This window comes from Glandiceps talaboti, chromosome 2, assembly GCF_964340395.1.
Source record: "Glandiceps talaboti chromosome 2, keGlaTala1.1, whole genome shotgun sequence".
Taxonomy (NCBI): Eukaryota; Metazoa; Hemichordata; class Enteropneusta; family Spengelidae; genus Glandiceps; species Glandiceps talaboti.
The window spans coordinates 27,774,738-28,012,291 of NC_135550.1; the positions used below are offsets into that span (position 1 = coordinate 27,774,738).

The 237,554-nt window shown below is 35.0% G+C and overlaps 14 protein-coding genes across 15 annotated transcripts; 5 read left to right on the forward strand and 9 right to left on the reverse strand.

Annotated features, from left to right (window-relative positions):
- The first annotated feature begins 14,592 nt into the window (after positions 1–14,592).
- Positions 14,593–19,831, forward strand: LOC144446238 (uncharacterized). Its single transcript, XM_078135993.1, has 3 exons — positions 14,593–18,328; positions 18,951–18,974; positions 19,521–19,831. The coding sequence occupies exons 1-3, from the start codon at positions 14,593–14,595 to the stop codon at positions 19,829–19,831; spliced, it is 4,071 nt and encodes a 1,356-aa protein (XP_077992119.1).
- A 6,171-nt stretch (positions 19,832–26,002) lies between these two features.
- Positions 26,003–55,106, reverse strand: LOC144453406 (serine/threonine-protein phosphatase 2A 56 kDa regulatory subunit gamma isoform-like). Of its 2 annotated transcripts, XM_078144693.1 has the most exons (18): positions 55,027–55,106; positions 54,727–54,789; positions 53,704–53,866; positions 45,826–46,025; positions 40,719–40,829; positions 38,893–38,985; positions 38,117–38,247; positions 37,126–37,185; positions 35,251–35,359; positions 34,639–34,692; positions 33,939–33,989; positions 33,473–33,592; positions 33,072–33,199; positions 32,476–32,577; positions 31,399–31,471; positions 30,659–30,778; positions 29,301–29,391; positions 28,328–28,445 (listed from the first exon to the last, which is right to left on the reverse strand). In XM_078144693.1, the coding sequence occupies exons 1-17, from the start codon at positions 55,051–55,053 to the stop codon at positions 29,347–29,349; spliced, it is 1,650 nt and encodes a 549-aa protein (XP_078000819.1). In that variant the 5' UTR covers positions 55,054–55,106; the 3' UTR covers positions 28,328–28,445; positions 29,301–29,346. The 2 variants fall into 2 exon arrangements, with proteins under 2 accessions (XP_078000818.1, XP_078000819.1); XM_078144692.1 differs by lacking the exon at positions 29,301–29,391 and having other exon boundaries at positions 26,003–28,445.
- A 3,231-nt stretch (positions 55,107–58,337) lies between these two features.
- Positions 58,338–85,756, reverse strand: LOC144453638 (atlastin-2-like). Its single transcript, XM_078144966.1, has 12 exons — positions 85,629–85,756; positions 78,051–78,271; positions 72,175–72,315; positions 71,554–71,658; positions 70,974–71,081; positions 70,754–70,846; positions 68,577–68,715; positions 68,199–68,326; positions 67,798–67,854; positions 67,053–67,124; positions 65,113–65,544; positions 58,338–62,743 (listed from the first exon to the last, which is right to left on the reverse strand). The coding sequence occupies exons 2-12, from the start codon at positions 78,264–78,266 to the stop codon at positions 62,660–62,662; spliced, it is 1,575 nt and encodes a 524-aa protein (XP_078001092.1). The 5' UTR covers positions 78,267–78,271; positions 85,629–85,756; the 3' UTR covers positions 58,338–62,659.
- Positions 85,757–92,786: 7,030 nt separating this feature from the next.
- Positions 92,787–123,935, reverse strand: LOC144446249 (uncharacterized). The gene is made up of 15 exons (XM_078136005.1): positions 123,908–123,935; positions 122,718–123,845; positions 103,138–103,408; positions 100,818–101,369; positions 98,392–100,046; positions 98,210–98,255; positions 97,662–97,711; positions 97,081–97,167; positions 96,540–96,643; positions 96,115–96,190; positions 95,580–95,668; positions 95,146–95,298; positions 94,252–94,440; positions 93,493–93,788; positions 92,787–92,992 (listed from the first exon to the last, which is right to left on the reverse strand). Exons 1-15 carry the CDS (start codon positions 123,933–123,935, stop codon positions 92,860–92,862), a joined length of 4,857 nt encoding a protein of 1,618 aa, XP_077992131.1. The 3' UTR covers positions 92,787–92,859.
- A 4,849-nt stretch (positions 123,936–128,784) lies between these two features.
- On the forward strand, positions 128,785–137,029 carry LOC144453630 (uncharacterized). The gene is made up of 7 exons (XM_078144956.1): positions 128,785–128,897; positions 130,660–130,975; positions 132,308–132,384; positions 133,149–133,246; positions 133,737–133,846; positions 135,620–135,959; positions 136,486–137,029. The coding sequence occupies exons 1-7, from the start codon at positions 128,863–128,865 to the stop codon at positions 136,662–136,664; spliced, it is 1,155 nt and encodes a 384-aa protein (XP_078001082.1). The 5' UTR covers positions 128,785–128,862; the 3' UTR covers positions 136,665–137,029.
- Positions 137,030–138,224: 1,195 nt separating this feature from the next.
- Positions 138,225–147,963, reverse strand: LOC144448178 (dynein axonemal light chain 1-like). The gene is made up of 8 exons (XM_078138336.1): positions 147,828–147,963; positions 147,680–147,724; positions 144,434–144,543; positions 142,918–142,973; positions 142,018–142,073; positions 141,103–141,192; positions 140,052–140,229; positions 138,225–139,823 (listed from the first exon to the last, which is right to left on the reverse strand). Exons 1-8 carry the CDS (start codon positions 147,831–147,833, stop codon positions 139,789–139,791), a joined length of 576 nt encoding a protein of 191 aa, XP_077994462.1. The 5' UTR covers positions 147,834–147,963; the 3' UTR covers positions 138,225–139,788.
- Positions 147,964–148,112: 149 nt separating this feature from the next.
- LOC144449661 (small ribosomal subunit protein uS10m-like) lies at positions 148,113–152,293 on the forward strand. Its single transcript, XM_078140238.1, has 8 exons — positions 148,113–148,216; positions 148,704–148,756; positions 149,072–149,103; positions 149,548–149,612; positions 150,194–150,333; positions 150,740–150,848; positions 151,663–151,752; positions 152,145–152,293. The coding sequence occupies exons 1-8, from the start codon at positions 148,160–148,162 to the stop codon at positions 152,208–152,210; spliced, it is 612 nt and encodes a 203-aa protein (XP_077996364.1). The 5' UTR covers positions 148,113–148,159; the 3' UTR covers positions 152,211–152,293.
- A 1,756-nt stretch (positions 152,294–154,049) lies between these two features.
- LOC144451659 (dynein axonemal light chain 1-like) lies at positions 154,050–157,925 on the reverse strand. The gene is made up of 6 exons (XM_078142555.1): positions 157,816–157,925; positions 157,215–157,270; positions 156,281–156,336; positions 154,664–154,753; positions 154,337–154,514; positions 154,050–154,111 (listed from the first exon to the last, which is right to left on the reverse strand). The coding sequence occupies exons 1-6, from the start codon at positions 157,872–157,874 to the stop codon at positions 154,077–154,079; spliced, it is 474 nt and encodes a 157-aa protein (XP_077998681.1). The 5' UTR covers positions 157,875–157,925; the 3' UTR covers positions 154,050–154,076.
- A 5,168-nt stretch (positions 157,926–163,093) lies between these two features.
- LOC144446259 (protein unc-79 homolog) lies at positions 163,094–190,964 on the reverse strand. The gene is made up of 42 exons (XM_078136015.1): positions 190,926–190,964; positions 189,840–189,960; positions 189,388–189,554; positions 188,554–188,724; positions 187,731–187,820; positions 187,050–187,105; positions 186,454–186,577; positions 185,902–185,966; positions 185,432–185,520; positions 185,035–185,104; positions 184,537–184,751; positions 183,721–184,010; positions 182,643–182,784; positions 181,798–181,885; positions 181,450–181,662; positions 180,864–181,097; positions 179,663–180,334; positions 178,769–178,917; positions 178,180–178,337; positions 177,658–177,839; positions 177,172–177,373; positions 176,740–176,961; positions 176,105–176,310; positions 175,815–175,874; positions 175,327–175,452; positions 174,589–174,771; positions 173,956–174,124; positions 172,363–173,428; positions 171,834–171,974; positions 171,352–171,390; positions 170,859–170,974; positions 170,426–170,511; positions 169,826–169,993; positions 169,320–169,499; positions 168,597–168,785; positions 168,202–168,291; positions 167,658–167,833; positions 166,784–167,033; positions 166,481–166,621; positions 164,525–164,602; positions 164,134–164,178; positions 163,094–163,517 (listed from the first exon to the last, which is right to left on the reverse strand). The coding sequence occupies exons 1-42, from the start codon at positions 190,945–190,947 to the stop codon at positions 163,335–163,337; spliced, it is 7,434 nt and encodes a 2,477-aa protein (XP_077992141.1). The 5' UTR covers positions 190,948–190,964; the 3' UTR covers positions 163,094–163,334.
- A 4,627-nt stretch (positions 190,965–195,591) lies between these two features.
- Positions 195,592–210,073, forward strand: LOC144446270 (tRNA (32-2'-O)-methyltransferase regulator THADA-like). The gene is made up of 28 exons (XM_078136024.1): positions 195,592–195,663; positions 196,027–196,096; positions 196,373–196,569; positions 196,918–197,082; positions 197,487–197,711; positions 197,810–197,965; positions 198,488–198,574; positions 198,987–199,116; positions 199,642–199,790; positions 200,018–200,286; positions 200,629–200,747; positions 200,975–201,183; positions 201,597–201,706; positions 201,942–202,074; positions 202,242–202,361; positions 202,624–202,746; positions 203,109–203,200; positions 203,659–203,748; positions 204,164–204,277; positions 204,658–204,829; positions 205,279–205,394; positions 205,824–206,265; positions 206,654–206,784; positions 207,562–207,634; positions 208,058–208,217; positions 208,460–208,567; positions 208,769–208,923; positions 209,624–210,073. Exons 1-28 carry the CDS (start codon positions 195,592–195,594, stop codon positions 210,071–210,073), a joined length of 4,437 nt encoding a protein of 1,478 aa, XP_077992150.1.
- Positions 210,074–211,955: 1,882 nt separating this feature from the next.
- LOC144446281 (uncharacterized) lies at positions 211,956–214,421 on the reverse strand. Its single transcript, XM_078136034.1, has 4 exons — positions 214,406–214,421; positions 213,399–213,617; positions 212,850–212,896; positions 211,956–212,090 (listed from the first exon to the last, which is right to left on the reverse strand). Exons 1-4 carry the CDS (start codon positions 214,419–214,421, stop codon positions 211,956–211,958), a joined length of 417 nt encoding a protein of 138 aa, XP_077992160.1.
- Positions 214,422–214,471: 50 nt separating this feature from the next.
- On the forward strand, positions 214,472–216,756 carry LOC144453600 (COA8 family protein Y39B6A.34, mitochondrial-like). The gene is made up of 3 exons (XM_078144923.1): positions 214,472–214,656; positions 215,084–215,296; positions 216,061–216,756. Exons 1-3 carry the CDS (start codon positions 214,579–214,581, stop codon positions 216,292–216,294), a joined length of 525 nt encoding a protein of 174 aa, XP_078001049.1. The 5' UTR covers positions 214,472–214,578; the 3' UTR covers positions 216,295–216,756.
- Positions 216,757–218,691: 1,935 nt separating this feature from the next.
- Positions 218,692–225,286, reverse strand: LOC144446293 (cryptochrome DASH-like). The gene is made up of 12 exons (XM_078136044.1): positions 225,224–225,286; positions 224,089–224,261; positions 223,205–223,304; positions 222,783–222,901; positions 222,045–222,193; positions 221,354–221,442; positions 221,005–221,078; positions 220,683–220,772; positions 219,913–219,992; positions 219,450–219,667; positions 219,074–219,193; positions 218,692–218,850 (listed from the first exon to the last, which is right to left on the reverse strand). The coding sequence occupies exons 1-12, from the start codon at positions 225,284–225,286 to the stop codon at positions 218,692–218,694; spliced, it is 1,434 nt and encodes a 477-aa protein (XP_077992170.1).
- Positions 225,287–229,625: 4,339 nt separating this feature from the next.
- LOC144446304 (cryptochrome DASH-like) lies at positions 229,626–235,185 on the reverse strand. The gene is made up of 13 exons (XM_078136055.1): positions 235,120–235,185; positions 234,218–234,390; positions 233,903–234,002; positions 233,368–233,483; positions 232,671–232,819; positions 232,283–232,371; positions 232,053–232,126; positions 231,644–231,733; positions 231,186–231,265; positions 230,707–230,924; positions 230,344–230,463; positions 229,958–230,131; positions 229,626–229,721 (listed from the first exon to the last, which is right to left on the reverse strand). The coding sequence occupies exons 1-13, from the start codon at positions 235,183–235,185 to the stop codon at positions 229,626–229,628; spliced, it is 1,545 nt and encodes a 514-aa protein (XP_077992181.1).
- Positions 235,186–237,554: the final 2,369 nt, after the last annotated feature.

Genomic DNA, 237,554 nt, shown 5'->3' on the forward strand with positions numbered 1-237,554 from the left:
AGGTAGACTCACCAAATCTTGTCCTTCACGTAAGCATGCTACACGCTCTGGTTAGACATCTGACGAGCCTCGAACATTTGAACCTTTGCAACAACCGACTTGATGAACGTGTAGAGAATGATGAAAGAAGCTTCCTGCACACTATAGTCAATCTATCCAAGCTGATTTACCTGAATGTTGAGGGCAATTGCATCAAGGCTCTGCCAGAAGCATTTGCCAGGCTTTCAAGACTCGAAACATGTATACTTAGTAACAATGCAATATCGAAGTTACCAAGGACATCTGTCAAGGGACTTGTAAAGGTACGCCGTTTTCATGCTGATGGAAACAACATAGACGACATTGCAGCAATGCCATTCGAGAATACGGAACTTGCCACCCTTTCAATGATAGGGAATAATATACATCACCTTCCAAAAGAGGTTGCCCAGCCGTATCTGGGATCATTATGCCTTGACAACAATCGACTAACTGATCTCAACCATGTAGATTTTGGTCGAATGAAATCATTAAAGACCCTTTCCTTGCAAGATAACGAAATTAAAGAATTTCCACCCACCCTACATCTTGCATACAATCTCGAAATGCTTAATCTTGCTGGAAATAAAATAACACAATTTCCTGAGAATTTTGAAGCTAAAATGCTCAAAAAGTTAAACATGTCCAGAAATAACATACAGAAGTTTCCACGACATTTGTTACACTTTGAAGATGTTGACCTGTCAGGAAATTGCATCACAGACGATGATCTCAGCGAATGCAATGGTAGTGAAACTGCTGCACTCAAGAGGATCAGTCTGATGGACAATGAGGTTGAGCATATCCCGGCTGTAATATTGAATTATCCCCAGCTCGAAGAATTACATGTCGGAGGTAACTTCATTCGGAACATACCAAAGGAACTACAAAATCTGACAAATTTGCAGTTACTGGGTGTTCAAAACAACGAGTTGGTCGTTCTACCTTCACATGTATTCCAACACCCTAGCCTGCAAGAAATTTCGGCCAAGGGAAACAGAATCCACACAATTGCCCTCGATAACGAAAGTCCAGATCACGGACGAACACTACAAAAACTAGATGTCAGTGAGAATAGACTACGACATTTACCAAGAGAATTAGAAAACGTCAGAGGTTTAAAAGAGATTAATGTATCACACAATCAACTCTACTTTCGTCCAACAGTACTCGAAAACCTCACAAACAACCATGGAACAACCCTCTCTGTCGATGGCAATTTGTTCAGAGACGTTACTCAATCAGGTGGAGTAAATATTCCCGGAAAAACATTTCGGAGGGGAAAGATGTTTCTGATCGGTGCACATGGTGCTGGTAAGGCTACGCTTATGCAGAAACTCTTAGAAACCAGTAAGTGGCCAGCAGATACCATTTATGAAGACAACTCAGTAAACGTCAGTGATAATGCTGCAAATGCAGGTGATGATTATGAAGAGGATTCTGAAGAGGAAGTGGATCTTCATGAACAACTCTACGAAAGAGACATGTCAGTAATGAAAACCAAAGAGAGGAAAGGGAAGTCTCCCAAGATAACCAATGAAGAAGTAGCTTTTATGGACCGTGTCATATGGCTAATAGATGACAAGACTGATATTGAAATCACATACTGTGGAGGAAAAGGAAACGTGGATGAAATTTGTCCATTTTTCTTTACCGAAAAATCTCTCTATGTCATCACGTTCAACCTTGGGCAGTATACATCATCTGACAAGGAAGACCAACAATTCAAACAAAGTATCGGGGATTGGATCAAAATGATTTTAACTTCTATTGGTGGTGAAATATTACTAGTGCTTGTAGGAACACATTGCGAGAAACTGACACAAGATGTACTCGAAGAGTCTTGCCGAAATATCAGAAGAAAAGTTGAGAAATTATTGGGTGACTACAACAGACAGCAATCGAAGATCCTATTGGTATCATCGTCTCCACTGGATGTAATAACCATTGGGAAAAGTCAATATACAAAACAAATACATGCACTGAAGGAGAGATTATACAGTATCATCAAAGATGGAAAAAATCGCCTACTTCCAGCAGATGATAGTTCTCTTTTTAAAAGAGACTTTGCATCTGTGAGTATGAAGCTGCTGAAAGTTGAGAAGGTGTTATTGGAAATGCGAGACGATGATGATCCTGTGAAGAGAGTTGCTCTGACCCTGGCTCAATTTGGAGACATTTTATTGAAAGTGGGTCTCAACAAAGAAGATACAGGAGATATCATTGCCTACTTGAAGCACATTGGGGTTCTTCAACAGTATGTCAGAATACCCGATCTAAATTCTTACATCTTCCATAACCTTGAATTTCTCAGAGATATACTTCAAGCAATGTTTGAGAAAGACCAACAAAGTATCCTCGATGTTAAGACTTTTCCTCCAGGTTATCGAAGTGTACGTGTTCCTATTATAAAGGAAGCTTTCAATAACAAAGCAATTCTATCTGAGGATGTGATCAGAGAATGTGTATTGGGCCATTTAGAACTTAAGTACGATGTGATATCACTAGTACTGGATATGCTAATTCATTTTCATATCTGCTATGAAGTGCCACCAAAAGGAAACGAAGCAGCTTTCCTTCATTCCGAAAACGACCAAACAGAAGGACCACCGAGAATAATCCGCTTTCCAGGGTACCTCAAGAAACAAATGTATATACCTTGGAACTTCATACCAGTGTTTGAGACAAGAGTAGATTTCCCATGGTACTGTCCTCCAATGCTAAAGACAATGTTTGTGTGCATGGTCCACAACAATGTAAAGGAAGAATGGGTCGATGGGTTTCATGGTATATTCGGTGGTAGAGTTTCAGTTGTAATCATAGAATATGAAGGTCCTCCCAAACATTTGATGATCAGGACACAACTGAATCCGCAAAGGAATTTGGAACATTCCTACAAAGTCCTAAATGAAGAAGTTATTGAAAGGCTACAAGAACTAATCTTCCGATCGTGGCCACATTTGACACATTCTATGCATATGAAAGTCGTCTGTCCAGGTAACGTCGGATGTAGGCATCCTAGGAGCCCAATTCATCATCATTGGAAACCATACCCTAAAGATGAGGCAGGAGTTCAACAGATACTGGATGAGTGTGTACACAGGGGAGAAGGTAGGATGAAAAACAGATCATGACATACTACATATAGTTCAAGTATGAGTTTGTACCTTCCACCCATTGTCGAATACAAATCCCATATAAGGTTTTGTATGATATAAGATCATCAACTATTTACTTGTCAATGTCTCGTTCTTTCCTTCCTTCCTTCATAACAAGTCAAACTATTGAATTAACGTAAATTGCAAATCAAATGAAAATTAAAGATTTGTACCTATTGGGATGCTCAAGTGAACACGCTAGAGTTTCACCTTTGTGCCAAGTTTGAATGAAATATATTATTACATATTATAATATGAGACACGTGGCTTTACACAAGCGCAAGGATGAGTGGAACCAAATGTAATAGCATGCATATCCGCATATCATATATTTTTTCCTTAAAAAGTTCATATAATTTTAACCAGTAGTTTACATGTCTGTAAAGATACAATTAGGAGATCATTGAGGAAACAGCTATTGCCAATTTTCTCTCTCAAGTTGTACTCTGGAACGAGGGTAATAATAGTTCATTGTCATTAGATAGTTAGAAAGCTAGACAATACATACACACTCACTTAAGACAATAATTTTCATTCTGCTATGCCAATTAATTTTTACATAATTATTATTTTACAGGTGTTGTGCCTGACCACATTATTGCACGTAAGTTATCATCATTATAAAGGCCACAAGTGGCTATAATCTTGATATATACAACCAAGTTCAAAGTTGTATAAAGTCTAATCTTGAGTCTATACTCGTAAGATCATCAATAACCTCTTCTACAGTAAGTGGCAACATTTATGTCACTGTGATCCGGAGGCGGAACGTACGAATGATCCAGTAATTAGTACATTTTGTTTTACCTCTCTTCATCTTCCCTCCTCCTGATTTGTTTAAATCGCCCATTATTACTTATGCGAAGCACATTTCATTGTACCTTCAGGAAGAATGACTGTACTCCCCTCCCCAAACTATAGATAAGGACATTCCCTAAGTATAGAAATACAATACAGTCTCTTATACCAAACACATTTCATTCATATTTCAGGACAGGAAAAAAAACTGCGTACCTCCCCAGCCATAGAAAAGAGTACTCCTTAGATAATCTTTAGAGTCCCTAGGCTATAGAAATACGATACTAACTCTAATACCGAAGTTAATGGTTTCATCCATATGTCCAGGAAGAAAAACTGCACCCCTCCAACTATAATGAATATGAACACCCCTACATATAAATCCGTTTCATTCGTACTTTTAGGGAGAATGGTTTGCGCTGCAACTGACGTCATCCATGCAAAGTTGAATCCTAAACAATGGAAGCAGTTGCAACAACACCTTGGTATTCCGGACGAAAAAGTTAAGGATCTTGCCAAAATGAAAATAAGTTCTTACAATAAATTGGGATTGTTTTTAGAGATGTGGAGAGAACGTATCCAGACGCCTGGAATTGTTGCAACTCAAGTCAATAACCTAATAAGCGCTCTCAAAGTTATCGGGGAGACGAGTTTGGCCAACGAAATAGCTGAACTTGACTTTGGTGAATTCACAGAATAAACATTGGTCACAGGCAGTTCCTTGTCGCATATTAAAGATGCATTCGTCTGAACTGTGTGGAGTATACGTAGACGAGCAAAGCACTAATCAAACTACACTACATCTCAGACCACTATAAATAACTGTTCCTACAGTGGTGTGAGACTACATGCACTACTGATTAAAAGTTTCAAGCAAATAAGGCATGCAAATGACATTCAACATCGGTTTAATGATGACTACGATGACGATGAATTCAAATTCAATCCTAGCACAGTGACATGATATGGATATATGGCGCTGTGAATAACTGTAATCACAATATGTTAATGACACAACTTTGATACATTTCAAAGAATCTCATACCGTGTACATGGTACAAAACATTGTTTATCCGTTTCCACACTGGTATAATACGACGTCTGTCACGATATATCTAGAAACGTGAATATAGTCCTACAGTGTGATGATTTTACATGAATAAAACATATGATGTGACACAGAAAGTTTCTGAGCGTTCAATCTTGGGAAGGGAAATTGTTTCATGTACTTTGACATAAAGGCCTCATCATCGTAAACCACCCTCGAACAATGTGCTCTGGGTTGCAAAAATGAAAGCTCAAAGATAACTTACGTACCCCCCCCCACCCCACATCCATTTTCCGATCCGATATATCGGTAACCATAGAAACAATACATGTAGTATGTTATCCCTCAGTCTGAGGGTTGGTTAATGAATATCTGAGCCAGACGGATACAACCACACTTGAAAAATAACCCACGTATCTAGAGGATGGACTCATGTAAAATTTATAAAATACAATCTCTACTCGTGTCATTGTTTTGACCTTAATTTGGATGTAAGATACTAGTCAGACAGGCAGGTGGAAAATAAGTTATTTCTAGTTTTGATTTTTGAAAATATAATAATGAATGAATGAATGAATGAATGAATGAATGAATGAATGAATGAATGAATGAATGAATGAATGAATGAGTGGGTGGGTGGGTGAGTGAGTGTGTGAGTGAGTGAGTGAGTGAGTGAGTGAGTGAGTGAGTGAATCAATGAAAGCAATGAATGAATGAATGAATGAATGAATGAATGAATGAATGAATGAATGAATGAATGAATGAATGAATGAATGAATGAATGAATGAAAGCAATGAATGAACGACTCAACCAACGAACGAATGCATGACTGAATGGGCGGTAGGTTTATAAGATCATCGTAGTCACATTTCAAGTCGCAAGGAATGGAAGGAGATTACAAAGTTAGAAATTGTGTCTAAACATTAAAATGCTTGAAGCCCGGACACAAAAGCCTGCAGTATTGATTTCAGTTAAAGGTACTTTGTCATTGGACCATGGAGAAATGGACTACATAACCGGTTTACAAATTGGTGTTATCGAGCAGTCGAGTTTTAAAATACATATTGTTAATTAGTACAACGTTATCGGTTGATTTTTGACACATTATCTGTTGGTCATACATCGTCGGATGATTAATATATTATATCATGTGTAGAACGGCATATACCATGGAGACTAGCATCGCTCTAGTTATTTGCTCCTGTCCTGAATTGAATGTTTTCGTTCGCATTTCTTATCTTCAAAACAATCCTTTATTAATATGTTCACAAACCTCAATTTCGGTACATCGCCATGATTTTCCTCAATACCGGCCTTACCTGTATTACAAAAAATACACCCCCATTTGTGCCCATATTTTCGTTATTTCTATACCCTATGTATCTGTCCATGGCTAATGGGCCAGGAGGCTTGGTGGAAAACGTTTGGATTTTTTCTATCTGCCTAGCAACAACAACAACAAAGGCACGAGTCAGACAGTTAGAAATAAATCACTTTGCTGCAATGTTAAAGAGGTCAAGAGGTTATTGTCCTCACCAGGTCACCATAGATCAATAGACAGACAAAGCATACAGACATTGGGACACGAGCAAAGTTCTGAACAACTTATCAGTGTTGTTACTATTAGGCAACTACCCATTCTCAACTGTGATTGCATTGAATATATATGATGAGTAAGTGGGACAAAGGATATGTTATAATACTATATATCCACTGTCTTCAAATTGTGAAGATAAACATTGCTTGAAATCTATTTGGCACATTGTACCACAGATAAGTATGTGTTAGTTATCTGTGATTGTACATAGTTTAAATGCGATTAAAGATACTCCCCACCTCCACCCCAGTCCGTAAAGCCATGAATTGGACGGACATTTTAATACCAGCTAAATGAGGTACAATGTATGACAGACTGGATATCGTTTACTCACTGTAACAAAGGAGTGTGTTTAATTTGTAGAACAGCGTAGATAGGCACCCTTGCCAAACTTTATCATTTCCGTCACACAGTCTGTCAACAGGTTGCGGATTTTAAATGCTTGACCACAACCATCTTTGCTAGAGAATTTACAACATGACAGAAAATCAAATCCATCCCGTGCCGGAGCGCACTGGTATAAGGGTTTCAGGGAGAATGGGCTATGGTACGTACAGTATGAAGGGGAATGTATGGCTTCCGGAGAATCGACTTACACGCAATGTTCTTGGAAAGCTGTTTTGTTTAGATCCCAAAACAATATTTTTAAAGTCTGCAACAGACAATGGGTTAGTTGGACCGGAAAGTGGAGGCAGATTTCCGATTGATAAACTGGACCCCTCGATAGAATGGCAAGTTGAAGGAGAACCATCGAGAGAGGTAGGAAGGTAGCTCAACTAAATGACACAATGAAGAGAGGGAGAGGGGATGTTATATTGCCATGACAGACAGTGCAACAGCAGGGCCACAGACAGAAATATGAAATATATAAGTGAATGCAGTGAAACATATTACTTTTTTGCTAATGCACTTATTTTATAGATTTATTTGTTGTCGAATAAACAAATTTGATTGAATGTTGTGAAATATCCTTGCCATTCTCTATGGAAATCTGCTTGTGAGTATGTGTTTTTTTGTTTGTTGTTGTTGTTGTTGTTGTTGTTGTTGTAGGTGGTGGTGGTGGTGGTGGTGGTGGTGGTGGTGGGTGGGTGTGTATGTGTGTGTGTGTGTGTGTGTGTGTGTGTGTGTGTGTGTGTGTGTGTGTGTGGAACGAAATTTTCTCCCACACAATACTGTAAGATGTACAGTAAAAAATCTCTACAGGATTTTCATTCCCATCCAAAACTCGTCATTTTTTACATTGATCAGCACTTCATATATCTTATGTAATCGATATGGGAGATCAAAGTTCTTCCAAGATAACAGTGGAAACTTTTCCTTGTGACGATATGATTAAGCCAATTATATTTTTAATACCGTATACATCATCCATAAAACATTATATGATATGTATATTTTCTTTCTCAACAGTATGGATCATTTAATGCATACACCAGTGTAAAAACAGCTGCTATTGGTATTTTGGATTTCAGCCTGTTTGTGACACACATTGGAATGCTGATAACTTTGACTATATATTGTTATCCTGCCGTAAGTGATGGACTAAGAGAGTTCACCATTGCTGCAGTGAGTATCTGCCTTGCATTGGAACTATTTACTGCAGTTCTACTTTATTTGATCGGAATTGTCGATATTGACCATGGAGATGGCCAAGAAACTTTGGTGGCAATGTTCACATGTTGTAATCGTGATCTATACAAACAGACTCTCAGGCATTGGAATAATTCCGTAACCTTTTCCGTGTGTTTGTTGATGGCCTCTACTCTAGTGACTACTGTTTCCTATGTGGTTGTTTTGGTCCAACAATCAGCTGAGGCCGACGATGACTTATGCGACATTTAGCGACTGCGGGATCGACGATTCTGGGGAATTGATTGAAAACTGTTCGTGTATCACGTAACCAGTTAATTACCTCCCTCGCCGATCGTTTTCGGCCATTATAGCTTAGGAAATACTGGTGAAATTAAACAATATTACTTTAAAAAAACAACTGTATGTTGACTCACTCACTTTTCAAAGTTAAAATATTCCAGGACAACTCCAAGTATTTTATTTGTACTTTTGAGCCGTTGAACCCCGTTTAATACCGAGACATAGTCCTATTTCAGTGCTTTGCATTGTCAGTGGAGAATAAAGTAAATTCTTCAAGAGTTTCTCTCTGTGTATGTGAGTCAAGGACTCAAACTAGTCATGTGCTTTGATTAAACGATAACGGAATGACAGGTTTCCATAGTCTAATATCTACATTTATGAGCCTGTATTTAGGGAATGTTCAGTAATTACGGGGCGGGGAACAAAGGGGGGGGGGGGTCACATTTTACAAATTGGTTGTTGCATGTATTGGGTATAGGAATTAAAGGAGCGTCACATTTCACGTTGACTCATTGTGTTATCTAAGTTTGCATTAGTTTTATGATTTTGGCATCTCACCACAACCACCCTCCTTGTAATTACTGAATGCTCCATAACGTGGATAGTATCACATATTAGTATGAGACAAAGTTATTTTTATCATACAGAATGCATGTAATGATATTTGCAGTAGTAAGAGCAATAGAGATGATTGGGTGTCTCGTTCCATATGATGTAATTTTTGAGTTGATAACTATTATATTATAAATCCATTTGGCTTGGCAATCTTTTTAGATGCAAGTCACAATAATAAATAAAACTACTAATATTTTGTGTGCTTCATATTATTTCCTCGCATCTTATTCATATTACAATAATGTGCTTACGTCATCCACTATTAGATGAATTGCACTTCATTTCATAAAGAGGCGTCGTTACATATCTAGCAATCACAAAGGGGGTGAAAATAGTTGATAGATCGTCAAAGTATTTAGCTTTTGGACATTGGAACGTTCTGATCACCCGTCATCGCATCGTTGCTAACATTACAGTGAATAACTATGTATAATGATTAAGGAAACAGTTGAATAATTGGCTTTCGGCAGACATTAATTGATGTTTAACCAGACCCTTTGCAAGACTAACGTCGTCTGTTTGATTTGTCTCTGGGCTACCTTGATCACGCCACCCTCACTTTAAACCTACTATTTACCTGACATGGCTGTGGTAATATTGCAACTGAAACATCGAGTACTATTCATTTGTACCTTCTACAGAAGTAGTACCTACTATGACTAGATCATTGGTTGTTACAAGAATTAAGGTTAGTCTTCTCTACGTCGATAGTTAGCCATTTCGCCGAATTGTCCACTTGGGATAGATAAAGTTAATGAGTTGACTTGAATTCAATGTCTGTGTGTGGTACCTGGTCCGTATGATTGACCCATGAGCAATTCGTATCATACTATTATTGCCAACAACAAAATCGTCAACACGTCCAGTACTTTATAGATAATGCTAGAATATTTTAGACATCTAATTTACTCGTCCACGCCTGGTGCTTTAAATATCATGGTTTACCTGCCAATAGTTCCATTAACCCAATATATTTCGTGTATTCTACCCACAATTCACCTCAAAATTTTTTCTTTAGAGATCTTTAAAAGTCATGTAAATGTGTCACCAAAGGCGATCGTACGAAGATACACGTCTAAAATATCCAATGTATGCTTTGTAGATAAGTATACTGGGCTGTAGAAATAACAATATCACCGCATGTTGCCTTTCTGTGTACAAAACGTTCATAAACACTATGAATCGAAACGTCAAAACTATCTCCACAATTCACAAGGAAATCATAATTATTTTCCATCGCGAATTATTAGATGAATACTTCCTCAAGACGAAGAAGTGTTCATGTTGTAACCATGGAAATTACAATATGCGTGACATATACTTTGGTATTAAAGTTATGTACTAAATCATGTGGACAGCTGCCAGTGCATAGGTCAGATGTGTCAGCATAATGTAAGACAAAGGCTTCACAAGTAAACATTTGTATATCGATTGAGCAATGCATTTGTTGCAAATTACTTTTACATTTTAACTAAGAACTTCAAGGAATACGTGGTTTAATGGGGAAACCATAACCATGTACATATTTGGTTAAGAGACTGCATAAAATAGAAATTAGATTGATTGGAACATTGACATCTAGAATAATTGTTGATATAGAATATTTAGAACAGAATAATAGATTTGTGAATGTCATCATTTCTCAGTCTGGCCTTTAGAAATGATCTAATACAAAGAATTCAAGCTGAATACGTATAAATATACGAAGATACTAGTATTATAAATTTGCATTTTCTCTCATATGAAAGTCAAAATAGCCGAATCAAAATAGCCGAATCGTGAAACTTTTCATGTTGGCAACTTCATCCAAAATGTTACTTTAATCAGTACAGTGTAATTACAGTATTGTGCGTTACTCATCAACAGGGTTGTCTATTTTACCTTCCTGGCAGTGACCACACTCTAGAAGTGTCCTCCGACTGCAGGCTGGTTTGATTTCATGTTTTACAATTTTGAATATCAGCAAGGTCAAGTGTGAACATGGGGTGTTAAAGACGGTTAACAATAAGATAGGAAATGTCGTATCAAATTTAAAAAAAAAACATTAGTACCAAAATATATACCATGACTATGGTGCAAATAACAACCAAGGCTAAATCTGGTAAAGCAAACGTCCGAATAAGTTCATGATAGAGTTACTTTAATCAGTGGTTGCTCTGGTTACAGTATCATCAAATAAACTTGCCCATTCCCCAAATTGGACGACCCAGATAATACTGCTGTATTTATATAAAGTAATGAGTTCTTATCATTTAGATTATGTGCAAATAAAATAATTTAGATTATAAACAAAAACGTACAATTTGTTGTTTGGTTGTTATAGCCTTCCTATTTGAGTGTTGTGTGTGACTCCGACGTTAACGCTGTTGACACACCTGTAGATCGGCTATCGGCTAAAGGTGATGATATATTGCTGTACTTATCAAGATTTATCTTACCTATATTGTAGACTCAAACATTTTGGAGAGCATCCCTTTGACACGTACCTGTCCTCTAGTTTATGAGTAACGGATTAACAGGTAATGAAGAGAGCATTCTAATATCTATCAACTAATTGGTATTACGTGTGGTTTGACGTTAGTTTAAAAAAACGAAATAGATTTTAGGGATTGAAAAAGCTGATAAAAATACAAACTATTTCAAAAGTCTAGGAAAAGTTCATTGGGCGATTTCATCTTCCAGGATACTTATAGCACCAGTCAATACTTACATCACAAAAATTTAATCACATATACCTTAGCTTTGTTTGAAGAAAGATGTACCCTCGATATCTTTCCGACTCTTGCCTTTTCAAAATCTACAGTCGAGGTCGACTCGAGGACTACACACAATTTCCTAAAAAGAAAACAAAACTATGCGATACATATTTCACGACTACAGACTGGACATGGTGACTAAAATACATTGATTTGTTTCTTTCGGTTGACACGTAACTGTAAGCAACGATACAAGTTGACCTAAAGTTATCATCACTTGGTCACGGTATAGACGCCGTTTTATAACCATAAACGATGTTGATTAGAATATGCTTAAATGTCGTCCTACTAGAGGAACTGGTGTTAAAAGAAAGCACAGTCTTTTCATCATACATATGATATATATCTTCCGACATTGGCTGCTCTGTGGGAGACCTTTATGTCAGCAATTGATACATATAAATAGAAAAGGAAGAGTTGGGTGTTAAAAGTTCACCAGGAATCTGGTTAATGTTATTTGTTGCCATGGGGTTGTCTAACACAACAGCCAAACAACCTAAAGTAAGTTGTATTTCCAGTCGAACAGAGTGACATGGGCTGATAATAGGTTCAAAGCCCTTGAGTGCAGTAGAAATTGATAGAGTAACATCACACGTAGGTTTATTCAGCAATACCAGGAAACACAACACTATGGAAACAACAGACACACGCGACACGAATGATGTCGTTGCAATAGTCAATACCAGCATCGTTGTTGCCAGGAAAACGCCATCATAAGTACCACAAGCATCATCATCATCATCACCACCGGCACCACCACCACCACCACCAACACCGACACCAACACCACTACCACCAATATCATCACTATCGCCACTATTACCACCAGAATTACTACTTATACCACTAAAATATCATCATCATCATCATCATCATCATCATAACCACCACCACCACCACCACCACCACCACCATCATCATCATCATCATCATCATCATCATCATCATCGTCATTCATCATCACTCATAAATTGTTCGTGATGCATCAAAATATGGATTGTTTCCATACTTTACAGACTGTAATAGATGCAATCGTTAATATTGGGTGATGCCAAGTATGAAGTCGTTATGATTAATGTTTAATTTCCAAAGATTACATTTTGCAATTTTTCAGAGTTGGAATAAAACCTGGCAAACTTGCGCAATGCATTGCAATATATCTATCTTGACTAGACACCGACACCTTAGATAACCTTATGAACTGTAACACACACTCATACACATGTGTAACGTAATAATATCGCCGAAATGACCAAACACAGTGTCGAGTTACTCTTTGGTCAGTCATTCTACACTTTGTTAATTTTCCCAGCTGATAATGGTCGAATATCATGAACACGTTCAAATCGATGCATTATGGGCTTAGTCTCATTACTCTAGCTGAGTGGTGGGTTATCTACACAGCAAACCACCACCACTTCCTCCACTGCACCTCCAATACTGCGTTAACATTACACACTCACCACCACCATCACCTTCACTGTACTTCCCCATTGCATTACCACTAACACAGTCATCATCACCACTACGTCATCGACATCATTACAACCATTTCACCAACATCTCAACCATTATATCATGATTTTACCTCCTCCTCACATTAATTTTGGTGAACTCAATCACCAATTAAAAAAACAAAAAACTCATTCACCAATTGAAATAGTGCTGTATGATGATTGCTAGCTTATAATTGTCCAAACTTTCACGCTGAAACATATACATGTAGCTTTTTAATATGTAAGCGATTTAAGACTGGGATCAGAATTTAAGGCAGGAGGGCTGGGAAGAATTGTTTTGGTCAAATTTTTTTCGCAGCCCCCCCCCCCCCCCTTCGCGCTCTCAAAAAAATGAAACCAATAATTTTCGTAGCCCCCCCCCCCCTCTCGGCAAAACATATTTTTATGTGTTATTATACAGTAACACCCCCCCCCCCCACACACACACACACACACACACTTCAGAGGTGGAAATCAACTTCAGCATCCATACATAACAATGAGAGATTTCTTTACAAATATACACGGGCTTTGTGAAAAAGGTGTCACATTGAGCTGTATCCTATACCTGTCTACAATACTCCAATTTTACTCAAGTTAATACATTATTATGCAACTGTATGGCTATATTACCTACACGTTAAGTTATATTTTGGCAGAAACATACTTTCGCTTGGCTATTAACTGCCCCATAATTAAATGTACGGTAGGTAAATGAAGTGTCCAATTTTGCAAAGTACAAGGTAAACGACTGATCCTGAGGTTTGAATGTTCAAGAAAGTCTCCACAGAGAGTGAGGGGGACAGAGAGAGAGAGACAGAGAGAGACAGACAGACAGACAGACAGACAGACAGAAAGACAGAGGAAGGCATACACAAATACATTAGCATGGCTGTCACCAACTCATTAATGAATCTAGGTTTTATAAAGTATTGCGGCGATGCTGCGAGAATTATTTTTAAATTTACTCTGTAAATGACCGCTCCTGAGGTTTAATTTGATTCAAATCATGAGCAAAATATTTCGCCCGCCCCCCTTTCAGACCATCAGAATTTTCGCAGCCCCCTTTGAACCCTAAATTTGTTCATGCCCCCCCCCCCCATTTCTCCCGAGGACCCCTGCCGTAAATTCTGACCCTAGCCTAATAAGTAAATTTCTGGGTTTTTTCTTAGGAACCTTTCTTCATATAAACTAACATGGTCGGTTTAGAATTGTAAATGCAGTACACAGAATATGGGATTCGGAGCTTCTAAATACACTACTGAAACTACTGAAATCGTCGGACCAGAGCCAGTATATTCAGCAAAACATGGAGGGCTAACAGCATTTCCTGATGAACTCATCGATGAATCTCGGACAGACATCAAAACTGTAAACCTATCCAGCAATTTGATTCAAGAAATAAGCGATGAAATTGTTGAACTTACTGGCTTGAGACATGTAGATCTTAGCAACAATCAGCTAAGGTGGATTTCGTACGAATTCTTTGAGTTACCATACCTCTCTCATGTCAATCTGTCGGCCAATAATTTGGACAGACTCGATGGAATCGGAACAGCTAGAAAGCTGCAATATCTGAATATTAGTCAGAACCGATTTTCCATTCTCTCTGGAGAGTTATTTAAAGTTGTTCGCCTTTTGCATTTGCTGGTGGCTGACAACAACCTTTCTCAATTTCCTGTTGAGATTCGTAGACTACAGCAACTACGAAGTCTTGACTGGAGTCGTAATGGTGTCGTGTCCATCAACGAGGGAGTATTTGCAACAATGCCAAGAACTCTAAAGGTGTTAAAACTTGGTACAGTAGACCTTGAAATGTGTGTGCTCAATCTGAGTGTTGTACAAAAGATTGGCACACGAATGAAGTTTCTTGAAGAGCTAGATTTCAGCAACAATCATATGGACAAAGACGTAGTAGAAGGTGGACAGGGTGCCTTGCATACAATTGCCCTTATGACACGTCTCAAATACCTAAATGCGGAAAACAATGATATCAAAACTGTTCCTGACACCTTTGGAAACCTAGTACAACTTAGAGTATGCATCCTTAACAATAATACCATAACAAGTCTACCAGTAGCATCTTTCAAAAACCTCACAAGAATGAAGCGTTTTGAAATCGACAACAATGCTGTTGATGGTGTTGAAGCGATTCCTTTCAGGAAAACAGAAATGCGTAGTCTTTCGGCAAAAAACAATAGCATAAGCTATCTTCCGGGACAAGTAGCTCAACCACACTTGGAATCTTTAAATCTCGAAAATAATGAACTGAAAGTCATCGACCATGTTGACTTCAAGCGAATGTCAAAGTTAAAGACTTTGTCCCTTAAGGATAACCACATTGAGAAACTTCCAGATAGTCTATGCCATGCTAAGAACCTGGAACATCTTGACTTAGAAGGAAACAAGATAGCACATATTCCCGAAGACCTAAACCTGAAAAAGCTTGGAAGACTCAACTTGTCAAACAACAACTTGGAAAGCCTTCCCGTACAGATCCAACGCTTCAATAGATTGGTGGATGTTGATTTGTCCGGGAATAAAATCACTGATACGGACCTTCAAGATATCTCTGGTGATGAAAATGAAGCAATGCATCTAAAAAGGATAAGCCTAAAGGACAATGAGGTTGAATCCGTTCCAGAAATGTGTTTCAACAGTATTCATCTTGAAGAATTGGATATTGGTGGCAACAATGTGAAGGAGATACCTGAACAAATACAAACGCTGAAGAAATTACAGTCTCTGAAAATAGAAAACAACGATATCATAATAGTACCTGCACATGTCTTTAAGCATCCAAGTCTTCAAGAGCTTGCTGCCAAGGGGAACCGAATTCATACGATTTCCATGGATACTAAAAGTCAAGAACAAAGTACTTCACTGCAAACACTGGATGTCAGTGACAACCGCTTACGGTCTGTCCCAAAGGCAATGGAAAGTCTACAAAGCTTGAAGAAGGTCGACGTTTCAGACAACCAACTATACTTCCTTCCTTCTGTGCTTGTAAACCTTGAAGACACATCCGGAGCCGAAGTGTCTGTTAGTGGTAACTTGTTACGAGATGTTCCAAAGTCTGACGATGCAAAGACCTTGAAGGAAATGGTTAGAGAGATACAGAACAAACCTGAAGCACCTGAGCTCTCTAAGATTAGAAGGGGAAAGATATTCTTCATAGGCAAACAGGGTGCTGGTAAGGCTACATTGATGAGGAATCTCCTTGCTCTCAGTGACAGACCACCTGGAGAGTTCAAACATGGAGAATCTGACTTGACTGTAGAGGCCAATACCACAGATGATACAAATAAAGGCGAAGAAAATTCCCAACATTTCCAAGAGGGAAATGAAGTCTCTGAACATCAAGTGACAGAAGATTGTCAAGATGTACACATTATTAAGAAGAAAGTCCTAGATAAGCTAGCATTTATGGATCGTGTCATTTGGCCAATTGAAGATGATATTGATATTGAACTTACATATTGCAGTGGAAGTGGCAACGTGAACTTGGTGTATCCACTCTTTTACACGGAGAATTCGTTATACGTCCTTACAGTGAATCTGCTTCAGTACAAACCATCATCAGATGACAGCTTCCACCAATGCATAGGATTGTGGATCAAGGATATCCTGGCTTCTATCGGTGGTGAAGTTTTGGTGGTCATAATTGGAACCCACACAGACAGACTAACTAAAGTTAAGTTGGAAGAAGCTTCTGGTAGCATCAGAATTAAAGTGGAGAAATTGCTCAGCGAGTATCAACGACGACAATCTAAGGCATTGCTGATATCGTCTTCTCCGAAAGATATAATTACAATCGGGAAGAACATAGATGACAACCAAATGTACGCGTGTAGAGATAAACTTTGTGAAATTGTGAGCAATACACAGAATCGTCTGCTTCCCGGTGTTGATAGCTCTCTGTATAGAAATGGTGTTGCACCTTCAGTATTTAAACTTCTACAAGTTGAAAAACTATTGGTGGAAATGAGGGATGATGATGATCCAATTAAGAGAGTTGCTCTTACCCTGTCTCAATTCGGAGAAGTTCTAGAGAAAGTCGGTCTCAAGACAGAAGACACAGGAGATATTATTGCCTACCTGAAGCGCATCGGCGTACTTCAGCAATATGTCAAAATATCCAGTCTAAAAGGTTATATCTTTCATAACCTCGACTTTCTCAGAGATGTACTTCAAGCGATTTTTGAGAAATCTCAGGACAGTTTCCTTGACGTGAAGAGCTTTCCACCAGGTTACCGAAGTGTACGTTTTTCAGTGGTGAAGGAAGCCTTCGACAACAAGGCAGTTCTATCAGATGACGTCATCAGAGAATGTGTGCTGGGTCATTTGGACTTGGATGACGATGTAATATCATTGGTGTTCGACATGCTAATTGGATTCAATATCTGCTATGAAGTACCAGCTGAAGCTAACAAAGATGCCTTCCTTCATTCTGAAGGTGATGGTGATGGAATCCTGCCCAGAATACTTCGATTTCCGGCATACTTGAAAAAAGCCATCAATAACCCGTGGAACTTCAAACCAGTTTTGGAAACCCTCATAGAATTTCCATGGTATTACCCATCGAGACTTAAAAGCGTCCTGGTCTGCAACATACACAAAAACGTAAGGGAAGAGGGCATGGACAGTGCACATGTTGTATTTCAAGGGGTCGGTACAATGATAATACAGCAGAAAGGACCCCCCAAGACACTGATGTTAAGAACAGTTATGGTCAATGATCCAGAACACACATTCAGTGTCTTGAATGGTAACCTCATGGACAGTTTGCGAGAAGGTATTAAAAATACATGGTCCTCCCTGACGTATTCCATTCACATGAGAGTGATATGCCCAGCTGGTGTCGGATGTAAACATCCATACAGTGCAGTACACCATTCCTGGAAATCATACCCCAAGGATGAATCAGAAGTCTCACAGATTATGAATGAATGTAAATATAGGAAAGAAGGTAAGCAACCAATTCTGCTATGGGCATTTTGAAAAGTGACAGAATCAATTGAAAAGAAGAATCCAATTTTCTCTAAACTGTCAAATTTTACAAAATGTTACCAGCACATTGTAGTTTGTTACAACACACCTTTATGTATCACTGCGGTGGGCTTGTATTTTGTCATCACACAGAACTGATGACTATTTAAACTGAAACCATTTTTGACATGGCTAACTGGTAAATTTCCAGGTAAAGGCCGCCTACGCAGTGATATCAAGTGTATGAACATTGTATCGATATTGTCTCATAAGTTTACACGACATTGCCCTGTACTAGTACGACTAACGATACAGTTTATAATCAGAACAACCAAACAATTGCACCTAGTTTCATAAGGTGATCCTGGTGAGTGGTCAGATTCTTTATGTAAACATCTAGTTCATGTATTAACAATATTACAACTTCGAGAAAATACCTATCAAGTACAAAATGTCGAAGTTGTAAACTACAGCTGTATAGACTGTTGAACAAAGTGGTGTCGTTGTTAACTTTGATCTTTTTTTACAGTTACCATTTGTATTTCATTACATACTAAATAAGTATCTTTAATATTAATAAGTTGTCAAACTCATCTCCACAGGTGTACCGGATCATGCTGTCGCCCGTAAGTATGATCACATGTAATTTACACTAACGGGACCCAAAATAATATTTCTAAAGTTAAGAGCCACAAAACACTACTTTACTTGACAAAAGCACGTGCAGTGGTATATGTATTTGGCTGGGAAAATAAGGTGTTTTTCCCTGATACATGTCTGTTTGTAAGTCCGTTGTTTGGTAGGTAGGTAGGTAGGTAGGTAGGTAGGTAGGCATGTAGGTAGATCTAGGTGCACGTAGGCAGGTAGGCAGGCAGGCAGTGAGTGAGTGAGTGAGTGAGTGAGTGAGTGAGTAGTAGAGAGTTTGAATTTAGGTAGCACAACAGTACTTTTTTAAAAAGATATAAGCTATTTGATATTTGGATCTAGACTTTGATGCAGCTGAGTAACGTATTCACCGAGACTCTTACTTCACACGCTAAAATCGTTAATGGTATAAAACTATAGATGTAACAATTTCCATTGTGGAAAAGATGACAGAAATGGGCAACTTTGTACTTTGTCAATGTTAGTCCATTTGGGGGGTATCTCATGGGATCTCTTGTTCCTCACAGAAAGAATGGTGTCAACAGCCACAGATATTATCAGTACCAAACTGGACCCACAAAAGTGGAAGGACCTGGCACCACATCTTGGTATTCCAGAAGAGAAAGTCAAGATAATTGAAAAACAAAGAGACATTGATATGAGGGAAAAACTAAAGCTGCTGTTGGGGAAATGGAAAGAACGAATCCAAACACCCGCCATTGTCAAACCACAGGCAGAGAAGCTGACCACGGCCCTTAAAGTCATTGGAGAGCGAGACTTAGCAACAGAAATATCTGACCTTGATCTTGACAATTTGGAGATGGCAATGCAAGAATGATCGAACGACACAAAATGGCAGTTTGCATACATACATACATACATACATACATACATACATACATACATACATACATACATACATACATACATACGTACGTACATACGTACGTACGTACGTACATACATACATACATACATACATACATACATACATACATACATATACTAGTATGGCAGACAGACAGACAGACAGACAGACAAAGACATATATATATATATATATATATATATATATATATATATATATATATATATATATATATATATATATATATATTATCATCCAAGTACTAGTTACGGCATTTCTATATATATCATTTTACGAGTGACTATGAACTTTTGCTAAACATTTCGTATCACTGAATCCCATTATCAAAACCATGGGGGGGGGGGGGTACTCCAATAGAAAGGTATACGGGTATGTGCTGCCAAAATGGATAACTTTTCCACAGCTAAACATGGGTCGACTTTTCGTTGGAAAATCTAGAATCAAAGAGTACCACCTCCCCCCCCCCCAGAGGAGTGAATCAAAACCTGTGAGCATGACTAATTTCCATATATCATGTGGAAGTTGACAAATCGTGTAATCTGAAGAGAAAGTATTGAATACTAACACTATATCCCATAACTTCCGATATACAGCCTGTCTATGTCGCTGGATCTGTGACTATACACTATCATTCGTTTTTTACTAAAACTGCTTACAATACTATTAAATACAATAATTTATAAGAGACATAATTCGCCAGTTTTTCCTGTTTTATGGATGCAACGGAAGCATTTGATAGGATGAATCACTGGACCATGTTTAGAAAACTGGTCAATAGAAAAATTCCTTCATTCATAGTTAGAATATTGCCATTTTGGCATCGTAGTCGCTGGGCTTCAGTGGAATCGACCCCTTTAGTGTTATTAATAGGGTTCGTCAATTTGCTGTATATGTGGATGGAGTTAGTAAAAAGCTCCAGTCAGCAGGAGTAAGGTGTCACGTGACTGGCAAAATTGCCAACCACCTGTTTTATGCGGATGACCTAATACTGATTTATCCTTCAGTCAAATCTTGTTTAAGATTTGTGAACAGCATGACATTCTTTTCCACACTATAGAAACTGAATGTATGCTTGTTTATTTTGGAAACAGGTTCGGATCCCTATTATGTTTATTGTACGGGAAGCAATTGAAGTTTTGTAACCTCTAAAAAGTACCCCGGGTATATTATGTCTTCCACTGGGGATGACGAAGTTTATATGCGGAGGGAGCTTAAGTCTTTTTATGCTAGGGCAAATGTTATTTGTTCGTAAATTTAGTCATTGCTCCGAGGAGGTGAAATGCACACGTTTTAGAAGTTGTTTTTTTAATACAAAGTGTATTGTTTAAATGTTCGGTGTAACTACAGTACTAGGAATACAGTGCGGTTAATCTTTGTCCTAAGAGTTGCAGTCAGCATTAGTAATATCTGTGTAACCAGAAGTGCTTTGAATTTTACATCATTCGCGCCACCGAAAGCTGTTGTATACATTTACAACAGACGTATTCTAGAGAGTAACAATACTTTAATTCGAATCTGCATTGACTCGGACGCATACATTTTTTGGCCATTATAGTAGGAATGGCATGTACAGTACAAGGTAATTGCTTGTTTAATATTATTCTGTCCTTCTTTTTTGTGTATTTGTATGATTTTATATTTTTATGGGACATCTTGCTGGCCTGAAATAAAGACATAATATTTTTAAAAAGATCAATTTTGGTATGACACGCTGGTGTACTAGCAGTCCATGCTCGAAAAGCCGGGCTTAGGGGAGTCTTCAGTAATTACAGGGGTGGGGGAAATCAGGTCGGGGCCTATGTGTAAAATGTGACACCCCCCTCTGATTCCGTCTTGCTAAAAATTACCCTTCCTCAATTTTCTTTCTCTAAAACATGACCTCCCCCTGTTAAAAAGCCCATTAAAATAGTGAGAAAAAACATGAGTTAAAAATGCTATTGGAAATGGAAAAGGATAGGCTGTCCAGAATCATCGGTAAGGACTTAATCCCATCGCCGCTACCATGATGACAGTTTCTAAAGGTATTGGCTATTTCTCACTACTTCCACCACGTGATGTGTGTGTGTGTGTGTGTATGTGTGTGCGTGTGTCTCTCTGCCTGTCTGTCTGTCTGTCAGTGTGTGTGTCTGTTTCTGTCTGTGTACGCATGTCATATGCACACTGTATACACAGCTACATACAAAGCTACGTATACATACACACACATACATGCATACATACATACATACACACACATACATACATACATACATACATACATACATACATACATACATACATACATACATACATACATATAATTGTGTCCGTCAGCCAAACTACAAAAGTCCATTCTATTTTTGCACTTCATGGTACATGTAAATGATTGTGACATCATAGACATTGGCGACAGGAACAATCTTGGGGGCGCGTGTCGTTGTAACAACACAAAACAAAAGGTTACCAACACTGTACATTTACTTTCTCAACTTCCACACGATAAGGGTCTGCTCTGATTGCTGCGAGTTCTACAGTATCCACTGTATTTGTTTGTGTCACTTAATTGATCAATCATTCAATATACCATGGCAGATCTAATGGAAAATAGTTCACAGTTGCAGTTGCCGACAGCTCTAGAGACAAAAGGTCGCAATATTTCTGGAAGAATGGGCTATGGGGAGTACAGAATGAGTGGCAAAATATGGTTGTCAGAGAATCGACTTACTCGCAATGTTCTTGGACGAATATTTTGCTTGGATCCAAAGACCATCTTGTTGAAGTCAGAGATTGACAATAAGTTAGTGGGGCCAACAGAGGGAGGAAAATTTTCCTTGGATAGACTGGACCCTACCATTGTGTGGAACGTAGAAGGAGAACCAGCTAGAAAGGTGGGTGTGTTGAAATGTATTTTCACTCTAATACCAGAAGGTTTGCTGCTAAATTATCCAGTTCATGGTTGCGTATTCTTTTGTGGTCAGGTGTTTAAGAATAACTGTCGTACTTTTGTTTTCTATTCTTGTATTGTTGAAACTTTGAACACAGCTTACACAATCAGTCAGAGATTTTCTAGGAGACGTATAGTCCATATCTATTGCTTGACAACGGTCTACGTTTCGTATTTTACAAACTTTAACAGTATTAAAAGCTTAAACATACATATTATGTATAGACAAAGACAGTAATTAAAAGCTGTAACGTAAGTCACAAATTTTCGAATTTGTTGGGCAATGGATCGCAGACTTGGTAACCGAAAAGCGATGATACGATGATAGACAACCAATTATAATCCATACAGAAACTTCCATGTAAAGTTACCTTCCAAGCATTTGGGAATCAAATTGTCGTCTTGTACATGATACGTTTATTATGATGCTTGATATCAAAACATTTAAACTATATCGAACAACGCCTGAAAAATCAGCTGTACAAACAGTGACGGTGTAAAGGAAACATCTACGTGATAATATCAGTGGCTTGAATATCATGGCACTTGTTTATATGAATCAATCGCGATTTATTTACATTTTAACTTTCTTTGAACATGAAACATGTATAACGCAATGCACATTATCGTGTCAACGTGTAAGTAAGGCCAATAGTGCCATAACGCTGTAGTCTCTGTTTTATCATTTATACCAAGTTCACACATGTCAAAGTATATACATGTACATAGACGCATACTGTTTTTAATTTGCAACCAAATGACATGGTCAAATTTAGAAGGTTGGGTTATATGAATTCTGACATAAGTCAGAATCCCTCAATTCTCAGGGTAAACTGGCGGACAGGTGGTTCTGTAATAAAATTGAAACTAAAGTTTTCTTTTCTGTTTTTATTTCTCAACAGTATGGTTCATTTAATGGATTTGCCACTATAAAGACAGTAGGAATGGGGATATTGGATTTTAGTTTATTCGTGACTCATGTCGGTATGTTAGTTACTCTTCAAGCCGTTGGGTTGGCTTCATCAATTACAACGAGTTTAGAAGTATTGACCACATTAGCCGTATCCATCTGCATCGTTCTAGAAATAGTCATTGCAGTTTTCATTTATCTGGTCGCGATAGTTGACCTGGACGAAAAAGATGGACAAGAAACTCCAATAAAAATGTGTACTTGCTGTGGTGTTGATGTGTGCAAACGATCTCTGAGGAGTTGGAACAATATTATTACCCTCGTGGTTATGGTTTTAGCTGGTCTGTCGCTTATATCAATCACACTTTACATAATTATTTCGATTCTGTCGCAGTCATGAAACGGCACTGGAGACTAAAAGTATTTCCACAGGGAGCCCGGGAACCGCTTACGTACAAACAAAAATACACGCACAAAATGTGTACGAGTAATGACCATTGCACCCACTACATGATCAGTATACCACAACACACATGGCTCGATACTTTCATGAAACGTCACTGGAGACTAAAAGTATTTCCACAGGGAGCCCAAGAACCGTTTACGTACAAACAAAAATACACACATGAACAAACAAACAAACAACATGTGTACGAGTAATGAAAATAGTACAAACATATGAATAATTAGTTATAGCTTCCAATACATGTATCAACGGATTTGTATACTAAACTAGGTTTCTATACTAGACACATCCACTGGCAAATGAATTGCACTACCTGCCATCTATAATACCGCCACCTAGAGGTCAGCTGTACCTATGGAATTTGCCATTCTGTCAAGAATCATCATCATCCAGGACAGATTGGAAGCTCGATGCTATGTTTACGAAGTTGAACAGCCTGTGTAAGATAACCTTTGTCATTCAACTCATTTTCGAACTTCTTCATGGTGTTTGTTTCAAGACACATTTCCATAAATTGGACGGAACAAAACCTCATAAAAAAACAATGTCTTCAAAATGTCTAATACATTACCTTGCTTCATATCATGGTCAAAGGGATTCATAAGAGGAGAAAAATACTGTAGATAATGGGGTGGGGGTGGAGGTGGGGTGAACACCCTTTCCGTGGCAACCAAGATAAGTCTTCATTGAATACATATCCCAAACTTTACATGAAAGTAATTCAGGCATATTTGATCTTAAAGACTCTTGTACTTGACACCTACACTAACCTTCTGTGTAACAGCTACTGGACAGTTCTGTAACAGAACTGCTTGATTTTGGCTTAGTTTTAAACCCAGTATTGTGATCATTGAAAATACAAGAAAAAGAATATGGCACTCGGTTTTTCATGTAAACAACATGTATTACACATATTACAGTAACAATTATGAGGTACAAATTTAACATTTGAACAGTGATCATGGTATTAGGTCTGGGAAAATTTACATATGATTTTTGGTAGACACTTGATTTTAGTGTATGTATTAGAGGTTCACAGCTAAAGTATGGTATTTATGACACCATAGCTACTTTCTTTCAAATAGATTACCAATAGGTGAGTAAACGGTGTGTATATACTCACTATGGCATGTCTCTTTTTATGTATGGTTTCAATGAAATTGGCTTGTGTGTGTGTGACTGGTAGACACTAACATAAAGCCATGACAAGTTTGATGAAACCAATGTCTATAGCCAGCTACCAATAGTGTCTGCTGTCACCATAACAAACCAATAATAGTCAAAAGATGGCGAGATAATATGGATACCGCAGCATGGACAAGTATCATAGCAAGTAGACAAAGTTGGACAATACTTCAGGACCCTTAACTTGAATTGCTTGATTGACGGTAGGAAGCAGTGACAGCACATATGAATCATAAATCATAGATGCTGGAGTCTCTTCTCTCTTCAATGTCCATGAATAAACCAAGCAGCACATTATATACTAGTGACATGACATTGTGAATCATAAACCAAGCAGCACATTATATACTAGTGACATGACATTATGAATCATAAACCAAGCAGCACATTATATACTAGTGACAGGACATTATGAATCATAAACCAAGCAGCACATTATATACTAGTGACATGACATTATGAATCATAAACCAAGCAGCACATTATATACTAGTGACAGGACATTATGAATCATAAACCAAGCAGCACATTATATACTAGTGACCGGACATTATGAATCATAAACCAAGCAGCACATTATATACTAGTGACAGGACATTATGAATCATAAACCAAGCAGCACATTATACGCTACAAAATACCACAATGGGCACAAGAGGCCAACAGTTTATTATCAATAATAATAATAATGTACACAAGGGAAATTTTAGTCTCTTTTTTCTACTTCTGAATACAATTGAAACTCAGCCAACTGGTTGTTGTTTTTCCTATGTAGTACTTCTCTTATATATTACATGACAATGGAAAAAGCAATTGTAATACATACAAGTCTTGGGGTAAATTTCATAGGCAATATTACAATAATAATTACAGGATTATCAAGAAGACTGCCACAGCTATAACTTGACATTTGACCTTCAAATTTGGAATCATTTCACATTATTGTTCTAATCTATCAAATTAAAAGACCTTTTTTAAACAAAACAAAAAACTACTTTGGTGGTCAAACATTGCATATTACTTGTGGTCTGCTGCATTGTAAGTAGAATTAACTAGTAGTTCTCTACCTTAGCTTAATTCACAACTGGAGACAAAGACTTGGTATTACAAATTACAAGGTCTTTCAATTCAACACTGATTTCTTTGAATCCAGTACACAACAATACAAAATCACAGCCAGTGGACTTTGTGCCTATGTTATTGTTAATATTAACATTTCTTCAAATGAAAAAAAGCAAAGGTAAAAAAAAACTGAACAAAATATTCACTGGATAATCACATTGAAGGAGTATCTACACCATTGCTATATACTAATGATATTTTTGGTTTGTACACTACTAAAACATAAAATTCGGACATTTTACATACTCCCCCTGACTTTAAAAGACAAAAGTGACAATATACTAGGGGATCATCCTACAATCTTTACCTGAACAAGCTCTTCTAAGTCTCTCATATTTGGCATTGTCCATACTTAATCACATACTTCACATTATAAACAAAGGAGCTTGCATACATAATGAGGAGGCCCACATACATAATGAGGCTCACATACAAAATAATGGGTTCATGTATGTGGTTGTGAGGCATTGCTACAGAGTGTCACTAAGGGATGAAGCAAATACTACCTCCACAAAACACAGTATACACATGGACAAAATGTGTCCTATATGCATGCTTTGGCAAACTGAACTACAGGTAGGCTTCTGTCAAAATTAAACTGTCAAGAGAGAGAAGATTAAAGAGTACACGATCCTAAAAAAAGAAAAAGTACTAAATCAATATTAATCATAATTATCATAACTACACACAACAGTATTTCGTGTAGTTTTTCTACTGTTGTACATTTTCATTTCAGTTATACATATTTTATGTAAGAAATCAACAAGACTTAAGGTTGCAAGTGACATCGACAAAATTCACTAGGAGTTCTTATTGCACAATTACTTACGACATTTTTGCAGGATGCATTATGGCTGTACAAAAACTTGCAACAAATTTCAAAATGATTGGACTCCGTCTCAGATTAAAACTGGCAATAACAAAAAGCATTGATATTACTGTATGCTGTTACTATTCTTTACATACAGCATATAGACATGCTAAAATAGTGAGCCTTCGTACTCCGGTCTCTGATATCAATGTTACTTTGACCTGGTAAATATTTTGGTCAAAGCACACAGCTGCTTTCAAATTCAAAGCACCACAGATTAATGTAGTTATGTAGTATAATATGACTCTTACATTGGCTGATATGCATATTACGGATATCAAATAGAAAGGATAATGTATTGTATTGTTTTGTTATGCTGTGGGTACTGGTTGCGAACCATTTCCCGCACTACAAAAGTGAATAACTATCACCTAGGATTCATTACTACATATCGTTTCAACTGTGTAACAGTCTTATCAATCAAACACCAATAATAGGACAGTCACTGCAGACAATTCTGGTTACAGTGATTAAAAAGTCTACACAAGTTTGTATATGCCATGGAGACATGTACAGACAACAGATAATCTATTGAACTACACTTTTACAAATATTTAAGTCCCTATGAAGTACTGACTGATTACAGTAGTTCTAGTACACGCAACCTACATACATCTACATCCCAGACTCTCTAAGTCCTCTCCTTAGTAAATATCACAAACAGGGTAAACTTAAACAGTAAAGCTATAAAGATCTGCAACTAAATAATATTAGTATAGCTACATGACAGTTAGATTGGCCTGTCCATTGGTCCAAAATTAAGTACATACTTTTGGAAGATGTTTTTTTTTTTTTTTTTGGGGGGGGGGGGGGTGTGTTGGATGGGGGAGGGTTGCCATCACTAAGTGTTACCCTGTAGGAGCCATCGTTCAATGATTGGGTAAATAGGGTGGACAGTTTAAGACATGTATGTTTGACCATCTATGGTCATCCTGATCCGGATCATCTTCAACTGGTCTCAGGAGATGTTGTGAGATAGTCCTCTGAACGTTTGTGATCAGACAACGCCCGTGCTGTGTATGCATCATGAGGGAGCTCTGATTTCCGTCTGAGAAGTGGCTTGTTTTCAGGCCTTGGTTTATGAACCTACAAGAGTTCAAAGTTCAAGTCTAAGTTGTGTATCTGTCAAGTAGAAGTACATGCAACCAGAATGCCATAGATTTAACATTGTTGCATCAAATTATATTATCACTGGTGATTGTCAATATCAATATTCTTTAGACTAAAAACATCACACTACTTACTCTTATCAATGTCACCTGGACGACAAAAACAACTCTCAGTCAACTCATTTGTCGTTCAAAATTTAAAACTTTGCTCATTAGATTTGTCAAACAGTAGAACACTCAAATCACACAATGTTATTTACACACACATTATTATCTCAGTACAAGCTAGAACTGTGCATCACTCTCAATACTCTTTTACAAAACCGTGAAGATAAGATTAGAGAAAAACCCTGCAAGGAAAACTCAATCTATGTAGTGTTATTTCGAAAAATACAAAATAAAAAAAGAAGGCTCGCTGCCTTAAAATGTGATAGCAAAAGAGTTATGCGTTTCTTCAAGTATAAATATGCCATGCAGAAAATACAAAAGAAAACACAAAAGTACAAAAATATTGGCATCAAGATGTAAGAGATGGGAGAAAAGTTATAAGAATTCTTTGCGCAAGTAAACCCAACCTAGCTTTTTACAAGGTGTTGTAGTAAAATAATATTATTGCTAAAGATAGTAACATCAGAATGATGTTGTAGAGAACTACACTAAGTTTGGCTATAATATGAGTTTGAAAAAAACCAAGCATGCCTGGATTTAGAGTTAAAAAATTGTGCCTGGCAACAGGGGTATGGCAAAATGTGCTTCATGCTGTATGGCCCACAAATGCCAAAAGAATTCATACATGCACTGCATGTCCAGGTAATTGATGGTGAGCTCACACCTTGAGAACACAAACAGCTAGAACCTTTCCTCCCCACATTCTCTAATTAGAGTGTTCTCCCAGATGTCTTATAGTGTAGTGGGTCAGTGCCCTAGAAAACATTTAGAAGAAGACAAAGGCAACATTAGCATGTCATGACAACAAAGTCTACCCATGGAGTGCTGCATCAGGTAGTCTACCATTGGACTGAGTCAAATTCTTGTATCTACGTCACTACTCAAGTCACTACTTCTGTTGTTTTTATGCCGTTCAATATCTCCATTTTTGTAAGAGCGGTGGTCATAAAACACAAAAATACTTTAGCTTTAAAGCCAGGACTAACTAAACAATGACGCCATCATCTACAAGTAATTTCTAATTGCAAGCATTGAAGCCAGCATTTACTACATTAGGATTAAAATAAAGCGAATTAAAAGACAGTCACTTCACACCCAAAATGAAGCAGTTGTGTAAGCCATCTGAATTTTGGAACGTATCTACCGTAAAGATATTTTAAGGATCAGATATTTCAGTCAGATTCCTCTGAAGGTTATTTAGTTAAGAATATTAAATGATAATATCCTGGCAATAATTTTGCATATCCTTTGTTATACTGTAAACGAGCAACTGGAAACTACAAACACATCTGAGATGAACTTTTTCCCCTAATCTAAATATATCATCATTCATTGATTCAATGCTTGGAACAAAGGGTATCAGGATATTAAAAAAGACTCTACCAAAGTTTTTAAGTTCTAACTTGTGACATTTAATATTACTAATTAACTGTACAGGGTTTTGTTGGTAAAACTTATAAAATTTGTAATGTCAGACACTTGCTTTCTCAACTATCTATAAGATCAAGAAATCATGGCCAAAAAACACCAGGACTGGACATCTTACCAGTAGATAAGAAACCTGCCTACATTTACTGTAATGTGTCACTCAAAAATCTTCAATAAGCATCTTTTAACACTGCAAGATTTTAAGTTTCTTAAAATTGCATATCATTTATTGAAGTTCTGTTGTTTACACAACCCTTTTTCTTTTCTCAAGGTTGGGACAGAGGAAATTGAAAGAAATTTTCAAAATTACTTAGTTGCTGAAAAATTTGGGTCAAGATTTCAAACTGATGTGGGCATGACAGTGACCACGGCTGTCAAATTCGAAATTGACCTTGTACATGACTCCCTGTTCATTCCCAGCCAAAATTTGCACACAAATAAAATTCAGTACACATATATCACATGCTAAGAAAATGAAGAGACAGCAGGGATAGAGAGAGGAACAGAATACTAGCATATAGCTGATACATCATAACAGGTAACACTAACAGTGACAAGATTATTTGACTTTGATGAATACTGCCCTCTACCTACCGTTTTGACTTCCTTTATTTCCTGATCAAGGTCCATTGAATCAATTACCTGCTGGTCGTCTGGATCATTCCCAGTTAGATCCATGGCATCCACAGACATGGTTTTGGCTATCCTATCATACTGAAAATACACATCATGGAGAGAACAACTGAAAGTTTTAGAATGTAGTAAATTCCATGAAAAAGGTTTTAAACTCCAAATCAAGAGACATTCTGGGCATGTGAGGCATATATTTGGAAAGGAAAACAAACTTATTCCAAGTTATAATAAAACGTGTTTGAATCCAATTTTTGATGATGACCCAAGTGTTAACTACATGGGAAAACCCCCAATTATTTTTCTTGTCTCTGTAGTAAGGAGCAAGAACTCATCAACAGCTTTGGTACACACTCATTACCGGGTACAAGGATTTAATAAGGCTTATTGATTGACACAATATACTTTTCCAAGAACAGCAGCTCTTCATTTTTAGCCAAGCTAAATTATTTTAGGGCCAATTTTATTTTTCAATCAATATCCATTTTTTGATATACTACACCTTGCCTTATATATAATAGAGTTAGTGACTCACTCTGTGAAAACTCAAACACTATCATATATATTTTGTTGGGAATGGTGAAACATGGAATTAACACTGTCTTTCGTGATTGCTTATTTCAAATGCAAATGTCACATATATGCATTGAGCTATTTCTACTTTGCTATTTGTAAATGACACAACAACATACATTTCAACTTACCATTCTATTTGATTTGGCTAAATCACTGACTTTATTCCATGCTACTTCTCTGTCTTTTAACATCGCTTTCTCTCTGTACGAGTAAGATCAACACAGAGACAAACACACCATGAAAAAAAACACTGTCTACATTCTTGTTTTCCAACAGGATTCTAACTGAGGGAGTGGGTTTCATTTCCACAATATGTAAGTATTACAAATTGACTAGCCTGTATCTCACTCAGCACACACTTTTCACACCTAACAGACAACACCCACCCCTACCCACTTCCACTAATAGACTATCAACACCAAGCAAAGCATTGAAACTACCAGTAGACCATGCATACTTGCATCTTACTGTAACATACCCCACTTTTTTTATTAGCTGACATCATACTAACCAAGATAAACTCATCCATCTCAAATACAGCAGGTTATATAGTACAACATGACATGTATTATAAGAAATCACATGCGCCAGGTAAATACAGATAGAAATATACAATTCTCGCTATCTGCAATACAATTCTATGCATCGCTAAGGAGTCAAATGGAACGCAGTCTCGCGACCGCGCTTGCATTTGTCGACACCTACATTTCTGGTCACCTATGTCAATACACGTGAATGTTTCTTCCAAACAGTTTAATTTGTAACAAATAAGATAAATGCACGTTTTAAGCTCATATAATTATGGAGGTGGGAAATTTAAATATGTACAGTATCTTTCCAGAACAAAATTACAAGAGATGTCTACAACTGAAAATGGGAAAGAAACATTCCTGTGTATTAGCATAGCTGACCGGAAGTGTAGTTGTCGTTATTAGAACGCGTTGTCGCGCGACTTCGTTCCATTTGACTCCACAGTGATGTGTAGAATTGTATTGCAGGTAGCGAGAATTGAAAAGTCATTATCTAGACAGGTTTTCTAGAAGAGTGTGTACTTATCCCTAACACCATAACTCAATGCATAGGTGAAAGTGAATTTCATACTAGTCAAAATATTCTTTCTGTGAGCACTTTGACTGAATAAGCACACACCAACCCTCCCCAACATATCGTTCCAACCAACACACAATGCTAGACACATTTCTTACTTTTGACGCTCCTGTTTATACTGTTGAGTGCATTCATCAAAAAGTTTCTGATTCATTTCCATGAACAGTTTCAAAGCATTGTAAATCAGTCCATGGATTGTTCTACAGAAACAAAATAGAGACAAAACAAAATAAACAAAAAAGTACCAACAATATCATTCTCTATTTGAAAATAAATTACTATTGTATGAGTGTACGGCTGATAACATATCCATCAACTATATTACTTTCAATATCGATATTCAAGTATTTATGGCTTAGTTTTCTCTTGTTTTAATACAAGTATTCTGATTTCTAAATGCAGTGGTAGAGGACACACACCTCTACATTCTGATCACTACAACACACCTATCTAAAACTGATGAAGAGCTGATAACACGCTATCAAATTATGAAAATACTTCCTCCTGACAAGTTTTGAAATATGAGGTGTGAGAAGCAGAACTGTTTGTGGAATTTCACATTTCTGACATCACAGTCACTGTTACTTGTAAATATTCATGTTTTATCAAAAACACACCCACAAAGAATGATTTGTTTACAGTTTAGGATGTTTCTTTTGTGACGTCAATAAAAAGCTGTAGCACATTGACTTACTTGTTCCAATGAGCTTTGGAATTCTTGTAAAGAGCAGGAAACATAACGGGCAGTATAACCTGTGCATTATCATTAATTAAACTCATTATGTATTCATTGTTCCAATAATACAACGCTCTCTCTGCAACCTGCAAGAAAACGAAACAATATTCATAAGAAAACATAATTGTATAACATCTCTGCTGCTTGTTATTATGTTCACTGAGACATTCAGTAAATAACATCTACAAACCCCTCTGTTTTTTCCCTCTTTTGAGTATAACAGTAATTATATATTGACTTTTACATATACTGGCTGCATATCAAACTTTTAGCTTTCACTTTACACCCCCCCCCCCCCCCCCCCCCCCCAATTCAAAATTACTCTGGACTCCGTTAAAATGGGTTGAGGCAGACCTTACCTGAAAATGTGGACTTGAAACACATCGTGCTAACTGTTTGAACAATGATTCTTGAACTTTGACAAACTCTGAAGGCTCTATCACATCAAGAATTTCTTCAAGTTCATTTAAAAACATCACCTGAAAATAGACAGCACACAATATCAAGAATGGTGATTATTTTTAGTCTCAAAGACATGATTAGCTATGGTATAGTGTAGAAATCACGAGGCAACTGTAGTGATACTGAGTAATTGCTGGATTCAATCAACATTAGCTGGCTTTGTTAAAATCAACATTTGAATGTCAGTGTATGTACTCTAACAATAACACCTATATAATAAAAAAATCAACACTGAGGTGTGGCTTTAGTGAGGTGAATTCTATCATGTCTTCGGTTATCTACTGACTATCAACATCCATGGTTAGTCATTGTATCACTTCATATGCTATGTAGGTAACTAATTTGAACATACAGTCCACTTACCTCCTTTGGACTATGTGTCTTTGGCCAAAATTTCAATAAACCCATTATAACCTGCCATAAAATACAAAAAAACCATCAAGATTTGCAATACATACTAAATACATAGATAAATCACATTTCCATTCTCATGATTTATAGGTGTTTGATGACAATACAAGTTGAGTTGAAATGCATGTCATATCCAGATACTTAGCTTTAAAAGTCATATGGCCAAAGTATAAGGCAATCATCATTTATTTACTGTCAACTTAATATGGAATATCACAGTATGCTATTGTTGCGCAAATATCACATATTACAATCAGCTTAACTGCAAATTGCTTAATAAAACGTGACTAAATACATTGTGAAATTGAAAACCCAAATTTATTTATGTACATGCACAATAGCCATACAGTATAGATGAACACAGATTGCACCTCACAATCTCGACATAATGGTTTCTCATACAGTAGACAAATCTGTTATCCAATGGTTTTCTTGTACTAATGGGAAACACTCTACTGATAAGCACACCTACATTATTCAGAAGAATTGATTATGTCATTGCTAAGAGTTACTTGCTATTACTGTGTCTACTACAAACCCCCATGATAATAATATCCCATTACTTTACCTACTACACACCCCCTCCCCTCCATAACACTAGAGTCAATCCAGTTCATCATCACATTAACAAACAGTCCATGTTATATCTTACCTTTTCTGTAAGACTAGGATCTTTCTCTAAAAACTGCACAACACAATATGCCAACTGAAAGTGGAAGAATCCAGAGAAATACATAATACTATCTTGGAAGGAATTTGTCATTTATACATAACTTATTGAAAATAAACTATTCCACACATCTAGTAGAAAGTATTTTTTGGAGTCTTATATATATAACATATGCCAGTTATCGTAATTGTTGAAATTCAATAGCAGAAAGAACCACTTGACTTTTTGCCATATTTAATCTACACTGGAATCATACAATGCCATTAGATACAGACAGATTCTATCCCTGATAAAAAAAGCTTTTCTGAACCCTTTTCATCGACTTCTATAAAAGTAACTGATCACGTAAATGCATCAAGAAGTAACTGATCACCTAACGGCTGGGAGAAGATGTCATGGGAAAATAGTGTTGTGTAACATCAAATTCACTCAGAGATACAGAACATGTGAAATCTTACAACAATTCTACTTATTTCAATGTATGAAGAGAAATCTTTTCTGGAATTGGAATTATATACAAAGGTGATCAAAAGAGATCTGATTCATTTGAATATTGCTGAATTTTCATCATAAATTTTATGAAACACTTCTCACCTGTGGATGATACACACTGAGTGACTTCACCTTGTGGAGAGGTAATAACACTTTCAATAAAAATACTTTGTGTTCATCTTTCAATGGTAATGCAAAGCCATTAATTATACTGTAAAAAACACAACACAAAACAAGACAAAATTATTCCCCCAAGTATCACTATCAAAGCATTGAGTATGGTCTCCTATCATATTTTGACTCTAACCCTTTCCCACACAATAATCTATTACACATAATTTTAGGGGAAAAATGTTTAGAATGGATCTGATGCACTATTAGGCTGGTTTTTTTATAGCATCATAAACTGTGGGGGATAAATGAAACTAATAATATGCTGTGATATATTACAATTGGTTCACGGTATAGAGAGAGAGAGAGAGAGCTGAAAACATAAATTAGCAATAATCATATGATGTAATAATTCATAACTATAATAATATTAATGTGACAGTGATAGGGTAATTATTCAAAATAAAGTAACACTAATGTACAATTTAGTATTTTTTTAATGAATATGAAGACACAAGAATGACACAAATAGCATCAATTTTGCAATGCAGGCATGTCTATGACTGCTAGAGATCAAAATGTATATATCAGGAGAAACACTACATTTTAAATTCATTTCTAAAACATGCAGTATAAATTTTCATATGAAGTATCTATATTTCAAGCAACAGAAATAACACATTCCATTCTCCAATGAAGTGATTTAGCAAATAAAAAATATATAATTTGAAAAGCTATAAATTTGTGTTCTAGTGCAATTTTCATGTAGTGTGATTATTTAGCATTCATATTGAGACTCAATATAGATCGGCTTGTCTTTTCCAAGACACTTCATCATTCCACGTAATAGTAATAATAGCTAAAAATCTAATCAAATGTTACACTAAATTAAGCCATATACAATTTTATATCATATTCATAAGCTATTGAGACAGAGTGTCACAATTCACCATTACGTATCTACAGAGTTAAAAAGGTGTCATCATTAGTAATTCACCACCCAAAACCTATCAACACCTCCAGAAATGTCAGAATGACATCATTAGTAATGCTGTAAATATTGACACTTTCACATATCAAGAACGTACACACGTTATTATTATGATTGACACCCCGTACATTATGATCATATTGTAGATGGTACAACAATTTGATAATTTTTGATAATGGCAAAACAAATGTTGTTTTGCTACACAGGTTTAGTCAGGCCCCCTAGAATGACATCACACAAACATAGATGGCTAGAGATGCTAAGAAAGAAGACGTCATTCAACAATGACTCAGGTTCTTATATTGAGTCATCATACTTGCTGGTAGACATAGTCAGAAAATTCCAGAAGATGATAAAAATTCTTGCTTATATGTGATGTGGCTGTGTCTTCCTCTTATGTAAATATTTTCAATTGTTCTCCAGAGATTGTTGTTTGTTGTACAAAAAGTAAAATAACACTGGCCTCGTAGTTAAATTTGTGTTCATACATCAAGAAAATACATACTTATATTTATTCTTAACAAGCATGAAATACATTTGATTTGATTAAGGAACATCACCCCCACACCCCACCCCACCCCCCACCCCCCACCCACCCCATTATGGAAAGAGTGAAATTTCATCTAGTCAACCATTCATAGTAGCATAGGAATATCTACATCAGAACATACAAAGCAGAAAGTAGTCTTAAGATTTGCGTTAATATGTCACTTTTAATAGTTGTTCTAATAAATACTGTTGATTGCCTGTCCATGGCTTCTAGTCAGGTTGGCTAGACAGAATAACATCAATATAATAGATCTCAGGTGAGTTCAAGTCATCAACAGTCTTGATGTTACGTTATTTTCTATATGGTATAAATATAAATCACATACCTTCCCAAAATTTCTAGTAATTCTGCAACACCATTATGATGCTCCGTTTCAAAGATGAACCTTTGAGGAACAGAACACGGAATATGATCCAGTTAGACCATGACAAGATGTAACATGGAATATGATCCAGTTAGACCATGACAAGATATACCATGGAATATGATCCAGTTAGACCATGACAAGATATAACATGGAATATGATCCAGTTAGACCATGACAAGATATAACATGGAATATGATCCAGTTAGACCATGACAAGATATAACATGGAATATGATCCAGTTAGACCATGACAAGATATAACATGGAATATGATCCAGTTAGACCATGACAAGATATAACATGGAATATGATCCAGTTAGACCATGACAAGATATAACATGGAATATGATCCAGTTAGACCATGACAAAATATAACACAAAGTAAAAATACATCATGACACTCAGAAAACATGGATTCAGAGACTAGCATTTATACAAACATACTGAAGATAGCTGAAAGTGTTGACTGACACATGATAATATCATATTAATGTCACCACCCCCTCAAAATTCTAGCTACAAAGATTCACACGTATCAAGTTTCACACTATACCAGTGTCAAAAGAAAAGGGTAATTTAAAATTCTTCTGTGACAACTAATACAGAAAGTCATACCCATGCACACTATCAGTAATAAAAAAAGAGAAATTTGTTTACACAAGCTTTATGTACATATATATAAACTTAAAATTTAGATTTTTTAATAATGAGAACTCACAAACCCTATCTATATTTAATAATCCAGTGTACCATGAAAGCACTGACAGTAAAACACACATACAATATACATGACTCAGGGTGAACATATTCTTAATTACTTGTTTAGATTAATCAACTAGGGAAACTGTTCCCATCTGTAAGTCTCACTTGTATGATTAGGAACACTGATAGTATTTCATCACAAAACACACCCATCTCCATATAGGAGCTTGAAATATAAATAACATACCTGTAAAATATATTGTTGATGTGTTTCCTAATATAGGCCCTGAGTCCAAGAAACTTTCCATAAATTCTATGAAGTATTGTTTTAAGAAAGTCCCTTTCCCTTGGGTCTTCACTGTCAAAAAGATCCAACAACTGAAAGACGATTAAAAAACAAATTATGAAAACATGCACTTACAGTACAAGGGCCATACATGTGTTTTTTCAAAGGTTTTCATTTCAATACCAGATTTCTATAAGGTTATTAAGTGTATGATCACTGAGTGAAATGTAGGCTGAAATGTATGCAATAGAAAAATTCACCATCAATAGCAGAACAGAACATAACACAACTGAATACCTAAAAATGACAAATAGGTTCTATTTTTATCAAATCTCCAAAGGATAGTTATAAGCTATCCTGGAGATCTTTGTCTGATGTCACCTAATTCAACAAAACATAATTCACCCAACAAGTCTCCAAAGCAATATCCTCCTTTCTCCCTGGAATAAAATCAAATTGCATTATATGACTCAAGACCCCATGGAAAGGGAATCATTTCCGGCTCCAGAAACCCTTGTAGCAATGGCAGTGATCCAATTATTCAGTTACCATCATTTAGTCTCAATATCTGGATCAAAACACCCTTATTTATTACCCCCCCCCCCCCACATGCATAACTGACCAAGTATTTCATTTTGACTTCTTTATCTTTGATATTAATGATGCACACAGTAAACACCTGCAACAATGCAGTATCTAACTTAAAGAGGTATAAATATCATTTATTCTTTACTTACTTGTAAAACAAACTTTTGATCAATGTGTTTTTTAGCTGTATTTGGTTGGAAATCAGGTGACTCAAGGAACCTTAAAAAGAATTCATACACCAACTGAAACAAAAAAAAGAGAAATACACAATGAGCTTGTTGGAAAGGAAGTAGAGTTCTGTCAGTTTTGGGGGTACTACCTGATACATGTATGTGTGTTATATTGTTATTTCACTTCATACAAATGTTCATGGCAACAACTGGTAATCAAAGGTATATTCAGTTTTTAGTTCTCTTTCTCACAAATGTGTGTACAAAGGTAAGGTTTTGTTGATTCTGATAAATATCAAATGTCATCATCATGAACTAATGGGATACCATAAGATTAATATTATTTATATGGTATTCTTATTGTTATCTTGTATGTTAGTTATTCTGTTATCTAGTATGTTATTCTGTTATCTTGTACGATATTCTGCTATCTAGTATGTTATTGTTATCTTGTATGTTATTGTTATCTTGTATGTTATTGTTATATTGTATGTTATTGTTATCTTGTATGTTATTCTGTTATCTAGTATGTTATTGTTATCTTGTATGTTATTGTTATCTTGTATGTTATTCTGTTATCTAGTATGTTATTGTTATATTGTATGTTATTGTTATCTTGTATGTTATTGTTATCTTGTATGTTATTGTTATCTTGTATGTTATTCTGTTATCTAGTATGTTATTGTTATATTGTATGTTATTGTTATCTTGTATGTTATTGTTATATTGTATGTTATTGTTATCTTGTATGTTATTCTGTTATCTAGTATGTTATTGTTATCTTGTATGTTATTGTTATCTTGTATGTTATTCTGTTATCTAGTATGTTATTGTTATATTGTATGTTATTGTTATCTTGTATGTTATTGTTATCTTGTATGTTATTGTTATCTTGTATGTTATTCTGTTATCTAGTATGTTATTGTTATCTTGTATGTTATTGTTATCTTGTATGTTATTGTTATCTTGTATGTTATTGTTATCTTGTATGTTATTCTGTTATCTAGTATGTTATTGTTATATTGTATGTTATTGTTATCTTGTATGTTATTCTGTTATCTTGTATGTTATTCTGTTATCTTGTATGTTATTCCACGTACACAACCTGGGTGATTCCTTATTTTGAAAAGCTTACTTTGCAACTTGCAATAATGTTGTGTTCGGTTAACAGTGAATACAGCACAAATATGAACTGAGAAGATCCAAATATAATGACATCTTTCACATTGCTATTCAAAAATTCAATTTACGTTGCATAGCACCCTTCCCTATTCACCTCCTCGAGGTAAATGTTTGTGATAAAAACAGACCATTACAACACAAGCTGACAACTTATTATGACTAGTGCAACAAATGTAACAATGAGTTCATTCATTCGTTCAATCATAAATCTCACTTTTATACTTTTATACACAATTTGATCACATCAGTTATTCTATCTACCAGTATACTGCTTCATAATATATATTTTAGGGTTAAACTCTGAACTACTATCTAGGTCATTTCACCTGCCAAGGTTATTATATAAGTAAAACTGTTCAATCACATGCCAATGTAAGTGCATGAAACAGCCAAAGTATTCAGCCTGACTAGAGAAAACTATGGCAGTCACAGTGTCAGGAATAACTTTGCACAACAGAGATAATGATGTACTGTTATGTTGATAACTTTTCTAAGAAACCACACTACTCACAGGGAGACCTTGTTATATATGATTCTATCCCTTGATAATATCTACTATTCATACCCATCAGTTTAAAGTTAACTTACAACACATGTCAAGGTAAATATCAATAACATTGTACCTGTAGGTGTGGCCATGCTGCTTCAAGGGTGGGTTCATCCTCTTCTGGATCAAACTCAGCGCCATTAGGATTTGATGATGGCGGTAGCGTTCGAAACATGTTAATAGAAAACTGAAAAACACAAAACAAATAAAATAAACTAATTAGATAATTAGAACTCTGTGATATTGTAGGATGATGAATCTATAGAAGTCCATCACAGTTCACAAGAGTTTTGTCTTACTGGGAAAGTTTACATGGCATTTTTTTTATTTCTTAAGATGTACACCACAGCAGTTCAGGTACATGTATGAAGTATATACTACATGTAGTCCACATCTCAGTAAATACCAACTACCAGTACCTACCCATCATATTTACTCATCTTATTAAAATACATCTTTATTGAAAATGCAAGTTTATAAAACTAGTGTTACCATTACATTTCTACTGCCAATAATTTGATGACTTAGGCTTCCAGCAAACCCAATCACCAATCCTTTCCTACATCATATATTGACTTACATTCACAGTTTCATTATAATAGTTATAACAACTAATAAACTTGTTTCACTTCTGCCATCAATAAATGAACAAATAACATACCATAGTCCCTGTTTATATATAATTATAAACTAATAATATAAAAGTTCATATTTTTATTTTGATTGTCTAACAATTGCCATCTTTAGAACCAAACCAACCTAGCCCAAATCACTGGTATTCTATGTGTATACAAACGTACATGTAGATGACCCTCTAATCAGTTTCTACTCAGTGTGATAAATGTACATCACCGTTCCATGTACAGGGACCTTTCATTCAATACCTTATTCCTTGTGATAGTTGTAGATCATTTCACCATTACCAAACAGCAAATGTATTCAAATACTATAAAATATGGTTTACTTTTAGATATTGATTATTGTACCATATCTAACAATATGTACTTTATTAATCCACATCAATTTTTGGAAGTCATATGGTACAAGTATGATTCCCACTGTATAGTACCTTGTGTTAGGGACTTTAAGGTACATGTACAAATGTAAGTAAGCGTTGGAGAAAAAACGGCGAACCAGGGGAAACCTGCATTGTTTGGTAGGGTCAAAATGAACAACACTCTTCATAATACAGAGACAAAACCCAACCTGCGCTGCATGGGTTCAAACATATAACTGTGATGGTACGCAGCAAATAAGCTAAACCATTCAACCACTGATAAATGAACATCTCTGGCTACTTGTATAATAGTATCACAGAGGATACAACAATCATTACTGTAATACCAATGGATTATATTTCTTATCTCTATAAATATACATTTACTTCCCTACAGATATGTTGACATGTACGAAGTACATGAACTGTAGAGATGGCTTATTAATATATACGTATACCATTATATACAAGTAAACTCCATCCCACTCCCCCTCAATTCAAATACAGCCTAATGATAAATATATGCATGGTCTTATCCTACCACAAGGACTTCATAAAAAAGATTGGAGAACTAGTAAATAACAGGATTATGGAGTTCTGATTATATAACTGAAATATCTCACCATTCTTTAAAATTTCCAACTTTTACAGACAACATGGACAGCATGAATTCAGATATTCTATGTGTATTTTCAAACAAAGCTTATACATATACTAAATACACGACGTGGTATATTTTTTTTACTATAAATAATTCTGATTTCTTTCAATAAAAGGTGATATTTTTCATTGGGATTCTGACATGCAACTATAATGGGATTCAACGTTTCTGAATTAATTGACATAAATGTGTTTGTGCAAAATTCAATTTGTTTTCACGCTATCTGTTGATCTCACTGCATTTATACATCAGCCAGGCAGTGCCCCTCAGCAGCATATCAATTTATTCTGGGTTTCAGAAAATCCAAGTTTGTACACAGACATGAGTATACAGACACAGTACAGATGTAATGCCATGATTACATAAGGACTAACTACATTGTGTATGGCAGATAATTTTAATTCCTCGTCAGCCCTGTGTGAGACAATTCCTGTGTGGAGTCATGATGGTCGAACAGTTAGAGTGACTGGCTTTGAATCTGTAGGTTGCAGGTTGGTTTCTGCATGACTAAAATCCTTCTGACAAGATTTATAGGACAATAGTGCCTCAGTGAACCCAGGTATACAGGGTCTTAGTAGGACAGAAGTTGCTATCTACATTATTTACACTTACAGACACTGTAAATGGTTTTATGTTCTCCATCAAGTTTGAGGAAATTATATAAGGCTGTTGTGTTGATATTGGTCTGTGCCAGGGGGTAATAAGTGTACACAGTTTATTAATCATGACCTGAATACATGTATTGTGGAAGGGGCTTTAGAAGTCTAATATTATTACAAGTCTAATTAGTTTTCCACTACAAGTTATATGTGTTGATGGAGAGCAATCCTAACATAATCAACTAAGAATGGTGCAAGCATGAACTGGAATACCATGAAAACTTTAACTACTTTCACACGATGACTGTTAAAATGTCAATGCTAACAAATATCATAACATTTATAAATGCTGGCCAACAGAATTATTGGCATTACAGCTTTATTACATATCTGTTAACAATTCCTAAACCTAATCTGTATTACAGCAATTACTTCTTTTAGCAGTTGCTATGGTCACTATCTCTCATTTTTTTACCAACCCATAGATACTACTGATTTCCTGGTTGCTATGGTCACTGTTTCATTTCTTAGTCAATCCTTAGCCATATAGTACAGTGATTTTCTGGTTGTTTGGTCAATGGCTCATTTCTTAGCCAATCCCTAGCCAGATACTGATCTCCTGGTTGTCAGGTCATTGCTTTGTTTCTTAGCCAATGCCTAGCCATATACCTCCTGGTTGCTATGGTCACTGTTTCATTTCTTAGCCAATCCCTAGCCAGATACTAATCTCCTGGTTGTTAGGTCATTATTTCATTTCTTAGCAAATCTCTAGCCATACACACTGATTTCCTTTCTTCAATGCATGTATCAACAGAGTACTGAGAATATACCATAACCACAACTCTGACTAAATATCAGTTTGGACCTAAATTGTATATTACAGCTTAGATCATACATTTTTACCTTACACAATATTTTCAATCTTGGCACACCAGGTAACTTCCCTATCAAATATCACAGCAAACGGCCTTGCTGCTTTTGACTTTATCACATGATGTAACAGTGACAGATTGACACCCCCCACCACCAATTTGTTTAGTACTCCTGAATCTGAAATGTACTAATGAAGGGTTCTTTATGAAAACCTTGTAAATGAGTTTTCACTACTATGATGCATTAGGTTACATTTATATTATATATATAGCCTGGAATGAAAACTAGCCTCTGGGCACTGGTCTTTTCCAACAGCTGTAGGAAATGATTGGACCTAAAAGGGACCATAGAATCTAGGGTACTGTTTGGTCAAAACATTTCATTTGCAATGATGTCCTCTGATTGAAGTCTTTTTTAGATTAATCCTGATTAGTTCTAACACTGAAATTCCATCATTTATATGACAACCATTTTTCTATTAAAATGTAACACCTGATAACATTTTCTGATGAGTACTTCAAGCACAATATAATTTATGATAATTGTGCTACAAATATAGTGAACACACTAAAGGTAAATTGCAAAAGTCACAAAACCCATTGTATGCAGACAGCACATATGACCATTTTGCAACACAGCTGCTCTGCATATTGATACATACTAAAAAGTGAGTTCTATCAATCATAGATGGGCCTCTCTTTGAAGACTACTTTCAAGTGTTCATGACATTAATTGACTTACTATTTTCTAGACAAACTGACTTTACCAGATAGTTTACATGTTAAGTAGACTGCAGGGAACACTGACATCAAGGGTCAAGGCACACCTGGTCAGTAAACTAACGTTTGCCATACATCCAGACGATTGTACATTTGTATCGGCTTGGAAGGCAATGTATTCAATTTTTCACCACACTCCCCCTCCCCACAAAGTCACTTTGGAAGGAACATATGGCACAATCGTTTGCAGAATTCATCAACCTTAACAACATAAAAAGATAATGTCTACATCTATATTGAAGTGAAAAGGTGAAGTGTATGTCTAAATTGCATTTTATCAATTTCATTTTATCAATTTCATGACGCCACCTGATCTAAATATCTATGAAAGTGGAAAATATTGAAAATATATAAATTTTTCATAAAATATGATACATGTTGAACGAACCAGCCTACCAGTTTGTCATTGAATATTTGTATGTGCATACCAGTCATACACGAACATTTTTCTAAAATTTTCATAAGATTCCCGTCCATGTAATGACAGTTTTCTATATATAGAAGTATCTGGTTGAACGTAATTATGTAACCATGACAACAGAAATGTCAACCTGCTTTGAAAGGGTTCCATAACCATAGAAACTCCCAAGATAAGATCAGTGTAGGTAATATGTACTGTATGGACTCTGTTCCCCTCCTGGGCTTTTGAAAAAACAGTTGACACAGGCATTGCACTTTTACTTTTACTCTGTTTGTGTTTGAATTTATACAAATAAATGTTTGAGTATCAAAATGTGTATACATTAGTGTGTTCTTCACCGATCATGCATTTTTTATGATATGAAAAGCAAATTAGACCTTGCAGTGATTATGTTATCCTGAACACTTAACAAAACAAGATATTTACAAATATTATGACGAAGACTTGATGTGTATTGAGCTAGACATTCTAAACACGCTTCACATATTACTGTGATTTAGTAATCACAGTAAACTAGACATGCATGATGAATCGGCATTAGGTTTTCATAGATCATTCACATTTCTATTCAGTTTGCATTTAACATTAACCTCCTGGTATTCAAAACTTTCCTGTCACAGAGTTAATTATTATTAGATTGTTTCCGTAATTCTCACATATTCTGTCACCCCTGAGTATTGGAAAGATATTTTCTTACACAACTGAAAGCAGCATATGGGGTGTTATAGACAAGAATGGTACTGAAGGCTTGTACTCAACCATTACAGAATATAGTAATATGTGAAGAGAAATGACCCAGTATGTTCAATCTACTTAGCTATTTCATTTCATAGTATCTTGGGTTCATACTCACCATACTGACAGCTTCTGGATAGATTGCGTCTGTAACAACGCCTCTTTGGTGTGTAATGTATTCCACCATCTCGGTGAGTGCTGCCCGCTTCACTTCTTTCCACTTCAGATCGCTCAACGGATCCGAAATAAAATCAAATAGAACACCACATTGCCTCAACTTCTGAACAAACAGTTCCTCCCTTTCAGCAGGAGTTGCATCTAAATAGGAGCAATTGATAAAACACAGGTAATGCTATGAGTTTACAGTACTAAGATTAACTCATTGATACTCACTGGGGATATTGCACATTAAATGCTGTCGAATCATACTGAAAGCAAAATCTCATAGGCCTCCTTTATTGACATGTACTTTTCATTGACACCTTGAATACCGTACATGTTGCATTGCCATCAGAAAACTATTACAGTAAATAGCTAAGGGTTATCTTGGAATGCAAGCATTACTTGGAACAACATTCTTAACCTAAGTTTACTGCAAATGGCTAGCACACAAGATGGTACCAGTAAGTGTTATAAACTGCACACAACTTGGCAAAATTATGTATTCATAATTTGTGTTCTAAATGACTTCAGAGCCAAGGTGAAGTTCAGAACTCCTTGTTCAATTGGTAATTTGTACCTCCGTGTAGGATTCACGACAAACTACGGACACAATGCCACAGACCATTTTCTTTTTTTTCAACATTACATAACTTCCAGTTTACTTACTGTATGGTATGATGTTGAAAGGTTGGTAAGGCCTTTACAAAGGTATACGTAAGTGACTTACAAAGGTAGGTAAGAGACTTACACTAAGGTAGATAAGGGTTGGTGTTGATTAAATGAGTCCAACAAAACAAACCTGCATGCATACATACCTACCTATGGTTATGCCAATACATTGACTATGACTAACAATTTGACGATTGGAATGTGACAGCACAGAACTACAAAGGAAACTATGTCAAATATTATAATACTGAATTCTATATTTTATTATGCAACTATACACTACGCAGTACACTTGTGTTTGTCACCATACGCTGTACAACTACATGTAATTGTTATCATTATATTAGCCATTGTTATGTAACCAACGGTGATGCACACAGCTTTATATTTCAAGCTCTTTCATATGAATTCACCCTTCCCAATAATACCCACATAACATACACATAGATTACCACAGTGTTGGACACAGTTGCCTGTTTAAGAATTCCCATGAGATCATTTAGTACACGAGGTATTGTTTAATTGAAAGTTAACAAATAATGACAGTTCAAACTACCTTTAAATTGGTGATTGAAAGTACATGTACTGTATGTACATTATGACAAACAAACTAAACAACCCTCCTGGGTTTGTCTGACAACTTTAGTGTATGGTTGATAGAAACCAAGGCCACAGACTCTCAGAGAAATATCCTAGCTCAGCCGTGTCTTTGACATTGTATTTATTCTGTTAGGACTTCTTCTTGTAAAGCTATTTTAAGATGTGTCTACACAGGAACAAAAGATTAATCCTGGCATACTGCCAAACATACATAAGTCCATTGATAACACAAAGTTATCCTGTAGGGTCCATGGTTCCCCTTGATACCTATTACCATACTGGTGCATGGCAGACATTTCTCAGATCAACATATGAAATTAATCAAGAAAATACAAACAGTTTACCATATACTTATTATATTTGGATGACACTGCTGTACTAATTAAGGTTAACCATGGGTTAACCAATCTCCAGTGTCTCCTTAGTAATCATATTTAATAAACTTATTACTGCAGTTTATTTGCATTTGGCCAGCAGTTGCTTACACATGTAGAAATCCATTCACACCCTTTCCTTTCCACTAACACAGAAAGTCACAACATTCATTAAACAAATCCAACTGTCTGTCATTCGCTATCTTCAACAGCACTGTTGTTAAGCTGTTAACCCACATGCTATTCTTAATGATTTGACAAAGGATGGGAAGAAGGATAAATTTATCTCAATCTAATTCTCCCTATTCTTTCTTCTCAGTTTAAAGGGTTCTGAAATTTTAGGATTGAATTGACAATTATTGTACAAAACACTTGATACTTGAGGGAAAATGAGTCAAAATTTGCCAAGTAGTTCTTTAATGGATACAAATGGATAAATTTGAAAAGATCTTCACCACAGACTCAGTTTAATGAGAAGGCAATGTAACGATAAGGAGTAATGGCATTAACATTTTCTTTCTACACAGAACACACAAATCTCAAACCCTACCCGGCTATTAATCATACCTGCCAAATGTGATTGATAGCATTTCTACACTGACTCTGAAAGCAAAAATTTGCCAGAGAAGTGAAAGCTGTATGACTTTGCTGTTAAACAGACAAAATTGCTTGGGCCATAAAATGAACCAGTTTATTGATAGTGTTCCCCAGTGTCATACTAACCTTAAGGCAAATACCAAATTATATTGTTATTACCCTATAATCATGATTCATATTGTTCTCAATATACAGTGAATACAAGTGCCACACACACCTAGACACTCCACACACCATGGATCATCAGGAAGTCGCTAAAATTGGCAATGAAAATATCAGAGTTTGACATTTTTTCAGGGAAGATGTTTGGTTGGTGCCTCTAACACCATGAAAACACTTCAAAATCTTCAAGAAATACTTGTGATTGTTATGCTGAACATGTTTTTATTGCATACTACTATACAATGTCAACATGTCATGAATACAGTATCACTGAGGAACACATCAAACTACTTGCGCTATGTTAAAGGAAACCATTTTCTCACCGTCCAGTATGCTGTCAGTTCATTGACTGAGTCCACTAATGGCAAAGACAGTCTGAAGACACAACTTCAGTTCTTTAATTAACACAATCTAATTCATTTTTCTCTATTGATTGATCTTTTCAGTCAAGAGGTAAATCTTTTACGTAACACAATAAATTATCGATGCAAAGTTCATTGTGCCATATACAACAATACAGTTGAAAAATCCATACCTAGAAACCACTGTAGAAATAATCTGTAGTAGTTTCAATCCTTGGAATTCTACTTGCGCTAAACTAGAGACACTGCAAATTGACAATTGTTACATAAATGTATACTAGTAATGTTGGTATGAAACCCTTGTCTCACTGGATCGAAGACAAGAACTGATGGGGATAAATTCAATGACTAGAACTGCCTTGCCAAGCCTGAATTGTGACTACAGTCTGGCATGACTTCACAATTGTTAAATTGTTATAATAATAGTTGTGAAACGATTCATTTGTGTGAAATGTTAAAGGTTACCAACAACAGCAGTGCAGATGTCATGTCAGACACTGTCTACCTACAGTGATAACTCCTCCATTCAACTTTAATGAGAAAAGCTGGCTAAATTTAACATCAAATACTGTAGGCAGTTATTAATTCCTCATTACCATACAGTATATGCATGAACTGCAGTGTAAAAACAGGACACCATATTTATACATATATTATTACATATATATTTATATATCTATGTGTATTATTGTACAGTGTAAAATAGCTGTCAGACCTGTCACAAACAATAACATAACAAGGTCATTCATACTGGTGTTTATGCAAGTTACCAGTAACTGTTGTAATTCAGTGAGCTCTTTAACTGCTGTTCTCCTGGGACAACAACCCAAGGAGGTCATGACGGAAATTTACAGAACACGACCACACTCAAACCAACCAATTCTTGAGTAGTTTTTACTGCTAGTTTAATTAACATTGCTGAAAATTTTTCGTAGTAGGGAATGAGGTTTGGCCATTTCCTTTCTGTGTCATTAATAGAGTAGAGAACCTGCAGTTCTCTCAGTGTGGATGGATAGCAGGAAAGTCTACAGTGTGATACAAGCTCCATATCGAGTACTACAGCTGCAAGAGGCATATCTACAAAAGGTCATGTGAATGCCACTTATGTGAAAATAATGCATTTCAATCCAATTCCCTCCCTTGCTAAGTATTTGACGAGTTAAAATCCAATATCAGATTGTATGACGTTATTGGTGGTAGCCAGGTTACACTGTCATCCATGTCTCGATGTCAACCAAAGTGAAGTAGGAATCTTGTGTGATACACACACAGGCATTAACATTATCATCTACAAGTAATTTCCTCACAGACCAGTCCACACAAATTAGTCTACACAGCAAGTTTTTGAACTTCACCATATCAAGACTACATCAGCCTTCAGCATTAACAGTAGAAGCAGTAAAGCATTCTCCCAAACCAGAGCTATTATTTCTTCCGCTACACTTTAAAATAAAAGTAGGGACCGGCTCGTTAAGAACGGTACCGTAAAACGGTCGTGGTTTGCGATGATGCAGTAAAGGGAAATCAAGTTAATTTTGCCTTGGTTTCTGCTCACATATTTCTAATAATGAAACACTCTACGAACACTCATTGAAAACAAGTATTGCACATTTTCTTCCATTTCAACAATGTTTATGTAATAAAGAATTCCTGTCTTTTTCCTTTCCTCTACTAAACTGGTGTCAAAGGTCACGGCAAAGAATCAATGATTTGCAATAGACTGTTTCAATATTAAAAGGTATAATTATAGAATGAATGCATTCTCGCAAGCCAGAGCATATTTTTCCGCTACTCTGGCTTAATTCATACAGAAATCTCATATTTAGGATATGGGTATTGACTGACTATTCATGAGTAATGACATCATGGCAATCAAACCAATCAACGACCTTTTCATGTAAGGTGATATAAATTTCAAAACGGTAGACCTAATAGCAGAAATATGCTGATTGACAATCTAACTGCATATTCTCGATAAATTGCAGCTATAAATGACTTTGACACATCTCAATGCCATTGTGAGTACAAATAATTGTCAGCTTAGTGCTGAAATTATATTATGACTTGTGTTTGGGGCCTGAAGACAACTAGCAACTCCGACCTCAGATGAGTGCAGTGGGCAGAGGCTGTGAGTAGCACTCTACCGTATACCTCCAGATACATTGTATCATGAGCATGCTGGTGTTCAATCCTCAGAAAGACAACATTGCTTGCTTAATAGTAGTTAATTCGACCATCGCCTCTTGACGGTGGTGCATCTTAGACGGTGCCATAAATGACGCTATGGTTTACAACGATGGTATGAATGAAGCACTCACTGTTCCAAGCAGACAATCCAACTCTATCAACCAGATATCTTGTTATTCATGACACAAAGTTACATCACTGACAATATTACACTAAATTTTACAAATGCACATTTTGTAGTACATTAACCAATAGGAACACATTTTTTTAGGTCAAAAAATAGCACTTACACCCATATTCATGTAAATGAATAGAACACTTACAAAAAAGCTGTCACTGACTTTTGTGGGCAAAAATCAACACATCCGACTGTCACTGCTTCAAGTGTCAATAAATGTTGGAGCCCTTCATAGCAATGCAAAATTCTGAGTTACTTGGCAAACAGTACAGTAAGATCACAGCCACAAGGCTAGAATCTAACTGACCTATGATAACTTTCAAGTTTGATGTCACAGCAGTTTAATATTTGCATGAAATAGTTTTGTGACATACCTGCACTAATATAGAATCTAAAATAGTGATGATAATTGGGTCCTCAGTTTGCCTGACTTTTTAATTATGGAGTACCTTGATAGCTAAGTATTTTTAGATCAGACTTTGTTTATTTTTGGCACATATAACAATATGGTAATTAATCATTGACAACGGCTTTTAAAAGATGCCTTCTTATTTCTTTGGGAGAGCTGAGCATATTTTAGTTCTGTGCCAGTGACTGTAACCCTTACCAACTGACAGAGTAAGACTACGTTCAAAGTAATATGATACAGTATCATACGAGATGGGGATTTTCAATTACCACATAACCTCCTCAGTCCTGTAAGTCAGACACACATATGATTTTACTCTTTAATATATGCATCTTATCATTTTGGCGAGTCAGAGACAAACAGATGATGAAAATTGACTACTTTGATTGACATGAAGAAGTGATGTTGTCTATCTCCAACACCATGACATCATGACATATTTTCTTTGTTCTATTGTAAAACAACAACCAAGTGTTGCCTCCTTGAATGATAATATAATATACACTTTCAATGTGTATATGTGTGGTCAGGTGTTAATTGACAGGTACAACCATCTCATGATGATCACTTGATTTCAATGCTACCACACAGTATAGCAGACTACTTATGTTACTAATGGTTAGGGTGACTGACTTACAATATGTTACCATGTAGACAATGTGAAATAAAGCAACTGATGTAGTCTCAGCTGATAACATTTCATATTTGTTAAGTTTGTCCATCTTTAACAGGCACCAAAAATTATTTTATTACCAGTATTTCAAAAAACTATACACAGTATGCAAAGATTGTTTTCTATGCCATACACTTAGAAAAGTACAAACACAGGCTTACACTACAATAACTACATGTTGTGTGCCATGTTTGGACTTGGAGATCAGAGGTCATTGTCGGTTATTTCAACTGAACAAAGATATGTGATTAAACAATAATTGTAAGTCACATTCCCCTTTTGTTGTGGACAGACAGATACTTTGGATTAGACACTGACTGAGTTGGCAAGTTAGTGTATTGTGGGGATGACAAGTTCGTAAATCATTACATGAAGAATTCTGTATTGTGAAGAACTTCTATCAAGAAAGAAAACAAATTTAATCTGAAAAGGACTTTAACCTTTGACCTCAGTAAAATGATGTTATTGACAGGCTATAATATTTTTCATATCTGCCATGAAACAAAAACTTTATCAATGTAAAGTACAATCAAAAGATAGAGCATGTTCAAAAAAAGTGTTAATGCTTTCTGTAAATTAATTTGATATGATGCGTACCATCATAATGTTATTGTAAATCCATATGTGATATAATTATTCTATTGTATTAGTATTCCTATAGGGTCAATAACCTAAGAATCACAGGAAATCACAATTAAACTTTTACACACCAACACATATACTTATTTGTAACAGCTAAGGATTTGTGGTGACCTCAAATGCCAAGATTTCATCTCAAACACCTTCTAACAGATTATACTACGGGAACCAATAGAATTGTCTGCCTTTATAAGTTACAATCAATAAACTATATATGTCTACACTACAGCATACTTAGACAAACTCACAGACCAACGACTCAGTGATGAAATTAATCATTGGGGGAAAAAGTTATCGGAAAACTGAAATGCTCTCCTTTAATTAGAAATTGGGTAACAAGGCATGTTGGTTACACCATGGTTTATTGTTATCTATCTGGTCTACTTCATTCTTCAATCTCAACATGTAAATGTTCTGTTACACAAACAACAATATTTATCACATTTAATCTCTGTTGATACGCAACCATTTTTTTGGGACTGTTGCTATCAAACACAATATATGATGGTACTTTCACAACCCTGGGTGATCATGTAAGTTTGGTATTGATTTGCAAAGGCACATGAGATAAAAGTATATGTGTCTGTATATGTATATGTATGTCATGTTGCCAATATGTACATATACATGAATGATTGTACATAAAGTGTGATCCCAATACAACTGTGACCTGAGAATTGTCATATAAATTGGAATGTAACTCAATCACTTTTCAGAGTGCATTGATTTATCAAATATGAAATGTTTGTAAATTGCACGGTTGTTAGGAAGCTTTCTAATTTCACACAAGGTATTTTATACAACTGACTCAGTCTTCTTCTTCCACTGACATGTTCCATTCAGTTATTGGATCTTTCATTGACACTCCTATTAACCCTATCCGGTACTAATCACCCAAAAATCAGTAATAGAAATGGCCCTTACCATGTTCAACACTGTTACACAGTACATTGTATACAACTAAGGTAAAAATTATCAACTCACCCTTTAAAAGAGGTAATTTTTGAAGTTCTCTGTTTTTACTAATGTTGAATCTTGATGAATTCTGCCTCCTTTCCTTTTTGATTAGTGGCTGTTGTTGGCCTGGATACTTGATTTTGGTTAACTGTGTTGGCGGAGGTGTATTTCCAACATGTTTTCGACCACCCTGTAGATACCAGTAGAAACATCCATGAATAAGAAATCGTCTTACAAATACACACATTCCCACATATTAAACTCAAATGTGACTACTCAAGTATACATCCAACAAACACATCACAGAGACACTGTTGACAGAAAACCTAAGTTACATACAATATGTAAATTTGTCTTGTGCTGCCAAGCTACCATACCATTTCACAGCTCAGGTGTGAACTTTTAACTTGGTTGGTAAACTTATCTCGGCCGGCATTCCTTCAAAATAGTTGCACCATCATTTCAGAATTACTTAGCGGAAGTGGGTCAGTAATTCGAGTTCAGTCCAAAAATAATGGTGGCAGCCATGTTTATTGTTGATACCTACTCTAGTACTCACCCACTCGAAGAATAAACTTAGTAAGCAAGTCAGCATATCTTAATTTAGTATCGTTTAACATAACTTTGATAACACGAAAACTACGACAGCTGTCCTGATCTTGTTCGTCCATCATTGCTATGAACGATGTATACGAGATGACGGACCACAATGTGCATAAATCAAGATAGAAGAGGCCGAAACTGTCCAGTTAACAACTGACACTTACGAAGGGAGTCACCATTATAATCACTCCAGAATTCAGAGGGTGAAAATCACAAATCGACAACATAAATGCATCAATATACTATTCTGAATATATAGCCTCTAACGGAAAGGGTCAGGGGCCAACAGAAAACGGACCAGACTTTCTCCAAGGGGTTCTCGATTGGCTTCAGATCGGAGTTTACTAACTGTTACACTTATTAGTTGAGTATGAATTGATCCGCCATTACAAACCGGTTAGATACACACACGAGACAGGAAAATATTGAAACAAACTATTGTCCTACCTCGTCATTGGTCTCCGAAGCGTCCTTGTTCGTTTTTCCCCCGCCAGTAGATTTTACCGGCGCCTGTACAAGAAGAGAGATCGTATAATAAGAGAAACGTCAGGCGAATGTGATCGTATTCATGGGGTGAACTATGGTATACTACAGTGGAGCATGACTGCAAACGCTACACACACCGACGACAAATGCCTCCTTATAAAGACATCGAGCCCGCAAACATAGATCAATCACATTCAAAGAAATGTTAAAATAACATAGATCGACAAAAAAATCCCAAACTGACGATCTGACACTATTTACCTTATCTTTCTTGGTTTTGTTGGGCATATTTCACGACCTTTCCTGGTGTCGTTTTCGTTTCCTACCCCTGTAATGTGACACTAGGCCAACGATATGGAGTGCGGTGATTGGCTTTTATAGATCACGTGATTGATGGCGCAAGTGAAGCGCCCGCACAATTTGATTCGAGTTTATTTATCATGCTATATTATAAATTCAACACTGAATCAAACAGTGTTTGTGAGGATTTAAACATTCAGAGAGTAACATCAAACCCCAAAAAGCATGTTGCAGAAAGACCAGCAGTAGTTAGTTGCATTAGTGAAGAGATAAGTGTTTACATTTAATGAAATCTTAGCAAATTTGGAGAGTTTTTTTTTTATCAAATGGATAGCTTTCAAATAACAATATTTTGTATGTTTGTGTTTGTTTATAGTTGAGATATTAAATAAAGTCTTGGGAGGCTTTGAACACTTACTTTTTTCGTAAAATAAAACCAAAGTATTTCCAAGAATATTTTCTTTTCTTACATCTATAAATTGCAATGTGTGCACATGGAAAGTGTGGATGGACAAGTGGAATGGTGAACTTTAGTGCTTTGATAACATTAGTTTTGTTACATGTACATCAATGATAAGAATGTTAATTTGTTGCCTATTTGATGGCTAGTGTATTTGATATTCTTTTTATTGAAACTAGTCCTTATAATACCATTCCTACATTTAAAGTGTTGATGTTTTGATAGCTAGTATGAAAGTCATTTTTTTCCTGATAACATTCTTCAACTGCCACAGTGGGAAACCAAGCTTTCAGGTAATTAAGACAGGTGCAAATTAAAACTATTGTAGCAACATGTTGATATGTGATATTAATAACGAAGAGCTGTAAGGGGCATAATCTCTGCAAGCAGAGCTAGTAGTGCAGAAGTAAATAGAAACAAATTTACTGTGTGGTAAGGGGAAAAGTGGATTCATAGACACTGGATACTAGGTGATTGGAGAAGACTGAGACAGTGTATACAGAAACAGGTCTTGAGAGAGTGACAGAAAGAGACTTGGAGAGGCGGAGGTCAAAAGGAAGAATGTCCCGTGGCTGATGTGGGAGAAATAAGATCTCTTGCCAAAGATCTCTGTAGGAACACAAAGAACATGATAATCAGAGGAAGAGCAGAGTTGTCTTTATGACGTATATTGATGACGGTCAGAGGTATTGTTGTCCAGAACCCACAACTGAATTGAAGCGGTTAGATGAAACTTTGTAATGAATACGAGAACTATATAATGAAGTTTTTGCAAGAGAGGTTGGACATGGTATGTCATACTTATATGAAGCTATATCAGAATGATTGTGAATAGGGTAGAATTCTGATGACTTCCATGATCTTGCAGTGTACATTTTGGGGACTTTTATGGTTTACACTACCTCCATTACAGGGTGATTATATCCACACAATCAAGACATTGTGATCTTGTCACCTACTTGTGTAATCTACCACAAGCTATAATGATAGTTTTTAGTTTGTGCCTGTCTGAGTTTGCTGAAAGTAATTCAGTTTCCATAGTAGTGTATACAATTAACTAATTAAAACAATAACAATCAATTTCCTACCTTGAAAGGAAAATTGTATGGACAACCAAATATCTAAAGTTAATTTTGTTTTATACTTTTATGACAGCATATAAAATTCACTTCACATGAAACCAACAAGATGTACACATTTGCTTGTTTAAACTTGTATATAGCAAATCAGTGTCTTATATATTACTTGGCAAGCTGTAGTATTGCAATCATACTTTCTATGCTAATGCATTATTGAAATGAACAAGGAAAATCCATGAATGTAAACTATGAAGATGATAGGTCAGGTAGGAGTAAATTATTAACGCTTACAAAATCACACTGCAATACTTTCATACACTTCTTTGTGGCAATGTTTATTTCACTTTTGCCAGAGTGGACATGTCTATGGTTGAAGTGTAGCAGTCATCATCTGATTAACACAGACACACAGACAGACACAGAGACACAGACACACAGAGACACACACACACACACACACACACGCCTTTCGGTCCCATGCAATGAAAACCAAGCCAATAACTTGGGACGCTAATACAAAACTGTATTAAGTTTACATGATCTACAAAAGACCCCCCCCCCTAATGGACTCTGGCATCATGCAAGGAAGCTAATGGGCAAGGGCTTCCATAGTATTGATTTGTGACATGAGAAATATAAATTTCCTGAGTCGTGACAAGAGTGTTGAGGAAGGGATTTTTCGTCCTTGGATTTCAACTCCTACAATGAGCAGCTCGACCTGTTTACAAGTAACAATCCTTTGGTTGTCAGAGTAACTAGTAAAGTCTCAAAAATAATGTGATGTACTCCCAATTATATTTCAAAAGATTACAATATAGACTATAAACATGAAATTATTATCGATGAATTTAGATCAATTTTTTGTGTCTTGCATTTGGAAGCAACAAGTCGTGAGCAATTTCCTACCAAATTATTTGGTAATTTCTCTTTCCTACTTGTTTTGCATTCCCTGAATTTTATTTTGCACTAGAATATTTTCTTCTATATGAAGTGGTTATAAAAAAATAATGAAATAATTAAGGGCATGTCTGACAGTAAACCAATGTTTTAATTACTTCAGGCTTTTGTTTTGACTTCTTAGAAGACACTCACATCCATCCATCTTGCACTGTGGTAAAAAAGGCCATCATGGAATAATCAATTTGAAATATAACTTGCATGTCAATTAATTTGTGCTTGAATGTTGCTGTGGAGATGAAGACCTACTGCTTTCTACTTCTGAAGCAATTTGTCAAACAAGCAGTAGATAAATAAGTCATGAGTAGATGAAAGGGCCTTTAGGTGTGCAGTGGACAACAGTTCGAACAGGTACATCCGAATATTAGATTGGTGGACACACACAAAATGTACTTTGGGGCATCACTTTCATATGCAATCACCATCAATACAGAACTTGGCACACACCATTCCTGAAAGTGTCACGGAGACAAAATAGAAAGGCCAGTGCAAACTCCTCATCAATCAAACAGTGGTTTTTGTTAACAGGAACTGTTATATCACCAGTGTAACAAGATGGTTGAGGAAGTTTTAGCATTCACTATTACTGAAGTTTTTAATTTGAGTAGGGATCATTGCAAGTACAAATCAAAATTCAATATTTCAAAATTCAATATTATAACAACACACATTCACCACCGCCTTCCAACTTCTCAAATGGCGAGTACAACCATACCGCCAACACAGAAAAATACTAGAAATGACGCACAGCTTTCAATGTTTCAATTTAATATTCCCAACTCCAATATCATACAATTTATAGCATGCATGAAATTTGAACAGAACAGACCAATATGAACTGAATACAGGCTTGACAATTAAATGACAGCATCATACATAATAACCTGAGAGAAGGCATGCATGGATGAAATGAAAGATACCATATAAATTAATACTGCAAATGCTGAAATTGAAGCAGATGGGGGTAACTGACCTAGACTCACTACTACATGTAACATGGATGAGGAGATTGTATTATCATGTAAGTAACAATTCAATACACCACAAAATCTTTCTGCTATACCAATTAAAATTCCCCAAACATTTCAACCACCATATGTTATAGTGTTGGAACAAAATAGAAATGAACGTTTTCAAATAATTCAATTTCTGTGGTCGTACAGAGTATAATCCAAGTGTCTGTACTTTCTTTCTATATATATAATAAATGGATAGGCAACAAATTCACCAGCTAAGCCATGCCATGTGTAACTGACAATAAACTCCAAACATGACAGAAAACAAAACTTTTAAGTTTGTATCACCTAGATTTGATTTAAATAATTCATAAATATGGCTGTGCCAAAAAAATTTACCTCTGCCAAACAAATAAAATGTAATTCAATTATTCAAAAATATTATAATTCTTGTGACCCTTTATAGTGTTAGGTCACATGTCAATTAACATGAAGTGACCTCGCCAATGTGAGGTTACAGGTTAAAGGTCAAACACAATACAAGAAGATAACAAGTATTTTGGTCAAAGCACAGAATAGCTGACATGTTTACAATCAGAAACACTAATCTTTCTTTTCCTAATTTTTTTTACAAAAGACATATGTTTTTTGTGTATTTTGTTGTTTTTTACATTGACTGTCACTTTAATAAAATTGTGAAAATCCTAAAAGTATTGAAAACTTTATACAATGCATTAATATCAATATAAATACATCTACCATTGTCATCACTATCCATGACGACTGATATCTCACAAATCACATCATATTTAAATAACCCCTCACTGTCAATTATACTTCATTACTGTCAAACATACTTGGGCAATGTCATAGAAACACAACAATAGGACGACAGTAAACAGAACCATGCCGAATATGAGTTCACTTTTACGTACAAATATGCCTTTAAATGGCAGGGTTTTAGTTTTAAAAAGTGACATGATAACAAGGAGTACATCAAATGAATTTACAGCCAGTTCATAGAAGATGCATAGTTGAAGCTTAGCACACCAAGATAATCCTGAATTAGTATTTAGCATGTTGAAAATATGACGCTAGGAAAACTACAAGTTATATAGTATTTGTACACTGCCAAAGAACTGTTATTTACATTGTTAGTAAGGAACAAGCCACAAATTCAACAACTTCCCATCACATATATTTTCAGTTGTAGTACAATTTATTCATTGTTCTTCTAATATTATTATTATTATTATTTGACAAGAATCTGTAAACATCATACTGGTGATGTTTTATCAATGAATTTATACACCTTGTTCCGCTTATGGAATTATTTCTACAAATGAAATCAATCAAGATGATTTATATTGATAATGAAAGTGCAATCGAAATTCAGTACATATTGAACATTTAGGAATAGAGTGCAAAATGTTCAATGACCTCTGACCTTAGTTTACTACAAGGTCATTCAGAGACATTATTTTATTTTTAGAACAAAACGATGACAAATTTTGGATATGTAGAGATACGCTTTTGAAAGGGTGTTATGTGAACAGAATAGACTAGTTCAAGTCAAAGTTCTAACAGACATATAAAAGTGATTGAACACAAACTGATGTGACATAATGATTTCTATGCTTGGTTATGTTACAAAATACATGGTAATTTGGGCAAAATCAGAGACCCTCCACCCAAGGTAGGTGGAGAGTCTATGGCAAATGGACGTCTTTATGGCATGTACTCATTTTGCCATACATGAGCTTATGTTTAGTATATGGCATTCCCATCTATGTTTATACTGTACCCTCTACACTCACAAGCCTCTTTTCTTAACTTCACCTAGTCAGCACCGATACTTTGTATATTTATTGTATAAAAATCAGACTTTACTTGGTTCTGTGTGGTACACAATGGTATAGGTATGTATGACTAAAGATTCCTCCTGTAACTTATATCTGAACTGTAACTGTTTCCCAGCAAAAAACTGGGATTTATTATACTATCATATAAAGAAGTAAATGCCCTGTGGTTTCTGGCTGCATTTTACCCAGCATAGCATGAACTACAATGCAATGCCAGTAATCTGTAATGTCCAATGTGATGTAATATAGTCGGCAGTTATAGCAAGATCTGATGCAAACAGACTTGTCTAATTATCAAATCAGTGAGAATGAATAGATACATTTCTTTTTGGTAACTAAAAACCATCTAGTCCTCTTGTTGATGTACATTAAAAAAACTCCAAATTGTTGTATTCAAAAAGACAATGCAGATTTATCTGGCCAGTACATCAGCTGTCCTACATACATCTGATAAGTTATTACGTAGTTGCTCTAATTGATAATTAAATTGCAGGTAAATGGTTTGGCATTGAAGGGTACGACACAAGTAAAACCATGTGAGAGTATTTTCTCTGCTCAAATACACAATATATAATTAATCAGATGCATGAAAAAATGTACAGACCAGTTAGACTTACAAGTATAAGGATTAAAGTGAAAAGAATAATTTAATTGACAAAATAAGACAAATTGACCCTATTATGTGTTTCATTATCTCTTCCCTTATTCTAAGCATTGACTTTCAAAATGTTACAAAACTATCTATAGTATTGAAATGGCATATTGTTACCTTGTAGCTTCTGTTGTTGTTGTTTTTGTTTGTCTATACCTACTTCCCTGCATTTGTGTTTGTTCATGTATTATGAACAGTGCAAGCAATGTTGAACTGACACGCTTGGTCACATCAATTTTGATATTATTTCTATTTATTTCAGAATAACTGTATGTGCTTTCCACCATGTTTCTCCTATGTCATATAAAATGTGATACTTTTTATCTGCTCTATCTTCCCTAAGTCAAGCAGACCCTTTGTTGACAAAAATGAACCTGGGCTGAAACCGAGAGGACTTCTTCTTTTGAAACTTGTCTTCATGGTGTCTACAAATACTAAGTACATTTTGTTTACTTACAAACAAACTATGAAGACAAGAATTGTTTTTTCTGCTTTTGTCTTGTGTCTTTCTAAAATAATGCACAGAAAATATATTTGGATATTTGACTGGATGACCTTGACTTTTAATATGGGATAACTTTGACTTAGGCACTATTGGAAAAAAGTACTAAACAAGTGCTTGCAAACATTAGGTCTGAAACTACTAACAAATGGGCTTGTCTTTTCATATAAATATTCAGCAAAATATTGACAAGTTGTCAATGTAGCTGGTATCACATGTAAATCAATCCACAGTTTCATATTTTGATATGGAACATGAGGAAAGCGTTAAAGCCAAGCTGGGTTAAGGTTTCACCTCTTTCCATTCTATATTCTATTTTTGTGTGTCCAAATGCATAAAAGTTTCCGATCTTTTATTTTTAATTTTTTTTTGAAAAACAGTTTGTAAATTAAAAAAGAAATTGATTCTAAACTATGTGCACACTATTTATATATTGCTGAAATACTGAAATGTTTTAACACTGAGGTAAATGACTACATGCATGGCAAGTTGGTGAGCTATGTCAAACATCCGACTTGTGTGCTCCATCATATTAAGCATTTCACAAAAAAAGTAGGGAGAAATATTAGTCTTATGTAAGTGCTTACTGGCAGCTTAGGTGTAGGATAGATTTAGGAAACAATAATTGAACTGCACTTTATACAAAGTGACAAAAATGGCAGGCACCAAATAATACTTTTCTTTCTAATAAAGCTATGTAAGTGTGTATACCAAAAAGAGGAAAAACGGATCCATCGTTATTTCCATCAAAAGTGCACAAACTAACAGCTGATTAATCTGTACACTTGGAGTTTAGGAAGTTTATAGAATGGACAGAAATCAAATGTTCCATCCAGTCTGTAGAAATGTCTATATTCTTAAAGATTCACAGAATACGAAAAGAAAGTTTTGGGCAGCTTGCAAATATTCTGCTCTGTTTAATACCCTCATGAAAATATTATCAGCATTTCCAATGGAGTGGATGCCATTAGTTTTTTTGGCAAGTGAATTTATTTATGGACAGACTTCAAACCAAGATTACGCATATTTTAGTAGCATTTCTTCCGTTCATTCCAGATTAACTTCCATCATTATCATCCAGGTTGTCATCATTGGTATGGTACCAGTCTTTATTTGGGTCTTAAGTTCATTTCTGTTTCTTCTCCAGACTTCTCTTCAAGGCTTGCTTGGAACTCTGATAAACCAGGCGTTCAACAATGTTCTTCAAAAACTAGACACAAGTAAAAGCAGATGGAAAACGTTACTACAATAATTTAGACAAAACTAACACGTGTCTTTTTAACTAATTTTACAGAACAATGTCTTTATACTACAAAATGATGCCGCTCTGAAAATGTACAAATCACGGACTGTGAAAATAAGATATACTAAAACACATTAGAAACATCAATGTACAGTAAACATGAACTCCTCGTTTTGCAAGCAAAACACTTCTGAAATATGTGATTAGGTGATTCACCTTGAAGAAGTCATAAACATTGGATAAATATAGTGTTACATGAAAATGGAACGTTAAGATCTCCCCTAATGTACACATCAAATGCTGCATAACATGAAAGTTTGGAATGATACATAGTTTCAACTCTATTCACTGCAGCAGTGCTGTTTATACAGTTCACTTCTCCAGTATGAATATTGACTGGCCTATTCTACATCTCTCAAATCTCCCATCCTCATACCTATTGAACTTCATGCTGCCTAGGGCTTAATATCTCAAGCAAAGCTGTACTCCCTGTCTTACATACTGAACTTCAGGTAGGCTAGAGTTCAATCTCTCAAAAAATCACTGATCTATCATACTTATTCAACTTCAAATAAGCTAAAGGTTCAATGTATCAATCAAATGTCTGATTTTCAAATACACTGAATTTCAAGCAGGCTAGGAGATCAACATCTCAAATAAATATCTGGTCCCCATACCCATGGAACATCAAGCAAGCTGGGGGTCTCAAATAAATATCTGGTCCCCATACCCATGGAACATCAAGCAAGCTGGGAGTCAATATCTCATATTAATCTTTGATTGTCAAACACATTGAGTGGGCTAGGGAGCCAACATCTCAAGCTATTCTTTGATTTTCAAACACATTGAACTTCAAGCAGGCTAGGGAGTCAAATCTCAAACAAATTTCTATTGGCAATTCAATAAAGTTTTATTTAAGAGCATATTAACCCAAGTGGCCAAAGCCAATCTCCCCTAAGTCCCTGTGAATTAAATAGTATAAAGACAGGAGATAAAAAATACAAAATTTTACAGTGTGAGGACATGCAATAAACAGCAGCAGTGAGAAAGTATTTGTCTGAGAAAGAAGACTGCAAATGTCTACCTCTCAGTTAGTATCAATATGTCATGTAAATAAAGGTAAGTATTCCAAACATTTGAACCAGGAAATATAAAACATTGCTTAAGAAATCCAATTCTTGGTTGAGGAACTAATACTATTAACAAGTCATCGTTTTTTTTTCAACATCCTCATATCCAGGGAACTTCAAGTAAGCTAGGGGGGTCAACACCTCAAACAAATCTCACATCCTCATACACATGGAACTTCAATTAAGCTAGGGGGTCTAAACCTCAAACAAATTTTCTATCCTCATACCCATGGAACTTCAATTAGGCTAGGGGTCACAACCTCTAACAAACTGCCTATCTTCATACCCATTCAACTTTAATTAGGCTAGGGGTCACAAACTTCAAACAAATCTCGTATTCTCAAGCAGTGTCTTTGCTATAAGGGTAAGTAGCTAAAATTTACCTAAATTCCCAAGTCAGGATTCCTGAAAAAATTTATGCTACATTGTACAGGTAACTATGTGAACTATGCCAGATATCCCCCTTTCTCCTACAGACTACAGTGGTTAATTCTCAACCTTGGTAACAACACTGCCCATATCTGTTGGGGGGGGGGGGGGGGGGGGGGGTTTCAACCTGTCAAGAAAATCTGCCATCTTTACACACATTGAACTTTAAGCAGGCTAGGGGGTCAACATATTGAACAAATCTCTGATCCTTCTACCCATGGAGCTTTAAAGCAAGCCACAATACCCAGTACCTTCTATCAATGTCAGCAGATGCATGAGTGAATATTCAAATTAAATTGCCCACTGAATGGTCCATAGGTTACATGGTGTCATTGTACAGTGAAAAGGTTATTATATACACGTAGTGACATTTTCACTGCTTTGAGAGAGAGACCTCAAACTGTGTATTGCCAAAGGCCTTATTCAGATGTGTACAATGCAAGGTAAATAATTTTTGTCAGTTCTGTTCACAGCAAGGTTTGCTGACATGGAAAAACTTAGTGAAGCTATGCAATCAAGACACTACCTTTAATTCTGTACTTTGATCAAACAAACTTACTATGTACAAATTTATGTTGCTGACTGGTGAAGTTTGCAGGTTGAAACATTTGAGATAAATCGAACTATAAACTAAACCCTGAAGTTCTACAAGCATGAATGGCAAAGTAACTGGTTCTATGTGATTAAGAAAAAGCAATACAAACAATATCTGGTATTTCTGCATGATGTTAACAAAATTTCATAAAGTATGCATAAGATGATTTCATCCAAACTTACCGAATTCCAGATGATATCTGCCATCATATCGATATACGTTCCAACTTCTCTGTATAGGCCACTGTAACGGATATATGCCCATGTGAATAGCGCTAGGAGGGATAATCCCAAGATTAGGTTGGCAAGGTTTGCTAATGAATACAAACCAATGATGCCAAAGAAACCTGACATAAAATACATAATAATCCCAACTGAGAAGAGAGTGGCTGGAGTACGGGCAGCATTAAAGATATTTTTACTATCGTTGTTTCGACAGTAGTTCTCATACAGTTCTTCTATTTGTTCTTCTAATTTGTGCAAATACTGGGAGCTGAATTCTTCACCACCCATTTTCTTGGTGCTGGTAAACAATGTCAGGGCTTGTTCTCTACATCGTTCATGGGCTGCATCCATGTCATTGGGGTTGAGGTAAGGTTTGTCGCCTCCACATATCTGCAAGATACAATGTATAGCCATTACTGTACATCAACCCTAAATGTATGTACCACACTGCCTCTTGGCAAGTTGCCTCCTGATAAGTCATAATCTTTGCAAAGCATGGCTAAAACTGTGGCTCCTAGATTATTCTATTGGCCTTCTCTCTTTTTTTTTCAACTTCAAGCTGTTGCCATGACAAAAATGTTGTTACTTGTCATTTGTTTATCAGTTTCGATACAAAAGGAAAGTTTTACATCTTTATATATTGACTTGTCTTGAGTGATGTGACAGAGAGTCTCTCTAGAGAACCTTTAGGTAACAATTTGTTGATGTTGTGAGGGTTTACTCTATACATTATAGTCACACATATATACCTCCATTTATTTTTTGATATGTTCTGTGAAAAAACCTGGTCATATTTCATGGCTTTTTGGAGGCCATACCAAAGTAAAACAAGAGTTTTACAGGTAAGTTCTTGCCTAAAATAGCACCAGTTTGGAGGTCATATCAAAGTAAAATAGTTTTACTGGTAAGTTCTTGATGACAAGTTTAGAACACCAATTTGGAGGCCTTACAGTGTAGAGCACCAGTTTGGAGAAGCCATACCAAAATAAAATATAGTTTCAACAGTATGTTCTTGCCTTAAAGAATATACATCACCAGTTTGAATTTCTGATATCACCAAAAGTGACATGTGTGTACAGGATCAATCATACATCACTAAAACTGACCTCCACCATAAACAAAGTTCTGGGCAATGATGATTGTAAAATGAAGGATCAAAGTCCTATGACATTGAACTATTGAAATGCATGAAAAAAGAAACCAACAAATAATATATAGTTTTTTTCAAAATAATATTAATACTGGATTGAATTCAGGACAATAGATTGGTTCCATTCATATTAATTGTCAAAATAGTTGCAATGATTCAGTTATTTCCCCAAGAGCAAAACGATTTGGTTAAATCAAAATAAGGAAACAAAAAATTTACATCATAACAGAAATTTTTGTTTTTAAATCTGAAAACTTTCAATAGCTAATTGAAAATGTTCAAATATCGTACCATATGAATTTTATACCCTGAGCCTCTGTGGTACATTAACTGGTAATTCATTGCAGGCATAGAAGTCTGTCTGTCTCTCTATTGAACACATGATTGAGTATGTTGTGACTTCAGTTTATAACTGTGTCTATTGATACAAACAATAACACAAGGAGGGAGGAAGTGAACAAACACCTCACTGACCACAATGACCTCTAGAATAAATCTCACTTTGGTCAAGGTCATTGACATGTCTTGCCACCCTTCAGGTAAACATGGCCTCAATTCTGTTTTCCATTTCAAATTCAACCCTGATGACAACTGACCTTCTCAATTTAGTGTCCACACACTATGTCCAATTGCTTTCATTTCTTTCTGAGGGAAGGAACATTTCAAAACACACACATATATAGAAAGTCAATAACTTTTCATTGCACCAATCAAACTGTTTGAATACTATTATGTTTTAAGAGCTAACCTGTTCCATTTCTTTGTTATAGCTGTCTTTTCCATTTGCCACTGCAGCCAGATTATTTGCTTCTGCGGTAGCCTAGTAAAATGAAAACGGTTCAATCAGTGTAAATAAAAAACACTCACACTACTCATTAACATGAATAATGCTCAATGGAGTTATGGCGCCCCCTCCTTGTTTACGAGACCTCTTTAATTGTGAGGTGAAACTTTTTCTTTGTGTGGTGAAACTCTTTTCCCAAAAAATATTTACTCAAACTCCCTGAAGACTTCTTAAAAGTACAGAATAATTAATTTCTAGTTAAAATTCTGGTTTGTATGTTTATCACATTAAAATATGCCAACAGTGTTTGAAAGAGCAACTATTAATTTTGATTGTATAGAATAAGTAGGATATAAGCTGTGCATTATGTTTTCTTAGCTTGTATTTGTGGCATGGTAACATATCAAAACAACTTACATTGCCATTAAAAATATGAAGCAGCGCCCTCTATACATATAACAAAATATCACTTTGTTTTTTGCAATATTTGCTGATATGTGTCCTTTGGAACACAACTGAATACTTGGCTCTCAAGGAATTTTAAGCAATAATTGAAATCAAAAGAGTAAAGCTTGTTAAATATATTCTTTTTCTTGCTGTAAAAAACATTCAAAGCACTTCTTTTCAGGATTTTAACAATTCCTTTCTCCAAGTATATTACAAGTATTTATATTTGTTACATCTAGTACGACTATCATTTTCAACACACCTGTAACATGGACTTGGGTTCTGGTAACTCATCTCCCTGATATATATTAATGTATGCCTGAAATGAAACAACCCTAGGTGAGTTACTTGCACTTTTAGTTTTCTTAAATACTTCTGAAAACCAAATACATGAAATAACATGATGTACACCTTTTTTCTTCACATAATAACATAATACTGGTGTACAAATATTAATATTGGAATCAATTGAGAATTGAAAACAATTGCTATTTCAAGTGAATAAAGCAAGGGAAGAAGTGATATTACTTTTCCATTCTGAGATCTTGGACTCTTGGAATAGGATGTGAAGAACTTCACCTTGTCAAATGTCTATGATTTATCATTACTTAAGAGTCAATTGATTACAAGTTTATAGTGTGCAAATCATCAAAATCGCCTTACCTTAAAGTATTCTACAAGAGCTCTGGCAGTGACCTTGGTTCCATTAATTTCTTTTGCGATAAGTTTGTCTGGTGACAATAAACTAGGCACTAATGACTTGAGTTGTTTTTTGAAATCATCGTCAATATCTGCAAGGAAAATGAAGTGATAAAGTATAATGTGAAAGGAAACAGACTGATTTGGCTAGACAGTAATCAAACCATAACATTCACACACTCAACTGGAAACATTGCTTCAATCGATGTCGCTATTGCTTTTATTTTGATAGAGTTACTTAAAGAGTAAAGTCCTCACTTTGTGTTTCATTTTGTACAAAACAGACATGAGAAGGTCACAAAGTCAATACAATGTTTGGTAACATCTTGAGTGCATTTTTACCTGACAAGCGACCATCAAATTGTGGATTGGTGGCAACTTTTAGTCCCGGATGGGGTAGTAGGAAACAACTGATGTTCTGGAAGCAGGACCGGATATGTTTGCGTACTTGTTGTAATTCTTCATGCTGCTTGTCTGAAAGCTAAAAGATCAGAAATAAATCAATGACCAGTTTCAGTACCTGAATGTGCCATGTTCTCTTTTATTTGTTTGGTTTGATTTATTGTTATAGCTTTTCCATTACAATAGGACAAATCTGTCTTTGATACTGTGAGACAATACAAGATATTTTATTGCACCCAACAGGAATGACCTCAGCTTTGTCACGTTTTTGTCAAAGTTTATGATTCATTGTACACATTATTACTATTGCGTGTCTATACCTTGTTTATTCAAACACATCTAAAATCTAAGTATATCTCTCTTTGTCAATAATTTATAGCATTTAACACACCTACACCTTGACAGGTTGTAAACATGTCAGTAGTACAAAGACAGGAAATACCCAACACGGTAGGTAGAGTGAGTAGAAGTCACTGCTTTAAATAACAAATGTGAAAGGACATCTGTCCTTGAATTACTGCTAGACAACCACTTAAACAATGGTACACAGGAAAGATAACACAATGTCATCGAAACTTCAACTTTTGCAACTCTGTGATAAGGACATGAATTCAAGCATGCCTTTAACAATAGGGAGAAAATCTGGATACATGTTGCAATACACTGGTCCTGTTTAGAAACCTTGACCAAGAACCTAGATCATTACACTCTGACTGCACTCACTTCACATTTTCATGGCTCCTCAATATCAAACACTTGTCAACAAGGGAATTATTTGCAAATATTGTACAGAATAATTTACCATGACATTTCTTTTTGTTGATCGAATTCAAACTGGTAAAAAGAGTAACCTATTTTTTATCCAAGGAGTTGAGCAAGTTACATAAATTGTCCTGTTTTAGGTCAGTGCCACAGGTAGTACTTATATGGTGCTATGATCACAACAATTACTGTGGAAGACATGTAACATGTATTATCATTTTATCATTACAACACTATCATTATATCATGTACTATCATTTTATGTCTACATCTATGTATGTACTTTACATGGTTTTTAACATTAGCCATATTTTCACAGACGTGGTACCAAAATAAAACTTTTTCCAGGTAAGTGTTACATGTAATGAGATTGGCAATGTCTTAATTAAGTATCCCATGAACTGATACTGCTGCTGTTACATGAATATATAGATGACACACCCTCAAATGAAATACTCAGAATAAATTAGTAGGAATAGTAACACACCTACTTCCTTTCCTATGTTGTGATTTGTCAATACATGGTCACATGATATGTAGAATTTTTACACTGTTAAACGCAAATTGGCATAATCACAAAAACTGACGACTGATGATGTCTTGTGTGCATGCATACATGTTTCACAACAGGTGAAAATGGTGTCACCTTGTGCTGATGAAGTAGACGCTAGCCAGAAAGTTCACAGCTTTTACAATTTTCTGAAGACAAACTTTGCCAACCTTGTGTCAGAAAGGATTTGGACAATGAACAAAGTTGGTAATTATTACATGTAAAGGAGTAAACTTTGGCAGATTCCTGTGTTGTTTTTTGAACTACCTTTACTGTTGTCATATGGAAAGGGAACCCTACTATGTAGTACATGTACCATATACTTTTTAGGCACAACACGGTAAATGATGTGGTGTGTTACAAAACACATGTTGACTGACTGTGCTCATGCAACATCATACCTCAGTTTCCCTTGGGCCTGTGGGTCACCCCAACAGACTGTTTCCCTTGTGTTGGATTGACCCACAGTCCCTGGAGGAAACAGGCGTATGATGTTGCCCTCACAATCAGTCAACATGTGTAGTGTTCCATTGGCAAGTACATCACTCTGTGCTCTTACTTAAAACAAACATATGAATATAACTGAAGATGTGATATTTGATATCAATCTGTCAAACAGCTGTAAGTTTTCATCAAATTACTACACAATAATTACTATTAAAATATCTTTTCAATCAAATAAATACTACACAACATTCCCTTCAAAGAACACATTGTCTATTTGCAGTTCTGGAACTCAATCTGATACAGCACTACATTCATAAAAGTGTACCCTCGCTGCCTTGCATAAATATTTCTTGCTTACCTTAAGTCTTTTATCTAATGTGGCATTTCCTCCCTCAAAGCCATAAGCAGCTTCATAAGGAAAACTCCAGTCACGGACCAAAAATACAAGTGACTAAAATGGAAAACAAGGAAAGGGTTAAGAATAAAATCTGGCAATTTTTCATGTATAACTCTATTATGGTTACCTAGTTTGCCACTGGGGGCGCTGTTTATTTAACAACACCAATATAATGTCTCACCTGGAATGGCTTGGCAGAACTGTTTTCAAGTGCAAGTCTACCATACTCTGTAAACAGCTGCAAATGTTGTAAATCATCTTCCTGTATGTTTTGGCTTAGGTTATATACCTGCAGATGTAAAAATATGAATTAGATCAACTGCTTTGGATCAATGTGACATAATTATTGAGCAAACAGTTACTATGCAGACAGAGAGAACACATCATCTGTCTGTCTAATATGATATGCTACAAAGATTGTGTACATCAAAGACATCACTTATCTCAAACACATTTCAATACCTGATTTATCCCCAAAACCTGTCTGTCCATCTTAATTAATAAATCCACATTACTCTAGCTTTGTTTTTTATCAAATGAAAGCTAATTATCAGAAGCTCAATAACACGCCAATTCCTTTCTATCTTTTATCACATTTTAAAAATATAATTGTCAAATTTTATTTCATTGGATTTTTCTTCTGATATCTCAAGAAACATGCATCAACATGAATAGCTACAAGTGATCAGATAACTTCAGAAAACAGTATAGGGGTTATGATAGGATTGAATTTCTCTAAATCAACATTTGTTTTAACTTACTTGGACTGAACTGAGCATGGTACTGAGTGCAAAAACAGTGGCACAATCTTTGACTGTTGACTGGCTGTCAAAAGCACCCTGAGTGTCCATCAAAATGACTGCCACCTGAAATCAACAATCAATTGATGTGTGAAATTACCAGTCATGTCTACTGCATCATATGCACAAGACAGCCATGAAAATGTCATCCACTTTGTGAAAATCAACATTATAATCCGAATACACAATATAGTAACCAGTATTTGAGAGAGGTGCGGTTTGTTCACTTCAATCTTACTATTAAAGCTACATAGAATGTATATATATTTAAGTTAATAAAATGCAATCTATGGACAGGAATTTAAAATTATTGCAAGTTTCCTTTTTGTTGAAGATGATTTGTTTTCTACCTGTGAGGGCAATGACATTGGTGGCAGAACCAGACCTTTTGTATTCATGTTCCTAGAGATCCTGGTATTACACCAACTAAGTCTAACTCTACATGACAGCTATATGACACGTTTGCATAAATTCTCTTTATTTTTGTGTTACGAAGTACACTAAAGTCTATTTCATCCCATTCCCAAGGGATTCCAACATAGATTGGTTATTATCAAAAATACTGATACAACATATGATTACCTCTTCACCATCTGGACCTCGACAGAGGAATGGTTCACTCCATATAAGTATACCTGTTGTGTCTCTCTCTGAACCACCACGCCATGGAAACCCTGTCAATGACTGGTCTTCTGCTCCAATCCATTCGTGACTGTTTTGACCCTGTTGATGGACACATACAATTAAGTTAAAAATCACAAATGAACAAGTTTGATTTTAGATGTATGCTCACAACATGATATGATGTGAAAACTTGCCTACCATATATGTATAAATAGTCTCTAGTTCAAATTATTGAGTATGTGAACATCTCTGGTATATTTATGATCAAGCTTATGCAATACCTTTCCCATTGCATTGATGGTAATTGTAACAGAAGTATTCCTACCAAATTTTGGAAATTTTAGCCGAAGATCAAATGTGTGAGGAGTGCTTTATTTTATGACATTACCAAATAAAAAAAAAGTTCCTTGATCAAAATCAAGTCCACACAAAATCTCTTTCTATACCCACATAGTGGAATATAAACAAGTCTTTGTAGAATTTGAGACACAAATACCTCAAAGTGTCTGTGAAATGCAGAAAATGGTTTGATTTTGATAATTGACCCTGAAGGACAAACTTAAGGTCAAAGGTCAATGTCTTAAAAGAACACTTACACCTGATAATATGGGGGCAGACATTTCAATGGAATCTCTATGTATTACAGTTTTTCAGTTATGCAATAAATATTAATTTTAACTACAGATAGGGCGTATTATGGACACACACATGCATGGACACATACATTCATAGATGTACAGACACAGGGACATGCATGGAAGCGGCAATTGGAAACTCAAAAGAATTTGGAATTTAAGTGTTATACATAAAATGACTAAAAGCGCTGCATCAGCTGTTTTTCAAAACTAAGCCTGACAAAGGTCATTTACATTGATGTGATAATCTCATTGAACTGTAATCTGAAATCAATAAGGAGTACAACTTCTGGACCCTGTTACTATAGAAACCATCTTAACTATGGATGCTGATGGGTCATGAGGTCAAACACATACTTGTTGAGGAGTGACCTTTCTACAAAACACGCCATACAGCTGAAATCACTTGAATAGTGATACATTTTGTAATATATATTTTTTTCACAGTGATACATTTTGTGGTGGATATTTTCATAGTGATACATTTTGTAATACATTTATTTTTCATCCTTGCATCATTTGCCTCTAAACAATGAAAAATTATAAAAGCTATGGTGAGCAAATACACAGCTCATAAACTATAATTGGCAGCAAATGTAATAAGACACATGATAATTTCAACATTACCCATCATATATCATGATACACACCATAATACATCTATTCTCATTAACACATACAGTAGGCTAGACTGCATAGGGCGTGGAAAGCAACAGCTGCCTGGATTCCACCTATTACCTGGTCAATTTTTCATCAGAGAGAGAAACGGCTGTTGTCATTGTAAATATACCCTGGATTTTTTTATGGAAATCCATCTAGATTTGATTCAAACAAATAACAAAGCAACACATTTTCATATGTTGATTTTATAAGGGTTCACTTGCGTTCATGACAGCTTGAATTTTTTATTCCTTATATGTCTGTGATGACATAATAAAATCAATATCAGTAAAAAGGAACCATTAGTCTGATATTACATCGGAAACATGATACTTTTATTCCACTCCAAATCAGGTCATATTGTTCAAGCAGGAAACAAGGAACGTTTTATTTCAGTATCATTTTCATATCCCTCTATGCTATATCCATACTGTCAGGTATAATCACAGTAATGGATTCATGGATTCTCCTTTAGGATATAAATTAACAACAATATATTGTATAATATTACATAGGTTGTCAATACTATACCCTATAGTCACTCAGTTACCCTGATTGTTCAAGCTGTACAATAGTAAGTGCATGATGATCTCCCTTCATTAATTATATTTCATCACAGCAGACAGCATATGTCAGTATGTTCTACATATGCGTATGATTTACTGGGTGTAATATGACTTGTATGTTTTATCAAGACACAGCCATTTTATTCTACAGTGACAAGTCTCTAATAAGTGTTTGCTCTTTTTTCCACTGAAATCTATCAAATTTGTCTACAGACTTGTAAGTCCATCAAGGTATCAGTCACTTCCTTGTCTGACACACAGCAAAGTTAATCGGTAATACTGTTAAAAATGAGTGAAAGTTCTTAGGTGAAAGTGATTCATCAAGTCTTCAGTCACTAATCTATGTTAACACTAAATCTAGATCAACATAGCTAGCTAGAAGTCACACACTGTCTTACTATCCAATTTCTAATTAATAAAGTAATAATAATACTACACAATTTGACATGATACATTACCTCATCTTCATTATCTTATTTCATCCTAAATTTAATATCAAATTAATCTTCATATATGACAATAGATTCAAACCAATCAAATTACAGAAGTCAGTCAGCTAAGATGATTACTTTACACAGACAGACACATTTTAATATTTGTACATTTTAATCCCCATTTGTTACACATATAATTTCCCCTGACATCAAGAGTCAGCCTCTGCAGCATAGTAATCCTACAACTGTGTCATCTTGTTTTCAAGTGTTACTCAACAAGGACATGTCAGAAGTAACTATCTACATCATTTTATCACTACGTCTACGTAAAGTGACTCCAAAACACTGACATGATGATAGGCATTGAAATAGCACTCGTTAATAGGTATTGTGGAAAACAGAAAGATTGATGGTGACAGATTGTGTAATGGCTGGCCTCCAGTCATATGTTACATAAACTATAATTCATGATCCAACAACAACTCTAAAACTTGTAATGGTTCTACCAACACAAACAGACATTCTTCACAGCAAAGGAATGAAATGTCATCCGTATTGTTAGTGTTACCAGTACTCCTAATACAGACAGACATTCATGGTTATTATTTTTACCCTCACAACTAAATAAATAAATAAATAAATAGGTAATATATATAATTTAAAATCATCAGCTACAAATAATGCCAGTGGGAACATTATCAACCAAAACTGTAACCATAGCTCCTCAATTCTCCTCTGTGAATTGATAAGATAGAAGCTATCATAAGATTTGGGGAGCATACTCATTGCAAACAAGTAAATTAGCTGGTATATACTACCATGATAAAACCTCTGTGATGACAAAACAATTACACTTTGGTTTGATTAGATAACGGCTGGGACACACATATATAACCTGTATGTAACACCTCTACTGTGTGTGAAATGTCAACCATACATCACACCACACCTCACAATTGTTTTACTTTAGGTGCCAGCAATCATTATACCTCTCAAAATATGTTACTATAAATAAAACTATTAGCAAGCTTCAAGGAAGTCTGCTGGTTTATATCACCACAGAGCAATTTTGGATTTCAATTTTGATAGATTTCAGTTTTGATTTGAATACATGGTCAGGCTTTGATTTATTTATTTCATGACAAGATGTAATTCCAAAAAGTTATTCATGAATATAAGTAAACAATACATGATTGGAAGTATGTGATATTTTTTTTACCAGGCTAATGTAAGATGTAATGTCTTTATAATGGGAATAATTTTATAATCATGTCATTAAATATTAATACTTACTCCCAAAAGATTATGAGAAACTAAAAGTGTTCAAAATCTTTGGAGTAAATTATCAAAAACTATACATGAATGAAATTAACAGAACATTGATAAAATGAAATGTAGATTACAAGAATACAATAAACCATGGTTTTGTAACACTGATGGCAAAGCCCACTATTATTAGCACCATCATTATTAAAGGCAATCACTTCATTTGATTTCATTTCACTTCAAACAAACAATCATTTAATATTACCTATAATACAGTCACTCTACAGACCCCGATACTATTGGTACCACCATTACCAAAAGCAATGAATTAAATTTAAACAAAATACATTATTTACCATCACCTAAAACAGACAGTTATTAAAACAAACTCAAATCCCAGCAATCTTCATTGATGTTTACCTTTGCCATGGACAATACATCACATCTATATATCCTAAATTGACAATTTTAACTGAGTATTGGAATGAAAATTACATTCTTCTTACTTTTACATTACTGAGTCAAGTTTAAAGTTGCAGGAATCTTGATATCAAATTCTTGGGCTGGTATCATGCTATATATAGACAGAGTCATGTTATTTATGAGGTACATGGCTATAAAATTCACCTACTCAGTATTTTGTGTTACACTGTTACAGGTCAAACAACAACAAGCATATTCAAACAGAATTCATCCATCCATGCACACTATAACTTTCCCCAACATTTTATCTTGTTATTTCCATGTATTTATTAGGAACACTGGTGTTATTGTATTCACTGTCAATTCAAAACTCTGCAGCACAATGCCATGAGTAAGAAGTAGGTCATTAGTATCACATGATGTCCACAATGGTGTCAACCACCCCCCCCCCACCCCCCCACCCCCACCCCAATTGTTAACCTTATTGGAACACCAAGACTGTTCCTATGTCCACAATTGTGCTGATATAACATAGCAACACATGAAACTATAAGTTATATTGGAACTATGTTGTTAGTATACACACTGAATGTGTACTGTTTGCCACTTACATTGTATGTGTTCAACAGTTTGTTTTTTATTATTTAGTTTTGTCATCTTAACAGTCTCCTTATTCTTAAGAACTTGTTGACAATTCTCCTAGATTGTTATTGTGGTGAAAGACATACATACATATCTGCATATATTTAGAGTAACAGTGGTAATTTTAGTATTCACAAGACTGGTTTGTTTCCCAGAAGGGTAGGACTTAGAATTGAGGTCAAATCTTATATAAGCATTATATTTCATACTGTCTAACACACTTGCTCAGTTGCTATTAACAAATACTTTCAAATCCTCTCATATATATTGCAAATAGCAGCATGAGGCTGAAACTTAATATGTCACATAGTGAATGAGTAGTTAACAAATTACAGTATTGAATGTACATACTACTCATCCTTCCTTGTATTGTAAAACAATTCATATCTCTATTACTCTCTATACTCTAGTATCTATAGTAAATAGAAACTCATAATTCATACAGCTTTGAAGGATTCATTTTGTATACCTGATAGTACAATCCTGACTGTACACATGTAACATTGACAAGCAATAATTGCATTCAGTCTCTGTGGGCTCTTATAAGTAAAAATTTTAAATTATCAAGCATATAAAATAACAACGATAAATATAGTTTTCCAGATGGCTGTCACAAAAAAAACTAGTATACAATTACCTTGGTAGCAATTTCAAGAAAATTACATGATACAACACAAGATTAATGAGTTACATGCTTTTTCTGTATGAGTATCTATCTTTATTTGTTTTGAAAATGAATCTATTTCCAGTAAAGTACACTGTACATTAATTTCAAAAATCATCACTTCAGCCACACTAAGTACTTTATATGTTACTAGGTTGTCTCTTCCTATTCTGTCTACAACAGGGTATGACATGTACATATCATTTACTATCCATATTTTAAAATGGATATCCATATAGATTTATATTAAGTATCATTTAGTACTGTGTATATTTGATGTACCAGTATTTTTTTCAATGTTTCTCAATGCCGTTAACATAATTCAATAACCCTGCAAATAGTACCATCAAAAGCAATACTTAGGACAGTTCAGTACCTGTTTTTATCTATTTCAAACTGCACTACAGTAACAAGTTATAATGTATATTCCTCTATATAATGATAACTTATAAAATCCTTCAACTCAATAATCATAGGACAGTACATACAACAGTTCAAATTCAGTGCCATGTTTAGCATACTAAAACTTAAAAGTATAACTTACCCCACCATGAAGATACCTGAGAAAGAAGTCCAACAAGAAAGATTTTCCTTTTCTGAATGCCCCAGCAACTGATACAACTATCACTCTCTTGTCTCTTATGTTATCTCGTAAGAGAATCTTCTCCAGGGCTTCTTCGTCAAGCTCAAATGTGTGTTCATCAGCATTTGATATAACTATTGGTACAGCACTACCTGCTATGGTTCTTTTTTCACTCATTGTGCCTATAGCAAATAGAAAAAAAGTGGGGTTTTATTATTTGTGATAAGTTTCTGACTATGTGTTGATTTGTTTTTAGAGCTCAGCTGAGAAAAAATATCTGTTGATTTACATTATAAGACATTCTGGTTATACAGAACAGCCAATCTCAGTTCAACCTCAGGAACTTCTAAATCCTACCTAGGCTGGAAGAGCAATGAGGTTTGTAATATGTACATATTGGATGCTTTTACTGTCCTATCTGTTACACAGAAGCATGCTTCAACATGTAGGACTTATCCACCACAGTTTCAGAATCGTGGCAACTATATTGGGAAGATTTCTAGACACTTTTCAAGGGGATTTACACTGACACTAGACCATTGTTACTCCACCAGACATTGGAATCTGTCCAGAAGATCATCACATTTATGATACAAAGAGGATCGATAAACATGCTGAAATTTTCTTATCAAATATAAACACAATGGTTTGCCTGTGCTGTGCTGGTTATATCAATTTTTTCTTACACTTTGTACGAGCTTGCTTAACAAAGTCCTTTGCCAAATGCTACACTAGCAAAGGACACTATCACAGCAAGATAGCCATGTCTCTGACTCTGTGCTAGATTAATATTGACACTCCCACATACTACAGAATACATTGCAATTTTATTCATAATTCACATTTCATTATTCATACAATTCTTCTGCGTTTTTCAATAACTGAAACAGTGTGAGAAAAAAGACAATAGTTGCATAAAGCAAACATCAATTGTGGTATATGCCATTAAATGTAAAGCAAAGAATTATATAACGCACAACTCATTACAGATTGTTATATATCCACCATTTAGCTGACTAGGCCTGGAAAGTAGCTAGTTTATCTAATCTTAAAATGCCTCATTCTACCATTTACTTAATTTTATGAGCTAGAATGGTGTACATGAGCCTCATTTACTTGAACAAGAGTAATTCTACATAGTTACAAGAGTAGGTTGAATATGTGAAGAGAGTTCCTCTTGTAACATATGGTATGCTGTCATTTCAGGTTATTACCATCCAACCTTTTCAATGACATACTGTTATTAGTGTTAATGGGTTGACTGGTGGTAATATAACATCATGATTCTCTTATCTGTCTAAATGGTATAAATTCGTGTCAACACTGGTAACTTGTACCAACACTCACATACTAGATCAAAGTCTGAATATACATTGTCATACAATCAGTGACACTTGCATGATATCTATCAATGCCACTATTATGTCTTCACCAGTCCAGTCAGATAGTTAGCCTGCAGTCAGCACAGTAGGGAGTCATACAAAGCAAACAAAGATAAGCAGTCGTTTGGTTTTGAATGCCTCATTTGCATACAAGTCAGTGTTTTTTTCAAACTCTAATAACATTTCACGGTGAATTTACAGAAACGTAATTTTTTCACGAGATTGTCAAGGACATTCAGAGGGTTCCATTGATGTATTTTTTGTGTGATATTACTATAAAGTAACTGGGTTCTTGTCGATTCAAAAAATCCTGTATGGTTACACCACCATGATCTCCAAACAATGTATTACTTTTTAGTGTTTTCATGTACTCCACTCTTTCAAACTACCCATATAGTTAGAGGAACACTTCAACTACATTACCTATGAATGTCAATCCATTTAAGTTTGCGTGAGGGCCAAGTCCAACCTTTTTAGGTAGCAGTGCAGAGAGGTCACACTGTATCAATGAGTTTTCAGTGGTGGTGGGTGTTACGTAACAGCCACATTGGGGTCATCTCTGGTCATTTACTAAGGATTCTATTCTACTGCACACTTTTTCTTACTGATACTACATCTACAGTCAATATCATTTGTCCATGGTCGAGTTGTAGTTTCCCTTTTTTATATTATACAATTTCAACAGTTTTATCAACAATCTGTATAGGAATCAGGAGGGGTAAATGAGAAACTCACACTTAGTCAGTGTTGTGCATGTTTTTCTTCAATCCTTTACACAGTAATATATCATGGGACAAATGTTTGCGCATACTTCCACTTCACATAGTATAGCTGTATTTTGTTCTGTTTGACATAATATTTAACTTAAAAGGGGACTACTAAAGTGACCATAATAGGTGAGAATGGGGTTTGTAACAAGGATTTTGAAAGTATCAAAAAGTGTGTAATGGTACAATGATTAATAGTTGTTTCTCCATCTTTTAATTTCATGTCATTTATTGAGTTACAATCTTGAACTTGGTATGTTTTTACACGTTATTTTGACTTTTTCCAAACATTTCATTCCAAGCTGAGCTAAAGTAAAAAGACATGCAACTCCAAAGCAGAATGCATACACAAGTATATCACATAAGGAAATACACATGTTTTACTTATAAACACTTGTTTATTTTTTAAATATATATTTTTAAAATCAATATTTACATATTATATAATCTCTAACTGCTCTTCATCACTATCTATGTTCATTTCTTCCAACACATTCTCTGGCCAATCCAATGAGAATGGGGTTTGTAACAAGGATTTTGAAAGTATCAAAATCTGAGAAAATGTCTGACTGAGTATATATTTCCTTGTGGCCAATCTTGAAAACTTTAATAATCTTACGATTTGCTTTACCCATCTTCGTGATTGGTACAATAGTACCATTGAAATAGAAAAACTTGCCATGTTTCACTATAAAAAAAAACATAAACATATTACAAGTTACACACAAGGTTGAAATTTTGTTTTGAGAAATAATACAATTAAACTGCAACCACTTGTAATTGTATCAGAACAATGGCAAATAGCAAACCCATATTAATAATCATATAACTTCTACCTTCTTTAATGCATTTTTTGTTGTTTGTAATGTTAAACTTTGTATGGTTTTGTTTTATTTGGATTTTGTTATGTATGTGATCGAGTGTATCACCCCAAAAAAGTTTTAAAATAAATGAAATAATCACAATTAAATAATAATATATAATAATGATGATGATAATAGACCTCAGCATTTCAGTCATTAATACACAATACAATAGCTCCCTTATTCTAATATACACAAGTACATTTAAACCCACTTTCACTTGAATTTTTCACTTACACTTACGTATAATCGCAACCTATAAAGTATTAGTTAGGTTTACATGTACAGCCTGGAATGTCAAAGTTACACGACATGAACAGCAACTGTTGGATATCCAATGTACATGCTTCTCTTTTTCTAAAACAAAACTACAATAGTTACAAATGTCCTAATACGAACAGCAAGAAAGAAATGTTTGAACATTGACCACTGCATTGAGTTTTCAAATAATTATGTACATTGGAGCTAATACATCCTTGGTACAACGTAACACTGGATTTTACCGTGTGCTTTCGAGTCATGCCAGGCTTTGAAAACCAGAACATCATTCGTTTCGTACTGATACAAAAATTCCACACCGATCACAGTTATTGTTACTCCACTTATAAATGCAATCTCACTTTTACCCGTCACTTACCAGTTTCACGGGAAGAGCTGTGTAATCTTCGGCTGACCCGTCCGTCTGCCTTTCAAGATCGCTCGGACTGACTGGTTCCCGCAATAATAACGCATGGCCATGACAACCTCGTTCATGTAGTATTTTAAATAAAGCTTATAATTACAACCGTAACGCATTTGATTACACAAATATATATTAAGTAGACTATTTTTGTAAAAGTGTTCATCAAAGAGTATTTCTTTGGTACGATTTCTTTCACTAACCCTTTAACCTCGACAACAGATATAAACTTGTAATTTCCACAGTTGGAACGAGTCAGCGTATGACGTCATAAAATAACAAGGTTGACCTAGTTAACGCGTCCGCTTCTTGTGCTAGGCTTGTGACGGAGGGTCGATTTCGCCGTCGATTTTCTCCGTTGTTTCGAGCCCCCACTACAGGAGACTTTACAGTTCTGTTTTTGAAGACATGTAAAAATGGAATTTGAACTTTTTTATCGTATTTTTGTGCGTGAACCATAGGTCCTTCATCCGAACTCGTGATAGCAGAATCACATTTTCTAAAGACTGTTACGGTAAAACTTCGTAAAAAATTCGACACATGAAGACGGTACTATTGTAAATATATTGTGAAAGTTTCGAGCTGGTATCTCTCTTAGAAATATCGAAAATGCTCTTTTGAAATCTTTGAGTTTAGCGTGAGTGAGCGTTCACTGTGGCGGTTAATTTCAAATTAATTCGTTTGATCTTGCCGGCCATTTCCGCAGGCTAGCGATCCGACTGAGTCTGTGTACTGGTATAATGGCTGTCTTTTTGAGTTGTTTGCATACTGATAATGGCTCACTGTACTGTACACTTTCACTCTACATGCTATGGAGTGCAATACTGCATGCTATACATGCTATGTTTTAGACATGACTCCCACTGAAAACTGTATATCATTGTAATACTCAATTTATTAGTTGTGGAATATTTCAAATGTGATAGAGACAAACGTGTAGTCTGGTGGCATCATAGTGTAAATCCCCATGAAACGATGGATCATTGGGTCAAAAGTATCACAATTACATTTTCTGTGAGATGCAAAGATATGTCAATAAATTTACCAGGAATGTGGATTTATGGCTTTAGTATGATCATCATACTTCAAATACCATATGAAGTCATGTCACATTTTTTTATTTCATTCTAGTGGAGACAGAGTAATACAGTACAATGACAATGACAGGCAATGGCACTATATAACAAGGAAATCAATTGTGTGAACATAATCCATAAGTTGTAACTCAATTCACTAGAAGTGCTATATCATAATTGTTTGTAAACACATTATCATTGCATACTAAGAGTCTCAGGCTGCTCAAATTTCAATGTAATCTGTCCAGGTTCACACTTGATACACATTACTACAAACTGTTCATGACCTGGTCAATCACCTGAACTAATACTTACATGTAATAGCCAAGTGAACTGTTTTGGTGTAACCTGGTTACTGTAGTCTCTTCAGTTACACCAAGACAAGACACTGAGCAACTGAAAACTAAACGCATCACCACCAAAGCCTCTACACTATGTGAAGGATTCCATAAAACAACCACGGCCCAAACAAATACCCTATTACCAGTAAATATTGCAATTACATTTAAACATATCCATCAGAATATTCTGATGAGCCAATTTATTTACACAGTTGCCAAACTACAACTTAGAAACAACTCATTCATGCTGGCAGGCAAATAAGTCTGGTGGTAACAAACATACTAATATGCATTGGTATTTGTATACAGATTGGTAGGCAACATTTATATGGTGTTGTCACCAAATACAATGAATGAATTGGATATTCAGAGATGCAATGCGTATACCAGTATATTACAAATGTTTGTTTAATTAAACAGTTTATAAATATGGTGTGCACTGTTGAGACTTCAAAGCTCTTCTGTAACCTACATTATAGTATTAAGCCTAGCTTTATGACATATTCTACATTAAATTATTCCTACAAACCTTTGGTTTCTAGACAGGCTATATAATTATTTACACCCTAAAAATAATGGTTCATGTATTAGGCTGTATTGGACTTACATGACTTTACTTCCTTATTTCTTTATCTATCTATCTTACTTGTTAGTGATATTGATCATTCTAAATAATTACTGACTTATTGCCAATATCAGGATTCCAATACTATTGTACATAAGGGTTTCTTTTTTAATGGCATGCTTGTACTATGCAGACTTCACACACTTTGACTAAAACAAATGCATTTTTTGCTGTACACTTATGTCTGGTATTCCAGTATACTTACTAGCCTGTCTACTGGCTGAAATTGTGACTCCTACATTTGCTTAACAATTTCAATATTTGATAGTGAACTAGTGTAGTGGAGTCACAGATTCTGCCAGTGGCCCAGCAATATGTTTACATGTACACTGTAATCTACACTGAGAGAAATGAACTGATCAAAACAGAAGCACATACATTTTTTGCAAAACTAACTATGTGTGTGAAACCCATAGAAATAATATTTAGCTGGCAGTTTGACACTGCATAGTGAGATTCACCATAGATGTATTGTATGTTAACAAGACTTTACTTCACAATCCTTCTGTCACAGATATATTTGGCTCAAAGACCTTGCCTCTGCAAACCATGTAAGTGTGGACTTTGATCACCAGAAATGACACATATCCTTATTTGCTGTCTCTAGTGAAACCTTGGTAATGACACTGATACACAAATATGGATAAAACTATGATAGTTTAGGTGCTAAAGTGTATCCTTTAGATTGACCAACAACAAAAGACTAAGGACGCACCATTTTCAAACAGTTTTAAAGTTTAAAATTGATAAATGTCTTTAAAACAATGTTGGCAAGTGCATTAACAGCAGAAATGAATTGGTATCAATATTCTTTAAGACGAAAAAATTGTGGCTGATCTCGTTCTATGTTAAAATCTAAACTTAGTTTTTTTTAAAACTACATTCATATCTGTTGTATACCCGGGGATAAATAATATGGTACATGTACCCATGTTTACAAAACAGCTGGTATTCTGTTCATATTTGATGTCAACGTTTTCAGTCAATATACAATATTTAAAGATAAGCTTGTGGATTACATTTATTTATGTATGAACTTTTGGCAATATTTCCTTTACTTGCCATTTTTGCTCAAATTTCTACTGTTATTTTGAAACCAAGAATTTTAAAACTTGAAAGGTGGGTGTGCAGTTGAGTCTTCACAAGTGTTGTCAACTAAAGTGGCTCACGTCGTTTGTTTGTGATTCATTGTTTTCAAACCTGACAATGTGACACAAGACAAGTAGCTGCTACTCCTTCAAATCCACATATCAATCTAATGATACACTTCATATAAATTATAAAACACTTCGCTTTACTATTCCGTTTGTCTTTGAATTTAGTCGAGAAACTTACGCAACAGGAGGTAGTGTTTAAACGGTTGATAATAGGGTGCAAAGGTTTGTTAACAGTTTGAGATGAAGTGAGTGACTGACAGGTAGACAAAACATAACTGTTTACCGTTCGATTACTATCGAGGGCCGACTGACAATAATATCGGCACGGAACATTACAACTTACAAGCAGCTGTGGTATTCCACCCTGCCACGTGGAATATGTAAACCATTTACACAACCTACATATCTAAGACAAAGACATTTCTATGTAGGATACCTTTTCATAGGCAAGAGTTTCATTCATTTATCAATACAAATACACGCAATAACATTCTGAACACCTGAGTTTGAACATGACAGGCGGCGACGGTCTACTTGACCGGCCAGGGAAACTCCTCCGCTACAATTTTACATCACTTAGGATTTCTCTCGAGAAATCCATCGAAACTCTTCCAAATTATTCTCTGTTCAAGTACGCTTAAAACCTTACCTTTTCTGCTTTGTGATACCTATTGTAATTGACAGCTTTGATGACAAGCAAGTCACAAATGTTAGCGGGATATTTCTTCATTCGACTACGACGTTGTCCGCCATATTGCTTTGAATTGTATCACGTGACGTCAGTTGTGACCTTTGACAATCGAATCGTTTCTACTGTTTTGGCATATATGATGATGACTCGTTTAGTGCAGTGACTCATGTGACTCGTCATAACCTTGAGGAAATATGACGTAGCCGAGTTATGATCTAAAACACAGGACGAGCGATCAATGAAACTTCTCATACGGTGCAGTGTAGGACTGTACTGTTTTACATACTAAATTCTTTGTCATTTCATTGATATAATAACAGTTTTTGTTTTATTTGTAAAATAAAACGACTCATATAATGGGCCTATAAACTGTTTTTTTTTTTGTAAATTAAGTATAATATTATACATATTCATATTATATATATATAGTTGTGAGCTAATATTCTATACTCAAGGTGATGGTATTGTTTTATTATTCGTAAATACCTAATAATGCCAGTTTGCATTATGACCATCCTTGGAATTAGCTCACAAGTGATTGTGCCTCTATCATAATAACGTAACTCATTCTCGCCGGGCGTGAATAGACCCAATATCTTTGTATTTATAGTGTCAATTTTCTTACTATAAACTTATTTACAGAGAAAGAGTACATTGAATCACAACCTCTAGACATGAGTGACTGGCTGTGTTGGGGTGGAACTAGGTGGAACATTCGAACAGCATCGATCGCGCATCTGGCTAGCCAGATCGACGTCCGATATATTTCGAGGGGGCGCACTTTCGTCTACTTAGATGTCTATCAGTCACACGAGTATCTGGTATCATACATGTATTAAAAAGAAAGGACTCGTTCTCATTACACGGGAATTGTCAATTTTACTACGCTGCCAATAAAAGGAACACAAAACAATACATAAAAAAATAAAAAAATAAAAAAATAAATGAATGACAAATGAACAAGCAAACGAACGAACGACAAGTATAGGGACAAATAAAATAATGAAATAAACCAGCAAATAAACAGATACTCGTTTGGGTATACTAGATATGTTTTTTGTACCCATCACTATAAAAAAACACAGTGATGGGTACAAAAAACGTATCTAGGTATACCCCCACGAGTATCTGTTTATTTGCTGGTTTATTTCATTATTTTATTTGTCCCTATAAGCTTACTTGTCGTTCGTTCGTTTGCTTGTTCATTTGTCATTTATTTGATAGATTATTTATTTGTTTGTTTTGTTTTGTTTTGTTTGTCACACGGTTCCTGGGTGAAAATCGGAACACGGTCGTCAGGAACTAGATAGACTAAGTTAAAATGCAAAAGGTATTGTTTCATAGACCCTACACACGTGTAGGGTTGTGCATTGTAAATCCAAATATGTCTTCTTCTTTTTAAAAAAATGTAATCATGGAAGTATCTACTTCATGATGATGCAATATATGTGCCACTCATCGGGTACGTAGACAGGCTAGTGTTGGCAACCCGATATTCAAGTAAATGTAACACGTGCCTACAAGAAATGAAAACATGGATTATATAGACGAATCTAGCCAATATCATAATTCATGGCAATGCATGGGTGGTAGGATAGGATAAATGCGCGTTTTTAGGACTGCGATACTCAGCTATAGTTTATTTGGCATGTGTGTAGCCTACGCTTATGCAGACAAAGATTATACCCCGACTTTTAAAGGCGTACTCGCTCAACTAGACCATATTCAAGAAATAGTTTGTTAGATAATAATAATAATAATAATAATAATAATACTTTTTTTTTGTATTTAATAACGGTTTTAAGGGTCTTACTACAAAGATGCAATTCTTTTCATGGGTGAAATTTGTTTACAAAATTCGGAAACTTTTCGTAAGTTATCAATTTCAAAAACTCTCCATTTCTTAAAGGCATATTTGCTGCAACGGGCCACCATTTTTGGTATGTTCTGTCATTAAAAAATACGTTAAAACTACACTGCAAATGGTCCAATCACTCTAATTAGAAGATTTACCTGTCTACTAGTCGTCAATGTTACTTCAAAGTGACATACGAGAGCTGTAAAATATTTGGCCGACTGGCTTCATTTTCAAACCGCCCTAGTATATGCATTCAATTTACTTTTTTTAACCGTAATATGAAACTCTACACTCTGAATAGTTTGCAAGTATGTTTTTTATGTCATTAAATCCGGTTTTTGTTTTCTAAACTTTGAAATATAAAAATAACGCTTAGCAACAAGAATTACAAAATTCAATAATAATGACAATAGCTCATCACCCAGGATCATTTGTCTTGCATTTGGAATATTAAGAAGCTAAGTCCTGCTTTCGTTCCCATAACACATAATATCCATCCCAAAACTCTGTAACAAATTCACAATCATAAAATAAATTAAATAAAGTGTCTTCCTTTTTGTCACATAAGGTACATTTCTCAGATTCAACACTAGGTGGACTGATTTTTGATACTGTTACATTAGCAGGTAATGTTGTGCAGTATTTTAAGTTGAAAAGCCCTCAACGTATTGTCAATAGATAATAGGTATTATTACTTCTCAATGGCACGACATGCGAGGTGTATTGAATCACATGGCAAGCTTATAGATCAACGTGTTTCTGTGGCTGTACACATACAGCTGTTATGAATTTATGAATTTATATATAACGGTATGGACCATAAAATCAGTGCCTCCATGCAAAAGAAAAGAAATAAGTGATATGAACAACATAGACATAACGTTGTATCACATATCAACACTGATATAAACATTATATATTAACGGCATGTACACAACATACTATATTGATCAAATGTCAACATCAACTTTAAGTGGACACCTCAAAGAAAATCCGAGATCTTGGATAAAATCGCAGACGGGACATACGTTATACAGCTCTGGAAATACACATTCTGAGAACTCTGACAGATCCGTCTCCTTCCAGAGATGTGTTGGGGTTGGAACTAGGACGTATAAACCAGTCCGCTATCTGAGAGAGTGACTATAATGAACGCCTGTTATTACTTCTTTTTCAGGGACAGTTTTACTACTAACATAAACGTCGCCCCGCGACAACTTTCGAAACAAAGTTTTGAAATTGGTCGCAGAGGGCGCACTTGCTATAACCCTCTCGCGGAATTTTTATGGGGGGGGGGGGGGTTGTACAATACACTAGTATATTCATATATACCCCACTACTATATGTGAATAGGGTAATCATGAAAGGCATCAAAGAGTAGCAATCTTAAGCAAGTACACAATGAATTTAGTGTATCACCTTTCTCCTTTAATATAAATTACAGGAACATATTGCATATTGACATCAAGACAACATATAGAGCACCACAGTAAATATCATTGTTAAACTCGCTAAACATACAATGCAGTGATGCCATATATATATATATATATATATCATCTGTTTCAGGTAATATGGAAAGTCAAGGCATACCAACTGAACATCTTCAACCCACAAATTCTGCAAAAGCAATAACAACTGTACACAGCAAAACTTAGCTTACCCATGGAAAATTGAATTTTATTTTCAATTCATTAACAATTTTCATTACATATTAGACAAATGATCTATAAAAATCACTGTACAAACATGTGTACTTCACTACATGATTGGCTGGGCCAACTAAAATAGGAAACCTCTCATGGTAAACGTTCCAACCCACTCAAAATATTTGAATATTACTTTACAATAGACTACGTCAGTACATTCCAAACTAATATTAAAAGACTTCATCTGACAATAGCGTACATGATTTGTACAAAAGTTAAAAAAGGAAAAATATTGTCAAGATATTATTCTCGCCAAATTTTGCTAACTTTGTTCATGATACATGTATTTCTTTATACGAAGGGGTTTCCATGTAACCATGTCTGCTGGTAAGACATCAATTGTGCTATCTCTCTCTCTTTCTCATATATACCAGTATGTGCATGCTTCAATGGTGAGCTAAATCGCATTTCAATGGTGAGCTAAATCGCTTTTCACTAGAGAATTTAAAATTTACTAACCATACTGATCACAAATATAAACAACTAAACATCATAGGTTTGTTTTTAACTGCATGTATGTGTATGTGTGTGCGTGTATGCATGTCATGCATGCATGTATCTATGTATGTACGTACATAGACATATGTATATATATGTGTGTGTATGCATGTTTGGGGGGGGGGGGTTATCATGAAGCTACAGAGTTGCCATGTGTTGAATCATCAATGGATTCTGTTTCCTGATTGCCTATTCACAGAAGTTTATAAACAAACATTTGTGGGATACTAACATTGCAAGTTTCCACTGAAATACTCAATGGAAACTGAACTACAAAAAAAATGGAAACACTGTTTGACTTTGCTCTCATTGGTACAAAGTGTTCTTGGAAATACTTGAATGTCCTGTTTGAGAGTTGATGTGCGTAGTTTAGACCGTCAATTCAACAAACAAGTATGATCATTGAATGAGCAGGAATGTTTCTTGTGTGAAAACAACTTAAAGAATGTTCTCTGATATACGGTAACCTACTAACAGAATGTTTTTCCCACAAATATTTGTTCCTTTAAATTTCAATTGCACATCTACAGCAAAGCAAGAAACTGGAGTCAGTGACACACTGTAATTCATGATATACTATAAAAAACAAGAAATGAACTATTTCATTTCTTACAAACTATACAACAGCAGAAATACAGACTCATTTTTATAAACTATGTGAAGCTAGAAATGCAGTCTTTCCTCTTGCAAACTCTATACAACCTGAAATGCACTGTAACTATGAGAATAAACTTTAAAGGAAGCATATCTGTGGTATAAGCCTAGATTCGTTGATAGTTTGAATGCTGTAATAATAATATAAAACCCTGAAGTTTTGACAATTTAAAATGAGTAGTTACATGTGGTACATTTCCATCTGAGACAACAACTGCTGCAGTTACTCGTATTGTTCTCAGAATCCAAAGTCTTTTTTTGCACTTCACAGCACTATTTCAGAATACACTGATATTGCACCTTCTAGCCAAGCAACAAACTTCCTTTCATGTCCTGAGGCAAATGACGACCTGAATATTCCTACCTATATACCCACATCAATGCATGACATTCCTATCCAGTACACATTTTACATGTAATATTACCACACTGACATCAACCCAAATCATGGCTATGTATAACATAACACCCAGGATTAGTAACCTTCATTTAATATTTTGAATACCAAGACTTGTCTCATATTGTCCTATGATTGAGTGTTGTCAGAAAAAGACATTGCAAGTGACTCAGAAACATTTTATTCAGTTCCATCTTCCATGCCTCATCCATGAATATGTGTCCATGTACTAACATACAGTAGCTTAGAACCACACCTTTGGGATGAGTTTCACAACTTGTACAAGTATCAAAGTGGAATTCATCTCACAGGTTAGATACTAGGCCATACATATACAGAAGTCGTTGCACTTTGCTTCATAAACTTTCAAACTCATCAATGATATCATGTTTTGACAGTAATTGTCCCAGAATGTACTTGTAAATCTATACCAGCAACAAGTATGGTACATCATCTATACAATTAGTATTACCTAAAAATAAGTACATAACTAAAATGCTGTTACATTTGTAAATGTGATGTGACAAGCATTGAAAACGCTAACACAAATGTAAACTATAGAGGAGAGAAAACAGTGATAGGTGCTAACTTTATGAATACATAATATATTCCTGGGAGTTTTTGAAGGACAGACCTAAATAGTATAAGGTAAATTGAATCTTCATCCATGCAACATAACTGCCATAGTGCAAACTGACTCTGTCAGTTCAGCTGCATGTTCTTCAACTTATTTTGGTACAGTACAATGTGTTCACTAAATGTTGCATTTGTTGTTTATTAAACACTGATAATATACAACTATCTACCCTTTTGACAGGTAAACTACAGAATGAAGATAAAGGAGGATCAATAAATACAAAGCAATGAAATATTCATATGTTGAAATAAATCTACAATTACAGTTAATGGCCATAAAAACAAGCACACTACAACTTATATATTTAAAATTAAAATAAAACATTCCTGAATGTCTGACTCAGAGATATTTAATACCAATACAAAGTCTACCTATGTGGAGTGGGTTACAATATATTTGACTCACTAACTATCATGGACAGAAAAATTATCTGGAAAAAAAGAACTATTATTGGCCATTCACCAAGTGTTTTGATTCATAGCACTGATATAATTGGTCGGATCACACTTTTATGCAAATTATACGGCCCATTTTTCTGTAGCCGATACACAATTGTGGAATTGAATTCAGATACTCTAACACTTAGGGCTATACTTAACATTGTCTTTTAATCTGCAAAGCACCATTTAAAATATTAAATATCATTTTCACTTGTCAGCTTTAAAAAAAGACAATATCAGGGAAATAATTTGCTGAATATTAGATTGAAAGCCCCAATGACCACTGAGCATACCAAATGTCAGCATTGAAGTAAAATGGCTTACAATATTGAGTTTTAAGAATCACATTACAGTCATTCAACCAAATTGGAAATATACAAAATGTCAAGAAATTATTTTTTTCTAGAAAAAATTTCAAAATGACTCAAAAAGACAATATTTTGTTTATATACAATAGCTACACAAGGTAAATAATTACATGAAAAAAAAGGCTAGGCAGGCAATAATTGCTCTGGCTCTACAGCCAGAAAACTCAATAAAAGTGCATTACTGTACAAAACACAAAATCCACTCTGTGGTATGCAAAGTACTACAATTACTACCCTTTTCAACTATTAGCTCTTTTTTTAGTAAGACAAAAAAATGAAAAACAACAAAAACTTGACTGAAACATCAAGCAGCTCATTAAAATCGACATATGTACAATACCCATCTAATAATACATTGTAAAACATCTAGAGGTTGACATAATATAAAAAGAGGTCCATTATAACCCAGGTCATTCCCCTTTCACAAAATAACAGTCTTTGTTTTTATCATACAGACAAGTATCAAAACTCCAAAAAGGCAAGATTCACAGATACTGAATGTTGCAATTATAAAAGCAAATTCAGACTTTTGTGAAAGTACCTTAAAGGTGCCAGTTAAAAGTACTGCAGAAAGACACAGTATCAATTACACTTGTTATAAACAATTCCAATAGTCTTTTCACTTCTATCAGTTAGCATCTCTGTATGGATTGGATGCTACCACATTGATGGTGGTGGTTGGTTTTGTCTTTCCACCTTTATCGTCTATTTTTCTGTGGCTCTTCATGTGAGCACTACGGCTTTTCACTTTGTAAAACACTCTGTAAGGAATAATTACAATAATAATAAGTATATACTTTAAAGACTTCATATAAATGTTTGCTATCACTTGCAAGTAAAACAGTGGATTGACCGTACAAATGTACACATATGTATCAAAGCTAGGGGGTTCAGGTGGGGTTAGGGTTACGGTTAGACTCCCTAGCACAGCCTGATTTGCATTGTCTGCAATGAGTGGATACTGACCTACATGTATCCCTGTAATTGTACAATTGTAATTACTACTTAACTTTAAGTAATGGTTGTTGTGCACCATTCCATTTTGTGTTGAATTTCTAAATAATCAATGCTCAATACATGTAAGCATAGTGGTCAAATATATTAATGAATAAACTATTTGGCAGTTTTAACAGACTTTGAATCACTACAATTTGACAATACTAACATTCATGATACAAATATCTAGCATGACCATTAGCCATAGCAACCTGAGTATATATCAATGTCTTTGTAAAAGTTGCTATTTCTCTATTGTACTTACTTTCCACATATCCTACATGGGAATTCCTCTCCTGTAATGGGTTGTGGTTGTCTTACTTTTGGCTGTGGTGGTGGCTGCTGGGGTGGTGGCGGAGGCGGTGGTGGTGGTGGTGGTGGTGGAGTCGCCCTGTATTCCATCATACTGTCATCATCTGAACTTGAATCAGAGGAGTCCCTTACCAGGGCTGTAGGTCTTCCATGATTCACTGTAGTAGTATTTGTAGCTGGGAATGGTTTAGTGAAACCGCCCCCATGTACTCTAATATGACCATTTAAAGCCTGTCTTGAAGCAAATTTCTGTGGCATATGTGTGAGGGGAAAAAAAACAATGTTAGAAATGGTACAGAAGTTGTTTTATGTTTAGTGACACATAATAAAAAGATATAGTCAATGCACTAATGGCTTTATCTGATGTAAAAGTTGTTATTTTGTAGATGGTAAATTTAATTGTCTTCAAGATGCACAGGCATTGGAATGTCAACAGACATTGTGCAAGGGATTACACTTACAATAAGTATTCAAATATGCAGATATAGTTAACAAATATGCAAAATTTCCATAAGAAATATACAACACAAGTTAGCGTGGGTTTTCAACCGTTAAGTTGGATTAAAATACCAGCAAAATAATACACACACAAATCTACTGGTAGTTTCATCAAATATTGACACCTTTATTTATGGATGGATGAATTCTGATTTTGCTGAGCTTACAACAGTAGAGGATCTCAACAAACAGAGAGGTTTATATGCATACTTACAGCAGTACAATGTGGGAAATCACAAAGAAAAGAAGCAGTGGGGTGACTTGTAGTTGTATGGCTGACAGGTACTGAATACTGATCTTGTGATGATGTGCTTGATGTTACATGTGTTGCTGATCTTCTGTTTGGACCATTTGTGTTATGTAAATCAGTGTTTGTTTCTGACTCTGAATCTGTGGCATCATCCTGCAAGGAAAACAGGTAATATTTCAACATGGATAATTTATTGGTGCAATTTGAGGTACTGATATTATTGCTATGTAGATGTGCACAAGTCCAAAACAATTCACAAAACAGAGTTAACATTTAATAATCACAAGTTTCTTTCTTTACTTGTTTCAAAGACACTTTTTACAATATCTCTAGCTTTCCCTTCCTATCCATCTACAAACTAGTTCAGGAAGCATATTTTGTATCATAGATCAAAAACTCCATACATATCAGTGAAAGCTTGCTTAGTTGTGAAGCTAGTCAAAGATTAAAGCCATTTTTGTACTGAATTACTAATGATTGTATTTATTCACAGAAAGAGATTGGTGCACCAAACTAAACATAGAGCAGTATTTTTGTACAGTTTCAAACCTAGGTAAGAAGATAGTGAAATATGTTACAATTTACATTATTTTACTATACATGTATAAATGAAAGGCTACCCTGGCAATAAGCCAAAGTACGCAACAGACAGGTGTTACCTTACTAATGAAAATACACAACAGTATTGGATCATTCATGAAAACACAGTGAAAGGGAGAAATTTTAAAAGAAATTACCTTGCTGCATAAAATAGGATTTTTGGTTTTGGAATACATTCTTGAGTACAATAGTAATTTATCATACAATTGTATATGGGTTGACTCTATTAAAACATTGGGGATCACCAACTTGACTTACTTCATACATCTCCATCTCCTGTGTTTTGCTGATTCTAGTTTTGACATGATAGAATTTGTCATCAAATTTCATATCACCATACGCTGTTCTGGGGAAAAGTTTCTTCCACTTGTAATAATACTCTATACACTGCTGTACAGTTTTGGTGCTTACCTGCAGAGACACAAATGTTTGAAGACATGTGAATATAGTAGTTTTTAATAATGACACTGAACACTGTAGTCATGGCAAAAATTGACATTAATATCTAACAATGAAGACTTCAGGAACAAGTACAATATCAAAATCTCTTCTTTCTTTACAACCTGGGTAGACTTGTAATTTTTTTCTTGTATCAGGTAATAACTCCTGGCTGAGTTTAAAACATGAAATGTTCAAAGATAAGATTGATTGTGTAGGGATAATGAGGTACATGTATACATAGATCTACTTACAACTTTCTGAATAAGATGGAAATCCTTTCCATTCTTGATGTAGGCACGTTTGAAGGCTATCCTCTCCTTCTTGTTCCATAAAGTTGACCCTACACATAAAACAAATTTGTACAATATTGGGTTAACAGACAACAAGCCAGCATGACAAATCCACGTTTTATTACCATATATATTGGCTACAGTACAGATGATAGTCAAATTGTTTGCTGTATAACTACACGCTGTAATCCATATTTTGATATTTACATAGTATTCTATGTTGTCATCCATTGCAGTTCTTCCTGGAACATTGCCACTAGAGGGCTTAGAACCTGGTAGCATTGCCAGCACTTGTCACTAAGGAACCCGGAAGGGAGAACCTATTGCATGGTGGCTGTTTTGATACAATTACATAGTGAAATTGCATTATGAAATCCCTCTATTAGACCCATTGATACTGAAAATGGTTTTATTTCTTACTTAGAGTTGGTCATTCACGTTTGCAATATTTGGTTTATATTATGAAATAGTTCACAAAGCAGTGATGTCTACTTACATGTATAGTGGTAATCTCTCATTGGATCATTCTCCAATAATGTCGGGTTCTTGTTTATTACCATATTTAATGCCAACTGTAACAACAACAAAAATATGATGTTTGTGAATAGTGGTCTAAAGCTTTGAAACAGAGCACGTACCATCTCTTCTGTTTGAAAAAGATCACACAGTAATAGTAATACTGGTCTAAAATCTATGATACATGTGACCAAGTGTACTCTTTTTGAACAAAGGTACCTAGCAAGTAGATGGTACTATAAATGTTCTTTAGCCTGTATTGTAAACTATAAGTTCAACAAGTAGGAAGGTTTTGATAGATATGAAATTAACAAGGCTAATTGCTACTTTGATGAAAAGGTTTTCAAATTTCTTATTATCTTTACATTATAAATGTTCATCATTACTTGTAGTACGAGTGCTTACCATTATATCTCCCTTAGCCCTCTGGAGGCAATGTACAGCATACTCTGAATTTGATGCACCTCCTGGTATAGCAGCAGAACAGGCAAAGTCCAGAAAACTTTCAACTGTGACAGAAAACAAAATAAATCAAAACAGTCACTACAAGGAACAGTTAACCACTTTTTATTTTATCAATTTTTTATATTATTCCTTCTTTGTCCATCACTAAAATTAGCAGTCTTTCCCTTTCCACTGATTTTTGTGCTAAAACTGCAATAATTCCATGGTTAACATTCTCCTACAAAAGGTACTTCACATTACATTCTTGATATTTCTTGCAGTTTCCATTCATTTACTATTTACATAATTTCCTCTTTGTATTAATGGAGAACACATAAACATACAACATATGAACTTAACACTTCTCCTGCATGTTAATACCGGTAGTCATTGTTCATTTGAAATCAAATATGCCTATTTTTCACTTGATTGGTATATTCCAATTTGTATATAGCCTGAGCTAAAAAATCAGTAAATACTTAAATAGATACTTAGAACTTACTTTCATCATCATCATACAATGACTGTGTGTCTGGATGCCACACCAGTACTTCTCTAACTCTGTCACGTGATAATTCATCTCTGTTTGCTGTAACAGGCAAATGATGGGTGAACAATCATGAGAAGGCCACACAGTATAGTACATGTAATGGTAGACAACACAACACAACATGACAACATCTAAGTTTGAACAATTACAAATACTTAAATTGTGATGGTGTTGGTACACAGTCTCTGATATGTAGAACATTTTGCTGAAAGCTAACACATTACATGTATCTGTATACAAAGCAATTGTAAGTACAAGCTAAAATATTGTAAAGGAAGCGTGTACGTACACACACACACACACACACACACACACACACACACACACACCTTTTCATCAACTTTAAAGTTGAATCTACACACTATCACTGGAAACTTCTGTAACAACATCAGCTCAGTTTAGTTATCACAATGCAAGAAAGTTCACCCTACTATCAAAGCTTCTCGTAGATCATTACATATAATGTGTTCTTTAGATTCCAACTATGTCAAACTGTGCATTACAATCAGAATAAACAGGAAAAGTATACTTACTGCGTATTGTTGGTATGTGTGCTTGATATTCCTCACCAACATTGATTTTCCTGCAAACAATGTACAAGTATTTTACACAAATGTCATTTCACTTCTTCAATTCCATCACCAATCCTACCTATGCATAGTTAGCTTCCTTCCTTACATTTCAACTAGTTTTAAGATTTCATGTCCTCAACTTAAGCACCCAGACTGAAAGACTTGTCAATGTCTGTATTCCTGTAACCACTCACTAAATTGTGATCAATAAAAAAGTTGTTTCAAGAGTGCACACAATGATGAATCTACTTGAACACCATCTTCAAACAGAAGCCATACTTTGTACGTTATATAAACAGCACCTATAGAGTACAAAGGCTATAATTGCAGGAAGGATGGTCACCTAAAATGAATAAATGATGAATTTGTAACTCTTCTATGATACAAAGAGACTACACTTCTGTATTGAAGTTCTATTGCGAAAAAAGAAATAAGCTCACATATATGATGGACAAAGTTATATTATGCATCAACATTTTCATGAAAAGAATTGAGTAAGTGTTACTTACGGTTCAACATACAGGACCTCAGGTACCTCCTCTCCACCAATAGAACCTATAAAATATTACCATGTACAGTTTTTCAATATCTTCAGGAACATTACCAAAATTACTTTATAAAGTAAGTATTCATCACATTGTCAGAAAGGTCAGTTGGAAAAAAAATTGAAAGTTTTGAAAATTCAACTTACTTTGTCTATGTAACTGGAGCATACTTGGCGTCTTTGGAGTCAGGGGAGGGATCATGGCAGATCTTGGAGTTGGCAGATTCCCTGAATTTGCACTGGTCAGGTTGAAATACAGACCAGAACCAGTACGGATTGGACTCAACATTGGTGGTGGTGTGTATGGTGGTGGAGTCATTCTCTTCCCAAAATCCCGTGGTGATCTCATCTGACTCTGGTAGATTTGAGGACTACCAGCCATGCCTGTATGCACATATGATGGTATTATGATAGGGTCTGGCCGATGGCGTTTCTTTGTAGGACTTGCTGGCAATCTTGAAGGGTTTCGAAACACATCACTCCCAGTTTTTTCTTTGGTTGATAAATTGGTTTTACTGGAATTGTTATTTTGTCCATTCTTTTTTTCAGTATTATCAAAGTCTTTTTCTATTTCTTGCCTTAAATTTGTGTCTTTTAAAGTTTCACTAAACAACATATCTTTTGATGGATAAGTGCTGGGATTCATGTCCTTGGTTGCTTCAGGTCCATCAACCATTTTGGATAACCTTGGGGGTTCACTGCTTGGTGAAACAGTGATCTTTGGAGGCAAGAATGGATTGTTGTTGTTATTGTTATTTGGAATGTTATCCAAGAGTACATGTGGTTGTTCTGTTTTGATCTTTCCAGGTGGTCTTGTGATATCTTGTTTGATAAACCTTCGAATAGCATCTGATGTTGTAGGGCGAATTGGCATGTTGCCACTACTTGCGAATTGTACATTTTGTGGGACTGGTAAATTGTATGGAAATGAACTTGGTGGAACAAAGTGATGTCCAATGTCTGTTGACAGAAACTGATTTTCTTGAAATCGAGGCAACTGTGCTTGTTGTAGTTTTTGCCTTTGTTTATCTGCTTCTAATTGTCTTTGTTGTTCTAATTGATTTTGTTGCTGTTGCTGTTGCCGTTGTTGCTGCTCTAACTGTTGTTTATATTGTGTTTGAATCGCATGTTGACGTTGTTGTTCAAGTTCTAGCTGCTGCTGCTGCTGACGCTGTTGTTCAGCTTCAAGTTGTTGCTGTTGCCGCTGCTGTTCTAACTGTTGTAACTGTTTCTGCTGTTCTATCTGCTGAAGTTGTTGCCTTTGTTGTTCAAGTTGCTGTTGCTGTTGCTGACGTTTATATTCTTCAAAATGCTGCCTTTGTTGTTCTTGTTGTTGTTGTTGTTGTCGTTGTTGTAATTGTTGATGGTGACGTTGCTGCTGCTGCTGCTGTTGTTGTTGCTGTTGATGATGCAGCTGCTGTTGATGTCTTTGGAGATCAAAGTGTTGTTGCTGCTGCTGTTGTTCTTGTTCCTGTTGCAACTGTTGTTGTTGTCTTTCAATTTCTTCCTCTTCATATTCTTCCTTGATGTCTAGTGATGTTTGTTGCTGCTGCTTGTTGAGATGTTGTTCCTGTAATTCAGGTTGATGTTGGATACGTGATAGCTGGGGAGGCTCTTGTAAGTCTTTATTATGTTGTTGGTGCTGCTGTACAGTTCGGATATGTTCCTGATCTTTGCCACTCCGTAACTCTGGTGGTTTATTCCGTTCATAGCCCCCATGTAATCGCATGTGCCCATTAAGGGCAGGTATGCTTTTAAATGTTTTCTTACACACAGAACATTCTGCAACCTTTTCTTCATCACTGTTCAGTAAACAAACAAAGCAAACAAATGTCAAACAAAAATCATGTATACAGACATTCAAAAGGATTTTTTAAACTTTTGGTTGAAAATGAAACAATCTGTACTGATGATAATGAGATGTACAAACAGAATAAGGGAGTTAGACTTGTACTATATTGCACCATATTCTTATTTATACAAAGGTGGCAGTATATACATCATGTTCATCACAATGGGGCAATCTTTCTACAGACAGAAATACTAGACTATGGGAGTGAAATTCACATGTTGACATGACCCCCGCACCCCCATACTGCAGCAATAAGGTTTCAAATCTGCTTCATTACATATTAATTATATCAACAGTATTAATTTAAGAAAAATTCAAAATCTATATTCAGTTTTATTCTCAATGAAATTGTCATTTTCATTTGTTTTTTCAATTCTGTGAATGTAGAACTGTTAACACCAGTTTTCTAATGATAATATTAAATAAAATGCAAATTAGTTCAAGTATTTTCTTTCTACAGCTATAGGCAAAATAAATACTAGACATTAGAACTTACAAAAATTTGAGTATGGTATAAATTTTCTTGTTAGTTACTTTCAAATGCTACTTTGAAACTGATATCATCTAAATGTTTGATGAACAACATGTCTAGACAGATTTACATCACTATGGCTCTACTATCCAAAGTCACCACATTAGTGAACAGAAGAAAACATATGTGAAGAACGCTGTCAAATTGAATAAGTTCACTTCAAATCTAGATAGACTACCATCATCCTACCACGATACAGGAGATGGTGATCTCCACAACTGGTCATCAGCTGAACTTGCATCAGGAGGAGTAAGAGCATACCTATGAGGTATATTGAATCTTGACACCATTCCTTGTGTCGCCATACCAGGTCCATGATAGACAGGCACTGGGAACAGACCTGGGTTTTTTCCACCCATTCCTATACTGTGTTCCTGGTCATCACTTCTGTTACTTCCTTGGCTGTCTTGATCAAATGTCATGTACGCATCTTGTTCATCAGTTCTTTTATCAACTGGTGTCTGTCCAGTTGCAGCCATTGCAAAATAATGCAGTGCTGCACTGCTTGATGCAGAGTCTTCCATTTTGTTTGGCTGCTCATTAGCATAACTGTGATTAACATTTGTGAATTCACTGTTCGTTGCAGTCTGACTGTTTCTGACAGGTGTGACCATTGCATTTCCAGCATGTTGTGATTCCATGTGGCGACGCAACGATCTCGCATCACAGTAGCTTTTCTCACATGACTGGACTGGACAAGCATACGGTTTCTGAGTACGATGGGTTAACATATGACCAGATCTGTGAAACAACAACAAAGGTAGTTAGCATCAAACTCAATGTTGTTCATTCTATGTGCTCAGACAATTACATATGCATGGTACAAAATGTACTCAACCGTATGGTCTCTCTGCAAAATGTCATTTAAGACCCAATTTTCATACCATGGTTCAGAACACTAAAAAGACACTTTCCAAAACATCAACATTTCAACCAATCACCATAGCACTTTATGAGTTTATGTCTATCTGGTGACTAAACAGTAGATACTTTTTTCTCCCAATTTGTGAACCAACAATCTGATATCATCTTGTACAAAACTCCATCTATACATTCTCAGCATCACACTCTCTCACAATCCAATCAAGATTTGGCATTTAAGTCTTTAGGTAAGATATCACGTTCTTTTGACCAATGCTACAGACCATATTGTTTTGAAGAATTTTTCGTCACAAAAATTTATATCATACAAATAAAAGGACAACTGATTAATACTAATAGTCTATGATTCAATGTCAATTTGAAATGTTGAAATGCTCGTTTTAAAAATTTTTGAGGATTTGATAAACAATTATTTTGCTAGTTTTGCATATGAATCCTTGCATCAACTTCATTTGCATCACTTTAGATATCTGTATGTCACATGTCAAGGGTCTAAAATAATAATACATTTGTCACATATTTTTCACCAATTCTGACACATTTTACCCAAAATTCATAAGCCTGATCTGATTATCATTTGCATATGAATTACCCTATCCAATTGATTTGTATAGAAAAAAACTTTACATTCCTAAACATGTCATCTGAATCTTTATTCACCCAATATTGAAAATTTCTGAAGGGTGAGACGTCAGAAAATAGTCACACATTAACTAGCCTAGTCAAGCCATCAGAATGTACAATATTAATGTATTGTGACTGCTACAAGGTCTTGTTGGAATAAACAACCAACATGGAAAACAACAACAAAAAGAACAAAACAAAACAAAAAAACAAGACTTTATGTTATAATCAATATGTGAAAGTAGACAACTTTACAAAATGAAATACTGATCAAGAATCAAATACTGTATCATGAAATTTTTCCTGACTTGGGTGCCATTAATTTTGTTGGGAATATTATTCCATAGAGGTACCTACATGTCAAAAATCAAAGTCCTTGTCTATTTCTTTCCATGATTCACATAAAACCACACACCAGCACAGATAAACTTCATTTCCACACCTGTTTATCTGTACAGCTGTATGTACAAGTAGGCTGATTGCATCATTTCAGACACGCTTGTATAATTTTTGACACAGATATCCTCACCAATTGCATTAACAACACTACACTGTACATAGTGCAGTGAGTTAATCACCACTTCAAGGCTAGTTTTATGTTAATTTGATATTTAGAAACAAAATGGTGACCTACTATGTTAGTCCCGACATACTAAAGGCAATTATTACATGTATGGAATACTGCAATAGGTATTTCTAATGACTTCAATCATACAGGTAAAGCAAACCAATAACACTGCTTGTCCTTCTTTTTATGACAATTCTACGCATCAAACAATATAAGAAATAGTTTTCCCTTATTCAATCAAACGCCTACACCAAAATAAAAATTTTTAGACTGATAAATCAGAATCAGTACTGATCACAGTCAAGTCATGATTCTGCTCTGATATAGTTTTTGTACCTTTATGATCTATAAATGATCAATAATACAGTATTCATGGCTTACATTTACAGCAAACTCTTGTGTATTTAAATAACGTCACAAAATCTGACTACTTACAAGTGGTCCTGTCTTTTGAACCCTTTACCACACAGTTGGCAGACATGTTTCCTTTCATCACTGTGAATCAATTTATGCTTTGCTAGTGCACTTGAACTACTGAAGACCTTAGCACACTCTGGACATGCCAGTGATCTTGGCCCACTCTGTCCACTTCTTGGTCTTCCTTTCTTTGGTTTGGGTCTAGCTTCTCCAGTGTTGCCACTGTCAACTTTCTCTCCTGGTGTGGGTGTTACTGATGTTCTTGATACTGTTGACACATGTGCACCACCTACAAGTCAAAACATCATACTTATAAAGATCAAATATGCAAAAGATTTCTCAACTCTGGCTTCTATATAAATTCACTGATTAAGAATTTTGACCATTATTTATAGGTATCACGAAAACAATTGTAAACATGTGATTCCTTTAATTACTGTATTGAACAAGTATTGGCAATAGTGATAAGAACATTGAAAGGGTATACCACAAAAAAATTGACATTGATTTTCATGTCTTGAACCAGATAAATCTACTTACAGACAAGAAGAAATTTGATATTTTAGCGGTTCATTTATTGCACTATTCAGGAAAATAGGTCACATATTTTATGTGGTAATGCAAACCCTATACAATATAGAAGCTTGTAAAAATATTACACATTAAGTCTTTAACTTCCATAAGATTATCAGGTATGTAAATATATGTATATGTTAACAGAATGTCCATGACATTTATGGTAATTTATGAATAATACTACGTCTATTCTATTTTATTATAATTCCTAAATTTTTCAAGCATTAATAAACTTTATCCAAGGACCAGTTAACAATACCAGCAGGGCCACTGACACAAAAAACTTCTTTTCCCCTACATGTTGGAGTAGCCACATTTTCAATTCTCGAAATACAGGTACAGTGTCAGCACCATAATAATATTGAGGTCAGAGTATACACATGGATTTCACCAAATTTCATGATCATAACTCATACATGCACTGCCCTGTGTACATACATTTCTCACAATTATCAATATCATCTCATTGTACATACAACATTTGAATAGTATAGGAATTCCTCAATAATGCAAGTCTTTATGCCTACACAAGTGTGTTGAAGTTCCTAGCTTTACAGGCACAACAATACGTTACTTGTCTGACATTCTGACCTCTTGTGATGGGTCATGAGATACAAATCAACAACTCTTTTTTTAGGACGACAGACCTGGAAAGTCCCAAACTACTCGCTTACCACAAAACTGCTATGAGGAACTGAAAAGTAAAACTGAAATATGATACGAATAATTTCTGAGTACAATCACTTTTCTGTAACAGGTATAACCATTTCTTGAGGTACATGTACAGTATGTCATCTGTTTAGATTGGGATCAAATTTCTAGCCTGAAATCCACAATATCAGTCCACAATATCAGTTAGGTTATCAATCCATTGCTTACACCAAAGGTGATGACGGGAACCCATGATGTCCGGAAAAAGAAGACATTTCTACAGTGAATCAATTGTTGGTATGAAATCCAAGACAATATATAATTACAATACAATTGTATGGACATAACACATTATAGTCTCTATTTGCATGACAGAGAGGATGACCTTGCTGTATTCAAACAAATTCCAACAGGTTGTCCCTTTGTAATCAGATCATCCCTTGAGGCTGTCGCAATTAGTTGACAGGCTGAAAAAATATGGGTACTGTTTGCTTTAAAACACGTAGCGCACAAAAAACTATCACACAGCACTTAATCTCACAGTTTCAACACACTCAAGGAAGTTCTGTAAAAATTGACAATACATACATGGATATACATGACGTACTACTGCATTTTGGTAATGCTCGTTGATCATGGCATAGTCCTATAAGGTGTCCTCAGGATCTGTCTTGACAACCACTTCAAGTAACACACATAAAGTAGCTAAACAGTGTACTCGTGTCCCTTTTAGACTTCACACATGATTTGATAAACACCTGTGACTCGGTTTAGACCACGGTATGCAGGTAAGTCTGACTGAAAGTCCAGTGTACAAAGTTTACACACTGGATTACTTCCTGGGTCATGAGTTGAAGGTCATTAAAAGGCCATGAGTTTCGTAACAGGGTGTAAAAAGTAGGGAGTCTAGGGACATAACAATACAACCTATCAATCACGTTCCCGCCACACTCTATTTATAGCATATGACGCCACTTGTATATTAATTTGAATATCTAATCATTCTGTATACATGCGATACATATAAACCCAAAGGCAAATAAAATGATACTTTCTCACTGAAAAGTTCTTTTCAAATAAGACAAACAGCCTTGTATTTTAATCCATCAAGCATATGATATTTAATGTGTACTGTTGTAATCACATGTCAATATCAATTTCCAAACATCAGCACTATAAAATAGACCAGACACAACCTCATTGCATGACCTGTCCAACTTATCCTTGCAAGGCTCTAAGCTGTAAATACACTCCATCAACCCATTTACACATGAATGAAACCTCACAAACATTAACAAAACCCTTATCTTGTTTTAATAAATCAGATGGTGCCAAGGCACATTTTATCTGAAACTAGGTTAGGTGCTCTAAGTGATGCAAACAGCCACACTGCCACCATGGATGGCATGCCATGTTACAGTTTTTTAGTACCTTACCGTGCTTGCATTGAAGTAGTCACTTGTTTTATCACCGACACGCCATGTTTGATCATTTGCATTTGACATTTGGAAGTAAAGATTGTTTTCTAATTACTGTAACTAATTTGAAGAGCATTTTTTCAGTATTGAAGACTGAATTGCATGTATACAACTATTACTTCAGATTAGTAAGGAAATTTTACAAATGTCTTTTCATCTGTCAAATACGAGGATTTAAACCATAAAACACATTAACAATGTGATTTATTGTTGGACCCTTTAGATCGTTTTCTCTTTGAACAAAACTGAACAGGCAACATTACCATACTAGTATGTGTTCTTCTTAAATTTTACAAATTGTGCTGGAAATTGGCACCACTCAACTCCCTATTTTTCTTTTCACATTCAAACACTTTCTACATACAACTTACAAGTGCACACCATCTGTACACTCTTTCCTCATTCATTCACAATTTCAACTAGTATCAATCACTGAAAATTTCTCTCATTTTATGAATATGTATATGTGCTGTTGTTTATTAGTCTACACCAATTGAAAATAAACAAAGCCAGGTTAGGTTACTGTGGGTAGAAGAAGCTCATGCTATCTACACATGTGAATAGCTGTTAGTCTGTGACTGCATATTTTGATATTTATTTAATTTAAGGCAATGGCACTGCTAATTCAACTGGTAATAGGTATACAGAAACACCTCGGTGTCAGTGGTTCTCTACTACATAATTCCCTAGTAACTTATTCTCAGCAATCTTGAAATCTTCTTTACCTGAAAAACCTCACTTTAAATGTACACTAGGGGAACTGGGGTTCAATTATTAATATACAGTGTATACTAATTGCAGTGTTTTCCAAGAAAACGTGATACACATCAACATGTTCAATTCTCATAATAGGAATTGATGACCTGAAAACTTAAACATGTTATTTGAGGCAAACAGCACATAACTTCATAAGAATGTCACGGTTAACATTACAGACATTCAGATTTCTTGATGGTTTGAGAACAGTAGCAAATGTGACTATACAAATATACATACATGATAATATTTGTCACTATAAGGCAATCAAGAAGTTCAACACTACAGTAGTACTTACTGTTCATGTTATGCAAACAATACTTAAAGCAGTAAACCTGTAGTAGAAGATCAATACATCTATCAACATATCTACTGCTACACACACATGAATGAACTGTGAGTTTGTTAACTTGCCAAACACTACATTTCCTGTCATACTATGCAAACAAAATATCTCCAAGAAAGCAGTACATCTGTGGCAGAATGTGTTACAAAATACAGTACAAACACAAATCAGCTAGAACTTGTTTACTTTGTATAACACTGTGACTCTCATCTATACAAACTAAATTTTGGGGAATAAAGATTTTATTTGAATAATTGACATCTATCCATGAAAACTGTTCCTTGCTCATCGAACAAACATATGTTGATTAGTGTCATCACTCTGTAGTTGGATTGTCTACTTTCATATCAAATCCTAAATTCTGACATATATTGAACAAGAACAAATAAATTGACAGTGACAACAACTACTCCTTACTGTGTATTAGCAGAGAAACATCAATTAACTAATGAATTATTATCACAGTGAGTACTCAATGGAGTAGGCATAGTACTGACAAAGTTGGGTTGATTTGCAACAGTTTTAATTATATTATGATTGAAAGTAGAGATGTTCAACTTTCCTCTTGTAAAGAAATGGACATGTCAGCCTTTGTTGGGTTACTACTGCTTAATATATTTCTATTCTAAAAAATATGAAATGTGACAGCCATCATGTCAAATTAATTACATATACCTCTCTTGGTGTAAGTTGTGAAATTGACAGTACTTGAGTTACAGCTTCAAAGGATTCTCACTAACAATTGACTAGAACAAGGTCAATATGCTGGCAACAAGTCCGAAGATAAGTTTTACTCAGATTGGTGTAAGAACTGATTGTAGTGTCATAACATTCTTCTATGATTTGATTGCTAGCCGTTACAGACTAGTCTATGACAGTGAATTCGTTGTCTTTATTTATGCAGTCAGCCATTTCATGCCGAATCATAAGACACAATGTTTTATGAGAGCTCTGTGACACTTGAGACCTATTTTCAGAATGAATCATTTATTCTGGTAGATATCATTAGCACTATATATGTAATTTCAGTGATTGACTGCAGTGCAGTGCATTTTTAGAAGAAACTAGTTAAAGTACGGTTCATAGTGAAAACATATATGTATAGTAAATACTGTATGCCAGACAATGGCAGCTTGCAACGTACAAGTTGTGGCTCCTGAGACCTACAAATAAAACACTGCTTTGATTTTCAACAGTAGGGTGAAGGTCAAGGGTAGTATCCTATTTTAAAAAGTGAATACGACACTGGACAACCAGGCTGTAATAAGTGGCTTAATGAATTTTGCAATCAAGTCAAAAATAGATACTTCCACTTCATTGAGAAAGACTAACCATGAAAACACGGGTACAGACATTTCTGCAGATGTCCAACATATTATGGCTACCATTTTACTGCATATATGCAAGGCTTGCCATTCAGCATTATATACCAGTATGTTTAAGATATATAAAGGAAGTGACATACATATGGTATTGAGGTTACATGTATCTGAATATCACCTCTATGAACAGTATAATTGAAAATGACTGCTGGAGCTATGCAGTGAATGGTTGGTTTTACATGAATGAGGAAATAGGCACTCTCATAACTGGATGGAGTAAGAGGTAATGAACAGATGATGGTTGGGTAGGATTGATTGATTGATGGGTGGGTGGGTGGTAGGGATGGGAGATGATGGATGCATGGATGGATGAAAGATGGGTGGGGGTGATTGATGGGTGGGTGTGGTTCATGGATTGATTGATTGATGGGTGGATTGATGAGTATCTGATGAGTGATAGGTATGGATGATAGATGGATGGATGGATCATAGGGATGAATTATGGATGGACGAGAATGAATGATTGATGGGTACGGATGACTGATGGATGGATAGATGGATGGATGGATGGTCCAGTAGGAGGAAATGGATGGATGGATGGATGGATGGATGGATGGAAGGATGGGGATAAGGATGGATGGATGGGTGGATGATGGATGTATAATGGATTATGCATCAGTATGGGAAGTGGAGGAATAAATGCACAGCCTTGGTAAATGGATAGATCATGCCTTGGTGAGGAATGACGACTCCTTTTTCATGGAAACTGATCAATATGTAATCACACTGTAATGCACTGTTTACTGGAATATTTGTTGTACCTTCAAACCCTAAACCATCATTTCAATATAATATTGACATCAGTAAATTGAACAGGGAGTAAATATTTAATAACTAACAAAACTCAAATACCCAAACCCTAATGTATGTCTCTTTCCATGCTGATTTGATGTGTGCCACTGAAATACATTTGTATGTACCTTTAGGGGTGCCCAGACGTCAGGACAGTGAAAAGGCAGGGAAAAATCTACATGCTCAATATGCATAATTAAGAAAAAAGATATTCAATATTTGAAGTCAGTATATCCTAGCATATATATATATTTCGCTTTGTAATTAAGTATTGATAGAATCAGTGTAATAGTTATGTTGTATCAATGTCCATGTATCTTGTGACTGCAACACTGATGACACTCCAATAGCCAACAAGAAAAAATTAAGGAACTCTGACACTAGAACAGCCAACATGGTCATGGAACTTCAATGCTGTTAACACTAGCACAACTTGCAAGACAAGTCAATGAACAGCAATTCTACCAGCCAGTGAGCAGCAATTCTAGATCAGTCAATACGACAGAGTCAATCAACAGCAATTCTAGATCAGTCAATATGACAGTCAATCAACAGCAATTCTAGAATAACCAATATGACAAAGTCAATGAACAGAAATTCTAGAACAGCCTGGAAGACAGTCAAGGAACTGCAACACTGGCACAGCCAGCATGACAAAATCAATGAACTGCAACACTGGAACAGTCACCAAGACAAAGGAAGGTCAAGGAAATGCAAAGAATAGCTCACTTTGATTTTAAACTGCTGACTTTAATTGCCTAACTGCAGTATATCTACAATAAACTACAGATATCAGTCTTGTTATAGATGGCATTACATGCATTTGCTGGCAGTTTACACCTTCCTTATCTTTTTAACAGTCCCAAAATGCACCACTCCATGTACGTGATCAGTCCGACTTCCATAACTAATTTCAAGGTTAAACTCCCTTTCCACTTGTTCAATTTTACTGTCGGTCTTTTATGGGATGTACTGTTATGCATTCTAATTCCTTCAGTGTAATTATTAAATATGTCATTTCAAACTGCTAATAAATCCAACTTGACAATATCCTCCCAATATACATACCAACTTACACACCAGTCTTTATATCACTTATCATAACCAAAGTAACATACACATCATCATCTCCTATGCAAGACACATACATCTGGGAATATAGCTAATTCATTGCAATGTTGGTGTGGTCTCTATATATGCATTCATTTCATTTGTTATCATAATGTCATTTTTATCCTACTTCTCTCCTGTAGAGTGGATATGTGATGACAAATGACACCACAATAAAACTGAATGCCTCCCGTAAGGGCAAACCCTGTAGATTTTTCCTCAAACACACATTGCTGGAATGCATTCTTATTAAGATATAGCCTAATTACCGAAAATAATTAATTATGCACATTAATCATTAAAAATAAATACTATACCAACAGACTTTACAGGATATGTGTGCTTTGTTATGGTTGATGTATGTGTGAAATTATATTGAATTTGAAAATTGCATTCTTAATATATAGCCTAATTACCAAAATCCATTAATTATTCAAATTACTCATTGAAACTAAATACTGTACCAACAGATTTTATAGGACATGCGTGCTTACTATGGTTGATGTATGTAACAAATTTTGTGGAATTTGAAATACATTTGTATGTAATCTTTAGTTATAGCTTAATTACTGAAAATCATTAATTATGCAAATTTCTCATTAAAACTATAAGCTACATCAACAAGCACTATAACACATATGCACTTCATTATGTTTAATGTATACACCAAATTTTATATATATAAACTGAATTTGAAGTATGCATTCTTAAGATAGCCTAATTACCAAAATAATTTATTATGCAAATTGATCATTAAAACTAAAAACTATACCAACATGCTTTAAAGGATATGTGTGCTTTGTCATGTTTGATGTATGTGCCAAATTGTATGGAATTTGCAGCTTGCATTCTTAAGATATAGCCTAATTACCAAAGCTCATAATTATACAAATTATTCATTAAAACTATAAGCTACATCAACAAGCTTTACTGCAGATATGTGATATGTTATGTTTTATGTATATACCAAATTACATTGAATTTGAAGTTTGCATTCTTAAGATTTAGCCTAATTACTAAAAACAATTAATTATAGAAATGACTAGTTAATCTTCTTTGGATGTTTACCAAAATCTGATCAGTTCTTGTGCTTAGCATATGGATGATGTGTAGCAAGTTTCATTAGAATCGGTGCTGCAGTTTATTTTAGATATTGTGTCCACAGACACAGACACAGACACAGAGACAGACAGACAGAGACAGACAGACAGACAAAATCATAACATAACACTCCCTTACGGCAGGTAAAAATGAAACTATTTCTACATATATTAGAATTACATCAAATCAAATCATAAAATCTGTTTCATTTTGAAAGTATATTCATTAGAAGCAGACACATGACCTAAATATCATCATGATCATTATCTTATCAGTTAAAAGCATTGACAGGCGATAAATTGTGTCTGAATATATATAACATACACAAAATATCGATAGCTTTTAGATCAATATTAAAAGTAATGATATATCAAGGCTTTATGGAATCAAACGACATTGATCAGATTGAGGATGAATTCAAAATACCCATGTAATTTTGGAATGTCTAGAATATTGAGGACGTGACATAGATGGTACTGTAAACCTGACATTGCCACTTTTTGGATGCCAATTTGCCTTTTGTTATTCAAAAAGGGGTTTTAAAGTGCTGATCCAATGTTTTCAACTCTTTTGATGACTTTCAATTACAGATTTTCTCAGCAGGCATATGGCATGCAGCTTGCAATTGTGATTTTTTTTCCTGGAATGAGTGGATCATTAAGTAAATTGTCGATGACAGAAGTACATGGTATATCACTGTCAGCTAACTGTACTTTATGTACATGTTGCTAACTCCGTGTGAGGTGATCTAGGAATGACAACTGTAGTGCATAACTGACTATCAACCACATTACATACTCAACTCCAGCTGTACAGGATACATTCTTTACCTATTGTTCATGGCTGAAAGCTGACATAAACAAGTAATGTGCTTTTTGGTGTTGTGACAGGATAACCATCTATTGATTTGATGACATTTCCATGAAATGTCTACTTGTTATTAATATTTGGTTTGCCTACAGGGTTGAAAAAAAACCATATATTCTATCATACTAAATAATTCAATATATCACACTCAATTGTAATGGCTTGCCTTGTAACTTAAATGTTAATAACCTTGCAATAGTACTATTGCCTTTTATACCACACTTTTTACACAAAATTCTACTGTACATTTCATCTACATTGGCAAGTGGTATGAAAGTATATCATTCACTGTGGGTGGGGTGGGGGGGGGGGGCATAGTGGCATTCATTCTGATCATATTCATGCTTGTTTTCATCAACTAGTACAAAGCCTATGACTGAACACTGCTACATGTATGCTACACTGCTATGCTGTATTTATCTAACCAAGATGGGATGCAATATCTGACTATAAATAATACAGCCACTAAGACTAGAAACCACACTGTCTACATGATTATGCTAATGAATGTGATAACGTATAGGTCAAAGAGGGAAGTCTGGTGTAAACATATGACATTGTATACTTCTATCACTACTTCCAGTTACAGTGTACTAAATTGACTTTAATGTGTATTCCAAACTGGTCTGCGATATTAATTTACATCAACTACCCATGGAGTAACACTGGGACACTCACCTTCATGCAAGACCACAGGGATGCTACAGATTTGCTTCATCCTTTCCTATGATGACTCAGTACAAGAACTATGACACTTCTACACACACACACACACACTATAATAATCTCTGTAGAACAACTACTTTAACTCTTCCTTCATCATAGTTTACCTGACCAACAAGGAATACCTACATGTACTATTTTAATATTCTCTGTAACACTCGTTAATGAATATCTTCAATGATCATGGGTCTTTGTTCATTTGTATTTCTGAGACAGCTATTCCCATAAGAATTACTTGGCATGATTTCCCAAAATAGTTTCAATATAGTCAGTTGACCATTTCTTCAACACAATCATTTGAATGTTAGAAATGTATGTACTGTCAATCAACCAATGCTATGTACCAGAATAATTATCATACTTTTATTTTCAATACAAAGAGTCTTGAGTCAGGTCATTGCTATCTTTCACATGTGGCTGTATTTCATAAATGTATATTTTAGTACCTTGATTTCTATCTAAGTGATGAAGGTAATATTTGGTGGCCTTTTTGAAAAGGTGAGCCTCATAAGGTGTCCTCAGAAGGCCCATTCAGTATGCTAAAGTAACAAAGTCATGCTCTGATAAAATGTTGTCCTTAAGCGACACACAGGAATAATTACTTCAATTTCAAAAATACACAAGTTGAACATGTGCAGAAAGCTTGTAAGTTTAAATATGCCAAGTTATACTGTGCAAATTTGGTGAAAATAAAATGGCACCAATGCCACTGTGGCACAACTGCTTGTTCTGAATTAATCAATCTCATGCTAATATTATCAGTAAATATAACACAATTCGATGCCAAGATTGTCAATATATGTTGCATATTGATTTGCTCAAGTCTATTGGCTTTTTAAATTCTCTACTGAATGTAATTTTATCTTAACACAAGTGTGTTCTTTTATAGGAAATAAAAACCTGAATGAGTGATTGTGACAAAAACAGTGGGGTAAACAAGTGTAAATAAGTTTCATAGCAGTGCATTAGAAATAAGGTATCACCATCTAGAGATGCATTAATGAGTTGAAACTAGAGTTGAAACTTTTAATTTTTTGTACTTTTCGGAGAGCAAACTTGCCATTCTTATGTTAGCAAAGGCCTGACAAATCAAAATCGACAATCAAAGAAGTAAGATTTAACAGATATTGTGTTACTTTCAGGACAAACTTCAATTTCATCATAGGGAACTCCTATATAGAACAATGCAAGTTCCTGCACCAGCAGGTGAACAATGCAGGAAATGGATATGGAATGTTATATTAAAACACATGTTGGCTGCTTTTACTCAAGCAACATCGTACGTCCTATTTTCCATCAGGCCTGTGGATCACTTCAATACAGTTGTGGTGACCCACAGTCCCTCAAGGAATTAGAACATGATGTTGCTCTTGTGACCAGTCAACATACATATACAATTTCTCATAGATTTGGGGATATAGTAATGATTTTGAATGTTTATGTTCTGGGACCATTCCCCTTGCAGGTATTGAAGACAAAAGACAAATTTTGGCTATTTGACATTGAAATGTTGGCCAAGGTCAGAGCCTCATTTGAAGGCTTATCATTCATAATGTGTGGTAGGCAATTGAATTGTGTCTGTACATATAAAACTCAAGCAGATATGAACCAAAATGTGCAGCTTCTCACAAATATGGCTGCAATTTGGCCATAAAAGTCAAGGTCAAGTAATGAAGCGATGTGCATATATATGTCACCATTGTGCCAAGTTTGGTTGGAATACACTGATGTTCTATGCATGTCTGAGTAATGAGAATGGACGGACAGACAGACATGGATGGCCAGATAGACACATCTAAATGTAATAGCCCTCCAAGCATTGCCTGTTGATAGCTAAAAGAACATTTTGTTGTTCTAATTAATTGTGTATTTTTCTCAAGAAATCAATACTTGATGAGGGTCTTGGAAGAAACCTGCATGCATAGGAACATCCCGAGTCATCCACAGATTTCACTATAGTCTTGTGCTTTTCTCATATGATACATACTTGTAATCATTTGATCTGAGCAATGCCCAATAGATTCAATACGAAAGGTCAACATGCTATGACAATCAGACCAACAATGTTTGAGTTTGAATTGTTCATATACACAATTGTACACAAGGCAATCTTACATATATTCACAAACTCACACTAACCAAACCCACAGAGGACATGGTAGGCACAACACATGTAGACAGTCTGAACTACTAGTATTTACTGCAGTTTTACATTGTTGTATTTTCCAACACAATTGATTACTTTCGACCATTACGCTGTGATAAACCTTAGTAAGTATGATATGCCTGTATTTTTGGATGAGGGCGCTGTACAAACTTGGCAGGTTGTTTATTTACCAACTTGGTTATTTGGTGGCATAAATTTGATGTTTGTTGATGTACACACCCACTAATAATATCAATAATAATACAATTTGTCTGTCTTCTGGAAAACTCCAGGCATTAACAATTATTATCCCTGGCATGGATATATAGCAGCAAACCACCCTTCAAACTTCCTCAACACCCTGAAGGGATACAATCCACTGCAGCCTCTGGAAGTGCATAGGATTAAAGAATTCACATTGAAACCTCTATCCTACCAGGTCCCCAATTATACAGCTGGGGTGGTTGGGGCATAACCATGGTTCAAATCTTGCAGAGAGACTTTCGCCATTCAGAATCAAACAGCAGCTACAAGTCTTTACCTGCAACATGCAGATTCCAAGCTGGCCATTTTAACCATTTGACCATTATGACTTCACTATTCCCAATCTGGAAACATATATTGTGAAAAGGAGTGAAGTGGTCCCTTCCCTGGAATACTTTGCTCTTTATTTATCTAACTGTACTTTGAATTTCTGTAGTCTTTATTTTGTTTACATACTGTTCACAATTTCATTTGTTATCTTTTTTCCTTTTCGGGTGCTACTATGCAAGGCCATACATAAGTGTACATAATTTATACTGTGCTTCCAATGTGTTTATTCAAGAAATACACTCTTTGTGTTGAAAAAAGTTTGCAATGTTTAACTTCCAAAACTTGAATCTTGTTCACTGAACACAAATAAACAGTAAAGGGTTCCATTTTCAAACAGGACACATTCATCAATTTTGAATGAAGTTGATTAGCATTAGAACTGCCAAAGCTCACTGTGTTGAGGGCCCACTTTGCATTAGGATCAAAATATAGGTGTGTAAATATGTTTGGCAGAGCTATAGAAAAAGTAGGTCCAGAACAAAAGAATGAGTACATGTAATCCATATTAAGATAACACTAATGTGATGTCATGGGATTGAAACATAGGTTATGTTAAGTCCATTAGTACATTCTGGTAAATTAATGATGGTAATCATGGTATCCACATGTAAGTGATATACCGACAATATGTTCAATGAAAAAGGTGTGAATTCTTTTGTTTACACACAACAAGAAATGCAGCAAAGACAAACAAGCCAGACTGGTGATAGCAGACTGTATTTGGCACAAGGCTTTTAAAAAAAATAGCACCAATGGCACTGGAGCACTTTGCTGAGTTTGAGCAAGAATTTATTAGAAATTATAAGGGTTTATTGATGGTACATCATTCAGTCTTGGCAAGTCAATTCATACTCATCACTGTTATCTTTCAATAAGATACTGTTGCTTGGCTGTCACTATGGGAGTGTCCATGACTGTTATGTGCATTTGTGTTATTTTCAATTGTTATCTTAGCAAAAGGCACTGATACATTGCTGTTGCTATAGATGTGGTCATGGATACTAGGAATAAACATATTTATTTTTGGAATCATTATTCACTTACCTACCTAGCCTAGAGACTAGGCTATCTGATTCAACATACTGGCTTGAAAGTAGAGAATAACATTTTCAAGCCAGATAGCCAAGTCTCTGGGCTATAACCTATCTATCCTTCCTGTTATTTTTGCAACATCCGCTACCATGTGGCTATTACATGGGCATGGTCACCTTGCTGGGCTAGTTGCTTAGTTATAATAATAATCTTTGTCCAAATAAATTTGGCAATTTGTTGAATGGTAGCCACAAGAGCAGCACCCTAGTGTTGAAGTTGCTTTGTGTCTGCTTTTGAATGACTAATTTTACAACAATCTCTGTTAGTATCTTTGCAATATACATCATTTCACTGTTGCTATGGGTAGGGTCTTAGTTTCAAGGCATAAAGTACATCCATTTTCCAATAACTTTAGACCCTAAAGTAACATCCACACCAACTTTCACAGCAATCAGCTTGGCAGTTTTTTTTACTTAGGTTGCTCACACACACACACACACACACACACACACACACACACACACACACACACACACACACACACACACACACACACACACACACACACACACACACACACACACACACATACACATAGACAGACAGACAGACACACACACACACCTCAAGACCTATTGCACTACTAGTCTCAGTTCAGTTGTGCTAAAAAGCATTGTAAGATATAAAATTAGTCACGTAATTATAAACAATTTTGTTACCATTGAAAACTTACAAGACCTTCAGAACAAGGTTGATATAAAATGAACTGCTGAGATACATCATTTTATACAGCTAAATAAACTTTATTTATAATTAATTTAAAAGGGCTTAATTTTAAAGTTTTAGCTTATTTCCTTTCATAATTAAATCTTATTCTACAATAATTTTTTTAGTTTATTTTTTAAACAAGCAGTTTCTAGAATTGTATTCCATCGACAATGGCATATGATTCTATTTATTTCTCTTACTCATCACAAAGTTGTTTGAATCACATTCATGATCTTTAACCTCCAAAACAGCTTGAAAAATTCTTATGTCAACTCAGCAACATTACAGTTGTACTTGACATTTGTTCACTTTGTTATATGTCCAGCTGGCAGGTCAGTGCTAAATATGATACAGTACTTGTTATGATGTAGGAAAGAAGGAGGATGAAATTACTTGTTGTGGGTGATGCCACGGGGCAACCACAAGTACATGTACTGTAGTTTGGGCATTTTCAGCTGACAAAAAATGATTTTACATTTATAACTATGTTTATGACTATGTAATTTGTTTTGTTGATCTACGAGTGTCCTTACATAAATGTATTACAATATTGCCTATGTGGAGTAAAATGGACTGCAGGAGAATACTGGATAATGAATGCATTTGGTATCTAAATTTGTACAATTTTGCACAAAATTATATGGGATGATGAAAATGAAGCAATAAATATATTTTTTAAAACTATAATTGCTAGTTAAGAAATGTCAAAAGAACTATGTTGTGCCCCAGTCAATTCAATTAATTGGGGACCTGGTAGGATACAGGTTGCAATGTGAAAGCTTTACTCCTAGGCTGAAGAAGTACAAAGGGATGTTGTGCTGTTATAGGTCCATGTCGGGGGTACTGACTATAAAGCAATTCAAATACAATGTGGAAAGGTACTGTATAAAGACTGACATTATTAAAATCAAGCAGTATACACAACAAGGGAAAAACACACATGGCTGGTGATTGAACATGTTATTCCAAATAATAATTACTTGATGCTGTGAGGAGAGCAGGTCTTGTGACAGTACAAGAATTCCATGTGCCTTTGTTAATACTCCTCCTGATCTACATGTATGTATGTTATTCTAGACTCTCTTACAGCCCTCGGAGCTTCGCTTTACTAAAATTAAAGCTAAACGAATTATTTTGTATGTACCGATGCCAGCTTATTAACCGTACTCGAATATCCTTGTACTGTGCGCCCTCATCGACCATGATAGAGATAGCCATTCGTTGACGTGTGACTGTGACGCTCCGTGTTATCGCGAAGCCCCGAGATACAGAGCGTCGCAGTCACACATCAATGAACAGATATCTCTATGTGGGCGATGAGGGCGCACAGTACAAGGTTGTTCGAGTACGATGGAGTACGTTATGTAGATGGTATCGGTACATACAAAATAATACATTTAGCGTCGATTTTAGCAAAGTGAAGCTCCGAGGACTGTGAGAGAGTCTAATGTTATTCATGCCATTGTGTATACTTCCAGGTTTCTGTTATAGCTAAGATATCTATAAATATACTAAATATGTATGTAACCCTTGACTTGGATTGTGATGTCATCATTTCTTATGTGGTGAGGTCAAATGTATTCCTAGCTAATCTTGTTTCATTGACATGTAGATTATCATTCGCCACCATTCTGAACTCTGTCCTCAGCAGGATTGTTGGAATAAAATTCAAATATGGGAACCAGCAACCACAGTGATCTAGTGTTAATTAATATGATCACCAACATGTGTTCTGATTGTGAAGATGATTTGAGGGAAGTATAGAATTTTTAGGACAATATACAATTACCCCAAATAATTCAACCCAACTCTGGTGACAAGGTGATGAGGTATGAATGACAGGAAAATGACACTGACAACTACACTAATTGCAACAACAAAGAATGGTCATGGGGCATAACAAAATCAGTGATTATGAATTATTGAAATAAATAAATAAACAAATAGAAATAAATCTATCTACATGGTAAGTCTACTGACATTACAGTGTTTTTATTGCCAGACCCTCTTCAGGTAAAGTTCTTGTAAAAGATAATGGCTGTGGCAGGATTAGGGTCACAAAGGAAATAGTAACCATGACTAATCATTACACAGAACAGAATCGCCAGCCACAATCTCAATGACTGAATGTCTAATAAATACAGACTAGCAGTAACAGTTTCATGTATTTGGATTCAAAATATAGTGAGATAAGCAACTAATATAAGCAAATAACATTTTAATTTTTACAAATTAATATGCTAATTTGCATACTGATAGATGTTGAAACTCTTCATTGTGTTACCTTTGAAGTTTCATATACCACATGTCCTAATCAGTTCCCATAGAAACAAAATCATATCAAAATTATGATACTGATTCTTCAGCTATTCTTGTGAATATTAATTAAAGGGATTCTTGTTTACCAATACGAAGTGAAAGAAAGGGTTAATGATATGGTCTAGATATTCATGAGTGACTTTGTAAGAATCCACCAATATAGAGCACTACATGTATGTGAGGTTAAGCACATCACTAAGTTATAGCCAGTGGTTGTTAAATATAGATGATGCTTTCAGGACTAGCTTGATGTCACCAGGATTGAATTATGAATTTTGATGGTATAATCATTTTGGAATTGAAATCTTTAACCCTACTTATTCAGATATTTATCAGTTGTTGTTTTTTTATCTTAAATATATTAATCTTTCGACATTGCTCCTAATAAATGTACAATGCTTCCCAACTACATGTACATGCACTTGTTGATGCAGACACTGGAAATAGATATCCTTCAGCCAGCATCTTAAATGAGCAATTTCAAGCATAGGTTGGAGTGAGGGTTTGAAGTTTTTTCTACCAAGTTTCAATTAGGTTGTTGTATGCCTGCTTTCTTTGCTTCCAAATGTCACGAGTGTTCAACACACAAAATAAACTTTTGGTGTTAATACCACACATGCATTGTGAAAACTCTAATACACACATCAAATGACCCCTGTATGGCTACCTCAACTTGTCAAAAATGAGCCTGTCTGTAATCATCATGATTAGTTTATTATTTCATTCCTTGGCTAATGAGCACTTGCAAGCTATGGCACTCCTTCCCTTGAATTGTACATAGTTGTTGGATGAATGCACATCTCTTTAATTGAACAAAAGTATTAGATGAAAGCACTCCCTCCCCTCTCTTAATTGAATATAATTAAGTTATAATTGAAGAAATACAACGGATTTCATGCTGTTAATAATAGTTTTATACTTCTCAGTTCTATTCTCTAATTGGTGCACTGTGCTCTCCCTAGCCAAACCTGTTGGTTCAAAAATAAATGTGACAGAAGTGTTGACTTTTATAATATTATGCATACATTGTGTACATCTGACATCAGACATAGTCCAATGAAACAGACAGCTTGTGCCAGGAAACCAGTTATTAATTTCGTCACACTAACACATGCTAAAAATGGACATCACCTCTAACCTCTATTTGAATTTGTTATACTTCTTATGAACCTTCCCTTTTTCATGCCATATGGTTTTATATTACATGGCTCATCACTTTTCTGTGCTTACCATTGCAGATATACCAATCAATACCTTTGCCATTACAAGAAGTAATTATACCAATCAAATTTTTTCTCTTCAATCTTACTATCCACCTTGATTTCATATTTATTTTTTTTTCAAAACCAAGATATTTATTCATATAATATTCCACTGTATATCCCTTAATTTGTTTCAATTAAAATAGAATGGTAGTTTCCTGTCCCATTCTATATCTGGCGATTATTGAGTAAATGCAAGTATCAATCAATCTGACTATTATTACAATCTACAATCATTGATCTACAGGTGTATGTTCCATATAGAAGTGTTCTTGTGTTACCAACTCAGATTCTCTCTGTACTGAATGGAATTGTGTTAATACAAATTCTACCATACGACATCCAGCACGCTGAGATACAGAGTACTAGAAATCTCACATGTTGCAATACTGTATTGATTACAATGCAGGTAGCTAAACTAGACGACTACATTTAGTGATCAATGAGGCAAACAGTAAAACAAATTTATGTAATATTATGTTACTTACTGGCTCATTAACAAAGAAGTGGAAAATTAAGCTTAGAATTCATGTAAATCAATAGCATTATTATGTTGCTGTGTAATCATCAAAGATCCACCCACAAGTGTATAATTCATTCAATAAGAAGGCACATAACTGTATGTGGATGGTGTCATCATATCATCATTCATTACTTAGCAGCTACTGTATATGCAGATCATGAACTTTATATTATGGGATTCCAAAGAAACTCAACTACAAGGTGCTACATTCCTAGTAGTCAAAAACTTAACAGAAACCTTTGCATTGGTTGTGATTTACAGTAGTGGCTAATCTGTCATACTGTCTATTTCAGTTGACAATTACTCCCTATCAATCTGTTGAAAACATCATAGTAATGCCACTTGTATTTCTGAGCATATAAAACTTGATGCAGTACAAACACACACAATTTGGATATGGTTTTTTTTTTCAAAACAATTTGTGGGCAAATATTGCACTACGAAGTTGAAGAGTGGAAGTACTAGTATAAGTATAACATTTAAGTTGTCACTTTCCAAAGAGTAATATGAATAAGGGTCTAGCCACACCATAATAAACGGGTACACTAATTACAACCCATAACAGACAAGCATTCACAAGCGGAACTTGTTACAAACATGGAAATTAAATAAATTAATTGGATTAATAACACTTGTTTGAACTACATATACTTGTATTACATTGCCTGGTTTGATTACAACAGTTTTATTGCCTCTTTACATAATAGTTCACATTCACAAAGAATTTCAATTTCCCCTGACATTTCATGTAAAGTAAAGATGCCATAAAACTGTCCATATCAAAGTGTGCCAAGTGTCAGTAATCCAATTCAGTTGTTTACTTTCCCTGTTTGTAACAAGTTTCACTTGTAAATGCTTGTTGCTGATTGCATCTTATCAAAAAACAAAACAAAACAAAACAGGTGGGTATGAACCCAATCAAAGGAGCATCCTCTTGCCTAGAAGTGTTGTGTTAATTCAAGTAGTCATACATCATACATTGAAATTGTAAAATTGAGAGAGATTAGGAAATTAAATTGTTGCAATAACTCTTTGACACTACTACACGGATTGAATACTACACAGTTCATTCTGCCATATGGTCACATTAGAAAAGTTGACTTTTGATGAATAACATTTTCTAAGCATATGTCAATATGGGGAAAATCTGGTATAGAAACTTTAGATCTTACCTGAATTTGGATCATTATCTGTTGCACCGCTGACTACACTGCTGCTGCTACCACTCAATGAGGTCGTCATGGAAGCAAAATTTGCAGTTGTGTCAGCTTCAGTACTAAATGTTTGGGGAGACAATGGCAGTGTTTGTGATTCTGAAATGTAGTTTGTATCATCTACATTGGCTTCTCCTTCCGCAAACAGATCAAATGGTTCATTGTTAACACTGGCAGGATTTGAATCCAATGTGCTTGGATTATCACCTAGTCGCATGGCCCCTGCTGTTCCAACTCCAATACCACTATTGAGCAATGTATCTTCCAAACCCAATGATGTAGTGGGTGTATTGTCACCCATCAGTCCTGAATCTGGCAGAAGATGGTCATCATTGTAGTTGAGAGCACTCAACATTTGATCAGCTGCTGGTCGATATGAACGAAGCTGCTGGCTTGACAGCGGAGGGGTGTTACTGTATGACAGGGATGCAGGACTTTCTTGACTTTGCTCAGAATAACTAACTGGTATTACAGAAAGTGGTGACATGGCTTTGTCTGACTGCAAACTATTGCCAATGCCATCAGATAGTGATGTTGGAATGCGTGAAGTTTTGTCACTGTCTCCTCGATCTATGAGACCTGTTGAAAGATTGTCCTTGGAGAAATGACTTTCCAAGTCCTTAGCCTGAGCATCACCACCCACTAAATAATGACTCTTCATGGAATGTTGACTAGCATTTATAGTGGAAAGAAGCTGTGGCAAGGCATCCAGAGTGTCAATTCCAGTTGCTGTAAATCTTTCCATTCTTTTTCCTTGATCTATCTTTGCAATAGCTACTTGTTGCACATTTGGACTTTCACCATAAGAGGTAGTGTTTGGATAGCTTGGAGGCAGTCGATCAGTTGTAAAACGAGGAAGGTTGGTATGCTGCACACTGGTAGCTGGATTATGACTCAAGTCCTGTCCAACATTCAGAAAATCTCTTATAGGAGCTACTCTGGATGCAAGTTGAGTTTGAGGTGGGAAACGAAAGCGATCAAATTGGAAATGAGTAAATGATTGCTGAGAGTAGGACTGGCCAAACTGATGTGGTGGTGGTGTTTGCTGCTGCTGCTGTGAAACACCAAGCTGGCCTACACTTTCAACTGGAGAAGTAGCAACACCTGGCACTGTGGTACTTGCAATATGTAACTGTCCAACACCAGACCCTTTAGGGGACTGCCTTGCATTAACATTACCTGCCCTAACACTTTCAAAGTTTGGACTGCTTTCACTACTGCTACTCATAGTACCTACAATAACTGCTACACAGAGCTACAATGTTGAAATGCTGTATGACCTTGGTACACTTCCACCTGGTTGGTCAGTGACAGTGTTAGTCCTGTCACTGGTCAGTACATTTTGAAGGAATGTTTATGGAAATCTGAAAGACATAAACCATGATCAAAATAACCATATGTAATATGCTCCCTTGAATTTTGAAGCATGCCAATTGAATGTGTTATATTTAACGATATTACCCTTTCAGCAGGAAGTGACGCTAAATTAAAGCCACCAACGCGCTTGGAGTTGCCGACAACGTAGCTTTTACTACAAGTCATTGGAAATGTGTCCACCGCTAAAACTCTGAATTATCTCTTTCGAGAGACACTTTCTCTTTCCTGTGGTCGGTGACCTTCCCGGTCTTTGATCTTGTTCGACATGCTAATTTGGGAAACACTTGTATCACCGACATAGTGTAATATTTTAAATGTTATGATACCGAAGCTAAGCGATCGCGTTGAAAACAGATCGACAGTAAAACCATAGCAAACACAAATCTACAAAGCTCGGGCTGTTCATCGAGGTTGAAGGCTGATGAACGGTTTGAATTGAATTCAAAGTTCACACTCTTGTAGAAATGCCAACACTGTTTTTGCGTTGAAATTGCCGAACGACACCTTCGATCATAAAAACAAGACACTTTGAGAGGTCGACATCAGTGAGGTCCATACACTGATAAAGGGAACGGACGTACACTGTAGTGTAGTACATTACATACAGTACGCACACGGTACATACTGACCCTGCAAGCTGATTTCATCGCAAACAACTGGTGATCAAATGCACTCGTTATACTGGACGACATCGCCTAAAATACAGATCTGCATCGTGTCTGATAAATGAAGATTCGTGATGTCTTACCTGCAAGGATGCAACTCATGTGTTTTGGAAGCCCTGCGAGATTGAAAAATGCCCCTTCTGCAATTTATATATCCAATTCTGGTTGTGTACGACATGGCTGCAAAGGCGGTGATTAATCACTGCTGAAATTGAATTGTCCTCCGCCTAAAAACATAGACCCTTTATTAAGCAAAATATCACACTTCAAAATGAATAATGTTTTAAATCAAATGACTTTAAAGTGTGTAATTAATAAATTTATATCTCCTCAAAGTAAATGCTTACAGAAATTAAAATAACAATTTTAACCGGAACTGAAAGTAGTTCACATGATACTAACTACGCCACATCCGCGCATCAGCCAACACAGGCTGTTTTTCGTGACGTCATAGACCAGGCGACTTCTTTCAGCTTCATCGACTACTAGGCCTAGGCCTGCTAGGCCAGGTACCTCCAACAACTTCTAGCCATCCTATAACTTGTAAGCAGCACCACGGTACGCGTCTACAAGTTACGTTGTCAGCAATGTAAAACATTTTCAAAACGTCGAACAACTTCCATGTACAAGTGCCTGGTTTGCTTTATAGCCATGTACTAGTATCATGTAACCGGTACATTTGCAATACATGAATATGCCTAGCTTCCTTCACACCATCCTCAAGACAAAGGTTACCACTGTCTCCATGATAGCACATTCATGTATTTGTCTTTCCCCCTTTGTTGACGTTGTTTCAGTTATCATTTGTTTAAATCTCAGACCACTAAAATAATTCGTTAGTAGTCTGAGATTTAAATACAGCAGTCATTGACAAAAATACCCTTGCTCACGAGGTAAATTTTAGCCACTGTAATAATTCTTTGTGCGATAAATAAGCTTATTCTGTCGCGCGTTTATTCCAAATTGAACATGTTTAAGTCTTCGGCCTAATAGTTTGAATCTATAACTATAGGTCCCAACGTTTTGAAATAAAGTTTGAATAAACTTGTCGACGAAGAAAACGAGCTCGGAATTTCAGATATGAAAGCTGAGTATAGGCCAATATCGTTTACTTTTGATGGTTTTTTTTTCAGCATTTCTTATTACTTCATCGCCATGATCTTACGATGAAGTATAGAATCCAGGTTGATTTTATACTCGAACGCACAAGGAACACATTCATCACGAACATCAGCTAATTCACCAAATTTCGTTTCCTAATAATTAAACATCTTCAATATCGTAGTATACTTGTAATGAGTATTTAGTTTCTCGGGTTTTATGTGTTTATAAAACTCCAGGATAAAACCGATTACTGTCTGTAAACGTTACTTATTGTTATTTTCACAATATTATCATTTTTATGAGTTTACATCATGTGAAACTCACGTTTTGTCGTTTATGTTGCTATGACGACGTTCCGGTTACCCCTTGTCGACGCGTCATTCATAAAGTGAGAGCCCACGTGTCTTAGAATTCATCCTTCGAAGGCGTTGGCCCTGCTGGAGGCATGACATACTACAAACGTTCGATCTTGTGGAACAATCTCAAAAGAGAAACAGGCTAATAACAAACTTCAGAACACGACTCGATAAAATGTAATTACTGTTTTGGCCATTCATCTTATTTTCACCTGCATTACATTTACGAAATATTAATATGTACTCTAGAAATATATGAGCTTTTTATTCGTATCGTATCTGAAACTAACGCGGAACATTTTATGTATTACTATTTAAAAAAATGACAAGGGCGAATTTATGTAACCTTACTCCCCCCCCCATCATATTTTTATGAACAAGAAAACAAAATAAGACGATATTTAGAAGTTAAACTAACACACTTCCAAAAGAAGAAAAGAAAACATGCAGAAATCTTATCTTAATCATTGACATGAATAAATCGCAACTTTGTTCAAACACATTTGTGTAATAGAGCACCTCCCCTCCCCCACCAAAAGTCAAGTATATGTTGATCTATTAATAACGCAAATGTGTACTTCAATTGTCGTATGCTATTGTACACGTTACATATATTGACGATTATAACAAAGAAAGAACCCATTTACTAATGAATACACACCAAATGAAGTATTACAACGGACCTTTTCAACAATAATAAACAAAAGCCACAATTAGTAATACTTTGCTATTTCATTTATTGTCCAAGAAATAGATTTTAAAGTCGAATCAGACAAGGCTAAACGAAGCACCCCTTGCCTTGAAGACAATGTAGTAAGCTTTATTGTAATATATATGGTATAATCACAAACATTCGGTTACAATGACCCACATTGTTATGTTATGGCCACAGCTTCAAAAAGTAACCATTGCAACAAATCTTTCGTTTTGAAGACATGTAACTAAGTAACATTTCTTAATACCATTCCTTCAATCTGTGTGTACCTTCGCGATAGCATACATCATAGTAAATTATATGTTTCAATACCTGCAAAATTTAAACGCCGGAAGTGTGATATTTTGATGTACTGTACTTTTAAGTTGCTTAGTAACGTTGATCCTGCAGCTAGCTTTAATACCAGGGTACACATTTTCTCCCCACTCAACGTTTGATAAATGTTTGTCATTATTAAGTCACAATTAAAAATTCAAAAGAATTATTTTGGTGACATTGAAGGTGACATCTTAAAACAATATAATTGGGTCGACACCAATATTAAGTTTTATAGCGATGAACTTTGTTTTCCTTAGTGAACAATTGATCATACTTTGATATCAGTGCTTTCAATGTTGATATGTATTTGTGATAATTCACAGAATTCCATGGACTTTAATGACATTTTCGAATTACATACATACAATCATTCAATACCTTAATCTACAATCCCAAAAGTTACCTTTATACACTATTTGCATCATTTCAGTGAATATCCAACTTATGGAATAATCAGACTCATAAGATATTTACAACGTAGCTATCTACAAAATCTAGGGAAGTCTCTTGTAGTTCGAGGACAACGTTCAAGTTGGGAATATTGTGGTGGTCGAGATATGTTATGGCGTTATAAAGACTATATATATGAACGAACCTAATCCAAGAATCAAGATCTACTTAAATTTGTCTAACATGTAACAAAGTGCATGTATCCAACCAAACTTCTTGGTTTATGTAACTTTTAATTTTAATCCATAATTTGCATGACTATTAAGGTTAATATTTCTAGGCAATTTCTTAAAGAACACATGTTTCAAATCTTATGCATACCTTTATGATAACAAAACAAAATCCCACAATGTTTCTTGGTGATTTTATAAATGATTAACTTGCATAATTAATTAATTAATTAATTAATCAATTAATTCGGTAGGTCTTAGTGATGCAGTAAAGTTTTAATGAGTCATTTGCATCATTTATAAGAAAGTCTACCAATTAAAGGATTTGGGAATTATATAATTTTGCTTTCTGATAAAGCACGTTGGAATGGAACTAAGCTTTGAACTATTCTTTTATAGGTGAATGTTCTCTGTCCCTGACATGGGACATCAGTTTACATCTGGTATTAATTTGTCAGTGAGTCACCCAGAAAAAAACCCAATGCTCTGAAGTAGAATCCTCCTCAAAAAATTACACCCCTATTCATTATTTATATTCTTCTCAAATGTTATAATTTCTGTAAAATAAGAACATTTGAGAAGAATACACATGTAATGTATTATGTTATTTACATGTAGGCCTACAGCTGACATCAATTTCTATGGTTAAGTTCAAGTGTGGAAATATCACTTCCAGGGTTCAAGCATGCAAGTATAAAATATAACCCACTTCCATATGGTTCAAGCTATTGTGTTTCAAGCATATGGCCAGAGCCCTGTACATGTGTGTATGCATATACATTGTACTATAATACGTATGTTTATGTTCCGCATAATTTGCATACCAAATCGTCACAGTCAGTCAGCATCCTTCATTCCAGATCCCATCAATCCCATTCAAGATGGCTGCTATGTAAATGCTCACATCGAGATTGCTGTAATAGAGAATAGAACCTAACCTATGTGATCATGAATGCCGCGAGTCAAGTAGTTCACATGCATTCGTAAGTCCCCGTTTCTCACTGATCTTAGTTTTCATTGCGTATTGGAGTTAGAAAACGTTAAAAGCTCATTACTCGTAAGCATATGTTACACATTTCAACTTTATGCATAGCGTGTTTTCGGTCAAACGATTTTACGTTTCCATAAATCTATACGTAAACGTATAAATTTAACCGAGCTGACACACTTGAACAGACGTCTTCAACGATTCTAACTTCACCAATTGCGGACTATCTTGCTATCAATGCATGCTATTCTTTCGGTTATTATCGAGGTTGTGTTCCCTGAATTTGAAAATCATGGTATCGCCTTGAACAAAGCATCATAAAAGTACAGCGCTTGGATGGTCGGTTGTTGAGGCTGTGTTCCCTGAATTTGAAAATCATGGTATCGCCTTGAACAAAGCGTCATAAAAGTACAGCGCTTGGATGGTCGTTTTTTCCATTGGTGGAGCGTCCATAGTTTTTCCGAGGTTGTTGCCTGCCTGCCCCATACATGTACGTCATGTCCAAGTCGTATATGTACTATACACGAATATTGAGAAAATAACGAACGTGACGTTAATTGCTTCAATTACGTGGGTATAGGTATCCTTCAGTAATTAGAACGGGGAGGGTGGTGAATTTTATATATTTATTTATTTTTCTTGATTATTTATAACCCATCCATCAGGCCTTGTCCAATAACAGGAGCCTGAGAAGGAAGGTTCAGTGTTAGTGCAAGAGGGTAAAGTATTACCATAGACAATAGACCCAACATTACATGGGGGGGGGGGGGGGGGGGGAGTGTAACTTTTTACAACTCAGTCCTTGGGGGAGGGTCGTATTTTATAAAAATGGAAATTAGGGAAAGTCACCTTTTGCTTTGACTCATTTTTTATCTAACTTTTCATTATTTTGTGATTTTGGCATGATCCAACCCTGTATCGACTGTTAAAAGGTGAGAGGAGAGGAGCGGGTCTTACAGAGGTAAAGGGAAAACAGCATGGCAAGATATTGGGGATATGTGGTGGAGTGGAGATGTTGACTTCAGTCACATAAGATTGGCCGGTTGACGTCCCCGACTCGGGTTGTTGAAAGCAACCAATTCTGCATCTCCACTGTGCTACACTAATAATGCCCATTTTCATAAATGCAGAGAGGGGATATCTCTAGACATTTAGCTCTAGTTTTGGCTTGGTTTTGGTCCAAAAATCAACAGTTTTTAGATGGTAATGAACAAAAACTTACAGAGCTCCGTAATCAGGCTGTTACTCATTCAAGGCGCCCTCTACCCTAGTGGTCACATAAGATTGTGAAGATAATATCATTTTTTTAAGATTGAAAGATGGCAATTGTGTACAAAGCTTGCACCAAGCCAGGTCTTTTTTATTCATCATTACTATATTGTATTCCACACACTTTTAGTCCTTTCCATTTCAGCACAACTGAAGTTAGATTCAATAGTGCTATGCATGTGGTAGATGGTGTGTGTGTGTGTGTGTGTGTGTGTATGTGTGTGTGTGTGTGCGTGTGTGTGTGTGTGTGTATGTGTGTGTGTGTGTGTGTGTGTGTGTAAATGAATTTATTATAGGTAAAAGAAATGCTTTGCAAATTTCAGTTATACTTTATTGGGAGTATGCTTGGAGTATCAAGTTTGGAAATTGTTCAAAGCAAAGGAACAGCATGGTTGTCGATTCCAATATAGTCAGTTATACTGCAACACCGCTTGCATTTAAAAAAATACATTTGAAAAATTTAATATTTTACTTGAATATCTTTTTAGATCTGATAGTAGTGGTAATTCATTCGGAACTGTGGAAAAGCTGGTTGACATCTTGCATTCCTACATGAAGGAAAATGAAAAATTAAAAAGTGAACTAGAGCAAGTGAAACTTCATGTTAGCAGTCAGATTGAACAAGGGGAACAGGAGAGACGTCAAAGAGTTCAACAGTTATTACATGAGAATGGTTCACTGAAGGCATATGTCAAACAGTTAGAAATACAGATAGCAGATGCAAAACAATGCAACATTGAAAAAAGTAGTGATGACTTTGAGCAAGGAAGGAAGAGGAAACGAAAGGGCAATCTCTGTGTACAGGTGATGTTTTCATAATTTTTCATAGCGTTCATTCATACTGCTTTCAATATGTATTATTACCAACTATTTGTACCTTATTTTAGTTGTTAGTATCAACAGAAAGATGGTCTCAGTCAGTGATTTGTCAGTACCTCTAACTGTCATGGCTATGCAGTTAGTAAAGTAGCTAAACTTGTTTCAAGATGATTAAATCATTTGTTGAAATTTGTTAAACCAGTCTGTATTCAACCAAAAACATTGTTTCCCTGCACTGGAATCATGTCTTGTAGTAGTTTAAACTCAGAGTATAAATAATGTCCCTTTACTACTAATAGTAGTGTTTTTCAACTGAATGACTCAGCCTTTTTCAGTGATATGGTATACAATTCAATGATGTAGATTTGTTAGTATGATAAATAACTATGCCTCAGACAAAATAATGGAGGCTTACCCAAAAGTGTCCTATTATTTTCAGTAAATGGCCTCAGACTTGACTTATAACAGAAGTTATACTTTGAAGTAGATGAGTTTTTAGGTTTTTAGGAGTCAACCTAAGTTGTTATCTACACTCCTGTTACATAACCTCTTAGTCTTACCCATTATCATGTTAATTACAAAATTCAGTATAGAAATCCCATCCCGCATCTTGGCCAAATAACTTGATATTTCCCCAAAAGTTCAGTGTGAAATGCATTAACCTGGCAAAGACTTGTAATGTAACAAAGTAACTTACATAACAGTCCCAATGCGAACAGTATTTCTGTTTTTACCCACCCATAGCTCTGTTACTAACCCTGGTGCACATTCTATATGGAAACCTGCTTTCTGCACAAGTCACTTAATAGTGAAGTGGTTGTAGAGCACACCTTTGGATAGATAGGTACAGAACTAGATGTACTGTGTTCAAGACCTGCCAAGGCATGGGCGATTTGTTACGCACACTTTACAGAATGACAAGTGCAGAGGCATGATGTAACACAGTGTTGGCAGGGCAGTACAAGTTGTTTGCATTGTAACAATTGACAAGATGGGGACAGTGCTATGGAAATGATTAACAAGCTGAGGACAGTTTCATTCATGGATTAATGATCTGAAGACACTTTCTTTGTGTAAAGTGTCCCGTTAACTGAAAAAGTGTCTGCTAAATGAAATTGAGAGCACAGTTGAAACAATGGGGAGGAGTCAGAGAGGAGTATTACATAAAATAACAGTTTAAGAAGATTCAGTCAAAATATTCTAGGTAAATTATTTACACTCTGAATTCAGAACTGCTATCAGTTTCTATTCACAAAGTGACTTTGATGGAGGTCTTTTTTCATAGATATTTGTCAAATTGTTTACTTCTCATTACAGGCTGCCGTTCGCACTGCATATGCTAGTCTGAGAGAAACCCCCAGTTTCACTGGCTTTGTCTTTACAGCTGGAGCTGGGTAAGGAAAAATTGATATTAATGGTATATTGTATATATTGCAAAGATAACAGCAGGCATGGTTAGTGAAGTGTATAGATATTGACACAAATATGCGTACCATTGGCATTAGCATTGCAACAGTAAAATAATGGTATATAGTGTAAAGATAATTGATGGGTAGAAGTGAATAATATCAGAAATATATATAGCAACTAAAACCACAACCATAGCAACAGCAATAGTGATGGTGTACATTGCAAAGACAATAGCAGGAATGCATAGGAAAGTGAATGGCCATGACTGTTCTTAGCAACAAAAACCATCCCCACGGCAATATTACCACTTTTCAGGTATCTTTTGCTAAGATAACAAGTGAGATCAAGAGCTAGTCAAGTGAATGAGCAAAAATAAACAAAAATCTGTATAGCAACAAGCAAGCAACAGTATCTTTTCCAAAGTTAAGCATTAAATGTGCGATGTAGCACTTGTGAACGTTTGTTCAGGGAAGGGGGGCTTTGTCCTAAACAAACGATGTTCGCTAATTGAGTTTGTGCGACTTAGTGCGATTGTCTCATATGCTTAATGGTGTTAAGTTCTGTTTTTGTTTGTTTTTTGTTTGTTTTTAGAAATGTACATTCTCCAGTATAATATAAACCTGAGGATTTCTGTCTTCATCATGTTATACTGTTAAAATATCTTGTTATTCTTAGTAATCTCTATATTTAGCTTTTTCCATGTGAAACTTTTCACCTGCTATTATGCCATTTCAATTTGATTACCTAGGATGAAGGGCATTACCAATCGACAGGCCTGTGCAGCTGTGGTCAATAAAGTTTTACTGGATAACCAGAAACTAAACTGGGATAGTGCAGAAGTTGAAGGTAGTGCAGTCCTAGAGATAATAACACCCAGCAATGTGTTTAACACATATAAAATGAAATGTAATGTCAGTCATACATACAGTGACCATTTCCCAAATACATGGTAACCTGTATGGCTCTAATACTTTATTCATCCGATATTATTAAGTAATAAAAAGTATCATTTATCTGTGAATAAGATCATTGAGGAATCATTGTTTTTAAAGTTATTCAATGAAGGTTAATATTATGATATTATTCAAGTTATGAATAACTTTCATTTGAAAATACATTCAGAAAAAGAAGACTCACTTAAATAATTTTGTAGGGGAATAAAGAGAGAATTCAAGAGTTAGCAAAATTTTGAGAAAGTTGTATCAATACACCTGTGGAATTTGATATTCATTAGTTATGATTAATAGAAATACAATATTGAAAAATGGTGTTACAGGAGTCAAAAGTTCAACATTTGTCATTATTATATATGTGTATGGTTTGTTTTATTTTCTAGCTGCATGCCAAACCTACTGGAGAACGCAACGGGATGCATATTCAAGACACATTAAGGGAACTCACGAAAAGCACAATAGGAGTATTTCAAGGCGAGAACGTATGAGAAGGGTAAGACCATCTAATACTAGATGATAAAATGATCTAGGCTATATGCCACTGTCAATAGTGAATGGGAAAATTAGATGTAAAAACCTGATATGGTCATGGTGTGAGTGCACAAAAATGTGAAAATACAAATGTATGTAAAAAATGTATATATACAAGTATACACTTCTGATCTTTACTACAACAATATAGTCACAATCTGCCGACAGGCGTTTGCATTACACTACCTTTCGCAAATTCATACTGTTTTCTCTCGCATAACATTCCCCTTTGTGAAAGATTGTATAACACTTTGCACTATTGCATAGCTGTTGTGCTACTTGCTAAGGTGACACTAATCTATGGAAGAGAACAACCCAAGTGTACCCTTGGATGTGAGGACACCATACTTTATGTAGTGTCATACCCCAAACTGTAATGTATTGTGTAAAGGGCAAGTATTTTAGTAGACTCTGCAGTGGAAATTTTAAACTGTACTGTCTACTAACCACCCTAATTTTCCAGCATTTCAACCTATAAATGTAACCTAAATCATTTTATGGAGTTTTTACAGGAGTAAGAATTTCACCAAGGTTTATCATATTATTAGAAAACACCTGCGGAGGTTACACTTTTTGGCATGACATGGGTTGGGTATTTATCAGATGAGTGCTTGGTTTAACAACAATACAAATCGCTTGATGCTATGCAATATCATTATAGCATGGCAGCCAGTTATGTGGCTCAACAAAAATGACACATTTTATTGTCTGGCGCAACAGATATCTTTATGAAATTGCTGCATCCTTATCACCTGGTATGGCAAAATTTGAAGTACAATTGTTACATTTCAATCCATTGACTCTCCTGAACAAAAAGCGTATGTTGTTACAATGTGTTTGATTTGGCTATAATCTGCTAAGAAGCTCACCAAAGAAAGAAATGAAAACGTAACAATGTTGATAAGATATTTGTAATGGCAGGTGATGAAAAGGAACAATGGTGTTAGTAAGATTTTTTTTTGAGCAAGACAATATTTTGCATGTCAACTGGTTCTGTTATATCTAATAAAAAACATTGTGTAGTTCCGGTTACACTCAATTTTGAATAGGTGGGGTAGGTAGATTTTTATTTTATTTTAGTACATTTTTTTTCATGTGTGAGTGTCTAGTTCAGGTTTTCCATTGTTATTGTCTTCTAAATGGTGTCTGTGTTGTTTACTTCATCCTGTCAGATGTAAAGCCATTACAGATTGGAAGAACAGTTTTAAAGTGTCTTTTAAGTTGTTGGTGGTTTCCACATCCACTATACATTTTTTACGATTTTATTATTTTTTTCTCAAATATGTAAAAAAAAGTTAAGGGTCAGCAGTGAAAAGCTAGGTGGGGGTGGGTAACCAGAACCAAACAATTATTTTTTTTAGGCCTTACCTTCCCTTTGCACCTTGTTCCTCTCATGCAAGGCTGATGTTGTAGTGGTGCATCCTCAAATATTTAGATGTTTCGAAGTGTTGCACTGGCAACCGATATGTTTTTTGATTATTTGAGAGGGGTGCATTCTAATAGATATTCTTTTATCCATTAAATTTATTTATTTATTCAAGGATGTACCACTACAACACCAGCCGCATGTGGTTCCTCTTAACTACATTATTCTACCCACATCTGCAGCCCAGGCTTTATCATTTTGGTTCAGAGCACTAGTCTCCTGGCAGGTATGACATTTTGATATCAACACTGTTAATACATACTGATTTGTCATCATTTATAACTCCACAATTAAAATTGTCAATTTCAGAAAATGAATTGGCGGAAGAAAGCCCTTCAGTATGTACAATGGAGTGTCGCCACTAAAGACAAAATGAGATCTGTCTTGAACTTTGAGTATACATCTTCAGATGAAGATGAAATTCACAATATACACAAGAAAGAGAAAAATGCACCCAAGAGGATACGTCGCTTGCTGTGGGAGAGTGATGAGTTGAGAGAATATAAGTCTGAACTTGACAGAACCATGAGTGAAAAATTCTTAAAACATCGTATCACAAGATGTAAGGTGAAGAGACCACCAACATGTGTGTCCGCAAGAAATCCACCAGATGATGCACCCATCTGGACCGTCAATAGAAGCTTCACAGGTGAGCTCAAGTGTTGTATGATTTGAGATGATATTGGAACACAATCATCAGGTTAGTGATTGTGTTCATAGTCTGTACTGTGTCAAGATGCACAACGTATTTCTTTGTCACACATTGTCACCATACAGAAGGGATCATATACACACTTATCATGGATTGTCATCTCCTTTCACTGTAGTTGTATCACTGTATGTGTGAAAACAATTTGCTATGTTCATGTCAGTTGTTTTTCCTAGTTTGAAGAAACAAATTACAACTACTCTTAGCTATGCATGATCACTACATTTCTATGAATGATTTCATCATGAAGTTTGTTGATCAAATACAAGAATGTTTCATGTCCTACCAGTAATAATGAAAACCACTTCAGTTTCATGTCAAAATTGTATCAAACCAGTCAACAGATTTAAGATTCTCCCATCCTGGTCTCTGGCAACTATAGAAAGTGACACCAGTCTCTTAACCCTCTTGTGGGATGTTCTCATATAACATGCAGTTTTCTTAAATCTCACCTTATTAATTTCAGCAGGAAATGGAAGTATGGAAAAGAGCAGCACCCCTGGGGACTGCAATCATGCTGAATTTGGAAATGAAATTGCTGTGCTGGAAACAGTCACCATGCCTGATTGCAAGGCAAGCATCAGTCACAACATGTTAAATCACCACACTGCAACACTCCAACACAATATGAAATGTGAAGATTAACAGCAGCTTATAACACAGTGGGTTTAGAAACCAGCAGAACAGTGTTCTGAAGTTGACACAGGGAAGGGGACCAACATAGTAGTGTTCTACAATGAACTTGGAAACTAGGATAAGAGTGTTCTGAAGTGGGCTTTGAGACCAACATAACACACTAAGTTGGCTTATATGGTACAGTGTTATACAGTGAATTTGAAACTAGCATAACACAGTGTCCTGAAGTTGGCATATAGGGACCAACATAACAGTATTGTACAGTGAACTTAGAGACTATACCTACCATTTTCAACTGGCACCTTCCATAGGACAATAAAGATTCATAAACATAACTTCATTGATGTCTTTGAATTTTCAAATTCAGGATTGTATCTTTCACATTTAAAAAAAAAACTTTTAATGGGCAAGAATTAAAATTGACCAGTAATATTTGCATTTCCATTAGTTAACATGTTATTGTGTAAGAATTTTATTCAATAAATTTTGTTGAACATTTCTATCATAACAGCTCGCTCTCTCTCCCTCCCTCCCTCTCTCTCTCTCTCTCTCTCTCTCTCTCTCTCTCTCTCTCTCTCTCTCTCTCTCTCTCTCTCTCTCTCTCTCTCTCTCTCTCCCTCCCTCCCTCCCTCCCTCTCCCTCTCTCTCTCTCTCTCTCTCTCTCTCTCCCCCCCCCCCGTCATAGGGATCGCCCGGCGTCTGTCTGTCTGTCTGTGTGTGTGTGTGTAAACAACTTAAAAGTCAAAAACTGCAGAACCCATTGCCATGATATTTAGTGGGTCCATTACCTTGGGTGTCTAGTTGCGAAATAGTTCAAATCAAAATGATCGCTTCACAGGTGTGTGATTTGGGTCAAAAAATGTAATTTTTGGTCAGAAAACTTTTAATAGACAACCCGGTAACAGAAGGATATCTGGTAAAACTTGCATAAATTTCAATACTTTGTACCCTAAATTTGGTGGGAACCCCAATAAAAGAAGGAAATCTGGTAAAACTTGCACAGAGTTTGGTGCCTGCCATACAGCAAGATTTTGGTTTGGAACCAGTGTAACAGAGGAGGAAAATCTTATAAAACTTGCATAGATTTCAATATCTTGTAGCATAATTTGGTGGATAACCACAGGGTAAAGGACCAATGATCAATTTTGTACTCGCGATTTTCCGGATTTCTAATATTATTTTCTATAATATAATTTGGGTGGGTAACCCTGACAATAGAGGAAGAACATCTTGTAATGCTTTCATAGATTTCAATATCTTGTAGCATAATTTTGGTGGGTAACCCTGACAACAGGAGGAAAATCTTGTAATACTTGCATGATAGATTTCAATATCTTGTAGCATAATTTTGGTGGGTAACCCAGGTAACAGAGGAAGGAAATCTTGTAGCATAATTTTGGTGAAGCACCCCACTACAATACATGGGGCTGAGGAATGCTGGTAGATATTACCTACAGTTAATGTGTACTTACCACCCTTAATGAAAACACTAATTGACTATCAGTTCTTCAAACATTATCACTCCAATAAATACCAGATTTTCTGTTGTGGATAAGTATCAAAGCACTGTTTTATTTTCTGAAAATTATACAAGATTCAATCTGTATAATTCTAGAACAGTATTTACATAACTGATATTTGTAACACAAAGAATAATGAAAATAAATTATGAAATAACACTTAGTACATGTGTATGATGAATGAAGCCTTCTGTTCATAACAGGCCTACGCTCCATAACTACAATCGTACAATACAACTCTTCATAGAAGACAGAGCACCCCCCCCCCCACCCCTTTCTAGTTTACTTACATGTCATATGCAAGGAATTAACTGAAGATCCAAAGTCAATGTCTTAATAAAAAGCTCACATCTAGTTATGTAGGGGTAGACATTCAAATGAAGTCTATGTAATTTAGTTTTGAGTTGTGCAATAAATATTTATTTTTAGCAACAAAATGACCACCATTCAGTAAAAATTGACATGAGTTCAAAGAATAACAATTGATCAAGTATTTCCCTGCCTGTATTATTTGTGAACATGATTTAAAAGAAATTGCACACAAATGAACACCACTGATTGCATGTGACATGCAAGAAATTAATGGATTTTGACCCAGAAGGTCAAGGTATCATAAGATAGCTTGTATCTGATAATATAGGGGTAGACACTTGAATGAAGTCCCTGTGTATTATAGTTTTTAAGTTGTATTAGAAATTATTGATTGAGAAATCCAAATATGGCCTCCGTTTGGTCAAATTTACATATTTTTGCAAAACAAAGTGACGTGTATATGTACCACATGATATGTTACCTATGTGTATGGTATGAGTGAAACTACATGTTACATGTCTGAGAAATGATGTTTCATGGACACACGGATGGATGGACGGAACCCATTGCAGTAGCCTCCACCTTTGGGGAGGGATAAAAGTACTGATAGTATAAAGTGTAATTTTCAATGAAGTACTTTGAAGTAAAAATGAATTACATTAAGTTCATATTCGATAATTTTTTCAACATTTGTCAATATATATCTATATACAATTCATGGAAAAAATGCACAAAATATTGGGATATGAAAATAAGCTGTCATTAACCTAAACCGCCTTAAACTGTTATATCTCAAATCCAGGAGTAAGTAACAAATATTAGTTAAGAGCCCGATTGATATAAAATCTGCATAGCTACGAACATAGAAGTCCTGATTTTCCTAGAGTCCATTGTGTATTCAACATGGTGGCAAGTTTGAGTGATACTCGCCAAGGTAAGAATTAGTCAATTTCTGCTTCCAAAAATCTAAAATACATTATTCATAAGAATCATATAGCGAGAAGTCCGGAAAGAATGAGGTGACGGACAACATTGAAAATTTCATTGATCACTTGTACCGTTTGTGAGAGGAGTAAGCCGAAACCTTTTTCTACAGTGGGGATGTCCTGTTCTAAGCGCACAAATGACCGACCTTGTCGTTCACACACACACACACACGCACACACGCTCACACACACACACAGACATTTTACCATGCCATTAGCACTACTGAACCTCACTTCAGTTTTGCTAAAAACTGCAATTACTTATTACAACTGAACAGGTTATTTATGTTCCAGGTATCATTGTCTTCTCTAAATTTAGTCCTCATCTTCTGCATGCACAACTGGAACACCTGCAGACAAACACAACAACAACGTTACCAATACCTAGTGTACAAAACAGCACTTTTAAAAGTGTCCAAGCAATAAATAGACTTCTGTATGGAATACTTGGTTAGAGAAAAAGTGATGTATTTGGATTCACATTAAGATGACAAGGATGAATATGAGATGGATAGAATCATTAGCTGTGACTTGAATTACAACCCAAAGGAAACTGCAATAAATAATTGTATGCTTACCATCTAGTTTTTTGAGCTTTGGCAGTCCTCTTGTGACTTTCTCTGTCCAGTCGCCTTCTAATGAGTGCTTTTCTTCGAGAGGATTTCCAACAAATACAAGCTCTTCCAATAATGGTACGTCACTCAATTTGTTAAATTCACCCCAGTCTTTAACTTGGTTGTTAGACATATACAGAACCTAGGAGGGATTATGAAATCACAAAGTTACATGTAAAGTATTTATGTGCTTCCAAACTGGCCATGGGTCTACTTGCTGGATCTGTCATTCCACTACACTCCTTCATTATCACTATATGGACAAGTTTTCGTAGAAGACAGACCCCCCCCCCCCCTCCATCAAATACTTTACTTAGATGTGACTGCACAAATGGAGACATGATTTAAAAGATATAAATACTACAAAGTGTCTGATAATGCAGGAAACTGCTGAATTTCGATAATTGAACCTGAAGATCAAAGTCAAGGCGAGAGCTAAGGTCAATGTCCAAAAGAAAGTTTAACCTTGCAATATGAGGGTAGACATTGAATGTAGTCTTTATGTATTAACGTTTTTGAGTTATGCGGTAAATCATGATTGTTCAATACCAATATGGTTTCCATTGACTTGAGTAAAAAGTGATATGAGCACCAACAATAATGCATGTGTATGTTTATCTGGTTCTGCATTTAATACCCATAGACATGATCTAAAAGACATTAGTCACACGTAATTGCTACAAAGTGTCTGTAATATGTAAAGGTCTGAAAAGACAGCTTGCATCTGATACTATAGGGTAGACGCTTGAATCGAGTCTTATGTATTACAGTTTTTGCTTTTTATTTACAAATATGACAGTCATGCTGTCAAATTTGCATATATTGAAAAACAATTGACATGCATATGTCCCATATGATATGTCATCTTTGTGCCAAGTTTGAAAGAAATCAGTTATTGCATATCTGAGAAAGGACGTATTACGGACGCACGAACAGACACACACACGGATGGATTATAATAGTCTCTCCTCCCCCGCCCACACCAGGGCGACTAACAAAACAATATGCAACATACCTTCAGTTTTTTGAGGACTTGAATACCCTTCAATTTCTCAACAGAGTTATATGATATCCAGAGTTGTTGGAGGGAATCAGCTACTGCCTCCTGTAGGTGACAAGAGATGACGTAAATGCGACACAACCATTATTAAATAAAATTTTAAAAATAGCACCAATGGCACTGTAGCACAACAAACTGTATACCTCATGTGTTACTTTTTTAAAGAGCAAATGAGAACTGAATGGTCTCAACTCAACAGTATCTTCATTGCTGGGTCAGTCATATCAATTTATTTGAAAGTTTATTCACTTGCCATGTTGTTATTTTTGCAATATACATCACCATTTCACTGTTGCTATGGGCATGGTCTTGTTGCTAGGCATACGTGCATTCACTTTTTGGATGTTTATATATATATAAACATCACGAGGGGGTAATGAACGGGTGCTATAGCCCGAATATAGGCGGGGCTATATGTGTTTTATAATATACCTCATGCTGTGAACTCGCGGTGGCAGACGACATCGTCAGAAGCTGCCATTTTGACCTGCTGTGAACGCGCGGTGAAAAGAAAGAGAAAGGAGATCATCAGAGTGTCTGATGATCGCAATATGCGTGAAACTCCGAGTTACACCCAAGAAAGAGTTCCAGTACTACCAAAACTATATATATATATATATATATATATATATATATATATATATATATATATATATATATATATATATATATATAGTTAATAAGAATTACACATACAAGAAATGAAACTGAATATGATTAAATGAATTGAAACAGTACCGATAATGTAACAATTATTTCAACATTAGAACACCTGTTAAATAAAGAACAGAAAAGCATCTAATAATCCAAATCTCTGAACTGAAATGCATACTTTGACAAACAGTAATCAAATTTATAAATTCAACTTACCAATCCATTCAAACTTTTGATATAATTTCTACCCAGTGACAAAATCTTCAAGTTTTCTTTTAAAGAAAAGGGAAAGATTTAAGATTTTAATATCTGTATCACAAAGATAGAGACAAGATAAATATTGATAAAATTGCTGAAAGCTTCATTAGCAACAACTGGAGTGATTTTTGTCAGATATAGTGATTTATTTGTAATATTGTACACCCTGAACAGTATTGAATTACCTGTGGGTTAAACATGTCTTGGGAAATACACACATGAGGTGCAATACATCCCACCAAGTTGACTTTGAGTTTGCACCCTAAAATCAGCTTAAACATTTCAACATGATACTGTACTACTTAATGCAAGCAACCTCTAATTAACACATACAATGTCAAATTATTGGTATTGTAATTTTTAACAATTTTCAGTGAATGTACATTGGTGACTATCCGACTGAAAAAAATAATACTCCAGTTGAGAATTATGAACCCAAACTATACAGTGATAAACATACTTTATAAAATGTCACTAAAATTTTACTTTTGGAAATATTTTAAAACTGGACTGTCAAGTCTCTCCTTCACCACATTGTACATAAGTACCAAGTAACAGATACTATCATAGATTAGATTGCCTGATTTCATACAAGTCAAGGAATTATTGAGGATAGCGCTTTTGATCACCGAGCATTTTAGCAATCTGCTTTGTGTCTCCCCCCCCCCATTCTGCCATTTACAAACAGACACACATACACACACTTTGCTTTCCATGTAGCACATCTAATCCTATATTCATATTTCAGCAATACTCACACTCATACCTTGACATCTCTACAGAATTAATTCACCTTCATTCTATTTTGCTAAAAAAAAATAATTTAAAAACTGATATTGAAGTACTCTATATACTTACTGAGGCCATTAAGATTTGCAATCTTTTCAATGCAATTTGTGGATAATGCTAAATGTCTGGAAACAAGCAGTAAGAAGGAAAAGGTTAATAGTATAAGCATTTTTACTTGTGTAATTGAGACAACTGGTGACTTACACTAATTCACTTCACAAGGGAACTGCAATCAGTCTGACACGGGTCATAAAACTGATATTAAAGCTGTTTATGTTCAAATTGGACTTGTGATACTCCTCTTAGACCCAATGGGAAGATAAATGCTGAGAATTGCTCAATGGGGACCAATGTCAACCCAATGCATTCAGTGTTTCACACAAGTTTATTGTCAATTCTATTCCAAGTGTGCAGTCTGAACTTCCTAATGAAATGATAATTATGTAAGAGCATATATTATGACACCCCATGACTGTGAGTGCAAGTGTGATTTTACAAATTTGTACTCTGGTATTTGCACGAGAGCTTGCTTGTAGTGTACTCTGAGGCCATACTTTCAAGAGTATATAGCGAGTAAAAATGCCGCAGAAAAAACCTCAAATACAAGTAAAAATCTTACTGTGTGATCATGTGCTTTCATGGCCTAAGAACGAGTGCATACACATTTGCATATAATTTCCATATGTTTGCAATAATGTTTTCAGTATAGGGCTGCAGTGCCAATACCAGTACTAGTATGCATGCACAGTGATCATGTGCAAGTAATCGCTGGTACTTGTAATAATTGTATTTGTTTATATACTTTATCTAATTATCACAAACATTTATTTTGCTGATAAAGGTAGGATAAAAGTTTGAAAGCTTGTGGTATAAAACTCAAATAATGCATACAATGCCCGGGGGTTCTCGGGTGGGTAATGGGTATGTATGTATGGTGGTGGACAAAAATTACAACCACAAACTCTACAAAAATTCGAAAAGTAGGGATCAAAAGTCTACATTTTAGCCAGAAACGGGTCAAAAGTCTACATTTTGAATGACTGGTCATGAGTTTTGAACACTTTTGATACACTTTCACATGACGTGCATGCTTCAGTCACCGCTAGTTCATTTGCTGCCCGTGGGCTGGGAGGAGGGGCACCTACTTCCGACAAAGATGACTGAAAATAACCCGTGGAAACAACCTTGTTCAAAATATGGGGTCAAAAGTCATATGTGCATTCAAAGAGGTAGGTCAAACCTCTACATAATGCTTTAAAAATCAAGACTCAAAAGTCTATATGAGTCAAAAAGGGGGGCAAAAACCATGGTACATACTTATATACTTTCTATGGGAGTACCCCCCCCCACCCCCACCCCCCCCACCCGATACAATGATGAGTTTATGCATTCATTCATTTCAAGCTGCTTGAGTCCTTAAACCTAAACAATCTGAGAGATATATATCTTAGAATGACTGTGATAATGTAGCTATAATGTACCTTAAATAGTCACATATGAGAGAATATTTGCCAACTTGCCAAAAATATTCATCTATACCATGGTCTAAGACACGTCCTAGTAAAACTACTGTGTATGTACTTACTCGCACATTGTAAGTGTAGACAAAGAGGCATCCATCTTCTCTATGGGAGGTGATTGCATGTACAGCTTCACTTCCAAGGCTTCACTGGCCTTTTGGCCTTTCTTCTCCTCCTAGATGGACAAGTCATTCAAAACAAGCATTCAATCAAAGATGTAGCATAGACACAACTTGTGTGTTTTATGGCAAAGTCATTGTGTAAATTTGAATGGTGTCTCTAGATACAAAACGTCATAATTTATTGACCAATTTGCTATTTGACATTGAATATGGAGAAGAAAGGCAAAGGCCAAGGTATAGAAAGCTGACCTTTTGGGCATAGACATTTAAGTGGAGTTGTTGTGTATTCAACTTCTTGAGTGGATGTAGTAAGAAAACTTTTGGTCATTTCACCTTGAAAATGTGTGTCAAGGTCAATGGTCATGGTCTCATTAGAAAGCTCATCATTGATAATGTGAAGGTAGATACTTGAATGGTGTCCATATGTATCAAAGTTTTAGAGATAAGTGGCAAAATGTGTTATTATGGATCACAAATATGGCCACCATTTTGCTATACAGGTCAAGGTCACAAAATTAATTGACTTGTATGTATGCCTCACATAGTCAAGAAGACTTTCAGGTCAAAGGTCACGGTCTTAAAAAGAAAGCTCATATTTGACAATATGGGTGTAGGCACTTGAATGGAGTCACTACGTATCATAGTACATACAAAGTTATGGTCCATATTGTGAAATTTAACAACAAAAATATGGTCACCATTCAGCCATATTTGATTTGGTCACAATTCAAAGTGACGTGCATATGTCTCCCATAGCATGATACCTTTGTGCCTTTGGTTGAAATCAGTTGGTGCATGCCCAGAGGTATATGGGTGAACGCACATGCAACAAATATGGCCACCATTCAACCATATTTGAGTTTGTCTCAAAAGAAAATGACATACATATGTCTCACATAGTATGTTATGTTTGTGCCAAGTTTGGTTGAAATCATTCTATGCATGCCAGAGATATGAGGGTTCATACACGCACGGATCCACGCACAGAACCTGATGTAATATCCCCCTCCAGGCAGTGGAAAGTCATTGTATTCAGGATAGATACAATAATATTTGTACATTCCATTGATTTGTAGGAATGTTACTTTTGCAATACAAGAATTGCATTCATGTCTTATAAAAATGTGAAAATCATCAAAGAGATGGAGTATTTATCTTTAGAAGTAATTATATCGATTGTTACATACCAAGACCAAACTTGTAAAACTAGTCTATACTAATGTTGAAAGGAAAAACCCTGTGTTACAGTCAATTATCATGTTAGACATTTCAGTTTCACTTCGATTATATATCACAATTTCAACCATTTATTTTTGAACAAATAAATTTAGCTTGATAAAAAATACTCCATCTATCGATCTATCACATTATGATATGACGGGTGCATTTATGAACTTACACAGGAGTAAACAAAACTTTTGCAAAAGGCAATCTATGTTTGTTTACTCTTTTTTGCTCTTTAAAAAATATCTTTTCCCTACAAGGTCATAACCTTTGACCCTTCCTCGTCCCACACACCATTGAAAGGCAAACTGCCAATGAAGGATTTATGTGATTTGCCGAATGCTTGTTCGTACCCATTCGGAATACTTCGAATCTGATGATAAACATGTGAAGCTATCATCATATTCACATTGAGCGTAGAGGTCAACTTTTGAAAGTGAAGATGAATATGAATATGATGGTAGCTTCACACTCATATTGAAAGGAGGAGTGTAAAGTTGGCGTCAGATTCAGATTCAGATTCAGATAACGTCATATTCAGCGTCATATTGAGCGCCAGATAGCCTCAGATCCGAAGACACCCGACAGACTCAATCAAACCTGAAATAATACTGTTGAGACTACAGGGAAAGATTCCTCTTCATAACTTTTGATGGAATTCGGAATGTCTCTGCTTGCACAATTTTTAATGGGGAAAAATACGTGAAATAAGAGTTGAAATACTTGCAACTGAGACATTGATAGCCCCAAGTTCAGCCACTGTATGTTCGTTGGTTGATACATTTTACCAATAATGTACATGGCGTCAGTAAAGGTGTCAGTAAAAGTTGTTGTTATTTTTAAAAATTTAAATTTTAAAATTTTAAAATTCCTCCTTCCATCTAAAGGTTGTGAAGTGGAATCTTTCCCTGTAGTCTCAACAGTATTATTTCAGGTTTGATTGAGTCCGTCGGGTGTCTTCGGATCTGACGCTCAATATGACGCTCAATATGACGCTACCTGAATCTGAATATGAATCTGACACCAACTTTACACTCGTATTGAAAGGAGATGTGTCTTTTACCATATGCCATGGTGAACAGGACAAGGAAGGGTCAAAAGTTATGGGCATAGTAGAACTAACTCATAAATAATTAATAAGGTAGCCAGCTAGTACAGTAAAGATCAGAGAACTATAGTTGTCTGAGAGTGGTGGTTCATTAAAACCAGCAAAAGAACAAGATTTTCGAACATCATTTATTACATGGCACCTTGTAGGGAAAAGATATTTTTTAAAGAGCAAAAACAATAAACAAAGAACTCATTTTTGTAAGGAAAGAACGTAAACAATGAACAAAAACAACAATTTGTAAACAAATGTGGCCAATTTCAGAAAAATGACAGAACACAAAACAGCAAAAAACAGAAAAATCCCTCAAAATTACAACAAATATTACAATCATTGCAGCTACTTTTTACCTAGTTCTTGTCTGATTTCTCCCGATCACAAATTAAGCTACCGCCGTTTGTTGCAAGACTTGTAATCATTTATCTAACTCGGTATCACAGGAAATAAACACTCTTATAATTACAAACATATTTATCAAGTGTTATAATCTTTAATGCATAGCAACAATCAACATTCTGAAATGTGTACATGGTCGAAATATGGAAAATAGACAAGGCTTATGAAGAACACTTTTGATCTTCAACACTGATGTTCACAGCTGCGTAAATCGATATCATTCAGTAAAGTAGTCTATGTTTTGGTTTGCAACAATGTTACCAATCGATACCGGTGACCTAAGCATTGACCCCTTGGCCTTATGTATATATTAGTGTACACAGTGGGAGGGCGCGGCGCGACATGCTACTGAACAAAACCCTAGCAATTTCCTCCGTATATTTCTATGAGTAGTGTTAGTGATCGTGAAGTTCACACATGACAAATATTGTTTACAAAATAGCATAAAATTTGTTACTTACGAATTTCGCGAGCGCTTCCTTAATAGTTGTCGCTTTCGGTTGGTTCTGGAATGAAGACATGAGAGTACATTAATTAATAAAATATTCGTTCAAAAGCCAAAAAAGCAGTGCAAAGAATCTATCAACATCATTTTGATATAACACTCACCATCATCTTGACAGTGCACGATGTTACTAATATACTATGTAGTTCGGAACGACGTACCCATGGAGATCACAAAGGCCTGTGGGTAATCAGTCATTGATCAAAAAGACGATTCTATCCTTTGACATGTTTGCTTATCGGCTATTTTTGTGATTATAGAATAAAGCCATGAATGAGATTTTCAAAATACAGATCTAATGTAATTGCATAAAATAATACGAAAACAATCATCATGTCAAAGGTCAAAAGGAATAGGTCAAATATTCTTTTTCGAAAGAAAGAGGGCGATCTTCCAGTTACTTCCAGAACGTGACCTTACCACTTGCCGACGAAAGATGACAATTTTTCGGTTTTCTGGCCAATGTCTGTGGAATTTTTGTAGACACTTACAGGTAATGTATGATTTAGAGCATGGAAATAATCACACTTCAACAAAGTCCACCTAAATACTGTATGATCTGGAATATTTACAATTACATCGTTCATTATTCTATCCGTACCACGTACAGTACTCCTACTCGTAGTAGTCCTGCTTGCATACGGAGGAATTCGGGACTCGATTCTGACAATTGCAGAGTCAAGTCAGTAATACAGACTCGTGCAGCGTCATGTAAGCAGGACTATAGTCCTGCTTGCAGACGGAGCGGAGTAAGTCGGGACTCGATTGTGATATTGTCCCTCTCTTCTCCGACATAGTCAGTATCGCGTCCCTGTGATCTGTACACATCAATCAATTGACATTGCATCATGTATCGTACCGTCTCCTCCAAGATCTATTATCGCACACATGATCGTACAGTCACATGTTCAGCAATCAATGGATAATACAATTGTATTTGTCAGTACTGATCACAGAATATTTTTTTTGTAATATTATAGGGGCAAGTTTTAAGTGGAAGACAACTTCACAGCCAGATACATACACCATGGAGGTATGAGTGTATCCAATTCCCAGATTCCAGGATCCAATATTCCTTCCAAATGTCTGAGAGTTTTGCTACGTGTACGATACAGAAATATGAATTCAATTTTAGTGTTTCTTATATATTGGTGTATGTAGATCTTCGATGTGTGTCCCAGCTCAGATAAAAGTAAACTCAGTTTTAGTCCAAATTTATTTTAGTAATATTGAATAAATTCTCTAGTTTAGCTTGTAATGAGAATATTAGAAAGAATACTACAAACTTTTAAAGTGCAGTTGATGTAGCTATTTTCTGTACTGACATTTTCATTTTATTCTTACATAGCCTTCAAACTATTGGAAGAATATGTAATCCAAGTAAGTATATTCAATTTAACTTTTCACAATTACAGTTTCACATATTTAAAAAGAAATTGTTGTCCTGTATTTTATTTTTAGTTAGGGCTGGCGTGATATTAAATGTCAAACTGGATTGTATTTCAATTTTCTAGTACCCAGTCATTGCCCTGCATTCAAACATATATGGCAACTATTAAAATGATGGATTACCAGAAAAATAATGTTGTGTGTACAGAGTATTACTCAACATTTTGGCTGATACTGTCTTCAAACATTTTGAATTAACGTAATGTTTTATTGTTTAGAAATTTATGGAAACAAATTGTCAAATTGAGATGTTTTGAAATTGAAGATCTTGAGTTCAAATTATGAGTATCGCATTAATAAGTTATCATCTAAAAATGCCTTAATATCCGCTTATCTTTCCATGATGGTGATATTGATGTATTTTATGACTTACAGTGTTAATGAAGGTCTCCAGCACTGTCAAGGTCTACCATTACAGTAATTCTAGTAGCTTTATACAAGTAAGTAAAGATGTACTTCTCTCTATATAAATGTGCTCCGTTAGCCCAGTATTCTTTTGAATATCTTTTTACAAATTTAAAACATTTCAATGCCATTTTTTAAACACTGTAATGACTTTTTCCCCACACATTACTTTCAAGAAATGAAGTGTTTACATAGAGTGACTCACTAACTAATTCCATCAACACATCCATGTAATAGGCATTAAGTTTTACCGTTTCTACCACTGTCACAGATATCCTGATAACAGTGTTTTGATGTGTATGTTCTCTATTTCTACCACTGTCACAGACATCCTGATAACAGTGTTTTGATGTGTATGCTCACTGGTGTTACCACTGTCACAGACATCCTGATAACAGTGTTTTGATGTGTATGCTCACTGGTGTTACCACTGTCACAGACATCCTGATAACAGTGTTTTGATGTGTATGCTCACTGGTGTTACCACTGTCACAGACATCCTGATAACAGTGTTTTGATGTGTATGCTCACAGGTGTTACCATTGTCACAGGCATCCTGATAAAGCGTAATGATGTGTATGTTTACTTGTGTTACATTTTAACATTGCTCTTACAGATTGATGAAACTGATGAACCAGACACACTGTACAAGAAGATTGTCTTAAAGTTGAAAGGTCATGATACTGGTGTACTTGAGAGTTACCAGCAATTTGTTACCATGGCAGCAGCAGAACTAGACATCACAGTGGCAAATGTGTAAGTGAAAATATTCCAATCCCACTTTTTTAAAATTCCTCGTCATGATAGTTAACAGAACTGCCATGGTTTTACCCATCATTTTACCCAATTTCATCACACAACTCCAATCAAATTGTAATTATCAGTGTAGATGTGGAATCATATGTGTATACCTTACAGTGGATAACGGGACATCCTTTTTCTTGCAAAATAATTGGACACAGTGAGTACTTACATTTTTTGGTCAATTGTCATTCATGAAAAAGAGTACTGTTTAAAGTTGATATTGTAGTGAAATTGATTCATAATGGATAAGTTTTTTGTGATCGCATGTACATTTCTTTTACATTGCCATTAAAGTAACTTGACTGAAGTCAGAAGTTTGTGTATGCTAACATTGTACATGGTAACACCTTCCTTTCAGGCAAGATTTACCAAAGCACTTCAACAGATTCACACTGTTGAAATCAAGACATATTTACAAGAAACATAGAGTCCAGTATGAAATCAGAACGCACTTCAAAGAGATAGAGGTAAGATAATAGGTTCCAAGTGGGTTATTTCTTGTAGTGAACTTTCAAATGAAAATTTGAAAGTTGGGTGTAGGTCATTTATATTTTTTATCAAGATCTCGAGTTCAAGCTCAGTCCCTTCAAATAGCATGAAAATATCATCTCTGAAGTGGACCCAGAAGAAACAGTCTTCATGGAAGACATGTCCCTTCAAATACATTACTTCTATGTGACTGAATGGAGACATGATTTAAGAATGATTTAAGTAAAATTGGTGGCAACAAATAAATACTACAAAGTGTCATAATGCAGGAAATTGCTGAATTTCAGAACCTGAACATCCAGGTCAAGGTCAAGGGTCAATGTCTCAAAAGGAAGTTAAAGTTTATTGTTTGAATTTTCTTAATAAAACATGTCTTGTGGAGCTCTCTACCCTCCCCTATACCTAGTCACATCATTCAGTTCATTGTCCGAGTATTCTGGCTCAAACATATAACCCTCCAGTCCAAGGTCAGCACATGCTATTACAGTGGATGTGTCTCACTAGAATATTCAGGATAACATGACAGTATGAGAGTACGAGAGTACTGAGAGTACTGAAAGTGAACACTGGTGGGCGCTGTCCTCTAGGGCAAAATGGTGATATACATGGTGTAACATTGGAAGCTAAAACTCGGTTTTGAGGTAAATCGATGATAATTTAGTTTTAAAATGGTATAAATCGTTTGTCATACACTTCTTTCATAAATAGAACCACAATGTAATTTGATAGGACCTTTACTTTAATGGTTTTATTTCAACTATCATGATACAACGAAGTGTTGTTTGTTTTCAGTTGAAACACCTGACAGGCAGCACAGCAGATACGTACCTAGAATATATTGAAAGAAATATACCTGAAGGAATAGCTATGCAAGTTCAAAAGGTATTTATGATTCAATAAGGTTTTTAATATAAACTCCTTCTTTGATAAATTCTAAACTTGAAAACTTTGAACAAGTCACTCATTCATTGCAAACACCAATGATATCCTTCTGTGTAACAGTAAACCTACTTGTATATAACCAGTATTGTGTTGTGCCGTGTTGACAACTTTTATGGATCGGTGTTACATCACTCGTTTACATGTACATGTATAATCTATTCACTGCCAATAGCTTGTTTTGAAATGAGCTGATTGGGATTTCTTTTCACATTGCATGTCTAACATTTCACACTTTTATAAGGAAAATGTTCAGTAATTACAGAGGCATTCTTTTATGAACTATCAAAGTTTTTGTGGGAACTTTATGTGGATTATATTATGTTTTCTTTCAGTTCAAAGTTGAACAACTGCCATCACATATAAAGCCACCATCACCCTCAGATGAGGAAAAGGAATGAAATTTGTTGTTGTTATTTTTTTTAACTTCTTGGAAAGTGGTGTGTACTTTGTGAGTAAAATATAGAAATAAACATTTTTTATATCAGACCAATCATGTTGTCATCAAAAGAACCACAGCCATGAATGTAAATGGTAGTGTTGCTTACTGTCCTGTTTTACAGTTGTTACACTATTTAACTTAATTTTGTCAGTAATGGACATCTATACTCATAAAAAGTGACAAAGACCTTTATCACCACTACATACTATTTTTGTTGTAATGGGAATCACAAAACGTAACTGACACATTGTCACAATGAAAGTGTAACAAATGCATAGTAAATGTTGAAATGGCATCTATAAGGTATATCGCAGAAGTACTTTCAATTGTATCTAAGATTTCTCTATAAGTAAATATTTGAAATATCATATTAAAAAAACAACTAACAACTTGCTTGTGATAGATTTTTACAGAAGTTCAGCATGTAAATTATTTTATGGAAATCATAAATTCTAGCAAACACATTAATGTTGCAAACAGATATATAACATTCACTCCAGGAAGCAGATTTGGTTATGACATATACCTTGCTGACTTTATTAGACTGGTACTTGACATCCTGACACTGGGCAGAGATGATCATCACAATTTGCCTAACTAGACTATGAGCATAGCTATTGCTGGCCTAAACAGACTCTACTAATATCACAATTTGCCACATTAAACTGTAGAGTTGACTCCAAACTAGGCCTATCTAGACTATAGATCAGAGTAGCCATATCACATGTCTAACTAGACTGTGAATTGACATCACATGCCTAACTAGACTGTGTAGAATTGATATCACATGCCTAACTAGACTGTGTAAAGTTGATATCCATGCCTAAATAGACTGTGTAGAATTGATATCACATGCCTAACTAGACTGTGTAGAGTTGACGTCGCATGCCTAACTAGCTAGCCAACTGTTTATTTTCTGAAGACAAACTTGCCACCCTTGTGTCAGAAAGGATATGGAATGAACAAAGTTAAGTTGGTAATTATTAAACTTTTGCCGATTCCTGTGTTGTTTTTTGAACTACTTTTACTGTTGCAAAATGGTAACACTACAGTTAAGTTTATACATACATGCAACATATACATTTTAGGCACAGTATACAATTCAGTAAATGATTTTGTGTTACAAAACAAATGTTGACTGATCATACTCATGCAACATCATATGTCAGTGTCCCTCTGGACACTCGGTCATCCCAACACCGACTTTTCCTTGGGCTTCGCCCTCGGGAGATATTACCTACACCTACTTACTACTGACTGACTATCTACAGTTCTTACCACCCTTAATGAAAACACTGACTGCCTATCAGTTCCTCAAAGATAACCAATCCAATAAATACCAGATTTTCTGTTGTGGATAAATATCAAAGCACTTTTATTTTCTGAAAATTATGAAGATTCAGTCTGTACAAGTGTAGAACAATATTTGCATTAGACTGATATTTGTAACAAAGAATAATGAAAATAAATAATGAAATAACATTTACTACATGCAGCTGATGAACGATGAACTACAAAAGTAAAATACTGACTATAAGTTTAATTGTCAATGGGGTACGTTAAGTAAAAATGAATTACATTAAATCCATATTTGATAATTTTGTCAACATTTATCAATATAAATCTATATACAACTCATTGAAAATATGCACAAAATAGAGGGATATGATATTAAGCAGTCATTACACTTTATATTTCAAATCTCTACTTTGTACGAAAGTAGATATTCAAATTCAATGTTGACATGTGAACAACATAACACTGCAATTACTTATTACAACTGAACAGGTTATTTATGTTCCAGGTATCATTGTCTTCTCTAAATTTAGTCATCATCTTCTGCACGCACAACTGGAACACCTGCAGACAAACACAACAATGTTACAATACATAGTGTACAAAACAGCACTTTTAAAAGTGTCCAAGCAATAAATAGACTTCTGTATGGAATACTTGGTTAGAGAAAAAGTGATGTATTTGGATTCACATTAAGATGACAAGGATGAATATGAGATGGATAGAATCATTAGCTGTGACTCGTAATTACAACCCAAAGGAAACTGCAATAAATGATTGTGTGCTTACCATCTAGTTTTTTTAGCTTTGGCAGTAACTTTGTGACTCTGTCTGTCCAGTCTCCTTCTGTTGAGTGCTTTTCTTCGAGAGGATTTCCAACAAATAGAAGATCTTCCAAACTTGGAAGGTCACTCAATTTGTTAAATTCACCCCAGTCTTTAACTTGGTTGTTAGACATATACAGAACCTAGGAGGGATTATGAAATCACAAAGTTACAAATAAAGTATTTATGTGCTTCCAAACTTCCAAATACAAGGCATGCAATCGGTCTGGTGGTTTTTGACTTTAAGTCATTTACATACACACACCCACACACAAAATAATATGCAACATACCTTCATTTTTTTGAGTACTTGAATACCCTTCAATTTCTCAATAGAGTTATATGATATCCAGAGTTCTTCGAGGGTATCAGCCACTGCTTCCTGTTAACAGCATTATGAAAGAACTTATTATGAATGGAGATGATATAAATGCTACACAACCATTATTAATTTTGAAAAAAAATCAATATTATCATATGTATTATGAAAAGCCAACTCTTAAAGTTAAACACATGAGTGGTATTTAAAGGGCACCTGGATTAGTTCTGGGAAATTCAAACTACTGGAGCTCTGCAACCATAGGGTCTCATTTTCACCCCTTTTTTCTTTCCCAATGGTCTAAATGTCTAGTTATTAAACTTGACACTAACTGTATATGAATACCGTAGGGTTGCAACCTGATAAAAATTTCTGGCGTAAATAGAGCTGTTTGTTTTGTAAAGCAAGAAAATGATCAAAACGGGAGCTAAATCACATTCAAAAACTGTTGGTTCATTCAAGTATCAGAAATGTTTGTTACTTAGTATGATACCAATCCAGTAGTGTGGGTTCTCATCTCTTCCCCATGACTCCTATCACTATCATTCAGGTATCATAACTGTTTCAGTTAATTTTATATGGGTAGGATTAGTAATGTGATACTAATCCAGTAGTGTGGGAATTTACATATTGTTCTCACCTCTTCCCACAGTCTCTTACTACTCCACCCAATATAAACACTGCAGAACAATGTGATGCCACACATCATCAGGTGGGGCTTTAAAGGGGAACGCCACTCCAGGAAATAGACATTTTCATAAAATATGGGTTCTGGAGAGTCATTTCATGATTTTACATCACCTACAATTACTTGCAATTTTAGAGAAATTTCAAGTTGATCTTGTGCAATTACAGGGTATCTTTGCTATGGGCTATTGCATCATGGCAGTCAGCAGAAGTAATGTATTCAATGGTGGAACACTAAATATTCATGAGTACAAATATGCAAGATACTTCAGTGTAAAACAGCTGTCATGAATATTCTGTGTTCAACCATTTAATACATTATTTCTGTGGCTTCTTTTTCAGCTTTCAAGTTTTTAAAAGTATATGTGATGTATGTATATGGAGAAGCCAAGTGGACAATTGAGAACAAACTACATTTTACATCAATGTACAAAGATTAATGTTTGTCAGAAAAAATAACTCATTCACCAGCAAGGTTTTGATTTTATCAGTATAAATGTGTATTCGTTTTGAAGATGACCCTAAGTCAATTTGAAAGAGTTGTTGGTCTTACTTCTGCTTCATCATAAAGTCCACAAATAGATTAAATATATCACCCACATATTTTAAATCAAAATTATAAAATTCCTCATAGTTCTACAACCTAATTTAGGTATTCATTGATAATTCCTTTGTGTCAGTTTCTTCATCATTTAAAGAAATAAGAATTACACATACAAGAAATGAAACTGAATACATGTATGATTAAATAAATTGACAAACAGCACTGGTAATGTAACAATTATTTCAACATTAGAACTCCTTATTTCTGTCAAAGAACAGAAAAGTAATTTTTTAATCCAAATCTCGTAACTGAAATGCATACTTTGACAAATAGTAATCAAATTTATAAATTCAACTTACCAATCCATTCAAACTTTTGATATAATTTCTACCCAATGACAAAATCTTCAAGTGTTCTTTTAAAGAAAAGGGAAAGATTTAGGATTATAATATATGTATCACAAAGATAGAGACAAGATAAATATTGATACAATTGCTGAAAGCTTCATTAGCAACAACTGGAGTGATTTTTGTCAGATATAGTGATTTATTTGTAATATTGTACATCCTGAACAGTATTGAATCACTTGTGGGTAAACATATTTTTGTACATGTACACATATGGTACAATAAATCCCTCCAAGTTGATTTTTGAGTTTGTACTCTAAATTCAGTGCCTTACAATGTAAAGGCGTTCATAATTTCAACCTGGTACTGTACTACTTATGGATATAATCAACCTCTATATGAGTCTAATGTCCACTTATTGGTAGTTAATTTTAACAATTTTCAGTGAATGTACATTAAAGATTGTCCAACTGAAAAAAATAATACTCCAGTAACAGCTAGTGCAACTTTAATGAGAATTATGAACCCAAACAATACGATGATAAACAGACTTTATTAAATGTCACTACCATTAATTATTTTACTAATATTCAAGAACAGGCGTGTCAGTTTGAAAACAAAAATAGTGCCCATGGCATTGTAATTGTAGTACAACTACAGTTTCTTTTTTTTAATGTTTATCCTGTTCCCTATACAGCCCTGGTGTTACCTTTACCATATAAGCCATCATTTGGCTGTTGCTAAGGGCATGGTCTTGTTGCTAGGCATATTAGCATTCATCTTTTGGATGTTTCTCCATTTGCCCCACAGACACACACACACACACACACACACACACACACACACACACACACATTTCACCATGCCTACAGCACTACTGATTAACTTACTGAACTGAGGTTCAGTTGTGCTAAAAACTGTGAATTAAAGTACTCTATATACTTACTGAGGCCGTTAAGATTTGCAATCTTTTCAATGCAATTTGTGGATAATGATAACTTTCTGAAACAAACATTAAGAAGGACAAGGTTATAGTATAAGTATTTTACTTAATTATGTAATTGAGACAACTGGTATAATTCTAGAAAGCTGTGACATAGGTCATAAAACTGATAAACTGGTGTTGCGTTCAGATTGGACTTGTGATACTCCTCTAAGTCTTAGACACATTGCAATTTAAATGGAAAGATAAATGCTGAGAATTGCTGACTGGGGACCATGGCAATGCATTCAGTGATTCACACAAATCTTGTCTTGAAGCCAAGTTCAAACCTTGCCTAAACTTAAACTATCCCCTCATATCAAGCCTACCCTAGCCCAACCCTGGATTGACTTAAACTGTCCACACTTGCTTTTTGTAGTCAGGTTGAGACCAGAGTTGATTCTTTATTTGTAAGGGTACAGTGTAAACTTCCAAAATGAAATGATAATTATATAAGAGTAAATAATATGACGAAACCCATAATATTCACCCACCTGGGTATAATATACCTGGGGGTCAAATAAGACATGTCCTAGTTAAAACTAATGTGTGTGTGTATACTTACTGGCACATTGTAAGCGTAGATAATGAGGCATCCATCTTCTCTACGGGAGGTATTTGCATGTACAGCTTAACCTCTGTGGCTTCAGAAGCCTTTTGGCCTGACCTCTCCTCCTAGATGGACAAGACATTCACAAAAATTATATATTTAAACAAATCACCATTATGTAACTGATGGAATTTTATGCACTTTGCATATATGATGAATAACAAAAATAACATTTCAATGATTTTTAAATGATAGAAATATTACAATATTATACATACTATGGATTGTGTTTGCTATTTTGATATTAAGAGATTGAAGAATACTGACGTGACAAAGAATAAGTCATTGTATTCCAGATAGATACAATGACATTTGTACATGTAGAATGTTACATTTGCAATACAAAAATTACATTCCTGTCTTATAAAAATGTTAAAATCATCAAAGAAATGGAGTATTTATCTAAGTAATTATTTCGGCTGTTATAGTACCCAAAACTAAAACTTGTAAAACTGTAATAATATTGTTGAAAGGCAAAACATCATACAATCATCATCTTGGACATTTTCAGTTTCACTATGATTGTACCAGAATTTCAACAATTTCTTTTGAACAAACATAATTCGTTTGAAAAAATAATTCATCCATCTATCTGATAGATGCATTTATGAATTTACAAAACAAAACGCACAAGAAAACCTTTTGCAAAAAGGCAAATCAAAACAAACGACAGGTTGCAGCTTATATGTATGAATGGGTTCGATGTGTCACCAAAACAATCCGCATTACAACTTGTCTGAAGTGCAACTTGCAAGTTCAGACTTGACAAGGATTATTGTTTACACAATGGTATAAAAATTGTTACTTACAAATTTCGCGAGAGCTTCCTTAATCGTTGTTCCTTTCTGAGCCTAAAAAATTGAAAGAAGACACGAGAGTACATTAGTTAAATCCCCTTCTCCCAGCAACTTGTACCGTTGTGTCCCCTCGGGAGAATGAGGATTAATAAGATGTTCGTTCAAAAGCCAAATACAGTACACATAATCTATTAAAGCTGGAAGAATCATCATTATTTTGATAAAATACTCACCATCTTCGCAGTCAGTCCACTGTCAACAACTATGTAGTTCGGAACGACGTGACCATGGAGATCGCAAAGGCCTGTGGGTAATCCGTCTTCTTACGTAACATGCGTAACCTTACGAAGTCACAAGTCTTCTTCTAATCATGCTAATGATCAGCATTTGAATCATTATGATGTATTAAAATTATAATTTCGTAGGATTATATATTTATCACATAATTAAGACGATCCGTATATTTCCTTACAATTTTGAATCGAATTTTACGAATACTGTAACGCGTACGTTTCATTGCATTTCATTGCGTACCAAAACTCATAGGCACTCGAATCAATCTGTACGATTTTTTTTAGTGTACATAGTATATATTCACTATAATACATTTTTTTAAAATCATACAGATTGATTCGAGCATGATTCGAGTGAGTATGCCAAAAATGGCGTCCAATGGCTATATGCAAGTTACGTAATCCTTCATTTTGTCGCGAGCTTTAGCTTCAGTGGCGGCGAGGGGGGGGGGGTGTTACTTCGGGCGTATAGATGGGACATTGTTCAAATGAAAATGATCGCATCAGTCATCAGAGATGTGTGTTTTGGGTCAACAAATGTTATTTTTGGTTTTAAAAAACTTTCCAAAACTACATGGACTGGGTGCACAGGCACTTGTTTCCCGAGATATGTATCTGTCAGAACATTTCTATCAGTCTGTATAAATCAGAATACAATATTAAACGGAATGTCGATAATATCGATACTGTATATGAAAGGGGCAAACTTACACTAGTTTCTATCATGATCGACCAAGTGTTCGCGGTGGGTGGACCACAGGGTGCTCAGGCTCATTTAGTTCTGTTTACAAATATAAACAAAACAAAATAAACATACAAGTAAACAAACAAACAAAAACAAGCAAACAAGTAAACAAACAAACAAAATAAACTGACAAATGAGTAGATACATACATGAGTAAACGACAACAAACCAACGAACAACCAAACACTCCCCCCCCCCCGAAATGATCACATATGGAAATAACCGTTTGTTTGTTTACTTACTAAGTGTAATTACAGTTGGATAAATACGTCAATATTATCGATATTATCGACATTTTATTGTATTCTGAAATTTGGTGAGATGTTTCTCGTAGTATTATTCTGCAGATTTTCTTCTAAAAGTTTTGACCCTAGCAACCATGACCATGCCCTTAGCAACTACCAAATGGCAGTATATTTTGGTCAAATAATATGATAGGCAAGTGAGTAAACATTCAAAAATGTATGCAAATGTCCCTAACAACCCTGACCACGCCCATAGCTACAGCCAAATGGCGGTTTATTTCACAAATATAACAAATTCAACAAATGAACACCTATACCTAGCATGGATCAGCATGTGGATAAACATTTTTAGAAACTGTACAGTTGTGCTACAATGCCATTGGCACTATTTTTAACATCGCCTCCCTGGTATGGGTACATAGTTGTTAGAGCTCAAGATTGTTTTTCTGCAGGCCAGAACTCCCAATGCACAACTGACAGCCTCAGGACTGAGGTCAACATCTTGATCCACTCCACCTCATTATCCCCAATATCTTGCCATGCTGTTCCTCCTTTACAACAGTGAGACCCACTTACTTATAAGAAATCTGAATGGAAAAAGTATTAATTGATGTGTGTATTAAGGACAAAGGGTGTAATATTGCAGTGAAATTGATCAACAATGTGTACTATTTTTTGTGATTATATGTACATTTCCTTCCTAAGGCTATTAACTTGATTGAAGTCAGAAGTTTTTGTTCTCCTGTCCATGTATGCTAACATTGGTAACACATTTTCCTTCCATTCAGACAAGATTTACCAAAGCACTTCAACAGATTCACACTGTTGAAATCAAGACATATTTACAAGAAACATAGAGTCCAGTATGAAATCAGAACGCACTTCAAAGAGATAGAGGTAAGATAATGGGTTCTACTAATATGGTGGTATACTGTATAGCAACACAGAAAAAAAACAGACATCTTGCCAAATATGTAAAGTACAATTATTATTGTGTCTTTAATGCTTGGACCAAGGTGAAAAAAAAACAAGTTTACATATCTAAGGTGTTGAAATCATGCACTTATTTGATTTGTCAAAACTATATCTAGTTACTAATACTAGTAACAACACCAATATTACCATATCATCTTTTCTGGTCTCCTAGTGGCAAACAAGCATATGGACAGTCTGATAATGTCTGTCAACTGAAACTGGCAACACAGATAATATGCAGATAACAAATTGTTGCACTGTTATTCATATTTCTGGTTATCTGGATACCTCTATGATTCTCAAAAACTGTGTACTTCAACAAACTAAGTCTAATAATTATAATTATGGAATGGGTGGAAATTTGTAAAGACTCAAATTTCTTATAAGGCCAAATAAAAAAAAGTTGTTTGGTTCCGGTTACCTGACAACACCTAGTGTTTCACGCCGACCCTAAACTTTAGAATAGCTATGCAAGTTCAAAAGGTATTTATGATTCAAAAAGGTTTCTTCATAGACTTCTTCTTTGATAAATTCTAAACTTTAACATTTTCATTACATATCACAAATTCATTAGAAAGACAGTGATAACCTTCTTTATACCATGCACAAGCAACTGAGAACAAAAAGTAGTAAAAGGAATAATACTCTTGTCGTTCTATGTCACGACAACACATGTCTACGTCACTGGCTCTACTGTGTTTGAAATAATTTGAGTCAAAATGTTCAAAATTACCATTATTTTCACCAATTTTTCTTTGGTATTACTGGAACTGGTATAATTATGTTATTTTCCAATAATATAATCTTCATTCAGCTGGAAAATACTTGTGACCTCATCTAGCGACTCGTAGTGACAAAGGCCAATTAGGTCAATCCTATATTCCTTGTCTGAACGAAGACAAATATAGGGGAATAACATCCAAGTATATCTGATTCAGTAAATCTTCTTGCATATAACCAGTATTGTGTTGTGCCATGTTGAAACAAAATGGCCAAGTTGACCACTTTTATGGACTGGTGTTGTATCACATGTCTACATGTACCATCTATTCATTGCCAATAGTTTGTTTTGAAATGAGCTGACTAGGATTTTCATTTTATTAATTCATACTTTTCACATTGCATGTCCAATATTTGATACTTTTATAGGGAAAATGTTCTGTAATTACAGAGGCATTCTTTTATGAACTATTAAGGTTTTCATGGGAACTTTATGTGGATTATATTATGTTTTCTTTCAGTTCAAAGTTGAACATCTGCCATCACATATAAAGCCACCATCACCCTCAGATGAGGAAAAGGAATGAAATTTGTTATTTTTTTTTTTAACTTTCTTGGAAAGTGGTGTGTACTTTGTGAGTAAAATATAGAAATAAACATTTTTCATATCAGACCATGCAACCATGCTGTCATTAAGAAACCACAGCCATGCATGTAAACAGTAGCCTTGCTTATGGTCCGGTTTTACAGTTGTTACACTATTTAACTTAATTTTGTCAGTAATGGACATCTGTACTCATAAAAAGTGACAAAGATCTTTATCACCACTACATACTTTTTTTGTTTAATGGGAATCATAAAAAATCACTGACACAATGAAAGTGTAAGAAATGTATAGTAAATGTTGAAATGGCATCTATAAGGTATATTGCAGAAGTGCTTTCAATTGTATCTAAGATTTCTCTAAAAGTAAATATTTGAAATATCATATTAAAAAAACAACAAACAACTTGCTTGTGATAGATTTTTACAGAAGTTCAGCTTGTACATTATTTTATGGAAATCATAAATTCTAGCAAACACATTAATGTTGCAAACAGATATATAACATTCACTCCATCGTGGCACAGTTCAGGAAGCAAATCTGGTTATGACAAATGCCTTGCTGATACTTTACTAGACTGCTACTTGACAACCTGATATGCTTAACTACACTGGGCAGAGATGATCATCACAATTTACCTAACTAGACTATGTAGCATAGATACTGCTGTAGATCAGAGTACTCATAACTTGCCTACCTAGACTGTATAGAGTTGACATCACATGCCTAACTAGACTGTGTAGAATTGACATCACATGCCTAACTAGACTGTGTAGAGTTGACATCACATGCCTAACTAGACTGTGTAGAATTGACATCACATGCCTAACTAGACAGTGTTCAGATGACATTACATGCCTAACTAGACTGTGTAGAGTTGACATCACATGCCTAACTAGACTGTGTACAGTTGATATCACGTACATTCCTAACTAGACTGTTTAGAGTTGATATCACATGCCTAACTAGACTGTGTACAGTTGATATCACATGCCTAACTAGACTGTGTACAGTTGATATCACATGCCTAACTAGACTGTGTAGAGTTGATATCACATGCCGAACTAGACTTTAGTGTTGATATCACATGCCTAACTAGACTGTGTAGAGTTGAGTAGCATATGATGATTGGATCTCTATCTGCCCAAGCTTGAACTGTAACCTCTTCAACCATTTTAACATCATTTGTGATCTGTATGACATAACTTCACATTTTGTAGGATCAGCTGGTTGGTAGTTTTCCACTGTTTGCAATCGTACATGCATAATGTCAGGTAACTAGGAGAAAAGAAATAACAATTAGAATGAAGATATTTTAATCACCTAATGTATTACATTTGTAGACAATGTTTATTTCTGTGTCTATTTAGACAAGGTATATGAAATAAGGTGAAATACACCAACCTCTAGCTAATGTCACCTATTAATTTAAAGTTACTGGGTAAATGGACTTTCAATACTGTTTAGTTTGAGAACATTGTTGTACACTGCAGACCCCACTGATAGACACTACATACACCAGAACTTTAACCATATCGCCCATATAAGGTGAACAATTTTGGTGGTATTCACAGAGGTCACAGATATGTACAATGATTTAAAGGCCAATGTTTCAGCCCCACTTTCTCATAGTAGTGTTATCTAATCAGTGGTCAACTGTAAGGGTTAAATAGGATCATTCTTTTGTTGAAGGACCAACTTTTTTTATAGCTCTTTCTGATTTTCTCACCTAAATTGTAATCCTATTCCTACACTGGTCCTTGAAAAGAGAAATACAACGTACAAAAGATGTTAGCAATTACTGATTTCAAAACTGTATCTCAAGTATCTATGCCATGGCCAATAACTGGAATGTGATGGGACAAAAGAGTAGAAGGAAAACACTATAACTCACCTGGGAATGATAGGTGTACAGTATGGGTGTCCATAATGGGAACAGCTGTAACAAATCATAACATTTGAAGTTGTTTGTGTTACTACAGTAAATTTGAAAAAGGATAATTTGGTGGGATGTATCTTTTGGAATAAATTAATTACAGTAATGATTTCTCAGCTCTTATTTACATTGAAAATCATAATCAATGATCAGTGACTCAGATTAAACATTCATTGTTCAACCAAATTGACATACATTGTACCGAGGTACATGGTTTTGATCAATCTACATTGCTTCTTTTATTCAGCAGTTAAGTTATTTGTTGGATATAGTTAGTTGTTGATATGATGAAATGCTTTTTTTTTTAACATTATCAAAATTGGTAAATCTGTCTTGTAGATCCTGTTACCTTAGATAGCACTGATGAGTTACATTCTTGGAGTGCTTCCATCAATCCTAGGAAATGGAGATTTACCATCTCTGCCAGCTGCAACATCAACATATGCACACCTGTATCAACTTTATTTCTTTATTTTGACACATTTATTTTCATAGTGCCAGTGCTTATTAACATTTAGTGCCACATAAAAACAAAGCAGGTTTAAATTGACTGAGCATTCACAATACTGCCATGCATTAGTATTGTAGGGAGTTTACTATGCAATGGCATTGTTGGAGGGGATCTGCTGGTCTTGCCTTCACTTCCAACTCTCAAACATCCTAACATACATATTTCTCCACAATAATCACTGCTTTTACTTAATATCCCAACATTACATTATGTCTGATTCATGTTACAGTGCATATTAAGTTTACAGAATGCATTTTAAAATATTGTTAGTTTTATAACACAGTATAAAAGTACTATTGATTTGTGCAGAGAATACGGTTTACTAAATACACAGCCCAAAGCTCTTCATATTCATTATCTTAACATGCAAAATTAAAATAGAGGGATAGAACATCAAAAAGATACACGATAAGTTAGAAAAGATGACAATGGTGATAATCCACTGGCATAGCAAATGGAAAGTCAAATAATAATTGTGTGATGACACAGAGATAGAAAGGGTTACCTCCTTTCCAGAGTGGTCAGAATGGTCCTATACAAAGCAGCATTCAAAGGCAATGAAACATGCCAAGTATGTCAATGAAAGTAGACCAAGATAGCAGTAGTAGTAGAGATGGTAGTCGTGGTGGTAATGGTAGTAGTAATAGTAGTAGTAGTAGTTGTTGCTGCCAGTGGGTGGTGATGCAAACCCAAGGTACAGTGGTTAGTTTTAAAACAGCTAAATGTGAAAAGGCTGAGGTGGTTAGACAGCTGATGAATATGTTTTTGAAATGAAATGATACGGAAGAGAGGAAGGTATAATTTATTCAAGCCAAGAAAGACTGTGTGATTCCATTCCTAAACTATAACCAGATCAGTAAAAAAAAAATTGACAAGAACCTATGGTGAGTTTCCATTTCAAAGACATTTCATTCATATCTGATGCAAGCTGAAATTCAATACTATGTCATTTTCAAATGTCAAGGTGACAAAAATTGACGCACACAAATTAGTCAACTATTGGAGGAAAATGTTGTGATTGTATCATCTGTTTCCAATTGCTGAATTTTGTGATACTGGTAATAACATGATTTGTATATTTAAAAATAAATAAATAAATATATTTGCATATTATTGACATGACACATCAAAAGTTTTCTACTACCAAACTTTGTCATTCCTACTTGGTGTATATTGGTACCAAACACAGACAATGTCCAACATTTGGGATCATCTTAATAATGATCATGAAATATTTTCCGTTGTGTTAGTAGTAATTGTTATCTAGTTCAAGTCTAGTTGATTTCTTGCCAAATCAGCCTTACTATCTTTTTTTACCAACTTCTTACAGAGCTGAGAGCCATTGATACTTTTTATTGTAGTCTCTTCATACACTACAGGAATGGCATTTGGTATCAATGAAACACAACAACATGATATAAAGTCCAAATTCAGCCAACTAGTATGTATGACAAATCTCCCTGGTACCACCAACAATGTTGTAATGTACATTACAAAGTCACATCACTTCGACTCTATTCTGACCAAAATAATTTCACTTTAGACAAGAAAGTTTGAAATGATTTTTGACATTTCAATCAGTCTACCAAGGAACTTTATTGCACAATGATATTACGTTGTTAAAGTGAAAAGGCTCACAATATGTTATTCTTATAATTTTTAGAACAGATTAAAATACAAAACTCTAATTGGAATTAAATAACATTTAATGCACCAAGGAAGAAGTTTAACTGATATACAGTTAATTTGGTTTGATGTACATGTTAGTACAATATGAGGACTAACTAAACCTACCACTTTGGAATGAGATAGAAGCTGAAGTAGTCCTGGAGTGACCCTTCCCCAGAAATCCATAATAGTGAGAGAAGCCATACAGTGAAGATCAGAGTGTATTGGGTTACTACTAGCTGCCTGCTCACAATACATTGTCCACAACTGAAAGATAAACATAATGTACATTTTACAATATTATTTTTTCTTCTGTCTTTCATTGATTAAATTGACTGGCAATGTCAAAAACAATTAAACAGGTGCATTTTGTTTACATTTAAGTTAGTAACTTGGTTGAAAGAAGAACAAAATGAAATAATGCCTTACCTGGCAGAGTATGAAGGCATGGAATAAGGATGACATGTGTAATACAGATGCCTTAGACTGCTCTGCAAAGCCAGTCAGAATGACTAACATGTGATCAGCTATATGTACACCAGCTTCCAATGGAATGGGATGGCATGTCACACCTGGATTATCAATAGCATTTTCAAACATGGCTGAATGCATCAGGGAACCCAATAGTAACCATGACAACAATCGGATATGAGCTATACAGTCAATGAACTCCTTAGGTCTGTCAAATCAAATCAAAATAGAAACATATCTTGATGGGTAATCACAGTGTAAAAAGTCACAACTTGTCAGATTTACTTCTTTTTTTTATATCAAGATATCTCATTCCATAATATTTTTCTTTGTTCAGGAAATTGTGAGTGACCAAAGGAACCTTGTCACTATGAGTCGAGTAGTCACAAAACCCTTAGACCACAAGTATTTTCTGGTTCAATGAAGAAAAATATTGGAGAATAATATACTTACACCTCCTAAAGCATAATTTATGAAAAATCATGAAAAATTATAGTACTTTGGAACATTTTGATTCACATGTCAAGAGCTGCAGACCTAATGACATAGAACTGACATGAGTTGTCATAGAATGACCAAAGTATAAATCTATATTTTTTGTTTTAACGCATTCAACATGGCTTGATTTGGGTTATACCATATATAATAAATGTTAAACCATATCATGGGAAAAGTCTGCACTGAAAGCTTTGTATTTTGATATTTTGATGACATCAACTCTTTGAGTGTAATTTATAAAGTTTTTAGTTGCTATTTGCAACAAACAGTAGTCAACAGACCTAATATAAGTGCTGTAAATTTGAACTCGAAATGTTTTCTAAATCTAACTTACCCTTGTTGCATTGCTGTTGGTGGGTGGTATAACCATGGAAGATATCGATTTATCCCTCTAGTATCTCGTTGATTAGCATATGTAAATTCCAATGCAATAAACTGAGCTATACCTGCCTTGAGATGACTGCCTAAGGTGTCTTCATTGAGATTCTGAGACCCACCTCTCATGTTGTTCTGCAGGGAAAACAAACACATGGAGTATTTAGGTATGATACACTTGTCCATATCATGCTTTTCTGCAGGGAACATTAGGGAGTGTTTAAAAATGACATACTTACATAGCATTCAATACATTAGTAAGCTTTGAATTACTTTAAGTTTTGGATGTAATTATGACTTGGACAAACGGTCAACTAATGTATCAGATTTGTTACCTTTTATGTATTTGTCTTCTTCTTATGTTACCTGGTTTTATAAAGCCTTGTTGTAATCTTCAGAATGTCAATTTTGGTTTCAATTTTGACAGAAACAGAGTTAAGAGCTTTGTTGAATTCGCTAGACTGAGTTGAATTGAAATAAACAGACAATGTGACTGGACTTACCTTAACCTTGGTCAGGGTGTGAAGGTCACCAATAAATTCAAGGGCATCATTTAAACTTTGTTTCATACAATCAGCTGCTCCTGTTGGCCCCTGAAATTTAAAATAGACGAGACAGAAAAAAAAATCAAAACTGTTCACCTGTACTAAATCTAGCAATACATCTACCTGTACTGCATGTCATGGCTGTAGTCACAGCACAGGATAGTGAGTATGCAGACCAATATAGCATGCTGTAAAGAATTTTTGTCTGTAGTAACATTTGAGAAATTACTAAAGTCTCATACCAAAATAGATTAAAATCATCAGGTCCTTTAACATCATACTACCACATACAATAGATCTTCATAAACTGAGTGATCATGCCTAAAACATTAAAGATAAACTCTAAAAATTACCAGCGACTTCATGTCATAATCTCCTATCTCCTCTTCCACCATGTTAGATTCACTCAGCTTGCCACCAGCATCTAATAGAACCATCTGAACTAGAATCAGCATATTGGCATCAGGGAGAGATGTTTTAAACTTGAGTGCCCCACAAAGTTCCATCACTACTGCCCTGGTCAGGTACAATTTATCTCTTTCCTGTGGTACACAATGAAAAATTAGCTTAGTTAATATTTACCTATGAATATAAATCATACAATTTGCATAGTTTTGATGGTTTGGTCTGAAGTGAATATAAATCATATAATTTGCATCATTTTAGATGGTTTGGTCTGAAGTGAATATAAATTATATAATTTGCATAGTTTTGATGGTTTGGTCTGAAGTGAACATAAATCATACAATTGCATAGTTTAGATGGCTTGGTCTGAAGTGAATATAAATTATATAATTTGCATAGTATAGTTGGTTTGGTCTGAAGTGCATATAAATAATACAATTTGCATATTTGGATGATTTTGCCTAAATTGAATATTCTGTATAGTGTAAATAATAATTATAAATTCATCTTCTAAGGAATGTCAATGTCAGCTAAGATTAAGTTAACTACAACTTTAGGTATGATTATTTCATAAAATGTGATCAAAAATTTGATTATACTTAATTATGTAGTCTAACATATGGTATACACATTTTAGAGATATTATATTGCATAATATCATTATCTCTCACCCTAGTGAATGTTCTGTGACATGTCATACAGATATCCAGTAGTTGCTGCAGTTTACATCTACACTTCTGTATAGAATGACTCAGAACTTTGGAGAATGGATCTAACAATGCCTGCAATGTCTTGGATACTGGAGTCTTCAGTAGAGAAACTATGATTCGAAAGGTAGATGTCACATCACACTGTTATAGGATAGGAAAGAATAGTTCATATTTAGTTTATTTTCAATGATAAAAAGGAACTCACACATGCATGAATTCACAAATGCATACACGCACGCATGGACACACACACACACCCAAATGCATGCACACACATGCACACGCACGCACACACGTGCACACACACACACACACACACACACACACACACACACACACACACACACACACACACACACACACACACACACACACACACACACATTCAAATACATCAGATTCGATATATACATACCATGTCTTTACAAGCAATGTTTTCTTGGTTTAATACCTTTGATTCAACTTACATGATCTGGTAGGGACACCAACAACTTTCTGAAGAATGATTCAAATGATGGTAAAACATTGGCCCACACAGCAGCAGTTTCCGCCGGTACACATTCAATATAGTCGGCTAGATTCTTCACGATGTGTAAGACTTGTGGACATGGTATGGTCTTCTTGGAATTCAGTCCCTGTATGTGTAGTAACAACAGGTATTATGATAGGCTCTTTTTAAGTTTCAATCTCAGGTCATCACATCACATCACATCACATCACATATAAGGATTATATGGGGTCAATCTTTTGTTCTTCTGAACCAACTTTTTCTATAGCTCTGCCAAACAACCAGTTTTCATACTTGGATTTTAATCCTGATCCCAAGCGGCCTTTAAACATTTCAAAATTCATCTAATTCATCTAAAGCAAATTTAATATTCTCACCAAGAGATGGTACATTGATTGTATTTTATTTCTACTACAAATGAAATGAATATTAATAAGGCCAGTGTTAGTCAAAATTATACATAATCTTAAAAAGCCTTGCTGGAAATTACTGGGGTGCTGTAGGATACAAAAATTAGCTTAGAGGGGTAGGGAGAGGATTCTCATGCATAGGATATTACCTCAAGCAAATATGAAATAGGAGCAGTTGGGCTAAGATCATTGAAATCTGTCAAAGATGCTGCCACAGTCTTCAAGAAAAATGGATCTGAAATGCAGCAGAAATGAAGATTTATGTTATCATAACTCATGAAGACAGAAAACAGACAAAGCCTGCTTGAACAGACAAAATGTTACTTGTAAGTGATTGCAACCCTTGGCTATGTCAAATGAACATTACATTAATTTACTATTTTACCAACCCAAAGAATATATTAAAGGAGATCAATATTTGCTTTCACAAAGACTAGCACATAATGGTAGTCTCATTTCCTTTAACCTTTGGCTATTTGTGTGAAATATTTCTTGAAAATTATTTCGAAACGTGAAGACCAAACTTGAAGAAATTTAACCTCATAGCATTGGATTATTAGCATAATTCAGAAAAAAACTTACCTTCAATCCGAGACTGAAAGAGCTGTGGGAAAACACTCATTGGTACTAACTGATGTAAGGTACAGCGTAGAAACTGTCTTGCCACAGTAATGGAACTAGCTGGGGTGTTTACCAAACTGTACCAACATGTCAAGGAGAGATACAAAATATAACAATGTATTGTAACATTTAGTCTGAATTATATCATATTGTCAACATTCAGGTATTTACAACCATTTGTAAGTTAGAATTTCTTAAAATTTCATGGTCTACCTCACTCCTGCCATTACTGGAAATATTCTGTATTACAGTCATCAAGATAATCAAAAGAAAGTAATCCACTGACAAAAGACTATACATTTCCAGCTTTCATCACTTGACAGGTGCTTGTCACCATTGATTGGTATTGATGATTGATGATGAGGACCAAGGCTACTTGAATGTTTATTTCCTGAACTAAGATATACAGCACATTTCTACGTCAGCACGGAGGTGTACATTTGTACCGACTTACCTGTCTGTTTGCCATGGGTAGATGGTTGAACTTGCAATTCTATAAAACAACAGACACAAAGTCATATATGATCAGTTATAACTAAAGTCATATATCAGGACAAAGGTACCAGCATTAATGACATGAAAATGTTGTAACTTTGAATTTTATTATGATAAATAATTGATAGCAGACAATGAGTGGGTTTTTTTGTATGTTATGTCAACATATGATGTTCTTTCTATATTCATTAAAGCAGAGAAATATACAACCACTTTATTGTAAATCTTTAAATACAATGGACTAGCATGCTTGGAAGTGAACTCAATATAAGATATTATGTCTATGTAACTTTACTGCAAAGTACTTTCTCTGTCCATGAAGCAAACACATGTCAAAGCATAATAATTATATGGTCGGATAATGAATTAACTTTCTATACTTCATGGTATTTCAAACTTTTGTCTCATCTGAAGTATAAAATCTCTGATCAGCTAACTTACCTGCCAACAACTTGAAACATTTCCATGAGTAGTGGAGCTGCCTGTGCTGGGTCTCTACGAGTGAAAGTTGACAATACCACTATAGCTAGGGATATGGTATCCTCATCATATTCCTCTATAGCTGAACCACACTCAGAACACCTAGTGGTGAAAGCACGATGGGTCAGGTCAGAGGTGAAAGGTTAACCATCCAAGGCATTTAAACTTACAATGATACTGTTTTGAATAAAATGACAGTCATGTCTACAAGCACCCCATTCTAAACACTGTGTACACTTGAGTCATCACAACTGACCTGACTATGGTAATGTCGTTGATTTTTTTGTAAATGCCAAAACAATTCTATTTTCTAAAAGTACGGTAAATGGTAACAGTTACATTTGGTGACAAAATAAAAATTATCATGACAGAGCTGACCATATAATTTTGAATCCATCAATAAATCATGTCAAACTATTAAAGTGTTCAAAAATATTACAATCATTTTATGACAATATTGAAAATTTGAATAAAATATTGAGAACTTTACCTGTTGGCAACGACTGCATTTCTGTCTTCATGAAATCTTCTTACAGCAGAAAACACACTGCTACGTTTAGCTTTACTTTTAGACGTTCTCCTTTTTGATCTTCTGTGTCTTCGTGACTTCTTATCACCTCCGTTCTTTCTTCCTTTTTCTCCATCTTTGTAAGATGCCCACTTCTTTGACATAGATAACTTGGAATGCTGTCTCTCACCTCCAAGTGCCAACTTTCTAGCTATTTCTGAACTTACTCCAATTTTACGCACTTTCTTAGCTCTAAACTTAGGATGAATTTTTGGATGTTCAGATTCACTTTCTGATGTTCTGGCTGACTCAGGTGTCTTCTTTTCATCCATACTATCACTTGGTAAGGGAGTACTCTCTTGCAGTTGGGTTATTGTGATATCTTGTGGAGGTGTGTCTGTTTGATTGATATCAGACCCTGAACTATCCTCCCCTCCAACCATAAAATCTGCAGAGTTATTTGCCAAGTGTGTAGCTTGCAGTAGATCCCTGGTCAAATCATCAATACTCACTAGTGGTGTTGGGTCATCGTTATTCATCAATAATGGTTGTTCAGGTCTTGGTGATTCCGATTCATCATTCTCATCTTCATCTTCTTCATCTTCTTCCCTGATGACAGGAGAACCAGGTAGACCATGACAGTGATGTTTAGCATTGACCACTGACGCTGACCTGTGTAATTTCTTGGCATCATCATGCTGAAGACAACTCACTTTGGCATCTCCACTTAAAGCACTGTAGGAAATACTCTTAGCAATTTTACCTGCACCTTGTTTGCGTAAATCACCTACACTCCAACTACTACTCAGCGATTTACTTCGTGGATCGTCTTTGCTCTTGTTGAATATCTTGGAAAAGATTCCACCAGAGTCATCTTTCCTAGAAGTGACACTTTCCTTAGGTGTACTTGTTGTTGGGATGTTACCACTGATATTGGATAGTTCCTGTTGTCCCATCATGGGAGTTTCTGCTTCAAGGAGAGGAGATGTAGGACTATGTGATGGGGAAGAATCAGACTCAACAGTTGAACCCTCTTCCTCAATGATATCTGAAAAGCACCAAGTAAAGAAAAATAAACAAAAAATAAAAATTTACTATCCTAGGCAGCAACAAGACATAACATAATGATGGAGAACTTAACAAATAATAATAATATTGGTTTTTATACAGTGCTTTCCCACTCTGTGCTCAAAGCATTGCACAATTATTACCCCTGGCAGGGATCTATAGCGGCACAATGGCCCTATATACTTCCTCAACTCCCCGGGGAGCATACAATCCATCGTAGCCTTTATAAGCACATGGGATTAAAGCATTCACATTGCAACCTCTATCCTACCAGGTCCTCAATTATACAGCTGGGTTGAGGCACTGTCGTGGTTCAAATCTTGCCCAAGGACTTTAACCACTCAGAAATAAACATCAGCAATGGGACCCAAACTTACAACCTCCTGATTCCAAGCCAGCGACTCTAACTTGACCATCATGACTCCACAACACATATCTAGAATGTACAAAAATACAAAAGGTTGCAAATTTGAAAAAATCAACTCAAATTAACATCGCTATTGTCACCTGTTTTCTGGGAAGGTAATGCCGGGCTGGTAGCTCCCCATATATCTTCTGCCTGTGGAGGCTCAGGTTTCTTAGGTTTACACCGATGAACTTGTGCATCAATTGTATTGATAGCAATGCGTACCAAGTCACGGACTTGTTTGTTGACAGTTGGTACATCAAATCTGTACTGTAATGGTAAGAAATAAGGAAAAATTACAGCAGTCTAGTTAAACTCAATATAATGAGAGTTTGGATAAGTCAAAGTTCAAGGGTGAATACAAGTTGTTTATTTGTTGGGATTTTTGCAGTGACAATTCGTAAATATCAAAATTTACAAAATGGTGCCGTTACAATCTCACTACATTTTCTCTGAGTATATTTCAAAAAGTACATGTATATGCCAATGTATTTGTGTAATGGTCAGAGGCTTGAAGTTCAATAGCATTTTAGCTCATGCTACAGGGAACAAGAAGACAACTTTTTCTTACATGTGTCTGCAATAATACATCAGGTAGTCACTGGGTTGACATAATAATGGAATGATTGTTATATTCTATGACTTGCCAAAATGGTAAAATCCTATATCTGGTAACAAGCCTTTTGATCTATCCATAAACTCTGATACCATTCCCAAAATTGAATAACCTTTACCTTGTACAGTATGACAAGTAATGTCAACATCCAGGAATGTCTACAATGTGGGTCCAAATACCACAGAGTATAGTCTACTGGTTGGAAATCATGGGGTGACTTCTGAGGTGATGGGCAGTATTTGAGTAAGTCTAATGCCAGCAACATCAGTTGCGTTCCCAGTTTGACATTCCTATCCAACACCTGCAAACAAAAAGACAACACAATCAGACACAGAATGAAAGTTTGGCTAGGTCAAAGGTCATAAACAAAGCATACGACAACCTATTTGATTCAGACATAGAATGAGAGTTTGGATAAGTCAAAGTTCAAGGGTGAATACAAGTTGTTTATTTGTTGGGATTTTTGCAGTGACATTTTGCTATTATCATAAATGTTGGTACTTACAGTAAGTGATAGTATGTGTGAAGAATTGACGAAAAATCAAAAGAAAGGTGTTCTTCATATTGCTTCGTTGATAAATTTGGTATCTAGGTTTAAACTTCATCAAATGGTGCCATCTTGACGGTTTTGTGAAAGTATCACATGATTGTACATACCAGAAATTATGTGATACTTATCTCATATTCATACGATATCATAAATATTGTTAATGTACTTGAACTTATTTCTAAAATGTTCCCTAGCTACCATAGAGGAAACGCTTTCACTGTTTACTGTCTTACCTAAGGGAGTCCAGCAATGGCAGAATAGAATGTAGCTCATTTTAGGAGTCCAGCAACAGATAATGTAGCTTACCTTAGGGAGTCCAGCAATGACAGCATAGAATGCTGCAGACTGTCTAAGATGATGAGGTGAAAGTGTGAATGCTTTCTCATACTGGTTGTATCCTAGCAACACCATCACATGTCTTAGGACAGTGGTCTGGAATAAAAAATGGATATGAGCAATGATAAGTTAAATCTGTTTTGTTTTCAACTGTAAAATAGGTCATACACACGGTAAGTATTCTTAATTTGGTACTGTTCACAGCTAATCAATAACATTTTTGATCCAACAAGACTTTTGTATTATATGATATGCATGGATTTTCTTTTCAGTTTACAATCCTAAACAATATTCGGCCCTTCCCTAAAGGTCTCTCCTCTCTTGTATACATATTGAAATTCAAGGTTGTGATTAAAAGAAAATAGACTTTACTTATTTTTAAATCACATTTTCCAATTTCAAAAATTGCACATTTTTCCAAGTAAAGATTTCATGAAATAGTCAATAACTAAACTCACCATTGCTTTACCAGCAAATCTTTCATCTTGACTGTTTTCAATGTCTGTCTTGGTCATAAACTGAAATGTAAAGTTTAATATCATGGTTTAATACTTAATCCTTTCATCAAGACTTTGAATACAAATTTCATGACAAACTTTCACTTTGCATGGACACATAGTAATGACAAACAATGTTATGCTGTTTTATCATGCTAAATGTACTCAGGGATAGGTGGAAGCTATTTGCATTGGGAAAACATAATGGGTCGGTCCTTCAGTTGAACACAAATCGACATATTGAAAATTACCTTCATCAGTAGAAAAATGAGTTGATGTACAGTTTCTTTGTCAAGTGAAGACAAGTCTATCTCAGGTGGTACTTCAGGAAACCACTGCTCTTCTTCTAATGTTTTTAAATGACCATCTGAAAACATCATATCAGTCAAACCTGCCATGTGCATAACTGGAGCTGAAATCTGTCGACTGTAAGTGGACTTCTCTCTGCTCAGAGAATCTACATAAAAAATAATGTATTGCATTACAGACAATTCATGAGTTATCAACATAAATGACAAGTTTGGAATAATAAAAACATTACTTTTACTTTTATCAAGGCCAAGACAGAGTGACAGAGAGCTAAAGCAATTATACTTGTGAATGAAATAAACTTATGAACTTCATATTTTGATATATTTTTGATATTTTACATAACTTGACATCCATAAAGAAATTAAAATACAATGTATCACCTTTTTATTACAGTTTCACTACATGTTAAAAAAATTATCCAATTAATGAAATATCATTATTGGGTTTTTAATTCATGAACGCTATAATATGTGCTTTGCAAACAACAGACACACATAAACTCAAATTAGTTAATTAATTGCTATCATATTCATTTATAAATATTATCATAATTATATATTTAGGAGTACAATACCTGATTGATGAGGCATTCTTTTGTTGATATTAGCTGACACATTGGTTGGCATGGAGATAGTTCTTCTGTAATTCTGTTTATTTGGACTTCCTGGTCTTGCTGTGAAACTAGAGCTCAATGATCGTATACTTTCAGAACGTGAACGAGCAAAGCGAGCACGATTCAACTTCCTCATGAAGGCTTCACTGCGGTCCATCAATCCAGCATTTGATCTTGTCATATCTGCAACAACATGCATTGACGGAGAAATATTGATATTTTAAAAGAAATATTTTCTTTTTGGAGGAAGATGACTTCTTTCCTTTTTGAAATATTTGAAATGTACATTGGCAACAATACACTACTAAACATACCAACTGTGACAGCATCATCCTATGTACAGTGTCAAGGTCAACTCAACAGAATTCCTGAAACAGTGAATGGAATACTCACCCACAGGGAAGGGGAACTCCTTGTTCTGTTCAAGGTCTACCTGGGCTTCTAAAGACAATGTATCCAGTCTATTCATAAAGAATTCCCAAGAGAGTGCATGTATTTCTGGTACATGATGATGGAGAAGACTGATGTGGTGTAAGATCAATGGTCGATCATCAATGACAGAATCCCACTGGAATTCTAGACAGGACACCAAAGCCTAGTGATATAAACACAGGTAGAAAAGACAGATTAGATCAAATTCAGTGAAAGTAATGGTTAGTCATACAGCCTGATGAGGTTGACAACTAAGAACAAATAACCACTAGATTAGGGTGACATATCCACCAGTCAGTGAATTCAGTCATTATACAACACAAATGTGATAGATGTACATTTTTGGCCAACTCCTTCAGTATCCATTTGAGCACCTTATCACCGATTTCATTTTACCCTCTACAGTAAGACATTGACAATAAAGGCTATCAATCCAATAACCCTTACCTTCAATGATTTCCTCCTAATGCTTTCCAGCATCAACACTGCCTTAGCAGACACTGATGGACAGATATCATCCACTGCATTAATCAGATAACAGAATGCATGGGCTAGTGATGACATGATCAATGCGTTGTTGGCAAACATCTTCTTTTCAACAAACCGGGCCAGTACAGTCACTTTCTCAACTGTAAACAAAAACAACATGAATTAAGTGTTAGCATAATTTGAAGATATTCCTCACTCAATAATCATGATTATTTTTATTGGTTATTGTAATTAATCAATGATATATATTTTTATTGATATCACAGGTAATCATGCATTTACTCAACAAACAATATCAGAAATATTAAACCATAACTTTAAATAATCTTAAAACAAAACAATTGCTAATTCATCATATTTTAGGAATTAATCAGGCTAATAATATTTGAATGTTGAAAAAACACAATTACAAAATTAAAATCAACTCAATTCTGTTCCAGTTAGTTCATTGAGATAAACTTTTGAGGTGACGTGTATTACCTGAATTAAACCTTGTATGCCAGTTGCCATCATTAAACTCTTTGTCAACCAATTCCCAGAATACATCTACAGCTGCTGGTAGTGCCATACAGTGGAGGATAAGGGGTACAAGAATCTGGGCAACATGTGAGATGTCAGCATGTAGTAACTTCCATAAACTATATGAAAAATATAACATGAACAATGATGCATTCAATGTACTTCATTCAATGATGTTGGACTATCAAGATCAATCTAAAGTAACCCCCCAAAAAAAGAAGCAATTCTCCAGCTTTAATATTTTAATGCTAACAGCTGGACATAGATACATACTACTACCTACAATGTTGTAAATTTCAATGCAACAAAACCTGGCAAACAATTACAGCATACGTTTTCTTTTGCGCTTCCAATTTGTTTGTACAAACAATTTATTTTTACATTTACTTTCAATTTAAATTTCAATCCTGAAGCTACACTACCTTCAGGACACCGGGTTGATAAACTGTTTGTTCTTTATACCTTTATTAATCAGATTGAAGGCTTTTCTAACAACACAATGTCAAGGGAGAGAGAGAGAGTTTCTGATAGACGTGTATGAATACTATACTTAGGGATAAGTAGATTCTCCTGTAGCCAGATGAGGTAACCAATGTGATCCCTTGCAGCTGTGTGAAGACATTCTGCATTCAGACACAACACCTTGATACAGCTTACTATGTATAACAGGATATCTGGATCATCATACTTGGACAGTTCCTGTGTTAGGTGGACAAAAAATCAGCCATTAGGCTCTACTACTCACACTTGATAATATCACAGTATTCATAATACAAACATTGTCTGCATTAAAGGAAATGCATTCTTCAGATCAGTAAAATCATATATAAGACAATTATCTAATTAACATTTGTTGTTTTTTCAAATATCAAGGAAACATTCTTGGGATATATGGCAATATTTTTCATGTTGTAAATTAAAGTACCTTAATCATGCTGAAACAAAAATATCCACAAAATAATGCATTTGTCTCTCTAATATAAGAATTCTTTCACTGGATGCTGGGTATATTTTCTGTCTTTGACATGCTAGATTTAATCATTCATCTGACCTTTGACAAATCATGCTGAAGTACATCAATGTAATTAATCTCAATGATTTGCAAAAAACATAATACAACAGGAGGAGGATTGTGCATGTGTATATCTGACCTTTGACCTAGACCAAGGAATGATTAGAGAGCACCACACATCTGGAAACAGGTGGACATGCAGGATATGGGAATAACCAATGACATGCACATGTTACACTGGGAAGAAAGAGTTGGAAAAAAAAATCACATGATTTACTTCACTTTGGATATATCAAAAACATGCTGTAAATGATACACTGTGCATAACACTGTACATCTATGATGGTGTCAAGGATATTTTTACAGTGGTATAGTCATATCATGGGAAATAGTGATGACACACAATATTTCAAAGATAACAAAAAATCACACCTTCAAGAAGGAATGCAAAAGTTGCATGGATTTGGGAAACTCATTGACACGAAACTTAAAACTGCCATGACTTGTTGGCCAGCTGTCTTCAGAGTCTGTTGAAGTATCATGTACTGTGTCTGTGTCATCAGTGCTGGACTGTGTGGTTCCTTTGTCTGTTAGCTGCTGTTGTGAATGGTTGCCTGTTGTTGTCAGGCTGTCACTTGATGACACATTCTTAGAATTCAGTGGAGAAGCTGAAAGCATACTTGGTGCAACCAATTCTGCTCCTATATCACTCTCCATGTTGAGAAGGTCATCCACAGAAGGAACAAATTTGGGTTTTTCTTGTTTTGCTTTCATCTTGACAGTGAGATTCCTTGACGTTTTCTTCTTGTGTTTGTATCCTTTGTTCAGTGCTTCTGAAATACTCTGTTCTAGTTTCTTCTCATTGATTTCATTGAGTTCTGATATCTTGATCTCATCTCTAGGTGCAATGTAAGTTATCAAGTCTAGTACCAGCTGATACCAGAGTGCCGACATTTCACATAGTGTACATTCTATATGTGCTTCCTGACTACAGTGATGATCTTCATTCCAGTCAACACCAATCATTTGAGTCAGAAGTGGTATAATTTCTCTGGACAGACTATCCTCCATACCTTGATGGAATGGTAACTCCTGAAGTTCAGCCTAACAAACAATTCCAGATAAATTAAACATGATTATTTTCTAGATATTTGTTCAGTATTACAACTAAATCTTCAATTAAAAGTCTTATTAGAACATTTTGGAATGCTAGATTTGACTTTGGAAAGCCATATGCCATAATTTGACATTTTCAAAATTGAGGAAAAAGAAAGATAGAGAGAGAGAACACACACACACACACACACACACACACACACACACACACACACACACACACACACACACACACACACGCACACATATATATACTTGCATGAGATGTCAAAATAATGTGGACTGAGAAAATGAATCAGTGTTTAAATGTCCTTAATTTGTGAAGGTTAGAAAATCCTTCTACATAGTAATAATTATTTGAAATTGTAGTGATTCATTCAAACATTCAAATTGCTAATGATATTGTCTTCCATACAGAGTACTACAATGCCCTGGGTATCAATTAGTCTACTCAATTCTATATAAATTGGAAAGATTGAAGAATCATGCTTTGTGAAATTTACAATTCCAATTTTACCTGTTTTAAGATTAAATCCAGCATCATAACAAAGCATGTTATTTTGAGTTCATTACCACTTAGTTTAAGTGACTCTGGTTGGTGTTTTCTGTATTGTGATCCAAAGCCATCATTTAGACTACCCAATGTACTTCTACCAGTGTAACTATAGTGAGTTGACATAGATAGTACACCCTTACTAAACATACTTAGGACCAGAGGCAGGGGAACTACTACGTCCAGCTGGGACAAAATCTATGGCAAGACAAAACATATACATACATCAGTCAGTACTGCACAAAAATAAGTCTATGCTGTATACAATACTGCTTGCATTGTCAATATCCAAATGATCTGTTATTTTTGTTCAATGTAGCCAAAGAATTATGAGAAACAGAGACAAGAATTACCATTCCAACTTGCTTGTTTACCACAAATATCTAATTCATCTTACTCATATCACATTGTATTTTCTTTTCAAAAACATATTGTCATCATAATAACTAAACATTTTCCAAATATCTACAAGCAAATACGCAATTATTTTATTTTTTATTTTTGTAATCATTACAAACTTACAATGAACACATTATACCATTACACATACCTGCATCCATACCAATCCTTGCTCCTGTTCTTCAGGAGAGGTGTCTTCAAATTTTCTTACAACAAATGCAAACATTTTTTCAGCAGTGAAAGGTAATGGACCGAGGTTAAAGGTTAGTAACCACTGTAAAGTTTTCTGGAGTTTAGGTAACTCTTCTTCTGTCAAGTCTGAATGAATAGCTTCCATCCAATGAGGCATAATATAATCCCATACCTAAGGAGTAAAGTAAAAATAAACATTAAGATAGGGTGTACATGCTGCAATAAGTCAAATTGATATTTACAAAACGAAACTTATAGGCAAACAATTCTTGTATGAGAGATTACAAAATGTGATAGATTTACTCACCTCAAAACTGATAATATTGTATGGTGTCAGTGCAAAGATTCTATTGATTCCTTCTTCTAGCTGTACCACAGTACTTGACAATGTCTCCCTATCAAATCAAAGTACATCATACAATTGTTACAGAGTATGCATAAATGTTCAATACCCCGATCTGATCTCAGTTTGATATCTCCAGTCGTTTTCAGATTCAATTAATTAATTATAAATTTTGCTATTGATAAAACAATGATGTTTCCTCTTTTCCGTTATGCAATGTTTTAAATTTGTGAGTAATGTTTAATTCTACTTCTATAACGGCAGTTTGAAATCTTTGAAATGCTATGTTTATGTGCAGCATTGATTGGTAACTTACCAACTTTGGCATATTGTGGTGGGTGGGGCAACAGGTATGGGTTGTATACTTACCAATGGCCACCAACTTTGGCATACTCAGGTGGGTAGGGCAACAGGTATGGGTTGTATACTTACCAATGACCACCAACTTTGGCATACTCTGGTGGGTAGGGCAACAGGTATGGGTTGTATACTTACCAATGGCCACCAACTTTGGCATACTCAGGTGGGTGGGGCAACAGGTATGGGTTGTATACTTACCAATGACCACCAACTTTGGCATACTCAGGTGGGTGGGGCAACAGATATGGGTTGTATACTTACCAATGACCACCAACTTTGGCATACTCAGGTGGGTGGGGCAACAGATATGGGTTGTATACTTACCAATAACCACCAACTCTGGCATACTCAGGTGGGTGGGGCAACAGATATGGGTTGTATACTTACCAATAACCACCAACTCTGGCATACTCAGGTGGGTGGGGAACAGGTATGGATGGTATACTTACCAATGACCACCAACTTTGGCATACTCTGGTGGATGGGGCAGCAGACAGGACACAAATACATCAAAATGGCTGTGACTTAATCCAATCAACCAATTTGCTAAATATTCTGGTTTTAACTGCTCCAAATCTACACCTCTGTCATCTGTCAAATACAACAAGATAAAAGTTAGGTTGTGTATAACAGAAAACTGATAACCTTTAGAACTGCATCAATTGATCTGTCATTTCATCTAAGTACAAATGCTCATTGATGATATAATGTTTTCATTGGTGCTGGAAGTTTGGTGCAATTTATGGCACATGTATGGATTTTATGATGATTCATGAAATATTCTTTAGTTATCATAGTTGAAATGGCTTCATGTATAAACAACACCTTCCTGATTAATACAGAAAACTCCAAAAGCTCTCTGAAAATGTTTTGAAGATATAAAGTCAGGCACTTGAATATTTGACTGTGTACTGATCAGAAGGCTATCGATTAATACGAATTGCTTTTTACTTTGCCCTCTCTAAAGTTTAGTAAATCCAGTGCTTAATCACATGATTATAATCACACGAAGGTCACAAAATCTTCATATGATTGTTGTAAAATCTAATGAATAATTATTTGATCAACAATATGATTAATCATTCTACTTTTTATAAGGTTGTTAATTAATTATATGATTATTTTAGTTATGTGATCCCTGATCATATGTCAGTTGTAAAATAGTGGTTTCATAATTATACTTCCTTGATTTTTTTCAATCTTTATTAGGGAAAAACCAGAGTTTTTCTTTTAAGGGTGATAGGGATTTGTGAATGTAAATGGCATGCATATTTGACTGTAAATTGCTATTGATAAAACAATTGTATTTCTCCTTTTCAGTTATACATTGTTTTTAAATTTTCTAAACTACAATATAGAATTCTTACGATTATGCTTTGATAACACGAAGAATTAATATTTGTTAGTGATTTTGTATACATGACAGAGTGAATTGGTGTCTATGAAAAAAAGTGGTGAAATGTTGGGTGAAAATGCCAAATATGAGGGTGTATATATATGACAATATTTGAGATTTGAACTCACCACCAGGTTGTAAAGCAGTGGCTACAAACCACTGAAATAACATACTCAACATTCTACCAAACACTTCCATTGGTGTCTTTTCTGTAGGTGTACATTTTTCAACCAGCATCCAAACACCATAGCGACTTAGAATTCTTAGACCTTCCCCTGACTCATCTTGGCTGTCCAGTTCTTCATTGTTCATAGTATGCTGTACATGTGGATTACCAGTGTGTGAGGAGTATTGTGACGGGGAAGTCACTCCCATCTCATAGTGTCTCTTTTTGTCTATTGGCTGTGCTTCTTTTAGAAGACTGTCAAAAGAAATAAATCACAATGTATAACTTTCTGTCTTTTTGGTCATAATGAGTATTAATGACTTGATTTCATAAATTACAATATTTGGTTTACACAATGCACACTGACTCATCTGAGTACCTCGAGTCACCCCAACTCTGATCATGACCATAATAATTAATATATAATATATTTCTTCAAACTGAATATTAACTCTATACATATCAAATTATAATTTTTCACACCATAGATTATCACAAGAATTTGGTTGGCCACTGCAATGATTAAAAAACATTGACAAGACTTGAAAGAATGACATGGAATATTAATAATAAACAAAGTAAAGCTAAATACAAAATGGGATATCTGAAAGTATTCTCAGTGAAGTCATTTAAACTATCCCTATGCTGTGAGCAACATCAATGGCATTGGATAAACAGCTGCATACAATGAAATTAGTAATACATGCGTTAATGTTGGTCATTCTACACATTACTGCCGGTAATTTGTCAAAAGAATACAGAATTCAACAAAATGACCCACCTTACTACACTTTCCACCATGTAACTTTGTTCTTCCAGAGGACAATTCCATGGATCTGGTGGTAAACCTTGAATTATATGTTCTTTATTTTCTGGATGTTGATGAACATTTTGAAAACAATTCTGACAATATCGTACAGCTTTGTTACGATTGTGAATTGTACACTCACTACCATAGCAGGTAACTACTGCTAGTTTGTCTACTGAAGTACAATTCTGCTGAAATAAACGAAAAGGATGGAGTGAATTATATTAAAGTTCATCTCTGTTTTTCAATGATTTTTAAAGCCAATGATTTCAATCCTAGATTCTTACAAAGTTGTTATCTTGTCATTGAAGCATTAGGATTACATAAGGTTTTTCTTTTGTTCTGGGCCAACTTTACCTATACACGTAGTTGGACAGAAAATTGTTTTTCACTCCTTAATTTCAATTACAGTAATATCTTTAAAACTTCTTGATCTATAAAATCAAAAGTTACTGATTAGATCATACATACCTTGTTTTCGCACACTTTAGAAACATGATCTTGTGCAAACAACACTGCCCTCATTGGTTTGTCTGTTTCTCTGTAGAAGTTCAAAGAGAAAGAAAGAAAGAAAGTAATGTCAAATTGCCAATGACCCGGTATACATGACAAGCACATGTGACTATATGACTGTACAGGTAACTACTACATAGTTTTATGAGGAATGACATTTCACCTGTGTTTGGTATCAACAGACTCGTGATTTGATGCCCAATACTTTAACTATTACCATTTTGAAAACATCAAATTCATCACTTTAAATCTGTTCTCCAACAAAGCAAATGGTAAGTAACCTAGACCTGACAAACTTTATACTTAGCATACACTGAGGAGACTGACACAGAATTGAGTACAAAGATTAATTTACCTCTGAAGGTAGTCACTGCAGTCATTACATAGATATAATGGTGGTGGGTGTTCACTATACTGGGCTGCCACTGATGGATCCATACTCATCTACAAGTAAGAGAAAGAGATATCTTATCAGAAAAAGTTACAACCAAATACATATGTTTCATTTTTTTACTGATTACTCTCAGACTATGAAATTGTTCTGTCATTTCATCTGTTTTAAATTATTAAAATTACACAACATATATCACTCACTAATGTCAAGATGCCTTTATAACATCATTTTTCATGAATTAATGTTTTTGTAGATACTGATTAAATTGAAATATGACATTGACCAGTGGCATGTATTATGGTTGCTTTCTATGAATTTGGTGAAAAGGTTCCTTGATGTGAAAATCATGACACAATCACGTGTACAATTTGCCAAAACTCATCAAAGTATACTAAGTGACATTGATGTATCATACAATGAATTCAACTTACCATGGTGGCTGCATTATTGACAGGATTTCGACAGTTAGTCATCTGACACAGGATTGGATTCCAAGCTGCAAATCATTCGTACAAAAAACAGTTTTCAAAAAAGGCATATTTGGAAAGGTTTTATAGAGAGCAAAAGGTAAGAATGTACTTTATTCAAATACACCAAGTAGTACAGAAAAGTGTCTATGAAAGGATTATTTCTCGACTCATAACTTGGCACATGTCAATATTTTGACTCAGATGTCTCTTGATACAATTTTTTGGTATTCTTTTCACATTGACAATATTCGTTGTTGGCGACATTGAGCCTGACTTCACAATATCAGGCTCCATACAGATACATTAATAACACTTTCTACTTTCACAACATATGCTTCTTGAGTAGTAATATTATATTCATCATCACTTATCTCAAGTATGATATTTGTAATGTTATTATACCTAAATGAATTATAGTATTAAATGGCTTACAAAATTATAAGGTTTTACTTGACTGATAGAAGGAACAATCACATGATTTTGTTGAGAAATGGGTCGGTTATAAAAACTCACCAATATATTTGAAATCTCTGACTTCAGTCAATGGTGGTATCAGTGAAGGCCAGTAGTGGAACAATAACTGCACAGCTGGTTTCCTTGCACTTTGTGGTCCATAAGCAATCACACATAGTAAGTCCTAAAATCAACATATGGTTACACTGCACTGTTAATGTCACTCATATTTTCTGAATGTGTATCTGATTGTTTTCATACTGATGCAGGTGAATTGTTCAAATCAAAGTTTCAGCTAAAAGGAATTAAAACTTTCAAAGGCTGATAATTAAGTTCATCATAAGCCATGATGTCTTAAGTATATGAATTCTTCTCATTTTATATTAAAGTCACTTGAATTGTCCCATGTACAACGGTTAAAAAAATTAATTTGTCATCTACTGAAATACAAACCTCAACAACTTTTGAATAATGTTTCACCATAAACATAATACCTACCATCATATCAATAACCACTGATAAATATTAGTTTAATAATTACTTTGTTAAAAACAGAAACAAAAAAGTGATTTATTGCCATTTCAGTTCATCTCATTCAATAAATGTAACAAAAAGTGGACCTGTATGTTAACAATTATAAACAAACATTTAATTACCTTGCATACATTCTCCTTGTAAGTCAGTAAACACTCCACCAATTGTGCTTGGTAAGCTGTTAGATAAGAACAATAAGAACAATAATTAGTATTTTATATATTACACTTGCTTGACAATTACAGAAATCCTAACACTGTTACTACATTAGACAGTCTATTATTACTAAAACTCAGTCTAACACTTCTACAATTATCCTTACATTCACAACATAAAGAATAACATAGACATGGAGTTTTTACTAATAAACCCCAATATTTGAATCCCACAGTCTTTGTTAGTCTACTACCTTGTCATACCATTATTCTTTTTGTTAAGGACAAACTGTAACTGAAGCACTGCCAGGCAACTGCAGTTTTTCACACCCACATATTAATTCTAATTTGATATTGGCCTTAACACACGTTATACTGAGAGTTCATCTCTTTTAAAATCAGTTTTGCACAATATATTAGTTACACATTATGTACTGTAATTTATCTATAAAATATTACCACTGATATACCTCCTAAGTAACTCCCTGGTTATACATGTGGATGATATTCATGTAAGTGGATTTCCTATCAAAACCTACTATGTAGCACAGTCTAAATAGACCAGACAGTGGATCGTGTACATACTTCTACATCATGTAGTTTCTGCGTAGTGCACAAGAACAACAGAATACAATGATGTGGGCATACCTTTATTTGAAGTATGTTGTAAGATCATCATCAGTATAGCAGATGAGGACATAACAGCATAATTTGGTTCATCATATAACTTACTATCATCTGAAAGTAAAACAAAGGGCAAGTTGTATGTCAAACCATAATGTCCAATATAAGTGTGTAATTATCAATGATTCACATAAATACAACTTTTCTGAAGCATCAAAGACTTGTAAATATACATTTCCGTGACTTATGACATGACTGGTTTCCATTGACTACAAGACAGCTGATGAAGACAGTGCTTTGATTGACATATTCAGACAAAGAAACAGCTTGCTCTGAGTCTCTATTATTCATATCATGTGGTAATAATATTACAGTATGGTAGAATATCTATAAAGTCCACAGCACAATTGTTACACAGTAGCTAGTATAGGTACATACATACATACATACATACATACATACATACATACATACATACATACATACATACATACATACATACATACATACATACATACATACATACATACATACATACATACATACATACATACATACATACATACATACATACATACATACATACATACATACATACATACATACATACATACATACATACATACAAACATACATACATACATACATACATACATACATACATACATACATACATACATGCATGCATACATACATTTCTATCCAAAACATAGACTATAGCGGAATTTTCTAGAGGTGATGTACATACTATAAATATCAACAAATAAATACATATGATCAATATTATCTCATATATTAAGATAACTGCTAATTGCAAATATTTTGAATTCACCAATGTTGTACTTACATAGAGTTAGTGGAAGGAATGTTTTACACATCAGGTCAACAATGTCTTTAGATATTGATGATGGAAACACAGGTAATGTAGTAGCTACTGTATAGGGTAAAGTATCAAGGACATCTGGCTCCAAGAAGGCAACAACACATGCAAATGATTGCAGTATGGCTTGACCAAGATCTGACAAGGGAAAATAGAAACTCATTGTACCATTCAAGAACAAAATTTTTCCTACCGTAAAAATAATTACTAATCATATTTGTTCAGTACTTTTCTAATATTGATTGTAATTTATTATCAAATATAATACATTACAAATACAATGTCAATTGTGTTTGGTATATAATCAAATTTGTGATTTCGTACAAAAGTTTCAGTTTTAATTTGTCTATTTTCCTTTTTACTGTTTCTGCCTTTGAAAAATGCTGTTTGTGTACAACCGACACGGTGGGTACTTTAAATAAATACTGATTTTTAAGTAAATCTTGGACTTGTCTCCTTGAACTAAATCATTACATTATACTGACATGTTAAGTCCCAGCGTTGAAATTTCCTTGTGTCATGCACTCACAGTTGGACTGTTAATAGTTTTCTCAATGAACCATAATATCTACATGATAATTTTTCAACAAAAAATGTAAAATTGTGCTTTTTAAACTTGACGCATACAAAATTGTACATAACCAAATATACATGAATAATAAATTATGCTTTAGTTAAAGAAAATCAAGATATCTGCCTCCATCTGTATGTTTGTACTCTATCTATTTCTACCACTGGCTTGTATTTTGTACTATTTGTAAACATAAGTACATGTAGTACTATATAAATGAAACCACCAACCGATCTGTCCATACTGTACAGAGGGTACTATATCAACCAAGTTGACAAGGGCTCCATACAACCCAGGGTAGTCAAGGTTTGGAAAATTCTCCAGTCTTATATTGATGCGATTTCGTCGCTTACTAATTTTTTGCTCTTCTGTAGGTTCAGGTGCATCTTTCAGAATTCTGCAACAGAATAGGATATTTAGCATAGTCAGTTCAAGTTATACAATTCCACATCCCCTCCCTTCAACTTCCTTCCAAGGTAGGAATTCCCAAGGCTAAAAACTGAGTATAAAGTAGCTGACACGTAATTGATATGAATAGATAGCACACCTTATATTTTAATACAACAAATTTCTGAAGGATACATTTAATTCTAAAACCCACATTTCCGTGTCCAAGCACCAATTTATATAAAATAAATTAAAACAACAATAAATGAATATATTTTCATCATCCTCCACTTACCCTATGAGAGTATGGCTAAAGTACTTCAAGGTGTTGCCTATGTCCCTTCCAGTTGGAACTGGGTTGATGTTGTGTAGCAAGCGATTTTGGTAATCATGGAGGGTGCGAATCTTGGCAGAAACTGGTGAGAGAAAAAGAGGGGTATACATGTACATGACTAGAAGCAAAATATTTTCTTACCCTGTCTAGCACCATTGCTAAAATTTATTTACCAGCTGTTTAAATGTATATCTTGATTTTTACTTCATTAAATTATGATTCCGATGAGCTGAATTTTTGCAATATTATACCTAGCTCTGAAAAAATTGTGCTCCACGAAGTCCAATACATGTACATCCTTGTTCCATCCACTATGGTACTCCCCATAGGGAAACTGCAAGACTTCAAATACATTTCCTACAAAAGCTGCGCATAACATTACATTATGTTGACCATCAAATGACATATATTTTTCTATACTTTTAATGTTATTAACTGTATATGAATTCTTTCACTTTTCAAATTAAATCCATTAAAATCCATTCTGTTATCTTCAAGTTCACACATTGAACTTACTCAAATTCTTGAAATTCTATACACATTCCTGCATGGTGATTTATGTATCTTACAATGTGTATAATGTTGTGATATAATAATATGCTAATTTTCGTGAATAACTTGTTTCTGTGTTGACAGTTCTGATGCACTCTTTAATATCTAAAACATTTGATGTTGTTTTTATATCAAAGATGTGACTGTCAGAAACCAGTAACTACATTTATAAAAAAATGTTCACAATTTTCTTCTTTCAAGTCTACATGCAATGATGACAGTGCATGCATGCAACTGTTTTAATAGATGCAGTATATTACAAAATGCGAATGAAATAATTATAGATGTAGTAAACATTTCAACTATCCTCAAAATACAAAATGTCGAATGTCAAAATTTTCATCTTTATAATAATATGATTTATGAATGAGTATCTTCAGTAATTTCATGTTTGATAATACTCTCTCTCACATCCAATACTTCCAGAACGCGTACAATTGATAGATAATAATCACCAGAATACATTGTTGCGCTTTAGCTTTTTTTTTCACTTACACTGCTCTGATTTGGTCGACATATTTTTCCCGAGTCTCCTTCACAGCTGGTTGATTCTGACAATCACTCGCTGCTGCCTACATTTGCAATCGCCGACACTTCATCTGCGTATCTGTGATGTCAAAAACAACATTGGAAGCTCTAGCTCACAGACTTGATTAAAAGTTTGCGATAATTCTGAGCTGACTTCGCCGTTATTTCGACATTAAATTGGAGAAAAATTACAAGTGCATCTTACTGCTCATACATCTCTCGAATCCTCATCAACATTTTTTTGATCGAGAGTTACTGCGCCATCTAGAGCTCACATTGAGAAAATTTGTTTATGATAATTTCCCAGGATTCTTCAAAATCAAAGATGTCTGCGCCCATGGATGAGATAGTCGACGTTCGTTTCTGTTTGGTTATTTGATCCTTAGAGTGTCATTATACATGAATATTTGAAGGAACACAAAATCTTGATATACATGACGATATATGCCTCGACTGAATATCACCCAAGTGCTAATCGACCCATACTTCAATCTGTTCAGACGTCAATATGGTCCACGTGTGTTGAGCCCCGGCCAGAGTGTTGTTGCCAATGTTGGGCTCGAGCGTTGAACATCGTATGTACCTGTAAATAGAGAGTGTAGGAGGGAGCGTCTGATTGCTGTAACACTCTTCTCATATTGCCGTATCACCCACTGAAAAATGAAGCCGAAAAAGAACAGGGCCATAGGCAGTCTCGACATAAAAGTAGGCTATAGTGATGACACAGTGAAAATACAGCTCACAGGTAATAATATTTGTGACTACAAATCAGTACAATCATATAATTGCATAAGTGTACTACCAGTCCTGCTTGCAGAGGGACAACTTACTCCGTATACAAGCAGTACTAAAGTCGTATATAAAACAAACGTAAACATAGTAATTGCATTGTGACGACATCGTGATCAACAATTTCATTTTCATTTTCTTTTAATAGATGAAAGAAGTTAGTGATAAAATTGCACAACTCAGTCAAACTACATTTTTCATATTTCTATGTTTATCAGATATTCAGGATAAATGTAGAGATCAAAATGATGCAGATTCAGCAGAAATGGTGTCATTGCTACAAAGTTGTCTGAATCCTAAAACTTCCCTGTTAGCAGAATACATGAAGGTATTGTCACAGGTAAGATAAATCACATATATGAAATTGCACCAATATGTAACATCTAAGTTTGGATTTGGAGGTTTTTTTTGTTTATTTTTGTTTGTTTTTTCATTCCAGGATTTAACTGTAAAAGTTTTGTGGTTAAACCATAGGGTTTATGGTTCCACCTGAAATTAAAAAAAAAAGCTTTAAAAAAACAACTCAAAATCAAAACTAGCACTACATTTATGTTGTGGTTAAACTCTGGACTGAAAAATAACACTGCAATTATGGCAACTAACCTATAACTACTACCAAAGTAAGAGCTGATGCCTGATTATAGAACTCCATCATTTTCATTGTGATGAATTGAATATTAGATAAATCCCTAATAACATTTATGCCCATATTTCAAGAACTTACGTTAAAACAAAATATGCCACATTACAGTAACATGAACGAATATCAATAAATACAAATGTACTTTACCAATGATCACTTTATAACAACAAAAAAAGTTTGCAAAAACATTAAATATGTTTACTACCTGCTTTCTGTGTCATACAGGTTGGTAGCCAATTGAAGAAATGTTGTGAAGTAGCACTAAACAATGACAGATATGATGACATCATCATATATATCAGAGCATTGGCAGAAATCCACGCCATGGCAACAAGAATTCCTGTCAGGAGAATGATCAGCAGGTAGGGCTAGATCATGAACTGATAAAGTGATATCTTGGCATTGTTACCAATATGGTAGACATGTACCACTACACTTTGGTATACTGAGACAGTACATTGGATCATGGAATATTTTCTACCTATTTATTCTAGACAGCTTGGTGTATTCTGACACATCAAGACATTTTGACACATTATATTTGTGTTTCATTGTAAATATGAGTGAGAGCTAGTACACTCTAACCATACTACCCTAAACACCTTTTCTTTTTACAAAGTACTTTGCAGAATTTACCGGAGAGATATCATTCCATTGTAAAAGAAGAGTTTGCAGCATGTTTATTGAAGTATTTGAATAAAGCGTCCAGCAGTGATTTAGAATTACACCTACATATATTAGATCTCATTGCATCATACTTAGAGAATTGGACCTTAGGTGAGACAACACTCACATCTGTCAACAAACAAGGTAAGTCAAAGGTCATCATTTACAAACCATGCCAACAACATTACAATGAGATATCATGAATAACATCATAATACTTCCAAATAATCATAATTTACACATATTTCTGGTTATAGCTAAGGAAAGTTTAATCTGTATCTTCGTACCTACCTACTATGCATCAAATTGTGTGAGCTATTGTAGACTTGATTATAAAGTTGTGTCTGTTGATTATATAGTCCCTTGAATAATACATACAATAGAGAAACAACACAAGAACATAGGATGTGGTGACTGTATGTTATCAGCTGTACCCCAAAATTCACATTACATTGTATCCTTGCAGTGCTGGTACACATGTCGACATCTCTGACAACATTTGTCAAGGCATGTTGGTAAGTAAAACATTATGTTGCTCAATGCATTCTAAATGAGAATAATATTTATCATTGGTAAATGTATATAGTTAATACTGAAGCTAATATCCACATGTCTATCTATATATCAAGTTTGTTCATTCTATACCAGTTACCATAGCAAAACCTAATAACCCTGTTTTCTCAATTCATTCTAGAAAGTCAGAAAGTAAGTTGCTTAAAAGTGTCCTAATCTTGTTTTATCATTGTATTTGATTTTGTCGACAGTGAAACTGAAAGTACATCAGAATTGACAGATTTGGCACAATCCTGTCATGTGATCATGAAGACCCTCATAACAGTCATACAAAAATGTTTCATGAGAGAACAGTCAGCAGGCTTTGGTTCTGAACACATTGAGACTGTCACTACATTATTGAAGGCAGTCTCCCGTGTTATGCAGCAAAGTATGTTAAAGTTTCATATCTTTTATACTTATGACACTTTCCATAACCTTTTTGAATACTTGATACATCCTAAATAACTTTGAAATTTCAACTATTCAAAAATTTGTGATATTGTATGCATATTGTACATAAATAATTTCAAATGGATTTCAGAATTCATAGATAAACATTTTTGAGTATGCAGAAGGGAAATACCACTGCATGTAATACCATGCACTGATTTCCATGTGCAAATAATGATATGACATTTTTTTCAAAACATGTTTGTGTTAATTATAGCTTGGTATGATAAAGTGTAACAAATCCTTCTTGATGTTTATTTCATTTTGTTCAAATTATTTTCAGGTACTTTTACAACTAATTGTCATAGTGTTGCTGGAATGACATTGATTGCTTTGTTGAAGCTGACATGTAATTCTAGCAATATTGTTTCACTGGTAAGTTTTCCATTTACAAAATAATTTCCTAGTAGAATTGTCTGCTTCATTTACCTAATAAACTTTTCTCAATTAGACTATTTACAAAGCTCTAATAAAAATGTGTTGTGTAATATAGTATGTGAAGCTTTAGTGATAGCATAATACAAACTATGTTTTGATGTTTAGATTTTAAAAATAGAAAAACTGTTGTACTTTTGTGTAGTAATACATAGCTTTGTTTATCATGTGCAATTTTGTCTGTTTGTCAGTATTTCATTATTTGTAATATATGCTTCCGATTGCTTCAGATATTCAAAAATATTGTCATTTTTTGATACCAAACATTTTGCAAAAATGTCAAATGAAAGACTGTAAATGAAATCTAACTATTCCTCTTTGTTTGTCTTCCTCTAACAGATCACAAAATGTATACTGCCCTCTACGACTGATGACTCAACAAATGTAAATGAATGTCCCAGTGAATTACAAGGACTGCTGTTAGAAGCTGGTCTTACATGGAGTAAACTCTGCAGATATTGTCAACTATGTATATGCCATGGAATACTAGCAATGTTAGATGTCAATAGTCTTATTTCTGTTGTTTACTCTCATACAACACTATTAGATGTCTTGTTCATGGAAATTATGAAATTGCAAAACAGGTAAGAGTCAAGATAAACTGATAATTTTATGATAACGTACTACAGTCCTTCCATGACAGTGGGAAAATGTCAGTTTGGTATAAAAAAAATCAAAATGATAGGAGAGCTTTTTAGAATTGTCAAAGTGATGGAATCATCTTTCCTGTCAGAAAAAATCAACAAATACTGACAACAAATGTGCTATATATTATTATGTTTTCTACGAGCACTAAATTAATTACCGTAATTTTTAAATCAAATAGATTCAAATCAAATGAGATGTTATACTCAATCCTGACATTACCACTTAGATTCATCTAGAAACCTAGAATTCACCAAGTGAAAAATTTAAAACAGAACCTTGAAGAAGTGTGAAAATGAAAGTACGTATTAAATGCATATTATTATATTGTCTTTCAGCTTGGTAGACAGCTATTCAATATTAGCAGCTTCCAGGACCATTACACTGTGGACCCAAACTATCAAGCAATCACTAGACAAATTACCACCTGAAAGTACCTTGAAACATTCCATGTCAGGCCATGGATGCTATTCACAACGGATCCTGGATTATGTCTGGGAAAACTGGGAACATGCCATAGAGGTAAAGTGTGAAACATACATATAGTGAGACAGAATCATAGCTCACAAATAGTCAGATTACCTGATAATAATGTTTGTGTTATTTTGAAACTTACACATGGCTATCTTCATTATTTATATTTCATACTAGAACAGATTTGTTCATTTCCTAGAGATATTTCAAATCTTAATATTTTCATGCTTACCGCATGTTAATTTAGCCGTGTTAGCAAACTGCGTGATTCTGATCAAAATATATAATAATCCATTGTGTGATAGGTATATGTGTTAAACTACATGTCAAAGACCTTCCAAAGCAGCGTTGTCCATTTTGATCCATGAATTTTAAAATTATTATATGATACTGTTTTTGTTTTCATTGCAGGGAATGCGATACCAAATGAAAATTATTTTTGAAAACATCATAGAAATACACCTCCTAGTGGTTGGGAAAGGTAAATGACGTAATCTTGTAAATTTTATAGTGTTGGGGAAATTCAAAAAAATTGTCACGGCTGCTAGATAAAATGATTAGAATATGATCTCTTTTGACACAGCATAATAAAAGTTGTTATCATGCCAGTCAAATAATGGGGCCAAGTTTTTGTCAAATATTAAGAAACAGGAAAGACAAAGAGAGCTAAATGTACTATGTATGTTGTATGTTCATAGAAGGCTAGTCTTTAGAAAATGATAACAAATAACAATTCTTTCTATGTTTCCATGCTTAGATTGTGACATTGCCATGAATGGTTTCATCATGGACTTATTTCATCAGTTGATGGCTCACAGCTGGCATGTCAGAAGCAAATATAGTTTTCTTGTTACCATGGTAACATATCTAGGAAGTGAAACTATTCTAAAGCTACATCCCACAATGCCTAGTGATGTACTAGAAGCCATGGAGGAACAGACTACAGCACCATATGTAAGTAGATTTATTTATTTTTTTGTTATAGATATCAACCAGTAATAGTCACCTGCAATTTTACGTTTTATGGATTTTGCGTAGTATATCCTAGAAGTTCAACAACACAAGAAAGCAGTATCAAACTTTGTTTTCCCATCTTTTGTATGATATACTACCAAGAAATATGACAAATTTGCCTTTTTATCATGCATCAATGTGTTTCTGCATGATATGAATTGAATCTTTATTTGGTGAAAAGAACTAAATTTTATATCACTTCTCTTGTCAGAGTTCTATTGTTATACTAGAAATAAGCATCAAGATCTCAGTAGGAAATTCTTTCTCTGCTTTCTTTATTCTTTCAAGGCAAGTGAATTATATGAAAAATTATTGATGTCTCACAAGCAACAAATCAGTGACAAACCATCCAAGACTGAGAGTGCAAATCAACAAAACTGGCAAGAAGTATGGCTGCCACCTCTACTGAAGATTCTCAACTCAAAGAGAAAAAGTTCTGCACTTATTGTACAGGTACAAATTACAATGTAGAAATATCAACATTTTTATATCATTTGTTCTTCAGAGTAGATTATTGTAAAACTCTTGAAAACTTGCAGTGTTGTTTGTGATTGTGATTTATCTACTTTTTACTGATCACAGGTATCTATTACCTTTCAGAATGATGTCTAGATATTAAGAATATTTTATTGCATGACTTGTTGTGTTCACTTTCTGTCTTTGGTTTAGAATAGATTTTAGCCTGTTTGAATATGTTTCCATAGTGACCAAAAATGCCACCAAAATGTAAATTTTCATACTTATTATACAACTTGCAATCTATAAATTTTATACAAATGAGTATTTTCATGAAGATAGTGAGTTTATTTGCGTCTTATTATTAATTTCATTCTTTCCTTTGTTTTCTTTTTTTTCAGTACCTTCTTCCAAGACTCTTGAAAAACAGTCCAGACTGTCTTGATTACATTGTGTCTTACCTTCAGTCATCACAACAAACTCATCTATCAGCTCTCATCACTTGTCTTAAAGTAGCTCGTAGTCAGGGCCTACTCAGAAAGAAGGAGGATTGTGATACAGATACTTGGCTTGGTGTAATTCCTGTGTCTTTGTTAAAACAAGCTGTGTGTCATCAAGATAACCAGGTATGGTCACAGCCAAATCAAATCATTCATTACTGTCATTTTCAATGTGAATTTAAAATACTTTATGCGATTTACCAACATTTGCACATTACTTTTAGATATCTCTACAGGCACTGAGTTTACTATGTGATTCAGCTAAAACAACTGAGGTTTTCAACACTGTAGATTTTGATCTCATCAAACTGTTTATCAAGTGTAACATGAAGAACCAATCAGCAGCAAGTAGACATTGTATGATGTCAGACTTCAAAAAGGTAAAATGACCAATAGCCAGTTACTTCTCTTCTCCAATAGCCAATCACTTGTCTTATCAGACTTCAAAAAGAAAAAACTGTCCAATTTGATGACTTCCATGTAGTTATCTCACTATCTTCCCAATATAGAAGTGTGATTTTTCCAGCATTTTTGTACCAGCAGAAAATTCCGTAATTGTTCTATCTGCTTCATGAAATCTACAAGATGACTTTTCTTTGTGGTGAACTTAGAATTTTGGTTTTGATGGGTGACCGTAGAATTTTGATGGGTGAACTTAGAATTTTGGTTTTGATGGGTGACTGTAGAATTTTGATGGGTGAACTTAGAATTTCGGTTTTGATGGGTGAACTTAGAATTTTGTTATTGATGGGTGGTCAAGACTCAATTGGCTGTACAATTTATAACCCATGCACATTTATTTTTGTAATTATTTGGTCATCAAGTATTATCAAGTCCATAACATTCAATATTGCTGTATTATGACTGTGTACATTTATTTTATTAAATTTTGTAACCATCAGGTATTGTTAAGAATACAAGAAGGAGGTGTTGTGCTGTGGCGACAAAGAGACAAAGAAGCTGCAAAGACTTATTTAAGACAGTATAAGGTAACTGTTGATACAACTAACAACGAAAAGATAACTTAGAATAAAATCAAATGTATTTCACATTCAAAATATGTTACTTTGTATAATTCCATTTAAAATGAATATACTGTTTATATTACAAGTAATAAAAAGTTTTATAAATTTAATCAATTATATACGTCTATCATATCATATCATATCATATCATATCATTAGCTTTAAGAATCCTTTAGTGACATAATGGATATTTTGTAACAGTTTCGACATACGTGTATCACCTTAGATAGTTTTCAGGAAGAGCTACAAGGATCTAGAATCAGTCAATTTCAAATACCATCAATACTTAGGAATTGTATGCATGTGCAGAATTCTTTTAAAAATTGCAATGGTTTTGGATACTAATACTTAAAATTGTGCTATGTTCTGTTGACAGGAATTCTTGGAATGGCTATGTGACTATTCATTTAGTAGTTTACATCCAGATGCTTGCTATCCTAAGAGAACGACAGCGTTAGGAATTCTTACCCTCCTTGGGAATATTTACAGTGTTGGTACTTCACATGGTAATTATACACCCAATAATAGAATTACACAACTTATAGTGATGGGGTTGTCATCTTGTAATGTCAATTTTGGCATCCAAATATTTTCATGGAAAGACAAATATTGTATGTGAAGTCATTTCAATGGCTTGACAAGGATTACAGTTCAACAGCGTACAATGGATACACATTTGACATATACTTAGCAAACATCATGTATTTTCACTTTGTATGTACAAGTGTTGATTACTAAGCATTTGCTGATGTGAAGTGATTTCAAATTTGTCAATGAACAAAATGTTTACAAGCAGCTTTTAGACATATGACACCATTTGATATTGATAAAAACTTATTTCTGCTACCATAATTGTGTAATACCCTTGGTAATAGAATTAGTGGCAACATATATGTGTTCACAGTATTGGTATTTTGATGCTAACATTTTACAAACTTTACCCACACATAGTAGCTATATTGAACATAGTGGACAACAGAGGCTGAAATACTCCAGTATACATTTACATACCATATGTGTGTTGATTTCAGATAAGAAGGGTGGAGTTGAATTCTGTTTTACCAATCAATGGAGTCCTGCTCACCTACAGACAGTATTGGAATGTTTAACAGACAGCTATGTAGGAAATAGAGAGATGGCGTATCAGTTGCTGATATCAGCACCAAATATTGCTCAAAAGGTACTCAAAATGGTTTCCATATTCAACCTTAAAATAGCAGACTACATGTTTTTTTGTACATCAATATGATGCACCCCTGACATGATGCACCACAGTTTGGTTTTCATCATCCTATTCTAAGGAGTGACTGACAGGAATACAATTGCTAGGTCATCATTGTAACTCAAAATCTTTTGTTTCCATTGGAAGAGTGTAAATGAAATTTCTTAATTTTGGACTATTTCCAGGTTATCCACCTTTACAGCATAGGATTAGAGTTAGCCAATGGCAGCAAACCACAGGACAGTGTTATAGCAGCAAATCTGCTGGGATTGGTCTGTGAGAGTGGTGCCATGACAACAGAGCAGGTCATCTTGGATCTATTGAATAGTCTGCAAGATCATATCAACACTGCCAAGTCTAGTCTACTACATGCTGCTGCCAATGAACCAATGTACGGATTACTATACTGTATCAGAACTATTCTGAAAAATAAACATGGTCACATAGCAACCAGGTAAGACAACATGGTCAGGTTTCTGTGAAAGATATACAGCCATTTGATAGCTTGGAATAATTTGATTTGATCAATCAGTGAACATGTAACACTTGAAAATTCCATATATCTAATCTGAAAGTGCCCTCATCAAGGAAACATCAATCTTTCTTACAAATAGTATTCATGTATTTCCCCTCAAAAAAAAAGAAAAGAATTAAGAATTTTTTGTAGACACAAGATAGATCACATTCATAAGCCTGGTAAACTTAGTGAACATAAAGTCAACATGTGTTTCAATTGAAATAATTTGTAGAGCAGGGAAGGAAAATGATAAACAATTTGTGTGAATTCTACACACAGTGCCATCAAGAATTCAATGGAAACTATCCTGCAACTTTGCTTTGATGCAGCAGGAGTTGTGTCACCAGTAGTATGCAACACTTCACCTGAAGGCTACCTTCCTGTAAATGATGGCAAAGGTAAATGAAACACATCACACATTTTGTAAATCTAATGAATTCTCTATAGTTAACTATGTTTATCTTTTGTAAATTTGAATCCCAGTCTGTTTTCATGCAAATCACACCTTAAAATGCCTCCTTATAAGTTGTCAAATCTGTCTAGGTGACTAGCTGTTTATTTTGAAATTTATAAATTTGAATTGACTCAAAACATAGTTCATAAAACTGTTACTTGTTTACAACAGATGCTAGTGTGAGTTTAGAATGCTTGGTTTTCAAAGATCCAGTGGAGGAAAGAGAAACCAAGCAGCAGGATGACACACCCAGAGTTACTACAGTAACACCTCAAATGGTGTTGGTTTGTTGCTGGGTAACAATGAAAGAAGTGTCACTACTACTTGGACAGTTGACTCAGATGTCTTTAGATAGATGTTCTCTATTGACAGCTCAACAGGTAAAACATTATTGTATATCATTTCACTTAGTGTCATAATTCACGTATGAAGATACAAATGAAAATAACAAACTAATACTCTGCAATTGGTTTAACAGAGGAGGAGTGAGGGGTGTATATACTGTGCTTCTCCATGACTTGAAAGATGACCTAGTACAAAACTTTAAATGAAGCATTCACATTAATGTAATGAGACCTCTATGACTTGGTTGGTTGTAAGTCTCCTCTCTCATATGTCCTCTGACTCATAACTTATAACAAAAGATACCGGTAGTATGAGGTTATTACCCGATATCACCTCTTCGTTCATCGTATCACCGTGAGTGCAGGTTCTGTAACATAGGTATATGATAATGAAGTATATTATACTTTTACCCTTACATTTTCCTCTATGTATGTACTTGTACTTTCAGATGAGGAATATAGGTGAATTCTTCATGGACCTTCTATTGCAAGCACGTCACAGAGGGGCTTTTGAATTATCATACACTGGATTTGAACAACTCTGCTCCAAATTGTGGAGGTTTGTTTACCTTGTTGTCATTCACAGAAATATTTTTTATTAGACCTTTGTTTATTTTTGATGAGAAAAAAGTTACTCACAGTATGAACTATACTTAAAATAATCATGATGTCCCTATACCAGTAAGTAATACTCTCCTTTACAACTAGTGTGTGTGTTTTGATAAATTATTCATTACTATATAACTTACTGACATTTCTATGAGATATAAAGGTGTCTAAATTTGACTTTTCAGGAATACTGACAAGACTTTGAATAAGCTACCAAGACAGTGGCTGCAGACATTACTACAAGAAATAAGAAGTGCCAGTCCAGACTCTCAATTGTGTGCAACAAGGCGTAGTGCAGGCATACCATTTGCATTCCAGGTAGGGTGTACTTCCATGTGTAACTCATTTCTGAGGCGATTCATACCAAATGACACCATGGCATTGCCAACTCTGTCCTTGCAGAATTGTCCATTTCCTTCATTTTTTTCAAACTGATGTAAATTTAACATAATTAACTCTTTCAAATATTTCTTTTTCCCAAAAAGGCTATTTTAAATGCTGAACCAGTGATATCAAGTGAACGACATTGTTTTCGGGAAGTTATGGAACAACTGCTACAATTAGCCAGAGGGGAGACAATCACTGATTGTACATTTACACCACAGGTGGGTCAGCAAAGAATTCAGCTGTAATTTATACTTCCTGACTGTGTACACTGACAAATGTATACATTGATGTGGTGAAATTCTGACAGACCGAATGACTACATATTATACTCTTCTTTTGATCACTCTTATCTGCCAATTGTCAATAATTTTTAGTCAAGCTTTTCCCATCCATGGTCCTTACCTAGATCAGGCCTTCCAGTTGTCTCATAAAGCTCCAACTTGTCATATTGACTTACCAACCATTGATTTCCTGTGACAGGTTCATGCATTAAACATCCTGTGTGCCATGTACAGAGATAGTAAACTTGGTGAAGATGTTTTCCCATTTATTGCTGAAGGCATACAGGTAGCTGTACCAGGGTTTGATTCTCAAATATGGAGTGTAAGTTGATCTTGATCTCTTCACTTGTTAGAACCAAAATCTATCATAACGTCATTGATAATACCTTTATTAACCCTGTCACTGTCAATGCTGTCATAAACTTCATTCACCTCGATATTTGTTATGTGCCTACTATTGTTAGAAACAAAACATTGTAATCAAATCAGAATTTAGGTCTAGTCTGTTCAAAATATGTAAAGAGTAAAACTGCATTTGAAATATAGGATTTCAGTTAATTAAATGAAACAAAGAAATAAAAACTATCTTGTATTGACTGTTTAATATATAATGATCTACTGGAATGTTTATATCCTTTTCAAAGACTTATTTGACCCTATATGTGTTTACCAATGATATTTTAGGTAAGGAATTCTTGCATGATGTTGTTAAATGCCCTTGTCACCAGAACATTTGGAGTAAAGAGATCCAAAGATGAACATTCTAAGAAGAATCAGTGAGTATACCATGGATTATTTGACAAGACAATCAATCAATCAATCAATCAATCAATCAATCAATCAATCAATCAATCAAAAATATTACAGTATTTTCAAAAGACATCCAGAAGTACATGACTATCTTTATTTCAAACTCTTATTATCTTTGTCTGGATAAACATGCAAGTCTTGTGCCTGTTTTCATATTGAGCCACTCAAAATCATAACCCCCCCCCCCCCCCCAACCTACCCATACACTAAGGTCAAAGTAACTCACTGCAGAAGTAGTACTATGTTGTTATTAAGTTGTAGGTAGAGATACATCAAAATAGAAAAGTTCAAAAATTTGCAAAAATGTGATATTTTTTGTGCTCAGAATTGCTCCCATGCATTCATTTTCTTTTTATGCAGACAAGTACACACATAAACAAACACAATCACACATTTTTGTTTATTTTGTAATATTTTAATGCAGGATGAGTGGTAGAGAGTTCTTCTCTCGATTTCCAACATTGTATGGATTCCTTCTAGAGCAGATAAAAATTGTAACACAACAAATCAACAAGTAAGTACCTTTTACCATTACCAAGTTTTTACATAAAAATGCTAGACCAATATAACCAAACAGGTTTTGTTGCTATTACATGTCACTCTATCTATAAGCAATTTTAAAAAAGAAAATTTTTATTATCTTCATTATGCATTTTACATAAATATTAGGAATATCTCAAGTGATAGTTATAGTACAAAATGTGGTGAAACTTAGCATTTCCTATATATTTAAACATAGCGTTTGGTAATTACATTTGGCAGTAGTCAAATAAATGCCTTCAAAACTTACTTAAGTAAAACTCTCATTAAATGGTCCATCTTCATTGTATGACTACAATACCTGTATACTAAGTCTTATGTTATCAGGTACAGCTGTCATCATTGCTCTTTCCATATTAAACTTAATACATATCTTTCTCCCTCCATAGTTTACAGCCAAGTCAGTTTGCAGTGCTGTTGATATTATCTCGTTTGTATTCTTCCACATTTGATGGTGTTGATAGCAACCAGTCTTCTGCAGACTTCATTCCATACATACAACAGTAAGTCATTTGCTATTATAGACAAGCATGCTGACAATATATTATTTATTGTGTTTTCTTTCTGTATTCAATTGAAATATGGCTAGGGATAGTAGATTTGAAACTTTCAAGATACTCAAACACTGCCCTCACATGCTACACTGTTTGTAGCATATATAATTTACTGCACACATACCATTGCATATATATCATACGATATTTGCAGTTATGCAAAGTAGATAAAGTACATCTTTTTGATGATCCAAAATTCACACATGAACATTATCAATAAACCCTTCTGACTTATTGATGGATCCTGTACATCATATGGTTTTACAATCAAAGCTATAAAATGTTAATATACATGTACAACTATGTTGAGTTTTTCTAATTCATTGTAGATGTGGTAAGAGTAGTGTTTGGAAGACAAGAATTATGGCTGCCAGAGTTCTCTCATCTTTGACACCAACTAACAGAATGGTTTCCATGGTGACTGACTTGATAGATTCTCTACCAAAATATGTAAATGACATGACTTCAACTCAGAATACTATTCATGGAACTTTATTACAGGTACAAAGTAGTAAATATTACCACTATGTGAGAGTATAAATAATGTAACACTTCAAATGAAAATTTATCTGTCTTTGTAAACCGTAGTATCTAATTGAACTTTTGTTCCAAACACAAACTTGAAAATTGTTACCTGAAAGTTTCCACTGCATACTTCAGTCTTTGTCAACAGATTGACCCATTATTCAGCACAAGTGACACTTAGCTTGGTGGGTTTTGTGTGGGTCTAAAATATGGTGTAATTTTGTTAGTATTTGAAAAAGGTGATAGATCACAAACTGGTGTTCCTGTTGTTTGCTAAAAGAACATCTTTGTGATTTTGAATGTGTCTTTGTTTATGTGTGTCCCTCACATTAAAATAATTGGTAGTATAGTGCATTATGATGATTTGTTTTTAATACAAAAATTTGTGAAACAGCAGAATGTATTATAATTTCATCTTTTCTCAGCTGCACTATTTACTACAACGTTATCAGCATGATCACAGACTACCAGATAATATACAAGAAGAACTGATAAATGAATCACTGCCAAGACTACAAAACTGCATATGGCTGGCTACAAGGTAAACAGGCTATTTACCAATAAGTACCATCTTTCTTTGGAAATGTATTTCTATTTGGAGGGGTTGGCTAGTAATAATATTTTTGATTTCCTAAATATTAAAGTAAAGGCAAAACAAACTTCACTTCCAGATCTTCAGCAGTATACTGGTAAACTAAGATCAAATTTGAGATAAGATTTGACTTCAGTTTTCACTTTATTATGAACAAATATTATTAAATCTGAGACCATCTATTGTGATAGAAAATAAATTATATTTGCAATGCCAGGTCATTGTAGAGATGTTAGTTCACACAGTGCTTTTGGCTCAAACAAAGAGACAAAATGAACACAATACTTGACAATGTATCCCTCTGTTACTTAGACTCTCTTTAAACTGTATCACAACTTGAATGATGTAATACTTTATAACTTAATTTTATCCCAACAGAGACAATAGATGTAACATTACTAGAGCTGCTTATCTGGAGTTGATAGACTGCTATATACTGACATCACACCAGGTTCAACCACATGCCAAATTGACTGATTTCAAACAAGTTATCTCATCAACCATTAAAGATGAAATCTCACATAATCCACTACCCAGCCATTCACCAGGATGTGTACAAGTGGAAGAAGTAATAGCTAAGATCAGCTGGAAAATATACACTGCTGAGAATCACACTGATATAAACTGGTTGTCAAACAGTTTGACCAGTCAGTTTTATGAAGTGCGACTGCTCAGTCTCAACAATCTTGTAGAACTTTTACAAGCAAGTTCAGATAGATCAGATTGTGATGGATTGTGTAGAATGTGCCAGGATAGAAATCTATTCCAACTATTAGTTAAAATGATGAAAACAGAGAAACATCCCGATTGTTTGGCCCAGGTAAGTGACATGCTTCAACTAAGAGCCTTCACTGTTGTATTTTGAATGTAGATAAAATAAAGGATGCCAACAACTTTGAAGGTGTACAACCAAATTCACTAAAGTGAAACCTGTATCAATATCCTAGTTTGTTGAACAACCCAAAATGCCTAAAATACACACAGGTGGAGATCAATGCAACAAAGTTGACCAAATAAGACATTAATAAATGGAATTTTGGATTTCCAAAATATGATATTCCATCACATGATTAAAACAAAGGCTTCTGGGTATTTCACATCATTAGTTAGTTAGTTGGTATGTTTTGTAAACTGCTATGTAACATGAGTACATAAAATCCATGATTCTAAAACAGTAGTTGTCTTCTTCTTTTTTTACATGTTTGTAGGTGTTTGAAGCATTACTCTATCACAACGATACCCTAGTGTTTCCATGGGCAACAGATTCAGAAGAATTGATTTGTTTACAAGTCTTGTCATTCCTCCTTGGGAAACTAGAAGAAAGTATGAACATAGCAAGGTATGATATCAGTGGAAAAAAGTATGAACATAGCAAGGTATGACATTAGCAGGAGAAAGTATGAACATAGCAAGGTATGACATTAGCAGGAGAAAGTATGAACATAGCAAGGTATGACATTAGCAGAAGAAAGTATGAACATAGCAAGGTATGACATTAGCAGGAGAAAGTATGAACATAGCAAGGTATGACATTAGCAGAAGAAAGTATGAACATAGCAAGGTATGACATTAGCAGAAAAAAGTGTGAACATAGCAAGGTATGACATTAGCAGAAGAAAGTATGAACATAGCAAGGTATGACATTAGCAGAAGAAAGTATGAACATAGCAAGGTATGACATTAGCAGAAGAAAGTATGAACATAGCAAGGTATGACATTAGCAGAAGAAAGTATGAACATAGCAAGGTATGACATTAGCAGACATATACAATATATGTACGTTAGGATATTTTACAAATTTTACTAGTCTATGTTTACTTTATGTTGTAACAGTTATATAAATTTGTTGGCCTGAATATTGTACAATGGATATTCCCTTAGCCTTTAGTGTTCTACTAGTTGTTTATCCTTTCCATTCTACATGTTCTGGGGTCTATGATTTTACATTATATGCTGATGGTTGTGAAAAATTCTGACCAGTCTGTCAGTGATTTAAGAATTTGTGTTACCGGTACTTTACAGCATTTATGTTCAATGGAAAGTTTCCAAGAACCAAATTGTCAACTTTATTGAGGCTTATTGAATATATCTATTTTTGTCTCCTTGGCTCTGTCAGGTCAGATCTTCCAAGCAGTCTAGTCAAGTTAATGAGCAAATTCATACCAGTTATATATGATGAATTAACACAGGTAAGGTCACATTGATTGACTAACTTTCCCTAGGTTGGGAACATTCATTTTGAACCGAGTGTTCGTTTTGCAATTACATGCACTGGCCAACTTTCATATTCGATAACAGGCACTGGAACAGAATACTAGTAGTCTAGTGTATATAATACAAACTAAACTTGATATATTACAGTGAACCTTGGGACCATGATACCACATGTGATGAAGCAGGCTGCAACATGTCTCTCTTTACATGTAATATGACAAGACTATCTTCATTATTTCGTAAAATTTTGTAATAGATTGTAAAAGAACATTTGAAGTACCCCATTTTCATTGTTGATCTGTAGTAAATAGTTGGATAACATCACTTCTATACTATAGCATGTACTTTACATCATCTCCAAATTTTGTTGTATCATTTCTACAAAATCTGTCTTTCAGTATTCAAGCAAAGACCAGCATTTTGCCATATTCAAAGAATGGATAAACAGTATGGAGATGACTACATCAATTGAACAAACCACTGGACTGAGATTGACCTGTGCTCATACAATTGTCAATGTCAGCAAATGTGTGCTTGAAGATCCAGTCAGTGTGCTAGGTAGGTAGTGTACCAGTACCACTCCCCTGTCATGCCAGAGTTTGTTCAAAACGTTAAAGCTATTGTGAAGAGCATTATTCTCAAGGCAAAATAGAAGTACAGTATTGTGGGTATTGTAGTTTACATTTTGTCATGTTCTTGGTCTACATGAAGTGAATTACTTCAATTTGTCTTTTACTTGATACACACTGATTTTGAGAGAATTCATTTTACCATCCTGTGTTATGTGTATACCAATGCAGGTGATGCCCCACTGTTGCTATGGAAATCAGTCATCACATTATTGCAAGAAGAAGAAGAGGAGATTCGACAAGCAGTAACACCAGCTGTTACAGCAAGTTTAGGTTTTGGTAAGTATCAGTAAAGAGGCAGTATTGTTGTATGATGCACCATAATACACAATAATAAACTATTTGAATGGTGTATCCTTCCAATGTTAGGAATACTGGTAATTTGTGTGTTTTGGCAATATTAGCTCACTGTACTATATGTATCTATGATTGAAGTGTTACCAGTGTTTACTGACAATCTACAATGCATTATATTGACAGGATTTGGCTTTAAGGACATGAAGAGTAGCATTGCCTTGACACAACTATTTGACACTGTGGTATCACAACATGGCAAGAGACATTGGGAGACAGTCTTTTCATTCTTGTTATCTTACATGGTTGAAGATGAATCACTTGAAGATATCAATTATGATGTAAGATAATTCAACATCTTGAGTGTCAACACATCATGTAGGAACAGTGTGTGTGTGTGTGTGTGTGTGTGTGTGTGTGTGTGTGTGTGTGTGTGTGTTGTGTGTGCATACATGGTCAGATGGGTGTGTATGTGGGTGTGAGGGTACATTTGAAAACATTAAAAACTGTCATAGGCAGAGCTCCACACAAGCTGCTGTGTTATAGTGGACAGTGTAGAGCAGAGTACCATCCATGACACTGTATTTGACATTCTAAGCAGATAGACATTCAAATTAGAAATACTGTGATTTACTTGTTGTTATGAGCTTGTTTCTGAGATCTTATTTATTGCTTATATTGTGCATACTTGATCCAATATGGCATTCAGTCTCAGATCAATCATAAATTAGAAGTGTGGCATTGATATGTCAGAGCTTCAATGATCCTGTTGAAAATTGAAATTGATTTTCTTGACTCAAAGCCATTTACACACACACACACACACACACACACACACACACACACACACACACACACACACACACACACACACGAAAACAAAACAAAGGGGGAAAAAACACATTTAAAAAAAATACTTTGCAATGCCTCAACACACCTTTCATTAATTTGTGCTAAAAAAAATATAATCAGGAGGTAATAAATATGCACCCAGCAATAAACATAATTGTAGTCTTAAATGTACATGTTAATTTATTCCAGGAGGATACAGATGGAGAAAGATTGTATGATAAAGGAGAAGCTAACTCGTATGCAGAGAGGACAGAAATCATCCAGCTTGCAGCCAGTACTCTGACAAAATGGCTGACAGAGTATCCACCATTAGAACTAAAACATGTGCAATGCATTCAGAAATACAGGACTAAAGTTGTGAACAGTCTGAGAGAGTTCAGTTCAACACTGACTGTGAACACATGCTGTCCATTTCAGAACACTAGTGTGTATAAGCACAGCTGTGTGGTTCTCTACAGCCTACTAAAAAGTGTATCTGCCATCTCTCTTCTCCCAATGACAGACCAAGATATGATGAATCTGAAGACAATTGCTAAAAACATGTCAAGTTTCCCTGCTGTAACTCAAGGCACTGGTAAAAACTACTACATCTCTGAAATCTTGGATGACTTTACAGAAAAATTAAAGCTTTCAATCTGAACACATAAGTACCACTCAATCAGCACAAAAACATACCAATCAATTCAACATCTACAATCTGTTATCTGTATTAATTGAAAAATAAAATAGATACATGATTTTTTAAACTTGTGGGATGAAAATGTCCTTATTTCTACCATCTAGTGTAAGATATTGTAACTTTACTGATTTGTGTGTGTGACTTGCAACATATTGATGCTGACTATAGCATCCTACTCTCTAGTATATGCACATAACATTAATAAAAATACATTGACTGTGTCCCTTTAATGTATACATTGGTATGTTATGTTCCTCTCTGAACATAAACCATCATTGAGGTCAACAAAACACTCATCCCACATCAGAAGATTGTTGTTCCACTCGAAATGGAAAAGTCTGTAATAATAGTAACATGTCTTGTGGTTCAGTAAAGCTAATATTTTCTTTAATTCTGTATATCTAGAAATATATTTCTGCTTCCTCAATGTCTGTTCGGTGGATACATGATGACTTGTATGTGATTTGATCCATCGTGACGTGTACATGTTGGATTGGTTAGACGTATGAATCCTCTACTGCATATTACAAGAATACAGTGGTTTATAAAATATTAGGCAATCTATGATTCTCTCTTGAATCTTGTGATATTTACATTGTGGAATTTAAAAACTGTCTTAGCTGCTCACGATTCTTATCCCGCTGAAATGAAAAAAAAAGATCAGAGTGAGAAAATAAATAAGTTGCCCTGAAACATGTAATATGTCAGGAATCCCTTTGACTGTACTTGAAGGTGGAAGACTAGTTTGGGTATGAAGCCAAAACAAAATGCATATAAACTGTTTCAGCATAGGTACATTTGCATGCAACTTCTTGTAAAGCCGAGGCTGATTTGAACTTTGACCTTTGACACCTGTTGGACAATTTACAAATGTGATGTTAAAGTGATATGGTAGTATTAGACACCACTATCCAAAACCCTTACAGATATATGGACCAAATGTACCATATTCTCTACTGGAACTGTTCATTACAATATATACAATATATTTTACGTAAATTGAGCATACATTATTTTGAATATAACACCTGTACACTGTCGATTGCGATTCACTTCGTCCCATTTTCAACTCGTCCCATTTCAACTCGCCCCAATATCAACTCGCCCCATTTTCAACTCGACCCATTTTTAACTCGTCCCATTTTCAACTCGCCCCAACTACACTAGGAAACGTTTATAAATCTAACGATACATGGACTCGAAGTACGGGGACCAAAAAATTTACATTATTTTACCTACGTAGCCAGTTGAAGCGTAGCAAATGTAACATTTCGTAGCAGAAAGTGGTGTGGGTTTTGGCTAATTAAGTGTTTGGTAGATCTAGAACTTATACTAGCACAGCAACTTTCCTCAGTCATGGAATATCACTTTTCACACTTTTAGGACTTAATGTTTACAACCAAAATAAGAAATAATAATGATAATAACCAGGGAGAATATTAGTGACTGGCATGCTTACGACTTCTGCGCGTACGGATTTTGGAGTGGTGTCTCTTCTCCCGAGTTACTTTAATGCAACAAAGTATTGTAGTATGTGTTTACAGTGCAAGTGGTACATCATTAGTGGAATACAAGATACCACATACCCTCCAAACTGAGTACTACTAGCTTCGATTTCATATATGCACAGGTAAATTATATTGTAAAGAGTTGGGGCGAGTTGAAAATGGGGCGAGTTGAAATTGGGAAGAGTTGGAAATTGGACGAGTTGAGTGGGACGAGTTGAAATGGGACGAGTTGAAATTGGGACGAGTTGATCCGCCACCTACACTGTCCACTCTACAACATTCATCTAATGTGTCTATACTAGTACTTCGTAAAAAATGCTTGGTACCATACATATTAAAAGATCATTGTCCTAATGAGGAATGCATTATGTACCTCTTTGTCTTTACTGGTTTTCTTGACTTTCATTTTAATCTTGTGGCCTGACACAGCACTTCGCATCTCATCTCTCTCTTTCCGTTCTTTCATGAACTGCAGGAAGAGAACAAACCACCATGGATTATCATGTTTTGCCCATCTCCAAGAAAACAAACATTGAAAAAGAATTCTGGTACGTAAGAGAAACTTAAATAAGACATTCACATTGTCTTAAATCCAAAGATAACACCCCCCCCCCCCCCATGACAATTGTTTGTTCATCTCCATTGTAAACATTCACATAAATAAATTACGTGTACCTGTGATAATTGTACTGGGCCTCCTTTTTTCTTCCTCTCCTTATCTTTTTCTTTTTTCTTCTTCTTTCTCTTCTCTTTCTAAATTTAAAAATAAAATGTATAACAAAGAGTGTTTCAAACACAGCAATTATAAAGACAACATCAGTTTAATATGAAAGTGCACATATGTCGATGTTGATCACAGACATAATGTGTCTTTTGTACACAATTTTTGATACTCTATGCAAGTTGATCTTTAAGTATTGAATCATGTCATTTCAAATTAATTCACAATTTTACAAAAAAAGTGTTAAGAGTAAGGCTATATATATTTCATCACAAAATTCTTTCCAGAATAATCAGAGTACACCCCATTTTGGGAAAGCAAATTTTTTAAAAATCTCATCTAACACCTGAGGAGAAAGTTGATCGTATTTCCATTTGAACTGATTTGCCATGAGATGGAAGTGTTCAACTTGCAATACCCAGATACATACACAACAAGGAGATATGTTTTTCTCTTACACCAACTTGATGAGCAGCTCAACAGTACAGGGATACATGAAATAATTACCTTTCGTTTTTTCTTTTTCTCTTTCTTTTTCCTTTTCCTCCTTTCTTCTAAAGAAAGCGACAATATGGAACTTTAATATTTATATGTGTGTAACAATGTAAAATGACACCATGGTAACAGAGAGCATAAATATCACATGGTTGTCATAGTTGAACTATTATATTTAGAACTATATTTTAGCATTGCAAGAATACTTGGCAGTCTTTACCATACAACATTCATGTGGCACTCCTGTATCTACTATCAGGTACATCATACCAGCCATGATATGTTACAGACTAACTCAGTAATAGTGTTGATAAAAATTTGATCTTTTTCTTTTTAAATTTGGAACCCAAGGTGGGGTGGGGGTACATGTGTTGTTGACATTCATACTTTTTTTTGAAAATGAAAGTATAACAAATGTAGACCATACCAAACCCAATACACTTCCAGCTATATAGCTTATAGCCCACAAACACAAATGGGGTATTATGTGTAATTGGTGTGAATTGAAGTAATGCCATTGAGTGGTCTAACTTAAAAACTGGATTTTGAGAATGTGTTTACCTGAACTTGATGAAGGTGATCGTCTTCTCCTGTGTTTCTTATCTTGTCTATCACTACTACTACTGCTACTACTACTACTGGATGAATGTCTTCGCCTCTTTGTCTTTTTTCTGTCGTAGTCTCGACTACATCTTGATGAACTACTACTTCTTGAACTAGTAGAAGAACTTGAACTTGATGTACGATGCCTCTTCTTTTTGTGTTTTGACCGACTTCTGTCTATCAAAACACAACAAAAATTGTGAGATCACCGTCACTGACACAAGGTTATATGTACTGCCTTGGTAAAGTAAATGCAATTATGTATTTGGTACTATGGTAGTACTAGAATCATAGATGTCTATGCAACGTCTACCCTAGAATAAGGTCTGAGTTCAACTATAATCAACAGTTGATGGTGTGAATGAGTTTGTTTGGTGTTACAATTCATAACTGGAAAATATTATTGAGTCTGTGATAACTAGGTTACATCTTGGAGTAATTATCTGTCAGTATAATTACTCCAAGGTTGCATATAGCTTAGTACACGAATCAATCTGTATGATTTTTTTTAAAAATATGTATGGTAAATATAAAGACTTACTTACCATACATATTTTTTTTTTAAATCATACAGATTGATTCGAGTACCTGTGAGCTTAGCAGTAGTCAAAGTTTGCAATTCATTCCAACACAATCAATCATGTAGCTTGGTTCAAAAATTGCGAAAGGCGAGAGCCATACCTTCACACAAGACTGGATTCTGGGCCAGTTATTTCGTTATCATCAACATTTTCGATTCAATGTGTACAGTGCAGTCGATTGTTTTGAAAATGAAATCGGAAATAAATGAACATTTTGATAAACAATGATATCGTGTCGGATAAGTTAAGTACAAAGCTGATTATCAAGCTGTACAAAAATATATCAATGTTTTTATTTGGTACAAAGTATAAATATTAGTATTTACCAAAGACATAGCAAAGTCGTGTACAGAAAGAACACGACCATTCAGAAATCAAACTTACCTCCTTCGTCAGCCATTTTCAGGGAATGATGGGAACGTATTCGTATCACTTCCGGGTTACTGGAGCTCGAGTAGGTGCACGTTTCGCACGAAGGTGTTTATCTTTTGTGTTTACGGATGGCGGTGTGAGCGAATTCGTGCATAGCGGCCAATTTCTATCGGTTATAAAACGAAATGAGTGTATCTCAGTACACAGGGAGATTACTTAGATTTAACGGTATCTCCATTCGCTGCGTATGTAACAATGTTAAGGTATGTGCACGGGAGTTATGGGCACAGGGACACGTAGTATTTCTGACATTTCTAACAAATAAATTCAACTCACAATGTCAGTATATTTTGAGCCTGTAAACAAGAAAAACTAAAAGAAAAAAATACGTGTCCCTGTGCTTGTATATGGTGATCAGCACTACAACCGGGATAAACTGTCGGTGATGTTGTACTATTTGGTTATGTACATGTCTGATGAATAGGCTAAATAGGATTTTTAATATCAAGAAACTGCTAGTATTTAGTCTGTTTGTCTCTTTCTTTCCTCCTTTCTTCGTAATGCACATCAACATTTACCATTCCATTGGGCAGGGCATAGACCCTCCACCGGTGGAGAAATTAGAACAATGAGGATGAAATGTTAAAAAAAAATATTACAACTATACATATCTTCTTCATCTTTTGACAGGAAAGTGGTAACACGGAGACTGTGACACCCTTAGGAAGACAACAAAGAAAGAATTGGATTGGTCCTCCACACAAACTATCCAATATTAGACAAGTCAAATATTACATACCAGACAATGAATCCATTGCTGAGAAAAGATACAGATTAATGAGAGAAGACAATGATAGATTTAATCATCAGTTTTGGTTGAAACATAACGCTGCTTTTATTAAGGTGAGTATGACAGGTAATGCATTATTAAACTCTGTACTAGCTGAAACTATAACTTTTTAGATAAAATGACTTGCTTGTAATATCCTACACCCTGGACTGTATTGACTCTCTTGTGATTTAAACATATTTGAGTAGCTGTACACATAATATGGTAAAATAAATCCAATCAAATTGATTTTTTGGGTTCTCACCCTAATGTCAGCAACCTCAACTTAATCATGATTTCAATTGATTAATGTACTGCTTATGGATAAAATTGATATCTATTCAACATGTACAATGTCTAATTATTGTTTTTTTTGACAATTTTCAGTTATTATATTGTTGGTTTTCTGATCGATGAAATAATACTCCAGTAGCATCTAGTGCAGCTTTAATTCTTCTGTATAATGAGACTATAAGATACAACACACTGTTCCAATCTCACCTGCCTTCACTGTAATGGTGGCTGACAGGGCAACTCAATATGGTCTATCTTACAGACTCATATAGTAACTCAAGTGTTGGAAGCTGAATTTCATGACTTTATATAATTGTATCAGTAGACATGAAAACTTTGTGGCACTTATACAGTTGACCAATGAGTTGAACTGAAACCCCCAATATATTTATTTTTGTACTGAATTCACAATATCCATTCAACAGTAACCAACATTTGCCCAGTTTGTAGTTTTACTTCCTTCTAAATAAACACACACAAAATATTGTAGGCATATCAAAGACTTAATGATGAATTGTCATTTAAAAGAACTCTTGTATTTTAGGCGAAAGAAGAATTTATAGCGAATAAAGAAAAGGAAGTTGGAGATCCATTGCCTGATGAAGATGGAACAAAGTATGTTCTTACTGCAGAAGAAATGGCCAAATTTTACAGACAGTTTTTAAATGATCAGCAACAGAAACTGAAAGACTATAATAGAGAGTGGTATATGAGAAATCTCAGAACATTATGGCCAGCTCTAAAAGCCAACTTTTATAAGACTCTATACAGAAGGTGACCAGCTGCAATAGCACATAGCAATGCAATATATAGTATGTAGCAGTGAAGTGTTGAGGAATGGGTGGCACCTACAGACAATGCTGGGATGTCTTTCTTAGTGTTGTCTGTCATTCTTCATCTTATTTGCAGTGCTTGTGCTTTGTGTAATGGAAATGCATGCCATGCACTGCATATGTGTATGTGTGATAGTCAATTGAAGATGGATGATGGTGCATGGCACAGGACTACAAAAGTAGTACAAAGCTTTGATGTTGGAATTAATTGTCAACAATATACACATGGTGCTTAGTGGTTTTCATTGAAAGCAAATTATGACAACTAAAGGACTTTTTTGTGTGTAATTTTGAGATTTGTACCAGGGAGATGATGTATCAGTGTGAAATAGAACATCATGAACAACTCTACTAAGGTTTTTAATAAGGACATCTCTCACTCCTAATTATGAATTGGCAACTTTGTAGGAAGCCCGTTTTCAAAGAAATAAATTGAAAATTTCAAAAAGTATCATTTGGTATTTTCATATTTGTGAGTTCCAACAGTCACTGCCCAAAGGGTCTGTGTGTGTGTGTGTGTTCGTGTGTCTGTCAGCAGCCATTTCTCAGACATGAATAGGCAGATCTTGTATGAAAATGAGATACTCTGATTAGCATACAATTATCAATTTGTTTCACAACCTGTGAAAATTTCCAAAATTACAGCTATTTTTATCTTACCAATCCAGAGCTTGTACAATTATAACAATGCATATATTTGTAATATTATTGAGTGGGGAGGGGACTACAACAATTACCCCAAGCACAGACCTTAACAACAAGCATCCCTTTGCTCTTCCTCCCTCCTCTTCCTCACCTACCTGACAAGCATGCAAACCTTGCTGCCACTTCATGCACGGAAGGTTATGTCCTTCATAAAGCAACCTCTCTCCTACCAGTCCCCATTTATACAGCAGGTTGCAAAATTTGAAGGAGGGTAAATTCTAATTTCTGACATCCCTATCAAAACAATGATTATGGCAATTGCTATTGCCAACTATTAAAGTTGACTGCCTTCTGTGAAGTAATAGTGTGGATTCCAATGTAGTCAGTTGTGCTACAACTCCATGGAGCTTAGATTAGGTAGGGCCTAAATTTTTCAAGTATGCAAAAAAAAAAAACTACTACAGAATCATTGTTTCTTTAATATTTATTTTCAGAAATTGTGCAAAAACACAAGAAATTATATCCATAATTGCAACTGTAATAATCCCAAACAGACACTGGACCAAAGTGAGCTATGTCGAATAGATTCACAAAGATAAGAATAACAATAGAAACTGTATTCGTCCAAATCAGATGTCGAGGAAAAATTATAAAATGTCATATTTTATATAATCAACATCATAGATGATTTAGAGTTGACTCTAAAATTAATCTCGTATTTGCTGTATTTCTCCAAAGACTGACACTGGAGCAGATTCAACTTCTCACTCCATGTCAACTTATTTTCACACTAATGTGTGAGGGCGCCCCGTCATGGCGTACCTTACAGACTACTCAGTTATATACTATCTGCTCAACTTCTCACTGTGTGTCTAATTATTCTCAAACTAAATAAAATTCAATTCAATTCAATCACCTCAGTTACATACTATTTAAGGTAATGTCTCATCTATGTAATCAAAACCTCTGTTTGTAAACCAAGCAACTGGACCTCACCTGGAATGATACCTTGTACTGTGTGCAAGTTTCACATAGGAACCCGACACACTCTTTACATATAATTTTACTACTATCAACAACTCATAAAAAAAATTGCATCAAGTTCAATAAATCAATAGAAACCATGTTGAAAGGATGAATTTCAAAGTAAATTTCAAATTACTTTTCTGTCATGTAATTTGAATTAATCTATCAATTTCGAGGGTCCTTGAAAGTACAGAAGTAACCACTTTTTTTGAATGCGTAATCCGAATTTTGAAACCTTAATAAGAGTATTTACTGCACTACAATATATTTGTCATCTTCTCAGACTACTAGATCTGGTACACACACTTCTTTTGTCATTTCATTGGTACACTTGGGGAAAAAAAAGAGACGATTATCAAATATGAAAATCATTATGTAAATCTTGAATGAGAAAGGGGGAATAAAATATCTGCCTTTGTTAAAATTAACTTCAATTTTTGAAATTTTTGAAATAACATAGATTCGAATTCAGGAAACTTCATTGGGAAATGATATTTCTACGTTGGTTTCTCTTGCAAAAATAGGTTCTACACTCGTTTGTCAATATTGCTGCAAAATTACACTATTAAGGAAGAACTATGTGACCATACACTGTATGCTAAAATTATTACAATGCAATCAACCCCAACTAGAATTTGAAAAGGACAAAGATGTATACCTATATAGAGTCATCACTTCCATTCGGGTGCCATGACAACAGGTGTTGGGTAAGTGTCTCCAAGGGTAACACCAGCATGTGACAAAGTTGCACTGCTCAGATTCCATGGTGTATGTACGTCACCATTCTTTATACCTGCTAACTCTGGAACCCACAGACGAATGTAGTCACCCTGTTGAAAGTTGCAAAATCATTAAGCTTATGTTTACTGAGCCCGATACTACATTCTAGATGAGTCGAAATCGTCATGTGTTAACTTGCCCTTGTCATGAATTATGCGAGGCATTGTCATAAAACAAAGTAAAGGTGGAAAACGTACTCAACAAAACGATACGTTAACAAAAATATATCAAAGTAGAATGCGACTTTGACAAGTCAATTATATAACGAGTTACCTGTGGATCATGGTCAGATCCTCGTTCAACAACATTTAACTTCATATCTTGATCTGGATCATTGCCGACACCAGCACTGTACACCCAGTTACCATAGTTGCTGGCATAGTCATGGTCGATCTGAATAAGACGCCAAGAAAGAACTCGTTATTTTTTTAGGTCAGTCGATTTGGTCGTTTTTATAGGACTCCGGGATAGGTATGAAAATTAATGTAGTACATGAACAATTAAAATGTGATATTCAGAAGAAAGAAAGTCATAGACGATGGAGTTCCGATATCAAACTGTAACAAATTAGGATTTCACCTGCATTAGTGGTAAGAGAAATCTGAATTTAATGTCCTATTTTCTCTGTGTAATTTACATGCGATCTCACCAGAGAGTGTTCGAACCATTCAGCTCCCAGTCTCCAGTCTAATTTGAGATCTTTAGTTAGAAAACTAGCAACATCCTGACGACCTTCGTTTGACGTAAACGATGTGCTTGCTAATTCTCTCATGCAGGCGTCTATAAAGGGTACACCTGTCTTGCCTTCTTTCCATGCACTGTACAGTTTGTCGTCGTGTTTCCATTCAATCTTCTTACCACTTAAACCTATAGTATACATTGAATGTCATAGGATATAGGCACATTTCACACATTGTAATTATTTCAAATTTCAAATAACTGAATCAGATATATATATAAGTATAATTTATGGGCACCATTTTGGTAAATTACATTCCACTGGTTAGACCAACAACAGATCACAGGTCATTAGGATTCACCCTCTGCATTCAATACTCGGTATTCAATGGATATTCTATTATGTGTTTCTATCACACATCGCGGTTTCATACCTGACAACTCGAAAAGTCTGTCTCCGTACTTCAAGGCGATGAATTTGAAGTAGTCTCTCCATAATAATTCATTGATGACTCTAGTATGAATAAATAACATGTAGAATACTGATATTATTACATTCTAAAAATAAAAAAAATCCACCGTTCATCTGACACTTGCAATAGGAGTTTAGTTTTCTGTTCTGTGTTCATGTTTTAAGTGTGTGTGTAAAATACTGTTCAATAGGGGCTTTAGTGTTGTGGAAATATTTAAAGTGTTGTAACAACAAATAATAATATTATGAACCGGAATGTTATGTAAAATTAGGTTCGTATGAAGAAAATTACAAAATTTATCATTATTTACAGAACACGCATTGCATTGAATGAGTGAGTCTTTTAGTGCAAAATCATTACTTTTAAGTCGTAGTAGAATTTGTTGAAGTTGTTGTTGTTGTTGTTGTTGTTGTTGTTGTTGTTGTTGTTGTTATGTCTTTTCTTGAAACCTAATATACATATATATATATAAGAAGTATAAGTTATACGTATTTTCGAGAAGATGATACATGTAGTTGCGTTATAGCAATATGAAAGTTCCGTTCAACTTCAGTCAAAGCTCAAAATATTTGTGCACTTGAGTAAACACACACTTTAATTTGTCATAGTGCACTAGTAACTACAAAGTATGCCACAGTAAACTACACACTTTGTCATACTTATATCCTAAGGTATTCCATTATTCTATATACATCCATTCTATAATATTTTTATTAAACAGAATAAATTACCCATGTGTAGACTCATTGGAAGTCCGTTCATTTTCATATTTATGTATTTCTTCAAATATCTTCCTTGGTGAAATACACCCGAGAGCCAGCCTAGAATGATGTAAAACATTGTGGTTTGGTTAAACCTCACAATGGTCTGAGTTTAAACAAATACACCCTCGAACTGGACAGAGATAAATAATGTACATGTAAGAACAAAATAAATTCGCCAAGGTAAATTATATGTAACCAATTTCGTTCGTCCAGTGTCCGTGAACGGCAAACGTCATAGGTTATGCATTGACCTTTTACCAAGCGATGACTCCCTAAATATAGTACTTACCAAGCAGAGAACTTTGTAGAATTGTCGGGTAAGTTCACACCAGTATGCATTTCTTTGTACTTGGCAACACAATCCTACAAAATGAATAAGCAGATTCCTACTATAACAGTCTGGTTACAAAGAGAGGAGAAACCTCGCTGTCTGTGATTTAATATAGAAAGATGTTTGGAACCACGTGTGGATAAAAACAAGTATAATTAATTATTTGACAATGTCACATTGAATCCATGAGAGGTCTCAGCAGTACGAGAATGGTTTGAACTTCAAAAATGATTATGTCTCGCAGGTAACATACACCATCCTTTTCACAAATAATACATTTATCTGAACAAGGTGACTGATAACTCACGCTTTCCCATAGATAGTAATGAAGTCTGGCCAAGGCAGATGATTCACCACCTTCAAAATGAAAGGCTGATCTTGGATCAATCTTGGGATCTTTAGAAGCAGATAATGAATAAAATATTAGAAGTCGGCAAAGCAGATACAGAAGGTATATTACTTTAAAATTATTGGCTTATTATTTATCGCTCTTGTCATAACGGACTGGTCATTGTTAATTCCTCCATCAACTCTGAGCAGTTCTCCTATTACCAAGGTATTGTGCAAAATGGGAAACTCTCAGGGCTATACTCGATAGATGATTCTAGTAATGCTATATCCTCAATTTAAAAATACAGATCTGAAATCTGATCACCTCAAAAATCTAATTAATCGTTTGTTTTGTCTCTTACATCTATGTACAAAGTTTCTTACAAATCCATCCATAGAAATACTGCTACCGAACAGAGGCAAGTAGGAATGAACATTTGATCTCTGTCCAACTCCCGTTCGCGGAGCTAAATATTCGTGAACGCTCTGAAATACACAATATCATTTGAACATCATGGTGTAGACAATTACTTGGGGCCATCATATCGTAAACTTGTTAGAAAATTTATGTTTTATATGAGGATAAAAAACACAGACTTGTCCATGAGGTATCCTTAAAATCACAACTTTACACGATCATAATCTTATAGCCATAGTAATAAATATACCTTTGAATCCGAAGTCTTTCATAGTTGGTAGTTCGCCATGTTCAAGACCGCCATGGAGAGGTTTCATTTTTTCCATGGGATGGATTGTACTTCTAACCTTCGACTTGGTTTCTATACTTTTATGGAATTCTCTGAAATCATCCGGCAGTCTACAGTATAACATAACACACATGTCATTCAAATGCTAAGACAAGAACCATTTCTCCACTCACAGTAAAAATGTGAAAAGTTTTTTGCAGAGTTTTTAGTTAAAATAAACCCAGATCTTGACAAAATGAACAACCATCGCCATTTTATCTTTCACTAGCTTCATAGTAAGCAAATTATTATTTGTACCGTTCGTAAGAGAAGGTAGTGTCATAGCTTTGTCTGTCTGTTTTCTGTGTCATAGCTTTGTCTGTCTGTTTGTGTGTCATAGCTTTGTCTGCCTGTTTATGCGAGTTTGTATGTATGTGTCTATCCGTCAGTGGACATAAATATCTAAAAATAACTAATGCGCCAATTCTGATGAAACTTTATATATCTATCGTCCCGGAGTCGCAAGAACTGGGTCTACAGGCTCTTGGTAACATCCTATGAATATAAATTAAATAATTTCCAGAATTATTTGTGATAATTAGTATAACTAAAATGTTATATAACTATATCTTCATAAGTAACTTGCATAATTAATGACATTTTCCAAATATGGATATATCATAAATAAAGATTGATGTGAAGATTACAAAATATACTGACTGTTTAATGCTGAAGGGCAGGTCATCTTGGTGATACAGAGTTGAACCCCAGAATTTCTTGACAGGAACTCCACAGACCTTTGCTAAGGCTGATTCCACAGTAAGTTCTCTGCTTGTAGCCTACGGAGACGTAGCAGACCAAATGATAAAGTCAGGCATAGTTGTTTTACTAGTATCATCTGACAGACTATGATATGAGCCATCCATATACTTTTTTTGAGGTTACATAAACAAATTACGTAAATAAAGTAAACAAACATTTTGTAAGCATCCAATTTTCAAATACAGCGTTCCTGTTTCAAAAAGGGATGATATGCATATTCGTAATTTTCGACCCTCTGCTTCGTTCGAAATAATATTATTGTAAATTATGAAGTGAAGCATATGCCGCCTGTATAATACCATTTATTACAGTAACCGTACCTCTTCATGAAATACTACCGCTTTGATGTTCCCTTTTCCAATGCCGTTTATAATTTCGGGAACAATTTCTTCAGGTTTTCCTTTCCTGACAATAAGTCCACTGAAATATACAAATCAAATAAAAGAATACAAATTATACCTGGTTCTGTCAGACATACTAGTATTACATGTGTAAAGACTCGGTTTGCTAAATTAGCCATCTCTTTTACAATTACTATGGACGTGTTCATGGTTGGTAGGGACAAAAATGTATTAGTTTATAGAATATTTTAGCTACTGATATCCATTTTTCGTGTACACCGAATGTTCGAATTATAGAGTTCCATGAAAGAAGTTTAAATGCTTAAAGAACTATCCAGTATAAATAAAGATTATTATTATAAGAAGTGGTTATTGTAAACTTCCATCATGAGTTTAGAGTGTCCCTTGCAAGAGACCGTCTATCTCTTTTGTGGACTACATAGTTACATAACTGCTGGCGAGGTCATCATTACCTGGAAATATTTGGCTTTGAGATCGTGACTTTATCTGTTGATGTGTATGGACAAGTGTCATTATAATTTTAGTTCTTATACAATTTATTTCTTCTCCCATTTGCATATTTCATTAATTTTGCATCCGAACTCAAAAATTGATCATCCATGTATCAAGAAGATGGGCTCATATTTCTATAGAATCGATCACACTCGTATATTATACAGAAAGGCAACTGAACAAGGCCTGTTTTCAAAACAAAGGTGAATGAACTCTAGGATATTCAACTGACGACAAACACACACTCAAGGTCAATTCCCAAAGTGACATCTGGCTGTACAGACTAGACGGCTGGTCTCAGTATTGCAATTGTTGATGGATGAAATTTAAGGTAACCGGAATACACTCACCTCCCCGCATTCTGTAGACTCTTCCTCACATCCCTTACACTTTCAAGTTGAAATTTTAACCTATTTGGATTAGTTTTGGGTAGATGGAAATTCTCCGTCGTTTCGTAATTTCGCGGATCAAAGCAATAAACAGGTATTACGTTATCCGCGTTTTGGTTAGCCCACTGCAGTACCTGTGTGTGGGAAAAGAGGGAGCTATGTATTCATTCTTTAATAGTGTAATCATAAACTACATCATCAGGATAACAATGAGGACTATAAAGAATAAAATACACAAACGCTTTGTTCATTTAAATTTAATTACATTGATAGCCCAAATATTGTTTTTAGATCCAGTGATTAATCTCTAAATAATTTTTTCACAAACACGGAAAGGAAAATTTGACTATCATAAAAAAATCCAGGGACCAGCGAGTGCACAGACCAACGACAAAGATTCAGAGATTGACCAGTAGTGTAATGATATCGAAACAAGTTACAGAACAAGATAAATGCATTTGATACTAGTATTTTACATAATACATAGTAAATCAATAAATGCTTTGAGAGATTGGTAAAAGTACTTCATTTGGTCGTCTTTTTAGATGAGTCGGATTATTGCATTAGCTGCTCACATGCATGACATAGTGAAGCCAGTTAGGTATTGAACAAAAGGGATACATACAACTAATGGAGAAATGGTAAATTGTATTAACACTGGTCGTCAATTGATTATAATATACCAATTGATACAAGGATGGAGTTTGACACTTTCTTTGTAGATGTTTTTACTCTTTATTAAATGTATTGCCGTTTAGGTGTAATTAAAGTGTAATAATTCGTTGTTCGTAAAGATATAGATGCACAGTGTCACGCATTTCCTAAAATGTAATATCATGATGTCAAGTTATTTCACAGTTAAAGTCATTTCATCAATCATAAACACACCAGAGTCAACACTCATTTTTGTACATCGTCAATTTGAAATACTGTGCCTTTCTATGGTTTATCGCATGTTGTGTAAAGACGAAATGACCTTGAGTTCAGCTTACACAACAGTCAACACGTTTTTGCTTGCGAAGATATTATTCAGTTCGATGTTGTCGACCTCATGCTTCCACATGTGGCATGTTTTGCCTAGTTCAAGTCAACTCACCTCATTATCGTGCAGTCTCAAATCATTTCTAAGCAGACATATGATGGTTTCCTTAGATGCCATAGTGTACACGTTACTGCAGACAAAATGATTGCGACCTCCTCTACCTGAAATCTTATCAACTGAGGACAGTGAAATCGATTCGCATGTATAATGAGAACTCTGTCCACGTGATTTCTTACGTAAAAAAGTATTCTTGTATAAAAGTATTATGAGAAGGTTAAAGTTTAACCTATTATATATTATACTAAGGGACCGGACAGAATTTACGGCAGGGGGGGCCTGGGGAGAAATTGGGGGGGGGGGGCATGAAAAAAATGGGAGGCTTGAAGGGGGGGCCATGAAAATTCTCATGGTTTGAAAGGGGGGGGGGGCCCGTGAAATATTTTGTCATTGAAAAAAATTAATATGTTAGAAAATTTAGCATTGCATGAGATAGCACTTGATATCGCCTTTAATATGGAATGTCTACACTTTCATTTATGTATTAAAATGGAAGTGTGTACGTTTGTATGTACCTATTTAGTGAAGCATAAAAACACTACTCAAGATTAATTTGATACACCCTAAATTACTCTTATATACTCCAAGTTGTTCACACACACACACACACACACACACACACACACACACACACACACACACACTTACACACACATATGTATACATACATACATACATACATTTTAGCACTGTGGAAACAGATTCAGTGTGTAATTACCATCAAGGATACATATGTATATATATATATATATATATATATATATATATATATATATATAACTCGGTGAGTATCAAACTGCTAAGACAGTGCTCTATACCGCAGTGGCAGAGCGTAATAGTTTTGAAACTTCCTCTACAACTACTAAGTTGTTTGGGCTGAAATAGTACCATAATAGTAGTACCAAAAGAAATATTACAGTTGTGCTACAGTAACAAAAAAAATTGTACTCTTTTTAGTTATTGTAGGGGGCAGGATATTATGCACTTTTTTTCTTTTCTTTTTTTTTTTTGGGGGGGGCCATGAAATTTTTATACTTTTGAAAGGGGGGGCTGTGAAATTTTGGTCACAGTGGATGGGGGGGCCAGGAAAAAAACCAAGTCAGAGATAATTTCTCCCCAGCCCCCCCCCCCCTGCCGTAAATTCTGTCCGGTCCCTAAGTCCACAATTAATGCTAGATATATTTGATAAACTAATAAGACCAATAGTTGTATATGGGTTAGTCTTGCTGCTAGACGTTCGGGCTTTCTTTCGATGCTATAACTATAAGCGAACGAAGTTCGCATGTGAGGGCCTGCCCGAAATGTTCCATCCTCGATAGCGTTGTTCGGCTGTGTGTCGTGTTTTATCGGAAGAACATCCGAGGGCTAGCTGATAGACTATATATGGGTGTGACATATGGAGTGATGAGTGCTGCAAAGATTCACCAATTGAAACTGTAAATGTTAACTTCTGTCGGTTTATACTAGGAGTATCAAAGAAAACCCACTAAAATGGGGATTTATGGGGAACTCGGAAGATTTCCATTAGATATATTTGTGAAAAAACAAGCGATAAAATATCTCGTCCATGTAATGAATACAAAAAACAACATATTACGAGAAGCTTTCAGTTTCAACAAAGAAAAAAAGACAACCTGGTACAAATCCACAACTTTGTACCTACCTAATAGTGACATAAATCAATTACAAGTCAATGAAATCAGTAAAAAAATAAAAACACAGCAAATGATCAACATTGAACATCAGCAACAAGCAAGCTTCATCTCACAGTGGAAAAACAGCTTAAATAACACAGAGGAAAATGGAAATAATAACTGCAAACTCAGAACATACACACTCATTAAATTAGATTTTAAGCTTGAACCTTATCTAGAAAAATTAAATAACCCAGAATTGCGATAAATAATCTGTAAATTCAGACTAAGTGACCACAAACTTGAAATTGAAAAGGGTCGTCATTACAAAATACCAGCTAAAAGCAGATTATGTAAAATATGCAACTCAACCCTTGTAGAGGATGAAAAACACTTTATATTACAGTGTCCCCTGTATAATTTACTCAGGCATGACCTCTTTAGTGAAGCTGATAAACATATTAATAATTACAGAAACTTGACAAAGGAACAACAATTTAAAGAAATAATGAGCAACAAAAATCTAATTATCGCACTTGGAAAATATATCAAACTGAGTAATATAAAAAGGGAGCACCACCTACAAAATACTTATAATATATCATTTGAAATGTCTAATTACCCTTCATTATTATTTTTTCATTAATATTATGTTTCAACTCGTTGAATAGTTATTGTTGTTGTCTTGTTTTGTTTTGTAGTCTTTATTATGATGTGTAATGTTACTTTTGAAAAGCCTATAAGTGTTATTATTATGATTTTTTTTTCCAATTTTATTTTATTTGTACCTTTAACAAATCCCCAAGGTTTTGTTACGTGTAATCAATAAATAAATATATAACTGCATTGTTTTGGATGTGGATTCATATCATTCAAAAGAAAGACCAAACCAGTTACATATACATATTCATAAAATATAGTATGTTGGATTCAGTTTCCTAATATCTGGTTGCTCAGTATCTGAGTTCGATATTCAAATGCCAACTAGTCCCAGCATTTGGTGTCATTTTTCAAGAGCTCATAAACCGAGACGTGTTTGAAAGACATTAGTCATTAGATAGAAAGTACAGAATGTTCGTCCCGAGCATCACAATAGATATGTACCTATTCTGTCGGATGGCGTTTCCCAACCTCAAGTTGTAGTGCACACATATTAATCTCTTGATAATGTCACGCATAACGAATAAATTACTGATGTATTTCAGGGAGGGGGAGGGGCATGGGTGTAAATTCTACAACCTCCACAAATCATGGCCATTTACTGGTAACGAACGACAGATTTGGTGATAGCTTGTTTCATATAATGTGTTTTAGGGCCAATTGTATTGTGAATTCTTGAGATGAATTCTTTATCTGTAGTATAGGGTGGCGCGGGTCCAATCATTAATGGTTGTCCCATACCTTGTCAGAATTTCGTGAAATGTGTAATTTTAAAATAACCTTTTCGCCATGTCATTCAAAATGCAACTATTTGTCACAGTTTCAGGTTTACAGCAATGTTCAGTATAATTTCAGAAAATATTAATTTTCAATATCGAAAATTGACTGCTCATCTGATTTGTTCTTTTGCGGTCTTGTAAATCAACAATTTCATATTTTATGAGAAACGTTCATAAGATTATTCAATGCATTACATTATATACAATTATATTATAGCATTACCAATTCCAGTGAATTTTGTGACGTCATCGCTGTACATTATTACTGATAATGTACTCCATTATTGAGCATCGCGGCCCCGGAACGAGCATAACAATACAAGCTTATTTGTTTTGTTTCTTCATACGACTAGGTATTTTTTCGAAATGTATGTTGTTACTTATGATTGTCATTTCCACTGTTTAAAAATACAACGCATTCATGAAACAAGTTTGTCTTCACAGCAGTTCATTGAAGTGTATATGTGTGTGTACGTGTACGTACGTGTGTCGCTATGATTAGTATTCAGCTTCCGGGCCGAACATGATAGACGATGTTCAGCGCTGTGTATATTATACGTTGTTTTGCGTTTCTCGGTCTACAAATTCACTGGAATTGGCAAAACTATAAAATAATAACAATAATGTATGCCCTCCCAGTCCATAATGGACTCAAGCAAACGTTGCACTCCATAATGGGCTTGGCTGTCGCCTCGCCCATTATGTCGTTCAAAGTTTGCTTTCGTCCATTATGGGCTGGGAGGGCGTACATTATTGTTTAATTAATAAAATCTTCAAATGACATCTGGTGAATTACATATAATGTATTGTGTGTATAGATTTAACGACAAACAGGAATATCTTGGTGTTTTACTGTAAATGTTTATTACAAAATAAATATTAAGAAAACAACAAGTTTAGTGATCGTTGACTCTTCAACGTATTAGTTTTGAAAACGACAACAACAATAATAACATGCGGACAAATCCCATATTGTTCCAATCGTCCTGGAACTCACAACTGATATCTTTAATATATGAGTAATATCGTGCATGCTTTAAGTGAAAGTATCTAGAAGTCATCAAGGCTTCAATGAATAGGAAAGACATACAATCTAGTCGACTATACACGTGTTGTGTATCCCTCAAGTGTCAGTTTGATGTCATTTGACTATACCCACAGACAGTATTAGTCCACCAAAACACGAGTTGTATATCCATCAAATCTCAGTTTGATGTCATGTTACTGTAATATACCCACGGTATTAGTCAACCAAATATCAGATCTAGGCATTTTAAACCATCAATATCTCAATCTGTCTGTCACTGTGACTCTCAGTACGTTTCTTCACTGTGATTTGCCACCTTTGCTTGAGAAGTAGAAATCTATGCCTCTGTTCTTATGTTTGGGTGGAGATCTAGCTGGACCTTTACCTTTTTTACCCTAGGAGGGAAGAAAAAAATGAAGTATATAATGAGTGTCGTTAATCCTTTTTAGATTAGGTACACCATCTCCGATTTCAATTTCTGCGGTTTTATACAACATTGTATAGTTGTATGTCCACTTCCTTGCTTTTAAATTTTATATATTGAAAGTGGCAAATGTCATATCAGATCGACTTTTTATTTCATTCAACATACATTTTTTTTGTGGTAAACATATCGTAAGGTTACACTTACGGACTGTTTGATATGTCTATTCCATTCGGGTGCCATGACAACAGGTGTTGGGTAAGTGTCTCCAAGGGTAACACCTGCATGTGACAAAGTTGCACTGCTCAGACTCCATGGTGCATGTACGTCACCATTCTTTATACCTGCTAACTCTGGAACCCACAGACGAATGTAGTCACCCTGTTGAAAATATTAACACTTATTAACTATAACTGATATATACAAGAGGACTATCATCATACATAGTAACTACTTGTATACATCTAAGGTATATGTTTGCATCTCTAGTTTATATTTTTCACTGCCTTTTCATATTGATTCTTTGACAGAAGGAGATAACAGAAAGTCACACGAGTTACCTCTGCAATGATTGATTACTTTATAAGGTTTACCTGTGCATCATAATCCAATCCCTGCTTCACCATGTTAAACTTCCGATCTTGCCTTGGATCATTGCCAATACCAGCACTGTACAACCAGTTACCATAGTTACTGCTTACATCATGATCAATCTGTTGAAAGATAATGAATAAGTCATTATCACGAGCAGCAATGGTGATTTTGTCGATAACAACAAACTAATCATATGTTTGGGTACTGTTCATTTTAATATTAAGGGATTTTCAAACATATTTTTGTAAAATTACATTATGAGAAACACATATTGCACGAATATCCATTTCTCTCAAACGTTGTTTGACAGTTTTTAAAGTTGTAGCAGACTTACCAAACAATTCTTGGTCGAGTTTACTTACCAGCAAGTATTCAAACCATTCCGCACCAAGCCTCCAGTCTAGTCCAAGGTCTTTTGTGAGGAAACTAGCAACATTCTGACGCCCTCTATTGGACATAAAACCCGTGGTTGCCACTTCTCTCATATTAGCATCCACAAACGGTACACCTGTCCTACCCTCTTTCCACGCATTGAACAACGTCTCGTCTTGTTTCCACTCAATGTGTTTATCTTGAAGGCCTATAATACAAAAATAAGAATTCAAACCAGGTCTATACTATATCTTGAGACTTTATGGCTACGTTATCACTTATGGGATGAAAACTGTCTGAATAATGACCAGTGAACCAGAGCTGCAGTGAACATTGAGTTGCTGTTTAATTTTAACAATGGGTAGGTCAGCAGTGATGTGATATGACTGTCGATTTGTTATTGCCAAGAACAATAAATTCCGTTTCAGATAAAACCAAATTTTCAAAAAGTTTAAGGTAAAGTTCTCACCACTCAAGTAGAAGAGTCTTTCTCCAAACTTCAAAGCTACAAACTTGAAGTAATCTCTCCAAAGTAACTCAAAAATAACCCTGTGTTGAAAGAATAAGATTAGGAATCTTGTAAAGTGAACGGTACTGGCTAGTACCTGTGTAACCGATTCGTTGTAGGAGACAGAATAGCTGTTATAATACTCGTATGTATAAGTAATTTACTAAGGAATCCTTACTCCTGCTTCGAGACTTCAATCCCTGCATGTACATTATTGTGTATACTGTACATCATTCTTTGCATCGTGGCATCAACTCCTAAATACATAGGCTTGACTGTGTAAATGTGGTGCTTTGCATTGATGAAATGTTCTATGATTTATGCAACTCTTGTCATTTAGTAAATAAGACCAATCCCACTTGTAAGTGAAATTTGATATCCTTTTAAGTAAATCAACTAGGAAATGTTGCCATGTTTACCAGTAAGTAGATTGATTTGATGTCCTCTCTCTTTCATATCTTCTGATCTCTTCATAGATTTTTCTGGGTGAAATACACCCTAATGCCAACCTGTGAATAAGATAATAGTAGAATTCAATGGAATGCGCAGATGAAGATGATAGGAGAACTACAAGAAATAACAAACATTGCAAGATATATGTGTATATGGTTCAGATCTAGAACAACATTGTTGTTGTTAGGAGTATGCTGTAATTCTGTTCATTTTGTTTAGATAGGGAAAATCTTAATGGTTATCCATGCCCATATTTTTACCTATATCAATTCAAGTCTTGTTTTTATGACGTTGTCAGATTTCAATCTTGAAGAGGTGAAGTTCAACATGGTACAAGCCAAAAACAATTCGATTAAAGTGACTTCATTTACTTACCATGCAGAAAACTTTGTTGAATAATCAGCACTGATCATTCCATTTCGTGTTTCCTTGTAACTCGACACACAGTCCTACCAATACACAATTAGAAAAAAATTATATCCTGAATGAAGGAAAGAATGAATATGCCTACATATGTACGCCTACATATGTATGTATGTATGTATGTATGTATGTATGTATGTATGTAAACATGTCCCTCGTGACAAAGTCTCATTTATACTTACACTTTCCCATAGGTAATAATTAAGTCGGGCCAAAGCAGCTGTCTCCCCACCTTCAAATGGAAATGCCGATCTTGGGTCAGAGGCAGGAGCTAAAGATAAAACATAGAATATTACTTAATATCACAACATTATGTGGAAAGTCACTTGCACAACCGATAGCCCCTCCGTTGGTGGAGGGGCTATACACCCCAACGATTTTAAAACGTTTCAAAGCAAGATTTTTATTAAGCATTTGCATAAAACAGCAACAACAACAACAACACCAATACTAATAATAATAATAATAATAATAACAATGCATTCTGGTGATCGTGTACGTAAGGGCTATCATCAGTTTGTTTCCTTTTATTTCATTTTTTTGGTCTACTATGATGTAATATTTTCACACCTTTCAGACCATAATCTTCCATTTCTGGCAAATTGCCTTCTTCCAATCCCTCTGGCAGTGGTTTGAGTGTGCTGGCTAAGTTTATTGTACTTCTTACTCTGGACCTGGCTTCCGTTCTTTTCCGAAATTCTGTATACACATTCGGCAACCTAAGAACAAAAACTAGGTCTGAATATAGCCTGGTCTAATTTGGTGTGCATCAACGTTGTTTGCTATTTTCATAGACGATTATGAATTGACTTTCAAACATTTTTAAAATTTGGTACACAGTTGACACGAAAAGTTACTGATAACACAAATGAGCAATGTTCAAACATAGACAATGGAGGGAATGCACAGAATGCATACATACATACATACATACATACATACATACATACATACATCCATCCATCCACACACACACACACACACACACATACATACATACATACATACATACATACATCCATCTACACACACACATACATACATACATACATACATACATACATACATACATACACATACATACATACATACATACATACACACACACATACATACATACATACATACATACATACATACATACATACATACATACATACATACATACATACATACATACATACATACTGCCCCTCCATTGTCTATGTAATGGTTCAAACTAGGAGTTATATGATAGATAACTAGTACTGTAAAATCTTTGACTTACTGTTTAACACTAAATGGTATATCATCTCTGTGGTACAATGTAGAACCCCAAAACTTCTTGATGGGAACTCCACATTGTTCTACAGCAGTCTCTACATCCAATTCTTCTTTTGTTGCCTGTGAATTTTAAGAGTAATGACGGTCTAGTTGAATATTTGATTCCACGATTATATGGATGCAGACAAAGGCTACAATAAACGTGTATCTACTTCTAGTGAATGCAAGAAAATTGACAAAATCAACGACCAACAACATTAAAATGGAAAGAAATATGCGACTGAATGATTTGAAAACAGTGTGTTTGTGAATCTATTTTCTCAGGAACAACATTTATTTTGAAACTTGAAAAGAAGAACAAAGAGGGTTGCTCATGAACTAAATAGGTTACATTTGAATGTTGTGATTCAGTTTTCATTATAACCTCGCCATCTAAAGTTATATCTCAAGAGGTAAGGCGTCAAAACTGATTAGTACAACTGATAATATTTTATGCAAATTTAAATGTATATAGATATATTTTGATAAAAATTACTAACTTCTTCTTGGAATGCTACTGCCGTGACATGATCTTTGCCAATCGTCTCAATCAGCTGTGGTATGACTGTTTCTGGTTTACCTTGCCTGACAATTAAACCACTGAAAAGAACAGATAACAATGTTTAAAGTGTACACAATTAATACTAACACTACCTCATTTCAACATACTTTTTTATTACAAGAAATCCGAGTTTAACTACTTTCAAGTTGTTTTCTGTCTTCATGAAAAGTAACAAATTACACCTAAACATATTACGTAAACAGTATCTTTAAAATTGCAAACAAAAACAGTTTTTTCCATCCTTGAAACTCACCTATTGGCAGATCGGAGTCTCTGTCTGAGATCAGACACACTTTCTCTTAGAAACTTGAATCTAAAAGGTCCAGTCTTGGGAAAGTTGAAATGATAGGTGCCCTTGTAATGTCTTGGGTCGAAGCAGTATAAAGGTACTACATAATCGGCATTGTTAAAAGCCCAATGAAGAACCTAGATATAAATATTAAAGAAAACAATTATTCCTAGCTAACAAATGTTGCATAGAGTAAAAATACCTTCAGACCTCTCACCATTTAAAGGAAAAACACCTATATTCAGAACATGCACTAATGATTGTGCTAATGGCGATACATTCAGCAAGAACAAATGGTTCATTAGGTCATGGACGTAAATTTAATTGAAATGGTAATGTCTTCTTAGTGAATTGATGGGTTTCCTAACATCAACACATCATTCGTCTCACATGTGTATACGTACATGTACCGCACTTAATGAAACTACTTATTTATTCATTTACCACCGCGGACGAATAACTTTCAACTGCTCGGGAGGTCTAGGCTCATACTCAGGTTTAGCCGCTGTGACCAATGATTATCACTTACATACCGACATCACGGTGACGTCATGACCTTGACCATGCATCGAATATCCCACCAGGTTAGATTTACAGTGCAAAACCTATAGGCTGTGTTTTCACAACAGAACGAAATTTGTTGTGTATTTCATTATAATTACCGAACTGAGCATGATGAACATTGGTGAGCAGCATGTACGTGGTGTAGCTCTGGATGTGTATATGCTACGAGGTTCGGCATGTCTTCCCAGAGCTAGTATAACGAGATAGACTGAATGTATGGTTTCACAGCCATTAATTTAGCGGGTTTCTATTACAGCTATAAAACGTTTCACATCTTAAATACCAAAGTACAGAATCCTTACCTCATTGTCATGCAATCTAAGATCAGTCCTAAACAGGCAGATGACTGTTCTAGTTTTTGACGCCATACTGCAGTGGTGTGTATGTGTCGATGAGAGAATGGTTGAAACTGGAGTTGGTGTTGTAATGCTAGGTTATGCAATACCATTGTGTAACCTTATGAATAATTCATCACGACAGGCTGGATAGTCCGACATCATGTATAACTTGAGTACATTAATCAACCAACAAAATCAGCAACAATATCAATATAAACAGTAACGATTAACAGAAATATGTAACAATAATTGAAACAGTGATTCAGGTACGTATTCAATTACGAGTAGCGATTCACTGAACATCACCCATTAACGCCTGCCTGTGCTCTTCAAGGTTTAACGTATCGAAAATGCAGGAAAATGATAATATTGGTTACATGTTGACATTCAAGACGTATGTTCGGAATGACTCTCTGGCACAACTAAATAAATTTGATTAAGTTCGTGTATTATGATTTCAATATATTCCATCCCACTCACTGCCAACATATACATGTATTTTCTTCACTGGAAGTTCTACTTCTTCTGTTTAGCTTATTGCCCATTTACAAATCAGACTTATTATGCTTTTTCATTTAACAATCGTATGATAGTAGTTTTTCAGGTTCACCTGTGTTTCATCTTGTTAGCTGTTCGTTAGGTTTCCTCTGGTCGATAGTGTCTCCGTTTCTAATTCATGGAACTGTTTGGTGCTAAAGCGACTCCAAGTCGCTGTATTTCCCTTTACTACGTCTCTATCCGTTTTTTTCTCTTCTCGACTGGCTGCGACTTTAATACTGTAAGTACATGGTGTCCGTGTTGGGTTTCCTCATTTTTTAACAGAAAGTTGCTTAAATCTATGCAAAAAAATATATGTTTGCACAATTTTGCAAACATAGAGTGAAATCGATCATGGACATTGAAGATAGCAATCTTGTTTACAATGGGAACCAGTTTAGTAGAAATAAACCGCCATCTCTGGCAACCTGGCTCGATAAACTTCTTAAAATCATTGCTACATTTTGTCTGGCTCGTCTGGATTGACAACAGCCTAAATTTGTTTCATGTTATCATCAGCAAAAATTGAAGTACAATTCTTTAACCCACTGGCATGCCTGGAAAAAAAAAGTGTTGTTTCAGTATATTTAATTCAGAAATATAGCAATGGTGGTAAGACGTTTATCACGTTAGACGATGAAGAAGAAATTCTGGTACTGAAGCTTCTAGTTGGGATAGATGAACTGGTTTCCATTGTAACGGAAAGGGAGAACATTCTCCAGGCCGACAATGATTGAAATGATTCTGGTTAATAAATACAAATTGGGTTGTAATTCAGAATATTGTTCTTACCTGCTGCAATATGCAATTCATGAGAGGTCATACTCTAATATATTAAATCAATGTTGCTTATGGCCTAGAACAGAGAAGGTATTACAGACTGATCTCGAGTTCCTTAGTGCCTCGTATCAATTTTGAGAGATTTATTAACAACGGCCACCCCATTCGTTCTGCCGATAAATCAACTTACATATACCTTATTTGTTTAAAAAGACCAATTCGATTAGTAAATCAATCAATCAATCAATCAACCAATGAGTATACACTTGTCACTATAGACAATAAACGTATTAAGTGAAAAACAAACGAGTATTTGGCATATATATGAGCTTCGTATATATGTTTTATTTCAAACATAATAGTAAAACAGTCCAGTCCAGTTCATTGCAGTTCATTGCAGTACAGTACAGTACAGTACAGTACAGTACAGTACAGTACAGTACAGTACAGTACAGTACAGTACAGTACAGCACAGCACAGCACAGTACAGTGCAGTGCAGTGCAGTGTAGTACAATGCAGTGCAGTGTAGTACAGTACAATACAGTCCAGTCCAGTTCAGTTCAGCGCAGTGTAGTACAGTACAGTACAGTACAGTACAGTACAGTACAGTACAGTACAGTACAGTACAGTACAATACAGGACAATTTCATCAAAAACTCAAAAACTTCTGTATACAGGCAATATGGTTATAATCCGAGACGACTTGCACTTTTACGAGCATTTCGTCTATTAAATAAAAAAAAATTATGTTGCGTAGTAATACACAATGGATTTAGAATGTCCCGCATTCTTTCATTTGAGTATTACTACCTCTAAACACAGACAAGAATATAGATATTCATGTCTGTGCTCTAAATTGACGAGATTACATGGGCTATCGAAACCTTAATTTAAATATATTTACACACATACATATCTGTTTTGGTCTGCCAGAAATACCTAAACTCAATCGGCGACCCTTTTAGAGTCTATGAAAATATATTCACAAAAAGAAAATGACCTGTAGCCTGTATGAAACAACTTAGAAACTATGTGTAAGGATAGAGGGACGGAAGAGTTTTGTGTATATCAATTTGATACC

Bases quoted from the DNA above. Each gene is read 5' to 3' on its own strand.
- LOC144446238 (XM_078135993.1), top strand. From the start codon at position 14,593: ATGGGATTCGGAGCTTCTAAATACACTACTGAAACTACTGAAATCGTC. The intron at 18,329-18,950 runs GTAAGCAACCAA...TCATCTCCACAG, and splicing joins ATGTAAATATAGGAAAGAAG to GTGTACCGGATCATGCTGTC. The intron at 18,975-19,520 runs GTAAGTATGATC...TGTTCCTCACAG, and splicing joins ACCGGATCATGCTGTCGCCC to AAAGAATGGTGTCAACAGCC.
- LOC144453406 (XM_078144692.1), bottom strand. From the start codon at position 55,053: ATGCCCAACAAAACCAAGAAAGATAAG. The intron at 33,990-34,638 runs GTAAGATATAAC...ATTTTATGGCAG, and splicing joins ATCCTAGTCTTACAGAAAAG to GTTATAATGGGTTTATTGAA. The intron at 30,779-31,398 runs GTAAGTTGAAAT...GTGTATTTTCAG, and splicing joins TAGCCAAATCAAATAGAATG to TATGATAGGATAGCCAAAAC.
- LOC144453638 (XM_078144966.1), bottom strand. From the start codon at position 78,266: ATGAGTGAAAAAAGAACCATAGCAGGTAGTGCTGTACCAATAGTTATA. The intron at 70,847-70,973 runs GTGAGACATTAT...TTTCCATTTTAG, and splicing joins GTTCTGCCAAGCCATTCCAG to TCACTTGTATTTTTGGTCCG. The intron at 67,125-67,797 runs GTGTGTTGAAAA...TCATTTTACTAG, and splicing joins AACCCAAGTCCATGTTACAG to GCTACCGCAGAAGCAAATAA.
- LOC144446249 (XM_078136005.1), bottom strand. From the start codon at position 123,935: ATGTTAATGCAAGGCAGTCCCCTAAAGG. The intron at 98,256-98,391 runs GTAAGTTGAATT...AATATTTTATAG, and splicing joins GCTCCAGTTACATAGACAAA to GTTCTATTGGTGGAGAGGAG. The intron at 95,669-96,114 runs GTAAGTAGACAT...TTTTATGTGTAG, and splicing joins GAGAGATTACCACTATACAT to GGTCAACTTTATGGAACAAG.
- LOC144453630 (XM_078144956.1), top strand. From the start codon at position 128,863: ATGAATGCCGCGAGTCAAGTAGTTCACATGCATTC. The intron at 128,898-130,659 runs GTAAGTCCCCGT...ATATCTTTTTAG, and splicing joins CAAGTAGTTCACATGCATTC to ATCTGATAGTAGTGGTAATT. The intron at 133,847-135,619 runs GTAAGACCATCT...TGTCAATTTCAG, and splicing joins GGCGAGAACGTATGAGAAGG to AAAATGAATTGGCGGAAGAA.
- LOC144448178 (XM_078138336.1), bottom strand. The intron at 142,974-144,433 runs GTAAGTACATAC...GCTTGTTTCCAG, and splicing joins TCTACACTTACAATGTGCGA to ACATTTAGCATTATCCACAA. The intron at 142,074-142,917 runs GTAAGTATATAG...TTTCTTTAAAAG, and splicing joins TGCAAATCTTAATGGCCTCA to AAAACTTGAAGATTTTGTCA.
- LOC144449661 (XM_078140238.1), top strand. From the start codon at position 148,160: ATGACAATTTTTCGGTTTTCTGGCCAATGTCTGTGGAATTTTTGTAGA. The intron at 149,613-150,193 runs GTAAGTAAAGAT...TTGCTCTTACAG, and splicing joins ATTCTAGTAGCTTTATACAA to ATTGATGAAACTGATGAACC. The intron at 151,753-152,144 runs GTATTTATGATT...GTTTTCTTTCAG, and splicing joins TAGCTATGCAAGTTCAAAAG to TTCAAAGTTGAACAACTGCC.
- LOC144451659 (XM_078142555.1), bottom strand. From the start codon at position 157,874: ATGCAAATACCTCCCGTAGAGAAGATGGATGCCTCATTATCTACGCTT. The intron at 156,337-157,214 runs GTAAGTATATAG...TTTCTTTAAAAG, and splicing joins TGCAAATCTTAACGGCCTCA to AACACTTGAAGATTTTGTCA. The intron at 154,112-154,336 runs GTAAGCACACAA...GTTTGTCTGCAG, and splicing joins AAAGCTAAAAAAACTAGATG to GTGTTCCAGTTGTGCGTGCA.
- LOC144446259 (XM_078136015.1), bottom strand. From the start codon at position 190,947: ATGTCGACCAAATCAGAGCAGT. The intron at 174,125-174,588 runs GTAAAGGTTATT...TTACCATTACAG, and splicing joins TACTTGTCATACTGTACAAG to TACAGATTTGATGTACCAAC. The intron at 164,179-164,524 runs GTAACAGGATCT...GATTTGTTACAG, and splicing joins ACTCATCAGTGCTATCTAAG to CTGTTCCCATTATGGACACC.
- LOC144446270 (XM_078136024.1), top strand. From the start codon at position 195,592: ATGTCAGGCCATGGATGCTATTCACAACGGATCCTGGATTATGTCTGG. The intron at 197,083-197,486 runs GTACAAATTACA...CTTTTTTTTCAG, and splicing joins GTTCTGCACTTATTGTACAG to TACCTTCTTCCAAGACTCTT. The intron at 199,117-199,641 runs GTAATTATACAC...TGTTGATTTCAG, and splicing joins CAGTGTTGGTACTTCACATG to ATAAGAAGGGTGGAGTTGAA.
- LOC144446281 (XM_078136034.1), bottom strand. The intron at 212,897-213,398 runs GTAAACACATTC...CGCTTTCTTTAG, and splicing joins ATCACCTTCATCAAGTTCAG to AAGAAAGGAGGAAAAGGAAA. The intron at 212,091-212,849 runs GTAATTATTTCA...CTCTTCCTGCAG, and splicing joins AGAAAAAGAAAAAACGAAAG to TTCATGAAAGAACGGAAAGA.
- LOC144453600 (XM_078144923.1), top strand. From the start codon at position 214,579: ATGAGTGTATCTCAGTACACAGGGAGATTACTTAGATTTAACGGTATC. The intron at 214,657-215,083 runs GTATGTGCACGG...ATCTTTTGACAG, and splicing joins GCGTATGTAACAATGTTAAG to GAAAGTGGTAACACGGAGAC. The intron at 215,297-216,060 runs GTGAGTATGACA...CTTGTATTTTAG, and splicing joins ATAACGCTGCTTTTATTAAG to GCGAAAGAAGAATTTATAGC.
- LOC144446293 (XM_078136044.1), bottom strand. From the start codon at position 225,286: ATGGCATCTAAGGAAACCATCATATGTCTGCTTAGAAATGATTTGAGA. The intron at 224,262-225,223 runs GTGAGTTGACTT...TCCCACACACAG, and splicing joins TGAGACTGCACGATAATGAG to GTACTGCAGTGGGCTAACCA. The intron at 219,993-220,682 runs GTAATTTATTCT...TATTCATACTAG, and splicing joins TCCAATGAGTCTACACATGG to AGTCATCAATGAATTATTAT.
- LOC144446304 (XM_078136055.1), bottom strand. From the start codon at position 235,185: ATGGCGTCAAAAACTAGAACAGTCATCTGCCTGTTTAGGACTGATCTT. The intron at 231,266-231,643 runs GTAAACATGGCA...CTTTCAACACAG, and splicing joins TCAAATCAATCTACTTACTG to GGTTATTTTTGAGTTACTTT. The intron at 230,132-230,343 runs GTAAACCTTATA...TATTTTCAACAG, and splicing joins GATTGGATTATGATGCACAG to GGTGACTACATTCGTCTGTG.